Below are 288,358 nucleotides of genomic sequence, written 5' to 3'. Positions count from 1 at the left end.
AGGGTAAAAGTGATGGACTGGCCAAGCATGTCTCCAGACCTAAACCTTATTGAGCATCTGTGGGGCATCCTCAAATGGAAGGTGGAGGAGAGCAAGATCTCTAACATCCACCAGCTTTGTGATGTCATCATGGAGGAGTGGAAGAGGACTCCAATGACAACCTGTGAAGCTCTGGTGAACTCCATGCCCAAGAGGGTTAAGGCAGTGCTGGAAAATAATGGTGGCCACACAAAATATTGACACTTTCACTTATGGGTGTACTTACTTTTGTTACCAGCAGTTTAGACATTAATGGCTGTGACGTCAATTTTGTTTGGGAGCCACGTTGCACGACCGCGCAATTGTCAGTTAAATCGACGCAGTGCCGAATCGCAAAAAATGCTCTGGTCTTTGGCCAGCCAAATGTTCCGGGGTGTAAGCGGGTAAAAAAAAAATACCTTTTTATGTTTAACCCCTTCCCGCTGAGCGTACGCAGGTGTGCGTACTCGGCTTCCGGGGGGTATACCGGGATGATGCCCGCACCTGCAGGCATCATCCCGGTACCGTTTTCTTCAGCAGGCGATTGGCTATCCAGCCATAACAACCGATGCGGCTAAAAGCCGTTCGGCTGTTATGCCGGAGGAGCGGGAGGGGACCTCCCCCCCTCCCGCCGCCTCCTGCCACTGTTACCGGTGCTCCCGCTCGATCGGGAGCACCGATTCACTTTCCGCTGCCTCCGGCTGCTGGAGAAGAACTGGAACGAAGCCGTAAGCGGCTTCGTTCCAGTCTCCTCATAGTAAACACGGAAGCGACGTCATGACGTCACTTCCCGTTTACTCGGCTGCCAATGGCGCCGGTTTAAAAAAAATATCCGGTATTCAGAATCGTCGTTTTCGCCGATCTGAATACATTGAAGTGTAAAGGAGGGGTGGGGGGTCTTTTAGACCCCCAATCCCTCCATAAAGAGTACCTGTCACCGCCTATTACTGTCACAAGGGATGTTTACATTCCTTGTGACAGCAATAAAAGTGATCAAAATTTTTATTTTTTTTTAAAACAATTTAGTCATTTTAAAATAAATAAAATAAATAAAAAACATTTTTTATAAAGCGCCCGCCGTCCCCGCGCGCTCACGAAGCAAAGAAAACGCATACGGAAGTCGCGCCCGCGTATGTAAACGGTGTTCAAATCACACATGTGAGGTATCGCCGCAATCGTCAGAGCGAGAGCAATAATTCTAGCACTAGACCTCCTCTGTAACGCTAACCTGGTAACCGTACAAAATTTTTAAAGCGTCGCCTATTGAGATTTTTAGGTACCGTACTTTGTCGTCAATCCACAAGTGCGTGCAATTATAAAGTGTGACATGTTTGGTATCTATTTACTCGGCGTAACATTATCTTTCACATTATGCAAAAAAAATGGGATAATTTTATTGTTTTTTTTTTTAATTCATGAAAGTGTCCCTTTTCCCAAAAAGTTTTAAAACACCGCTGCGCAAATACCGTGTGACATAAAATATTGCAACAATCGCCGTTTTATTCTCTAGAGTCTCTGCTAAAAAAATATATATAATGTTTGGGGGTTTCAAGTAATTTTCTAGCAAAAAATATGGATTTTAACTTGTAAACACCAAATGCCAAAAATAGGCTTAGTCATGAAAGGGTTAAAAAGCCATTCTTGAGTTCCAGTGTTGCCTGGGCTAAGATGATGACATCAGGCTGCTGCAGGCAGAAAGAAGCATTTCCTCAGTCTCCTTTTTGTAGAAGTTCTGATCAGTGTCAGATATTTGTGAAGACAGCAAAGGGATTCTTCAATACCAGAATTTACATGGCTGGGTCACCTGAGCCCAAATCTCAGTCAAGAAAGTAAATGCTGACCATATCTGAAGAAAAATTATTTACACAATACTTTATTTATACTTTATAGAAAAAAAGTATTATTTTATCAAAAAATTAAGCGGAAAAAAAACAGTTGATGGTTGGATCAGACTCCCCGCATTGGCAGCGAGTCCGCAGTATGGATGCGGTTCTGTAGCCACTACCATGGATTTAAGGCAAATCTGGTGGGTTTGAGATTCGCTAACTCTTTAGGAAATCAACCCCTTTGCTATTTTTTTGTTATTATTAGAAGTGTTTTTTGTTTTTAACCACTTGTCTACATTGTAATATGGTGAAGTGGTGGCTGTTTATTTCTAATTTTCCGAAATATAGTAAAAAGATTTTTTTAAAAAGTGGTTATCAAATAGCACCAAAAAAAGTTCTATCTGTCTCAAAAACTTATATGAAATGTAGTTTGTTATTGTAATTGTCAGTCAAACTATCAAAGCACTGAGAACTGAAAAAATAGCCTGGTAATGAAGATATATGAAAGGTTAGTACTCAAGTGGTTACATTTATCTTCTATTAGGCTGCATTTACACTTCAACGTTTTGAATCACGGGCAGATTTGCTGCGATTCTGCCTGTGATTTGAAAGCACCGATGTGTGAATGACAAATCGCAGGACTCCCATTTGAGATGCCATTCATGTGAATGTCACCTAAAATCTTGGTGTGGGTCGCTCAAAAGTAGCTCCTGAACTTTTTTTGAGCGATATGCTTACCGTGATGCTGGTTGCCACGATTGCCATGCGATTTATCGCACGATAATCGTGGCCGACCCACACCATAATTTTAGCTGTCATTCAAATGAATGGCATCTCAATTGCGAGTCCTGCGATTTGTCATTCACACGTTGGCGCTGTCAAATCACGGGCAGAATCACAGCAAATCTACCCAGGATTCAAAACGCTGACGTGTGAATGCAGACTTAAGCCCCATACACACTATCAGATTATCTGCTGAGTTTTTCCTTCAGATTTACCAAAACCATATAATATGAGGACAAACCTTAGGAGTTTCAATGTGTATGCAATCAGGCAGGCCCTTCTACTACATGGTTTTGGTAAATCTGAAGGAAAAACTCAGCAGATAATCTGATAGTGTGTATGGGGCTTTAGGATGATTTAGGATTAGTGGTTACTTTTAACTGCTGTCCCTTCCATAGCAAACTGCAAGGCTTCCTTTAAAAAACAGGGTTTTTTTGTTTTTGTTTGGTGCAGGGCAGGGTATTTTCATTTCTTTTGGGGGTATATTGTTTATTATTTTATAGTGATATGGCTTTTATTTTATTTTTATCTAAACATTTTTACATGGGATATTGTTTTGAGGCTTTCATTTCTTTATTTATGTTTTTGTTTCGTGTTTTTTTAATATTTGGGATGCTTAAAGTTGAACATTCACTTGTTACTGACCCTCTGTTCTTTAAGCTACCTTTTGTCCACAACATGCCGCTGCAGCACTCGAAGGGCAAAAAAAAAAAAAATGCATGAACAGTAACAGTAAACAGTGCACTGCAGCTAAATCATCTCATATTATATCACTCACATTCAACACTCTCCCCTAGCCTCAAAAATAAGGGGTGTTCTGCAGACTGTGATTTAAGGAGGGCTCTTCGGACTGTGATGTAAGGGAGGCTCTGTGGACAGTGATGTAAGGAGGGCTCTGCGGACTCTGATCTAAGGGGGGGCTCTGCAGACTGTGATGTAAGGAGGGCTCTGTGGAATCTGATGTAAGGGGGATTGTGATGTAAAGTGGGGCTCTGCCAACATTGATGGAAGGGGGGTTCTGCCGACCCTGATGGAAGGGGGCGCTCTGCGGACCATGATGGGAGGGGGAGCTCTGTGGACTGTGATGTAAGGGGGGGCTCTGCAGATTTTGATGTAAGGAGTCCTCTGCAGACACTGATGTAAGGGGGGGGGGGCTCTGTGGACTCTGATGGAAGGGGGGCTCTGCAGACCCTGATGGAAGGGGGCCTCTGCAGACTGTAATGTAAGAAGGGCTCTTTGGACTCTGATGTAAGGGGGGCTCTGCAGACTGTGATGTAAGGAGGGCTCTGCAAACTCAGATGTAAGGGGGCTCTGCTGACTGTGATGTAAGGAGGACTATGTGGAATCTGATATAAGGGGGGCTTTGCGGATTCTGATGTAAGGCGGACTGTGATGTAAGGTGGGCTCTGCAGACTCTGATATAAGGGGGGCTGTGGTGTAAGGGGGGCTGTATGGACTCTGCTGTAAGGGGGACTCTACGGACTCTGATGTAAAAGGGGCTCTGCAGACTGTGATATAAGCAGGGCTCTGCAGACTTTGATATAAGGAGGGCTCTCTGGACTCTCATGTAGAGTGGACTCTTGGAACCCTGATTAAAAGAAAATGCTGGGAACTATGATGTACTGTATGTGGGGGTATGTGGGGGCTCTGGTTACCAAAGACCCCCTTATATCAGAGTTTCCCATTACAGCAGAGTCTGCAGAGTTGCCCCTTACATCAGAGTTCCTTCTTTACATCAGAGTTCTCAGTGTTCTTCCTTAAATCAGAGCCCCCAGAGTTCTTCCTTTCGGTAGAGTCTGCAGAGTCCACCCCCCCCCCCCCCCCTTACAGTGTGAGGTGTGAGTTCAGATGTAATGGGGAGCTCTGTAGATTCAGATGTAAAAAGGAACTCTGAAAGTTCAGATGTAAAGAGTTACTCAAAGTTTAGATTTAAAGGGGAACTCTGCAAGTTCAGATGTAAAGGAGAAATCTGCGGATTCAGAGGTAAAGGGGAACTCTGCAGATTCAGATGTAAAGGGGAATTCTGTGGATTCTAATGTAAGGAGGGAGGGGGGCACTTGTCATTAAAACCACATGATTAGAAATATTATTTAATGAGAAAATATTTGTATAGTGTATATTACAAAAAATGTGCTATGGTGCTGCTAAAGAAAAGGTGGCAACCCTACCCAAGACGGCAGGAAGGGGGCCTGCTGCATAACATGTGTAAGGGTCCCACTGCAGGACCATATTAAAGGGCCCGAGATGGAAGTATAGCTCCCCGGAATTAGTGGGAAGGGTCCTGGGCTCGAAGGAAAGGCCATGGGACTAGAGGTCAGGGGGACCCTTCATGGTTTCTTTCACCGGGGCCCTGAAGATTCTAGTTACACCTCTGTAAACCACTACTGACTAGCTAACAGATACTGATCAGGTCATCTCCTTCCTTTCTTTTTCTATCAGTGCATTTCTTGTTATTACATGGGCATGCAGCAGAGACTGTCCCTCCATCTCCCAGTCTGAGTGTTGCTGTGTTGAGATTATCTCAGGGTGATAAAGGGGCAGTGCCTCCTGTTCTGGTCAGTGACTGGGGATGATTCTGAACAAGTACTGACATCAAATGTTTAAAAGTCAGAAAAATACCATAATAATGGCGCATACCCTTGGTCAGAAATTCCAACGTAAAAAGTCAGATCGGATTATTTTGTCGGAAAATCCGATCGTGTGTGGGCTCTATTGGACTTTTTCTGTCAGAATCTCAGACGGAAAAAGTTTGAGAGCTGGATCTAAAATTTCCCAACAACAAAATCCGATCTGACTCTTTCCGATCGTGTGTAGAGAATTCCGACGCACAAAGTGTCACGCATGCTCAGAAAGAATTTGGAGAGGAAAGCTATTGGCTACTGGCCTCTACATAGTCCCGTCATACATTTTGTATGTCACCTTGTTCCGAACAATCGGATTTTCCGACAAGTTTGTGCGACCGTGTGTATGCAATACAAGTCTCAGCCAAAATCCATCGGAAAAAAACAGACGGATTTTGTGGTTGGAATGTCGGGCCATGTGTATGGGGCATTAGATCTTTTCCCATAAACACCTAATGGTTGCAAAAGATGTTCTGACTAACTAGAATTTTTTTTTCTTACATTTTCCATACTTCCAACTGAGGTATATTTATTCTCTTTGGGTATTACTGTGATTTGATTTACTTCATCTAAATTATATTTGTGAATGTATGTTTTCACTATAATATGATTACTGTGTATCTTGTTCCTTGATTTGATTCAATATATATACACACACTGGACATATACTGGATATGTATATATAAGTACACTGGACAGCAAAGAACAGAAGTTTATTAAATCAACAATAAGGAGATTTGGATAAGAAGACAAAGACATGGATCATTGAAAAATTAAAAATACTAATCGGAACAATAGCGTATGGGTCTACAAATAAATAAGTTCTTATCCAACAATAAAATACCATATAAAATGTTGCTTTTATGCACTCTACTTGTGACATAGGAGGCTCAGGGTTTCCAAGTCCCCATTTGCTTGAGTAAGAACTTTTATGTGCACTTTATACATATCGATAATATTTGATTCTACATACAAGTGATACAGTGTGGTTGTACAATCTCTTTTGGATTCATCAATACCTATGTAGTATGAGGGCCTTGCCTAACAACCCATACTATCTTTATCCAATCAAGTAAGCCCTTACATTAATACATACACCGTGCCAAGCTGGACCAATGTGATTGATACAGAGCATTCCTGGAGTGCAGCTTTAGATCAGCATAGAAATAACAAAAGAAAAGAAAATGATGAATTTTATATTGAATCAAATAAAGGAACAAGATACAAAGTAATCATATCATAGTGGATTCATACATTCACATTTATAATAATTGAGATAAAGTCAGTCAAATCGCAATTATATCCAAAGAGCATAAATATACATCAGTCAAAGTACGGGAAATGTTTCTTTTTTTTTTTCTAGTTACAGTAAAAAAATCTTTTGCAACCATATTTTAGATGTTAATGGGAAAAAAAGATCTCATTAAGGAAAAATTCTTCTGACTTTTAAACATTTGATGTCAGTACCTGTTGTATAGAGCCATCACCAGTCACTGACCAGAACAGGAGGCACTATCCCTTTATAACCACACACAGGGCTGGTGCAAGGATTTTTGACACCCTAGGCGAAACCTCATTTTGCTGCCCCCCCCCCCCCGGCTCCACCCCCTTTGTGATGCCCATGTATAGCCCACCATTTTAATGAAGCACCCATCAATGCAGCCTCACCAGCACTCATCAACGCAGCTTCACCAACGCCCATCAATGCAGCTTCACCAGCGCCGATCAATGCAGCTTCACCAGCGCCCATCAATGCAGCTTCACCAGCACCTATCAATGCAGCCTCGACAGCGCCCATCAATTCAGCCTCACCAGCGCCTATCAAATGCAGCATATCAGCGCCCATCAATGCAGCCTCACCAATGCCCATCAAATGCAGCCTCCCCAGTGCCCATCAAATGCTGCCTACCAGCGCCCATCAATGTAGCATACCAGCGCCCATCAATGTAGCCTACCAGCGCCCATCAATGCAGCCTACTAGCGCCCATCAATGAATGTTTGCTTGCTTCCATTCATTCAGGACACAGACACAGTCCTCCACCACCATTGCCCCTCTGACACTATGTGCAAACTGATCGGCGGCTACCAGCTGACGCTCAGACTAAGTTGCTTGCTGCAGAGAGAAAAGAGTAGGAACACCAATGGCTGGGCGCCCTAGTTTGCCTAGTGGTAGCAACGGCCCTGCCCACACAGCAACACTCAGACTGGGAGATGGAGAGGCAGTGCTCTGAGCCAATCAGCCTGTGCTGCATACCCAAGTAATAACAAGAATTGCACTGACAGAAAGAGAAAAGAAGGAGATGACCTGATCAGTATCCGCTTCTCTTTTACTGTCCAATCACAGGCTGTGGGTAGGGTGGTGACCTAGCTGTACTGTTAAACAGCAGCAGAGAAAAGGGAGGTCATTAAACTGCTGTGTGACAGGGCTGTGTTAATCTCATGACTGGCTGGAAAAGATGACATCTTTTGGCAAGTAAAGCAGTTCCCATAAGGGTATCTCAACTGTATATTCAGCGGTTTGCCTAGATTTAAGCTTTAAATAAAATATACAGTGTGACTGCGCAATGCAAAAAAAGTGAACGCAACACGGGCCGAATGGGCAGGATAACATTAATAGAAAACACAGAGGATACACAGGACGGAATGGAATAAAACCCATATACACATTATACAGAGATAGGAAAGAAAACAAAACTGACACCCCTGATGAGCCCACTCATATTCCTTTTTATTTTTAGAAGCGCGGGCACATTTTTTAGTTTGAGAAAATATTGCACTCAATGCCAACCTGGGTTAGACATTTGCTGATTTGTTGTTATTCTCAAATGATGCAACCAGACTGGGAAACACAGCTATGGGAACACTGGGAATTCTATTGACAACAGGTTGAATTCCTCCCTCCTCTCTAGGCATAAACATGCAAACTTGGTGACCCTGAGCAGACATGGCTTTGGATGATCATATTCTACCTGTACATGAAATCACCATCTGATGTCAAGGGTCGCCTTTAATCAGCCTGCAAAATAAGGATCTCAGCCTACCATAGACCTCTATGATCCTTTGATCATAATCTGCCTCTCTATATCCCTGTATGGTAGTAAGTGTCCCCATAGAAAATGTTTATTTGGCTGGCCTTGGTTCTGCAATGGAAAGACATACTGTTAAAAGCCCTGGAAATCATTTTCTGCAATCATCCTAAAAGGACCTCTGAGAATTAGATTACCACTAAAGCCTTGTATTCCATGTGCGACAGTGGTATAAATGATATACCTTCCTAGCATGGCGAGGTGTTGGGGGGGGGGGGGGGTCAGAGAAACAGGAAATAATTACCAGTGAAAGCCAAACAGTTATTTCTAACAGAGTGTAATTTGTTTTTACAGTTGTGTAAGATTGCTGTAAATGGCACCTCTGACCCTTGTTCTGTTTCTGAATCCTAACACATCCTAAACCTGGCCATTCACAGACTCCATGAATAGATCTATTCTATGCATCTGTCTCAGGAAGCAGTATGCTCCTGTTCATTTACTACGGCTCGCTAATGATCCTTACAAATTAGTCTTTGTGCATAACTTGATTATAAAGAAGAACTCCACCTTACATATAAAATGGTTTAATCGCCCCTGAGTCATTCTGAGAAAGCTAAAACCTCTTTTATATTATATTCCAATGTTTCTGACGTTCTAGAAGAGATTATACAAATGTCTAGCAATAACTCGCTCACTACTGACTGCAAGCCAACTAAAATTTTATTGCAAACTGTTAAAATAGAATCTGTGAAAATAATATATTTTGCCAATGCTAGAACTGTTAGTTGTCTGGTTGATAACTCTCGAAAGCCCTGTACACACGATCGGAAATTCCGCCAGCAAAAGTCCGATGAGAGCTTTTGGCCCGGAAATTCCGACCTTGTGTATGCTCCATCTGACTTTTTCTGGCGGAATTTCCGCCGGCAAAAGATTGAGAGCAGGGTGGTACAGTGGTGTAGTGGGTAGCACTCTCATGCCGCATATACACGATCAGACTACCCTGGCGGACTTGGTCTGGCGGACCAGAGTCCGCCGGACAATCCGCCCATGTGTGGGCTCCGGCTGACTTTTTTTCCCCAAAAGTCCGTCGGACTTAGAAACTAGTTTTGACTCAAAAATTGTCCGCCAGACTGCGAGTCTGGCGGACAATCCGGTCGTCTGTGCGCTAGTCCGCCGGACTTTTGAAATGAACGGACTTTCCCGCACATGGAGAAAAGTCCGTTCATTCTGAGCACGGCTCCAGTTAGACGGGACTAGCGAAGGAGGTCAATGTCGCCGCCTTCGGCGGCGAAATTTACACGTCTCTGGCCCGCCACCTGGTATGGACTTAAAGGCGAAGCCCTACGCCGAAAAAACAGCATGGGGGTCCCCCCAGGTCCATATAAGACCCTTATCCGAGCACGCAACCCGGCCGGTCAGGAAAGGGGGTGGAGATGAGCGTACGCCTCCCCCTCCTGAGCCATACCAGGCCACGTGCCCTCAACGTGGGAAGGTGCTTGTCCCCATGTTAATAAGGACAAGGGCCTCTTCCCAACAACCCTGGCTGTTGGTTGTCGGGATCTGCGGGGCGGGGCCCCCCCACCCTATGTGAATGAGTATGGGGTACAATGTACAATGTACCCCTACCCATTCATCTAAAAAAATTTAAATAAAACACAACATAAGGTTTTAAAATAATTTATTGCACAGCTTCTTCCGACTTCGGGGGTCTTGTCCCCCTCTTCGGGGGTCTTGTCCCCATCTTTGGTTCTTCTTGCCGGGCCTCCGCTTTCTTCCTATAGCTCTTTTACTAGTGGTGGCCCGGTCTTCTGACGCTGCCGCCTCTTCTTCTGACTTCGTGGGTCTTGTCCCCCTCTTCGGTTCTTCTTGCCAGGCCTCCGCTTTCTTCTTCCAGCTCTTTTACTAGCGGTGGCCCGGTCTTCTGTCACCGCTGTCGCCGCCTTCTCTTCTTCTTCCTTGAGATGTTGACTCGGCTCTGTCTCTGGCCGCAATGACAGGGACATATTGCGCGGCGACTTATGTAGGGACAATGAGCAGGGACATCACCCGGTGACCCAGCCCATTGTCCCTATATAAGTCGCCGCGCAACACAGGATATACAATGTAAAACTGACATAATCACACATAGGTTGGACTTAATGGACTTGTGTCTTTTTCCAACCTCACCTACTATGTAACTATGTAACTATGTATGCAAGCTTGAGCGGAATTCCATTGGGAAAACCATCCAAGAATTTTCAGGTGGAAATTCCGCATGGGGCATAACGGTGGCCTTTCATAATGATATTTACAGAATCGGACAATATGATTGCATCTACGAATTATCGAAAAGACACATACTGGATTATCAAACGATTCTAAAGAGTAACTTTACTTTTGTTGAGAAAAAAAACATTCACCTCTGAGTTATCTGCAGGGGTCAGCCAAAAATATGGAAACACCAGGTAAAAGAACAAAATCGTTACCTAATATGTAGTTGGACCACCTTTGGCATCCAAGATGGCCTGAATTATCCTGGGAATTGACAAATATACAGTAAGTATTGGATGGTGGATAATGGAATCCGATAGCACTCTTCATGCAAAAATTGTTCCAGTTCTTGCAGAGATGCCGGAGGCAGAAAACAAGCCTGAAACTTGTTCTATGTGATCAATGGAGGAGGGGGGTGTTTTTACACTATACAGTGGTGTGAAAAAGTGTTTGCCCCCTTCCTCATTTCCTGTTCCTTTGCATGTTTGTCACACTTAAGTGTTTCGGAACATCAAACCAATTTAAACAATAGTCAAGGACAACACAAGTAAACACAAAATGCAATTTGTAAATGAAGGTGTTTATTATTAAAGGTGAAAAAAAATCCAAACCATCATGGCCCTGTGTGAAAAAGTGATTGCCCCCCTTGTTAAAACATACTATAACTGTGGTTGTCCACACCTGAGTTCAATTTCTATAGCCACACCCAGGCCTGATTATTGCCACACCTGTTCACAATCAAGGCATCACTTAAATAGGAGCTGCTTGACACAGTAAGGTCCACCAGAAGATCCTTAAAAGCTACACATCATGCCGAGACCCAAAGAAATTCAGGAACAATTGAGAAAGAAAGTAATTGAGATCTATCAGTCTGGAAAGGGTTATAAAGCCATTTCCAAAGCTTTGGGAATCCAGCGAACCACAGTGAGAGCCATTATCCACAAATGGCGAAGACATGGAACAGTGGTGAACCTTCCCAGGAGTGGCCGGCCGCCCAAAATTACCCCAAGAGCGCAGCGACGACTCATCCAAGAGGTCACAAAAGACCCCACAACAACGTCCAAGGAACTGCAGGCCTCACTTGCCTCAGTTAAGGTCAGCGTTCATGCCTCCACCATCAGGAAAAGACTGGGCAAAAATGGCCTGCATGGCAGAGTTCCAAAGAGAAAACCACTGCTGAGCAAAAAGAACATCAAAGCTCGTCTCAATTTCTCCACAACACATCTTGATGATCCCCAAGACTTTTGGGACAACATTCTGTGGACCGATGAGACAAAAGTGGAACTCTTTGGAAGGTGTGTGTCCAAGTATATCTGGCGTAGAAGGAACACTGCATTTCAGAAAAAGAACATTATACCAACAGTAAAATATGGTGGTGGTAGTGTGATGGTCTGGGGCTGTTTTGCTGCTTCAGGACCTGGAAGACTTGCCGTGATAAAAGGAACTATGAATTCTGCTGTCTACCAAGAGATCCTGAAGGAGAATGTCCGACCATCTGTTCGTGTACTCAAGCTGAAACGAACTTGGGTTCTGCAGCAGGACAATGATCCTAAACACACCAGCAAGTCCACCACCGAATGGCTGAAGAAAAACAAAATGAAGACTTTGGAGTGGCCTAGCCAAAGTCCTGACCTGAATCCTATTGAGATGTTGTGGTATGACCTTAAAAAGGCCGTTCATGCTCGAAAACCCTCTAATGTAACTGAATTAGGACAATTCTGCAAAGATGAGTGGGCCAAAATTCCTCCAGGACGCTGTAAAAGCCTCATTGCACGTTATCGCAAACGCTTGGTTGCAGTTGTTGCTGCTAAGGGTGGCCCAACCAGTTATTAGGTTTAGGGGGCAATCACTTTTTCACACAGGGCCATGATGGTTTGGATTTTTTTTCACCTTTAATAATAAACACCTTCATTTACAAATTGCATTTTGTGTTTACTTGTGTTGTCCTTGACTATTGTTTAAATTGGTTTGATGTTCCGAAACACTTAAGTGTGACAAACATGCAAAGGAACAGGAAATGAGGAAGGGGGCAAACACTTTTTCACACCACTGTATATGTTGTACTGTTTTTGTACATAAATGTTGTAAACAAGGCCACTATGGCTGAAACGCATTAACCTGTGCTGTACATTTTCATCTTTTATGTAGTTACAATAAATTTGGGTTTTTTGAAGAGCTTGTATGGAGTTGCGGATTTTATTTTATTTATATATATATATATATATATATATATATATATATATATATATATATATATATATATATATATATATATATATATATGAGGGCCAGTATGGTGGCCTGTATTTATGGGAGAAGCCTGGAGGGTATTTAATCAGACCACCCACAACGGTCTGTGTCGGTTCCAGTGCAAGGTACTGCACATCAAGAGGCCGTCTCTTCTCAGCTCCCTCACGGTCGACTATCTGTGCATCCAATCGCAGGTACACTTTGGCTTCTTTATTTGTGGTCTTCGTCGGCGGTTCCCGCTCAGGGTCGCAGATAAGTAGTATCCGAATCTTTTCATATCATGTGCAAACTTGCAGCTTATTATGCTTACTATCCTGCACCCCTTTCGCAAAACCTACCTCTGAGTTGTTGACACTCATGTCCCGACATCTTTCGGCACAGGCATAGTACATTTATAAATTCCTTCTATCAAACATACGATTCATTCATAGATCCAAGCCTCCGAGTCACTGTCGGTCGTTCTCCAATATCACTCGCCATAGGCTTCACTGGTTATAAACTTCACTGTTCTCATCCTTTTTTGAGATAAACAGGTATTGTTTGTAGGTAGGACTTTGTTGTTACCGCTCCTCTAAACTCGAATAGTTACGTTATCATGTTCGTTTATCATGTTCGTTTTGCAAAAGTCGCACTTACGCCGCCGTAGGTCTTTCTATGTCATCTTTCATGTATTTCATGCTTTCTACCCAACACAGGTTTACTCGAGCCGTTCACTTCACGGTCAATGCGGTCAAATCCGACATTCAAGCCCCTTAGTCACCTCGCATCTACGGCCGATTCGAATCTAGTTGCAACTTCGCTTCTATGTTTCGGATCCTCAGCAATCACAAGCCCCTTCAACCGCCATCACCATTTAGTTGATTTGAACCCAGCCATATCATCGGCAATACGGTCAGATCTGTCATACGAGCCCTGTAGTCACCTCGCATCTACGGCCGATTCGAATCTAGTCGCAACTTCTCTTCTATGTTTTGGATCCTCTGCAATTACAAACCCCTTCAACCGCCATCACCATTTAGTCGATTCAAACCCAGCCATATCATCGGCAATACAGTCAGATCTGTCATACGAGCCCTGTAGTCACCTCGCATCTACGACCGATTCGAATCTAGTCGCAACTTCGCTTCTATGTTTCGGATCCTCTGCAATCACAAGCCCCTTCAACCACCATCACAATTCAATCAATCCGAACCCAGCCATATTATCAGCGATACGGTCGGATTCCATATACGAGCCTCTCAGTCGCATCTACGGAGGATTCGAGTCTAGTCGCAGCATCGGCGCAACGATTTGAGTCCTTGCCAAACGCAACTCTAACAACCGAGCCGAATCCTGTTGCATCACCGACTCAAATGAGTCAAATCTTTCACAGACTATTCCATAGCTATAGCCCGGTTCAAACTAGTCACATCGACAGTACGAATTCAGCAGTACTTACGTTTCACTTTCTCAGTCTATCCATGCATGATCATACACAATTCCCTCCACCAATTTGCTCAGTGTTGCACACGGTCATTCCTACATAATCACATTTCCTCTATAACCTTTTCTTTCGCCTTTCAACAAGGCTGCGTTCTTGCAATCGCTGCAAGTCTTTCTGCATTTGGCTTAAAAACGGCCAACGTCTCCAGTAGCAACATGGCTACTCATACGTTTTCTCTATCCCTTTTCCCCTTTCAGGTCAGTAAGGTTGCCAGTTGGTCCATCCTATGCCAGGCTTGGACTGTCTTTCACCCAAAAAAAAAAAAAAAAAAAAACCCCATTGTCGAGGGCTTGCATCTTCACCAGGGGGGCCAGATTTGCCCCAAACAGCTCTTTGCAATCCCCCTTGTCAAAACGAAATTTTCATGTCACCTTACTACAGGCTCCCGGTCAACTCAGTTCTCGACCCCAACCAGTCGACTTCACAACTAAGGCATAAAGTCAGGTGTGTAGTTCAATGGGATTCCCCCTTTCTCTTAAACACTCTTTCACTACATATTTTTACTTCACATACAGAATCTGACCTGCTCCTGAGGCGTTAGCAACTGTCACATACTTCTGTGCACTTCACTCTGTTTTCGAAGCACAAGCCTTCAATACGCAGACAAGGTCGCCTATCTCCATACTTGCTGGCAGTGCAAGCGTTAGTAGACCGAACCCACGTCAATTAACTACAGATCGCAACATTCCTACTTAGTATACCAGACTTCAGCTACCCACCCCAGTCCGCCCTGGGGCGCTCTGGTTTATTAGTCTGTACCGAGCATAGACGGACACCCGACCTATCGGTTACCTAGCCAGTCACCTCCTGGCTCACCTCGGTTGTCACGCATTCTTTTGAGTTTTCTAAAGTCACGCTCAACAGCACTCGAGCGCAAACCAACTGTCACTATGGCTGTTGTTCCTTGTCCTGTTCTTCTTGTTTTCCTTCCGCCTTTCATCTTATCTACCCAAACGCAACTATCCCCTCCTACCTTTGCAACCTGCCTCAAACATACGCACCCCCCCCCCTCCCGTTGCTTTTATCTGACGCCATGTCGCAGGCAGACAGTGAGGACTTTGCCTCAGCCCTGCCATCACCCTTTGCGGGCTCAGCAAGCGGCGGTTTACAGTTTCACAAGAGCTTTAAAAATAAATAAACAAATAAAAAAAAACATATAAAAAACAAAAAAACAAAAAACCAAACAAAAATAATAAAACAAAAAAAAACTCATAGCAGAACGGTGTCGCAGGAGTAAATCCTACCCTGCCACAGCCAGGAAACCAAGCTTTTAGGCTACTGTTTCCACCGCCAGTGGCAGCCCTTCCAGGCACCACTTCAGTCTATCTTCTTTGCGACTACTCAGCTGCACTCCTGGGTGACCACACTGTCAACAGCAGTTGCCGAAGTCCAAGCAGAGTGACAGCCCTGGAGGTACGCCCAGCCGTGCCCCTACCAGCTCCAGTCACCACCGTCATTCCCATACCTTCACTTACATGTACACCCAACATCTGCACCACTGTCTTCCCTGCACACCTTGTACTAGCAGGGCATCTAGGAGGACATCTTGGACGACAATGACGTTAACTTAGCATCCCTCCTCATAGCAGTACACAACTTGGCCTAGAACAAAGTCATATTCGTGGGGAGACGTCTCCGTCATCCTGAAGGCCTGAGACCCTTTACTTAATCGCAAGCTCACGGTCACAGAGTTTGTGCTGGCCATGGGGACAGTCAGATGTGCTATGCAGGGCAACCCCAACAGGAGGGTAGAATTGGATGCATGCAGCAGGTCACAAGTACGCAGGGTGCCCATCCTTTGACTATCACCACTCATTTTCAGCCAAGGCAGCAGCCAGACTCAAGGTGATCCTTTAACTCCCACCTTTTAGTGTTTCTCTCCCAGGTACAAGATCCTGACTAAATCCTTAAATTAAGATGTGCCAGCTATAACAGATCTGCCCATGGGAGTCGAATTTCTCACAAATTGGAATGGCATGCCAATGATCATTCCCTCAGCATCTCTCTCTTCATCTCAGGTAGTCATGGACACCATAGCCTCCACAGGTCCTCGCCTCAATTTTTGGCCAACTTGGGTTTATAGGGTCATGGCTGTCAGAAATCCTCTTGATTCCTGGGTTCAGTTAGTCCTCCTCTTTGTTCGACCTCTACCCCATTGTCGCAGCAGCTCAAGTCTGGTGCAACAACTGGGCAGGACAAACAGTGACGTTTGCCACAGACAACCAAGCCACAGCCAGTATTATAAATAAAGGAGGTCCTAGTCACTGGCCATCATGGCCTTCCTGCGCAGGCTGGTGCCACTATCCCCACAGCACCAATCTAACGTCCTATGCGTTCACATCCCAGACAAACGCAATAATCTGGCCGACGCACTACCCGTTAACTTTGCTTCATTATTTTTGCAGGAACCTGGAACCGACCCAACCATGTCTCTTATCCCACACTGGTCGTAGCTAACCTCGGATTCAAACAACACTTTCACAACGCTACCTGCCTTATTAATCTTTCATTATCTCACAACACCCTGAAGGCCTACCGTACAGCCTAGAGGTTCTATGTCAGGTTACTAGCCTCAAACCCCAGAGCAATACCAAGAGTTCTCCATCATATCCTGGCCTTCATATCATGCCGCCACACACAGTTGGCATTGTCACACAATACCTTAGACTCTACTCAGCTGACATCCAGTATTTCATTCCCTTATGAGATCCTAACAAACCGTCTTGTTTGCCGCCCATACGGTCAAGACCATGTTGTGTGGTATTCACAGGCAATGACCCCAAATCAGTATCAAATGGCTACCCATCACCAGCGCCATATTCCGAGACGTGTCTTTCATCCTGTCACATTCCGCTTTGGTTAAATTCAGCCTGGTCATTCAAGCATCCATATACCTGGCTTTCTACAGCTTCTTACGCCCCAGTGAATTCTGTCACCGTCCCAGTTGTAAAGTGTTACGTAGACGCCACCTCACACGCCATCAGACTTACTTCATCTTGCACCTCAGGGTGTCCAAAACACAATAGTCCGGTCCAGGGGTTGACATCAAACCTTTCCAAACTCTCAAAGCCTGGTGCCCCGTGTCCATTCTAGATCAATTTTTGGCTCACCTTTTTGATCCCTCGCAGGACAGCCCATTACTACCGTTCCCGATTAGTACCCCAAGCAGCAACCAGTTCATTAGTCACGTCAGGTTCCTTTTGAGCAAATTACGCCGGGACCCTGGCCATTTTCTTGGACATTCTTTCACATTGGAGCAGCATCAGCAGCCTCACGAAACGGGGTCCCAGACCACGCGATCAAAAGATGGGCAGGCGGGAATCCACCTGCTTTACTCGATACATCCCCAATCCACCAGTGGAAATGTCACGAGCCTTTAGCAACTTTGCCCTGTAGTGTCTTGTTGTACATAAATTAATAATTACCTCCCTAACCAAGTCTTTTGCGGCCTTCTCTTGGCATATCGCCCAGCAGACCAGGGCTCACCGCCCAGCTCACCAGGGCTTACCTTATAGCAGACCAAGGGTACACTTCAGGTCTGTTTTATGTTGTTAGTCTTGTGACGTGTTTATGTGTTCTTTCATATCTCTTAGAAAGGAGGGCTCCGACCATAAATAAGAGGGCCAGTATGGTGGCCTGTAATTATGGGAGGAGCCTGGAGGGTATTTAATCAGACCACCCACAACGGTCTGTGTCGGTTCCAGTGCAAGGTACCCACCCACCCATTTCCCTTCTCAGAGTACTTTTCTTAAAACACGTTTCTCTACAGAAACATCCATTTACTTTCTTAAGGTATGCGGCCTTCTCTTGGCATATCGCCCAGCAGACCAGAGCTCACTGCCCAGCTCATCAGGGCTTACCTTACAGCAGACCAAGGGCACACTTCAGGTCTATTTTATGTTGTTTGTCTTGTGACGTGTTTCTGTGTTCTTTCATATCTCTTAGAGAGGAGGGCTCCGACCATAAATATATATTTACTTTGTTAGCAGCTGAGCGATTGTACATCCTGCACCCAACAGCTCAGGAGGATCTCTACATAATCTGGGGAAGTAGCAACTTTTTCTTCAATTGTCTGAATCCCTTTAGACTTGATTTCCCTTTGGGAGTATCTCACCAAAAATGAATTTTTTGCTGCAGAAGTTGCCTAAAATCTGATTAAATAAGTTCTTATCCAACAATAAAATACCATCTAAAATGTTGCTTTTATGCACTCTACTTGTGACATAGGAGGCTTAGGCTTTCCAAGTCCCCGTTTGTTTGAGCAAGAACTTTTATGTGCACTGTATATATAGATCAATAATGTTTGATTCTACATGCAAGTGGTATCTGATGCTCAAACAGATTACAGTGTGGTTGTACAATCTCTTTTGGATTTATCAATACCTACCGTATGTAGTATGAGGGCCTTGCCTAACAACCCATACTATCTTTATCCAATCAAGTAAGCCCTTACATTAATACTTACAATGTGCCAAGCTGGACCAATGTGATTATGTTTGCCTTCCCCTAGTCAAATCACCTCCCACACAGTGAGTTAGCACCGACTAGGCCTACAGTTAACCTTTGATCGCCCCTGATGTTAACCCCTTCCCAGCCAGTGTCATTAGTAAAGGTCTAATGAGCAGCGCTCTCTAATTTCAATTGTATTGTAACTGTACTTTCTGCCCTCATGTTGTAAAGTGCTGTGCAAACTGTTGCCGCTATATAAATCCTGTATAATAATAATAATAAATTAATACAGTGACAGTGCATATTTTTTAGCACTGATCACTGTAGTAGAGACGCTGGTCACCAAAAGTGTCAGGTGTCCAAATTGTCCGCCGCAAAATCGCAGTCCCGCTATAAGTCACTGATCATCACCATTGCTAGTAAAAAAAAAAAATAAATACATAAAAATTTCCAATAGGTTGTAGAACATATAACTTTTGCACAAACCAATCAATATACGCTTATTGGGATTTTTTTTTTCCAAAAAAATGTAGCAGAATATATTTTGGCCTAAATCTATGAAGAAATATGATTTTTTATATTTTTTTTATTAGGTATGTTTTATAGCAGAAAGTAAAAAATATTGTTGTTCTTTTTTTAAAAATTGTCGGTCTTTTTTGGTTTATAGCGCAAAAAATAAAAAACGCAGATGTGATCAAATGCCACCAAAAGAAAGCTCTATTTGTGGGGAAAAATCTTATTTGTATCCAGTGTCACAACACCACGCAATTATCAGTTAAATTAATGCAGTGCCATATCGCAAAAAATGGCCTGGTCATGAAGGGGGGTAAAATCTTTCAGAGGTCAAGTGGTTAATAACAGGATAGCCAGGTTAAAATAATAGAAAACACAAGTTTGAAAAAAAAAAACAAATGCAGCCACCACATCTAAAGTAAGTTGCAATACTATCAATTTTTGTATTGGGGTTTAGTTAAATTTTAACCTTTACTTTGCTAGTAACTTTTTCATTAGCTGAGTACCATACTATGTTATCCATTAATGAAGGAGAAACTCAAGTCTTTCTGCTGGTCATATATATAAACAACTGCTTTTTCTGCTTTGATTTATCTTGAAGGTTATTATGATGAGCAATACGCACAGAATACTAAATGGTAGATTACTCTGGACGTTGTGTCTCTTGCATTTCTTTCTTTATAAAATTGCCTTTCCTTCCTTCATAGCAGTAAATAGGTTTTTGGAATGGACACCATATCCCCATGGCTTAGGGCTCTTTGTGTCAAGGTTATATGTTAAATGCCGAATTACCCTTCTGTTTAAATCAGCTAAATATTTTCCAGGTGCATTAAAACAAAAGGCGTGGAAGGTTTTAAATTTTTTGCATTAGAAATCAGCCACAGAAGTAGAGTAGAAAAGCCTGTCCCCTGGCAACATACTGTACCAAAGAACTCCTGCTCTCCGTGTGGGGGCAATGGATAGTTTGCAGAGGTCTAATACCCCACAGTCAACCCCACAGTCAAATGAAAACCAAAAGTTCAATTGGACTTTGAAGATGAAGTTTTGGTATGATTTTTCTTGCATAATTATATTGGTCCAGCCTTGACCAATGTAAGTATGTATATCTCCTACCTTACTGATCCTCTTGGAAGCTGGAGGTCCCTGCGGTAGTTAACGCTACTACAATGATAGCGGCAGTCTTCCAGGTCCAGTGCCAAGCAGCTGCCCTTCTGCATATTACCCACAGAGGGTCACTCACGTGACACTGCTGCCATTCAGAGAATGCCATGTATTTTTTTTCTAAATTCTCTGATTGGGCAAGGTGGCGATGTCATAGAAAAGATGAATTGTGTGCTATTCTGACAGATACAAATAAAGATAAGCACTTAAAATACACAAATATACTTGTACTATTCCATGTGCTCGGGGATACCTTATACAGTATAGTGAGATATTAGTGATAATGGATATCCAGAAAGGATTACATAGACAGCGGAAAATTGTATACTTACCTTTCCGTAATTTTCTTTTCCTGTCGCATCTTCATGGCAGCATACACTCTGGGTTGTGACTCCGCCCCCACAACCTGATAGGACCACATAGCTATAAGATGAAGATACGCCCCGCCCCAGTATTCTCTGTATATATGAATCACCTTTGTGGGTGGGATATTGTATGCTGCCATGAAGATGCGACAGGAAAGGAAAATTACAGAAAGGTAAGTATACAATTTTCCGGTTTCCTGACGCATCATGGCAGCATACACTCTGGGGATTAACTCGCAGACTGGGTGGGAGATGCAAAGGTAAACGTTTATTAGCAAGGAATAGAAGAGTTGGCTTGAATAATGGACTTTCCAAATTCTACTGTTGATAGCCGAGCTGAGTTCACCTTGTAATGAGAGATAAAGGTGTTCCTGGAGGACCAAGTGGCCGCTCTGCAGATGGTTTCCGCTAAGACCCTACAATACGCTGCCCAGGAGGTGGCCCCTGCTCTGGTGGAATGAGCCCTCAGGTCTTCAGGAATTTGCAGCTCACTCAGCAAGTAAGCCTTTTTAATGGTCTTCACCAACCAGGAGGCAATGGTTCGGGCCGATGCTGCTTGACCTCTCCTAAGGCCGTAGGGAATGATGAAGAGGTTCTCCGATCTTCTAAAGGATTCAGACACAGAAAGATATTTTATGATGTTGCCCCTTACATCCAGAGGATGAGGGTCGCCCTGGTCTGTGTTAAGAGCTGGCAAGTTGATTTCCTGGTTGAAGTGAAAAGAGGATGCCACCTTTTGGAAAAAGCGATCCGAGGGTCTTAGAACTACCCTGTATGGATGGATGATCAGATACGGCTCCTTAATCAGTAATGCTTGTATCTCTGAAACTCTCTTCGCTGATGTGATTGCAACCAGGAAGGCGACTTTTAGTGTCAGGTGCCAGAGGGAGATGTTTTCCAGCGGAAAAAGGGGTTCTTTGGATAGTACCTCTAAGACGACCCATAGGTCCCATGTTGGAAAGGAGGGCTTCCTAGGTGGTCTTAGTTTAAGACAGGCCTTCTGAAATTGCATAACAAGGGGATCGTGAGCCCATTTAACCCCTGTCAGGGCAGATAGAGCTGACACCTGAACTTTCAGAGTAGTAGAGCTAAGACCTTTGTCTAAGCCTGATTGCAGGAACTCTAGGATCAGAGGAGCCGAAAGGGAGGACAGATCCCGACCAAGGTCCTGAGAGAAGGTAACAAACTTCTCCCAGACCCTGCGGTAGGTGCAGTTGGTGGTAGGTTTTCTGGCCTGGAGCAGGGTATCAACTACCTTCTGGATACCTAGCCCTCTCAGCCTCCAAGCCATCAAGTGCAGCCTGCCCGAATCTGGATGTAGTAGCTGGCCCTGGGAGAGCAAGTCGGCTGACAGGGGAAGAGCAAGAGGGTCTGCCATGCTCAGTTGTAGGAGGGTGGTGAACCATGGCCTCCTGGGCCAAAAAGGAATCACTGCTATCACTAATGCTGTTGATTTCTTGAGCCTTAAGAGAAATCTCGCTATCATGGGAGTCGGAGGGAAGATATACCCGAGATGGAAATTCCAGGAATGCTGAAGGCAATCTGTCCCCTCCACTAAGTGAAAGGGAAACCTCGACAGGAACCTTCGGCACTTGGAGTTTGCCGGAGTCGCAGCAAGGTCTATGTCTGGTTGACCCCAGGTCTGGCAGATGAGGGAGAAGGCCTGAGGGCTCAGGGACCGCTCGTTGTTGGAGGCGAACTCCCTGCTGAGCGTGTCGGCTAAGATGTTCTCGACCCCCGGGATGTAAGTCACCCTCAGGTCTGACAGGTTCAACTGTGCCCATTCTATCACAGGGAGAACTTCCTGCATCATGGAGGGACTCCTGGTCCCCCCCTGTCTGTTTATGTAGGCAACAGCAACCTTGTTGTCCATCCTTAAGAGGACCTGCTTCCCCCTTAAAAGGGAGCTGAAGGCCATGAGAGCCTGGAGGGCAGCGCTCATCTCCAGCACATTCGATACCAATTCGATACCGAGTCCCGTACTTCGAAAGGCCAATGGCCCTGCGCTGCATGGGACTGGTAGTGGTCTCCCCAACCTTCTAGACTGGCATCTGTGGTCACTACCTCCTGAGGAGGGGTGACTATGTGTTTGCAATTGTTTAAGTTGTGGGGGCGAGTCCACCAACACAATGAGCGCCTGACTGTCTCCGAGTTCCGGATCGTCTGGGTCATGGATGAACCGTCCCACTGATGTAGGAAGGAGTTCTGCAGAGGTCTGGTTTGCCACTGAGCGAAACGGACCATAGGAATGGTCGCTGATAGGGAGCCTAGAAGGCTGAGGCATACTCTGGCCAACAGGGATCTTGCTAAAATGGCCTTCTTCACCTTCCGGACCAACAGGGAAGACTTCTCCGGAGGCAGCTACACTGTATTCAACTGGGTATCTAGTTGGGCTCCTAAGAAGATCATTCTCTGTGTGGGCGGAGGCTGGCTCTTCCCCCAGTTTATCAGTCATCCCAGATTCTGCAGAGTGGAGATGAGGATCTTCCGGTGTTTTAACAGCGACTCCCGTCTGTCTGCGAGGAGGAGAATATCGTCCAGATAATGGTGGACTCGCAGTCCCCTCTCCCTCAGATACGCAATAACGGGAAGAAGGACCTTTGTAAAGGTCCTGGGAGCCGTAGAAATTCCAAACGGAAGACTTCGGAACTGAAAGTGTCTGTGGTTTAGCGAAAAACTGAGGAACTTTTGGAGTTCTGAATGGATAGGGATATGGAGAGAGATGTCCTGTAGATCTTTGGAGAGCATCCAGTCCCCCAGATTTATGGCCTGGAGGATAGACTGGAGGCTCTCCATTTTGAATGCTTCTACACGGATAGAGCGGTTGAACTTTTTTTTTAGATCCAGGACCAAACGTAGGTCCCCTGATTTCTTTTTTACTAGAAATAGAGGGGAATAGAACCCCCGACCTCTTTGAGATAGGGGCACCTCCGTAATTGCTTCCTTTTGGAGCAGATCCTGAACGTATAGAGTCAAGGCTAACCTCTTTTGCCGGGATGACGGGAGATTTGTTGGGCAAAAAATGGTCCCCCGGGGGAAGTCCCCTGAATGACCATCTATGCCCGACGTGAATGGTGGTTAACGTCCAGGGGTCGCTTATCATTTCCGCCCAGACCAGCGTGAACTTTGAGAGTCTGGCCCCCACCACTGCTGGCTGGGCGGACGCACCTTCAAAAGGACTTCTGGTCAGTAGATGCTGGGGTCCTGGGCTTCTGGAACTTCATGAAGGACGTTTGAGGGGCCTTCCAGTTCCTTCTGTACTCCCTACCAGGCCTGTAGGACTTGGCATCCCTGTACCTGTCCGGGAGGCTACGCTTAAAGGGAGGAGGCCTCTGAAGCTTTGGCTTTCTATCCGAGGGGATAAGCCCTGATTTTCCGCAGGTGACCCTAGAAATAGCAGAGTCCAATTTGGCGCTGAAAAGGTTCTCGCCATCATACGGCATGCGGCACCAATTGGACTTGGAAGCAGGATCTGCCACCCAGGGTTTGAGCCAAAGAGCCCGTCTGGCCATTACCGAGAACAACATAGCCCTGGATGCAGACTTAATAGCATCCACAGATGCCTCTGCCACAAAATCCCCTGCAAGGCTTAGTTCTTGCAGGGCCCTAACTATCTGGTCCTGATCAGCGCCCTCGGATACAAGCTTTTCTGTGCTTGCTGACCAACTGGCAATAGCCTTACCCACAGCTGCAAGAACCACTGCTGGCCTGCATACGCCTCCTGCTGCTAGGTAAGCTCTTTTGAGATCAGTATCGATCTTCTTATCCAGGATGTCCTTGAATGACGCAGCGTCCTCGATAGGGAGCATAACGTGCCTGGCCAGGCGCATCAGGGATGCATCCACCACTGGCGGGGACACAGGAGATTTAATTTTAGCCTCCTTTAGAGGATATAGTTTGGCAAGCCGATTGTTGAGACTTGCTTTCTTCTCGGGTCGCTGCCACTCGTCTCTGATAAGTTCCTCCAACTCATCAATGAAGAGGAAGGCTTCAGGTTCTCTCTTCAGGTTCGTGAAATATTTTCTCCTTTTGGGTTGGGCCTCCTGGGGTTCCTCCCAGCTAATGGCCTCCTTCACTGACCTCACAAAAGGCTCTATTAGGGAGAAGTCAAAGCCCGCTGAAGCCTCTAGTTCTTCCTCATCTGAAGGAGAATGATGCTCTCTGGAAGTACTTGGGGGAGCCGGCGAAGCACCCCATGGAGATAACTCTGTGTCCGGAGCAACACATGGGGCAGAAGACTCCGCGAGCTCTCTGTGTTCTTGCCCTTTTTCTCTGGTGGCTTCTTCAAAGCACCTGCAGCATGCCATCCTGTCTGGAAGGGCTATGGCCCGCATACCCAGCAGGTATTTTCAGAAGGCTGGGAGTGGCGTGCTGGTGAATGGCGCCTCTGGTCAGGGGATCTTCTTCGGCAAGAATGGCTGCGCCTTGAACCAGACCTGGAGCAACTCCTCCTGCGACTCCCTTTCCCTGAGCGACTTCCTCCGCCTGAATGGCTCCGCCTATGGCCAGAGCGGCTTCTTCTATGCGAGGAATCGCTGCGAGATGATCTTGCGGACCTGATGGGGCTAACCATTTAGGTAGCGTTAGTGCGTCCTGCTCTCTTTTTCGATCTTCTCTACTTACCAAACTCCTCCCCTCTTACCTATTATGCTGGTGGTGATCTGCTGGAGCAGTGGTCTCCATGGATAGGGAACAGAGGAAGCCTGAATACACAGGTAACACAAAAAAGGGTAAGGAAGATAAAGCCACAACAGAAACAAGAGGGGAATAGAGAGTAGAAAAAATACAGGGGAGATACTTACCAAACAGAGAGGCAACACTGGGCAGAAAAACCAAAAATGCAGCAATCAGGAAATTCACCTGAGCAAAAAAACAGGCAAAAAAGCATCTGCATTAAAAAAAGGCATCTTCCCCTTTTAACATTGGAGCCGGGGTCACGTCCCGCCCGCACATGCTCAGTAGCGCCGTGCGGCCGCCGGCGCCATCTTGGAAAAGGGAAAAGACATAGATAGACATACACAGGCTGCCCAAAGTGCACAATGAGCATGTTCAAAGCGGCAGAGTGACCAGGAAAAGGAAGTAAAATATGGCAGAAAGGCAACACTGGGGTAAAGGCACCAGACAACCTAAGGTGACAAGAGATACTGAAGGCAGAGAGTATGCTGTCAAGTTGCAGACAGAGTGACACCAGGGAAGAAGAGGAAACCGAAGACAACCGCAAGTACTAAGCCTGTTTAAGGCTTAAAGACCAATCTTTTTGTTATATGCCTTCAGCCTGTTTAAGGCTTACTTCCAACGGCTATAGAGGCAATGCTCTGTTTGCAGATAAAAAGTATTCATACCCCTGAGATCACCAGAGTGGGCATCCTTCCATTTAGCTTCCTTTAGAGGATGTACCGGTAAGGACTTCCACCCAGGAGAGGCTAGAACCTGGCTGGGGCGAAGCGGTAAGAGGGTGATGATCCGTGCGGTCCCAACAGGTGAGGAAAAATAAGAGAATACCGGGGCGGGGGGGGGGGGGGGGGCGTATCTTCATCTTATAGCTATGTGGTCCTATCAGGTTGTGGGGAGTCACAACCCAGAGTGTATGCTACCATGATGCGACAGGAAATTATTTTATAGTCCACTATATGTAAAAACAATCCTTCGAAAGGTGGAAAAAAGAAAAACGTAAAAATGTGATGCCCATCCACGTAGCAATGACTGTGTGCTATGAAGCCATCACCCAACACCTCTGGGTGCAGTGCCTGCTCATCTCAAATTTTTACCCATTGCAGGTGTCGCTAAGCCTTTGAAACACTTATATTGTTTCCCTAGTATACCTCCAACTGGGTAGCCTCCTCTTGTGCTAATCTTTCAACCTTAGATCAGCTCCACTTAAAGACAAGTGCTAAGGATATGTCAAAAGAATACACATACTCATAGCGTATTTATAAGACCTCTTTTTAATGGATTGAAAATCATTTACAAGAAACCTTCTTGCTTGTAGCGCATTGATAATCTATACAATCCACAGTGGTAGATCATCTCCTCACCATTGCTTCCGGGTCCCGAAGACACTGAAAGTGACGTCACTTGCTCCGGCTGATGCGTTGGGTCGCTAGTCTTGTGTCTTCCTCCGTTTTTGTCTTTTTTTGCTTTTTCCGCCTTTTGTAGGATTGTTTTCACATATAGTGGACTATAAAATAATTGTTTATGTAATCCTTTATGGATGTCCATTATAACTAATCTTTCACTGTATTGTATATGGTATCACTGAGCACAGTGTCATATTGAATAGTATTGGTTTGTGTATTTTAAGTGTTTATCTTTATTTGTATAGGTCGGAATAGCGCACTATTAATCTTTTCTATATAATCACTTTGAGTGGTGAGTGTTTTACCATTGACAGTGGTGCAGCAGTTTCTGTCATTACACATATATAATTTACATAGCTGCGCATAAGCAATCATATAATAAGGTGGTCACCTACAGTATATCCTCCCTCCTGGTCCTGAGTACAGTTTTTTTCCAGCTTAATTTCATTTCTAAAATATCCACAGCTCTACATGTAGCTATTCTGTCTGTTCCCAGAGTTATTTCATAGCATCTTTTTTTATTCTGCCTTACATCACTGGTAACTGTGAGCTTGAGGAGCAAAGTCTGAGAATTTAAATCTATCCTCACCATCAGAGACAGATGTGAAGACCAGCAATCCTATGCCGCGTACACACGATCGAATTGTATGACGTACTTAGTCCGTCATACAATCCTACGGACAATCCGGCGTACTTTCTACTGAACGGACTTGACCACACACGGATACACAAACAGTCCGACGAAAGCTTGCGCGATGACGTACAGCACGTACGACGGGACTAGAAATAGGAAGTCCAAGACACAGCAAAGCACCCTTTGGGCTCCTTTTGCTGACTTTGCGTTAGTGGAAGTTTGGTTAGAGACGATTCGCGCTTTTCAGACTTCAGCTTAATTAGTCCGTTTTTGTTTTTTTAATTTATTCTCGAATTGGAATATTAATCATAGGATGAGGATGAATAAAGACATTTGTGATAACTCTGTGTGAATATAAGCAGCAAAGCAACTTCACTTTTCTTGCATTATGAAGAAGAAAAGAATGTGCTATATTAAAAAATCACAAAATTAGCAGCATGACGAATATGCTAGCTTCAATATGAACACTAGTTTTACAAGACAAAGCGCTTCCGCCCTGTAAATCCCTTCTGGGCATGCGCCATTCTTAGTCCGTCGGACTAGCATACTGACGACCGTATTGTCCGCTGAAACCAAAGTACGACGGAAAGATTGTTGTGCAAACCAAAATTCTTAGTACTCCGGACTGCACGCTGAAAAAGTCAGCTGAAGCCCACGCACGAGCGGATTGTCCGTTGAAATGTGTTTCAACGGACTAAGTACGTCATACAATTCGATCGTGTGTACGCGGCATTAGGTGTTATGCCTTAGGAGGAACTGCCTGACACCTACTGGTGATTTCTCTCCAGTCTTTCCATTTGATCTTCTCTCATTGATCTTTGTCTATGCTATCTCTTTCCCCAACACTGGACTTTCGACTATCTCCCTAGACATTGCTATAGACTACTGCCATGTCATTCATATTCCTAGCCCCAGCAGTAGGTATATCAATTCAGGTCAATATTACATGGACCTGATAGCTAAAGTTATAGTTGATACAGTTTATTTATTTTATTATTGGTACCTATATAGAGCGATCATTTTATGCTGCGCTTTACAATCAAAGGTCTTTAACTTACATTCATACATACTAGGGCCAGTTATAAACAGAAGCCAATTAACCTACCAGCATGTCTTTGGAGTGTGGGAGGAAACCCATGCAGGCAAAGGGAGAACATACAAACTACAGGCAGGTAATGCCATGGTTAGAATTCGAACTGGAAACTTTACTGTTGCTAGGCGGAAGTGCTAGCTACTTAGCCACTGTGATATATATGACCTTTTTTAGCTGAAATTGAAGATTATTTTTTTCTGTGTGCTGGTTCCAGCTTAGTCACCTCTTATTCTTTGTATGCTGCATCTGGTCTGGAGGGTTGCTGGGGATGCTAAAAGTCTGTATCGTATTATGCCGCTTACGACTGATGACTTTGATTTATCTACATCTATAGACATTGATATGCGCAGACAAAAAAAAAAAAAGACACAAATGAATGTAGCCCTGGATTTATTAACAAATTTTAAAGTATAATCAAATACAGTATAACAAGATACAGTTTAAAAGATAAAATAAAAAAGGCAGCTTTTTGGCTGCAGTACTTACCTTTAATCCAGTACAGTATCTTCTGCAGTACTTCTTGTGTTCTCAGTCTGATGGCCAGCATCATTTAACCACTTCAGCTCCGGACCAATAAACACCTTAAAGCGGAGGTCCACCCTAAAATGGACCTCCGCTCATCGGAATCCCCCCCCCCTCCGGCGCCACAATCGGCACCTTTCAGGGGGGAGGGGGGTGCAGTTACCTGGATAATCCAGGTAACTGCACCCACTTCCGGGCTAGCTCTCTGCGGAACGGGGCGTACGTTACGCCCCGTTCCGCAAGCGCCCGCCCCCTTCAGCAAGTGCCCCGCTGCCTGCTGGGAAACACACAGCTCCCAGAGGCAGCGGGGACCGTCCGGATTGCGCCGCGCGGCTCGCGCATGCGCAGTAGGGAACCGGGAAATGAAGCCGAAAGGCTCCATTTCCTGATTCCCATACCCAAGATGGCGGCGGGACCCGGCAGCCGAGCGAGCGATCGGCTTCGGGTGCCGACATCGCGGGCGCGCTGGACAGGTAAGTGTCACTATTTAAAAGTCAGCAGCTGCAGTATTTGTAGCTGCTGGCTTTTAAAAAAAAAAAAAAAAAACGCGGAGTCCCGGTGGACTCCCGCTTTAAGGACCAGAGGTCTTTTTGCAATTTCGCACTGCGCTGCTTTAACTGGTAATTGCGCGGTCATGCAATATTGCACCCAAACGAAATTTGCGTCCTTTTCTTCCCACAAATAGAGCTTTCTTTTGATGGTATTTGATTGCCTCTGCGATTTTTTTTTTTGCGATATAAATGGAAAAAGAGCGAAAATTTTGAAAAAAAAAGATATTTTCTTCTTTTTGTTATAAGAAAAATCGAATAAACTAAATTTTAGTCATACATTGAGGGCAAAATTTATTCAGCCACATGTCTTTAGTAAAAAAAATGTCAATAAGCGTATATTTTTTGGTTTGCGCAAAAGTTATAGCGTCTACAAACTAGAGTACATTTTCTGGAATTTACACAGCTTTTAATTTATGACTGCCTATCTCATTTCTTGAGGTGCTAAAATGGCAGGGCAGTACAAATCCCCCCCAAATGACCCCATTTTGGAAAGTAGACACCCCAAGGAAATTGCTGATGGGTATGTTGAGCCCATTGAATATTTATTTTTTTTGTCCTAAGGGATTGAATAATGACAAAAAAAAAAAAAAACATTTTTTACAAAAAGTTGTCACTAAATGATATATTGCTCACACATGCCATGGTTATATGTGGAATTGCATCCCAAAATATATTCCGCTACTTCTCCCGAGTATGGGGATACCACATGTGTGGGACTTTTTGGGAGTCTATTCGCGCACGGCACCCCGAAAACCAATCACCACCTTCAGGATTTCTAAGGGTGCACATTTTTGATTTAACTCCTCACTACCTATCACAGTTTCGAAGGCCATAAAATGCCAAAATAGCACAAAACCCCCCCAAATGACCCCATTTTGGAAAGTAGACACCCCAAGCTATTTACTGAGAGGCATGTTGAGTCCATGGAATATTTTATATTTTGCCAAAAGTTGCGGGAATATTTCAAAACTTTTTTTTTTTTTGCACAAAGTTGTCACTAAATGATATATTGCTCACACATGCTATGGGCAGAAGTCAAATTACACCCCAAAATAAATTCTGCTGCTTCTCCCGAGTACGGGGATACCACATGTGGGGGACTTTTTGGGAGCCTAGCCACGTACGGGACCCCGAAAACCAAGCACTGCCTTCCGGATTTAAATATAAAATGCTACCAAAAAACCTGTTAGCGATGGCAGGGATCAGGCCTGACTCTGCGATCGCTGCAGTTATGTGTTTAGTGTTTTGTAAGTGACAGTGATCGATCGATACTGCACTTGGGTGGGCTGGGCAGAGGGGCAAAACGCAGGTGCTAGCAGGTATCTGGGCTGATCCCGCTAACAATGCGTTTTTTTGGAACCCTAAACTGCTGGGGACGCTAGTATAGATCTGATCAGATCAGATATTGATCTGTTCAGATTCTATAGCACTACGGGAGGTGTATGCTTTGCGTGTGGGTGTTAGCGGTACTGGCACTAACCTAGCGCTGCCTGGGGCGACGCAGACCCTGACCCTAAAACCTAATTGATATCACCCGCCGGGTGATCAGGGGGTTAAACCTTTATTGGGTAATAAATGGTGGGTGCCCTGATGCTATAAAAAACAAACTAACCAGAGTCACCCGTAACACTTATATGGTGATCAGTGGTGAAAGGGTTAACTAGGGGCAATCAGGGGGTTCAAATTTTTATTAGGTAGTATATGGGGGTCCCTGGCGCTATATAAAAACCTGACGGGGAACCTAAATAACTAACTGGCTAACCAGCGTCACCAGTGACACTTATACTGTGATCGCTGGTGAAAGGGGGTGAAAGGGTTAACTAGCAGCAATCAGGGGGTTAAAACCATTATTGGGTAGTATATCGGGGTACCTAGCGCTATAAAAACCTGGCGGTGAACCTAAAAAAATAACTAGCTACCTAGCGACACTAGCGACACTGATGCAGCGATCAGAAAAATTATCGCTTAGAGACACTGGCAAAAGGGGGTGAAAGGGTTAACTAGCGGCAATCAGGGGGTTAAAACCATTATTGGGTAGTATATCGGGGTACCTAGCGCTATAAAAACCTGGCGGTGAACCTAAAAAAATAACTAGCTACCTAGCGACTGTAGCGACACTAATGCAGCGATCAGAAAAACGATCGCTTAGTGACACTGGCAAAAGGGGTGAAAGGGTTAACTAGCGGAAATCAGGGGGTTAAAACCATTATTGGGTAGTATATCGGGGTACCTAGCGCTATAAAAACCTGGCGGTGAACCTAAAAAAATAACTAGCTACCTAGCGACTGTAGCGACACTAATGCAGCGATCAGAAAAACGATCGCTTAGTGACACTGGCAAAAGGGGGTGAAAGGGTTAACTAGCGGCAATCAGGGGGTTAAAACCATTATTGGGTAGTATATCGGGGTACCTAGCGATATAAAAACCTGGCGGTGAACCTAAAAAAATAACTAGCTACCTAGCGACACATGCAGCGATCAGAAAATGATCGCTTAGTGACACTGGCAAAAGGGGGTGAAAGGGTTAACTCTAGGGGCAATCAGGGGGTTAAAACTTTATTGGGGGGTGATAGGGGGCTACCCTGGACCTAACACTAACTGTCCTGACAGTTTTTACTGTCACAACTGACACTGAATGCATTGATCAGTAAAGAAATGATCAATGCAATCAGTGACACTGTGACTGGGGGGGGAGGGGGGGATCGGGGGGCGATCGGGGGGGGGGATCGGGGGGGGGTTTGTGTGCCTGTGTGTACCTACATGTCAGTGTAGTGTTGGTGCACACTTACTATTAGTCTTCTCCTCGTAGTCCGGTCAAAAAGACCGCCCCGAGGAGAATGACATCACTTCCTCCTTCCTGTGTAAACAATACACAGTGGGAGGAAGCTTCTCATTGGCCAGGAGCGATCCAGAGGGGGTGGCCGAAAACCAACGGCCATCCCCTCATCACGGAGCGCTCCTGGAGCGAACCGGACCGTCGTATCCAACGGGAGGGGGTCCGATCGGACCCCCCACCCGCTGGAAGGCAGGCACGTACATTTACGTGATTGTGCCTGCCTGTGCCATTGTGTTGACGTACATTGGCAATACGGCGGTCCTTAAGTGGTTAACCCACTTCTTCTGAGCCCCTTGGACCACACATAGCTTCATAAAGAGTACCTTAAAAACTTCAAAAAGTACCTGTCACATGCCTATTGCTGTAACAAGGATGTTTACATTCCTAGTGATAGCAGTAAAAGTGATCTGATTTTTTTTTAAAAAACACGTTGCGCATAGCGCATGACATAAAAAGATTGCAAAACCCACCAATTTATTCTCTAGGGCCTCTGCTTTAAAAAAAATGTTTAATGTTAGGGGGCGTTCAGTAATTTTCTAGCAGAAAATACTGATTGTTACATGTAAACAAAAAGTACCAGAAAAGGCCTGATTTGGAAGTGGTATAAACTACTTAAAATTAATAAAATAAAGGTTGAGTAAAAAAGGAAAGACTACATATTCCCATTAAGATCATTGAGAATTAGTCTGCATCTGTGCCCAACCTTAGAACTGCATCACCATAACTGACTCATGAGACAGAAAGGAAATTCCATATATATCCAATATATTATATGATTTTATGTTGTATAAATTATGTGCCATGATGACAATCATTGTACGTTTTTTAAAGAGACTTTGTCATGTTCATAGATTCATTTCTTCCCACATTGTATCATTCAAAAATAACAATTTCACATTCGCAAAATACATCTTGTATTACTATAACTTTATTAAAGCAGACATTTTTCCAGTGTACATTATTTTTTTATTTTTTTTGCTTATAAATGGGCAGGCAGCACAAGATGAGTAGCATCTTTCATGCTTTCCTTTTTACATTCAAAGATTTTTATTTTCAGTATTAATAGTATCAACAGAATATCAACATAACAACATAACATAAGGTCAGCTATCTGAATAAAAGGTATATGGGTCTAAAACAGAATAGGCTGTGTAATAAATTATACAATGGCACAAGACTGACAATTCAAATAAATGTAAAAGTATAAAAAGTAAAAATTAAAAAAGGGACATATGAAAAACCAGAACCAAAAGAAAAGTGCCTGCTACTCTATAGATGCCTGAACTAGCAGTCTAGAGAGAGCAATCGTCCACAAACCATATCTCAACAGTAAATAGTATTAACCATTAGTTCAAGATCCAATACAGATACACAATAAAACAAAATGAAGAAATAAAAATTTAAAAAGGGGGAGGGGGAGAAAACTCGAGAGAAAAGAAAAGAAGGATAAAAATAAATTTTGTTTATAATTAATAATGTTGCCAACCTTTTCAAGGATCGCGATCCAAGAGATCTTGTGTTTCAATTGCCTGAAGGATACTGAAGGTGTCTTCAATGCACCTGCAATAGTTTTTTGGCTGCCAGTAGGAAGAAATACACCAAATATTTCTTTGGACGTGGTAACCCTGATGGCAGATCATTAAGCAATGCAAGATGTGGATGCTGTTCGATTGGAAATCGCGTTAATTTGCTGAGCATGGGAAACACCTTATTGCAGTAGTTCCTGATTTTGGGGCATTTCCATCAAATGTGAAACATGTTGCCATGCAACTTACAATCCCTAAAACACTCTGCAGAAGCTATTTGGTACATTCTGGCTAGATGAGTGGGGACCAGATACCTTCTTGTCATTACTCTAAGCCCTTGTACACACGGTCAGATATTCCAATGGAAAATGTCCGATCGGACCGCGTTGTCGGATAATCCGACAGTGTGTGAGCTCCATCCGATGGACCAAGTTTGAGAGCTTGGCTATAAAATTTTCCGACAACATGATCCGATCGCGTCAGTTCCGATCGTGTGTAGCCTAGTCTGACGGACAAGGTGCCACGCATGCTCACAATAAAATTCTGAGATGGAAGCACTCGGTCAAGTAAAACTACTACTCGTAATCGATATAGCACATTCGTCACGCTGCAGTGTTAAAAATTATTTAATGCAGCGCATTCTCTTTTTCTTTACAATGCTACGAGAATGAAGTTGTTTTGCTGCTCATAATCACACACACTTCTTCCAAACTTCTTTCTTTATTCTTTTTACTCATTTCATCAATACAATATTTAAATTCTTCACATCTCCCCAATCTTTTTTTTTTTTTCATAATTTTGTGGTTGGTTTTTTTAATCAACATCTCCTTTTTTGACAGTTTGCTCATCTTCGCAGTTTTTTTGTTGTGTTTTGTGTGTCAACTTACCACAACACCATTATTATCTTTTTATTTTATTGTTTTCTTTTTTAATCTAGAGGAGGTTGTTTGATGTTGGTGCCCCTTGTTATTCATTTGACTTTGTATTTTTGAAATGTAACTGCCTACTCACAAATAAACTGTGCTTTTTGAAGTAAAACACATAGGCAAGTATTTCTTCAACCAAAAAAAACCTTTTATTTAGGTGTCAGTAACAAATAAACAGGAAGGCAACGCTAGAGAAACTGGTCAGTTTGGAGAAGCCTTTGGCCCCCAGGGCAGACATGAACTAATTTGAAAATGCAAAATTGGTGGCCTGAGGAGTACATATCTCAGGGAGAGTAGTCTGGTCCAGAAGTGCAAGAGATCAAGAAGAGCAGATGCCATCTATGTCCCCAGGCTGTGGTCCTACAAGAGGCTGCATCTTCTGTCAGACCAGACTGAACCCAGGCCATCACTCTCTGGTCTTCCTTGGGCACTTCCCTCCAGGCTTCCTTCCAGGCTGTGGCTCCGCTCCTGTAGTTGTGGCAGGAGGAGGAGGGCGATGGTCGACCTCCCGGCTGCCACTTGCCACAGCCTCCTCCCGGCTGAGGTCTTCCTGTGTATGAAAATGGGACATAGTTTTAGTTTTTTGGTCATCAATCACACAATTTTGTGCTCATGACTGTTGCAAAATAGAACAGACTATCATTCTGAGCCCAGCATTTTTCATTCTTGTCCCAATCATTTTTGGTCACTACTGTCTATTGAGATGTAAACCACTTTGTTAAATCACAACTTACTGATCAATAATAACATCTAGTTAACATCATTAAATGTACGACAAGAAATATGTTCAACAATGCTATACCTGTCTCAAGCTGGGCCCCTCCACATGTTGCTGCCTGGAAGGCCCAGGTTGGACATCGGAAGCCTCAGCTGGGGCTGAAGGATGCCTTGAAGGAAGACTGTAGAGTGGTGGCCTGGGTTCCCCCTGGTCTGACAGAAAATGCAGCCTCACGTAGTACAACATCCTGGGGACATAAATGTCATCTGGATCTCCTGATCTCAGGGATTTCTGGTGCTTCATTCGCTCCTTGAGATATATACTCCTCAGGGCACCAATTTTGTCCTTCACATAGGTCATGTCTGCCGTGGGGACCATGATCTTCACCAAAGCAAGCAGTTTCTCCAGCGCTGCCTTCCTCTTTCTTAGGTCCTTATAAAAGGGGTTGTTCTTCTGCCACAAGCAGGGCACCTCCCTGAGCAGATCAATGAATAGCCCCATAAAATGTGATTCCTTCAAGGGATCCATCTTGTCTGCAAGACACAACACAAGACAAACCCTAATAATAATGCCATGTTAAACTCTCCTAATCTTGTCCCAACATAGGCCTATATAGAAGCAGTATAGGCTAGTGATGTACCAAGTTAAAAATTGTACCTTCGTTTGCACAATCGGCGCGTCAGCTCCACACTTTGCTCACAGATCGTACGTACGACACACGCGTGTTGCGTTTTATATACAGTGCACATGCGTGAAACCCCGCCCGCCCCTGACGTTCTTTCTAAACTATTCCCCACCCCTTCTCTTTTGGCGCAGTGGGGAGAGCACATGGCAGAGACACAGCAGGTGTGCACTAATATTTCCACTAACGAGGAGGAGGGCGAGGAAAGCCTGGAGCCTGAAATGTCCCGATCCTGGGGGAGAAGATTTAAGGCCTCAAATATGTCTTTTGGAGAGATGTTGGAGATGGTGGACATATTGAAGAGGAACGACTATGATGGGAAGTATGGACCTTACCCAAACCCAAATATCAGAAAGGCCAAGATCATGACTAAAGTTGTGAAGAGTCTTCAGAAGAATTTTGGGGTACGACAATCCAAGGATCAACTGAGAAAACGCTGGTCAGACCTGAAACTGAGGGAGCACGAGCAGTACAGAAGGATCAAGTGAGTTCTTCAAAAAAGTAAGTACTGTATTTATAGGTGTATAACACGTGCCGGCATATAACAGGCACCCCAAGTTTAGGAGGGAATTTTAAGGAAAAAAACTTTTAGGAGGGAAATTTAAGGAAAATAAACTTACATTTAAATGCCCATCAATGCAGCCTTATCAGTGTCCATCTGAAGCCTTGTCAGTGTCATTTGCAGCCTTGTCATGCAGCCTGTCCATCATTGTAGCCTTGTCATGCAGCCTGTCCATCATTGCAGCCTTGTCATGCAGCCTGTCCATCATTGCAGCCTGTATATCATAGCAGCCTTGTGCATCGTTGTCCCCTTGTCAGTGATAATGTCAGCTTTTATTTTTAAAAATGGCGCCGCCAAGATGCCCTGTGTATCTCAGCGGTGCCCGTTAGTTCTCGACGGCTTTCGGCCGTACTCGGTGGCTTTTGCCCGCCTTCGGCCGTACTCGGCGGCTTTCGGCCGCTCTTGGCCCTACTCGGTGGCTTTCGGCCGCTCTTGGCCCTTCTCGGCGGTTTTCGGCCGCCGAGAAGGGTGCCAAAGGCGGCCGAAAGCCGCAAGAAGGGCCGAAGGCGGCTGAAAGCCGCCCAGAGCTCAAAAATCACTCACAAATCACGGAGGATCGGCGTATAACATGCACCCGCGATTTTCTCCTGATTTTAAGGGGAAAAAAGTGCGTGTTATACGCCGATAAATACGGTAGTTGTTGTGTGTTCATATTATTATTATTGCTTGCATACTGCTCTATGTGCTTTGATTTAATGTTGTACAGTTTAAAATGGCCACTTTCATGTTCATGATTTCAATCGTTCATAATAAACATCGTTCGTTAGCCCACTCCAAAAACGATGTTTTGCCAAATTGCACTTGACTACATTTGTTCACACTACAGGTAAGTATTGCAGCTTTCGAAAGTGTCAAAAATAATGTTTTCACCTTTGAACTCAATAAAACACAATTGCACGACACTTCCAAGCAATGTTTCATATTCCTATTTCTGATCTCTGTATGCTAAGTATTTCTTTTTTACATTCTCATAGGGGAGAGAAGACTCAAGGCGTCTGAGGACACCAGGGATCCCACACCTCCCAAAGAAGGAGAAATACCAACACCAGAAGCAGAGGAGGAAGGAGAGATTGTAGAGATTGGCGAAATTGGCACCACAACAGGTGAGTGTCAGAGACCAGAGCTTCTGGTAAGCTAATCACTGTATGTCTGCATATTTATAATACATGGTGTTTTTTTTTTAGGTGATGTGGAAGAAGAATCGCATTTTACCAGTGAAAGTGCCCAGATCCTCATTGGGCAGATAATGGGGTGCAGAAAAACATCAATAATGTTCAACAAAAAATTAAGAACATCATTGATGTTTTGGGGAGAGTCTGAAACACCCCAAACTAGCTAGCATCGTTTTTCAAATTTCAAAAACACTTTAATATTTTTAGAAAAGCCAAATTTGGAAGATGCACACAGTGTGTCAACATGTACTATCTCCCATCATGGGGGATCAATGTATGCGTTTTGTGGGTGCAACCCCTTCCTTGCTACTGAAGTGGCTGAGATGAAGGGATTGCACCCCCAAAACACGTACATTGATACCCCATGATGGGAGATAGCACATGTTGACATTAGGCATGGGAACAGGAGGAAAATGGCCACTTTATGATCCTCAATTTGTGTGCATCTTCCAAATTTGGCTTTTCCAGGGGTGACATCCCATCCGATGAAGGCAATATCAGCACAGTTTGTACATACTCATGTCTTATATTGTCTTCACTTTTCAAAGTTGAACTTTGTAAGCTCCTGTGTTCTGTATGTTATGCTTTGATACATGCCTGTTTACACAAAAACAGCAAGTTAGAAAAATGTTACCCAAAATAATGTTTTCTATACACCAAATATGTTGGTTTGTTGTAAAACCCTTTTCTAAACGCACATGTGAATGTGCTTTGAGTAAAAAGTGAAATTATCAACAATGTGTGGCTTCCTTTTTCAATGCGCAAAAGCAGTATTTGGAGTAAAGTTGTTGTTTTCTGTGGCAATGGATATTATTTACTAAAGGCAAATCCACTTTGCACTCCAAGTGCAGTTTCAGGTGCACGTTTGCAGTGCACTTTTAGTGCATAGTGGATTTGCCTTTAGTAAATAACACCCACAGTGATGTTAACATTTCCCCAATCACGCCATTTTCATGACCCCACATATTTCTGCCATGGTGCTGAAAATTAGCAATATTTTTGTCAGTAATGCACTACATACATTATCAACAAAAACAAGGTGTGTGTGTAGCAGACCCACAACATAATAAGATTATCTGAAGAAGAGACGTCACCTCATCTTGCTCAGAACTTGGGTTTGCACTGTTGTTAAAAAAGGCCCAAAAAAAATAGCAAAAATACCTATGAGACACCTAAAACAAAGCCAAGCAGTAAATGAAAACAAAGATTATTGGAGTTTCAAAGAAAAATGTATTAAAATAATGCCTCTCAGACATTGTCTGGCATATCAATGGCCCCCCTACCCACAAAGTACTCCATGTATTGGTTTCTGACCTCGCGGGCGCTTGGGGGGGGGGGGGCAAGCCAGGACGAGCAGCTTCAAGAGCCGTGAGGTTGACATTTTCCGGCAAGTCTGCATCTGGGCCAACTGAGACCACATAGTTTGCTGAATGTTTTATCAAAAAATTGTGCAGAACACAGCAGGAAAGCACAATGTGATTTAGTTTTATATTCTGCCATGTGTATTGGCGTCAAAAATAGGCGGAACCGGCTGGCCATTATTCCGAAAGTGTTCTCCACCACTCTTCTGGCTCTGGCCAGCTGGAAATTAAAGATCCTCTGATCCGGGGTGAGGGTCCTCATCGGGAAAGGCCGCATCAGGTGGTTTGCCAGAGCAAACGCCTCATCCGCAACAAAAACTAACGGGAGTTCTTCTACATTCTCCTCTGGAGGTGGCAAGCCCAGACTGCCACTCTGGAGATGCCAGTAGAATTCCATCTGTGCGAACACTCCACCATCCGACATCCGGCCATTTTGCCCCACGTCCACATAAAGGAAGTCATAGGTCACTGACACCACCGCCAACATCACGATACTATTAAACCCCTTGTAATTATAATAGTACGACCCTGAGTTGGGGGGTGGGAAGATGCGGACATGTTTCCCATCAATTGCACCTCCACAATTGGGAAAGTCCCAATGGCTGGCAAAGTGGGAGGCAACAGTCTGCCATTCCTGTGGCGTTGAAGGAAACTGTGGAGTGAAACAAGAAAAAAAAATGACTAATTTTGCACATCAACATTGCAAGCAGATTAGTCAAACATTTTTGGACAATATCAGTATAACATTTTGGGAAATTAGTATTTAAAGCCTAAAGTATAAGGTCCCCTTATCAGATCCCCCCCCCATCTGATGGCCCATTGCAAAAAATGAGGGGGGATGTTTTGGACAGGTAACCCTCTCCACTTCATTGAGAGCTGAATGCATAAATAATGTGTGATACTTTGGCCAGCCCCTCCTTACTTACACTATTGGCAGCCCGCTGGACAGGTAACAAGTGTCATAATACAAAAAAAAGGAACAAATGGAAGCACATTTTGACATTCTGCTATTACCTATCAAGATAATAATAGGATAAAAAAAACTTGAAACTGTAGCATTTGAAAGTATTGAGGCAGGCCCTTGCACTACATGCTTTGGTGAATTCATCCATAAATCTGACCAGAAAAAAGGTAGGTATAGTGTGTATTGGGTATGGCAAAGTCAGCAGATAGAGGATTGCTATCAGCTGACCTAGCAGTTGGGGGGAGGGGGGTTCCTAATGAGTTTGGCCCAACCAAAAAAAATTCTGGCACTCTGCATGAATTTAAGCGCACACATAACATGTGTACACATTTTAGGGGGTGTTTAGGGGAAAGCAATACTATGGAGCTGACAAAATACATTGCTAAGTGACTAGACTATAGGTTTATGGCCCCAGAAGAGCATGCTGGGGAAGTTAGTGAAGGCAAATATGCATGAAGGACAAAAAAGGAACTTGAAAAGCTTCCAGCATGCATGAGGACAAATGGGCACAGCATATCAATTAGAGCATATTGCAATCATGGTAATTAGGGAATGAGGAAAGAAATCCAATACATTAGCAATCATTAAATACATAGAATGTGATGTTAAAGGAGAAAACTTACCTTCATATAGTCCTTCTGCAGGACCTGAATGATGGCAGAACAGGTCTCTGGAATAATGATTCCCAGATCCTGAGGGGAGATGCCTGTCAAGAACTTGAGGTCCTGAAGGCTTCTCCCTGTCGCCAAGTAGCGCAACGTGGCGATGAGCCTCTGCTCCGGAGTAATGGCTTGCCGCATGCAAGTATCCTGCCTGCTGATATAGGGGGACAGCAAAGCCAGCAGACGGTGAAAAACGGAGTCGGTCATCCGGAGAAACACCAAGCCCCTGCACAGCACGAACTCTACAACGAGTACCTACGCGAAACATGGCTTGAAAACGGTCGGCTGGTCAGAACAGACAACAGAAAGCACCGATAAACAGCAATGCCTGAAAGAACGACCTGAAAACCAGAAACGAGCAGACAATAAGCAATGAAAATCAAAGTGTACTATACCAAGATATAGTCCACAATGAGCAACAAATGCTAACTGACTACACGCTCTGATAAGCAGATACGCACCAACAAGCACAAACTGTAGAGCAGTAACGAACTGAATCACAAATCTGAAAAGCGCGAATTGTCTCTAACCAAACTTCTACTAACACTCGATAAACACGAGATCAGCAGAAGGAGCCCAAAGGGTGCCGGACGTGGTGCTGAACTTCCCTTTTCTAGTCCCGTCGTACGTGGCTTACGTCACCGCGTTCTTGGCAACCGGAAATTCCGACAACTTAGTCCGACCATGTGTATGCAACACCACTTCCGGACCATTTCCGGACTAAATCCGTCAGAATTTGGTTGTCGGAATGTCCGACCGTGTGTACGGGGGCTAAGACTAGTCTCTATTAAGGATACATTCAGACTGCCCTTATATGAAACCTGAAGTCTGTAAAACTCAGAGTCTTGCTCCACTTCACAATCAAGGTCTCTCTCCCAAGTCAACATGTATGGTTGTTTCTGAGTTGGAGTGAGCAGCAAGTCATACACCATTTAGAGACTACCCCTAAATCCCTGGTCTTTAGTGCATCTATGCTTGTTGTATGCTGTCATGGCGGGGGCAACCCCTGTAGGCACAATAGTCCTCAAAAAATTAACTATTTGATGGAAACAAAACCATTTAGATGGGGGCATCTCTAATTTAGCACCAGAAATCATCAGGTGGAGCTCTATGTTCTATGAAAGCTCTTCCTGCAGCTGTTGACCTGAACACCATTTGCACCTATTCCTTTTCTCCTAGCAGAGATGGCAATAGCCCAATGTAAACCTATACTAACACAAATGCTGGTATGCCAAGTACGCAGATCAGACGTTCTGACTCTATTTGCTATATACTAATTTGTGGGATGGTTACTGGGAAAGTTTTAAAGTCACCGATGGGTCAGGCGAATAGCATTTCCAGAAAAAGATCAGTCCCCTGTATTTCTCTGAGTACAAGTGTCCTTGAACATACTCCTTTAAATAGGAGGCCAAAAGACATGCAGTCAGTGCTGGTTTTTCTTTATGGCAAGGCTGGCAATCTTTGCAAAGTGAGTGTCATGACCACACACTGTAATCATTTTATTTAAATGAAATGTTAGATTTATAAACAATTTTAAAAGAATGTATAAAAGTATCAGTTCATAAATGTATTATAAATGTATAAACCTAAAATTAATGTTGCCCTTACTAGAGTATCCACAATTTGTGTCACTGTTTTTGTTTCTCTATTAAATTCAGATCCTAGGAGGGCTTACAGTATAGTAATTAAGCTATTTGCATCTACATCTCTGGTATCAGAATCTTTTTGAAGGATTATCACAGTCAGTTGTTAATAACTTGTTCTTCTTAAAAATAGAATGAGCGTCAACATTTATATAATAGCAGGAATTGGCAATTAGCAAAAAGTCCAGCAAACACAATAGGAGTACTGTTCTAGATGAACATATGATTGTAACCAGAGAAGAAACCTGTGTATTATGGGGAAAAACAGAATGCACTAGGTAATTTATGTTGCATTTAGGAACACACAAAAATTGAATAATGATGAATCAAGTATTTGTCAAACAAAGGGGCCTCTTTATGAATTTGGAAATTGCAAGGAATGAATGAATTTGCATTCAATGTGCATAGTCAAAAGGATATATATCAAGACTAACCAAACAGGAGAGGCAGACTCTGTGTTCCCTGCCAAAGGAAAGTCTGCTAAAGATTTTAAGAATGGGCAAAGGAAGGAATAAATATTAGTGGCATGTTTTATGTGATTAATGTCTCAGTGATTAGGGGTAACGTTAACTAGATTTACATCTTAGACCCATCAACCCATAGATTAGTAATGACTCCAATAGTGAAACATTTTCTCTATCCATTAAAGGGACAAGATCATCATGCATGCAATTATGGCAATTTAGATAATCCAGTCAATTTCCCCTGTGTCACTTTGCCATAACTAAAGAGAAATTGTTATTATAGCAGAATGCCTTTGTATTGGCCTTATATGCCCCTTTAGATAAGTTGGTCTGGTCAATGCCAATGAGGTGTGTGGGCTCTGGCTGGAACATGGCATACTGAGAAGAATGTAAACCATCAAGTAGTTTAGATTGTTTCTTTGCCACCATTGCACTAGCTTCTCCCTAACTAGGGAACTTGTTTATGGGGCAATTTGGCCAAAAATGGTTTGATGAACAGACAGCTTATCCACAAGGTAGGTAGACCTTCTAAATCAGGAAGGCAGTATGATCATCTCTGGCACTACCTGGTTCTGATCTTTCCCTTTAGCTACATCTACAGAGTCTCCACCCACTCTCCAGGATATCAGTCAATGAATGCACAGTGGTACTAGAGCACCACTGGAAATAAATAGGTTCTCTCACCTGTCCAGTGGCTACCTGCCTATAGGCAGGTGCAGTCTACTTTCTCTACTGCAGATATGGCTCTTCCGCGGTAGCACAGCAGTTGAAGAGGAAGTCAAAAGGAACATGGCTCTTCAATGGTTTCCTAGGTCCCTGAGGAAGCTGTCACATTGGATGCTGTCATCCCATGTTACTCTAGCAGCCATCTTGGGTCAGGCAGAGCCTTTTTAAGACACTGGCTCCCAGGTTTGGTGCCCATTTTGCAAGTTGGTAGAGTAGGGACATGTACCCTATCTGGTAGGGACAGAACTAGCTGCAGGAAAAGGTTCCTGATGAGTAGAGAAAGCATAAGGCTTGCAACTCCTCTGGACTTCCTGCTTGGACACAAGATGGCCAGGCCCCATTCTACCACTCTCTACAAATGCTGTCAGTTTGGCTGAATCCTGCTCTCTACATGCTGATGTAACTGTGAGTGTTCCCAGCTGGACTGCCTTCCCACCTGTTTAATTGTGATTTGTAAACTATCTTTGCTTTATTTCAACACATGTTCTTTCATTGGAGTAGGACTGTGTGTGTTATTGCTGCTGCACCACACTGCACCCCACCTACATGCCCTTTATCTGGCCTCCACAGCTCTCTGATAATAATCAGGCTCTACTCACTAGGGACTTTTTTACTATATATTGCAATGCTCAAGCTGGGGAGAGGGTTTGGGGTGCAGGATTCAAAAAAACAGAAATGGGAGGACAGCTATACTAAATCAACAGTAGATCCTATGAAAGCGGCCTCTAAATAGATGCTGATAGACAGGGGACATCCAGATAAATCGTTATACTCAATACCAGGGCACTAGAACCATCCTTAATGAAATGTGAATAAACCCAGCAGCTTGAAACAATCTGCCACCCTCATCAGAAAGAGATCAACTGTACATACAAAACCAATGCTTACAGGCATAGATTATCTTCAGAAAATTACTAAAACAACCCAATGTCCAATAATGTGCATATATGCAAGCTCAAAATATCTGTTGCTTTCTTCATCCAGATACATTGTTGACCCTTTGAGAGCAGTTACAGTGTTTCCATTGCTCCTGAATCTGACTTTGGTCCCTCTGTTAGCAGACAAAATATCTAAATCCATGGGTGAAGGTCCAGATAGCATCTTCTTACCAGATCCTTTGTGATCTTCAGCTACGTGTATTTCTGTTCAGACCAGCTCCTTTCAGGCATGAACTCCAGTAAGTGGTTTGGTATTCAGGGCCCTCTGAGCAAAGCTCATGTTAAAGACAGGCCCTGACAGCAGTTCTTTACACAAGTCTCCTTCTAGGAAGAACCCCCAAGGGAGAGAAAGCTCTGGAAAGGTGCTCAAAAACCTATATCATCTTCCCAGATAAATATTCATGATCTATTAGTTAATCCTTCCCATACCAATTATGGGAACCTCCTTCCAGCAACAGATTGAAGCAATCAATTTGCCAGGCTTAGGGAAAACCTACAGAACAAAGTATATATCAGCTCAGTCTGGTTACACCCTAGCAGCAATACATTCTCAATGTATTATAGACACAACTGTGCAGGGCAGGGTTGCTACAGTAATGTCATCCCAGCAGCTGCACATTCATCCTGTGTTCTGATCAGTTCTTCTCCATACACAGCTGTAACATGATTATTCTAAGTTTAGCCAGGAGCTAGGTATTATACCTGCAATTCAGGAACCGTGTGCAGCATTATTAATGAGGGTCTGTCTCCCTTTAGTGTACATGTATATTTTAGACAGAACTTAGAGTAGAGCAAAGCATCTTGGGATGTGTAGTTCAGAATGTTGATGTCAATTCCAGCAGGACTGATCTGAACTTCCACTACCAGAATGCTGAGAAGACAGAAAAGTCTGCTGGGAGAGGATATAAAAGGGTTAGCTTAGGCCTACATCACTCTTTTGGGATGCTGGCTTGGATTCTGCCAGCAGGAGCTCTGTGTCAGTGTGAGCTGCTGCTAATTTGTGGCCTGCACAGCGGGTAGTCATACACCTGCATCCAGAGGGATCTCTGCGGACAGCATCGCTTCTCAATTACAGTGAACCAGAGACTGTTCCAGACCTTCCAGCGATGCCTTCACTCCAGATCTGAGTAGGCCACGGTGTGTTGTGACGGGGTCAGATGCCATTCCCAAAGCCAGGAATCAAGGCAGGGGGGTGCCTGAAAGAGCCTTCATCACCATCATCTGCATTGCTGCAGGCAGCTTCTGTAACCAGTGTGGTGAGCGGGCATCTGCCCATATAGATTCATTAGAACACTGCATATAGACATCATCTACTTAATCTAGTTTTCTGGTACTTGCGGTGCCACTGAAATCAGGAATTATACTCTATGAACACTGTATGTAGACATCCATATTCTATACACATCTTTATTAACAGCAGTCCTATTGGATACAATACTATTAAACCATATGGGAAAAGTTTGAAGTGAAATAAAGAAACCTCACAGATCAGCCAACTATACCCTACCATCCAGGATTACTTTCATAAAACTGTAAGGCTAGCTGAAGACTACTGGATTCCAAGGAGTAACATTTCAACCTTTATATCATCTCTTTATTTACTCAAGGGACTAAAGTTATTTATCACAAAAAGGTCTGCTTTCATTCTCTGGAACGCTATTTAAAGGAGCCAGCCAATAAAATAAAGTGTCAGTTCCTTACACTTCTACTGACCTGTTCGTATAGGTCTCTGTGATTGTATAAGGGTTTGACTAAGTTTGGATCATAATAGGTGTTTTGTACTTTATTACTACAAGGTTTAAGCTACAAAATAGCCTTCTCCACAGTGATATATTGTTCAGATAAAAGTACCTTTATGATTTACAGTGTAATGTTTTGCATTTTCATGTGTCCCTTTTACTACAGTAAACAAACTTAAACTCATTTAAACTAATTTCACTGCCTCTTATTATTGGTAACAGTTGGTGAAAAATGACCAAACCCAGGGTGTCAGAGGTGATGGAGGATTTGCAGAGTCAGGGTAACCACTGGGGTACAGATTCTATCAGCCGTCCCTATGAGGGTAGCGCTACATATGTACAGAGAGAAAGCAGGTGGAACTAAGCTATTGTTCCAGCAGCAGATTGGAGAGGTTATCATGATAGCAATAAGAACCAGTAATTACTTTTTCCCTGAAAAAGCCATTATTCATGATTCTCTATGATTCTCATGATTCTCTATAAATGCACGTATCCCTGCATGGAACCCTGCACCAAAGAGTGCATTGGAACTATAAGTAGAACCACTAGCTAGGTCGATCTTTTCTATGGCCCATATCCCTACGAAATGTTTGATTAATGTTTGCACCCCTACAAAAGTAACTGCAGGTAAACAAATTGAACGTTGAAAAAAGAAACCCCCTGTCACCCCTCTCTTAAACACACCACACACACACTATAGTATATTGTATATACAGTATACAGTTAGGTCCATATATATTTGGGCACAGGCACAATTTTCATACCTGTGGCATATAGAGCCAACAGAATGAAATGAAAACAAAACAAGTGCAGACTTTCAGCTTTACTTCAAGGGGTTGAACATAAATATCAAGTACAAATTAGGAACTGCAGCCATTTTTATACACAGTGCCCCCATTTTCAGGGGCTCAAATGTAAATGGACAAATGAATATAAGCACACATAAAATGTTAATTTTTTATATTTTTGGAGAATCCTTTACTGGCAATGACTGCCTGAAGTCTGGAACCCATGGACATTACCAAAGATCATTCTTTCTGATGCTTTGCCTGGCTCTAACTGCAGCTGTCTTCAGTTGTTTTTTGTTTGTGGGTCTTTCTACCGCTAGTTTTGCCTTCAGCAAGTGAAATGCATGCGCAATTGGGTTGAGATCAGGTGATTGACTTGGCCATTGCAGAATATTCCACTTCTTTTTTGTCAAAAGCTCCTGGGTTGCTTTTGCAGTGTGTTTTGGATCATTGTTCATCTGTATTGTGAAGCGCCGTCCAATCAACTTTGCTGCATTTGGCTGAATCTGGGCTTACAGTATATCTCTAAACACTGCAGAATTCATCCGGTTGCTTCTGTCTTCTGTCACATCATCAATAACCCAGTGCCACTGGAAGTCATGCATGCCCATTCTCCACGCTTTTTTCTTCCCATCATTCTGGTACAGATTCATTTTAGTTTCATCCATCCAAAGAATGCTTTTCCAGAACTGGTCTGTCTTTTTTAGATGTTTTTTTGGCAAAGTCTAATCTGGCTTTTCTATTATTTATTAGTTTAATTTTTCCAAAGATGTGATTTTCATATGACTTTGCTTACGCTCCGAGTCTCAGTGATGTAAAAGATATATATGCCAAATTTCAAGAAGATTGGATAATATTTAGGGGTTACACACATTAATCAATTTTATCAAAGCAAAGTCTGTGGGCTTCACTTGATAAGAAGTCATATACAACAATGCTGGATGAAGACAGTCCCGTTCAAGGCTTTCTAGAGGAGCAACGAGTGAAAATGGTTAACTACATCCAAAATTTCCTAAAAGATGGAAGTCATCCAAGAGAAGACTACAAAGATTTATTACAACTCTCACTCCTGTACCTAAGAGGTTGGTCTAAAAACGACTTCAGTTTCAGGATCCATGGGGCACTGCATCAAGCAAGGTGGATGGCAAAGGCAATATATGCACTTAAAATTGTCCTCTTCACTAAACAGTTGAATATTCCTCAACGACAATTGTACATTTTGTCAGCCTCGTATATTTTCACTTTTGGCATGAGGCAATTGTAAGTCGATGGGCTCCAAAGAATGATTTGGATATGCTACAGCTTTTGAGCACTTACCCAGATGCAGACGTCAAAAAATGTGCTCTCACAGTTGCTAAGAGACACCTTTGGTATCTGTCAGAAACAAACGTAGGATTGGCTTTTTTGGATGAACATATTACTCAGGCTGTTAAGGAAAATATGACTAAAAATTTAGAAACCAAACCTGCAAAGAAAAAGGAAGTGAAACAATTATAGGGTAAAAACATGGTTTTTGAAGGAAAAGACCTGAGTCATTTTGTTACTAATAAAACAAAGACGTTGAATTGTTTGGGATCCATGACGTGACAGAATACAAGGGATTGCATCGTTCAAAGTTAATTAATATAACACGTTTTGACTATCATATTACCTATTAATCTGTATAGTTTTAATATTTAAAGTTTGTGATTTCTAGTTTTCCCAATAAAAGTAATTAACATTGAAAAATCTTATTTTTTGCCTACTTTTACAAAACAGATAAAAGTGTACAACCTCTAAATATTATCCAATCTTCTTGAAATTTAGCATACATATCTTTTACATCACTCAGACTCGGGGCGTAAGCAAAGTCTGCAAAAATGTTACAGTTTAACCATTAGAAAATGAAACACCCTAATGCCCATGCCATCACACTGCAAGCTCCACCATGATTTACCGATGACCTTGTGTGCTTTGGATCATGAGCTGTTCCAAGCCTTCTCCAGGCTCCTTTGAATGCATGATGTAGGTTCACAGCAATAGATTCCAAATGCAAATACCACACCTATAGTCAACTCCAGACCTTTTACCTGCTTAATTGATGAAGAAATAACAAAGGAGTAGCCCACACCTGGCCATAAAACAGCTTTTGATTCAATTGTCCAATTACTTTTGGCCCCTGAAAAGGGGGGGGGGGGGGGCTGGCTATTCTTAAGAGCTGTGATTCCTAAAACCTTCCTCCGATTTAAATGTTCATACCCTCAAATTAAACCTGAGAGTGTACACTTTCAACCCATATCCATTTTATATCTATAGCTTTATATAAATACCTAAACAAAAGCTACAATTTTGCCTGTGTCCAAATATATATGAACCTAACTGTATATACATTCATGGGACACTTTATTAGCCACACCTTGCTTGTACCTGGTTGGATCCCCTTTTGCCTTCAGAAGTGCCTTCATTTTTTGTGGCATACAGTGCCTTGAAAAAGTATTCATACCCCTTGAAATTTTCCACATTTTGTCATGTTACAACCAAAAACGTAAAAATTTATTTTATTGAGACTTTATGTGATAGACCAATACAAAGTGGCACATAGAAGTAGAAGGAAAATTATGAAATGGTTTTCAAATTTTTTTTCACAAATAAATATCTGAAAAGTGTGGCGTGCATTTGTATTCATCCTCCTTTACTCTGATACCCCTAACTAAAATCTAGTGGAATCAATTGCCTTCAGAAGTCACCTAATTAGTAAATAGAGTCAATTTTAGAGTAATTTAATCTCAGTATAAATGCAGCTGTTCTGTGAATCCCTCAGAATTTTTTTAGAGAACCTTAGTGAACAAACAGTATTCAAAAAAGGGGGAAATGGGACTTTAAATGAGGCATGTTGCTGAATAAAAAAATATTTATTTATTAAGTACAAACCATATCACAAAAAGTGTCAAACTAAGATATAGAACACAATTTACTTTGGTACATTTCTTTAACCACTTTCAGACCGGACCAATTTGCTGGTCAAAGACCAGACCACTTTTTGCGATTCGGCACTGCGTCGCTTTAACTGACAATTGCGCGGTCGTGCGACGTGGCTCCCAAACAAAATTGACGTCCTTTTTTTCCCACAAATAGAGCTTTCTTTTGGTGGTATTTGATCACCCCTGCGGTTTTTATTTTTTGCGCCATAAACAAAAATAGAGCGACAATTTTGAAAAAAACGCATTATTTTTTACTTTTTGTTATAATAAATATCCCCCAAAAATATATAAAAAAAATTTTTTTCCCTCAATTTAGGCCGATACGTATTCTTCTACATATTTTTGGTAAAAAAAATCGCAAAAAAAAAGCGATTATTAATTGGTTTGCGCAAAAGTTATAGCGTTTACAAAATAGGGATAGTTTTATAGCATTTTTATTAATAATTTTTTATTATTTTTTTTTTTACTAGTAATGGCGGCGATCTGCGATTTTTATTGTGACTGCGACATTGTCGGGGACCCATCGGACATTTTTGACACATTTTTGGGACCATTGTCATTTATACAGTAATCACTGCTATATAAATGCAGTGATTCCTGTGTAAATGACACTGGCAGTGAAAGGGTTAACCTGTGGGTGGCAGTGTAGGGGTTAAGTGTTCCTAGGGGTGTGTTACTAACTGTGGGGGGGTTGGGCTTTCATTTAGTGTACACTGATCTCTGCTCCAATCACATGGAGCAGAGATCAGCGTCACTAGTTGCTAGGCAGAATGAGAAAATGTTGTTTATACAGCATTTCCTCCATTCCGCCGCTCCGTGAGACGATCGCGGGGATGCCCGCGGCGATCGAGTCCGCGGGTCCCGCGACCGGACTCACGGAGGTCCCGACCAGCGCGATGGCACGGCGGCAACGAATATTGGACGTACATGTACGCCAATATGCCTGCCCGTGCCATGCTGTCGACGTACATCGTCGTGCGCTGGTCGGGAAGTGGTTAAATACAATAGTTTAGATATACAGTCATTTTGCAAAGTACAATACAACATCATTAACAATACAGATGTGTAGACATACTCATCCATTCATAAAACCAATAAACATTAGCAATTGCTCATAGTAAGTCGAAATGATCTGGGCATCAGTTGGATATATACTCGACGCACGTTTCATGGCTCTTGCCAATTATCAGGAGTACAAATGCTCTGAAATTAGATCAAGAGTATCTATAAATATGGGATAACCTTTAAACGGAGAACCATCTCTCAAGAAAAGGGGGGGGCTATAACTTACTGTCTGGCCCAAAGGTGATACCAAACATCTGTCCAGGAGATACAGAGGACAGGGATATCGATCTCCCCCGGGGCTGAGGTGAGGAATCGCACCCAAAATGAGGATAGCAGCTGTGTAAAGCCCAGGTGACCATGATAGTGTAGGATGTGTGCTTACCAGGCCGTATTATTCTGCAGAGATATAGAGATAAAACCTTTTGAAATTATTTGCTATTGATGGGACAAATCCATACTTGTAGGTAAATAAAATAAATGAATAATATGCAATTAATGCAATCATTTTAAATGTAATAATTAAACTGCAGTAAGAGAAAGTATGCAATATGTACCCACTATGGGTCACCATAAATCAGACCCCCCATATAAAGGTGATCTGGAGAATGTAAGTAAATCTCAGTTACCTTGTGTATGATTCTATGGCTGCAGATATGCATGGAATCCTGCTTGTGTGGATGGACAAGGTGAAATGGTCAGCTGGCTAACACAGACAGCCTAAATCCCCAGCAAAGGGCGGGTCCCCACCAGCGTCATGAAGCTCCAATTGGTGGAGAAAGAAGGAAAAGAGCTCCATGCTCAGGTGTATAATCTCACCGAGCAGAGCAAATAGTCATGACAAAGCAAATAGTCAAGACAATAGTCAAGCAAATAGTCAAGACAAACTTAGTGAACAAACAGCATCATGAAGGCCAAGGACCAGACAGGTCAGGGATAAAGTTGTGGAGAAATTTAGAGCAGGGTTAGGATAAAGAAAAAATCATCTCACAGAGCTCTGTTAAATCCATCATCCGAAAATGGGAAGAATATGGCACAACTGCAAACCTACCAAGAAATGGCCATCCACCTAAACTGACAGGACAGGCAAAGAGAACATTAGTTAGAGAAGCAGCCAAAAGGTCCATGGTAACCCTGGAGAAGCTGCAGAGATCCACAGCTCAGATGGGAGAATCTGTCCACAGGACAACTATTATTCGTATACTCCACAAATCTGGTCTTTATGGAAGAGTGGCAAGAAGAAATCCATTGTTGAAAGAAAGCCATAAAAAGACCCATTTGAAATTACCGAGAAGCCATGTGCGGGACACAGCAAAGGTGTGGAAGAAGGTGCTCTGGTCAGATGAGAGCAAAATTGAACTTTTTGGCCTAAAAGCAAAAGCTATGTGTGGCGGAAAACTCACGCTCCACATCACCCTGAACACGCCATCCCCACCATGAAACATGGTGGTGTCAGGTTCATGTTGTTGGGATACTTTTCTTCAGCAGGGACAGGGAAGCTAGTTAGAGTTGATGGGAAGATGGATGGAGCCAAATACAGGGCAATCTTAGAAGAAAAAAATGTTAGAGTCTGCAAAAGACTTGAGACTGGGAGTGAATTTCACCTTCCAGCAGGACAATGACCCTAAACATACAGCCAGAGCTACAATAGAATGTTTTAGATCAAAGCATATTCATGTGTTAGAATGGCCAGTCCAGACCTAAATCCAATTGAGAATCTGTGGCAAGACTTGAAAATTGTTGTTCACAGATGCATTTCATCCAATCTGACAGAGCTTTATGCTATTTTGCAAAGAAGAATGGGCAAATATGTCACTCCCAAGATGTGCAAAGCTGGTAGAGACATACCCAAAAAAGACTTGCAGCTTTAATTGCAGGGAAAGGTGGTTCTACAAAGTATTGACTTAGGGGGGCTGAGTACAAATGCATGCCACACTTTAAATTTAGTTGTAAAAAAATTGGAAAACCATTTATCATATTCCTTCCACTTGACACTTATGTGCCACTTTGTGTTGGTCTATCACATAAAATCCCAATAAAATACATTTACGTTCTTGGTTGTAACATGACAAAATGAGGAAAATGTCAAGCGATATAAATACTTTTTCAAGGCATTGTAGATTCAACAAGGTGTTGGAAACATTCCTTATACATTTTGGTACATATTGACATGATAACATCAAGCAGTTGCTGCAGATTTGTTGGCTGTACATCCGTGATGTGAATATCCTGTTCCATCACATCCCAAAGTTGCTCTATTGAATTGAGATCTGGTTACTTTGGAGGCCTTTGGAGTACAGTGACCTCATTGTCATGTTCAAGAAACCAGTGGTGAGATGATTTGAGCTTTGTGACATGGTGCATTATCCTTCTGGAAGGAGCCATCAGAAGATGGGTACACTGTAGTCATAAAGGGGTGGACATGGTCAGCAACAGAACTCAGGTAGGCTCAGTGGCGTTGCTAGGCGGGTGCGGGGGTTGCGGGCCGCACCCGGGTGACACCCGCCAGAGGGGTGACACCCATGGGTAGCAGCACTGTTAACACCGCCCGCTGCGGCTGTGTCCCTCAGCGGAGCGGAAAAAAGCCGCCTCCCCTCCTCTCTGTTTACATCCACAGAGGAGGAGGAGCTCGACCACCACACAACGCTGTGTGTATATCTTCTGTTCTGAGGTCTGTAAGGGGGGCATCTATACTGATGGGGGGTTCTGCACTGAGGGGGGTGTCTGTACTGGGGGGTGTCTGTACTGAGGGGGATCTGTACTGGGGGGTGTCTGTACTGAGGGGATCTCTACTGGGGGGTGTCTGTACTGGGGGGGTGTCTGTACTGGGGGGGTCTGTACTGAGGGGGGTCTGTACTGGGGGTGTCTGTAATGGGGAGTCTGTACTGGGGGGGTCTAAACTGGGGGTCTGCACTAGGAAGGGGGTGTCTGCACTGGGGGGGTCTGCACCAAGGGGAGTGTCTGTACTAAGGGGGGTCTGCACTGGGGGGTGTATGTACTGCTGGGGGGTGTCTGTACTGATGGGGGTCTGCACTGAGGGGAGGTGTCTGTACTGCTGGGGGTGCCTAGACTGGGGGGTTCTGCACTGGGGGGTGTCTGTACTTCTGGGGGTGTCTGCACTGGGGGGTCTGCATGGAGGGGGTGTTTGTATTGAGGGGGACTGCACTGAGGCGGGTGTCTGTACTGCTGGGGGTGTCTGTACTGGGGGTGTCTGTACTGGGGGGGTCTGCATGGAGGGGGGTGTCTGTACTAAGGGGGTCTGCGCTGCTGGGGGTGTCTGTACTGCTGGGGGTGTCTGTACTGGGGGTCTGCACGGAGTGGGGTGTCTGTACTGAGGGGGGTCTGCACTGAGGGGGGTGTCTGTATTGATGGAGTTGTCTGCACTGAGAGGGTGTCTGTACTGAGGGGGAGGTTTATACTGAGGGAGGGGGGTCTATATTGATGGAGGGTGGTCTGTACTTAGTGGGGGGGGGTCTGTATACTGTGGGAGGGGGGTCTTTACTGAGGGGGGACTATAGTTGGTGGGGGGTGACACCAATTTTTTTCGCATCGGGTGACACCAACCCTAGTGACGCCACTGGGTAGGTTGTGGCATTTAAACGATGCTTTATTGGTACTAAAGGGCCCAAAGTGTGCCAAGGAAATATCCCCCACACCATTACACTACCACCACCAGACTAAAAATACAAGACAGGATGGATCCATGCTTTTATGTTGGTTATGCCAAATATTAACTCATCAAACCAGGCAATGTTTTTCCAATCTTCTATGTCCAATTTTGGTGAGCTTGTGCGAACTGTAACCTCAGTTTCCTGTTCTTAGCTGACAGGAGTGGCACCCGGTGTGGTCTTCTGCTGCTTTAGCCCATCTGCTTTAAGGTTCAATGGGTTGTGCAATCAGAGATGGTATTCTGAATAACTTGTGTCATGGTTATGCAGTGATCTTCCTGTGTTTGCTTACCTTCCCTCATGTCTTCAGACTAAGAGGTCAGCCACTTCCACCTGGTGGTTTTTATAACCTCTCCTCTAAGCATGGCTCCACCCCAGGCCCTATCAGGGAGCCCTATATTAACCTGTGCACTGCAGGCCATCAGTGCTGATCAACCATTGTGTATTCCTTTGTGTGTTAGCTTCCTGTTTCCTGCCGTGTGCTCTGCTTCTGTTTTCCGTTACCGACTTTGGCGTGTCTTGACTATCCCTGTTTGCCTGTGATCCTGACCTTTTGGCGTGTACCCGACTATTCTTGTCTGCTTGTGGCCCCGACCTTGGCTTTGTCCCTCACCATCCCTATCCTTCTGTTGCCTACTGTGGGTGTGAGCTGGGGGACCCTGGGGGTCGCTACCTGGAGCCAGTTGCAGCCAAGTCCATCCTCACCACTAGAGGTGCTGGTGAACACCTGCTGGCTCTTAGACTCCGCGCCCCAGGGAATCTTACGCTCTAACCCCAGTGGGATCTGTCCCCCGTCTGCAGCAGTCAGCTGTAGGGTCCACAACCTTGCGGTGCACTCCTGATCCCTACGGTGTGCACCTGTCACCTCGCCTCAAGGTGACCTGACAGTTTGATCAGCCATGGACCCGGCTGACATGCCGCTTCCTGCAGATGATCCATTGCAGAGCTTAGTTTGGCGACTTGAGACCCAAGAATCGCATCAGACCCAGGTGATGTGATTCCTTCAGGATTTGGCATCCCGTGTTGAACAGGTTCAGGCCTCATTAGTATGAGAAAAACGGGGGGTAGGGTGCGCTATGGGGACAAGATGTTTTAGGAAAAAAATGTACTTAAGTCGCTAAAAGTCGCTTAGGATTAGTTGAGTCGCATGTAAGGGGCTGCCACTACCAAAAAACCAACCTAAAAGGTTGGAAAAACATATAAATACCAAGGTGATAGTTATGGCGCTCTCCTATGGCTATGCAAGAAATCGCATACTAAAATATTATCTTAAAGTGCTAGTGTTGCATGTTCTAATATATTAGATCACAATTCAAAATAATGAAAATATGTAAAGAAAACATTTGAAAAAACATTTGAAAACTAATAAAATTGATACAATTGATTACTGTGCAAAAAAGTGCAAAAAAGGTGCTTGCGTGCTATAGTGCAAGGTACGTGCATTTACAGCCTATACATTTCATAGTCAAAGAAAATATATACACATTAGGAAGATTTCTTTGAAAATCGCAAGTTGCAAAAAATTAAAAACACAAAGTAAACCAAAAATGTTCAAAAATGACTTCCGTGCAAAAAGAAGTTTGTTTAAAGGAGTTTGTTTAAAGGATTTCTTCAACAGAAGTGAATTGTGCCCAGTGCCTGGTGTGTTTTGAGTCTCAACCGGTGCGTTTTTCTGTGCCTAAAGCAAATTGCCGCACTCACCAGCTCCCCTGCCCCTGCAGGGGTTAACTTGCATTCACAGTGTGAGCCCCTGTGTCGCTGTGTGGAGCTGGTCCGGTTGGTATTCAATTCCTCGTTTTTATAAAAAATATAGAACATCCATAGTGCAATATTGTTTTTTAAAAATAGCGCCTTTATTATATGTAAACAGATGGCTACTCACATAAACACAGAATAAAACTCGTTCGTAAGCATCACAAACCACCGCCGCCGCCTTGTGAGAGAGAGTGTGTACGTTAGGCCACGCCCTACGCATTTCGTCATTGGACGTCATCTGGAGCGGCCATCTTGGTGCACCTCTCTCTTAATATAGGGTATAATGCCTGTACTGCGCGAGCGCAAATGCGCCATATTGGTGTCTGGAATCAAACTTCACCACTGAAGGTTTTGCATTACAGCATGCCAGTACTTAGAACATTACATCCGCCCTTGTTGTTTACTTTAAAACCTATTACACAGCGGCTCATTATCCAAGACCGGGCCACTGCCTGTAAAAGAGCTAGAAGAAGGCGCAGTGGCCTGGCAGAAGAACCAAAGAGGGGGACAAGACCCCCCGAAGTCGGAAGAAGAGGGCGGCGGCGAGGAAGAAAGCCAGGCTCCTCCGCTAGTAAAAGAGCTAGAAGAAGATAACGGAGGAGTCTGGCGAGAAGACCCCCGAAGACGGAAGACCCCCGGAGCTGTGCAATAAACTATTTTAACCCTTGTGTGTTGTGTTTTTTTGTACTTTATTTTACAGGTGAATGGGGAGGGGTACATTGTACCCCATACTCATTCACATAGGGTGGGGGGCCTGTATCCGGGGGCCCCCTTTTTAAAGGGGGCTCCCAGATTCCCATAAGCCCCTTGCCCGCAGACCCCGACAACCAACGGCCAGGGTTGTCGGGAAGAGGCCCTTGTCCTCATCAACATGGGGACAAGGCGCCCCCCCCCCCATGTTGAGGGCACGCGGCCTGGTACGGCTCAGGAGGGGGGGCGCTCGCTCGTCCCCCCCTTTCCTGGCCGGCCGGGTAGCGTGCTCGGACAAGAGTCTGATGTGGACCTGGGGGGACCCCTACGGCGATTTTTTCGGCGTTGGGGTTCCCCTTTAAGTCCATACCAGGTGGTGGGGCCAGCGACGCATCCTTTGCGGGCCCCGCCTACCTGGAGACGCGCTCAAAATGAGCGCACTTTCCTCCGCGTGTGTGGGCGAGTCCGTTCATTTCAAAAGTACGGCGGATAGTTCGGCGGACTTAGTACGCCATATTAGTCCGCTGAAAAAGTGCCGTGTGTGGGCAAGTAGCCCGTTCGGAAAGTCAGGCGGCGCCGGATAGTCCACTACGTGTGTACGCGGCATTAGAGATATACTCACTTTTGTTGCCAGTGATTTAGAAATAAATGGCTGTGTGTTGGGTTAGTTTGAGGGGACAGCAACAAAAGATATACTGAAAAGATATAATACAATATTTACAAAAATGTGAGAGGTGTACTCACCTTTGTGAGATACCAATATATATATATATATATATATATATATATATATATATATATATATATCTTTCTCTCTCTCTCTCTCTCTCTCTCTCTCTCTCTATATATATATATATATATATATATATATATATATATATATATATATATATACACACAAACACATTTTGCAGGGTCTGTTTTTCCTATAAATATATATATGTGTATGCATCATATGTATCAATGTGCAGGGAGCCTAGTCCCATGAATGCGAGTTTCATGTAAATAAACTGCGGCACAGGGGAGTGGCACTGAGCTATTCCTAGTCAGCATGAAAGCGCCAATTGTTGTTCACAGATGGTTATCTATAAATGACTGAGAATTTTCACACTACGTGCGGAAATGGAGCATCTGTCAGGAAGAGGCATTGGAAGAGTGGAGGGAGTAGTAGTATTGCAGTTACCAATGACTGTCCAGCACAAAATAAATGCACACAGTGTGACAAAGATGATATTTTGAGGGTGACATGAAAAATACCAACTTTACACACTTTTTAGAATTTTTGATTACGTGTATAAGTTTGACTTGAATATAGCATTGTTTCTAATCAATATTCTAAATAAGAATTCTAAAGCTAAGTAAAATCACTTAGTGACCCAAAGATGTCCATAAAACATTGGAGGTGTGCTAATGCCATTGCATTTTCTTTAGGGCTGCATGCACACAGATATAAAAAAAATACTTCAATCTATGCTGGATCTTCCAGGAGCTGGCAGAAAAATATTTGTTTTGCATCGTAATTACTCACGTATATGTGCATATGACATTGATAAGCTTATGTGTGAAATCATTCTATTGCCTTGAAGATGTGTGTGAATGCGTGTAAATGATACCAGTGAGCTCATCACTGAATGCAGGTTTAGGACTTTTTACTCCCCTGAATGTTGCACTAAAATACAAATCTAAATTCCAGAATGTGCACGGACACATTGGGAGAGATTTACCAAAACTGGTGCACACAGAATCCGGTGCAGCTGTGCATAGTAACCAGCTTTTTCTTTTTTTTATTCTTAATCTCTAAATCTCACAAGAGCATGTACATACAAGTAGAGAAGGTCACATCTAGAGGAATTTATGCTCCCAAATCATCTAATATTCAAACACCTAAAGCTTTGGCATGCAATAAGTACCAATTACCAAATCTTGAGATAGCGTTGGAACCCCCCCCCCCCCCCCCCCAGTACTGAATATAATCATGGATGAAGGCCCCTCCAAACTTATATCGAACCTGTAGTTTACACTCAGACATAGAGAACGATAGCAATTACTCAAATGGCTAAAACAGCATGGGAACAAGATATAGGCCCAATTAAAGACGCAGACTGGGATGAAATACTTGAAGGAACCAAGACAGTATCCCTTAAATTATCAGATAGACTGACATAATTATATATCATACATAAAGCTTATCTAAGCCCTTGTACACGCGGTCGGACATTCCGATGGACAATGTCCGATAGGACCGTGTTGTCGGATAATCCGACAGTGTGTGGGCTCCATCGGACTGTTTCCGTCGGAGTATCCGACGGACCAACTTTTCCACCTGGGCTATAAAATTTTCCGACCGGACTTTGTCCGATCATGTGTAGCGAATTCCGATCGGACAAAGTGCCAGGCATGCTCAGATCAAATTCCTAGACCAAAGCTATTGGCTGCTAGTCTGAACATAGTCCCGTCCTAAAGAAATAACGTCATCATGTTAAGTACGATCGGATTGTCTGACAACTTTGTCCGACTGTGTGTATGCAACAGTTTCGGACAAAATCCGTCGGACAAAATCAGACGGATTTGGTTGTCGGAATGTCCGACCATGTGTACAAGGGCTAACACTGTTGAATGAAAATGCCAACATTTCAACACACATACAACCCGATATGTCATATATATCAGGCTGCTCCTGGCACGTCCTATCATCTAATATGGAGCTGTCCAAATGTACAGACATATTGGACACAGGTTGTTTTCTTCCTACATGATAATATGGGATCCCATGGTTCTTGACCCTAAGTTATGTCTGTTGGGACTGTTGCCTGACCTAAAAGTCAAAAAATATCAATTTACATTTATATATAATACTATATTTTTAGCATGTAAAGTAGTAGCTAAGCTATGGATGCAGGCATTGCCCCCACAATACAGCTATGGAAGAAAGATTTCAATGATACACTGTCATTTAGAAAACTGATATACACTCACAGGGGATGCACACACAAGTATTCCAAAGTATGGGACAGATGGCTGGGGGACGGTGAAACATGTATTTAATAATGCCAAACTTTTCAGGTATCCAAAATTAAACTCTTTAAGGTACTACCATCATAACAAAAAATTATATGGAACCTTACATAATACTTTAATTGCACTAGGATCCAGAAAGCATTAATGTTAATAGCACCGGCACCTATATGAATCTGTAACGTATGATATATGTACAATGAAAAACACCGAAAACGCTATGTGAAAACGTACTTCTACTGACAAATGTAATTGTATGCAATGTATTCTGTGCTTTATTATTAATAAAGTTTTTTTTTTACCAAGTTAAAAAAAGAGACGGTCACATCTACAAAGATAAGGCACCGTATGGGATTTGAAAACCAATCAGCTTCTAACTTCAGCTTGTTCAATTATTCTTTGACAATAAAACCTAGAAGCTCACTGAGTTTTATACACAGCTGCACCAGATTCTGTGTGCACCACTTTTAGTAAATCTCCCCCACTGGTTAAATAAAGCTGCATTAAGAGGCATGAAAAATGCCTCTAAAAGTGCAATTTTTCTGCCTGTGTGCATGAGGTTTTAAACAGAGGTTTCCTATGCAGCAAGACTCCTCCAACTTTTCACCATGAATTCTGTGCTGTCTCGTCTCCAGATTTTGTTCTATGCAACCTCCCTCTCACGTTCCAGCATGCTGTGATGTCTTGGCAGGGGTCCCAAGTAAAATGTGGTGCTGTGATCAAACTTTTTTGGCAGATTTACAGCCATTCAGAAGTTGAGCATACAGGCAAAAACACATTTGGCATGCGCTGGCATGTTTTTTTTTTTTTTATGTAGCCAGTCGAATGGGATCTTTCATCCTGGTTCAATAACATGAAAATACACGTTTACACTGCACACATTTTCTTAGGCTGGCCAAAGATTGCTAGATCGATCTCATAAACAACAACAACTTCTGCAAGTTTTGAAAACCATTGCCTTGCAAGGAAGACTGTTGGAACTGTGTTTCCAACTCAACCAACCTTTCCATTGACACATGCTCAAAATTATCCAACAGAATGTTTGAATCAGCCATCAGCATGTGAAAAAAAATTAAGCCCAGATCAGCAGTTACAGAACATTTATTAGGTGCCAAACCTGCCATTATTCAATGGTAATTCAATGATGGAAGATACCACAGTGTACTACACTTTCCCTACAACTAAAGGACCATTAGAAGACCCCCTTCTTGTTGACTACATGGAAAAGGAACATCTAATTTAAAAGGACTCACATTCTGAAACCCCACAGTACACACATACTATTGCAATTTACAGAACATCTGTGTACAAGGAGCTCGGAAAGACATTGAAGGTTGTGTATAAATATGTAGGTTTCTGAACCATTCTCAGAAGTGCATAAAGAATGAAGCCTGATGTAAGTTATCCTGAAAGCTTTTTTCTTTAATGACTTAACGTGGTACTGAAGGCAAAATCAAAAATGACATACAGTATATGATGCAGTCTGTCACTAAAATGAACACAGCACTCTTTGTTCTTCTGAGTCCCCCTCTCATATAGTTTTTTTTTTTACTTATTGATCCTGCTGTTATGTTCTATATTACTTAAAGCAGCCTACAGAAATGTTCACCTCCTCATTACAGCAATCTGGCAGCTAATTCCTCGCCGGCCGCTGTCCTCTTTTCCCCAGCTACTTCCGGGTGCTGGGTTATTGGCCCCTTGATTGGCCAATCGGGCAATGATAGGAGCAGTGGCAGCTGGTGCCGTACATGACATCCCAGCTGGCGCCCTGCATGTAGATTATTGGCCCATGGATTAGAGGGAGGTGGCGCCCCTGCACCCATAATGGACGGGCCATCACTGGATGGGAGTGTGTCAGGAATGCAAGCTGAGCTGCATATGCACGGCTCAGTGTGCACTCAATAGAAGACTGCAGGCAGTTAGTCACTTACTGTATGTAAAGTCCATCTAAATCTACTAGTTCAGGTCTGGCATCAAGCTACCTCGAGGTATCATAATCCCAATACTCTTTCTCCAAATACCCCATTGTGGAGAAACCCTAACCTTCCTCAAAATCCACAGATCTGAGCAAACTATGGTATTAAAAAGCTGGGTCATATTATCTCTTGAGGCCAACTCCCAACCTTTGACCCATTGAAGGCTATTTTTCATCTTCCTAATGATATATTTTTCTGCTTCCTTCAACTTTGTCATACATTTCATACACAATACCTGAGATGTGTCTCACTATATTCTCATCACTTCTGGGGTGTACTCACTTTTGTTGCCAGCGGTTTAGACATTAATGGCTGTGTGTTGAGTTATTTTGAAGGGACAGCAAATTTACACCGTTATACAAGCTGTACACTCACTACTTTAGATTGTAACAAAATGTAATTTCTTCAGTTTTGTCACATGAAAAGATAAAATATTTACAAAGATATGAGGGGGTGTACTCAATTTTGTGAGATACTATATATATATATATATATATATATATATATATATATACTGTACATTTATATTATATATACATTATATACAAATATTATATATCGTATAGATGAAATATATACTATGATATTTCATGCTATGGTTATTTTAGTTTAGTTTATAACCTGTATGTTTGCAGTGATTGTTATTACCTGATTGCCAACATAATGAAAACAACTATCGAGGCATCACACAATGCTGGTGGTGATCCTCCTCATTACAACAGCCCTCTTGTGGCAAGATTAAAAACTACAGCTATACTGCTGATGATGAGTAACCAACATATAATTCGTTGAGTAAGATACATAGCTCCCAACTGTGCCTGATTTCGAGGGACTGTCCCTGATTTGGAGCAATGTCCCTCTGTCCCTCATTCCTCCTCATTTGTCCCTCATTTTGGTCTGATCTATATAGATGTATAAAAAAATGCACTTTTTATCTATGAGAAAGCGTTTCCCAGTGCTAAACCTTTCATCTGATTTCTAAATTTCTGTATTTGTAAATTCCAAAAGCTAATATAAAGGAAGAGTAGTGGTAAAAAAGCACTTTTGGGTTGAAGCAATCTTTTAGTTTTTTGTACAATTTTCCTTAAAGGGGGGCGTGGCAAGGGGTGTGTTCTATGCCTGCATACTTTTGCTGATAGGTGTCCCTCATTCCCATCTCTAAAAGTTGAATACCGTGGATAGAGGTACTGTGGTTAACCTTGTAAATCATTATTGTTTTTTTAACTTGTCATTTGACTGGAGACAGGAGTGTTTACTAGAATTTTAATGATCTTATTGGGAACATACCGTAATTCCATCAGCCGTGGCTCCCAGAAATAAAAAAAAAAAGGTTCCCGGGGCTCCATCAGTTCAGCAGCAGGGACTGGGGATAGAGAAGGGACTATTTTCTAATTTTTGGGATCAGGCAGAGTAATCATTCCAGCCTCCCCAGCAGATTGATATAGAAGAAGAGGCCAGACCTTTCATTACTTGTCAGGGCACAGGGGATTACTGCTGTTGAGAATGAGTATTTAGACCTATGCCCTCCTGGCCCTTTTACTGAACTGATGGGACACACAGAAGTTTTATTAAACTGCTGGAAGCCACAGCCTTTAAGACTATTGTGCATGCGGCAAAAGGCAGGCCCGCTGCTGAACTGATGGTGCCTGGGCCTGGAGAGCTGGTCCCCCCCCCCCTATTTGCGGCCCTATCTGTGACCACAGAAGAATGTACCTTTTTTTTTTAAACAACAAAAGGGTTTTTATTGATGGAAATTGAAGGCACCACGAGGTACGATTTCACAGGTATACAGTCAATGTACATTAATATTTGTTATAATTCAACAATCTATAGATATTTGAAAATGCTTATCCATTTTTGCCTACTACGTCTGGTAGAGATCAGTGTATGGTACCAGCTATCCTCACGGCTCCCCTAACTGATGGGAGTGCAACAGCGCAACAAAGAAATAATAAAAATGAAAAACAAGAAAAATAAATAAAAAAAGGAAAAACTCTCTCTAGTCCCACCGGCAATCCCGGTATTGATAATTTCATCCAGTCACCGAAGGTTTCTTCTAATAGATCCTTGAATGCATTTTTCCCTTTCCCTTCTCTTCTCTCCCCCTCCACTAGCAGTTCCTGTACAGAAGTTGCTATCCTAGTAGCAATCTATATAATGCCTGTTGTGGGGGTACTACATCAAGAATGTACCTTAACATGTAAGCCCTTGTAAACACGGTCGGACATTCTGACATCCAAATCCGTTGGATTTTGTCCGAAATGTTGCATACACACGGTCGGACAAAGTTGTCGGAAAATCCGACTGATGACGACGGGACTACGTTCAGTCTAGTAGCCAATAGCTTTGGTCTAGGAATTTGATCTGAGCATGCGTGGCACGTTGTCCGTTGGAGTAGGCTACACATGATCGGAGTATGTCCGATCGGAGCATTTTGTCGGAAAATTTTACGGACAAGTTGGAAAACTTGGCCCGTCGGATACTCCGATGGAAACAGTCCGATGGAGACCACACACAGTCGTAATATCAGACAAAACGGTCCGATAGGACACAATCTGTCGGAATCTCCGACCGTGTGTACAAGGGCTAACTCTTTGGGTACTGGGTGCATTTTATCCATTTTCATCTGGAGACACAGTGGGGGTTGCCTCCAGTTTCTTTCTTTTTTTTTTTTTTATGATTTTGTTTTCTAACATGCTGTGACCAGAGCAATACAGTGTTACCATTGTAACACTGTACTGTTCTTGGGAAGTGATCAGGATTTTTTTTTTTTTGCACATTACAATTGCTTATACCAATGAATTTCATTGGTATACGCAACCATTTTTACGGAATGAAACTAGTTAATTCAGTGTCTTTTGTTGTTATTAGCTAAGATTGATCAAAGCTAATCACATGGTACTGATGGGCTGTGATGTGACCAATCACAGCTAGCAACAAAATTGTATACAAAGGACGGCATGAAAAGAAAGCCATCCATTCTTTACAATTGTCGTATGATCTGCTGTGATTGGTCACATTGATCACATGGTACTGGCAGCGGGCCGGTACAGTGATCAGTCATCGGCTGTGTCACTTAGGGTCAGATTTGTCTGCCGCAAAAAGGCGGATCCCCGTTGTGACAGGGGAGGAGAGAGAGACCAGCTGTTCCTAGTGATCAAAAACAGCGATCTCTCTCTACTACCAGTCAGTCCATCCCCATACAGTTAGAAACACCTCCCTAGGGAACATTTAACCCCTTGATTGCCCCCTAGTGTTAACTCCTTTCCTGCCAGTGCCATTTATACAGTGATCAGTGCATTTTTATAGCACTGATCAATGTATTGGTGTCACTGGCCACCAAAAAGTGTCACCTAGGGTCAGATTTGTCCGCCGCAATGTTGCAGCTCCGCTAAAAATCGCAGATCGCCGCCATTACTAGTAAAAACAATAAAAAAAAATTAAAAGTCCCTAAATCTTTCCCCTATTTTGTAAACACTATAACTTTTGCGCAGTCCTATCAATATATGTCTATTGCAATTATTTTTTACCAAAAATACGTAGCAGAATATATATTGGCCTAAACTGATGAATACATTTGTTTTTGTATATTTCTTTTGTATATGTATTTATAAATAAATAAAATCAAAAAAGCTGCGCTATACAAAATAAAAATATAAAAATTTAATTAAATTACAAATTGTCTATATATTGTGTCAAACCAATTAAGGCCAGATAATGTGATCACAAATAAATAAAGAATCATAAAGTCTCTGAATTATGAACACCACAGTGCACATGCATGAACTCCAAAAGTGTGCCCGATCACCCAGAAGTAGATTGTGCTTACCAAATAGCAAGCATTAAAGGCTATCGGCTAAACCCAGCCTAGGGCCTCTAAGCTTGCAGATGTCCACACCTCAGATAGGGACCACATATAGTTAAAAGCTGCGTCCTTCAAACAAGGTCCGTACGCTGTCAAAAATGGCTCCGAAAAGAGAGAGGGACCACCATAGCGTAATACATTAAAACAATATACAAAATGTATTCTTAGGAATAACACTTACAAAAGTAGATCGATAAAATGCAGTAAAACGAAAAAATGCCGGCCGGCATATACACGAAGCCTGTCCTCCTATTCGGATGGCTTGGTGACATCACTACGTGCCTTCCTCCAGACGCGTTTCTTCATCAACTGGACGTTTTCAATAGGCAATGTATTATTTTAGAAAGTAAGAAATTGTTTTTTTTTTCAAAATTGTCGCTCTTTTTTTTGTTTATAGCGCAAAAAATAAAAACCGTAGAGGTGATCAAATACCACCAAAAGAAAGCTCTATTTGTGGGGAAAAATGACATAAATTTTGTTTGGGTATAGTGTCACATGACTGTGCAGTTAAAGCAACACAGTGCCGTATCGCAAAAACCTATCTTCCCGGCGGACTTTAGATGGAATTATGGCGGACTTCCGAACAAAAGGACTTGCCCACACATGAACGGACTAAAGTCCGTTCTCAAGTCCATTAGTTTTGAACGCGACGACGTACGACAGGACTAAAAAAGGAAGTTCAATAGCCAGTAGCCAATAACTGCCCTTGCGTCGTATTTGGTCCATTGGACCAGCATACAGACAAACGATTTACCCGATAGGAATTGAGTCCATCGGATAGATTGATTCCGTTGGACCTAGTCTGCCGGAAAGTCCGTTCGTGTGTACGTGGCATTAGCAGTAAGGCCGTAAGCGCAATGTAATATCGTAATAATAATCAAGACCCAAGAAAGAAAAAAGGGGGAGCGGGAGAGAAGGGAAAAAAATAAGGGGGAGTAAAAGGGGGGAAGGAAACAGTTAACGTAGCCCACCAATACCATATGACATTAGATTGTGAGATGCCTAGCTTCTACCAGATTTTGTAAAAAATTTTGGCGCAATTACAGCCCATATAAGTCAGCTTATATAAAAGTAGAGTGGTATTAACCATAGCTTTCCATGCAGAAACTGAGGGAGGATCTGGTGCCTTCCAGTTAGACAAAATGGTCTTCCTAGAGTCGAAATGCAGCATAAAAAACAAACAATTTGACATGAGTATTGGAAGTTAAGTTACCAGTAATCCCTAGCAAAAGGACTAAAGGATCAAGTCTAATGGGGACCCCATTTATACCGTAACAATATCACTGCTCTCCAAAAGTCTTGTAGGAATGGATTAAACCATATGGATTACATTTCCCACCTCCCTGAGGCATCTCGGGCATAAGTCGTCTGTCGTAGGATACATAACCGATAATCTATGCGGCGTATAATAAACTCTGTGGAGAAACTTTCCTTGAATAAAGTGGTCCCTGGCTGAGATCCAGTCCTCATCAGTCCTCAATATCACAGACTGTTACAGATTTGGTACATCTCTTGAGGTTAATCCACATAGTGTCCCATTCCTGCTCTTTAAATTGCTCCCCAAACTCTTCCTTCAATTTGATCATATATGGAAGTTTGTGGGAGATAGCATCTGAAGTCAAACATTGATACAATGAAGAGATCATTCCCTTATCTCTGGGGTGTGTATGACAAATTGCCACATACATAGTGTGGGAGTCAGAGATTGTTAGAGCATGGTGCGTAGTGTAAAAATGTCAGATTTGTAAATAACGATAGATTTCAGAGGGTGGAATGTCTTTCAATTGTTGGAGCCATGAGAAGGAAATAAGCAATGAGCCCTCTTGGAGACATGACAAATTGGTTATAGCATGAGATCTCCACCAGTAAAAGTCACCAGGTCTAGAGAATGCCCATACAAATCTTGGGTCACCCAGAAAGGAACATCATGGAGATGTTTTGGAGGATAAGGTATATTTGTCCTTATAAAGGCGCCAAAGGTTAAGGGATTGATTGACCACTAGATTACGCTTCACTAAATCATGCATTACAGTACCATTGGACCACAAAAGTCCAGGTAAAAAATATGGCAATAGAAAAGCTTTGAAATCTAAGCCATAATACCTTAGAGTCAAGGATATTCCACTCAGTTAGTTGCATTAGTTGAAAGGCCAGATTATAAAGCCAAATTTGTGGGACACCTAAGCTACCCTGCTTATGAGATCTTCCATCCTAGTATCCTGTAGCCATTAGAATTATTACTGACATAGAGCAGCACGGCATGACCACATTTTGTATCATCAGAACCTCAGGTCAGATTGAGGTGTAAAATTCCCAGTAATATATGAAGGGCTTTAGAGCCATTTGATAGAATCCAAACAATAATTAATATTTTTTATTATTTGACGATAATAATCTGAACTAAATTACTTATATCACAACAGGATGGAACTGTGGATACACAAAATTAGGGAAAGTGCCACGTTCTAACTAAAATTGGCGCTTGTGCTGCCTGTGGCTCACGATGTTCACTAGGGGTGAATGGCTGCGAATATGCGGCCGCTAAGCACCTCGGCACCAGCCACTACCATGGTTCTCCCATGGTTTGTGTCTGGGCTGCGGCACATGGAGTACCTCCCAGGGGGCGGTTCCCCTGGTTTGGTGTTTCCTATTGTGCATTGCGCCCTTTCTTCCCCCCTGATGTTGATGTTACATGCAACGTTTGCGCATTTATTGGTCGCTGGGCCAGGTGACATCATCGCCGACCTCCGTCAGCATTGGGCACCTGCTTTGGGACATATATATATATATATAATTAACAATTTATATAGCGTCAACAGTTTACATAGTGCTTTACAATGTAGAGGTGGGGCAGCACAATAGGAGCACAGGCCATACTGCAGACTCACTGCCACCATATCTGGTGGCATTAGTCCTGACAGGTTGACGGCGTGGAGGATCTTTTATGGTATGTGTCTGTACATCTTGCTCTGGGTTTACCCCCTTAAGGGATTGAACATCACACAGAATGTTCACCTCTAGATTGTTTAGTGCCAGAGGCATAGATCTATCCTATATATGGGAACATCTTTTGCTAATAAGCATCCCTCTGCCTCTGGGTGAGTCCATGTTAAGCCGCGTACACACGGGCGGACTGTCTGGCCAACTTAGTCCGTCGAAACACATTTCAGCGGACAGTCCGCTCGTGTGTGGGCTTCAGCGGACTTTTTCAGCGTGCAGTCTGGCGGACTAAGTATTTCGGAATTTCCGTAATATTGTCCGTCCAACTTTGGTTTCAGCGGACAGTCCGCTCGTGAGTAGGCTAGTTCAACGGACTAAGTATGGCGCATGCTCAGAAAGGATTTACACGGCGAAAGGTTGCATTGCTGTGTATTGGACGTCCTATTTCTAGTCCCGTTGTACGTGCTGTACACGTCATCGCGCAAGCTTTCGACGGACTCTTTGTTTATCGTGTGTGGTCAAGTCCGTTCATTCGAAAGTAGGACGGACTGTCCGTCGGATTGTCTGACGGACTAAGTTGGCCATACAGTCCGCCCGTGTGTACGCGGCTTTACACATATCTTAAATTACCATCCTCTTCCAGATATTGCATAATAAAGTCCATACTGCTGTATTAATTGCATTATATATTTTTTAGACATGTTGCTGGACTAATGATCTACTCTGCACATCCCGCCCAGCTTATTTTTCTTTGTACTTGGCCAGTGTATTCGTATACTGTGTGCGATTTTATACCGTAAGTCCGTACGTTACTTATGCTTGAGCCTTAGTTTGCCTTTATATCTTGCTACTTCATATCTATTTTGAAACTTAATAAGAACCTTCTATTAATAGTTATTAAGTTTCTGTCAGATTACTATGCACTAGGTTGGGTGGTGGTTGCCTGCTATATGTGCATCTCCACATTTGCGGTGTGCTCCATTGTCGTCGTGGTGTGGTGTCTGGGTGGCCTAGCGCCGGTCGGTGTGTTGACAACTAATGCCATGTTAGATAATATTATGACCATGTTCAGTATTGTTACTCCTTTTGAATTATTTGTTTTTGTTTGTTTAGAATATTTGCCTAAGTTCCTGAGGTAGTGCTCAAGTGCGCAACATGTAGAGCATTAAGTATACTACATCTACCCACACCGAGTCCGACTGGATACTGGTTATTGTTCCACTTGGATGCCATACTCTTAGTGGAAATGGGTTTTGGTGGTTAAGGTGGTGTTATTTGTATTTTCCAGGCAATATCTGCTTTGTTTAACTTTTTAACATGTCTATATTTTAGCTATTTTTTGTAATAAAATGTAAAAATTTTTTATTAAACCTTGTGTACTTGTGCCTATAAAGTCTATGGTATTGTCCATATATAATTTTCCAAAATAATCTGTATTCTAATAGTTTGTGGTGGTTAAGATATCTTTAGCTGTCTACACTGAGTTTGTGTGTCTTTTTTGTGTTTTATGAGTTTTGTAGGGTTGCTCTAGTATTCCCAAAATCCAGAAGTACCAGCTTAATTGACTTCCATACCCACACAAACCAGTTCTTGCGTGTCTGTGTGACTGTGGAAGTATCAACGTACGCTACATTGATGGCAGCGACTACTGGGAATGGTTTATATATTCTGCAGCAAATCTAATGTGCGCCATAATTCAGCACATCTGTGAACCAGATTTGTTATGTAAAAACTAAGTGAACACTACTGATTATGTGATCAGGTACGAGTGAAGACAGTGAATGGCACAGGACTTGTAGAGTAGTGTTCTTCATTAAACAAGTGACTTTTTTTTTAGAACATTTTGTGGATAGTGTTTCTATAGAGGCAGGAAAAATGAAGGTTTTTAACTTTGATTAATACATAATAATGGATGATTTATCAGAATTGTGCTTTTTTAACATTGTTGTGTATTTATTGATTTTGGTTAATCTTTCTTTTTGTTCCATAACATTTTTATTAAAGAATTCGCACAAGAATAAAAAATACACTTAAAATTATACTTAAGTCTATTTTTTTTTTTTTGCTGAAAAATAATAAACATATTATACTTACCTGCTTTGTGCAGTGGTTTTGCACAAAGCAGCCCCGATCCTCCTCCTCTTGGGTCCCTCATCGGCTGTCCTGGCCCCTCCCTCCCGCTGAGTGGCCCCACAGCAAGCAGCTTGCTATGGGGGCACCCAAGCCAAGCCGTTGCTGTCTCAGCAAATAAGGAGGGAGAGTCCCGGAAAGCCGAGCCTCTTGTGCAACATCATTGGGTGGAGATGGGCTCAGGTAAGTATTAAGGGGGCTGAAGGGGGCGGCTGGACACAGAAGGTGGGGTCTACATTTAGAACCCCTTTATCAAAGAAACAAAACAAAAACCCTTCCTAAATACCCTCATAGGTAGAAGAGTCCTCAAGATGGACCATCAAAGGCCAACCAAGTTCAGGCAATATAGAGGGGTCCATACCATTATATATACCTAGTAATACTGTACAGAACCAAAATTACCTAATTAAATACAAGGTAATAACAAAGACCACCTTGGAATCATGAAAAGAATAAACAAAAAAAAGATATGTTGAGTTTGGTAATTCTTCAATAAAGTGTTTGTAAACCCATTTAATACAGTCTATGCCAGGGGTGCCCAACCAGTGGCCCGGGGGCCACATGTGGCCCGCGGAGCCCTCTGATGTGGCCCGCGACCTCCTGCTCTGGGATGGCGGGTTGGCAAGCCCAGATTGCAGGTTGCCTACCCGCCATGCCAGAGCATCAGTTTTGTGAATGAAACCAGCGGTAGATAAAGCAAGCAGCTGCAGAACAGAGCTGCATAAGCCAATGCTTACTGTATAGCACCGGCTACTGTCATAGGCGGAGTGATACCAAATGCACTGTGCCCGCGACAGCAAGTTTATTACTAAAATCACAGTGTATATAGGGACATATCTGTTACTGGCCTGCTTTCAAACTGATCTGCGGGTGTAGTGCAGAGCACCTGTGGCTTGCCTGCACTGAGCCATAGACTTCTGGTTTTACCTGTGGGTTTGGTGCACTTTCAGAAAGTGCACCGCACCTGCAGGAAATAATATAGAATTCTATGGCAAAGTACAGCTAACCCACAGGAAAGCCACAGGTGCACTGCGTTGCACCCATGGTGGAGGTAGACCGCCGACCATCAGTGTCTGACCTAATCGAACCCTCCATTCACCTCTCTGGAGCGGCAGATATAAACAGACTTGTGTCCATTCATGCCCGCCTACCTCCAATCAGATCTGCTAAAAAAACAGAAGTGGATCCATCCCCTTCTATTTGATCAGATCATAGGGCCCATAGAGAAGAGTGGGCTGTGTCTGTGTCCACTTTGCATAGGCAGAGTGGACGCGGAGCTGTCATCTGCCCACTCTGCTCATTGCGGCCTGCAACTGGTTACAAAGTCGTTTAAGTGGCCCTTGCTCTTCAAAAGGCTGTCCTTGGGCAACCCTGGTCTATGCCATCCCCTCTATTAGAGCCTGGCATAGCACACTGTGTTAGTCTTTTATAAAAAAAATAAAGCTTCTAAATACCTGTTTAGAGCTGTCTTCCGGCTGGTCACATGACTCGCGGATGCTGTATACCTCCGATACATGGATACTGCAGGAGGATTTCCCTCTGATGTCAGCTGGGGAGATCACATGGCCGCTCAGCCCCTCCTGCAGTAGCCCTGGAAACCAGCCGAGAGTCATGTGACAGCCTGAAGATTGCTCTAAACAGGCATTTACAAGCCTTGTTTTTATAAAAGAACAACACAGTGTGGTATGCCAGGCCCTAATGAGGGGCTGGCAGTGACCATTGTAACTTTTTTATTTTACTAACAGTGCGGAGAAGGGGGGCGGGGACAGAGACACAGACAAAACAGACAGGCGGGGAGGAAGGGGTGAGGGGAAGAGATGAGAGCTGAGAGCAGGGCTGCGGATGATGCAGGGACATACTCTGATCACGGTGGTCTGGGCTCAGCAGCCCTGAATATGGTCAGACCAGAGAGGGGATACAGGAAGTTCCAGGTTCAAGCTGTTTTTTTTTTTACAGTTTAGAGAGGGGCAAATTACATAGCACAAGCATTGTGCTGTTTAATTTGCTTTAAGGGACAAGGATATATATATATATATATATTTTTTTTTTTTTGGGGGGGGGGGGGGTCAACAAACACTTTAATTCTGCATACCATCATATTAGAATTTAAAGATCAACTCTTTTGTTGAAAATGTAGTGCTACGCCCAGAGGATCCACTTGATAGTTTGAGTTCTTTGTTCTTTGCCTCGACTCTGTGGACAGCCTTGGCCCCTCTGACACACCAGGTTAAGCAAATAGAAATTGCAATTATTGTTGAGACCACAAAGGTAAATAATCTGCACACAACTAAAATTCAGTATCAGGATTTAGACACCAGGCTGATTAGTGGAACTTAGTATATTGCTATGAGCTAAAGTATATGGCAGTAAATTCATAAATTAGCAAATCAATGATTTATTCAACCACAATTCACTAGACTAGTATGATCACTAGCATGTAGCAGCTTTCTGTAGAGCCCTATATAGTTGAATTGATCTATACCTGATAACCTACAAATACGCATAAAGCAAAGGCATAGATAACATTAACTGCAGTGATGTACAGTATTGTAATAACTATACTGCTATATTGCTAGAGTGCACTCTAGGAATGACTATGCAAAGACCCAGGTCTACTGCAATGGAAAGCCTTACTATAGGCAGTAGATGAAGTCCTTATAGAGCAGCTTATCCAAAGATACAGTACTTTGCCCTAGTTCTTCAGCCAGCTAGCGTTGGGGCTCAGTCCTCACAGTGGTGCACATATATACAGTTGCAGTAAAGTCTGCATGCATTGGTAAAGGCTGCTAGTCAAATGTCAACTCCCTTTGTGCTCAGCCTCCACTAGCAGCAACAAGTCAATGGCAGCAATGCCCTATTACCAGTCCTAGGTATACAACCACAATGGTCCTGCTGTTCAAACATTCTCTGGCCTTGCCTGAAGTGGCTTTGATCCTCAGCCCACATATCTACAGTGCTCTAGTTTCTGTTATTCTGTCAAGAAGGTCAGCCCGATCGGTTCTATCCGCAAAGTCCTTGGTAAAAGTGGCAGTCGGCGCACGCGGGTGCGCACTAACGCGGGTGGGCGCACGCGGGTGCGCATTAACGCTGGTGGGTGCACGCGGGTGCGCGCTGTTGCTGCCGGGTGCAGGCGGGTGCGCGCTAGTGATGTTGGGCGCACGCCGGTTTACGCAGAGAGGTTGGTGTGAACGTGCACGCGGCATGACGTTATTTAAAGGGACCTGTTACCTTCACTCCTTGCTATCCGGTCTACAGCGTTCCTGAAGAGACCCCCCTGTACCTGTCTTATTCCTGCTTACTCTTGTGACTCGGCTTACCCCTGACGACTCCTTGCTTGCTGCCTGCCTACGACCCCGGCTTGTCTGAAGATTCTCCTGCCTGCTGATTCGGTGCCTTACCTGCCTGCCTGTTCCTGACCCGGCCTGTCCACGACTACATCTAGCCTGCTGTTCCACTACTGTTCCTGCCTTCCAGTATTCTACTCTACCTGCTTGAAGGTCTGCAGAGTGAACCGTACTACAAGACACCTTCCCCGCCTCTCCAGCATGTGTGTTCCTGCAGCTCCTGCTTCCTGCTGACCCCAGTTCCAGCCTGCATCTGGTCCTCCTCAGTTCCTGGAGCTGGACTAGCCCTTGCACCGGTGTCCTGCTAGGCGCTTGTGCCCCTTCCGCGCTCTCGAACCTCTGTCCTCTCTACCAGGAGTTCCTGAGCCGGAGGAATACGAGTTGCCGCTCCCAGCATCCGTGGGCTCAACCACCAGGTACGTGGCATTTTCACTCCCGGTTATCTCTAGCCTTGCCTATTGCAACTCCCTCCTTGTTGGTCTACCCTTACATTGGCTATTCCCCTTTAGTCCATCATGAATCTTGCTGCCAGACTCATCCATTTTACCAACCGTTCAGTGTCCCCTACTGCTCTCTGCCACCCAAAGAATAAAATTCAAAACACTAACAACCTACAAAGCCATCCACAACACTTCCCCCAGCTACAGTATTGTGCAGATGTTTAGACAGGTGCGAAAAATGCTGTAAATTAGGAATGCTTTCAGAAACAGAAGTGTTAATAGTTGATTTTTAATCAATTAACAAAACGGAAAGTAAATAAACAGATGGGAAATCCAAATCAAATTAATATTTGGTGTGACCACCCTTTGCCTTCAAAATAGAAGGTACACTTGCACATAGTTTTGAAAGGAATTTGGCGAGTAGGTTGTTCCAAACATGGAGAACTAACCACAGATTTTCTATGGATGTAGGCTGCCTCAAATCCTTCCGTCTCTTGTAATCACAGACAAAATGATGTTGAGCTCAGGACTCTGTGGGGGCCAAATCATCACACCCAAGACTCTTTGTTCTTCTTTATGCTGAAGATCGTTCTTAACGACATTGGCTGTATGTTTGGGATCGTTGTCCTGCTGTAGAATAAATTTGGGTCCCAATGGTATGACATGATGAATTAGTATCTGCTTGTATTGCTAAGCATTAAGAACACTATTGAAAATGCATGAGGTAAATAAGTACTGGTCCAGGCATGCGGTATTCAGGGATTGTAAAAGTATAAAAGTAAATTTTGAGTAGTTTCTACCTTTTTTTGGATCAGTTATCTCCACATTAATGCATAGAAACCTAAAAATGAAAATCATTTACTTGAAGTATAACTAAAGACAAAAGTTTTTTTTGTTTTGGACAGACTGGAGATGGATTACAACCCCTGTCAGATTTTTATTACTGTCTGAAAGTAAAAGAAAATCCCAAAGTTTGGGTTGTCCCCAGAAAAGAAATAGAGGGGAAATCTTCTATTGGGGACACTGGTTCTGGTGACCTGGGGGTCCTAAGATAATTCCTTTAACTTGTAGGGATTTCAACTCACTTCCTGCTTCCTGCTTTGGTTATGGGACAGGAATTGAAGGTCTCCAATGAGACACCAATGGCGAAAAAAACCCCCCATCAGGGAGCATAACCCTCTCTTACTCTTTCCAAAATGATAAAAAAGAAAATTGTGCCTATAATTCTACTTAAGAATTAAAGTCTTGTTTTTTTTTTGTGTTTGCCGTAGCAGTACAGCAGACGCTTTAAGGGGTATAAGGGACGTGCACACGCTGCCGCGGTACTGAGGAGACGATGCGCGTGCCCAGCGGCTGTGATGTTCAACAAGTACATGAGATCACTCCTGACAAAGCCAGAACGAGGATCTCTGTGTGTAAACACACAAATCCACGTTCTGACAGGGGAGAGGAGACAGATCATGTGTTCCTAGTATACAGGAACACTGATCAGTCTCCTCCTCAAGACAGTACCACCCCCCTAGTTAGAACACACTGAGGGAACACATTTAACCCCTCAATCACCCCCTAGTGCTAACCCCTTCCCTGCCAGTGACATTTATACAGTAATCAGTGGCTATTTTTTAGCTCTGATCGCTGTATAAATGTCAGCGGTCCCAAAAAAGTGTCAAAAGTGTCCGATTTGTCCGCCGCAATGTCGCAATCCCAAATAAAAGATTACTAGTAAATTTACTCTGCAGAAGAATAACAGCCCCAAACATACCGGCAATGTAATTAAGAACTATCTTCAGCGTAAAGAGGAGTCCTGAAAGTGATGATTTGGCCCCCACAGAGCCCTGATCTCAACATAGTCATGTATGTCTGGGATTACGTTTAGAGACAGATGGATTTCAGGCAGCCTACATCCACAGATCTATGGTTAATTTAATGTTTACAACTAATTACCTGCTGAGTTCCTTCAAAAACTGTGTGCAAGTGTACCTAGAAGAATTGATGTTGGTTTGAAGCTAAAGGGTAGTAACATCAAATATTGATTTGATTTAGATTTTTATTCTGTTCGTTCACTTCACTTCAATTAAAATATATATTTTTGAAAGCATTCTTACTTTACAGCAATTCTTCACACCTGCCTTCAAACTTTATGCACAGTACTGTACACCACAAACTTTGTCTCCAAATACCAATAAAACCGCTCTCTTATCTCCTCCCAGGACCTCCTTGCTCCCTCGTCACCTCCTCCCATGCTCATCTTCAGGACTTCTCCAGAGCCTCTGCCATCCTCTGAAACTCCTTAATTTAATCTGTCCTACTATCTCCTACTCTCTCCACATTACGGTGATCCATGAAAACTCATCTCTTCAGAGAGGCCTATCCTTCCTCTAAGTGATAAATAGTTATCTTTTGAATCACTTGACTCTTCCTTTTAGAATGCAAGCTCTGACAAACAGAGCCCTCCGAACCCTCTTGTATTGAATTGTATTGAAACTGTATTTTCCCCTATATTTGGTAAAGCACTGCACAAACTGTTGGCACTATATAGAATCTGTATATTAAAAATAATAATAACAATGATAATAATAATCGTCAAATTACTCTCAGTGCGGGCCCACAATATCCACCACTCTCTTTATCTCCCAACATCCCTCTACATACACTTGAGTGACTCCGAATTTGCTGCGACTAATTTAAGATGGTGGTACCCATCAGTAGTCTGTATTAGGGCTTTTGGATGTCTACACAAAGGAGATATTTACAGGTTTTCAAATGAATTGTATGGTGATCAATATATACAGAATAGCATGACAATAGTCTTAGAAAATGTATTTTCTGTTACAACTACAATATGCTAGATACAAATTAATGGTTCTATTTAAAGAAATAAAGCTGATTTTATATACTTATATAGTTATTTGGGTTGGGAAAAGACAAATGTCCATCAAGCTCATCCTCTCATCAATTCCAACAGTTTTAGCCCCAAGAAAGATGATGCAAACACCCCTGGCCAACTGTGACCAATTTTACTTCCCAGGGGTAAATAAATCCTTCTAGTTCTTACAACTCAGTAGGATTAGTTCCCTGTAAGAAAAAAGTAATTATAACTTTTGATACTGTTAATTTTGAGAAAATCTTTTCCTGAATGCTGTTCACAAAATATTTACAGCAGACAAAATGTGCCAATAAAAAAATACTCCATAATTGAGTGAGACCAATGTTAGCATATATTGATATATGATGTCTTATACCTACAAAACTCGGCCTTAAAAGTATGATAGGTTTCTTTTAAAGAGTATTAGATATATACAATTAGTTCATAACATGTTACCTTGTTTACCCAATAACCTATTAACACAAATAAAATACCCATTGGTAACAGCCAAGTGCCTCTATAAAACGTCGAATTATGGAATCTCTTGCATTATTACAATTTGTTCTGTAAATTCATTCTGTAACTTTATTTATTTGACACTTTTAAAGACTTGGATAAAGGGCTGGTTGCCATTTAGGAAAGCCAGCCTGCAGCTCAGATCGAGGCTTGATCACACATATTCCGCTTATATACAGCAATAGCGCAGCATGGCGACCAAGCCTGGATGGCATCACATGTGACGAAACGCGTAGGAAAGAGCAACATGCTGATGTCATCATGCAGATTTTCCTTATAGTGCATTTTATGATTTATGGATGTAAGTGCAATTTTCAATTTTAATAAATTAAGTCAAAAGCTTTTACACTATTTGGAGCATTTTCTTCCATGTTTTTGGGGAGTAACCTATTAGGATATTGCTGGCATAATCACTAGTTCGACTCGAACATCGGATGTTCGCCCGCTCACTGAACAGTGAATTTTATGGGGCGTTCGCAGCAAATTCAAAAGCCCCATAATGCACTGCAAGACCGCAGTGCATTGCTGTATGATGATTGGCCAAAGCATACACCTGACCTGCATGCTTTGGCCAATCACAGCGTGCTCCTTAGCGAGAGCCATAATTGGCCAAAGGCCAATTGGGGCTCAGGAGGTCTAAGCCCATGCCCCACACTATATAAGGCTGCTTACACAGCCCCATATAGTGTGTTATAGTGGACGCAGATAGAGGGATTGAGCTAGATTAGGCAGGCAGGTTAGTTAGCTAGTGGCAGTGTATTTGTATATGTATATATATGTAAGGGAATTACTGTATATATATACAGTAAGGGAAAAAAGTATTTGATCCCGTTGATTTTGTACATTTGCCCACTGACAAAGAAATGATCAGTCTATAATTTTAATTGTAGGTTTATTTTAACAGTGAGAGACAGAATAACAACAAAAATATCCCAAAAAAATGCATTTCAAAAAAGTTATAAATTGATTTGCATTTTAATGAGTATTTGATACTCTATCAATCAGTAAGATTTCTGGCTCCGAGGTGTCTTCTATACAGGTAACAAGTGAGATTAAGAGCACTCTCTTGAAGGGAGTGCTCACTATGTCAGCTTGTTACCTGTATAAAAGACACCTGTCCACAGAATCAATCAATCAGATTCCAATGTCTCCACCATGGCCAAGACCAAAGAGCTGTCCAAGGATGTCAGGGACAAGACTGTAGACCTAAACAAGGCTGGAATGGGCTAAAAGACCACCGCCAAGCAGCTTGGTGAGAGGGTGACAACAGTTAGTGCGTTTATATGCAAATGGAAGAAACAAAAAATAACTGTCAATGACCCTCAGTATGGGTGTCCATGTAAGATCTCATCTCATGGAGTTTCAGTGATCATGAGAATGGTGAGGAATCAGCCCAGAACTACACAGGATAATCTTGTCAATGATCTCAAGGCAGCTGGGACCATAGTCACCAAGAAAACAATTGGTACCACACTACGCTGTGAAGGACACGTAGGGCCCATCTGAAACTTGCTAACAAACATCTGAATGTTTCATAGGAAAACTGGGTGAAAGTGTTGTGGTAAGATGAGGCCAAAATCGAGTTCTTTGGCATCAACTCAACTCACCATGTTTGGAGGAGGAATGCTGCCTGTGATGCCACGTCAAACATGGAGGTGGAAACATTATGCTTTGGGGGAGTTTTTCTGCTAAGGGGACAGGACAACTTCACTGCAACTTCACTGCATCAAAGGGATGATAGACAGGGCCATGTACCATCAAATCTTCAGCATGGGCACTAGAAATGGTCGTAGATGGGTATTCCAGCATGACAATGACCCAAAACACATGGCCAAGGCAACAAAGGAGTAGCTCCAGAAGAAGCATATTAAGGTCCTAGAGTGGCCTAGTCAGTCTCCAGACCCTAATCTTATAGAAAATATTAGGGGGGAGCTGAAGGTTCGAGTTACCAAATGTCAGCCTTGAAAACCTTAATGACTTGGAGAGGATCTGCAAAGAGGAATGCAGGGTATATAGCGCAGTGTGCGATATATAATATAGTGTATTGAAGTGGTTAAGGGGGGTCCTTTGACAGAATTTTGAAAAAAATGCCATGGGTTCCCCCCGTCCATACCAGGCCCTTTGGGTCTGGTATGGATTTGGGGGGGGGGGGGGCCCACATTATTGTTTAAAAAAATGTTGGCGTGGAGTTCATATTAATATTTATACCAGATCCTAAGGGTCTGGTATGGACTTGGGGGGTGGAACCCATGCAGTTTTTTTTATTATTTTTTATGTATATTGCTGGAATCTGCCATTACATTACAGACATGAACAGTTTTAAGTTAAATTTTTTCCTTTAGAACTGTAATTTTGCTGTGGTCATTTTCTAAACATGGGGAAAATGCGCTACTTTACAGGCAGACTAAGTGGACCCCCCCATGCAAGATGTTTAAAGGAATATTTCATTTTTATTGTTTCACTTTAAGCATTATTAAAATCACTGCTCCTGAAAAAACTGCCATTTTAAAAACCTTTTTCTTGCATTGCTACATGTCCCCTGGGGCATTACCCGGTCCCCAACCACTTATAGTAATAACTTCCATATAAGCCTTTACAATTATCACTTTTGATTTTTCACGTTTTTGTCTGTTCTCAAGTTCTGGAACCGAACCGAGGGGGGGGGGGGGGGTGTTTGGCTCATCCCTAATCATCACTGTCTAAACATCTGCCTCTGAGGGGATCCTGTAGAAATGCTCCTGAAAGACCCTGGCCGGATTGTTTGGCTACATGCTCTGCTGACTTTTCTTTAATTAGAGGGTCTTATGAAGCTGGTAAGCTTGCATTTTTCCCATAATAAGGTGGTGATATCTCGGCTTGGATCTTTTTAAATGGTGATAGATGTCCACTGTACACACGGATCTTTTTCAGCATTTAAGAAGAGGACCCCTTTATCTATTTTCACAAACTTTTTACTGCACTTGGACTTTTCTTTGTTTAAATTTACCTTTCATTTGGTGCAAACTGCATGTGTTATATATTTATTGTTAGTGATTGTCATTTGTATCAGTATAAATTAGCGCAACTATGGTAAACATTATAAAGTATACATACGGTAAAAAGATCAGTCTGCAGAAATGATAACGTGTGTTATTTAACCACTTCAGCCCCAGACCATTTTGCTGGCCAAAGACCAGACCACTTTTTGCGATTCGGGGCTGCGTCGCTTTAACTGACAATTGCGCGGTCATGCGACGTGGCTCCCAAACAAAATTGACGTCCTTTTTTCCCCACAAATAGAGCTTTCTTTTGGTGGTATTTGATCACCCCTGCGGTATTTATTTTTTGCGCTATAAACAAAAATAGAGCGACAATTTTGAAAAAAACGCATTATTTTTTACTTTTTGTTATAAGAAATATCCCCCAAAAATATATATATTAAAAAAAAAAAATTCCCTCAGTTTGGGCCGATACGTATTCTTCTACATATTTTTGATTAAAAAAAATCGCAATAAGCGATTATTGATTGGTTTGCGCAAAACTTATAGCGTTTACAAAATAGGGGATAGTTTTATGGCATTTTTATTAATATATATTTTTTTTACTAGTAATGGCGGCAATCGGCGGCAATCAGCGATTTTTATTGTGACTGCAACATTATGGCAGACACATCAGACATTTTTGACACATTTTTGGGACCATTGTCATTTATACAGCAATCACTGCTATATAAATGCAGTAATTCTTGTGTAAATGACACTGGCAGTGAAGGGGTTAACCAGTGGGTGGCAGTGTAGTGTTCCTAGGGGTGTGTTACTAACTGTTGGGGGCTGATCTTTCATTTAGTGAACACTGATCTCTGCTCCAATCACATGGAGCAAAGATCAGCGTCACTATTTGCTAGGAAGAGCGGGAGATGCTGTTTACAGCGGCATCTCTCCATTCAGCTGCCCCGTGAGATGATCGCGGCGATCGAGTCCGCGGGACCCACGACAGGACTCACGGGAGTCCCGACCAGCGCGCGAGCACGCCGGCGGTGGCGCGCTTGCGATGGCAGGGCGGCATTAAAGATTGGACGTACCTGTACGCCAATATGCCTGCCCATGCCATTCTTCTGACATACATCGGTGTGCGCTGGTCGGGAACTGGTTAAAGTGACACTAAACTGATTTAAAAAAATCTATTCCAAGTATGTACTCTTAAAGGATAAGTTCATTAAAAAAGAATAATGATTATAATAAATGCACTTTTTTTTCAGGTAAAAAAATGTTAATTTACTTATTCTTATTTACTTACTTACTTACTTAAATCGTATTTGTAGGAGCCTGGAAAGAATTTCACCTGCATTGTACAGGCAGGAAGTTTCACACTGACAGAAAGACTCAATGTACTTTTTTAAATTTGAGCATAGCATCGGAAAGGATAAAGTATTGGTCAGATATTATGTATGTGCTGTTTGTCTTTATTGGAGAGATTTCCCCTCACTTCTGTCTTGGTAACCCCACAGGAAAAGAAGGAAAGTTTCCAAATGGGCACACAAATAGCAACGAAAAACTGGCAGAGCATCTAGCTTTGATCCATTCAATATAGCTAAAGTTTATTTTATTAAACTAATGAGACCCTTTATTTCATTATGAACTAAAAAAGATGGAACCATTTTTTTCCTTTGTCACATAAGCTATTGTCTACCATTTGTCAACATTACCATCATTTGCTCTGATGCCCTCTGCTATATTAACCTAAGACCAGAAAGCATCATTCCCTGGTTGTAGTAGATCTAAGACAATCTATTACTAGTGCATGGAATGACACATATATGGGAGTCTGATAGGGCTGCGCTCCCCAATACAAGTATTTGAAAAAAATTGAGAATTCCCCATGGGGTTTTTTAGCAGCGAGTATGTGTCAAAAAGGTTCATAAAAATCACTAATTGTATTTATCAAAAGACAATTGGACATCAATAGTACAGAAGTTAAAATATGAGCTCTGGTGTATATAATGCGAGACAATTTGGACTAGGAAGGAGAATCAAACAGTTGATAATACCATGAAGTATAATTTTGGAAAATATACATCAAACGATGCTACCCCACAGTGTTATTTAATTATGGTTATACTGTCCGATGGTAGGAAATTCCCCAATGTATTTCGACCTTAAAGATTATGGTCTTCTTCAGGGAGTTTTTATTTTTACTTAAAAATTTCAATATTATATAATAAGTATAAAGGAATGTGATTGTAGATCATATTCTATAATATTGAAATTTGTCTTTTTTGATGTAAGAAACCCCCTGAAGAAGATCATAATCTTTAAGGTCGAAATGCATTGGGGCATTTCCTAATATCGGGCAGTATAACCATCATTAAAAAACACTGTGGGGTAACATCCTTTGATGTATATTTTCCGAAATTATACACCATGGTATTATCAACTGTTTGATTCTCCTTCCTAGTCCAAATTGTCTTGCATTAAATAAAATTAGTGATTTTTATGAACCTTTTTGAATCATACTTGCTGCTAAAAAACCCCATGGGGAATTCTCCATTTCTTTCAAATAAATCTATTACTAGTTGGCAGAGTTAAATCAAACAATACTTTGTTTTCTTGATGCACTGGTGTCCACCCATATCTGGAAGCATGTTGTATGCCTTGGCCCCGCTTCAAAGATATTTTCAAACCGCTATGAAAACAGCAGAAGAGATGATAGAATCTAGCCTCTAGGCTGTAACTGAAGAGTCTGCTGTGGTCCAGTAGTGGTGAATAGGTGGAACCCTTTCCATTATTTACATATAACGCAGAGGTTGGTGAGTCAGAAAAGTTCCTATGGGCAATTCTTGGTGAGAAAAAGAACACATTCCTAAAAAGCTCCATTTAGCAAACCTGGTGTTAGAATAAATGTATTTTCTATTAATTGCAAAAGGTGGATTGAAGTAGAGGCTTAATAGGCTTAAGTAGAGATTCATAAAGGTTTTCTGTCCCAGACTCAAACCAGAAAAAAGTGGAGAATAATATTTACAAAAAACTCATGCATTATTTCATTTAATGTCCTGCGGACTTGTCAAGAATAACAGTTTTGCATTTTCAGGCCGGACATTTTCTCTTAACCTTGCTCACACTTTTCCCCTAAACTACATCAAAGGAAAAGTGAACCCTCTCACTGGTATTTTTAATAACAAAATGTTGAAGTAGTAAGAAGTGTAACTACAACTGTAATGGGACTGGCTTTAAAGGAAATCATTCGGCACACGGCTTATTAAAACATTTTTCCCATTTATAGAGTTATTTTGTCTTAAAGGTTTTTTTATCAGTGCCAGCAGCTGTATCTGTTAAGAAGGTTCTGAGGCATTAGTCATTAGCCAGGCCCCATTAGAGACTACAAAGGAATGGAGGGTCTTTCTAACAGAGTGTACAGTGAACACCTTCATTCTGTCTGTTCTTCACAGGACCCCCTACTTGTGCCATGACTCTCACCCCTGTACATTACATACTCCTAACCCCTACACCCTGTACATTACACACTGCTGACCCCTACACTCTGTACATTACACACTCCTGACCCCTACACTCTGTACATTACACACCCCTGACCCCTACACCCTGTACATTAGATACTCCTCACACCTGCACCCTTTACATTAGACACTCCTCACACCTGCACCCTGTACATTAGACACTCCTGACACCTGCACCCTGCACATTACACACTCCTGACACCTGCACCCTGTACATTACACACTCCTGACACCTGCACCCTGTAAATTACACACTCCTGACACTTGCACCCTGTAAATTACATACTCCTAACCCCTGCAAATTACCCACTCTTTGAGGAAATTTCAGAGGGGAGGGAGGCAGTAAAAATGATAATCTGAGCAGTCATTTCAACCCCCCCCCCCCCGATATTCAGCTGAAGTATTCCTGTACAGCTGGTGAGGGGGGCAGTATATGTAATAATTGGGGTCCCTGTGTATGATTGTGGGGTGCATTCTATCATTCTATGCATTGATAGTATGGGGGGGACATTTACTGACTGATACCTCCTGTGAAGAGCGATCAAGCACAGTCTGGTAAGAAGTTGGGCGATCTGAACATTATCCTATGATCCCCCCATCACTCACCGCTCACCTTATTCGCTCTCTCCCTCCCTCCACAGCAAACACTGGGCCTGCTGAGTCTGCACAGAGCCCCCCCCCCCCCCCCCGCATCAAACTCTGCACAGACTTCCCTTGCATCAGAGTCTGCACAGAGCCCCCCCCCTTGCATCAGAGTCTGCACAGAGCCCGCCCTTGCATCAGAGCCCGTACAGGGCCCCCAACTTGCATTGTAAGAGGGATGCTCTGTTGACTCTAATGTAAAGGGGAACTCTGCTCACCAAAGCCCCCCTTGCATCAAAGTATGCACAGAGTACCCCTTAAATTAGATTTATACAGTGGGAGGCAGGAGAGAGGGTGAGCTTACTCACCCCAGGATGGAGGCTCTGGCACAGGCTGTCTGCAGCTTTTCTCTTATGGGTTCAAACTTCCCACCCATGCATGCCCAGGGATTGTGGGCGGGGCAGACCCAGGATAGGGACAGGAGGAAGAGTTCTAATGTGTTCTAATCACTCTCCACTCTATCCAAATCTATGTATGTAAAATAATGTAAGTGGCCCTCTCAGTAACAAATTATTACAATGTAATATGAATCACATAGATGCCAACTGGTGAACCCCTGCTGAATCAGAACAGAACGTGATGGTGTCCATTCAGCGTTTAATTCCATTTAAAAATGTGAACTTTTGGGACCTATATTAGATCTGTAGCTGGCTAGACCTAAATGGACTTGCATCAACAGACTTTACATCAGACTGACTCCAATCCATCATTTTAGGTTAGAAAACATGGAAAAGAATGCAGACCTTTATCATTTTTTCTGGACTAAGACAGATAGTGACATTTGGCCACTTAGAATATAAGGCAGTGCCACAATCTAAACAATAGGAAGAAATAGGGGTGGGTAGCATCAGCCTTGAACCTGGAATTTTGAAAATTGGGTCAAACATAGATTCCAAAAATACTCTTTATTTTAATTTTAGGATCCATTTGAAATCGTGTGTGATCCTTTGTGGTGAGATTATGACTGCAGACAAATTGATTTTATTATTAATAACATGTTGTAATTGCTTGGCATATGTGTGTGCCTTGGGCACAGACTGGGATGGAATTCCTGCAGCAGCCGCTCCTTTTGTCCTTTTGGCATTGCCTCGCCAACTGCTTTGTTTAATTGATGCTCCCTGTATACACTTTTTTATCAGGCATGTTTTGCCATGGGATCAACAGTGGCTTGAAGCGTTACACTCCCCCTAGTGGCAGACATATGTTTCTCCATTAGGAGGCGGGCTCCCAATCCCTGGATTACCCTCCTCTTCTTCCCTTGTTGACAGCCTTGTGCTGTCCTCTGTGAGGGGCACGTGTGCAGTGGCCATCCTTTAACAAGTGTTATGCACGTGCGCATGCACTGTGGGTGAGACGGACCCGGTGACATCGGGTGTTGAATCCAGCCAGTGCAGTGACGTGGGCCGGGTTGGAGGCTCTTTAACCTCCCTAGCGGTAACCCCGAGTCTGGCTCGGGCTGCAATTTCAGTACCACAAGCGGTAACCCCGAGCCAGACTCAGGATCACATCACTGGATACAGGGAGAGGTTACTTACCTTGTCCCCTGGATCCAGCGATGTCCTCCACGCTGTGTGTGTGAGCCGTCCTCCGCTCTATTCACACAGTGCCCGAGTGCCACGAGCTCCGTTCCCTGCGACATTACGATGCACGGGAGCGGAGATCAGCACCAAATTCAAAAAAGTAAAAATATACAAAACACATACAGTACTGTAATCTTACAGATTACAGTACTGTATAAAAAAAATACACATACCCTTTGTCCCTAGTGGTCTGTCCAGTGCCCTGCATGCACTTTTATATTATAAATACTGTTTTTTTCTGCCTGGAATTTGGAGATTGCCCATAGCAACCAAAAAGTGTCCCTTTATGTCAAAAGTGATTTTAGACCAACTAGAAAACAGTGATAATAAATTAGAATCACTTGCAGAATTGAACGATAGTAATTTGTGGGGAAATTCGTCATCAAATACTAAATCTAATGACGACAATTCTGCAATTTGGCAAATTTCAGTGTTTTTGGATTTGAATACATTATTGAATAATTTTTATTATTATTTATTATCATTATTTATTATATTATAAACTTTATCATATCTGGGATGTCTACTAGACTCTGGTTTGAACAGATTTAAGAGAGTTATTCCTAAGAATTACAGGCCTAAAATATAAAACGCCAAATTTCCATGAAAAATAATTGTACCGCTTTCAGCACCTAAAACAGAAATAATCATACCGCCAGGGAGGTTAAAAGGATACTCATGGCAACCTTCATTCAGATGGCTTCCACCTGGGGGCAGGCTCCAATACAGACATTTAAAAGTAGGACTTGTTTGGCTGCTGCCAATGCAACCTACTTTTCCATGATGGGGAGGTGCTTGATACTTTTTGCTTCCCCTTATTATGCTTTGTTGCCGTTGTTGCTGGTATGGACTGGTGGTCCTTTTTTCTTCATATATTTATTGCATCTCCTTTTTCAGACCAACGTCTGCAGGGGACCTACCTATTGGCCTTGTCTGACCACTGGATAACATTCAGTATAAACAGCTTACCTGCCCTTCCTTGAGCCTTGTTCCTGATTCCCGTGTCTACATGCCATCTATCGGGTGGGTTAGTTCTTTAACTGGATCGATGTCCCTTTTCCTTTTCCTCCCTCCCCCCTTAATACTTTTATATTTACTCTGTCTAAATCCCTGGGTACTGAGATAGTCCACAATAATCTTTGTTTTCTTGGGGCATTTTTGGAGTAGCCCTTGACACACCCATTTTTTCAACATTTGGCCACCTATAGACTTATACAAAGTTTCTGATTCGCTCTGCCTGAAGTAGTAAACTAAATATTTGTTTTAGTTACATTTAGATTCAGAGATAAAAATTCATAAAATGATTTTCTCCAAGTTCATTGAAGGACACAGATTATGTAAACCAGTAGGTAGTAGTGCCACCTGTAGGATGAGGATCTTTGTCTTACTCCTTCACTAATTACTTTGTTCAGAATATCCAACTAAATTGCCGTCTTACAAACAATGGTAGTTTTGCAGGTTGTAGCTTAGGATTCTTTTACACCACAGCATGCATGATGGACTAGCCATATGCACAAAGGAATGATGATTTATTAAAGCATCTTAGAATGTTAACAACCTAAATCAAGTGAAGATTCACATTAATTAGCCAATCCAGTGAAAAGAAAATTCCTGTTTACTTATTATTATAATACAGGATTTACATGGCACCAACAGTTTGCGCAGCGCTTTACAATGTAGACACTACACCAACAGTACAATTCAAAACAAGAGGGTTAGAGGAGCCCTGCTCCTGCAAGCTTACAATATATTTCATCTGCACATGATTTAATAATTGAAGTGAACAGTCACACAATATGTCATGTGAACATCCGAAACCTTTAGTAAATCAGCATTAGTGCATCAATTGTGCAGAAAATTGGTAATTTTTTGGTTGCAAAATCTTTTTCACCAAAATCACCACACTTCTCCCTAGTGGTAAAGTAATGAGTTAAAATCCCATTTAAACCATGGTTACTGTTAAAAAAAAAAAAAAAAAGCAATAAATAGAATTTGGAGCTAAACCAAATATCATATACACATATTTATTAAATCAAATCAACAAAGATTTCAATATTTGTGTATAGACACAACAAATCTGTATAGCACTACAATAACAATAAAAAACACATGGGATTTATTATGACACAGCTCATCAATTATACATAGGCATTATTAAAAATGTTTGGGGATTATTAGATGTTATAATGAAGAAAAAAAATGTAGCAGTTCATCAAACATATTTACATATGTATGCCAGAAAGTATATTTCCTACAGTATAGCATGCATCCAAATTTAAGGACGGATGTCAGTAACTTCAAATATATTATTTTAAATACCTGTTATATATATATATATATATATATATATATATATATATATATATATATATATAAAATATAAAATTGATTACAGTAAAAATGTAAAAAGTAAAAATAAAAAAATTATTATCCCATTTTTTTCAATTCTCTTGAAAACACAAGGCAATGATGAGATCATATACTGCATGTTTCGTGTCCATCAAATTGCTTTCAACGTATTTTATAGATGTAATATAAAGAATGTTGTATTTTATGAGATTTGCATTTCTTGGGGATCTTGAGCCCTGTTTTCAAAAGGTTTAATTATGGGAAGGGATAAATAATAGAATCACTGCAGGTAGCATTCTTATTATTCCCCTTGTTAAAACAAATTAAGTTTATTGAACCAAGTACTGTTGGTGAGCTGAGGAATGCTTTCCAGTTGTTAGGAAAACAGGAGGTTGTTATATTTTGCATGCACACAGCAGCCACATTCGGTTCCATATTCCATATTAGTTGTTTATGCTCATCTTCAGTTTTTTATTTGTTTGCCTCTTCTCAACAGAAAGGTTGTTTTGCTCATGCTGGTATTTTATGATAATGACGAGGAATACACTGTACCCTTGCCAATTACATAATAATTCATTGTTGCATTGAAATGCTCCTGAATCCCTATCCATTCCAGAGTCCTGAGAGTCATTGGTAGTCACCATATGTAGACTAAAAATCTACAAAGTCCTGTTGACCTTCTCAACCAGCTATTTACTAAATGAAATGCCATTCAGCCAGGGTTTACATCCCCTTTGAAGTGCAGTTAAGGTAAAATATAAAAAATATGCAGTACATCTCTGCAATACCTATACATTTCACCATATTTTATTTCTTTGAAGCAGGGCTCAACAAATCCCAGCCACCAGGTCGCCATTGGTGACTAGAAATTGCGTACTGGCACCTGGGATTTTGTCAGCCCATTCACTGTTGAAGGGGTGCACAATTTGTATTACCTGACACTTGGGACATGCAGTTCCATGCGCCGGTAGCTTTTAGTTGGGCAGGTCGTTTTTTTCTACATTTAACCAACTCATTGCTTTCCCACACATTGGTGAAGTGCACCCCCCGCTATGTATGCCAGGCTCTGCTTGCCTATCTGCAGGCCCAGGTGGCACCAACTTGATAGCCACGATAGCCATCAGAGCAGCCAGGACAGCTCCTCCTCACGGACCAGTGCAATAGCTACACCACTGGATGAATAATCTTTAAAGATATGCCTGTTATTGTGAGTTTTACTGATTGTGATTTTACTATACATTTCCCAAAAGTCTGCACTTGGAGGCACCTGTATCTCTTCTCTTTGCATATCCTGGTGACTGCTTCCACTCCCCTGCACAAGGCTGGCCCTGATACAGTGGACCTTTCCCTTTTTTCTTTTGCTGTAGCCATTTAGCTGCATTCTGTAAAGACTTTATAGACTTATAAGTACAGCAGAAACGGTTTCAGATTTGCACCACATATGTATGTTTGTCACAGAGTAGAGGGAAGGGAGTAAAGTGGACACACATCTGCTCTCATTTCCATCTTGTTCCTGACATGGAAGTTATTTCTGGGTTCCTGTTTATTTTCCTGGCCAGCATGGCCGGGAAAGAATGTAATGCAGTGTGATCTGCACCGCATTACATTCAGTGGAGCACAGGGGAGACATGCAAGGTCTTTTATACAACCCTGCATTTCTCATTAAGGAGAACCTCTAACCAAAGAATCATCACATAGGGGACTTTTCTTTTCTCCCTCCCTAACCTGTCTTCCCACCGCAGTCTGTGTCATTCCTGTTGCTTCATTCCCCTTTCAGCAACAGTAAATCTTAAAGATGTCAGCTTATTGGCCTCTAGTGGCTCTGATTTTAGGCACAGTGCCAATAATAGAAAGCATCTGAGCATTTGCAGACCAGGGTGAGACACTGCATTACTGGATTTTAAACAGCACTTACTGTATTTTTAATGTTTTAGATAGCTATATAAAAAAAAGGGGCCAGGGGGGCGTGGTCTGGACATGGCTGAGGACGGTCATGCTTGAGTGGAGCTCCCGGCCGAACCCTACTCCTTCTAGCCATTCTAGCTCCTTAGACTGCAGCATGCTCTCAAAAAAGAAGCGCTCATCTAGGAGAAGCAGAGGAGCCTACTCAGGGAGCCCTAACACACCCTCGGTCAGCACTATCCAGAGGCTCTTTCAGCGGAGCCTCCCGGGCACCCCGGAGCCAAACATGGCGGAGCTACTGCACGTGACGGAGCGGGACAGTGCTTCTGGGTCGCCATCCCCTGCGGGATCGCAGGACTCTCAGCCATTCCCCAGCTTCCCGGCCGCTTTGGCATCAAGCACGGATGGGTCGGCACGAGCTCCGGTGCATTACCCAGCAGATGAAGAAGTAAAGAATATCCTTAAAGCTCTGCCGACGAAGACTGATATAGAGGCCCTGGTGGGGAGAGTGGAGGTGGCACACCGCAAGGAGCTGCAGATAGTTAAACAGGAGGTGCAGTCCGTTTCCACTAGGGTGGCGGCGGGGGAAACCTCCATGTCGGCCTTGGATGTCAGAGTGGCTGCACTGGAGGCACACCAGGACTCACAGACTGAGAGGGCAGTGGAGTTGCAGCTATGCATGGAAGAGATGGAAGACAGGAGCCGCAGGAACAACCTGCGACTCCGAGGCCTCCCAGAAGCCACGAGCCCGGCGGACTTGGCGGATACTGTGGCGGACGTCTTTCGCAGAGTGGCAGGGGATCAACTTCAAGGTCGCCTGGAGTTCGACCGTATTCATCGGGCCCTGGGCCCCAGATCAGAAGATCCGGCCCGCCCGCGGGATGTCATCTGCCGTCTCCACCACTACGCCCACAAGGAGCTCATTGCCCGTAGGGCCTGGGAGGTACGGGACTTGGAGCTGGATGGCGCCCCACTAACCATTCTGCCGGACATCTTGAGGGCCACGCTGCAGAGGAGAGCACTTCTGAGGCCTATTCTAGACTTGGCCAGGAGACGGAATATTACATACCAATGGGGGTTCCCCCTGTTGGTTACCTTCAAGAGAGACCAGCCCTCCTTCACGCTCCGCTCCCCGGACTCCCTGCCTGCTCTCTTTACCTTCCTGGGCACAGAGCCCATACAGGTGCCGAATTGGTTGGGGTATATACCGAGGCAACAGGGACGTAGGCCCGCTGCAGTATCGAGTGGGAATCTACCCCCCAGACCACCGCGGAATAGCAGACGTGCGAGAGAGGAATCGCCTGGAGAGAACCGTGAAGCCTAAGCACACGTTTAGATGGAGCATCCCCGCTTTCTGACCAACCCAACCTTCTCGTAACCAACCCAGCATATTTTGTCCCAGACGCAGAGTGATTCTACTATCAGTCATCCAGCGTTGAGGAGGGCGGTCTGCGGAGTTCTTTGGTGCCCACACCTGTCCACGGAAAGGCTCTGGCCATGGAAAGCTCCCCCCTACTGGGTAAGCAGTGTGACTGGCTGCTTACCTGAAGTGCTCCAATTAGTGGAAGCTGCCCCGGTTATGCTCTCTTATGCTGCAAGAGATGGAATCCGCTCGCATTCAACTCTGCTGCCGGCTGGTGGTGAGTTTGTGCTGGTTCTGGGGGGCTACTTCTGTGGATTAGCCCAAGGGAGGAGGGGGGCCCACTCCATACCGTGGCCATTTACCCTTACAGTGTCCCAGATACACAATGTTTTTAGGCACCTAGACTAACAGACTAGCAACCGTGGACAGGGACAGGTTCTATTTCCTAAGATGCTCATATTACCTTGGATAGGGCTGCAACTAGTGGAGCCTGGTTTGCCTTCCTCACTGGAGACTATTGATCTACGCCGAGCGCGACCTTCTGCTCTGAACTGGGAGACACCCTGCAACCTACAGGGAAGGTACTGTAATGGCAGCTGTACTCAAGTTAGGGGCCCCGACCCTGAGTGGGGTGAAGAGCGAGTGGGCAATGGGAGGGAAGATGTTTTGAAATGGGGGAGCACCCTTGCCCATGTTTTTGCAGTAGCCTCGAGAGCAGGGGGCCACCTGATGAGTACTGGAGATGAATATGGTGGAAGGTGTTAATGACATTCCCTGGACTTAACAGGGGGGACAGAAGCTACGGTAGACCACACATTCCCTCTCTCCTGATCTGTAACTCTGTATGGGTCTGCTGAAGAGCACATATGATATGCATCTGATGGGTTGGGGGGAGCGGGGAGTTTACTGAACTGTTTACTGTTATTTATGTCTATGTTACAGATGTTCTTCGTTCCCTTTTTATACACTCTTTGGTTATTCTCTGCGGCTATGGCCACAACCCGGGCTTCGTTGGGACAACGCTGTGGTCCTGTTTGGGACCGTGGAGTTGCCCCGCAAATATGGCTAAGATGACAATATCTGTAGTTGCCATTGTATGTAGGCAGGTTATGGCCGCTTTATAGCACTAGATAGCGCTTCTAGACACTAAGTAGGTGGCTGGGAGGGGGAGGGCCGGGACTCCCTTACTCAGTCAGATTGAACCCGGGCCACCCCCAAATAGGCCAACACACCCCCCGGGCATTGGGGGATTTGGTGTTCGAACAAGATTTTACTTGACCCTTTAGTTAGCGGTTCCAATTACAGGACTATCCACGTAACTGACCCTTTTATTATGGACCAGACCTCGTTAACCTACCCCTTTTTTCTGTCTTCTCCACACCCTCCTTACCTGTCCCCCCCCATCTTCTGTTTCCCTTACCCCCCCCCCCCCCACTCCTCATACCCACATTTATATCCCCTCTAAGACTCCGGCAGTCAGGGCGATGGACTCTTTAAAAATTCTGACACTAAACGCCAAGGGGTTGAATACGCCGGAAAAAAGACGCATGTTACTGAATGATCTTAGGAAAACACGTATCAATATTGCCTTTATTCAGGAAACACACTTTAAGCAAGACAAGTACCCTCTCCTTGAAAATAGATTCTATCCGATGGTCTATCACTCTACCAATCCAGTAGCCAAGACCAAAGGAGTCTCAATCCTGCTATCGAACAGAGTGCAGTGGCAATGTCAGGAAGTATTAGGGGACTCGGAGGGCCATTACCTATTTCTTAAAGGGACAGTGGGCGGGGCACCAGCGACTCTTGCATCAGTTTACGCACCTAACGAACGCCAATGCTTCTTTATCGAAAAAACGATAGAAAAACTAACCAAGTTTGCCACGGGCCAGCTGATACTAGGAGGTGATTTTAATGTACCTCTGATCCCCTCATCGGATACGTCCTCGGGGCACTCCTCACTTCCCCCGTCATATGGAAAACTCATATCAACTTCACTCCATAAAGCGCAACTTATAGATGTTTGGCGTCTATTACATTCAGGTGAACGGGACTATACTTTCTACTTGTACACACACAAACTTTACTCCAGGATAGACTATTTCCTGGTACCCCACACCCAACTCCGGTCTGTAGTGAATGTGACCATAGGGAACATCACGTGGTCGGACCACGCGCTGGTTACCTTAGAATACGCCTTCACTGACCGCTCGACACCAGGCTTGAGGTTCTGGCGCTTGAACGAGAATCTCCTCCAGAACCCGGAAATCCTGGCAGATGTGACAAGGGCTTTACCTCTCTATTTCCAAGAAAATGACACCCCAGACTGTGACCCTGGGACTTTATGGGAAGCCCATAAGGCAGTGATTAGAGGACTGCTTATCAGCCATGGAGCTCGGGTCAAGAGGGAGCGCTCGGAACAACTGCTCAAACTTCTGGCTACTCTTTCCTCCGTGGAAGCGTGGCATAAACATGCCCCCTCCCAAACACTTGAGAGTGAACTGGGGCTGATTCGCAGGCAAATAACTGACTTACTGCAATATAGGGCTAAGGCAGCGATACAGAAATGTCGGCAAACGATGTATGAATCAGGGGACAAGTGCGGGAAGGTCCTAGCCAACGCGGTAAAGGAACAGAAGCAGGCATCGTACATCCCTCATATTGTGGATGTAGGAGGTCACAGGGTTACTATGCCGGACCAGATATCTGATGTGTTTAGGGATTTCTACGCTAAATTATACAATTTACCCGCAATGGCGCCATCTCAGACACGCATGGAAGACTATGTAAAGTCCTCTCAGATGCCCTCGCTTCCCTCTGACCTGAGGGCGGATTTAGAATCGCCCATTACGGCTGAGGAACTGCTGCCCACTGTTAAGTCCATGAAACCAGGCAAAGCCCCTGGCCCGGATGGCGTTACCATGCATTATTACAAAACCTTTTATCAGAACTTAGGCCACCACATGTTGAATTTTTTCAATAACATAGGTAATGGCACCTCCATCCCCAGAGAGATGCTAAAAGCGCATGTCTCTCTGATCCCGAAAGACGGTAGAGACCCCACGATATGTGGGAAGTACAGGCCCATCTCGTTACTTAATGTTGACCTCAAATTGTTTTCTAAAATTCTGGCAACCTGGCTTGCCCAGCATCTTCCATCTTTGGTCCATCCAGATCAAGTGGGCTTTATCCCTGATAGGGAAGCCAGAGACAACTCAATTAAAGTCCTCAATTTACTGCACATTGTGACCGCCAGGAATACCCCCAGCGTGTTCCTGAGCACAGACGCGGAAAAAGCATTTGACAGAGTAAATTGGGACTTTTATGTTTGAGGTCCTTCACCACATTGGCTTAGGGGATAGGATGCTGGGCTGGATAGGCAAGCTATACTCCAACTCCATGGCACAGGTAAAGGCGAACGGACTGCTTTCGTCGCCTTTTCCTATTTTTAATGGCACAAGGCAGGGGTGCCCTTTATCACCCCTACTCTTTGCACTGTCTCTTGAACCCTTCCTGTGCAAAATATGACGAAATCCAGACATTCAGGGACTATTAGTTGGGGAAGTAGACTGTAAGATTGCAGCGTATGCAGACGATTTACTGTTCACCCTGTCAAACCCACGGATCTCCTTGCCGAACTTACTTAAAGAATTCAACGCATATGGGGCACTATCCAATTTGAAGATAAATCTAACTAAATCTACGGCCATGGGACTAGCTATGTCCGCTAGGGAGGTTGGGTCCCTGAAACCGAGTTTTCCCTTTAAGTGGACTAATGCGGTGCTATCATACCTCGGTACCCAGATCCCTGTAGATATTAAAAACACTTTTGCACTGAACTTTCCGCCTGCCCTGACAAGAGTCCGGACCCTTTTGGAAAAATGGGGTGCTGGTCTACACTCTTGGTTTGGCAGGTGCAATCTTCTCAAAATGTGTATATTGCCTAAATTCCTGTATCTGATTCAGGCCCTCCCCATTCATGTGCCACCTTCTTTTTTTAGGCAACTACATGCGCTGTTTACCCGATTTGTTTGGGCCAATAAAAAGCAACGTTTAAACAGGAACCTTATTACACTACCAAAACAGCATGGAGGTTTGGCGCTGCCAGACGTAAGGAAGTATTATTTAGCCGCACACTTAGGCCGCATCCTAGACTGGAGGCACAACGCAACTTCGAAACTCTGGGTAAAGGTGGAACAAGCTCAAACAGCAGTTGCACTGAAAGGTGCACTATGGTGCTATGACTCCCTCCCCAAGGACCTGAAAACACATCCCCTGATAGGGAATTCGCTGTTGCAGAGTAGAAAGGCGACGGTACAATTTGCCCTTACCTCAGATGATTCCCCACTTCTCCCGATCTTGGGACACCCAGATTTTCCACCCAGACTCCCCTCCACGAGCTATGCTTACCTGCGGAGCTCGAACTGCGACTATGCTGCCAAGTTTAGGCGTCACGGCCGCTGGCCCTCAATAACCGAGCTGGTAGATCCGACGGGAGAGTTCCGACTACCTTTTTGGAACACAGCACAGTTACATAATTTCTTACATTCCCTGCCAAACACTAGTAATTTTGATAGACATCTGCTGGCTTTTGAGGACCTTTGTTTGGATACTGATAGGACCACAAGGCTTCTCTCAAAGATGTATGCTCTTGTTAGCATACCTTCCACACCAATGAAATTGCCCTACCTAGAGAGATGGGAGAGAGAGCTTAACTGTAAATTCTCATCAGCCCAACAACAAAAAATTGTGGATTGCGTGGCCCACTCATCAATATGCAATAAAACAAGGGAAACGAATTACAAGATTATGACCCGTTGGTACCTCACTCCCTCCAGACTTCATAAGTGTTTCCCCAACACCTCAGACCACTGCTGGCACTGTACGGAGGGGGAGGGGTCGCTTCTACATATTTTCTGGACCTGTCCTAGACTGAGCGACTTCTGGAGGGAGGTTCGACGTATCATGCAATTATTCACAGACTACGAAATTCCCGACGAGGCAGCTTTCTTTCTCCTTCATCTATCAACAATGCCGATGAAGAGGTACAAAAAATCCCTGACCTGTCATCTATTGAATGCAGCTAAAGCATGCATCCCTTCTCGGTGGAAGCAGCAGTGCCCACCGACGGTGGCGGATTGGCTGCGTAGAGTGGAGGAAATCCGTAAACTGGAGTACTTAGTCCCCACAGCACAGCACAAACACGAAACATATTTACAGACATGGGCTGGCTGGAATGCCTTTATTTACTCAGCGGAGGGAAACTCCCTCTTACACTCCTGATCGAGGGGCTATAGGATTCAGATGAACTAGACCTTTGGCGGGCAGGGACGGACAGACCCTCGCCCTGGCTGCTGCTCCCCCCCACTCCAGGTCCTCCCCCCTCCGTTCCCAATCCCACCCTTCCTTTCACTTTTCCTTCTAACTTTAAGTCCACCCGCCCCACTGTCCTGATTTCAGTCCCCTTTCCCCACCCCCTTCTACACAGGATAATTTAACCTTCTTCTCCCCCGTATTTATAGTTAGTAAGAGGAAAATGGAAAATTGGGAAGAGAGACCGGTCACTAAGAACCAGGTGTGAACTGCCAGGACCCTCAAGGATACTAGTTACTGATTGCTGTGATTATTGATGTAAGACGATTGGTTTAAGTTCTTCTACTGTTATCCAACATCACAGTGCTAACAGAGATCAGTAAAATGCATGTTATCTTTGTAATTGCTATATGACTGGTATTTTCTTCCCTGTGTTGGAGATTAATAAAGATTTATATTTGGAAAAAAAAAAAGGGGGCCAGCCTGAAGTGATCTATCAGGACTTAATTTTCAGACCAAAGTTCCACTTTGAGGATTTCTACCTTGATGCATTCTTTGCATTAAGGTAAAAAAATATTATGAGGACCGCCCCCCCATTATACCTAAGCCTGATATTGATCCAATGTTGTGCACAGGAGCAGCGCCTCTCTCTTATCTCTCTCCTCACAGGGCAGATTGATATCCGCAGGAGCCATTGACTCCTGCTGCTGTCAATCAAATCCCATGTCAAGGGAGTGAGGGTAGGGGCGAGCCCACATGAGTGCCCCCTGCTGGGTGGGAGGTATTCCACAGCAGGGAGGAGCCAGAAGCACAGTACATGAGAAAAGGAGGATCAAGGCTGTGCTGTGTGAAACTATTACACAGAGCAGGTAAGCATAACATGTTTGTCATTTAATATAAATGCGAAGGTTTAATATCACTTTAGGTAAGTAAAAAAAAAAAAAGTAAAATGATAGCCAGAAAAAAAAGAAAACTTTGTGACTAGGTAGGAGTGTAACAAAAGTAAATTGTTTGGGGAGAAATTAAACATGGCTGGAGACCACTTAAACTATTCCTAGCTAACTAAAAAATTATGAAATAAAGTTTCAGGGGATAGTAAAGAATAAATCAAAGCAGAGAAAGAATAGGCTCTGTCTAAGTACAGTGATATTTGAAAGTCAATGTAGCATAGAACATAATACATGCAGATTTAAAAAAAATAAATAAAAAAAAATAAACTTTGTATACACATAAGCTCTAAACAGATAAAATGCAGATCACAAATACATAGGGCTGAAACAACTAATCGATTAATCGACAACTAATCGATTACTATTCATAATCGATTAACCGGCCAGTAACATAATGGGGTTAAAAAAACTAAAATGAGCCCTTTATAGTACAAAAAGAGCAAATAATCTAGCTACTGTAAATATTATTTTCACAGTTCTACAGTAAAAAAAATGAACCTCTTACAGTAGTGATTATCTGCTTATTTTTGTACTATAAAGGGCTCATTTTAGTTTTTTTAACCCCATTATGTTATTAAACATCTTAGACCTGGTTCACATCTATGTGTTTTTTGGTGCTTTTTGCAGAAACATACTACAGTTCATTTACATAGCTTCCTATGGGACATGTTCTCGCAAAACTGTGCTTTTTTGGCTCAATATACTTCAATGGAGAAGCTGCAGAAAAGCATGTAATGCGCTTTTGCAGCCATTTGGGTTTTTTAATCTGCCCAACAACAAATTGGCCAAAAATACAAATCACAGCTAAATCACATGCGCAAAAATCAAAATGCACTGCAAAAAGCACTGCAGAAACAGATCAAAAGCAAACTGCATAGGTGTGTGCTGAGCTTTATGCTGGCCACATGGATCAATTTTCAGACGAGAATATTCATACGAAAAATCTTTGTACATTCGCTGAATAAAAGAATGCTGTTTGAAATTTTCACTTGTTTTTAACATTCTGTTATTAAAATGAATGTAATTTCAGAATGAACACCACATAAACTGTCTGAAAATGTCTTTGACCAAGAAGTTTTCTATTATTTTCAAATTTTCCCATCACTGTGGTTGAAAATAAATGTTTATTTGACCCCACTAATGATTAGAAAATAGAACGAATGTTCTTAAAATTAAAATTTTTTGGAAGAAAGACTTTGTTTTTTCTGAAAAAAAAATTGATCTCTGAGTCTGATATTTACCAGATTTACCCTTTAATAGTATATACAGTACATTTCTCCTCTAATAGTATATACAGTACATCTCTCCTCTAATAGTATATACAGTATATATCTCCTCTAATAGTATATACAGTATATATCTCCTCTAATAGTATATACAGTATATCTCTTCTAATAGTATATACAGTATATCTCCTCTAATAGTATATACAGTATATATCTCCTCTAATAGTATATCTCCTCTAATAGTATATACAGTATATCTCTTCTGTCTGTTATTCTCAGAGTGGATTAGAGATTTAGCATTTTGCTCTCTAACCAAATAGTTGGTTATTTATATTTACCACTGCATATAGATATTTAAGAATAAATTGCCTTATTTTAAAACTTTACACATTAACTAAATTATACGCCATACTTTTTTTTAAGGTTATTAACCAATTAATCAAAACAATAATCGGCCAACTAATCGATTATGAAAATAATTGTTAGTTGCAGCCCTACAAATACACAAGAATCAGAGGAAAGGAGGGTTAATCTGCACAGCAGCGTGAAACATCAGAAAGCCTGGCCTTAGGTACTACAAAGCAGTTCATTTTCATAAGAGGTCATAAATTCCACCCCACGTTTAACCTTTGTAGAGTACTGAATATTTTTATAAGCTTGTATTTCCACATTTTGCTTTCTTGCTGTAACGACATTTCCTTTCACTATACGTACTTTTAAGTGTTCTTTGTTATGGTCTGGTTTCCAGGAGTGCTCCCCCACTGATGTGCTTGTGATTTTCATTTAGTTGAGTCCTATGTGCTGTTTTATTTTTATTTCCCCAATGTAGAACCTTTTGCAGGTGCATTTTGTGTACAATGTCATACAGTATATACAATATGAGACGCGCAGGAGAGTTCATCCAGGATGTGATATTGTTTCTGTAACTTTGTTCATTGAGTTTCCAGTAAATCTAGAAATATGTCCATTGATTGATTATATAAAGTATGGGTTTTCATAGAGTTATACAGTAGGTAACTATAATTGGAACTGTCTGCAGGCCTCTCTTTATTTCAACCATCAAACATTCTTCATTGAGAATAGAAAACTATTTCCAAGCTTTGTAATCCATTAAAAACAGTACAACACATGAGACTGATTATCGTCAGGGGGGGAAAGGAGTACAACAGCTAGGATACAGTAGGACACAATTACATAAAAGTAAGCCCGCTGTTTATTTTTAAGCATTTGTCCCTGTGGATTTGCATAGAACTATGGGTCTGATTGTCAGCCATTTGTGGATAATAATCCTGGTTTATAACGATATTTCCGAGTGAGTAGAAGTCTTTGTTTTTAATTTTTCCACCTCACATAGCTATTTACAATATCAAAAAATTCTATATATGGTTCACATTGTGTGGCCAAAATCCTACAGTCAATGTTTATTTTCAGTAATAGCGTCCATGTCTTCACCTCTACACATAGACTGTCTTTATGGAGTGTCCAGATGCTTGGAGGTTTCTCCCATAACAGCTGATGATCTTTGCAACTCTCAGTTTGGATGTGACATTGGTCTGCTTCTCAGACTAAATTCCTGTTGTTCACTCAGTTTGGAGGATGGCCTTCTGTGTACCTTTTGAGGGACCTTCAATATCACAGGATCGTACAACTGCACCTCCAGTAATGTTGTGTACCTCATCCAATGCAAAAGATGTAGCAAAGGATCTTATGTCGGCGAAACAGGACAGAAGTTGCAAGTGAGGATGAATTCACACAGACACACCATCAAAGAACATAAAGAAGATGAGTTCTGCCCACCTGTGGAACATAATTTCTCACAACCGGACCACACTATGGAAGACCTCAATGTCTTCATCCTTAACTGGTTGCCGACCAGCCGCCGCAGTTTTACTGCAGCAGAATGGCACGGCTGGGCGAAACGATGTTACCTTACGTCGCTTCACCTTCTGACCACTAGGGTCGCGTGGAGCCAATGAGAGTGCCCGGCAGGCACGATGGGCGCCGGGCACCCACGATTGCTCGTGAAAGAGCAAGAACCGTGATCTGTGTGTGTAAACACACAAATCCCGGTTCTTTCAGGGGAGAGGAGACAGATTTGTGTGTTCATACAAAGTATGTACTCCGATCTCTCTCTTCCCCTAGTCAGTCCCACCCCCCCCCCCCCCCGCCCCAGTTAGAACACACCTAGGGAACACAGTTAACTCCTTGATCGCCCCCTAGTGTTAGCCCCTTCCCTGCCAGTACAGTAATCAGTGCATTTTATAAACTGTATAATTGTCAATAGTCCCAAAAATTTATCAAAAATGTCCAATTTGTCTGCCGCAATATCGCAGTCCCGATAAGATCCAGATCGCCGCAATTACTAGTAAAAAAAAAGAATAATAATAAAAATGCCATAACTTTATCCCCTATTTTGTAGATGCTATAACTTTTGCGCAAACCAATCAATATACACTTATTGTGATTTTGAATAGTATATATTGGCCTAAACTGAGAAAAAAAAATCGTTTAAAAAAAAAAAAAAATGTGGGATATTTATTATAGCAAAAAGTAAAAGATATAGTGGGTTTTTTTTCCAATATTGTTGCTCTTCTTTTGTTTATAGCGCAAAAAAAAATAATAATAACAGAGGTGATCACATAGCACCAAAAGAAAGCTCTATTTGTGGAAAAAAAAAATTGTTTGGGTACAGCGTTGCACGACCGCGCAATTGTCAGTTAAAGCGATGCAGTGCTGTATGGCATGGTCATTGAGCAGCCAAATCCTCCAGGGGTAAAGTAGTTAAAGGGAATTTCAAAACTATTCAGCAAAGGAAAAAACTTTTGAACTAAGAATATTAGTCCTATTTATCACAAAAATGTATGGCCTAAATTTAGATATGGGTTTTCTCACTCATTATCCAACAGTTTTACAGCCCTCTTTGTGACGGTCATCCCTCCAGTCTATAGCGCTCCCTCTGTCTTATCTCACTTACTAGGCTAGCTTTTTTACCATTACTGTGTACATGTGTTTGTTTTTACCCCCTTTCCCTCAGAGATTGTCTTTTTTAACATTCTGATAAAACTTTTGTGAATTAGTACTGCTGGGACCTTGAAGAAGGGGACATACCCCGAAAGTTTGTCCTAAAAAATAGTACATTATGTTAGTGCAAATTAAAAGAAGTATCACAAACAGCACTCAGTTGTTTCTACCTTCAAGGAGAGATGGTCTATCTCCAAGGTAAGCCTGATCTTAGTTTAGTCTAGAGGAGCAATGAGGTAGCAGTGTGGCTTTTTAGGTATTTACAAATGTATGCAAAAAATTTAAACAGTTTATACTAGGTATGCTGACTAGTTGGATCTTGCTCTGAGGAATTTTCATATTGTTTAAGTGTACTGCCCTGCCCATTTGCCCCATTTGTGTCATCAGCTGATCTGGGCATCAATTAATCGAGGCAGTTAATTTTGCTTTTCCTCTCTTGGCGCAGTTGTGAGACATTCTTTCAAATTTCTAATGATGTTCTTAAACGGTTCCACTTCTAGACACTCATGTAGTACTTTTACTTTTACACTGACAGTATAATTGCAGTAACGTTATTCGCATAAGTCACAGTAACACTGGTAGTGCACTGTTATATCTTCAACATGAAAAGATATCACACTGCCACGGCCGAAATTAATGAAGCTGCAAGAGGGGTGGCTGACTGGCAGCAAAAGCTGCACTTGGAAGAACTATACGGGTAAGTAATTTCGGAGACCAATGAATAACAGAGCAGACAGCAGTGTCCCCAATGTCTCCCTTCTCGAAAAAGAACCTATTCTTAGGCTATCATTGTCCCTAGCAAGTGGTGATCCTATCCCTACTGTAGCCACTCGCAACTGTGCACCAAATGCAGCTAAAAACAGCAGTGCTATTTTTTTTAGCATGGTTCACATTAAATATGGTCGTCAAGATCACCTAGTATTGCAGTGTCCAATCAGACCACTGCTACCCTGGAGACACCTACGCAGGATGCAGAGGAACAATGTTCCTCCCATCCTGCACTCCATCTGTACAGTGGCACAGCAACAGAGCACCACCTACAGAATGGATGATAAATTATACCTGCCTAGATGTTGTTCAAAGACTAAGATTTATTTTTTATTTTTTTATCCATACATTGATTGGTGCTTCTCCAGAACTTTATGCTGGACTCCCTCAGTTAGCTCTTTGGGCTTCATGGTGCAATTTACATCAGTTCACTATCAAACGCTTGGTCCTCCAAAAACCGTTCTATGTTTGTAGTGCTACTCCTTTAGGAGCCGCTGAGTATTTTGGGTTCCCTGTTTACTACTGAGCCCCGAGCACTATCCCTGCAGACACCACCGAAATACCTTGGCAAGGCGAGAACCTGGATAAACACACACACTCTGGGGAGGTAAATGTTCAATTTGTAATGTCAGTAAAGTAGTAAGACATGTGAAGGAAAGAATTTGCTGAGTTTATCAAATGGCAAGACAGAACAGAGAAAAGGCAATAATACACAATACAGCACCCCTTTAAATATCACCCACCCATCCTGCAGGACTGAAGATTGAAATGCCAGCTCCCAAACTGGGAGAATTTCCCCCAAGTGAGCAAAATAAGAGAGGGGGGCTAAGTCACTTGTAGGAGCTGGAGTTCTGCTTAAAGTATTTGCAATTGAGAACTCTCCATTTTAGGGCTCAGATGCCCTCTAGAACATTGATAAGCACACCACAAAGCTCAAAAAGAACGTATTTAATTATCACTTGGAACAAAGCAATGTTTTGGAGCCTCAAACTTCTTTATGAGGCGATCTACTGTAATTGCGATTGATATGGTAGTGTCATGCTCTGCTTTTTACCTAGTAGCCTCTATTTATGGTCTGGAAGCTATTTGGGGTGTGCCTGGATATGCATTTTCTACCAATCCAGGTATAACACATTACATCAATCTTGAATACATTCAAAGGCAATTTTGTTGCAGAGAACAGAGCTTATAATGAATTAAGCTATCTGTCTTATGAATCACATCTGAGCCCAAATGAGGGCCTTGCTATGGCTCTTAATTTAAAGGGACCAGAACAAGAACTATGGCTCCCTCCCACAATCCTTCATGTAAAATTAGGCCTGGAGGTACAACTTGTGGACTGTTTTTTTGATGATATCCAACTGACACTAAGCCCTTGTACACACGGTCGGAGATTCCGACAACCAAATCCGTCAGATTTTGTTCAAAACTGTTGCATACACACGGTCGGACAAAGTTGTCGGAAAATCCGATCTTTCAGAACGTGATGATGTAATTTTGTTACGATGGGACTACGTTCAGGCTAGTAGCCAATAGCTTTGATGTAGGAATTTGATCTGAGCATGCGTGGCACTTTGTCCGATCGGAATTCTCTACACATGATCGGAGTATGTCCGATCGGAGCATTTTGTTGAAAAATATTTCCGGCAAGTTGGAAAAGTTGATCTGCCGGATATTCCGACGGAAACAGTCCGATGCAGACCACACACAGTTGGAATATCTGACAAAACGCTCCGATCGGACACATTCCGTCGGAATCTCTGATCGTGTGTACAAGGGCTTAAAGTGAACCTGTGTGGAATAAATTGGGGAACCTAAAGAATCCAGAGCAATCACTCCTGATCCTGGTTTCACTATGTTGCAATTCACTGGCCTGGTTTTATTCTGGATGGGTGGATGTGTGTGGGGGGGGGTTGTATTCTGTGGGAGGAGAGGGGTGAGGGCTGTATTGTGTGTAAGGGAAGGCAGGGATCTGCATTGTTTCCAAAGTGATACTAAACACACACTGTTTCATTTACATTGTCCCTTCTATTTCTGTATGTGGATGATGGCACTGTATTTTTTTTATTAAAAAAAGTAGACTTTTTCTAATTCGATATAGAGCTGTCAGACCCAGCTCTTTCCCAGCCTGTCTGCAGAGAAACATAAACAGATGGCGCTTCTAGTCCTTTGCTGCAGCCCACGTGTTCAAATAAACCTCCAAAAAGCAGTCTTTGGAATACAGCGTAAAAAAAAAAATTATTCATATCAATAAACTGTACAAAAATATATTTGAATTTAAATCTTTATTTTTTTGGCAATAACATGGTGTGGGTGGATTTTTGCCATTCACAGGCTGTGTCACGCCCTTCTAGCCTGTGTCTTAGAATAAGACCAAGGTGAAGCTTCCATCAATCTACATGTAATATCCCGCCCCCATGGTGTGTAGCTGGTTAGTGGGCATGGAGGAGGGAGGGAGTGGGCTGTCATTTACCACTGTGTATACGCCAACATGTGTGACTCTATAGTCACATGGGATGCTCAGATGTGATAGGGAGGAAATGCTCAACATAGAAACTTACTGAAAACTGAGCATGTGCAGAGTTGCCACCACAACTGCAAAATCTCTAGCTGCATTGGGGACATGAACAGAAGGTGGAGATAGAGAACAGCAGGATCAACCAGGTTTTTTTTGCAGAATACAGAAAATGAATCTCATAGTGACTGAGTATGAACAACATGTAATGCACCATTTATTGATAGTTTTTTATGATATGGGTTCAGTGACACTTTAATGTGTGAGGTTGAGATAGGAGCGGTGTGTGTGCATGTGTTAAGAGTGAGGAAGGGTCGGGGATCTGGATTGATTATAAGTGTTGGAGGTGCAGGGGTCTGCATGGTTTGTAAGTGGGTTGCGCAGTGGACGAGGGGGTGTAAAGGGGAAGGATGGATGAGTGGATGCAGAAAGGTGCAGTATATGAGGGAGTGCAGAGCTGAAGGGTGGATGAGTGGACACAGAGAGGTGCAGTATATGAGGGAGCGCAGAGATGAAGGGTGGATGAGTGGACACAGAGAGGTGCAGTATATGAGGGAGAGCAGAGGTGAAGGGTGGATGAGTGGACACAGAGGTGCGGTATATGAGAGAGAGCAAAGATGAAGGGTGGATGAGTGGACACAGAGAGGTGTGGTATATGAGGGAATACAGAGGTGAAGGGTAGATGAGTGGACACAGAGAGGTGCAGTATATGAGGGAGTACAGGAGTGAAGGGTGGATGAGTGGCCACAGAGAGGTGCGGTATATGAGGGAGTACAGAGGTGAAGGGTAGATGAGTGGACACAGAGAGGTGCAGTATATGAGGGAGTGCAGAGATGAAGGGTGGATGAGGTGGACACAGAGAGGTGCAGTATATGAGGGAGTACAGAGGTGAATGGGTAGATGAGTGGACACAGAGAGGTGCGGTATATGAGGGAGTACAGAGGTGAAGGGTAGATGATTGGACACAGAGAGGTGCAGTATATGAGGGAGAGCAGAGATGAAGGGTGGATGAGTTGACACAGAGAGGTGCAGTATATGAGGGAGTGCAGAGATGAAGGGTGGATGAGTGGACACAGAGAGGTGCAGTATATGATGGAGAGCAGAGATGAAGGGTGGATGAGTTGACACAGAGAGGTGCAGTATATGAGGGAGAGCAAAGATGAAGGGTGGATGAGGTGGACACAGAGAGGTGCAGAATATGAGGGAGTGCAGAGATGAAGGGTGGATGAGTGGACACAGAGAGGTGCAGTATATGAGGGAGAGCAGAGATGAAGGGTGGATGAGTGGACACAGAGAGGTGCAGTATATGAGGGAGAGCAAAGATGAAGGGTGGATGAGTGGACACAGAGAGGTGCAGTATATGAGGGAGAGCAAAGATGAAGGGTGGATGAGGTGGACACAGAGAGGTGCAGTATATGAGGGAGTGCAGAGATGAAGGGTGGATGAGTGGACACAGAGAGGTGCAGTATATGAGGGAGTGCAGAGGTGAAGGGTGGATGAGTGGACACAGAGAGGTGCAGTATATGAGGGAGAGCAGAGATGAAGGGTGGATGAGTGGACACAGAGAGGTGCGGTATATGAGGGAGTGCAGAGATGAAGGGTGGATGAGGTGGACACAGAGAGATGCAGTATATGAGAAAGTGCAGAGATGAAGGGTGGATGAGTGGACACAGAGAGGTGCAGCATATGAAGGAGTACAGAGGTGAAGAAGCAAATGGTGAATGAAGGGATGCAGAGGCGATTTTGTGGACGAGGCGGTGCAGAGCCAAGTACTGACGGGAGTGCAGAAGAGATGCAGTGGGCACAGAGGTGGGGAGTGGGGGGTTCCTTAATGTAGAGGGTTGTGTTTTATCTCTTTTTTTTTTAGGCAGAGATACTAGATTACCTTTTTTTTTTTTTTTTTTTTTAGCTGGAATGCCAGCACTCTCTGCTGTGTGTTAGGTACTCTTGATTGTTGCACTTTGCATGTTAGTCAGGAGTGTGCAACATAAGACAGAGCATACAAAGTGCAGCAGTCAGGATTGTGAAACTTTATGCGTACATTACAATATCCATACTCTGTACATGATGTAAGCTATGCACCCCTTACCGTTGCATACTTATGACTGCTGTACTCTGTACATGACATATTTTTGACCTTTTCACTCTATATGCCAATAGTAATTATATGTTCCTGATCGAAATATTAATTTACAGTTGCTTGTTTATAAGTAGTCCCTGACTTCTTTAATGAAGGTGGACTCGGAATCAGAAAATCGTTGGCAATCTGTATGTGTGTGCAGAAAAAACATTTGCAATGGAAAAGTTTGTTTTAAAAAATGGTTGTGCTGAGGTTTATATGTGTCTGTGTAGCAAAGTAATTAAGGAAACCATGTCACCAGATTAGGCTTATTTTATCTGGATGCTTTTATTAAATCAAGCACAATAGATGTATGACAGCTCTAGAGAGATTCTCTCCAGAGCTGCAGAATAAAAACATTTTTAATTCACTTATATTAGCAAGTGGCTCAAGCATCAGAGTCAGCATGTGCTGTGGCAGCTACAGGAGCAGCTTGAAGAATAGGATCTGAGATTGGAAGTGTTGAATTCCTATTTTTTATTTATCTTTGTGCATAACTTATACATTAAAACAAAAAAAACAACCAGTTTGAAAAATAGCACAACTGTATCTATAATGCATTATACTTAAAAAAAATTTAAACTTGACATTCTTAACAAATATGTAAACCCAACATTTCACATTCCTGGTATGTGCCTGCTGTACTATGTACATGTGTGAGAAAGCATACTGTTCTCTTTGTATTGCTTCCTTTGTGTGAAATACCTTGTATTCTTACAGCCCCTCTGCTTTCCTATTAATAACTGACCACAGTAGGCATAGGAGCACATCGTAGTCAGTTTTCTGGCTGTGCTGGGAGCTAATCCAATGATCAGACTTGTGCTGACATGCCCCCATTCATCAGGAAGTTCAGTGTGATGATGTTTCACCACCCCCACATCGGACTCTCGGCACACCCAGAAGCGACACAGACAGGGTGTTCTCTACTTTCCAGTTTCCAAGATGGCCCCGGGCATCACAGACTGCTACAGCGCATGCGCATCGGTGACGTAATCTCCACAACGACGGCGGTCTATTTACAATCTGCGTTTTCTATCTACAAGCCGGTTTGAGAGGAAAGCCCACTCTCCATCCTGGTTCCTCACATTGCCTGCTGCCTTCAGTCTGCCCTGCTTATTGGTAAGCCTTATGCCTCTCTTTTGCTCTCCCAGTACCTGCTGCCCATCCTCTGCACTTGCTTTTAATGGGACCTCTTCTCACAGTCCTTTGGAGGCCGCTGCTCCAGACCATCCACGAACTACAAGGTAAGGGGGCGTATGCGATTGGTAAGTAATGAAGAGGAGAAGAGAGTGCATTGCCACTAATACCGTCTCATCCTGGTAGTTCTGGCAGGTCATCGCATTTTAAAAGAAAAGAGCGTTCACCTTCAAGACACTCATTCCTGGAGAAGCTGGTCAAGAACCTCCCATTACCACAGAGATTCGCCTTCATCTCACCAGCATCGAGATGAACATCGCACCCGTCCTGCGGCTAATACCTGCTGGGTCAGCGGGGTACAAGCTCTACCAAGTAAAACTAGTGTGCCAAATCTGCTTGGACGAGGCAACCGGTGATAAAGAATCAGACGCAACGGAGGCGTCCAACATAATAAGAGAATTGGTAAAAGAATCGATCATGCAGGTGGCGGCATATGAACCAACTAGGCCATCTAATTCGGCTTCAACTTCTTATGCTCCTCAAGACCAAGAGGATTCCCCAGAAGAAGACGAAGTTTTGATGCCTACCTCATTTGATTTTGCACTGATAGATCCTTTTGCAAAGTCAGTAAAAGAAGCGATCGGTTGGGAAGAAGAGAAGGATTTCGAAACGTTTCCATTTACTGAAGAACTCAAACAGCTAATAAAAGATGAGTGGCAAAAACCGGATAAAAAAAAACTGGGGCTAAACAATAGGAGAACCAACGATGAACTCCATTATCTCGGGCCCCTGTGGTGGATTCCTCATTGATGCGCCTGGCGCGACATGTAACTCTGCCAATCGAGGATGCCGTGACCTTCAGGGACGTAATAGACTGCAAAATAGACCTCGATCTTAAAAAGGCCTACTCAGCGGCAGGTGGGGGCTGGCAGCAGTCCATAGAGCTATCACCAGCTGGACTTCCAACATTGAAAAGTTGCTGCTGGAAGCAGCGGATCAAGAAAAAAAATCATATCCGCTCTGCAGGAACTCAGCCTAGCGGGAGACTTCGTGGCAGAAGCTGCGGTAGATATAATAAGATCTTCAGCGAGAGCAATGTTGGCCTCTATAACATCCAGGAGAGCGCTGTGGCTAAAGCCCTGGGTCGCCGATACAACCTCTATACCCAGTTGGTGTAGAATCCCCTCCAACGGCACCAACCTGTTCGACCCCAATTTAGACTCTGCAATATAAAGGTCACAGAAGGTAAATCGGGTCTCATCCTGTCTGACAGAAGACCCAAACAACAAAGAAATCTACCCTTCAGACTTCATTTGCCTGAAAGGTATCGAGACGCAAGGTCTTATAGACCAGGGAAGGAGTTCAAACAGAATTGGCGAAACTCACAACTGTCCTTTGTGAGGGTACAGAAGTCCAAAGTGACCAACCCAGGGGATCAACAGAAGTCCTTTTGATGCTACGCACGCCCAGCCCGCAATAGTAGGAGCGAGGTTGAGGCTATTTTCTCATGTATGAATAAACCATATAAAAGGCCCCTGGACGATATCTACTATCCAAGAGGGTCACAGATGGACATTCAAATACAGGCCCCCCCAAGGATCACTACAGATTTACCAGACTACCGTCCTCTCTCCCGAAGTGAAAACTTCTAGTCAAATATATCCTGGAATTACTACAGAAGCAGGCAATTGTAGAGGTCCCATGGGAACAGAGAAGCGTAGGTTTTCACTCTCCTCTTTTCGTAGCTACAAAGAAGACAGGAGACTTGAGGCCTGTGCTAGACTTAAAAAAAAAAAACCTCAACGAAACGATTCTAGTCAAATCCATCAAGATGGAGAGCCTTCAACCCATATTAACAGTAGGGACGAAAGATTAGATGCTCTTGGTTGATTTGTCCGACGCTTATTTGCATATCCCCGTGCACCAGACCTTCCAGAAATACCTACGCTTCGCAATAGGTCACCAGCATTTTCAGTTTCAGAGCCTCCCGTTTGGGATTTCAATGGCCCCCAGGACCTTTACAAAAGTCTTACTTCCGGTAATAGCGCATCTGAGGGAGAAAGGACTAAGAGTCCTATACTATCGTGACGATATTCTCCTCCTCGCCGACAGCCAACAAACCCTGCTTCAACATCGAACAATACTAGTCTGTACACTCCAACAATTCGGGTGAATAATAAACTGGAAAAAGAGCAGCCTGAGAAAAGAAGATCCAACCGCTGGTTCACATTAATAAAGAAGCTCCTGATGACAGACCACCTGTCTGCCAGAGTGTCTCTAAGCATCCTGGGTTCAATGTCTTCCACCTTTCTGATGCTCCAGTGGTCCCAGTGGAATTCGAGAATCTTCCAAAAATTATTCTCAAGACAATGGAACCGGTCATCAATGAATCGGCAGATATTTATCACCCAGATGGTAAAAAAATCTGCACGGTGGTGGACTCGAATCAGCAACCTGACACGCTGCCGCCCCATTGTACCCCCTCTACTAGAAATAATCAGGGCGGACGCCAGCCTCCAGGGATGAGGAGAACATTATTAACAACAGGGGGCACAGGGCCACTGGTCCTTTCGCCCACAGGGTATAGTCTCAAACATTCTGGAGCTCAGGACTGCCTGGTAAGCCCTCCTAATCTTTGGTCCACTACTCACGGAGAAGAACGTCCTCCTGTGCATGGGTGGTAGCTGTAAACTACGTTCACAGACAAGAAGGTACCCAGAGCAACACGCTCACGGAAGAAGTTCGACCTATACTCAAATGGGCTCAGATTCACATGACGGATTTGAAGGCAATATACATCCCAGCAATATAAAACTCGCGGATGTCTTGAGCCGTGTATTTATATCAAATGAGTGGTCCCTCAGTCATCAAGCCTTTGCAGCAATGCCAGAGAACAAATGCCCCCGCTTCCTAGCGAGAGCTGCCTACCCAACAGCGTCAAGAATCGACTGTCTTTGCCACCCTTGGAAATTTCACCTAGGATATATATTTCCTCCGGTTCCCCTAATAGCCAGATTTCTGGCCAGGCTGAAGAGCTTGACATCCAGTCATAGCAGTGTTGCCCTTTCGGCCGAGGAGGCCATGGTTCGCGACCGTCTTACATCCAAAACACAGAGGAGCCGCTTCCGCTCTTCCCGAATTTTCTCTCACAAAGGTGGATTCCTACACCCATCACCGGAACAATTACATCTAACGGCTTGGAAGTTGAAAGGGAAAGGTTATTAGTAACTGCACTGCAGCAGGCCAGGAAAAAATCAAACAACACATATAACAGAATCTGGGAGAGATTCTCCGCTTTCGCACAACAGTCCTGGGATGCACTCTTCCAGTCAGTCTCTCAAGTTCTAGAGTTCCTACAACTAGGTCTGGAGAAAGGACTAGGTTCAAGCACCCTCAAAGTCCAAGTCTCTGCCCTGTCCGCAATGACAGGAGTCAAATAGGCCTCGAATCCTCTCATTCAATTCCAGAGAGCATGCCTGAAAATAAGGCCACCCAGGAAACCAATTTTCCTGACCAGTGACCTATCAATTGTTTTAGAAGATCTGTCAAAGGAACCCTTCTTTCCTGTTGAATCAGTATCCTTATGGGATTTAACAATCAAGTTATAATTTTTGGTCGCAATAACGTCTGCCAAAAGAGTTTCAGAACTACAAGCTCTGTTAATTAAAGAACGCCTTTTTTTTACCCGGATAGAGTCGTCCTCAGACCCTCGGATCAATTTATACCTAAGGTAACATCTACCTTCCACTTCAACTCGGAAATTAATCTTCCAGTTTTTCTTACTAATGAGGGGAACCCTCATCCTTTGGACATTAAATCTGACATCTCCACCTACTTGGAAGCTACCAGACCGTTCAGATGGACAGAAACCCTTCTAGTTATCCCACATGGCACAAAAAGAGGTCAGGCAGTCTCCTCAAGAACAATATCCTCTTAGCTAATTAAAATCATTAAAAGAGCATACCTAATTCAGCTTCTCCCAATACCAGAAGGATTGAAGGACCACTCGACTAGAGCAATGGCGACCTCCTGGGCAGCGTACTGTAGAGTGGCCCCAGAATCTATTTGCAAGGCAGAAACTTGGTCTCCAAGAACCACATTCATGTCACACTACAGAACAGATCCGGCTCCATTAACTACGGTTGAGTTTGGGAGATCAGTCATTCAAACAAATTCTTCCATACCCCGTACTTGAGTAAATAAAATCTTCTAAAAGCTCCCTCCCATGTAGCGAGTTATTTCCCAATGTGTGTGCTGCCATGATGCATCAGGAAAACTGAAAATTATATACTCACCTTTCCGGAATTTTCCTTTTCTGACACATCCCATGGCAGCACACAGGAACCCACCCTTCTAAGGCGATAATTACTGAGAATGCAACGGTAGACTCCTCTTCAAATCTCATAGCTAACCAGTAATATCAGGTTGTGGAGGCGGAGTCACAACCCAATGTGTGTGCTGCCATGGGATGCGTCAGGAAAGGAAAATTACGGAAAGGTGAGTATACAATTTTCCGTTTTCATGAGCTTTTCAGGCGTTTTTTGTAGCGTGAAAGGGGTCTAAGGGTTAAAGTTCTCAAAGTGTGGCTGGTGTACTGTATGTCAATATGCTTTCCTTTAGTTTAACCCTCTAATTGCACTTTGAAATTGTTCAGAATAGCTCGCAGTTCTGTGTATAATTGTGCTTCAAAACAATAACAATTATTTTTAGGTATGCTATGTGAATGGAAACACAGAATGAACATACAGGAGGGGTTTCTCAGATTTGACTGCAAAAGTGAAACTACATGAAAGAACAGTGCTCTAGGCAAAGTAGCAGCTTTGGCCGCTGATCACATTGAGGGGACATGGATAAAGGATTGCAATGGGCACAAAGAAGCCATCCAATTTGCATTGTCTGTACTGATAAGGCCATACCCATCAGACGCCAACATTGCTACAGGTTACCATTTTTGAGTTAGAGGAGGTCTAGTGCTAGAATCCTTGCTCTTGCTTAAAAGATCACGGAGATACCTCACGTGTGGTTTGAACACCGTTTTCATATGCAGGAGCAACTTACGTATGTGCTTTACAGGTTTTTTTTTTTTTTTCCTTATTTAACTTTATTTTACACTGACTTTAAAAAAATAAAAAAATAAATAAAATAAAATGTAAGTCACTTTTGTAAACATCCCTTGTAATAGGAAAAAAAAGCATCACAGGACCTCCTAAATGTGAGATCTGAGGTCAAAAAGACCTCAGATCTCATAATTACACAAAAAAAAAAGTATTTTTTTGCAATAAAAAAAAAAAAAATTCCCTTTAAGACTGGAGGGCGGAAATTACGTTTGATGTCGCTTCTGCCCTCCAATGTTACGGAGCCTAGTGGGGGCCATCTTCCCCATCTTCCCCCCCTCACTCAGCATTCAGCCTGAGAGGGGAGAGACCACCAAACGAAAAGAGGACCGCCCGCTCTTGAAGAGGATACTGGGGTTATGGTAGCTAGCTGCTGCCATAACTGTATTCCTCTTTAAACAGCCCATGTACAATGGCGGTGGGCGGTCCTTAAAGCGGAGTTCCGCCGAAAAAAATACAATTAAAAGTCAGCAGCTACAAATACTGTAGCGGCTGACTTTTACAATATGAACACTTACCTGTCCACGGCGCCTGCGATGTCCTTACCCGAAGCTGATCTGTCCGTCGGTTCCCTGATGGAGGCACTGCCATCTTCAGTAAGGGAATCAGGAAGTGAAGCTTCACAGCCTGGTTCCCTACTGCGCATTCGTGAGTCGCACAATCTCACTGGTCCCTGCTGTCTTCTGGGACATGTGTCTCTCCCAGAAGACAACAGGGGACAGAGGAATGGCTGGACATGGAGGATACTGCGGTGATCTATGCCCGAAAGTGGGAGCAAATACCTGGATTATGCAGGTATCTGCTCACCCCTCCCCCTGAAAGGTGGCAAATGCAACACCGGAGGGGGAAAGAAATCCAAAAAGCGGAAGTTCAATTTTTGGGTGGAACTCCGCTTTAAGTAACAGTAGAACTCCATATATATTTTTTTCCCCATGCAGGATTGTTCTTGCCACCCTCACGTCAGCAACAGTCCCCATCACAAGACCGCTAGCATGTGGGGGGGGGGGGGGGGCAGGAGCAACAAGGACCGGTCTTGCGCTCAGAGGATTGGTTGATTAGGCAAGTAGATCTCTGCTCTGAAATCCCCTAAACAAAAACGAGGAGTTAACATGCACTGAGGGCAAAACCCCACTGCATCGGAAAAGAAAAATTTTGCACAGAGTTGTTCTTTAATATAAGATAATGGACAATACACCTTTAGGACAGATCAACAGTACAGACACTTTGACATAAGCCCTCCAGAGTCAAGATGTACTTAGATTTCCTTGGATTAATGCATTTCAGATGTTAGAGATTTGGTGCCAGTGATAAAGGGGCCAGCTTGCACAAAGAACTCCAAGAATTTATATCAATATAATGAAGAAAATCATCAAGTGCATAAATAAAATAAATAGCTTTCACAGGGATTACCTATTTTTCTGGGCCCCAGATGCTTTGACTAATGAAATGCATTCAGATACCAGTCTTACCAAGATTGGAAGCTAGAAAGCAGCTGCAGGAGGGCTGTAGACTAGTTGCAGGACTCCATGGATAAAACCGAATACCGCTTCCTGTGCATACTGGGAGCAATGTGTAAGGGGACATACAGTATGTACAGAATGCCAGGTCTAGTAGGGAGATGTTTGCACAAGTATTTGAGGCGTTACAAAATGTTCGTTCTTCACTTTGTACACCTGTGTCTTGTAATGCTAAAAGGAAAGAAACTCGTTTAAAAAATTATTAGAACATATATAATGCTACAAAAGCTATTTGTATAATTACTGTATTTTTCACTACATAAGACGGTTTTAGAGGGGGAAAACAAGTAAAAAAATATTCTGAACCAAATGGTGTACTAAAATATTTACCAGTCCTGTGAAATGTAGCCTAACCAGTGCCCATGAAATTCAGCCTGACCTGTGCCCATCAAATGCAGCCTGACCTGTGCCCATCAAATGCAGCCTGACCTGTGCCCATCAAATGCAGCCTTACCACACAGAGCTCTGTCATGGATTTGAATATCCCAGCACCCTCTGTAAAAAAAGTCCCGCCTATGATACCAGTCACTGATTCAATGTATCATTGGATCAGTGTTCCATCTATCTAGGAGGTGGGACTTTGTTACAATCCTCCACTTTGCACAGACCGGCATTCCCTGGCGAGCTGTCATCACATTCGCCTGTCACTCAGACAGAAGACCGAGCAAACCCGAGCGGCCGCCTCGGCCATACTCCATTCGGCCGCTCGGGCTGCTCTGTCTTCTGTCTGTGGCTGAGTGACAGGCCCAGCCGGGAGATCGTCTGGCTCGCAAGAGACTTGGGATGTCTGTCCTCCTCTCTTCTGCCACAGGGGGGGGTTGAGTGCATCTTATGGAACGAAAAATACGGTATTCAAATGCAATTATTAATTTTCTAAAACCGCCCAAACACAAAATTAAAGATAGCTTCACTGCTTTTCTCAGTCTGCACTATGATACACATACATTTTAGGCATACCCTGCTATGGGGGTTTTAGTGTGAAACTTCTTAAAGGCCTGTCCTCTTCTAAAAGGATTCAGACACTGCAGCTTTCCCCATTAGAATGCTGAGATTTGTCCAAGTGGTGATAATAAAGAATGACCCTCCGATTCTAAAATCTGCCCCTTCTTTAGAACAGAGAAAGATACATCTGCAATGATGTTCACAAAGACATAGCAATCAATACAGATCACCTACAGAGGATGGTTTTTACTTTAACAAAACTGGAGTTACACATTTATTAAAAGGAATATAAACATATAGCCGAGACCAACAAATATATTGGGTGACTAGTGATGCCTTTTGCCTAGTGATGTCTGTGGGCTGAATGAAAAAAATCTGACAGATTCCTCCATTCACGCCTTCCATCCATTCCTTCATCCATAGATGAATCTCCCTCAGTACCTCTTGTATTCTGACAGCTGGTATCAGTGGCCATCAGAATATTGAAGAGTGGTTGGATCCGATATGATGCAGCTATTGCTCGACTGAAGCTTTTCCATCCAGCTACTTCGATTTTTCAGTCGAAGGATGCTGGTTAGGAGGTTGGTGACGATGCAATTAACTTAATCCTAGTAATAATTTAAAAAAAAAGCAAAGGCTAGCATGTATATTGAATAGTTTATTTTATCATAACAGATTTATGTCGTTACAGGCAGCTGTTGAATAAATTCAAAATTCCAGCATTCAGTACGCAATGGTCTAAACAGAAAACGTGACTACATCAGGCATACGTTTCATTTTTTCTTTCCAGTCACCCACCCCCATATTAAAAAACAATTAAATGTATTATTAAACTAGCAAACAAAATGTACTAAAATGTTTATTAAGATAAAGAACATGTGTATACAAATGTGTTTCTTAGGGTACTTGTACATTTCATGTTTGTTTGGGAGGCAATATAAACAATAATGTTCACATGGAGATCGCTGATTATTATGCTAGAAAGGACATTCCCCCTCCAGGGTCAAAAGCCACTGAGAAAAAATTGGAAGAAAGGGGAAATCAAAATAGCTCACATCCTACTTTCCTAATATTCCTATTTGAATAGAAGCCACTTTGATCTGATCATCACACTAGCTTCTGTTTATAAGGACAGATGGCTGGCATAATCAGCAGCAGAATACTGGGGTGCAAAGTAGGCCCACTCTGGTAGGTAGGTCACAAGTCTGTTTAAAAGTAGCATTGACTGGACTGGATTGTACCTATAAGCCAGGGATCTCCAAACTTTTAAAAAGGACCACTTTACTGTCCTTCAGACTTTAGGGGGGCTTGGATTGTGGCCAATGAGGGTAGAAAATGTGCCAGGCCCAGCACCAGTGAGAATGAACTTGGCCTCAGGGTTTGTGGTCAGGAGGAAAAGGAGTTGTGCCCTATAATTGGTATTAGTGGGTGTAATAGTACCCCATCATCGTTATTAGTGGAAGAAATAGTACCCCATTGTTGGTGTCAGTGGGGGGAATAGTGCTCCAAGGGCTGCATCTGGCCCCAGTTTGGAGACCTCTGATCTAAACCACTGCTGTGGCTGGATACAATACGTATCTGACTGCAGGACAGTGGGAGACAACTATGGATAACTAGTGTGACACAAGTAGAGGTCGACCGATATGGTTTTTTTCTCTGGCCGATGCCGATATTTAGAAATCATGGCGGCCGATAGCCGATATATGATGCGGATTTTTTTGGGCCGATATGTTAGGCCGATTTTATTTTATTTATTTATTTTTTTCCAATCCCCCTTGATCTAACACACCTTTCCCACTGGGGCGTTTTTCAGGCGCTTTTGGGCTAAAAATAGCGCCTGTAAAGTGCCTGCAAAATGGCTCCCCTGCAGTCTGTGTGAAAGACAGAGTGCTTTCACACTGAGGCGATGCGCTGGCAGGATCTTAAAAAAAAAGTCCTGCAAGCAGCACGTTTGGAGTGGTGTATACCGCTCCTCCACCACTCCTGCCCATTGATATGAATGGGCACCACTGCCGAAGCGCATGCAAAGCGATTTGGCAGCAGTGCTTCATGAGCGCATTTAACCTCTTCCTTGGCCGCTAGCTGGGTTATATGTGCCCCACTAGCAGCCAAATAGCACCGCTAAAATGATGGTAAAGAGCCGCTAAAACTTGCGTTTTACCATCAACGCCTGCCCGCTCCAGTGTGAAAGCGGCCTTCATAAGTGATACAGAAAATTTCTTACATTTAAACATTTATTAAACAAAACAAACCTCCAATTAGTTTACTTGTATGTATGATTTAGATTAAAAAAAAAAAAAAAAAAAAAAAAAAACTATATATTAAATAAAAACAGGTAGTCAAAACTTTTGGACGAAAAAAAATAAATGGGCTAACTTTACTGTTTTTATTTAATTTTTATTTTTTAAATGGTGTATTTTTTCCCCCAAAAAATGCATTTGAAAGACCTCTGTGCAAATGCCGTGTGACATAAAATATTGCAACAACCGCTATTTTATTCCCTAGGATCTCTGCTAAAAAAATATATATAATTTTTGGGGGGTCTAAGTGATTTTCTGGCAGAAAATACAGGATTTTTACTTGTAAGCAACAAGTGTCAGAAAAGATTTAGTCTTTAAATGGTTAAACTGAGAACTTCTAAATACTGAGATGACTTCTTTCATTCAAGTGTAAACATTGTATCTTTTTGTTCTTTTCTTGGCAGCCTGCCCAGAGAGGAGGAAAGACCTTTCTATGAGGACTCAGGCAACTTACACTGACTTCTATTACAGAAGTCATTTCAAAGTCCCGCTGTAGTTCTAAATCGGCTTTTTATCAGCACAATCGGCCGATGCCAATTAATTAAAAAACGGTAAATATCGGCCGATATATCGGTCGACCTCTAGACACAAGTATTAGTATTTTCCATTAACAAAATAAAGAAAGACCAAAGCTAGTCATTTTATAGGCAGCTACACAGACAACAATGATTTAACAGATAATCAGCACAATTATTACCACAAAAACTGATAGTAATGCCTCCCATTAGAATTATGGCTACAAACAACTATCTGACATAATACCAAAGGTCTATCACTATTTTTAAATGCCCCTAGTATAGAGTAAACAGCGACTTTATTGAATTAAGACATTCGTTGTACAGTAACCAATATACTGTACCAATAAACAGGGCAAACACTAAACAGTATGTTACCCCAACATTTCATATTCCTGATATGTATCCGTTATACCATGTTAAACATATTTTGTTCTCTTTATATTGCTTCCTTTGTGTGAAATACTTGGTTATCCTGCCAGTCCCACTGCTTTAATAGCAAATACTTTAAACTGACCCTGCTAGGCAGGGGAGCGCATCCATGCCAAAGTGTCAGTTTTCTGACTGTTTTGAGAAAACAGCCTACCTGTCCTCCAATGATCAGACTTGTGCGACACCCCCCCCCCCCCCCCCATTTACTGGGATGGTCAGTGTACTGCTGTTTCTCCATCCTCATCTCTCAAAGTCCCTTATGCAGCTGATAGAAGAAAGAAAGAAAAGAAAAGAAAAAAGTATATATTTTATACATATACAAACACGTATTTTACCCATTTTAAACTGAATGGGTTGTTTAAAAAGGTAGGGGTTTACATATGCTTTGACTAAACCCACATGTGATCGAAATGCCTAAAAAAAATTAACAAAACTGTTTTTGACACTTTAAAGAAATCTAAATCCAAAGACAAAAATGTATTCTATTGCAGCTCAGCAGTCCTGAGATAGGGAGCTTTGTTTCCTTTTTTTTTTCAATTTTTACCCTTTTGTTTTCAACTGGTGATACCACAAACTACACACTTCTTGTCCTTGGGTGATTACAGTCACTCCACCACTGTATCTATGATAGGACTTCAAATATGTATTTTTCAGGGCTGATAGGATTAGTAGTTACAGAACAAAAAAAGCTTGGTTAAGGTCACAAAGTACACTATTTCTGACAGAACCAACATGGATTTTATGTTCATGTTGAAAATGTCCTTAGAAAATGAATTTAGCCACTACATCTAGGGACTAGTAGGACACAATATATATTACATTTTTGTTTTGTGTTACGTTACCCTTTCAACAATGCCCATCGTGACAAATTATTTGACAAGAGCACCCAGAAAAGGTGTGCCTTCTTTACAAAAATTCTGGATTTTCAAAAGTCAACAATGAGGAACATCCCCACCACATCCTACATGTAATCCTATGTAATATGCAGCAGCCTACTGAGTGATGATCTTCTGTCCCTGTGGGATGTGCTAGAGATATGTTTAAATACAGGACATTGAATGTTGCATGTGCATGTGGTTATAGGGAAGCTCAGCAGCAGCGGATTTAGAAGTTGCATGATACAGATCAGGTCCAGAAGGCTTAGTCTTCATCTGAATGGCTTCTTTTCACCTTGCAGGGACAGGTTTGCTTTAAGCCAGGTATCTCTATAAGCATGGGGCTGCATATATGTGTCTATGCAGATATTTTTGCCACTAATGTGAGCTTTCTGGAGCTCAAGCAGGGTTTAAAATATATATATTTGTAATAGTATGCTTTTTAGCAACAAAACTAATGTGTTTTACTTATTTTCAAACTGAGGATGCTGAATATGAGGGTAGTGGGGGCTCAAATTCAATGATCTACATATACATCCCCTTATAGCCATTTTATCTCAGAACAATATATTCTTTTCTTCATTCAGATACAAATTATTTTTCTTCCATTGAACCATCTTCTTTAAACATGCAAAAGCTGTCCAATATACAATTCACATTTACGTTATGATTGGTCGGTGTCTGACAAAACATTAAGAACGGTGCAACATGGACACATGCACCTGTTTCAAGAAAGAACATTGCTTTTATGTATTATTTAGCCTTAAGCAAGGCACGTTTTCATCTGAGCCAAGAAGCCCATGAAACTCTTAAAGTAGTAAGAATATGTGTATATTATGACTCAATATTGAAATATGTAAAAAAGACAATATCTCAATGTATTTTTCATTTTGCACAATACTTGTTCAATACAGTATTCAATGTAGTGAGTAAAGAAATTGGAAGATGACATTCTCACTTTGTAGTAAATGTAAAATGTCATATATTAACTTGAGTCAGATACAGTGTAAATACAGCAAGAACAACGCCACAGACAGGCATTAAGATATAGTTCTTATATTTCTGCCAGTTGGATGGCTGCATCTCCATTTCATCCTTCTTCCTGTTCTTTTTCCGTTTTCCTTTCAAGCGGTTTTCAAATGCTTCTAATTCAGCCTATGAAAGGGAACATTCACAAAAGGTAAATTGCAATGCAAATTGTACAGTTAACATATTGTTTGGATTGAAGGGAGAAGGGTTAGAACCTCTTTTTTTTTTACTGCTGTGTACCTGCCTGGGGAGATTTCCTTTACATCTTTATGCCCCGTACACACGAGCGGAATTTCCGTCCGAAAAACCATCCAAGATTTTTCGCTCAAGCTTGGCTTGCATACACACGGTCACGCAAAAGTTCTCTGAACTTTCGACCATCAAGAACGCAGCGACATACAACACTACGACGAGCCGAGAGAATCAAGTTCAATTCTTTAGAACATGCGGTGAATTGTTTCCAAGCATGCGCAGGAATTTTGCGCATCAGAATTGGTACAGACGATCGGAAATTTCCGATCAGAACTTTTTCCGACTGAAAAATTGAGATCCTGCTCTCAATCTTTTGCTGGCAGGAATTCCGCCAGCAAAAGTCTGATGGAGCATACACAGGGTCGGAAATTTCGATCAAAAGCTCACATCGGACTTATGCTGGCGGAATTTCCGATCATGTGTACGGGGCATAAGAGAGCTCATAGAAGTGAAGGGAATCTCCTCAAAAGGACACATACAGAAATAAACTCCTCTGCCCTTCCTGTAACTGAAATATGAAAGGTTGCAGAATCACAGATGATGCTCTCACATGATCATAGCCACGGCAGTGTTACCCTAGAAATGGCAGTTTGGGAAACACTATGCTATTGGAAATGAGATTGTCAGATCACCTCTGTACTCAGTGGCCAAAGGCACAGTGTGTTACTATTCATGCACAAAATAGTTCTTAGGCAGATGCAAACCATAATACTCAATAACATGATTCAGACACATACAGATTAGATACCGCACTAACTATTCATCAGCATATATTTAGCGCTTGATGGCCATCATCATCCTGGGTGCATATCTTAAATAGAAAATAATCTCAGCCTCCATGTTCCAAACTGAGCTTTCCCTGGTCTGAACCTGGTCAAAGCACCGATGTGTACCACGCCGGTGATCCACACAATGTGCGTGCCGGCATCCAAGATGCTCATTCAAGAATCTTGACAGCATGAGTGATGTAAAGATGCCACACTTCCGACAGCCCAGTATGTGATCAAGGAGGAAAACTGCCTCAGCCTCTCTGTTCCTCCCAAGCCATGCTCCGGATGCGTTTTTTTTCCCCCCACCTTGGGGCATGATGAAATTTGTTAGGGCGTGGCATGGGATGGGTTGAGGCTGTTTTCCACCTTTATCACATACTGGGCTGTCATAATGGTGGTGTCTCTATACATCACACTTACTGTCAAGATTCTAGTCATTTCAGTTCTATTAAAATAAATATCACCTTTTGCTAAACAAATCCTGTTCGCCAACAAAAATAATGGGGGCCTCTCGGTCCCGAATATAAGAGACTACTACGTGGCTGCTACCATTGCTCCGCTCGCTCACCTCCACGAGACGTATCAACTCCCGCTATGGGCGACTATTGATCTGCTTGAGACTGACCCCGTCCCAATCTCTTCATTACCATGGCTCCCACCTATACATCGCCCTAAGATTACAGGGCCTTGTATGATTCATACGCTACGAGTTTGGGACTCGGTGAAGTACTCGGCGGGGCTGGCTTCTCCCCATCTCCCGCTGTTGTGACTTTTACGTTGCCCACTTTTCCCTCCAGGCCTTAATGACTCAGCGCAATTCAAGTGGTGGACCATGAATGGCTTCTGCGACATACACTCCTTGCTTACTCCCACTAAAATCTTAACATATGATGTTTTACGCTCGTCACATGATATACCTCTACGAGAATATTTCAGGTATCTACAGATCCGTCATTTCCTCCAGAGCCTCATTAAATCTCAGGACGCCCCATACAGGTTGACACCGTTTGAGAGCATCTGCAGATCCAGGCCCCACTCCCCTGGTCTGATATCTATGATATACTCAGCTTTGGTTTCTAAGAGGAGACCTCCAGTGCGGTCTTACCATTTGCAGTGGGAGAGAGAGTTAGGGAAGAAGCTGGACCCGGAGGATTGGCAGGCAATGACCCTAGACATATCCAACTGCTCGCGCAACGTAGTGATTCTGGAAAATGCATATAAGGTGTTATACCGGTGGTATTATACCCCGACGCGCCTGGCTCGCTTTGTCCCAACCTGTTCCCCTCTTTGGAATGTGCCCAAGAAGGCACTATGGCCCATATTTGGTGGACGTGCCCGCGGGTGTGCAGACTATGGGTCAGGGTATACGTTTTGCTCCGTAGCCTACTTCGCGTAAATCTTAAAAAGGATCCGTTTGAGGCACTCCTTGACAAACCAATCACTGCGCTGTTACGCCCAGAGCGCCAATTGGCGCAACATCTCTTTACTGCAACTAAGTTGACAATAGCCAGAGTATGGAGAACCCCAGCCCTGAGTTTCGAGGCAGTCAAGAACCGACTGAATGATGTTATGGTCAATGAAAAATTGTCTTCTGTTCTTTCTGACACTCATGCCAAGTTCCTACGTGTCTGGCAGCCCTGGATTGCATATCATTATTCTCCTAGATTCGATGTCGCTATATTATAAATGTAGGGACCGAAGGTGCACACCCTGTGACCCATTCTCTTCCCTCCCTCCCCTCTCTCTTCCTCGACCCCCCTTCCTTCTCTCAATTGACCCTCACTACTCCTCCCCTGCTTCTCATTCAACAACCTCTTTTAATCTTCTCTTGACTCATTATACATCTTCTTCTCTCCTTCTTTCTTTTGTCTTACCAATTAACAGTAGATGATTACTATGGGCTGTTACTGTATTGCACGACATGCTTCTGTTGCAGTCATGTGAAAGCCCGGGTTTACCCGGACACAGATAATGTTGGAATCGCCTGGCAACAGCCTGCTTTAATAACTACTATACTGTGAAACACCTGAACTGTTATTTGTATGAAAGCCTATTGTATTGGAATGTAAACTTGTTAATTAATACTAATAAAAACCTTTGTAAAAGAAATATCACCTTTTGCAAAAAATAAATAAAAAACTTACCAGCTGTACAATCAGAGGTAACATTTAAAGTCTGCAACCAAAATCATTTTTCACTGCTTAGAATTACTGTATATTTGATGGTAAAAGGTAGTTGCATATTATTGAGACAGGATAACTAGTCAAACTGAAATAAAGGGCACAAACGCCACCTAAATGTCCTCTACTAAATACTGTGAAATACAGCACTGTAATACTGTCCTGAGATAAACACAAGAACCATCACATTGATGGCCTCTCCGAGAATGCTTGCTGCCAAGCCATCATGGCGATCCATAGGATTAAATACTTAAAGGAAATAGGCAGAACACAAATCAGGAGTTCTAACTTCATATGTGGTCACTTGTTTCAGGTCAGTGAATGAGACACAATGTAACAAGAATGCAATGTGTGAATATGCAAGACTAAAAAGTAGGTAGCAATCACCAAAAAAAGGACATTGTATCAGCTCTAGCAACTTCCGTGGTGTTGGAGGGGCCTGTCCAGGGGGGTGGTAGAGGGGCCTGTCCAGGGGGGTGGTGGAGGGGCCTGCCCAGGGGGGCTTTTTACAGGATCACGAGGCAGCAGCATCAACACATTATGAGAGCGATGTAGCAAATAACCAACACCCCACTGAGGCTGAGCGGTTCAGTTCAATAAACATTAAAACAATTCAATACAAAACAGTTTTAAACGTGTTGACTTTATCACATTCCTTGTGAATTACTTATTGTGCTGTACTCCATGCTGGGAGATAATAGGCGTGTGACAGCACTTCCCCAGGCCACAAATGAAATCCAGCTATACCAGAAATCTTTCAAAACTCTTAGCAGGCTTGTGGAGAACAAAGTGTAGCCTAGGATGATGGGTATATTGTACACAGCGTGCTGGCTTGCTACCCCCAACGCTGACAACCTGAAAACAACAAAACCTCCATTCGCCTGAAATATGGTTTGTGTTACATTCATTTTACACTGTCTATGAAATATGTTGTCTTAAAGCAGAACTAAACTTGCCCTTTTTAAATGCAATCACTGCAACGTATTTGAGAAAAAACATGCATGCATGCAACCCTAAGCGATCTCTATTACAGCTGGTATGAGCTTTACTGGTCCACCCAGCCCAGTAGCAGTCAGTGGCCTGTTAAGAAGCAGGCCACACAGCAGGAGTTGAGCAGCTGGCGAGCAAGCAAAGTTTTACCTGAATTTACAGCCGCTCACCATTGCATGCATTACCACCTAAACTCCTCCTTTTGTCAGATCAGCAGTGCCATTAGATTCCCATAGGGGTAAAAACTACTGTAAACTGTGCATGTGAGGGATTTAGGTTACGGACCCCTTAAAAGAATCTAATGCTTGAGATGATCTGAGGCGGAGCTGCTGGCGGTGGAAAGCAGCTGCAAATATAGATTATTAATAGCAGAGAGGTTTGACTGCAAAGAGACTAAAGTATATTAAAATCAACGTATATCTGAAGCTCTGGCTGGATAGCTATCCACTGGTTTTAGATAAGTTTGCATAGAAAAGAGTAAAAGATGTGGTGGCTAAACCACCTTAATACACACCCAGTTGCAGTTGGTTTAGATTACTTTTTGTAAGGGAAAAATTATATCACTTCCCTTCATCAGCTCAGAGGAGAAATAAAATGTTTCTGCAAGATGGTGGTATTCATTTACTAAAACCAGAGAGTGCAAAATCTGGTGTGGCTCTGCATAGAAACCAATCTGCTTCCAGGTGATTTTGAAAAAAGCTTAACTGAAAAAGTTGAGGTTAGAAACCAATTGACTTCAACGCACAGCTGGCACAATACCTAAACATATGTAGACCGGGGAGAGACCCTGGCAGAACCACATATTTGCCAAGCTGAAGATTATAAGCGTATGGCCATTAGATCCATGTTTTGTTGGACTTGTAGAAATCTTCAATATACCATCACTGTTTTGCACTATGTGGCGATTTTCTCTTCTTTTAAATCACATCCATGGGGGGGGGGGGGGGGGGAGAAACCAGCAAGGTTGGCTTCAACACCATTCTCGTTTACGTCCAGTGGATAGATGCTCCATGATGTGTGAATCTATGTCTTACTAGGCTCCAATAACGGAGTCTACTTATCCGGTAAGGGCACATCTTTTATCATCACAGTGGAAGGTGCACTTTGGGTGTTTTGTTATCTATTATCCTCTGAGATACGACTTCAAGGATTTCTTCATTTGTTTTGGACACTTTATGGACCGATCACCATTATTTATTAATTTCATATTGATTTACATATTTCTCACAATTTAATAGCGTGGCAATTTTTAAATTTTTTCATGTTTTTACAAAGTGTTCTGTTGTATGATTGCCAGGTGCTTTTTTGATAATTTATCACTCTTCTTTATCGACACAATTACTAAATTTCTTTCTACTACCGTGCACAGCTGCACCATATTTTGCACTCTCCGGTTTTAGTAAATAAACCCCAATGTGTTTTAAAAAAAAAAAAAACACACACACACACACACACAGGGGAGAAAGTCTTTCAGGTATGTACGCACAATTGATCTGTAAGTATTGCCTGAAAAAAAAAACATGCAATATTTTTTTTTGGGGGATACATTTTGGAAGGGTTAGAATCCCCATAATTGTTTTTGCTTTCCATGTCTTTGTCTGTGCTGGACCCCTTCTATTTGCCCTAACAACCAATGTCACCAGTACTGAAAAGGAGGGGAAAAACCAAGCTTTTGCATGGTTACTGAAATAGGAGTAGAGGGGAAATCTTCCAACGACATCTAAGAGGTTTCCTCTTCTTTGGAGAGACCTCCTCATTTCCTGATCTGTCCTCAAGGCAGGAAGAACAGCAAAAGGTCTTTAGGTAGCTTGCAGGAGGATAGCCCAGGGAGAACCTCTGCACTATGCTGTTCTTTCATGGCCAGGCAAGTGACACAGGAAGCTGCAATTCTGCCATAGCACATAGAGGTCTATGTACAATATTTTGGCAGGCCAAAGGACACAAAGATATTTCAACTGTGTACCAAGTTGTTTGGCTGAGGTTTCACTTTACGTGGTTACCCATAACAACCAAATGTTTGCTTTTTTTGTGTGTTTTCTAGTACAGGTTTGAACACAAGCCTAGTTACTATAGGCAGTACCTATAGTTTTGTTTCTTCACACTTTTCCAAACTGTACGATACAGGTGTTGCTTCATTTTTTTTAAATTACATTTTGCCTGTAAATGGACCCCTATATGTACGTATAACAATGGCTGCTGGAATAACACTTAGCTGACTGCAATGAGCCAGTTATGTCAAATTGTTTGAGAACATCAAAGACAAGTCTATGTGAACTTTGGCACTGATACACCCATAGACATAAAATGATTACCACACCACCATAATTTTTTAAAGAAATGGCTGACAATCGGGATATCTATCGGCACCTGTGAAATCAGCAGGCAGTCCTATGTAAGTCGCCTTGCTGGGAACGTACCAGCTCATTGGGATACATCAGGTCTTACCTAATACCGTATATACTCGAGTATAGGCCGACCCGAATATAAGCCGAGGCCCCCAATTTACCCCCAAAAAAACTGGCAAACTTATTGACTCGTGTATAAGCCGAGGGTGAGACATGCCTGTCCATCCCTGTGTGTGTGTCCGTCCATCCCTGTGTGTCCGTCCATCCCTGTGTGTCCGTCCATCCCTGTGTGTCCGTCCATCCCTGTGTGTCCGTCCATCCATCCCTGTGTGTGTGTGTGTGTCCATCCATCCATCCATCCCTGTGTGTGTGTGTCTCCATCCATCCATCCATCCATCCCTGTGTGTGTGTGTCTCCATCCATCCATCCCTGTGTGTGTGTGTCTCCATCCATCCATCCATCCCTGTGTGTGTATCCATCCATCCCTGTGTGTGTGTGTGTCTCCATCCGTGTGTGTGTGTGTGTGTGTGTGTGTGTGTGTGTGTGTGTGTGTGTGTCCAGCCTACCTGTGTCCCGAGCCTTTGTCCCGAGCCTCCGTCCCGTGCCTTGCCTCCTTGCCTCCGTCCCGTGCCGTGCCTTGCCTTGCCTTGCCTCCGTCCCGTCCCGTGCCGTGCCTTGCCTCCGTCCCGTGCCCTCTTCGTCGGCGCCTCGGCGGCCATTGTAAAATTCAAAAGCCGCGCCTCCGCCTTCGCCTGTGATAGGCGGAACACTGAATTTCCCAGCAGCCTGTGTTCCGCCTATCACGGACATCGTATCATCCTCGTCCGTAGTACGAGGATGATACGATGTCCGTGATAGGCGGAACACAGGCTGCTGGGAAATTCAGTGTTCCGCCTATCACAGGCGAAGGCGGAGCCGGAGGCGCGGCTTTTGAATTATAGAATGGCCGCTGTCTGTCTGCTCGACACGCTGATCGAGCGGGCAGACAGCGATGACTCGAGTATAAGCCGAGGGGGGCACTTTCAGCCTCAAAAAAGAGGCTGAAAATCTCGGCTTATACTCGAGTATATACGGTAAGTGCATAATAAAAAGGAGATAGAAGCCTGGAAATGGCACCTGCAAATGTTCTTTTCGGTGTAGAACACAAATAATAATATAATGTCGTTAGTAGTAGTATTACCTGCTGCTTTCGTTTCTCTTCCTCATTTGCTGCTTTCTCTTCCTTTTCTTTCATCTGCAAAAAATATATAACTATTTAAAAAAGAAGAACATAACCAGCGGTGTACCAAGGTCGGTGCAGCTTGCTTTGGGTGTTGGCCTGTGAGTTGGTAACGGACTGCCAACCCCAGAATCAGACTGCTAATAAGAGCCAGGATTTTGCTTGTGTATATGAAGAGCCTGCTTAGCACAGCACATATGTACACTGCACACAGTAGTGGCCACAGGAGGAAGTGAGGGGACAGCCGGGAGAAACACTGAAACAAAGGACCTGTTGGGCTACGTTATAACTGTGTGCTTTACAATAATCAGCTGCAGCTGGTCATCCAGCGAGTTGGGAAAAGGGGGTGAAGGTGGGGAGTTAACCTGTACTACAGATTCTGCAGAGGGAGGGGGAATATAAGGTTCCTGTACTGAGAAGTTCTGTAATGCAGGGGCAGGGGGGTTGTCTGTAGTTTGTGCTAGGAAGGGGTGGGGGGTGGGGTTCTGCTATTCGGGGGTGGAGATGAGGTGTGTCTTTACTGAGAGATCTGTACTGTGGAAGGGAAGGCGTTGTCTGTATTGGGGAGAAGAGGTGGGGGGTCTCTACTACTGAGGGGAGGGAATGGAGCGTGTGTGTGTGCGCGTGGGGGTCTGTACAAGGGGGGCATTGTTAACTTCATGCTGGGGGAGGGTCAGTCTGTGCTGAGGTGCTTGTGCTGGGGGGTCCATTCTACTGAGGGGTCTATGTTGGGAAAATAAACCTCTGCTGGGAGGGAAGTCAGTACTTAGGGGTCTGTGTTTGGGGGAGGCATCTGTGCTCTTTTTTAAGGGCTTTGTATTGGAAGGGTCTGTCCTGAAAGAAGTAGGCTAGGAGGGGGATAAGGACATAAGGGAAGATCTGTACTTGGGGGGGGGGGGGTGATTTCTACTGGAAGAGGGGTAATTTTGATTGTACTCTGTAAAGTGGCCTGCATGTTACGTACTCCTGACCCCTGCATTATAGGCACTAAATCATAAAAACAGAAGACAGAATTTGGAGCAGCTGTGCATGGCAACCAATCGGCTTCTAGCTTTCATTTTTAAAACTTGATTGAATTGAAGACAGAAGCTGATAAATTCCACTCACTGTGTTCTGGAGAGACAGGAGGGAGACTGGACGAGTGCACGGAGGGGGTGCGGACCGCAGGAGAGCCCGGAGGGGGAGCAAAGGAGGACAGGGGAGAGGACCAGAGGAGCGCACGGAGGAACACAGAGGGAGAGACGGTGAAGGATACAGGGGACACTCAGGAACAATTGGTGTGGCATAGGGGAAGTTATAATCACCAATCTCCTGTTGTGCTTCTCCGCCTCTCCCCTACGTGGCTTTCAGCTGCTTTATTGAAAGTCACACAGGGAGATCAGCGATCATAACTTCACCCCCTCCCACCGCACCGATTATCCAGGTATCGGACTAGGAATCAGGACTATTTGCATGAGTACAAGCACTCCTGCAAATACTCGGTATCTGGACCAATATTAGTATCGGTACAACCCTACTTTTGTTAATATAGTGCATGTATGGAACAATTTTATTTTATTAAAATTAGTGTGCTGGGATTTATACTCCTCTGTTACATTCTTGCTTGTGACTCTGCCATTAAAGCATATTTTGTGAGTAAAGGGACTATGGAATATGTCTTGAGTATAATGGGATTTTATTTAGCTATGCTCTTTTAAGCCCCTCCCACTATTATCACACTTTGACAATACTCCCAATATGCCAATACCCCAATCTTCCAACATTAACCTTAGCACATTGCTTGCCTATCCCAGGAGGGTATTGGACGTTCTCTTTTTATTTCCACCAGTGAGAATACGCAGATCCAAGCTGTATGCATCCTCAGGTCCTCAAGTGAGAAAAACATGTCGATCTGCGTGATACTTTATCACATTTACTTAATGATTAATCTATCTTGATTATCACTCAGAAAAAAAGGAAAGCCTGTGTGGTGACCATTTTTTTCTGTTTTAATTTAATCTGTGACTAAGTCTAGCTGCTCTTTGTCGAGGAAAGAGGAATGGAAACCAATCTGCGTCAATATGTTTTGGTAATGATAATAAATCGCAGACACATTTAGCCATCCTTAAATGACTCTTAAGGGACCGGGATTAAACTCAAACTTCTTTGCAAGTCTGTCAATGAAAGAGTATTCAGTGTGCATGGTAATTTTCTCTTTTTCTTAGAGTATTACTAAACCCAGATAAGTCTGTATATGCAGTAAAGCATGCTTGTTATACGCACTGTGGAAACTAAGGTGTTAATCCCCCACTTTGTGTAAAAAGAATGTTTGATTCTGTCTTCGCTGATCCTCCCCTTCCTTTACTGTCCCCAATCCATCTCCTGATAGTACATAGCCTTGGAGGCACTCTGCACATGCTCAGTTTGGTGTGTATTGCTAGAGAGTTTTTTTGGGAGGTTGCATGTGATCGGTACAGGGCCAATCAACAACTATCCCTTTGAGCTACCACATACATTGATGGTATGCATTGGTGGTGTTTGACTGAAAGTGGCACAAAATGTACCAATGGTCTGGGAAGCATTGGCCCAAACATAATGAACCTAGCTGTAATATTATTTGGTAAGCAATATTATGTATGTGATTACTTTAACTTTTTTTTTTAACTTTCATAAAGTGCAAGAAATTATTTTCAACTGCAAAAATATAAACAGCAAATTTCAAAACCAAATATACAGCAAATATACAGGATATAAAAAGATTACATTATGTATGCCAAAAAAATAGTATTTAACTGGAATGTCCCATTGTGGCATCTTCCTGTGCCACGCGCATGGGACACAGCAGTTAATTATACAGAGACATAGTCAAAAGTATTTATGTATGGCATATGACAAACTAAGGAGGACAAGTCATCAGAGACTCATATGCTATGGATCTTTCTCTTTGAATGATGTAACAATGTTTGTATACATATTTGTAATAATTATACATTTTATTGAACAATTTGTGTGACTGATTTTGGATGACACCATTAAAGTCCCATATATCCTAAGGGATGAGGAGCAATTACCTACCCATCAATATACCCATGTGAGTACTTTCGTCATAAAGAGAATCTTTATGTTAGCTCCATTTAAAGTGGAAGTTTAATCAAAAAGCTAAACTTGCTCTCAGCCACAGTCTAAGCCTAATCCATCTAACCCTGTAAAGAAAAGATTGCTATTCTACCTAGTCTGAAGGTCAGGTCCTGTCTCCAGCAGCAGCATCTGTGTAGAGAGAGAAAGTCGACAATGGCCAGGAAACGCCTGAGAAACAATGTCACCCATAAACTTACTATAGGGCAGGGGTAGGCAACCTCGGCCTCCAGCTGTTTTGAAACTACAAGTACCATGAGACATTCCAAGAGCCGGACAATAACAGGTGTGACTCCTAAAATGCAGAGGCATGATGGGATTTGTGATTTCACCACAGCTGGAGGACCGAGGTTGCCTACCCCTGCTATAGGGCATCCGTTGTCCGCTGTCCCTACTCTACACAGCAGCCACCACTGACAGCTCAGCATAGGAAAGAATAGGAAAATATAGATATCTTTTCTTTACAGGGTTAGATAGATTAGGCTTGGACTTTGTCAGAGTATGTTTAGTGTTAGATTTTAACTAATCAGTTACTAAATTGGCTTTAGAGCACAAAGGAGAAAGGGGAGCACATGAGACCCAAATACAACGGTTTGATGTGCCTGGCCTAGAACAAGGATAACATGATCCAAGTTACAGCTGGCGGTGGGAGCAAAGATGTTCAATCCTATGGGGGCATATCTACAAGAGCTCCTCACACATGCTCCTGATCTAACTCAAACCACATAAAAGGTATCTTGTAAAATATGCAAGGATTTACCTCTACAGCTTTTTTCTTCAGTTCTAAACAATGCAAATCACACTCCAGTGAAACATGACCCTCACGTGCAGTGTTACACGGGAACTCCTACAAATGGAGAAAGGAGAACAAGGTTTTGATCAGCAGTTCAGGAAGGTCATTATATCAAGCAGCTATAAGGAAGCACGCAGATGAAATATCTAACATCCTTACATGTAAAATTCTGTTAATCATAATTGAAATATGAAAAATTGCTAAATATAAAAAGAAAGGATCAAATTAATGTATGCAAAGCGTAGACTACACTGGGCTCTTGTCAGCTCTATGGAGTTCTAAGTAATTTATGCCTTTAGCCTGGTGTCCTTAAAAAAGCCTTGAGACACATTAACATATTGCAGATCTTCCTTTATGTAGCTATTTGGGAGCGCTGACATCCAGTGCTATGGCCAAACAAATGAATGCCAGAATGAGGTGGGGAAATAAACTAAAATACCAAGTGTTCTTGGGAAAAGGATCGCTCTGTTGCAACAATAATCCTTAGATCTAATGCCACATGAAAGAGGTTGTACACAGCATAAGCACAGGCTGTGGACAGTTCATGATGAAAAACTAGGTAAATAAGACTGGGGTCACCAGGAGGCTAACAAGATCAGAGGAAAATGTGTCCTTGATTTGTGGGTCTACTACAGCCGCTAACGGTAATGGGAAAAAAAAGGTGCTACTTCCAGTACATTGAGTGAAATCTGCTACATGGAGATCTAGAGCTGCTGGAAAAAGACTACATTTTCTCCAAGCTTCATTAACCACTTGACCACTGGGCACTTAAACCCCTCATTTTGAATGACAATTAGTCATGCAAAACTGTACCTACATACATTTTTTGTCCTTTTTCCCCCACACAAATAGAGCTTTATTTTGGTGGTATTATTAATCACCTCTGGGTTATTTGTTGCGCTATAAACGGAAAAAATACTGAAAATTCAGTTAATTTCTGTTAAAACATTTGTGATTTTTCTTCATAAACTTGGGCCAAAAATTTATACTGCTACATATCTTTGGCAAAAATAACCCAAATCGGTGTATATTATTTGGGCTTTGTGAAAGTTATAGAGTCCGCAAGCTATGGTGCCAATCTCTGAAAATGTATCACACCTGAAGCACTGACAGCCTAGCTCATTTCTTGAGACCCTAACATGCCAGAAAAGTACAAATACCCCCCAAATTACCCCTTTTTGGAAAGTAGATATTCCAAGGTATTTAGTAAGAGGCATGGTGAGTTTTTTTGAAGTTGTAATTTTTTTCCCACAATTCTTTGCAAAATCAAGATTTTTTTTCTTTTTCACAAAATTGTTATATTAGCAGGTATTTTCTCACACACAGCATATGCATACCACAAATCCCACCCCAAAACACATTCTACTACTCTTTCTGAGTATGGCAATACCACATGTGTGAGACTTTTACACAGCCTAGCCACATAGAGGCCCAATATGCAGGGAGCGCCATCAGGCGTTCTTGGAGCATAAATTACACATCATTTCTTGATTACACCTGACACTTTTGAAAGCCCTGGAGCACCAGGACAATGGAAATGCCCCAAAAATGACCCCATTTTGGAAAGAAAACAATTCAATGTATAATCTATGAAACATGAGTCTTTTGAACATGTCATTTTTTTCTACAAGTTTTTGGAAAACGTGTAAAGAAAATGAAAACGCATTTTTTTCACAATATTTATACAATATTTCTAACAGATAGCATGTACATACCAAAAATTACACCCCAAAATAGATTCTCCTAGTCCGACATATATAGGCATAAGGGGCGGGATCACCGGGTGATGATGGGACTGTGACATCATAAGGGGTGGGGTCACCATGTGACATCACCCGATGACCCCGCCCCTTATGCCTATATAAGTCGCCTCGCAACGTGTCCCTGGCATTACGGCCAGAGAGACGTTGTGTCAACATCGGAAGAAGAGAATAAGAAGAAGGCAGTGGCGGTGGCAACAGCGACAAACGAGAAGACCGGGCCAACGCTAGTAAAAGAGCTGGAAGATAGCAGAGGCCCAGCAGAAGAACCGAAGAGTGGGACAAGACCCCCGAAGTCGGAAGAAGACCCCCGGTCTGCAACGACGACAAACGAGAAAGCCGGGCTCCTCCGCTAGAAAAGGATCGGTGAAAGAGCAGAAGTTAGCGGAGCAGCCCAGCGAGAAGACCCCCGAAGTCGGAAGAAGACTCCCGGAGCTGCTTTAAAAACCGGTGTTGTGTTTTTTTTATTAACACTTTTTCCCTCAGTTGAATGGGTAGGGGTATGATGTACCCCATACTCACATAGGGTGGGGGGCCATGTTGAGGGCACACGGCCTGGTACGGTTCTGGAGAGGGGGTGCTTGCTCGTCCCCGCCCCCTTTCCTGACCGGCCGGGCTGCGTGCTCGGATAAAGGGTCTGGTATGGACTTTGGGGGGACCCCCACACCATTTTATCGGCATAGGGGTTCCCCTTAAAATCCATACCAGGCGACGGGGCTCACGAGGTGTCAATCTCGCCGATGGAGGTGGCGACAATTACTTCCTTCGCTAGTCCCATCTACCTGGAGTCACGTTCAATATGAACGGACTTTACACCGTGTGTGGGCAAGTCCATTCATTTGAAAAGTCCGGTGGACTAGCACACAGACGGGCAGATTGCCCGCCGGACTGCTGAGTCCGGCGGACAATTTTGAGTCAAGACTTCTTTCTAAGTCCGCTGGACTTTTGGAAAGAAAAAGTCAGCCGGAGCCCGCACACAAAGTCCGCCGGATAGTCTGATCGTGTGTACGTGGCATTACACTTTTATGAGGCACTCTAGTGGCATGGATGAGAACTGATGTGGCATGGATGAGCATGAATGGGGATGTATGAGCCGTGGATGGGGATGGCTGAGTACTGATGGGATGACTGAGCATGAATGAGTATGGCTGAGTACGGCCGAGTACAGATGGGGGTGAAAGGGATGGCTGAGCATAGATGGATGAATATTGCTGAGAATAGATGGCTGAGCATGGATTAGTTTGCTGAGTATGGATAGATGGATGAGTATCGCTGAGGATGGATGGATGGATGGACGAGTATCGCTGAGCATGGGTTGATGGACGAATATCGCTGATTAGGGATGGATGAGCATGGATGAGTATTGCCGATTAGGGATGGATGGATGGGTGAGGCTGGAAATGTCACCTATCAGTGATGTGGGCACTACAGATCCAGGCCACAGCGCTGCTGCACCTAATCTCTCCTCTCTTTACTCACACTGTACCGATCAGTACAGAGAGGGAAGAGAGGAACCAGCTATGACGCTGGTTTGTTTACAAGTGGTCGCCCCAGAGCAACATTTCACTCAAGTACACAGGACATTAGTGTGCAGGTACGGCCAGCCCAGCACTAGATTTTTCCTGGCTCCACTGTAGACAGCACAGTGAGCTGCAGCCATCAAAAGAGGCGAGTATGGGTGGGGGCAAAGAGGCCCAGCTGTATGCATTGAGGGGATTAGGGAATGTGGCTGGTGGGTTTTGGCTTTTTTTTAAGAAACTGGGCTACTTAGAGCGGATCTTCACTGCATCTGAGCACCACAAACCAAAAACACAATTCAATAAATTTTTAACCACTTCAGCCCCAGAAGGATTTATCCCCTTCCTGACCAGAGCACTTTTTGTGATTCGACACTGTCGCTTTAACTGACAATTGTATGGTCGTGCGACCTGGCTCCCAAACAAAATTGGCGTCCTTTTTTTTCCCCACATATAGAACATTCTTTTGGTGGTATTTGATCACCCCTGTGTTTTTTATTTATTAAAAAAAAAAAAAAACACATTCTTTTTTACTTTTTTCTATAATAAATATCCTCCAAAAATATATATATATAAAAAAAAAATTTTCCTCAGGTTAGGCCGATATGTATTCTTTTAAATATTTTTGCTAAAAAAAAAAAAAAAATCACAAGAAGCGCTTTTTGATTGGTTTGTGCAAAATTTATAGCATCTACAAAATAGGGGATAGTTTTATGGCATTTTTATTAATTTTTTTGTTTACTAGTAATAGCGGCGATCAGCGATTTTTATCGTGACTGCGACATTATGGGGGACACATCAGACAATTTTGACACATTTTTGGGACCATTGGCATTAATACAGCGATCAATGCTTTAAAATTGCATGGATTACTGTAAAAATTTCACTGGTAGTGAAGGAGTTAACCACTAGGGGGCAGGGAGGGGTTAAGTGTGTCCTAGGGAGTGTTTCTAACGGACTGGGGGATGGGCTTGTGTGACCTGGACACTGATCGCTGCTTCCGATGACAGGGAGAAGACGATCAGTGTCCTGTCATTAGGCAGAACGGGGAAATGCTGTTTACATCAGCATCTCTCCTTTCTTGAGCTCTGTGACATGATCGCGAATATCCCTGCGGCGTTCGAGTCTCTGGGTACGGTCACGGAGCTTGCGGCGCGCACGGCGGGGATTTCAAAGTAACGTACGGGTACATTACTTTGCCCAGCTGTGCCTTTCTGCCGACGTACATATGCCGACAGTGGTTGATATTCAAAGCAAATTCCCCCAGTCATGTCTCTATGTTTTATTTTCCACTAGCATTTTACCTTCATGCATTCTATCCATTGAAGGTAAAAAAAAAAAAAAAAGAAAATGTGCAGCAGCCCCCCATCCCCCCAAATACTTATCTAAGCCCCATCTTGATCCAGAGATGTGCATGAGGGCAGCAGCTCTTCCAGTTCTCTTTCTCCCCATTGGCTGAGAAAGCAGCAGCAGGCATTGGTTCCTGCCACTGTCAATCACAGCCAGTGAGCAAATAAGGAGAGTGGGGTAGGGATGGGCCTCGCTCAATATGTGAATTGGCACGCAGAGCCGCAAGCCTGCTTGGACGCCCACTAGGAAGCTGCTTGCTATGGTGGCACTAGGAAAGGGGGTGGGGCCTGGAAAGCCAACAGGGGACCCAAGAAGAGGAGGATTGGGGCTTCTCTGTGCAAACCCTCTGCACAGAGCAGGGTAAGTAGAACATGTATGTTTAAAAACAAAACAAAAAAAACAACCTTTAATGTCACTATAACTAAATTATGTTAATTCTTATAGACTTTAGCAATTAAAAGCAGTGTATCTAGCTGCTGAATTCACTTTAACAAGTACCTTTGGGGGTAACACTAACTAGGAACTCCACCCCCCCTCCCCCTTTCAAATTATGGCAAATAAATCGGTAGCTGTACTACCTAATAAAAGACAGATGTAAATTAAGCTCCTGTATTTTTTGACATTACTGGAATACTATCAGACAAAAAAAAAAAAAAAATGTAAAAATTTGCTAACCCTGTCACATAACGGACCTGCACTTTCCTATAATGTCTAGTACACTTCCTCATCATTAGATTCTTTGTTTTGTATATTATGGCAAAGCACCAAACCACGGAGACACTAGAGAATACCAAAAACTACTTGCTCAGGACACAGCAGATCTGCTCTGGGAAACCGTTTAAACTTCATATTGTTCTACGTACTATAAAGCTGTTTTTTCTTTCCAAAGAAATGAAAATGAGCTATTAAAATAAACCTATGGAAGAATAACTGCAAAGTGCGAATCACAAAAAAAAGAGCCAAACAATGGCAAGCTATGAATACAGCCAGAAATGAAAAATGCTTAATTTCTATTAACCAAAAAATTATTGTGTGTACACCATGCTTCTTCAAAAAGGCAAAACACTTGAGGTGTACATCATAAACATACCACACATTGAGGTTGATTAACTAAAACTGGGGGTGCAGAATCTGGTGCAGCTTTGCATAGAAACCAATCAGCTTCAAGTTTTTTTTTTCCGTCAAAGCTTAATTGAACAAGCTGAAGTTAAAGGCCGATTGGCTACCATGCACAGCTGCACCAGATTTTGCATTCTCCATTTGTAGTAAATCAACCCCTTTGTCTTCATTTTCCGAAATTGCAAAAGATTGTAGACAACACAATTTAAAATAATATTGCCTCAATTTAAGGGGGGGGGGGGGGCACTCAACTAGAACTTAAAGTGGGAAACCATGCATGAGACAGGGAAAGCCAGAAACAGTCCGAAGACTCGCTGCTCCAGGTGAGATTTTAAAAGCCTGATGATCTGGACACATGCCCGCCTCGGCTCTCCTCTGCATATAGTCAAAAGAAGAAATGGCCGCACTCTGTCAATGACTAAGCACACTTGGAGTGTGTGAAATGCATCTACCAGCTGTCTACACTTTGGGATGTTCTTAATAAAATAATTTTGTTCGAGTAAAGAGTGCGGCCATTTCTTCTTTTGAACAGAAACAGTCCAGACAGATTCCTGTGCAAAAAGAAAATCTAAAGGTTGTGGTGTGAACAGGGAACATAGAGAACAATTGTTCTTTTTGAGCCCTTGCAAAACGTATGCAGAAAAACTGATGTCTCTACACCATGGTGTGAACAAGGCCTTCCCGTAACAAGTCCCAGTCTTTTACATGCTTATCAATAACTTTATTTAGCACAACTTCCAGGGTTCCATTCAACTGCTCTGCCAACCTATCAGCTTGGGGGTGGTACACTGAGGTGCACAGATGAGTAATCTCCAAAACAGTTTGACTGCCTTTGACATAAAAGGTGTCCCCTGGTGTGTCAACATTTCCATCACATTAAGGGAAAACATGAGCAAACCAGATTCATTGCTGCTGGATATCAAGTGGCATAGTTGAGGACTACCACTGTGTGCTGGTGACCCTTATGGGCAGTGGCCCAATCAGTACAATTAGGGTACTAGCCAACGTCAACATAGTGGTTGAGGTAAATTATGGTTACACTTAGCGCAAGATTTGCAACACTCCTGAACTGCCTCGTCAAGAAAAAACACAGCTCAATCCATTTGTCATTTTCTACACCTACATTTTTGCTCAAAATATGAGAATAGGTCAAATCCAACACCATCTTTGTGGGAGACTGGGGAACCACCAGCTGCTCCACAACTTGCACCCACTCCAGCTATATGCTAGAGAGTAAATTATGGCATTATGAAAAAAGAAGGCACCCCAGGCTAAGTTCTGGTTCCTGAGGTACCCTGCATCCCCTTGACATTTCATATTTCTGGTACTAGGGCAGTTTTAGCTGAATTCCCAACCTTGAGCGTGTGTCAACATTCCCCTATAATTCCAGCAAAACATTAACAGCATTTACTGCAGACACATTTTTTTACTCTATTTAATTGATAGGACTGTCGATTCTCACTATATAGGGAGTGCCGGATTACTCTTTTTTATATATTTTTTTCACTCTAGTCCTTTTGGGGGGACCTAGCAGGGTAGACTGCATACCTATTGCCCTTCTTTGCCTAAGCGTGGTTGTTTTTATACATTTTTGTGACTGGTTATGAGTTTTTCCCCTACAGTTGCCAAAACAGAGGAAAATCACAGCTCAGTATTATACTGTGTAGAAAGTTCTTAAGCACACCTTTGACATGCTTTACAGTTCCATTAGATGGACAATATAAGCCTTCTGGTCTCAATTCCTATGTGGGTTGCAAGAACAAGCTTGGAAAATGGTGACATATGATTCTCCAGGTCACATTTCATAAGCTCATACAATATGGGGCACTTGGCAGCCACGTTTCAGTCTTCGGCACGGCTAGCATCAAGTATGCCAAGTACATCTCAAAGAGACTCCTCTTTTAGGCTGTGTGTCGCTCCACTTTTCTTAAGTGCTGCTTTACCCCTTTGAATAAAAGGAACAGAGTCTAACCTGAGGGTGAGGTTTTCTTGTTACGAGTGGTTAATGTGTTGGAGCGCAGATCCCCGGAAAGTGCTCAGTAGCAGTATGTAGCACCAAAACGGACTGTAATGTTTAGGTCTGGGGAAGGGGATGCCAAATGATTTTTCTAAACAATTAATACTTTTAGCACTATCACAGCAGAACTTGAGTCTGGAGAGTCTCTTAGCGGACGTCTGGCATTGTAGACAGCATGTAGCCAGACTGGTACTTAAGCTATGTCATCTAGCAAGCTTGACAAGCCTTAATTCCGATAGTAACTGACCATTGTAAAGCATTTAGACCAATACACAGGTAAGTGTCTTTCTGTGACATTAAGCTGCCCTTTTAAAAACAGCCCAGTTTCAAAGGGCTTAATGCGGACCTCCAGGTGGACAATCCAGGACCTTTCTTGTTGAATCCCTCTTATTTACACCCTGCCCCCCCCCCCCCACCTAGGTGGACCAAGAGGTCACACGAGCAGCGAACCTGTCTCATGCAGCGTAGGCTACCATTTTAGGCTCACAGGCTCCCTGACTACATAGACCCCCCGACCAGGGTCCTTGTATGGATGTAACCGCAGAGGAGGGTTTATGACAATTTCCTTCTTGTGTGGGTTTTTCTGTATAACTTGATGAGCGAACTCTGCTGATGCATGTAAGTTGTTTTGTATGCAATGCACTCCCTACCCTTTCCCCCTTCCCCAACCTTCTTAATTCTGTACCCCCCTTCCCCCCTCAACTCTTATTGTATTAACCACTTCAGCTCCAGACCAATAAACACCTTAAGGACCAGAGGTCTTTTTGCAATTTCGCACTGCGCTGCTTTAACTGGTAATTGCGCAGTCATGCAATATTGCACCCAAACGAAATTTGCATCCTTTTCTTCCCACAAATGGAGCTTTCTTTTGATGGTATTTGATTGCCTCTGCGATTTTTTTTTTTTGCGATATAAATGGAAAAAGAGCGAAAATTTTGAAAAAAAAAGATATTTTCTTCTTTTTGTTATAAGAAAAATCGAATAAACTAAATTTTAGTCATACATTGAGGGCAAAATTTATTCAGCCACATGTCTTTAGTAAAAAAAATGTCAATAAGGGTATATTTTTTGGTTTGCGCAAAAGTTATAGCGTCTACAAACTAGAGTACATTTTCTGGAATTTACACAGCTTTTAATTTATGACTGCCTATCTCATTTCTTGAGGTGCTAAAATGGCAGGGCAGTACAAATCCCCCCCAAATGACCCCATTTTGGAAAGTAGACACCCCAAGGAAATTGCTGATGGGTATGTTGAGCCCATTGAATATTTTTTTTTTTTTTGTCCTAAGGGATTGAATAATGACAAAAAAAAAAAAAAAAAAAAATATATTCCGCTACTTCTCCCGAGTATGGGGATACCACATGTGTGGGACTTTTTGGGAGTCTAGTCGCGCACGGCACCCCGAAAACCAATCACCACCTTCAGGATTTCTAAGGGTGCAAATTTTTGATTTAACTCCTCACTACCCATCACAGTTTCGAAGGCCATAAAATGCCAAAATAGCACAAAACCCCCCAAAATGACCCCATTTGGAAAGAAGACACCCCAAGCTATTTACTGAGAGGCATGTTGAGTCCATGGAATATTTTATATTTTGCCACAAGTTGCGGGAATATTACAAACTTTTTTTTTTTGCACAAAGTTGTCACTAAATGATATATTGCTCACACATGCTATGGGCATATGTGAAATGACACCCCAAAATACATTCTGCTGCTTCTCCTGAGTACGGGGATACCACATGTGTGGGACTTTTTGGGAGTCTAGTCGCGCACGGCACCCCGAAAACCAACCACCACCTTCAGGATTTCTAAGGGTGCAAATTTTTGATTTAACTCCTCACTACCTATCACAGTTTCGAAGGCCATAAAATGCCAAAATAGCACAAAACCCCCCCAAATGACCCCATTTTGGAAAGTAGACACCCCAAGCTATTTACTCAGAGGCATGTTGAGTCCATGGAATATTTTATATTTTGCCAAAAGTTGCGGGAATATTACAAACTTTTTTTTTTTTTGCACAAAGTTGTCACTAAATGATATATTGCTCACACATGCTATGGGCAGAAGTCAAATTACACCCCAAAATAAATACTCCCGAGTACGGGGATACCACATGTGGGGGACTTTTTGGGAGCCTAGCCACGTACGGGACCCCGAAAACCAAGCACTGCCTTCCGGATTTAAATATAAAATGCTACCAAAAAACCTGTTAGCGATGGCAGGGATCAGGCCTGACTCTGCGATCGCTGCAGTTATGTGTTTAGTGTTTTGTAAGTGACAGTGATCGATCGATACTGCACTTGGGTGGGCTGGGCAGAGGGGCAAAACGCAGGTGCTAGCAGGTATCTGGGCTGATCCCGCTAACAATGCGTTTTTTTGAACCCTAAACTGCTGGGGACGCTAGTATAGATCTGATCAGATCAGATATTGATCTGTTCAGATTCTATAGCACTACGGGAGGTGTATGCTTTGCGTGTGGGTGTTAGCGGTACTGGCACTAACCTAGCGCTGCCTGGGGCGACGCAGACCCTGACCCTAAAACCTAATTGATATCACCCGCCGGGTGATCAGGGGGTTAAACCTTTATTGGGTAATAAATGGTGGGTGCCCTGATGCTATAAAAAACAAACTAACCAGAGTCACCCGTAACACTTATACGGTGATCAGTGGTGAAAGGGTTAACTAGGGGCAATCAGGGGGTTCAAATTTTTATTAGGTAGTATATGGGGGTCCCTGGCGCTATATAAAAACCTGACGGGGAACCTAAATAACTAACTGGCTAACCAGCGTCACCAGTGACACTTATACTGTGATCGCTGGTGAAAGGGGGTGAAAGGGTTAACTAGCAGCAATCAGTGGGTTAAAACCATTATTGGGTAGTATATCGGGGTACCTAGCGCTATAAAAACCTGGCGGTGAACCTAAAAAAATAACTAGCTACCTAGCGACACTAGCGACACTGATGCAGCGATCAGAAAAATTATCGCTTAGTGACACTGGCAAAAGGGGGTGAAAGGGTTAACTAGCGGCAATCAGGGGGTTAAAACCATTATTGGGTAGTATATCGGGGTACCTAGCGCTATAAAAACCTGGCGGTGAACCTAAAAAAATAACTAGCTACCTAGCGACTGTAGCGACACTAATGCAGCGATCAGAAAAACGATCGCTTAGTGACACTGGCAAAAGAGGTGAAAGGGTTAACTAGCGGAAATCAGGGGGTTAAAACCATTATTGGGTAGTATATCGGGGTACCTAGCGATATAAAAACCTGGCGGTGAACCTAAAAAAATAACTAGCTACCTAGCGACACATGCAGCGATCAGAAAAATGATCGCTTAGTGACACTGGCAAAAGGGGGTGAAAGGGTTAACTCTAGGGGCAATCAGGGGGTTAAATCTTTATTGGGGGGTGATAGGGGGCTACCCTGGACCTAACACTAACTGTCCTGACAGTTTTTACTGTCACAACTGACACTGAATGCATTGATCAGTAAAGAAATGATCAATGCAATCAGTGACACTGTGACTGGGGGGGGGAGGGGGGGCGGGGGGGATCGGGGGGCGATCGGGGGGGGGGGATCGGGGGGGGTTTGTACCGTGTGTACCTACATGTCAGTGTAGTGTTGGTGCACACTTACTATTAGTCTTCTCCTCGTAGTCCGGTCAAAAAGACCGCCCCAAGGAGAATGACATCACTTCCTCCTTCCTGTGTAAACAATACACAGTGGGAGGAAGCTTCTCATTGGCCAGGAGCGATCCAGAGGGGGTGGCCAAAAACCAACGGCCATCCCCTCATCACGGAGCGCTCCTGGAGCGAACCGGACCGTCGTATCCAACGGGAGGGGGTCCGATCGGACCCCCCACCCGCTGGAAGGCAGGCACGTACATTTACGTGATTGTGCCTGCCTGTGCCATTGTGTTGACGTACATTGGCAATACGGCGGTCCTTAAGTGGTTAAACTGTTACCTGATTTGTAACAAACAAATATTCAACCTTAAAAACAGCCCAGTTCTCAAAATAGACATTTTACATGTCCGGCTATAATTGAAATATAAAACATGTCTATACTACTGTATAATGAAGCCTCTTATGAGGTGCATCAAGCGAAGGGGGCACACTATCCTTTTTGCAAAATAAAAGCATAGCAGAGACCTCATGATTAGTCTCTAGCCAATTCTGCGTAATATTTTGGTTGCCCGATTGTAAAATATTGTCATCCAGAAATATAGATATATTTAGAAAACTGCTAGCGTGAGAGGGTCTGTATTATAAAACATTTCAGCACTCCTACGTCCCACCCCTTAACCATTGTGAGTGTATTGGGGAGGGGTTCAGCAATGCCCTATCCAAAAAGCTGTTGAAACTACAGATTGAGTGCATTCAACTCCCACTGCAGAGAGCACCAAGTATGTGTCAGCATGAAAAAATAAAGGACTGTGAAGAGTGAACACAAAAATTAGGATTGGTGCTACCAGGTGAGATGTGGACCTAGGAATGGAGGCTGTATTCCACTCAAAGCTCCACAAAGCCCCCAGCCTACAGGCCCCAGAACACAACTGATTAGGATTCTGAGAGAAAAAAAATATATAAGTTTGCTTTACACCTTAAACCCTGAAGCCCCACACCATACATATGTAGGAAGCCTAGGTGACAGATATATACCATCCACAATCCTTCCCACCAGTAACTCACATTGTGTACAGTTGATCCATGTATCTCTATTTTTTTTTTCTTGGGATTGCAATTTTTCTTTTACATAAGTAATTTAAAAAAAATGAGATGCAAAGCATAGTAACTCTTGGGAACTCAACATCCTTGATTTAAGGTGTGATTTACTGTACATTACTACTCTAACAGCCTTATTAAATTGGCTAAAGCAGGCAATTGAATATATGTTCTAAAAATGTCCAGAATTTGGTGTTTTGATTCTTATTTTTATATGAACAGAACAGCAGATATAACAGATATATAACCATGCAATGAGAAATTACCGGTACAGGCAGTTCCCAGGTTACAAACAAGATAGAGTCTGTAGGTTTGTTCTTAAGTTGAATTTTTAAGTCGGAACAGTTACATTTTGTAAGTTTTTTTGGATAACATAGGGAAAGGTTAACTCTGTTTTGCTGTATGTGCCTCTGTTCAGAAGATTTCACCTCACTTTCTGTCCCTATGACAGTTGTATTTGGAAAAATTTGGGTTGTTGTGAAAACAGGGATTGGTGGTAAAGCTTCAGTGGCGACACCTTTTTTCCAGGAGAACTCCATGAGTTCTCTTACAGATGTGAACTTCCCTTACTAGTAAGTTGGAGTCCTTTGTAAGTCAGATGTTTGTAACCCAAGGACCGCTGTATGTGCTAACAAAGCAGATGAAGTACCAGAGAGAGAAATGTTAGTTTTAAAAAAAACATTTGTTCGATCAGCCAGTTATACAGACCTTTTTAATTCTCCGACAAGGGCATCGAAGTTTAACTTTCTGAATACACAGCAGTGAACAACTTCCTTGGTGACAAATCTCTTTGCACCGATGTCCACAAGGCAGCTGGAAAAAAAAGAAAAAAGGTAAATAAAAGGTTAACAATGAAAAACGCATAGGCACTATGATTCAGTTCATCATAAAAATGAAAGGTTACCACGAGAAGCATATTCTTAAAGTTGTAGTAAACCCAAAATCAAAAATGTATTATATTGCAGCTTACCAATCAGATGTGAGGGCTGCATCGGTCTTCCTTTCTTTGGCTTTTTTCCCTGTTTTCACCTGGTGATCTTGCCAGTATCACCCCTAATGTATTAGCAAGACACAACTCTGGAGGAATGAGAACAGGAGGCACAGGAGACAGCAGCATTGTCAAGTCTCGGGAAGAGGGGAGCCAAATTCCAGCCCACATTTTAAAATCAGTTGCAGAGGGGGTGTTAAACTCAAGTTCATCATGGGCTGCATCAGCATTGGGATTACCCTCAAAAAGGGCCAGATGTATCTAAGAATAAATGCATCTACGCTTTGTCATATGAAATAATTGTCTCTGTATTAGATTAGTTATTACTAAAACCAGTAACAAATACCTTAGCTGTGAAAGACAGGTGCAGACTGGCACGGAGCCCATTCGGGGGGAAGAGACTAGCACCTCCATGGCTGCACAGAGAAATGCAGGATCTGTAGGAGGAGAACGGTCTTCTCTGCTGCGGACTGCTGAGACAAGGTGGGGATGGAGATGAGGGTGTGGTGCAGCTGCAGGAAAGGTGTGAGGGCCATACGATACTGCCTGGTGGGCTGCACAAGGCCTGTGGGCCTTGTGTTTGACATGTGAGTTACAGGAAATAGTTTTTTCCTTTTGGGATAAGGGGTGCATTAAAAAAAAAAAAAAGCTGATCATATTAACCACTTGCTTACTGGGCACTTAAACCCCCTCCCATCCAGACCAATTTTCAGCACTGATGTACTTTGAATGATGGTCATGCTACATTGTACCCAAATGAAATTTTTATCATTTTATTCCCACAAGCAGCGCTTTCTTTTGGTGGTATTTGATCACCTCTTCGGTTTTTATTTTTTTATATATATTTTGTTATAAAATTTTGCAAACAGGTAATTTTGCAAACAGGTAATTTTGCTCCTTCATTGATGTATGCTGATGAGGTGGCACTGATGGGCACCGATGGATGGCAGTGATGGCCACTGATAGGCAGCACTGATTGGCACCACTGGTGGGCATTGCTAGGTGGCACTTGTGGTCATTGATAGGTGGCACTGTGGGCACTGGCAGGTGGCACTGGCAGGCACAGATGAGGCATAATTGTCTCTTCCTCTTCGGGACCGATGTCCCCTGTAGATAAGCCATGATCGGCTTTTTTTCCCCTCACGCCGTAAAAACGATTACCGAGCTTTTGTTTACATCATGTAAGCCGGGACCTTACTCGAACATGCGATCACCCGAGTCTCAGTGCCTCGGTGATCACAGAAACCGTGCAAAGGGGAGGCTGTCATATGACGGCCTACTGGAAATTCAGGTCCGCGCTGTGGCCGTCATTCGGCTATAGCACAGACGGCAAGTGGTTAATCACCCCTGCTAGTGTTAAGTGTTTTGTCTTATCCATGTAAGCTGATGCATTCTGCTGGAAACCTTGAGCTCACGAAACACAACAGATTTGGGCATCACCAGATGAAAATATAAGAAAGAAAGCCTAAAAAAGGAAACAAATACAGAAATCACATCAAAGCATTGGTAAGCTGTAATATAATAAAGGTTTGCTTTTGAGTTTCATACTGCTTAAAGACCTAGGTTCAAAAGCATCACCGCACCCTACCTGCCCTAAAAGTAAAAGTGAGAACCTCCCAAATACTTAAAGTTGAGTCCCATCCTGAACAACTGAACTGATGTTTCTGGGATATAGCCTTGGAAAGTGAACTCTTCTGTGAGAAACAGAGGCACTAACTGAATGCCTCACCTGAGTACAAATTGCCCACCAACATTTTGCTTTTAGTACATCTGTGAGAGTAGAAAACTTTATCAATGACAGCGTGCCCCCTCTCTCCCAAGAGGGCAAAGAGGGCATGCAACAGAGCTCCATGTATCCATTCTGTCCATCTATTGGTGTGAATAGTCTTTTCTGAACTCAACTGTTGGATCTTGATCTTGATGAAAAAAAAAAAAAGAAGGAGAATGCAGTTGGCTAGCAAGATCACAATAATTCATCCAACTCAAAGCGGATGTTGAAAAACCACTATAAAAACCTTATTAACAGTTAAAAAAAAAAAAATTATAATATTTTTTACCACAGTTCTTTGGGCTAAAAATAAAACATTTAAATATGTAATTTGCTTTTGGGAAAAAAAGCCTCAGGAAAGAAGAAGTCTATTGGCCAGATGCCTGTCCAGCCATACTGCCAGTCTGGGCATGAGTTCACTGCTAAGGAAGCTGAATGAAACATGTCTCAACAATTAAACAATTATGGGGAAAAAAAATCTGTGTGAGTTAGCCCTCTAGCAATGTACAGTCGTGGCCAAAAGTATTGAGAATTACACAAATATACATTTTTACAAAGTTTGCTGTCTCAGTTTTTATGATGCCAATTTGCATATACGCCAGAAAGTTATGAAGAGTAATCAGACGAATTGCAATTAATTGCAAAGCCCTTTTTTGCAATGAAAATGAACTTAATCCCATAAAAAACACATTTCCACTGCATTTGTGAAGAAGGCTTCTGGGTGGCCATGAAAGTCCAGCAAGCGACAGGACTGTCTCCTACAGTTGATTTAGCTGTGGGGTCAGGGCAGAGCATGCTCAGGAATGGCAGCAGGCAGATGTGAAGTGAAGACTTTTGAAGGATGGCCTGGTGTAAAGAAGGGCAGCAAAGAAGCCACTGCTCTCCGAGGAAAACAGGGACAGACTGAAATTCTGCAAAAGGTACAGGGATTGGACTGCTGAGGACCGGTGTAAAGTCATTTTTATCTTATGAAAACCCTTTGCCATTGTTTGGGGCATGCAGAAAAAAAATCCAGAGAAGAAAAGGTGAGCACTGCCATCAGTCCTGTGTCATGCCAACAGTAAAGCATCCTGAGACCATTCATGTGTGGGGTTGCTTCTTAGCCAAGGGAGTGGGCTCACTCACAATTTTGCCTAAGAACGCAGCCATGAATAAAGTATGGTATAAAAACATCCTCCGAGAGCAACTTCTCCCAACTATCCAAGAACAGTTTGGTGATGAACAATGCCTTTTCCAGCATGATGGAGCACCTCGCTAGAAGGGAAAGTGACAACTAAGTGGCTTGGGGAATAAAACATCAACATTTTCAGTCTATGGCCAGGAAACTCCCCAGAACTAACTCCCATTGAGAACGTGTGGTCAATCTGTAGCCACATTGGCGGTATGATTATGTCAGAGTTTTGCGACTCAAAGTGGTACAATTGTTTTGCGTAGAAATTTAGCGTTTTATATTGTAGGTCTGTAATTCATATTAATAACACACTTAAATCTGTCCAAACAAGAGTCTAGTAGACATGCCGGGTATGATAAAGTTCGAAACACGAAATCATAAATTATAATACAATAAATAATAATTATAAAAAAAATAATATAATAATAAAAATGTATTTCCGCACGAATCACTATCGCTCAATTCTGCAAGTGTTCTAATTTACTATCACTGTTTTCAAGCTGGTCTAAAACCACTTTTGATGTAAAGGGACACTTTTTGGTTGCCATAGACAATCTCAAGTTTTCAGGAAGAAAGAACAGTATATACAATATAAAACTGCATGCAGGGCACTGGACAAAGCGCTAGGTACAAAATGGATGTGAAATGATTTCATACAGTAATGTAATCTGTAAGATTACAGTGTACTATACGTGTTATGAATTTTGTACTTTTTGAATTTGCTGCTGGGCTCGGCACACAGAGGCATCAGGTGACACAGCTCTGTGGCTCAGGTATCAAGTATTATATTATGCAATAACATAATATAATATTATAATAATATAAATTATTATTATATTATGTATTATGCAAGAATGGGCTGCCATCAGTCAGGATGTGGCCCAGAAGTTGATTGACAGCATGCCAGGACATATTTCAGGAGGTCTTGAAAAATGAAGGTCAACACTGCAAATATTGACACTCTGCATAAACTTAAAGTGGAGGTCCGCCCACCACTGAAAAAATTAAAAGTCAGCAACTGCACATGCTGACTTTTAATAATTGAACACTTATCTTTCCTGGAGTCCAGCGATGTCGGCACCACAGCTGATGTTTCCATTAGCTGTTGGGTGCATGCTGCCTCCATTGCGAGTAAGGGAACCCGGCAGTGTAGTCTTATGGCTTTATGCCAGGAACCCTAGTGCGGATGCGTGAGGCTCTGCTCCTCTCTCCTACTGGCCCGGAGGCTGGGGAAAGAGGAGGGAGCCCCAGCGATGCCGCAAATACCCGCTCCTGAAAGTAGGGACAGTGTACCTGTGAAAGATGGGTATTCTGCCCCCCCAAAGGTGCAAAATCTGGCATCGGAGGGAGGGGGGGGGGGAGTACAATGAGTGGAAGTTCCACTTTTGGGTTTCTGCTTTAATGTAATTATCAATAAAAGCCTTTGACACTTATAAAATGCTTGTAATTATACTTCAGTATACCATAGTAACATCTGACAAAAACATCTGAAAACACTGAAGCAGCAGACATTGTGAAAAATTATATTTGTGTAATTTTAAAAACTCTTGGCCACAGCTGTATTTGGTATTACCTCACTTGTGTAATTGTATGAAATCCAACAAACAGGCATATCTTTATCCACTTGCTGACCAGCCGCCGTCATTATACAGGTGCCGATGCTCGTGGCTGAAGGTCGTGATGACTGCCAACCACGAGCGATCGTGGGCACGGGAGGCAGAACAGGGACATGTGTGTATAAATCCTTGTTCTGTTCGGAGTGACAGATTGTGAGTTCCTAATAGCTAGGAACCACGATCTGTCATTTCCCTTAGGTCAGTCACCTGCCCCTACAGTTAGAAAACACACACAGGGTACACAGTTAACCCCTTGATCGTCCGCTAGTGTTAACCCCTTCACAAATATGTAGAAGAATATATATCGGCCTAAATGAGAAATAAAAGAGATTTATTATGAATTTTTTCTAAATTGTATCTTTTTTTGATAATAGCGCAAAAAATAAAAACTGCAGAGGCAATCAAATACCACCAAAAGAAAGCTCTATCTGTAGGGGAAAAAAAAGGACATAAATTTTGTTTGGGTGCAGCGTTGCACGACCGCGCAATTATCAGTTAAAACAACGCAGTATCGAATCGCAAAAAAATTCCAAGTCATTCAGCAGCCAAATCTTCTGGGGCCGAAGTGGTTATGGGGTAACTTCCAACAAATCAACAGGGTCTTGGCGCCTAGATAGCATACAGAACCATGTACTTATTGCATATATACAGCATGTTTTACTTCTCAGGCATCATAAGGCATATTTGATGGTTCTGTGTTGATTGTGTCAGACTGTAAACCACAGACGGCATCATAAATTAAATTGTCATCCGTATGAGACTGCAACATAAACATGTAATGGTTATTCTTCGTATGAGACTGCAACAAACATTTGAGAAAGCTACAGTAAGCCTTTCATATGGCAAAACTTCAGTGGAATTTAGATTTAAATTAATCATATGTTATATATTAGCAGCCTACTGTTAAATTGATAGAAAAACCATATTTTCATAAGGTGCCAAAACAGATGGAAATGTAGTCTACAAGCGATTACAATAATACAATCTCCTATCTACGGTTCAGTGAGCTTCCTTCCACAGGAAATGTGCCTGCTACCATCGAATTACACCATGTGAAAAGTCAAAGGAAAGATGCTGAGCTCTGTAAATGTTTGCAGACCTTCTAGTCAGCAGCTACAGCTAGAGACAGAGACTTACTAGGGAGCCATACAATATGAAACGTGGGTCAAGAAACACTTCCACAAAGCCCCAAAGGGCAGAAAAACACCTTCAGGCTGCCAAGAAAAACAGCTCATGTCTAGCTATCAGCAACATCGTCAATCCCACAGTTTTACTGCCGAAACCCACCAAATTACCAGCAATGTGCTATTTTATTCATGCCAGTGGAAGCAGACTAATTGCAAGTGACTGATCCGCCTTCAAATCCCACTTATTTCCTAATGACAATACATTTCCTTACAGGGGATTCCAGGCTGAACATTTTCTCAGGCTTCCACAGTCGGTTCCTAACTGAAGGTTTACTCAGAGGAACATACTCATGTTAACATTTATTCAAGCTGTCATTACCCTTCAGTAATGATCTTAGCAGAATCGGCTAGAAAGAAATTTTATATCTGCATAACAAATGTTTTCGAACCTAACAATTTATTTGTAAAATTCTGTATTTGCTTTAAGCTAAAGTAATAAACATTATTTGGTATATATTGTAGCTGAATAGATGTAACTCTTTAATAACCAAAAGGTCATTGAAGCATAGGTAACCATCCAAAGTAAATGGAGTCCGTACGTGTTAGTAACTTGAATATAACTTTATGACTAATTTGTCTACCTAAAGAGTAGTTCCGCCCCCCATTAAAAAAAAATAAAAAATACTGTAGCTGCTGACTTTTAATATTAGGACACTTACCTGTCCAGGGTTCTCGCAATGTCGGCACCCCAGCCGATTTTCCAATCGGCTCTCGGGTGCTGCCACCGCCATTCATGGTTAGGGAAGCCGGAAGTGAAGTCGTTCCCTACTATACTGCGCTTTCTAATTGGCCTGACAGTGTTGAAAGGAGGAGGGGGTGCTGAACTTCTGAGGGACAGTGCCGCGACACAGTCTCCTAGAAGTGAGGAAAGGTACCTGTCAAAAACAGGTACCCGTTACCCCCCTCCCCTCCTGAGAGGTGCCAAATGTTGCACCAGAGGGAGGGAGGAAGCAGGTAAGTGGAAGTTCCACTATTGGGTGGAACTCCACTTTAAAGTGAAATTCCAGTCAAAACTACTCCCACCTCTATTCCAAGACTATTCTATCTACCCTTTGAATGTACAGATGTCTATACTTATTCTGAAGTCGCTAAGGTCTGGGTCACATGATCAGGTTCATGCTCTGTAGCCATTGTCACTGCCTATACTGAAATTAGCATTGGGCCCAGATTGTGTGATTATGTTACCCATAGGCTTACTACAGGGCATCCATTGTTGACTGTCCCTCCTCTACACTGAAGCTGGCACTGGGACCCGATCATGTGTTCTGACTGATGTGGCTTCAGATTAGGTATATATAGGCATCTTTTTTATTTTTTACAAGTAGATTAAATAATCTTAGAATGGGGGTCGGAGTAGGTGTAGGCTTAGTTAGAATTTGAATGGAATTCCACTTTAATTTCACATTGTTTAATGCTCATATAAGGCTTTTACTTTATACATTGTTTTAAAAAATACTCCTACTTATGTTTTTTTTTTAAATTACATACTGACAAGCAGACAAAAAATTAAAAAAATATAATTTTTAAAAAATAATGAATTTTTAGTAAACTTTGGTAATAATTTAATTATATCTGGCAGTTATGGCATTAAACAGAAATATACTGTAATCCTCTGGCTGCCAAGGCATAGGCATGGTTTATTTTCTGAATGATCATACTGTATATCCTACATGTGATTACCACAAGATTGCCTGTCATGTTGATCATGTTGGAAATCCGGTGATCGTTTCCTAAATGCTAGGAGAGACCCAGAGCTGTCGTTTGTAAGTGGGATCTGTGATCACACATGGAATAGTAATTTGCTTCTTATTTCCTAGGGGGCACTCATTCCCCATATTGGCAACTTCCCATCCCTGTCTCACTAGGTTCTAAAACAAACCGTCATTTACAAGATGATTGGACACAAGAATCTTCTTGACGATAACCTTAAAGTGGAACAGTACACATAACTTAATACAAATAATGTTCTTTAGCAAGGAACATAAATTTCACATTATGCTACCAAAATTAGTGTGTGCTGTAAACTGCCTCCAGCATTATTCCCGTTTCTTCTTGCTGGAGGCTGCCATGTTGCTGAAGCTCAGAGCGCCCCTCCTGAACAGCAGTAAATCTTTAGGTCGTCAACAGATCAGCCGCTACAAATTTGGCACAGTGCCTAAAAATAGAGAGCAACGGAGCATGTGCAGACTTTAAACAGTATAGGCACTTATTTTTAAGGTTTTACATAGCTATACCCGCAAAAGGGACCAGCATGAAGTGATCTAGCAGGAATTTTCTGACTAATGTTCCACTTTAAGGGGTCTGGAAAACTTGTGCCAAAGACGCCACATTTTTAAATGCCATGGGTATTTTTTTTTCTTGTCATCTATATTTCAGCCCATTGTTTTTAGTGGACCTGTTCACATAAGTGCATAAAATATCAATAAACTAGTGTTTAGATCAGTAACAAAAATAAAAATCAACGTTCGATTATCTTATAGCTAGAATAATTTTTACATGAAAATGTGTGTAAACACATGCATTATATGGACCATACTCATGTTTTTTTGAGCAGAAACAATCTGCCAGGAAGATCTGGCATTCATACATCAGTAGCATGTGCAAGAATTCTAATTATTCACTTCTTTACTAAAACATACATCTCATAGGAGGGTGTGTGTGTGTGTGTGTAAAAAAATGATAAAAAGAGGGGAGAAACATCACTTAGAAATTTAAATAGTTTGATAAATAACTGACTGACTAACCCCTATTGAGGGGTGGGGTATCCCAGAGCCTGGAGAAAGTTACACTAAGGTATCAAGGTACCAAAGTAAAGGTAACTTCAAGGGGAAACACACAGTGGTATAAATTATCAAACATTATGTTGGATGCAAAGTGGAAAATTCACAAAAAAGCAACCATCACCACACCATCATAAAAACGTTCATGACAACGTTGTCGGGAACTCATAAACGGGGGACCAGGGCTCTCATTCATGACCCACGCTCACCAGACAGCTGACTGAATAAGGCGAAGTCTAAGGCAGCACTTAGTAGAGAACAGCAGTGGCCAATATGGGAGGCATATTTCACATGCCATCATGCGCTGGGGTGCCACATCAAGAATTAGTCCATGTACCAAAAACCAGAGCTGGCAATGTGATTCAGACTTAGGCTGTATTGCTAGGCACTGACATGCACAGCTGCAGAGTAAGAGGTATGTCCCAAGGCTATACGATGGAAACACACAGGAAGGTGGAGGGATGGTGAAATCACTCAGGTTGATAGTCGTTAGGGGTGCACCGAATGGGTTTTTTGGTGCCAAAAACCGATACCGAAAATGAAAAATACACTAGGCTGAAAACCGAAACCGAAACATATTTAAAAAAAAATATTTTTATACAGGAGATGATCAGCGACTGGGGACAAGGTACAGGAGATGGCCAGAGACTGGGGACATGGTACAGGAGATGGCCAGAGACTGGGGACATGGTACAGGAGATGGCCAGAGACTGGGGAAATGGAACAGGAGATGGCCAGAGACTGGGGAAATGGAACAGGAGATGGCCAGAGACTGGGGAAATGGAACAGGAGATGGCCAGAGACTGGGGAAATGGAACAGGAGATGGCCAGAGACTGGGGAAATGGAACAGGAGATGGCCAGAGACTGGGGAAATGGTACAGGAGATGGCCAGAGACTGGGGAAATGGTACAGGAGATGGTCAGAGACTGGGGAAATGGTACAGGAGATGGTCAGAGACTGGGGACATGGTACAGGAGATGGTCAGAGACTGGGGACATGGTACAGGAGATGGTCAGAGACTGGGGACATGGTACAGGAGATGGTCAGAGACTGCGGACATGGTACAGGAGATGGTCAGGAACTGGGAAAATGGTACAGGAGATGGTCAGAGACTGTAGACATGATACAATAAATCAATGCAGCCTCATCAGTGCCTGTCAGATGCAGCCAGCCCGTGTCCCCAGTAGTGCAGCCAGCCCGTGTCCCCAGTAGTGCAGCCAGCCCGTGTCCCCAGTAGTGCATTCCGTATCCCCATTGCAGCCTGTGAAGGGAGAGGAGAGCCACCGCCTGTTTGATTAGAGGGCTGGGAACATCACAGCTTTAATTTCAATAGCTATGTGTTTCCCGCTGCGCGACATCACATACAGTCCCCCCTCCTTGTCTAGGCACTTAAAGTTCCCCAGACAAGGGGGAGGGGCTGTATGCGACAGCACGCAGCGGGGAACACTCAGCTATTGAAATGAAAGCCGTGCTGTTCCCGGTGTTCTGAGGAGAACTGTCCCCCCCATTGGATAGTGTCCGCTCTATAGTGTGCAGGCGTAGCGCTTGCACAGTACGGAGGACAAAGGAGACACCAAAATGTTTCGGCGGTGGAAATTTCGGCACATCCCTATTGGTCATGGGTGAGGACACATCCACACAGCGGTAACAGCAATGAATTTAGCACAGGGAGTCGGAAGCAGCGTCTCAGGAGCAAACTCACCCGATTTCTCACTGATGCGCTGTCCTCCCAGATCTTCAGATACAATCTGTCTTGCCAACAGATAAAGAGGTTCTCGCAATGATTTTACAAGTTCCTATCTTCTTTTAATAAAAAATAAAATTTAGGACTGAAGCACACAACATATGTAGAGTTTAAAAGCTTTCTTTCCATGGCATGATGAATTCTCTCACAATTTATGTGGCAAACGTCCTTTACATTTTTTTACAGAGAAAAACATGAACATAAATAATGGTGTTAGTAGTTTCTGTGATTTTATTTCACATTTGGGGATTTAGAAGAAAATAAAATATCGTTCCAAGTAAGCTTTGTACGTGAAAATGTAACAATTGGATTCATATGAAAGATTTTACTGAACTGCTACTTGGAAAACGCATGACGAACATCCTCAATAGGGGAAAATTCTTTAGTTCTGGTCCTACTGGTCATCCTTGAAGAGTTACATTAAAAAGAAAACAAAAAACACACTATTGTAAAAAAAAAAAAAAATACTCAAAAAGATTTTTTTAACTCTTCCCTAGTCTTTCCAAAATAAGAAAAAAATGGCATCTAACCCCCACAAGTCAACAGTAATGCAAAAGTAGTTTGAGTGAGATGTAAAGCTGAGCTCCACCCTAAAGTGGAACTTCCACTCATCGGAACCCTCCCCCCCTCTGGTACCACAATTGGCACCTTTCAGCGGGGAGGGGGGCGCAGATACCTGTATAATACAGGTATTTGCACCCACTTCTGGGCATAGATAGCCGCAGAATCTGCGGGTATTCACGCCACTTCCTGTCCCTTCCCCCGTCTGCTGGGAAACACACGGGTCCCAGAGACAGCAGGGACCGTCCGTATTGTGCAGCTCGTGCATGCACAGTAGGGAACCGGGAAGTGAAGCCGCAAGCGAAGATGACGAGTGCCGAGCGACAGATCAGCTTCAGGTGCCGACATCGCGGGCGCGCTGGACAGATGATTGTCCATATTTTAAAAGTCAACAGCTGCAGTATTTGTAGCTGCTGACTTAAAAAAAAAAACACACGGCGGAACTCCCGCTTTAAAAAGGTCACAAGCAAGTCAAAACACACCTTTGAAAGAACTCAAACAGAAAGCATGTTGCATATGCTCATTTACAAAATATCTTATGCAGTAGGGTATTTCTGGTGAAGCTTAAATAAAAGGAATTTTTAGGAAAATCTGACCATGATCCAAGGTCATGGCACGTGGATCATCAGTGTTAGTGATTTCACATGAGTTGAAACAACCAGTAACAGTAAATTAGGTTGCCACACTGGAGCAGACAGCGGGTCACCAGGCAACACCAGGTAGATGTGGACAAGAACATTGCATAGTAGCATCTTGAAAATAACATGTACGCGACAAGTAGAGATGTGTATACAATATATCGAAGGATAATGCCACGTGTTATGAAAAAAGCAGTAAAGGGTTTGTAATCCTTAGCAATGAACTTATATTCTTTGCTTCCGTTTGACCTGTTAAATATACCATTTTGTTTATATGCTTGACAAGTGTTAAAAAACAAAACAAACAAAAAAACCACTTCAGATGTTCTCATCTTCAACTACATAATGATTAGCCTTTATGTGGTAGAGAGCTGACAGTGGATCCACATTACATTCCCTTTGCTGAGGGTTTGAACCAGTCACTATCATAAATAAGTCAACCTGGCCACCCAAAAGCAGCAAAAGTTAGTTACATACAGGCCTCCATGTATATGGAGTTGGGTAATGTGTGGCACTTATCCAATCCAGATAAAATCTGCGTATAGATAAAAAGTGTTCATTCACTGTACTGTGTACTTGTAGAATGTAGGATACACAAGAACTTTGGGAGGTAGATCATTTTGATTAGGTTAAAGTGGTTGTAAACCTTTAAAAAACAACAACATAAAAACAAAAACAAACCTGCAAGACAAAAACATAACGAGCTAGTATGCATAGCACACTAGCACATTATGAATTACTTACATGAGATCGAAGCCCCTGCAGCGGTCCTCATTCACTGCTCCAGTGGCCGGCATTTCTCTGGGGGGGGCGGTTACTCTTGGGTATCGTGGCTACGGCGCTGTGGCCGGAGCCGCGATGACATCACTCCGGTAACGGCACAGTACAACTGAAGCAACGGCATTTACGTCCCACTGCTTCAGTTTGCCTCAGTGCGTATGTGGTGATGACATCGGCACATGCAAATACAGGGATATCTCCTAAACTGTGCAGGTTTAGGAGATATCCAGTGTAGCTACAGGTAAGTTTGTCTGATATAGTTTTAAAGTGTAAATAAACCCAGGACCCAGTATTCACTATATATGGTCTCCACCTGGTGATAACAACCCATGCAATCCATACATACAAAGAAACCAAAACAAATAAGTTCATAAATTATGTGTAATAAAATGGAATGACACAGGGAAAAAGTATTGAACACATGAAGAGAGGGCGGTTCAATAAGGCATGGCAAGTCAAGAACCCAACTGAAATCCATCAGTAATTAGAAAGGAACCATGCCCCTTGTCAGTGTAAATTAGTATCAGCTGGTTCAGTCTCAACTGATGGCCTATAAAAAGGCATCTCATTACCAAGGTGCAACACAAGAAATATCTCATGATGGCTAAAAGCAAGAGCTCTCTCAAGACCTTATTGTTGCAAAACATATTGATGGCATTGTTTACAGAAGGATTTCTAAACTTCTGAATGTTCCAGCGAGCACTGTTGGTGCCATAATAGGGAAGTGAAAAGAACATCACTTCACCATAAACTGCCCACGAGCAGGAGCTCCTCACAAGATTTCTGACAGTGGTGTGAAAAGAATTATCAGAAGAGTTGTCCAAGAGCTAAAGACCACTTGTGGAGAGCTTCAGAAAGACCTGGAATTAGTAGGTACAATTGTTTCAAAGAAAACAATAAGTAATGCACTCAGACGCCATGGCCTGTTTGCACTCTCACCACGCAAGACTGCATTGCTGAAGAAAAAGCACTTTGAAGCTCCTTTAACCACTTCAGCCCCATAAGGATTTACCCCCTTCCTGACCAAAATGTTTTTTTTGCGATTTAGCACTGCGTCGCTTTAGCTGACAATTGTCGTGCGACGCTGTACCCAAACAAAATTGTGCTATAAACAAAAAAAACAGCATCAATTTTGAAACAAAAAAAAAAACAGTTTTTTTTTAACTTTGCTATAATAAATATCCCCCAAAAATATATATATAAAAAAAATCTTCCACAGTGTAGACTGATATTTTTTTTTTTACTAAAAATATGTAGAAGAATACATAAGTGAATAATAAGTGTATATTGCTTGGTTTAGCATCTACAAAATAGGGGACAGTTTTATGGCATTTTTATTATGAATTTTTTTTACTAGTAATGGCGGTGATCTGCGATTTTTATCATGACTAACACTGCGGCGGTGTAAACAGGCGTCCGGTGGTCGGCATGTGGTTAAAGTTTGCTGCACAACATTTAGACAAGCCTGTGAAATACTGGAAGAATATAGTCTGGTCAGATGAGACCAAAATTGAACTCTTTGGATGCCATAATACGCACCATGTTTGGAGGTCAAATGGCACTGCACATCACCACAAAAACACTGCCACATCAACAGTGAAGTTTGGAGGTCAGGATATCGTGGTGTGGGACTGCTTTTCAGCATACAGTACTGGAAAACGTCATATCATTGAAGGAACGACATGTCCCTCGGCTCTCGGGTCCCAGCGCCGCCATTTGTACTAAGGGAAACAGGCAGTGGAGCCTTGCGGGTTCACTGCCCATTTCCTACTGCGCATGCGCGAGTCGCACGGCGCTTTGTGAATGGGACGCGCTGTGTTAGGGAACACACAGTTCCCAGAACATAGCGTGCCACATTACCCAGAAGACCGAAGATCACCGAGGAGCAGGAAGAAGGCAGATTAGGAAGACTGCCTAGCAGCAGGCATTTCTGACCAGGTAAAAAAAAAAGAAAATCAGCCTGCGGTACCAGATGTTGTTTTTAAGATTAACGCCAGCATCAGACTCGTGGGGGTAAGTAATTGCTCCCCAGACATGAAAAAAATATGAATGAATGTGAATGCAGTGTTTCTTACTGAAGCTAACTTTGGGTAAGTTTATATTTTTCTTTATAGCGATATTCGTTTTTTCTGGGTTTTTAATGCTGTCTTTACTTTTTATTGAGGGCTTGCTAGTTCATTTATTTAAAAAAAAAAGGGGGCGCTGCACCTCGGTGATCTTTGATCTCTTTAATGTTGTCCAGGTAGATCTCCATCTCTCAAAGGTTGCCTGCTCCTGCCATAGATGGCAGCAAAGACACGCTGTGGCCAAACCACATACCCTTTGGAAATAGAGGCAGAAAGAACTACCTGAAAAGGAGGGAACAGAGTGTCTAAAGCACTTGTGTGACACTACTGCTAGTGATGCAGCACTAGTTTAACTGCAGAAACCAACCATTGATTTCTGTGGAAATGGTTTGTTAAACTTCTCCACAGAAATTGATGGAACAGGGAAAATAATGATAGCACCTACAATGTTAATGTATATAAGGCAAGAGTAAGTTACCATGGACTATGGGCCATGGGCCTGGAGAGCTCAGCATTTAACACACAGTACATAAGGGACTGGGAGAACCACATTCAGAGCCCAGTGGCTTAGGGTCTGTAAAGATCTCTGCAGCTAAACACGGTATATAAATACCTGGTAAGCACAAGAGTCACATTGTAGGTAGGCCCACATCTTCTGCTTAGCAGAGTCCGGGTATGGCCTTCCAAGGCAGCACCGAGAATTAGCCTAACTGGAAAGCTGCCAAAGAGCCAAGCTCAGCAGTGTAGCAATTGAATAACAGATAAAGGGAAAATGTCTAGTAAAGATTGTTAACTTTTATGAATAGAGAACAGATCTTCCTCCTCCAAGACACCAGCAAAAAAACTGAAGCATGATGGGAATTGGATAGTTATACTTCACTGGCTAAAGTTGGGGGGGGGGGGTTGCCAGTGTCCAGTTCCTTTTGTAGTTAATACAACCCAGTTTTCTTTGCATTACTTCTGATCCTGTGTCACTTAACAGACCATCAAGGAAAATGTTTTATCCGAAAATGATTAAATCAGGTGCTATTTAGAATCTGTGCCCTCACAGCTAAAAAGATTAAAATGATTTTCTGCAATTGTCTGAAAAACTGTCTGACAGCTTATATTGTCCTTCACCAAACTTTAAAATGTTATCTGAATATACAGATTCCAATATGTCAGCTCAAAAAGAAGCACAGACAATGGCTGTATAATTGGCTGACAGTGTTCTGAATGCTTTTCAATGCATTAGCGCGAGTTCTGCCGTATGCTTATGATGGCATATTTTTTATTTTTATTGATTCCTTGAAAACAGCTAAGGTTCCATGCACACCGAAGCTCATAAACGGCTGTTCTGAACGTCGGATTGCTGACAGGAAAATGCTGCTTTAAAAACGCTATTTTATCAGAGTTTTGCATTGCCATTAATGCATGTTTAGCGGTGCTAGCTTTTAGCCACATTTCTCTGCCTCTATTCAAAATCAATGGTTCCCTATGGGAGCACATTGATTTGAATAGAAGTTGCACCAGAAGTTGAATCATTATGATCTGATTTGCAGTGCGATTTGTGTGCTGAGGATGAAGGGGAACCCCCTCAGACAATACCAGGCCCTTTGGTCTGGTATGGATTGTAAGGGCTGTGTGCTCGGATAAGGGTTTGGTATGGATTTTGGGGGACCCCCACACTGTTTTTTCGGTGAACGGGTTTCCCCCAAAATCCATACCAAACCCTTATCCGAGCACACAGCCCGGCCGGTCAGGAAAGGGGGTGGGGACGAATGAGCGTGCACCCCCCCCCCCCCCCAACCATACCAGGATGCATGCCCTCAACATTGGGGTAGGTGCTTCGGGGCAGGGGAAGAGACCCCTGAAGTTCGAAGAGACCCCCAGAGCTGCCTAATAAATTACTTAAAAAACCTGTGTAGTGTGTTTTATTTTTGACACTTTTTTCCAGGTGAATGGGTAGGGGTACATAGGGTGGGGGGCTGGGATATGGGAGGCCCACTTATTAAAGGGGGCTCCCAGATTCCGATAAGCCCCCCGCCCGCAGACCCCAACAACCAAGGGCCAGGGTTGTCAAGAAGAGGCCCTTGTCTTCATCAACATGAGGACAAGGTGCTTTGGGGTGGGGGGCACTCGCTCGTCCCCACCCCCTTTCCTGACCAGATAAGGGTTTGGTATGGATTTTAGGGGATCCCATGCCATTTTTACAGCAAAGAGGGATCCCCTTAAAATCTATACCAGACCAAAGGGCCTGGTATTGGTATTGTCGTCTGAGGGGGGTGGGGGGATCCCGCGCCAATTTTTTTTCAGTTTGGCAGGGGTTCCCCTTCATCCTCAGCACACAAGTCGCACCACAAGTCAGATCATGATGATCCGACTTCTGGTGAGGCTTCTATTCAAATCGATGGGCTCCCATGAGGAACCATTGATTTTGAATAGAAGCAGAGTAACGCCGAACTAGGCTAAACTCTCTTTTTACAGCGTTTACCCCCGTTTAACACCTTTTCCGACATTTCCAGTACTGCTCTTGAAGGCGATTTTATGGCGTTCAGAAAACAGCCCATGAACTCCACTGCTGATAAACGTCCAAAAACGCCGATGTGTGCATAGACACATAGGATAACAGAGTGGAGTTTATGGGCTTTTTAAAAAAAACGCCCAAACTCCAAAAAACAGCAGTTTTTGAGCTGCAGTGTGCATGGAGCCTAAAGCAAAGTAGTAAGGCCAGACATCATAGTTTAAATAAACCAAACTACTGCATCAACATGAAAAAACAAAAAACATATACATAATATTTAATCATTTTAGGAATAACCACACAAACCTGCTATGGCTCTCTCAATATTCCAACAAGCCAGGGGTTGTAGTTACAAAATTAAAGTAGAACTTTAGGCAAAACTGTTTTCTTAGATTTAAAGTAAGGAATTGTTATAACCCCTGTAAGGTTTATTTTTGCCATCTTTGTCCCATAGGGGAGATTTACTTCCACTTCCTGTCCGACAGTTAAACAGGAAGTGAAAGGAAATCACTGCAAATAAAGGGAATTTCTTGGGGACCCCCTAGGTCACCAGAATTAGTGTACCCATTGAAAGATTTCCCCTCTATTACTTTACCCAAAATATGGAATTTTCCTTTATGTTCAATTATAATGGTAAACAAAACATATAGAGAGAATGAATCTCCTTAACAGGGACACAGACTGTAATAAAACCCAACAGATGTTCTAATTCTTCTCCCCTCTATACAAAACTTTAAAAAAAAAGTTTTGCCCTTAGTTATACTTTGAATGTATAGGACCCTGTATAAATACTACCCATATTTTCTATTGTGTCTACGGGCTTTTAGATTGCAGCAGAAGGAACATGCACACTCAATGTTCATGCTGCTGCTCCAGGTAAGGTTCACTGCACAGTTTTTCACCTCCAGTGTATTCAGGTGCAAGCACTGCTCATCCAGCCATGTGAAACAAATACAATAGGTTTCAAAGGACTGTACACTTGAAAATGACATCCACTTTACTGAGATTAACCACTTGCTTACTGGGCACTTAAACCCCCCTCCTGCCCAGACCAATTTTCAGCGCTGATGCACTTTGAATGACAATTGCACGGCCATACAACACTGTACTCAAATTAAATTTTTATCATTTTTTCCCACAAATAGAGCTTTCTTTTGGTGGTATTTAATTACAGCTGGGAGTTTTATTTTTTGCTAAACAAAAAAAGATGCAAAATAAAAAAATAAAACATTTCTTAGTTTGTTATAAAATTTTGCAAACAGTTTATTTTTCTCCTTCATTGAAATGCGCCGATGAGTCGGCACTGGTGGGCACTGATAGGCACAGTTAAGGCGGCACTAATAGGCACAGATAAGGCGGCACTGATGGGCACGGATGGGTGGCACTAAGGGGCACTGATAGGTACCACTGATAGATGGGACTGATGGGTAGCACTGCTGGGCACTGGTAGATGACACTGATGGTCACAGATATGTGGCACTGGGGTGCAGCACTGTTGTTGAGGCAGATTTTGGGCACTGATAGGTGGCACTGATGGGGGGCACATTTTATTAGTTAGCTGGCACTGGCAGGGGGCAGGTGGGCACTGATAAGCTGGCCGTGATCGGGGCCGTCAGCGCCAGGAGGAAAAATAGCCCATTACCGGCTCTGTTGTGTCACATGATCAGCTGTCATTGGCTGACAGCTGATCAAGTGGTAAGGGGTCGGGATCGACCCCTTGCTCCGATCCATGATCAGGCGAGTCTCATAGACTCGCTGATCACAGAGCACACTGCGCGAGCCCCTCAGGAGGCACGCAGGATGCTCGTGCATGGGATGACGTCAATAGACGTAGTCCCGGCAAAGCAGGTCCGCGCTGTAGCCGTCATTCGGCTATAGCGCGGATCTCTAGTGGTTAACAAAAACACCATATACAGCAACAGTAGACACAGTGGGATCAAGGAAAAACAATGCATTTGAGCTACTAGGGCTTATTCATGACTAATGATCAATAAAGTGCATGCAGTTTTCAAGTGTGCAGCCCTTTGGATCCTATTGCATTTGTTACAGAAGGAACACGCAGCTACTACTGACAGCTGCTCTGAGAGTAGCCTTGACTCATTGCACTAATGTAATGGGGTGCTAACAACATTCAGATCCTTGCAGACATTTTTTAGTATTTGGTATGTTAAAAAAAATTATATTTTTTCATCATATTTAGCTATAACATCCTGCACTCCTTATGACAACCAGTCTAATGTAATCTTTTTTTCATACATCATGGAACACAGAGTTAGGCTAATATTCATTACCTGCTGGGTTATACTTCATCTCCAGGTGAATGGACACTGGTATATCAAAGGTCTTTAGACAGGAAGCGATCCCCTATATAACCCCTCCCATACAGGAAGTACTTCAGTTTTTTAGCAAGCACTGAATCCTCAAAAAGAGGGGAGGGGCCTCTGTGTCTACAAGAAAAGGATTTTCTGTGTCTACAAGAAAAGGATTTTCTGTGTCTACCTACCTGAAATGGCCTCTGTGTCTACTCAAATAAAAGGATTTTATTTATTTTTTTACCTGTAAAGAGTCCGATCCTCGGATCTCCGCAGATTTAGACAAATAAACCTTGACTCCCTGGACAATGCCTAAAGAATGCAGTTGTCTCTCTTCCGCTAAACAAGGCTGAGAAAAAAAAAAAAAGACGACAAAATAATGTCCTGAATTAAATGAAAGGCCAACACCACTTTTGGCAAAAAGGAGGGAACAGGCCGTAACACGACTCTGTCGAGGTGAAGGATCAAGTATGGTTCCTTGCACGAAAGGGCAGCCAACTCCGAAACCCTTCTAGCCAAGATGATGCCCATCAGGAAGACTAGCTTGTGTGACAGCAAGCCTAATGGAATTTCCTTGATAGGCTCAAATGGTTGTTTCTGTAACACAGGCAGCACCAAGTTCAAGTCCCAAAGACACATAGGTGACCTATAGGGGGGAAGCAAGCAAGTTGCCTCCTGCATAAAGGTTCGGACCAGTGAATGGGAGGCTATAGGCCTTTGGAAGAATACTAATAGGGCCAAAACTTGACCTCTGATTGTACTCAAAGCCAAATTTGATTTCCACAGCCGACTGTAGAAAAGAGAGAACTCTCCCAATTGCGCATTTTCGATGATGCCAAGCCTTCCAGACCTTATGATAGATCTTCCTAGTGACAGCTTTTCTAGCATTCACTAGGATAGACACCACTGGTCCCGAGATGCCACGGTCCTTTAACACCCTGGCTTCAATAGCCATGCTGTCAAATTTAGAGACTGGAAATTGGAATGGAATATAGGATCTTGAGACAGTGGGTCAGGGCGACATGGAAGCATCCATGGGCCGTCTATTGTCATTTTCACAATCTCCGGGAACCAGGGCCTTCTGGGCCAGGCTGGTGCCACCAGAATGACTGGAACTCACTCTCTCCGAATCCTGCGCAACAAATGTGGAAGGAGAGGGATTGGAGGGAAAGCATAAACCGGGCAGTACTGGCTCCATGGAAATACCAGAGCATCTGCTCTGATTGCCAGAGGATCTCTTGTTCGGGACACAAACTGCTGTAGCTTGTTGTTGAACCTGGATGCCAGGTCATCCTCTGGCCATCCCCAACATTGGCAAATTTGTACCATTCCCCAAGGCAGATCTACTGGCGACCGAGATACTGGCGACTGAAGACCGAGTCTTCCAGTTCTCTACTTTCGGGATATGGACTGCCAATAGAATCAGCACATGTCCCTCTGCCCTGGCTAGTATGTGGTTCACCTCCTTCAGAGCTGAATGACTCCTGGCACCGCCTTGGTGGTTTATATAGGCCAATGCAGTGGCATTGTCAGTCTGAATCCTGATAGTGCAGTCCTGATCTGTACAGGAATGTAGGGCCAGTCGTACCGCCCATAATTCCAGGACAATGATGGGCAAGATCTGTTCTGTCCTTAACCATTTCTTCTGAGCTGTGAGCCCCTCTAGGGTCGCTCCTCAGCCTGAGAGACTGGCATTTGTAGTCAGTACTCACCAAGTTACCAGGCGGAAGGATTTTCCCTTTAGCAGATTCTGATCTCACAACCACCAGTTTAGGTTTAAGCGTGCCCAAGGAGATAAGAACATTGGATAATCCAGGGCTTGTCCTCTCCTGTTCCAAGCCAACAAGATGTCTTGTTGTAAAGGCCTGGAATGGAACTGGGCACAGGGCACTGCCTCGAAGGAGGATACCATCCTCCCTAGAAGACTCACAGAGCCGAATGGAGGGTTGTCTGGTGCCCCTCATCTGACGCACCCGATTCTTCAGGCCACAGATCCTTGTGGGTGGCAAGAATACTCTTGGTTGGAACGTATCTAGGATTAGACCTAAATACTTTATACTTTGAGCTGGTTTCAAGGCTGACTTTTCGGTATTTATGATTCAGCCTAAGCTTTTCAAATACTGCACTGTGCATGTTACGCTCTGCTCTAGAGCCTGTAATGAGTGATCTCTGAGCGGGAGGTCATCCAGATACCCTGAGCACCAGAATCCCTTGGGCCCTTAAAGTACCCAGTACTGGTGCTAGGACCTTTGTGAACACCTGGGGAGCTGTAGCAAGCCCAAAGGGTAGAGCCACAAACATAAAATTACATTCCTCTACTGCAAATCGCAGGAACCTCTGATGAGGCTGAAAGATAGGCATGCGTAAATATGCGTCTTTTATATCGATGGAGGGTAAAAAGTCTCCCATCTTGTGCAGGGCTACAATTGAGCAGACAGACACCATCCTAAAGGACTGGATTAGTAGGGATCTTGGGTCTAAAAATGGGCCATGTGTCCCTGTTTGGTTTTTGAACCGTAAACAGGTTCACTCTTTCGGATACAGGAACCTGTACAATCACTCGATGCATAAAATGATGTAGTGCTTGAAAAAAATAAGTCTCTCTTTGGAGGATCCGAGGTAATGCTGGATCTTAGAAACCTCTGAGGGGGAACCCCTCCCAACTCCAGCTTATAACTGCGGGATATAGTTGAGGTGATCGACATGTCTTGAACTATTGTTCTCCAAATGTTTGCAAAGTGCAGCAGCCTCCCCCACCCAATACAGTGGGGGCGTCACCTCAAAAGGAGGGCTTGGTGCTGGGTTTAGAAGAGTTTGGGACCCAGGGCTTTTTTTGGCCCTTGCCTTGCAACTTGCCCCTGGCCCTATCGCCCTGTTGGTGGTGGAATTGCCTTGCCGTTGAGACATTTGAGGAAGCAGTCCTTGAGGTTTTAAATGAGGGATGCTTGGTGCTTTTCTCCACAGGGAGTAGAGAACTCTTCCCTCTGGAAATTGTTTGGATATATTTGTCCAAATGATAACAAAATAAATGTCCCCCCCCCCCCCGAAAGGGGAAACTGCCAATACATTTTTTACAAGGAAGCTTGGCTGACCAGTTCTTAAGCCACAAAAGTCTGCGCATATGTACAGACAAAAGAGCCAAAAGAGAAACATGCTGTATTGAATCCTTTTAAGGCGTCAACAGCAAAAAAACAGCACTCAAGGAATATCTGTCTTATTTTCAGCCAGCTCATCCTCGGATCTGATCCTTTAGGGACTGGCAGATACCAACTGCTGCAACAGCTGGCTGAATAGCTGAACTGGCCAAAGAAAAGGAAGCCTTTAATAATGACTCCAATTTGTTGTCAACAGGGTCTTTCAAACCCTGTGAGTTATCTACCGGACAAGTTAAGTTCTTGTTTCAAGGAAGAGACTGCTTCATCTACGGCTGGCATGTTCCACTTCTTAAACTTTACCATGGGATATAAAAAAAAGGGAAAAGCTCTTAAAAAGGAACAAAAATCCTGTCAGGATGTTCCCAATCAGTATAAACCGCATATTCCAACAGAGGGTGTAAGGTGAAAGCTTGTGTGGCCTGAAAAGACTCCAGGGACCCCAAAGATGACCAGGGGGGCTCAGTAACCTCTGCAGGAGGCAACTTACCATTTTGGTAAGAGTCGGGATCAAAAGCCTCTGCAACTGAGGGGCAGACATCAACTGCATATCTTCTTGTCCAGTTTGCTTGGAAGCAGACTCATACACCAGGCTCTCCACAGAGTCCTGAGCTTTTAGCTCTTCCCCATCCTCAACCCATTCCTGCTCCAAACTAGGAGGCTCAGGGGAGGGGGATCTGTCATGCTTCTTGCCACCCTGCGGGATGGAGGCCATTATGTCAGCAATCCTGTGCTCTAACCCGGCTAGGGTCAAGGACAGTTCATCCTTGGTAATAAAGGGTGAAGCTGCAGCGTTTACTGTAGGCACAATACCAGATAGGCGCAGCGGCTCAGAATGCCCGGAGGCCTCTGGTCTTTCAGGGGATACAACACTAGGGATATGACTAGGTTCATCAAGAACTACTTATGACATAGGTGTGCCCTTCCCTGTAGTGTTAATCCCACTCTTTTTTGAAGACATTTACTAGCCACAAAGAGAGTACCTGGGTGTAGTAGTAACACACCTCAGAAGGGAGACCCTTTAATAGGGCTCACCAAGCCCCTATGCAACAATCCTGCTAAGCACCTTTAGCCTGCCAAGCAACACCTGGTGACTCATGTGACCCGGGTAAGGAGAAATGCACCGCTGCAAATGCTTGGTTCAGAGCCTGCTGTGTCTCACATCTGCCTTATGGAAGCACCGTGTGCATACACAGCTTGTCTAGGCTGGCTGTCCGCACGCACGTGCGCGGTCCCTACAAATGGGTGTGGCTGTATTCACATATGACGCAAATATTCGTACGCTCAGATAAAGGCTACAACGCATGTGCGGCAAAGCCACGTGCATCATGGACGCCAAACAAACCGCTAAGCCCAGTGGCGCTCTTGCGAATGCACGTGCGTCATGGTGAACAAAGGCGAAATGGCGCACAACGGTGCGCCATCATACAAGTAAAAAACAGCCAGATACAAGCAAAAAATGTACACTTTGCAAAAACCCAGAGCTAGCACAACCCCCCCCCCCCCCACCCTGCGTATGGTCACCGCAGACAGGTGTCCAGACTCTAGATAGCTTAACTGATTGTTACAATCACTGGGACACCCCACAATAAGTAAATAAAGGGGTTTCACTTAACCATCCATGTGCAGGGCAGCTTAGAAACTAAGAGCCCAATCTTCACCCTTCACCGACAGGTTCCTGTCACTTAAGAATCTTCGAGGTCTGGGTACATGTTTCTTCATGTTTAGGGTCCACTCCCTTGGACCTGTACAGCACCCTGCAGGAATGCCTTAGCGCTGTGGTGTCCAGGATTCCACTTCGCAGGGTGCAGTGCCTGAAGGTCGCATTAAAGGCAAAACCTTGCAGGATCTTGAGCCTTCTTTGCGAGGCTCGGGTACCATTTATCTCAGTCTATAAAGCCTGTGTCAAATGGATCCACTTGGTCAATCGCTTGATTCATTTAAGAACCCTTTGTGGGACTAGAAACCTGGAGCTCAGACAGCTGAAACAACTGTGCCATCCACCTTGCAGACACTGGTAAAAAACGGAAATACTTCCTGTATGGGAGCGGTTATATATGGGATCACTTCCTGTCTAAAGACCTTTGGTCTAGCAGTGTCCATTCACCTGGAGATGAAGTATAACACAGCAGGTAATGAATATTAGTGTAACTCTGTGCCCCATGATGTATGAAAAAAAGATTACATTAGACTGGTTGTCATAAGGAGTGCTGTCTTTTTGTCTCACTTTATAACCGACATTTAATAAAAACACGAGACAAACTGTGAAGAACCTAACCAAGTAACAAAAGAGTCTCAAACTGTAGGCTCCCTAAGTTATAGAGAAAGGTGGTTAAATAATTGGAAAGATATAGATTATAACAATAGAATTTTTAATGTACTGGACTGTTTGTACTCAATCACATCATAACCTAATAATTCATGGAAGAAGCAGCTACATTGTTCAGTTTATCTGGGTAAAAAGCTCTGGATGTGCAAGTGTCCCTGTTAAGTTTGAGCCATGCCCCTAGCTTAGGCTCAAAATGCTCTTGCAAGTTAATAAAGCTTTGGTAATCCTGTCTTAACGTTAGCCTTCATCTTCTATACATTTACCTAGGTAGCCCTCTTCAACAAGTCCTGCTTTTACAGGAAAAAATTATCACATTTCATCGTTTTACTTGTTTCTTTAAAAGAAAAATGGATCCCAAATAGATAAATTGCGAAATGTAATTATCCAGAGACCATGAACATTTATGATGAGAATTCCTGACCCACAAACTATTTTAGCCCACAATATGGCTGCTTCAATTGTAAGTAGCAGATGGGTACACTTTAAAAAAAGAAAAATGCAAAGTAACTAAGTAACAGACAAATGGAAAATGATCAGCAAGGATTGGATAACAAAAACTTCTTACTACTCAAAGGTTATACGATTTTGTTGCTTCTGGGATAAACGTGTCTAGGTTTACAGGCTCCTTCACAATTACTCGGAAAGTTAAACATGGCAAGTCTTCAAGACTCCATTCTTATTCTTACCTCTTTTGGACATTGATTTTTGCACGAAGTCAGGATATTCTTTTCCTTTTCATCAGCCAAAGTAAGTTTTCTAAAACAAAACAAATATCTTAAAATGATTATTTGAATGAGGACCTGCCAATCAAAATGATATTCAGCAGTTAAGGCAGCTCTGAAAATTCCCCTGAACAAATCACCCTCACATGAGTGATCTTTGCGCTGGTAGAATCTTCCTAACAGCTTCAGTTCCTGGGATCCAGCAAATGATTGGGTACCAAAGGATGAATCCATACTCCTAAATGCTTACAAATAATTAATGTTTATTGAGGGGAATAACTGGCGACAAGCCTAAACATTTTTTATCTTAAAGTGATTGTAAATGATCACCTTGTAAAACAACCCATTCAGTTTAAAATAAAAATGAAAGGCAAAACATTTTTTGTATAAATATAAAAAAAGCGGGGGCATGTCAGGTCAAGTCTGATCTTCAGAGGAAAGTACACTCAGTTCCCAGCACAGCTAGAGAACTAAACACGGTGTGCTCTCCTGCTTAGTGTGGTCATTTTAAAATAAGAAAGCAAGGGGACTAACGGGAACACCAGGGATTTCACATAAAAGAAGCAATACAAAAAGAGAACAGGGTACTTTGTACATGGTACAACAGGGACATATCAGGAATATGAAGTATGGGGTTGACATTTTAATGCATTCTCTGCAATAGGGTAAAAATGTTTAGTTAGTAGAATTGCTCCCTTCACCCCCCTTTACACTTTCCTTACGTGATCCAGTGCTGTGTTCGGCAGAAGTCTTCTCTCCTCTTTCCCTCTTCACGTAGGGACTGAGAGGCAGCAGCGGGAGCAATAGGCGGAGGTGGGGCTGAGCGACACAGTGTGTAACTGTGACGCATAAAGCGACGCATAAAGTGCAACTGGGGTGCCCCCTAGCAAGTGGCTTGCTATGGGTGAACTCGCAGAACTAGAGAAGACAGGAGTACCGGCAGGGGACCCACGAAGAAGCGGTTCAGGGCTGCTCTGAGCAAATCCATTGCACAGAGCAGGTAAAAACAAACAGTTTTTTAAATATCTTTACAATCACTTTAAAATGCATCTAAAGCCAAAACATTTTCTTTTTAGCTTTGGATAGAATGGCGTGGAGTTTAAACCCATGACAATTTTTTGCTAAAAACATTATCCAACACCTAGTGCTCAAAATGATAGTATGACCATCTCTATTATGAAAATAGATAAGTGCAATATTCTTATAGAACAATCTTGACCTAAACTAAAAAAAAAAAATCCAGAAATTACATAGAACATATATGTTCTTATAAAGTACTAACATCATATAATGAAACATCCCAAAAAAATGGCATAATGTGAACCGGAATCTATTCACAGCGCTTCACCTTTTCCACATTTTGTTATGTTACAGCCTTATTCCACAATGGATTAAATGCATTATTTTCCTAAAAATTCTACAAACAATAACCCATAATAACGTGAAAAAATATAAATAAAACACATGTACATAAGTACCGTATTTATCGGCAAAGAACACGCACAGGTGCATAACACGCACCTTAACTTTAAGAGGGAAGTTATAGGGGAAAAAAAAAAAAAAAAAAACTTTACACAGGCCCCTGCATAACACACAGCCCCCCGCATAGTACTCAGACCCCTTTCGGTATAAAGCCCCCCCCCCCCTCCTCTGCACTCCCAGGAGACCCCCAGTCTCCTGGGACAGCATTACCAGCATACTCTAAAGTATAGAAAACATCACTGCCAACCATTTCTCATTCACCACCCTTCCTGTGTCACTCATTGTAAATCAAAGCTTCTAAATACTTCCATTAATGCCATGGACCCGGTCATATAACTGCTCTCTTCTCTTTCATGACTCTCATCCTCCAATGAAAAGCTACAGTCGAGGAGGTCAGCCAGAACAAGCGGCATTAATAGAGGGATTTAGAGGCTTATATTTACACTGATAGTGACACAGGAGGAGCGGTATATGAGAAAGGGCTGGCAGTAATGCTTTCTGAAGTTTAAAACATGCTGGCAGCGCTGTGCTGTGGTCAGGAGATGCAGGGCGGCCGGCCTTACACCCTCCCAATGGGTGGCACAAAGGGCAGACCGCCCGATCCCGTTGGTAAAAAAAAACACCAGATATATCGGCATATAACACGTAGACGCGGTTTACCCTCTGTTTTCAGGGTAAAAAAGTGCGTGTTAAACGTCAATAAATACAGTATTCACAGCCTTTATTTAAACCCATGAAAGGGGAAAGGAGAAAGGGCACTTTGTGGTATCTTCAACATATATAAAATGCAACCAAAAAGTGAAAGATAGAATAACCTATTTATTGAAAAAAAACTTTAAAAGGTAACCCCATGTAGTTTGCTCAATACTTTGTTGATGCCCCTTTGGCACCAATTGCAGCCTCAAATCTGGGATCTGGCTGGGCCACTCAAGGACATTAACAGAGTTGTCTCGTAGCCACATTTTTGTTATCTTGGCTGTGTGCTTAGGGTCATTGTCCTGTTGGAAGATGAACCTTCGCCCCAGTCTGAGGTCCAGAGCGCTATGGGCCAGGTTTTCATCAAGGAGGTTTCTGTACATTGCTGCATTCATCTTTCCCTCGATCCCGACTAGTCTCCCAGTTCCTGCCGCTGAAATACATCCCTACAGCATGATGCTGCCACCACCATGCTTCACTGTGGGGATGGTATCGGCCAGGTGATGAGCGGTGCCTGGTTTCCTCAATACAAGAAGCTTGCTAGCCTTCTGGAAGGTTCTTGCTGGAGCTCTGTGACTACTGGGTTTCTTGATCTCATCCCTGACTAAGGCCCTTCTTCCCCCAATTGTTCAGTTTGGCTGGGCTGCCCGCTCTAGGAACAGTCCTGGTGGCTTCAAACGTCTTCCATTTACAGATGGAAGCCACTGTGCTCATTGGAACCTTCAATGCTGCAGACATTTTTCTGTACCCTTTCCCAGATCTATGATGATCAGTGGAAACAGGATGCACGTGAGCTCAATTTGGAGTGTCATGGCAAAGGCTGTGAATATTTATGTACATGTGATTGTTTTTTTAATAAATCTGCAAAAATTTCAAATAAACTTCTTTCATGTTGTCATTATGGCGTATTATTGGTAGAATTTTGAGGAAAACAATTAATTTAATCCATTTTGGAATCAGGCTGTAACATAACAAATTGTGGAAAAAGTGAAGTGCTGTGAATACTTTCCAGATGCACTGTATAGAGCTTATGTAGACATTAATGTCCAATTAAGTCTTATTCCAAAAGCAAACAGATTGTTGTGCTTCCAATTCACCCAACAATCCTTCTAACCCAGATTGGAATATCACTTTCCCTCAGCTTTACTTTTCTAACATGGAAAGGCAGCTATACTTTGTGTGTGAGTGTATACTCATAATAGATAAACCGCTAATAGCATAACATTGCTTATTAAATAAGATATAAAATCAGACAATCGCATGTAGAAATTGCCAGGCAGTGCTACCTTAACAAGAAAAAAAAGTGACATTTAGATATGAGGACACTTTGTCCTTCCAGCAGCCTCCTCACTCCTAAACAAGAAGGTCATGTAACTAAGCTCTGCATTTCATCAAAACAACTTTATCTTGAAGCTTTGTCACATCTTGGAGTTACTCAAATAATCCAAATAACCAACAGACTTCTTCCAATATTGCTGGCATTATACGTGGAAATCAGCTATGCCCAATAAATTTACAATTCGTATATAAGCAATGAATGAGAAAAAAAATACAATGACGTTGGCGGGTTTGGCTCCCCCCTCCCCCCCAAAAAATATACCACCAGCCGCAACTGATAAGCAATAAAAAACAAAAAACTAACATGTAATAAAAAAAAAACAAGTTAAACAAAAAAGTTGGAAAAATAAAATAGCTAGCACTATAAACAATCATACATAACTATGTTTTTAGGACTTTAAATTTGTGTGGTTACAGTCACTATTGTAGTTGCATATGTTCTAATTGTTTATATAGTACTATATGCTGATATTACTATAAAATACTATATACAGCATCTTAAAGTGGAGTTCCACCCACAAACAGAGCCTGCAAGAGCCCCGCATAGCACCAATAAATAAAATGGCTGTTCCATTTACCCTATCAAACATTTAGTAATGAGTATCAAAACATGTGTTTCTCATTAAGCAGATATACTTGGTGCAAATATGTTAGAAGTAATATGAAGTAACAGCTGCCATTTACACCTCCAGGTGTGAAGACGCCTATCTCTGGCTTTTCCCAGAGAACTCTGGAAGTGACGTGTATATGTGAAATTATTTCCCTTGAGTTCTGGGGTTTCCCTATCAGCACCCATGATCTGCCGATCGTGGGTGCAATGCTTTCCAGGCTCCCAATAAGAAAAATAATAACCCCTTGCCACCGAGCGTACGCAGATGTGCATACTCGGCTTCCGGGGGTTATACCGGGATGATGCCCGCACCTGCAGGCATGATCCCGGTACCGTTTTTCAGAGCGGCGATTGGCTTTCCAGCCATAACAACCGATGCGGCTAAAAGCCACTCGGCTGTTAAGCCGGAGGAGCGGGAGGGGACGTCCCCTCCTCCCGCCACCCTTACCGGGGCTCCCGTTCAATCGGGAGCACCGATGGCGAATCCGATGCCTCCGGTGGCTGGGGAGGGACTGGAATGTAGCCGTAAGCGGCTTCATTCCAGTCTCCTAATAGTAAACACGGAAGCGACGTCATAACGTCACTTCCCGTTTACTCGGCTGCCAATGACACCGGATTTAAAAATATAAGCAGTCTTTTAGACCCCCGATCCCTCCATAAAGAGTACCTGTCACCACCTATTACTGTCACAAGGGATGTTTACATTCCTTGTGACAGCAATAAAAGTGATCAAAAATTTTCTTTTTTAAAAAAACTATTTATACATTTTAAAATAAATATGAAAACAATTTTTTTTTCTAGAACACCCGCCGTCCCCGCGAGCTTGCAAAGCAAAGAAAACGCATACGGAAGTCGCGCCCGCATATGTAAACTGTGTTCAAATCACACATGTGAGGTATCGCCGCGATCGTCAGAGCGAGAGCAATAATTCTAGCACTAGACCTCCTCTGTAACTCTAACCTGGTAACCGGAAAAAAAAAAAAAAGCCGCCTATTGAGATTTTTAGGTACCGTAGTTTGTCGTCATTCCACGAGTGCATGCAATTATAAAGTGTGACATGTTTGGTATCTATTTACTCTGCGTAACATTATCTTTCACATTATGCAAAAAAATTGGGCTAATTTTACTGTTTCGTTTTTTTTTTAATTCATGAAAGTGTCCCTTTTCCCAAAAAGTTGCGTTTAAAACACTGCTGCGCAAATACCGTGTGACATAAAATATTGGAACAATCGCCGTTTTATTTTCTAGAGTCTCTGCTAAAAAAATATATATAATGTTTAGGGGTTCCAAGTAATTTTCTAGTAAAAAATATGGATTTTAACGTGTAAAAACCAAAATGTCAAAAATAGGCTTAGTCATGAAAGGGATAATAAATGCATCTTTTTTTTTTACCTGCAAAAAGATGTGCATTTATTTATTTTTAAAGTGAACTTAACCTTTAAAGTAGTTAGACAAGCATTAGGCATTGAAGGAAAGGGTATTAAAGCCAACATGAGCTTACCTTTCAGCTGTAATGAGAAATTCGTATTTCAGGTTGCGTGACCCAAGTATAACATGAGGAGAGGAGAATTTTTAACCTGCAACAGTTCTGGTCATATGACCTAATACAGAGTGCTACAGGATTATCTTATTACAGCCGATAAGTAAATTTATTCTACTAGCCACAGTGCCTCCCTAATGCTTAAACCGATATTAGATGACAGTGTAGAGTTGAATTCAAAGATACAATAAACTAGTTAAGTGAAGATTGATTTCTCCATGAGGGAGAGGAGGTCCATCACCTTAATGTTTAATGTACACATGCAAAATGTATTCAAAAAGCGCCATAATTTGACTGCGTATTCAAAGCGTTCCTATCCTAAATGCGATTCTTCTGCGTTCAGCAGAGGGGGGTTGAAGCTCCTCTAACTGCAGCAGCTCCTAAACTCTGCTAAATGCCTACGTGTACTTTGACACATAGGCTTTTAGGGAGTTGAGTTAAGGAGCTTTGGCAAAAAAAAAAAAAAAAACACCAAAAGCTTTTACACTTACAGTGCAACTTTTCAACCTTTTGCCACATTTCAGGCTTCAAACATAAAGATATAACATTTTTATTTTTTGTGAAGAATCACCAACAAGTGGGACACAATTGTGAAGTGGAACGAAATCTATTGGATTTTTGAAACTTTTTTTAATAAAAAAAATGAAAAGTGGAGCGTGCAAAATTGTTCGGCCCCCTTGCGTTAATACTTTGTAGAGCCACCTTTTGCTGCGATTACAGCTGCAAGTCGCTTGGGGTATGTCTCTATCAGTTTTGTACATCGAGAGACTGAAATTCTTCCCCATTCTTCCTTTCAAAACAGCTTGAGCTCAGTGAGGTTGGATGGAGAGCGTTTGTGAACAGCAGTTTTCAGCTCTTTCCACAGATTCTCGATTGGATTCAGGTCTGGACTTTGACTTGGCCATTCTAACACCTGGATACGTTTATTTGTGAACCATTCCTTTGTAGATTTTGCTGTACGTTTGGGATCATTGTCTTGTTGGAAGATAAATCTCCGTCCCAGTTTCAGGTCTCTTGCAGACTCCAACAGGTTTTCATCCAGAATGGTCCTGTATTTGGCTGCATCCATCTTCCCCTCAATTTTAACCATCTTCCCTGTCCCTGCTGAAGAAAAGCAGGCCCAAACCATGATGCTGCTACCACCATGTTTGACAGTGGGGATGGTGTGTTGAGGGTGATGAGCTGTGTTGCTTTTACGCCAAACATAACGTTTTGCATTGAGGGCAAAAAGTTTGATTTTGGTTTCATCTGACCAGAGCACCTTCTTCCACATGTTTGGTGTGTCTCCCAGGTGGCTTGTGGCAAACTTTAGAAAAGACTTTTTATGGATATCTTTGAGAAATGGCTTTCTTCTTGCCACTCTTCCATAAAGGCCAGATTTGTTCAGTGTACGACTGATTGTTGTCCTATGGACAGACTCTCCCACCTCAGCTGTAGTTCTCTGCAGTTCATCCAGAGTGATCATGGGCCTCTTGGCTGCATCTCTGATCAGTCTTCTTCTTGTCTGAGCTGAAAGTTTAGAGGGACGGCCAGGTCTTGGTAGATTTGCAGTGGTCTGATACTCCTTCCATTTCAAAATGATCGCTTGCACAGTGCTCCTTGGGATGTTTAAAGCTTGGGAAATCTTTTTGTATCCAAATCCGGCTTTAAACTTCTCCACAACAGTATTACGGACCTGCCTGGTGTGTTCCTTGGTCTTCATGATGCTCTCTGTGCTTTCAACAGAACCCTGAGACTATCACAGAGCAGGTGCATTTATACAGAGACTTGATTACACACAGGTGGATTCTATTTATCACCATCAGTCATTTAGGACAACATTGGATCATTCAGAGATCCTCGCTGAACTTCTGGAGTGAGTTTGCTGCACTGAAAGTAAAAGGGGCCGAATAATTTTGCACGCACCACTTTTCAGTTTTTTATTTGCTAAAAAAGTTTAAAATATCCAATAGATTTCGTTCCACTTCACAATTTTGTCCCACTTGTTGGTGATTCTTCACAAAAAATTAAAATTTTATATCTTTATGTTTGAAGCCTGAAATGTGGCAAAAAGTTGAAAAGTTCAAGGGGGCCGAATACTTTTGCAAGGCACTGTAAGTTTAGGAGCTGCTAGTGTGCATGCAGCCTAAGACACTAGCAAAAAAACTGAAGACTCTTGGCTATAAGGAGGTGCACAGGGAGCATGTCCTTAAACGCTTTGCCAGTGTCCAATCACCTGATGGTGCCAGCCTATAACCCAGGGTCTATGAATATTCCCCTGTGCACTGTACTGTACAGAGAAGATAATGGATTTTTTCAGTGCCTGGGCCAAATGACAGATTCCCATGCCTGATATCTCATAACCTGGAAAATGGGGTTCTTCTGATGGGTCCAAGTCATGGGTCTTCAAACTATGGCCCTTCAGTTGTTCAGGAACTACAATTCCCATCATGCCTAGTCACGTCTGTGAATGTCAGAGTTTTACAATGCCTCATGGGATGTGTAGTTTCGCAAAACAGCTGGAGGGTCGTAGTTTGAGGATTCCTGGTTTAAGTGCACTGTGCAGATGATACCAAAGGGTACCATCTAGTATTAAAGGGTAATAGTTATGCAGGAAGGAATTTAACCTGACAGGGTGTTAGGGTGGCAATTTCAGTTTCCTTTACAGAATAAGCAGACTTTCAGTTTCAAATTAGTGAAAGACAGTGTGGACGTGCTTTTTTTTTTTTTTTTTTTTTTTTTTTTTATAAAGCATATCACACTTTTAAATACAAAACAACTGAAATCACTACACGGTACTGCTCGGTACTGTAGCTGTATATTTAGCTTTGGTCCATGCAAGGTAAGGGAGAAAGTCTCATTACACAGTGACAGAAACACAGACTTAAAATGTCTCTTATCTAGATTTGAGGATTTTTTTTGTTTCGGAATAACCTAAAAATATGCAGGTGAATTTCTACATACAGTACATGCACCCAATGCAAAACTGTGAAAGAGGAGTTTTTACATACATGCACTCGATGAAAAGATTGCTAATCTTGCAGTGGCATTTGGTCCTGATCATCTGAACACACGGAGGGCAATCTTTGAGGTGACATCGGAGATTGCAACGATGAGGGCAGCCTGGAGGTCGAGGTTTTGAGCATTCCTCTTCACACACAAAACATTCTGGACCAGACTAGAAGGCAAATTTAAAGAGAAAGGGTTCTGACTGATCAAATGCAAGAATCTGAACATCCAGCTTTAATTCACTGAAAATGTGCAGGCTAACCTAAGAATTGTATTTGGCCTCTTATTTACCTTAAAGAGGAAGTAAACCCTGATGCGTTTACTTCCGCTTTCATTCCCTGCAAAGGCAAAGCATAATGGACTACTATGCATCGCATAGTAGCCCATTATGTGTCACTCACCTGACAAAGGAGCCAGCGAAGTCACCGCTGTCCCCTGTAGTCCGGTGCATCCATCTTCGCGGTGGGGTCTCGGAGCTCCGCCGCTGTCATTTGGTGAAGCCGCGCATGCGCACGGGAGCCGAGACGCGCGGCATCTTCGTCATCGACGATGCCACGCTCAGTGCGCCTGCGCGCCGCTGTCTACGGCGCATGTGCCGTAGACAGCGGTGCCCTTCTTTGGGCAAATATCTCCTAAACCGTATAGGTTCGGGAGATATTTCTTGGACCTACAGGTAAGCCTTAATCTAGGCTTACCTGTAGGTCAAAGTGGTTTGTAAGGGTTTACAACCACTTTAAGTAGTCTGAATGAGTACGCAGGGCACCCGATATCACCAAAGGACTGCATATAATATTTTGTGTTTGTTATGCTACAGAAAATTGCAGGCATGATATAAGGGATGGTCAGGGACTGACTACCTGTTGCATGGAACTGCTAGAGATCATTAACATTTCAGTCCCTTTACAAATTAATGCTCCAACATATAAGCCCCCCTTAATATGTCCAGAACAGAATTGATTAGGTACTTGCAATATATTTGCTAAAAAGGTAATAATAGCTCACTATGCAATTGGAAGCCCACAAAGCCCACACTGCATTTTAGCTGCCATGACTGGTCACAACTTTTTACCAACTATATACTGTAGCTAATAGGTCAAAAATGTCAGTTTCTAGTGGATCATAACTATGATGACAGGGTAGCTAACCAACAGGAATTAAAAAGGGCAAGCAAGCTTTAGTACTACAAGAAAATGGTGATGCTTTGCCTGTAAGCACAACATTTGACAGCGACAGGATGGTTTCTAAAGCTGCTACAATTATGTGTAGTCACCTTTAGGTGCCTGCACATTATGCCTGCAGCAGCTTTAGGTTTTGTCTTTGACAGTCTCTTTAAAATTAGTTTAAGTGAATGGGATGTAATTCCTATGAACCTCAAACAAAATCAGAAAATACAGAATAACTCCAATCATTACCTTCTCTTTGTTACCATTATCCTCAGTGACTTTATGACATTCTTTTAAGCAAGTGTGGTTGCCACAAGCAAGGAAACGCCCACAGGGCCTCTTACAAGAAAATGGGCCAGCAGAATTGCATGGCAATGGGCTTATCTAAAAAAAGAAAAAACAAAGTTAGATTGAAGAGATATGTCCAACACTAAATATTAATGCAGATTGTATCATGACCCTCTAACGCTTACCACACAATTTACAATCTGAATGAGTAATCTCTTTTATATCTACCAACATCCTATGTAGTGCAACGTCCTCCTTCACTGGATATACATTTAAAGGATATTACATAGCTTTGGTAAATTTTAAGGAGATTGCACAAAGACTGTACAGTCAGAATTGAAACACTTATGGTGAATATAGGATGATAATCCTATATGGGGCCAAGTTTTAGCATTGTAGCTTGGAGTCCTGGGTTTGAGTCCCAGCCCAGTGTAATTTATGTGTTCCCTCTTGGTTTGTGCAGTCCTGCACCAGGTGCTCCGGTCTCCTCTCACTATGTCACACATATCAGTACAAAATGTACAGATATATAGATGGGAATATTCCCAAACTGGCTTTAATGTGCATATGTATGGTACGCACAGGGAATTGTGATTGATGTAAATGGCTCTATTTACGCTATAACAGATGTAAAACGTCAGCACAATAATACAAATGACCATCAGATGCTCCTGAAAACTTGAAATAAACAGACTGGTGTCCATATAGTAACTAGCAATTCGGGTCTCAAGCATATATGCAGACACCAGAGTATTGTTTGTTTTCCAGCAGACACTGCATGGAAATCATTGGTTCTTCTCAGGTATAGAAAGCAAAACAAAGCCTTCTATAGGTTATCAAAAAGATGATTTTCTTAAAGGAGAAGTTCACCTGTTACAAATAAAAAAAAAAATTAAAGTACTGCATCCGGTTGAAACTCCCCAAGCTGTCGGTCCCATACCTTGTATGGGCAGGCCGTTAGAAAATGGCATGAAGAGTCGATTAACTATGAGAGCGCTAACTAGTGCCCTCACAGTTCCTTGAGAACTACAAGCCATCAGCCCCCGTAGATGATGGTACTTGTAGGCATTCATGCACAGGAAACAGAGAATGGATGCTGCAGCCATTGGGCAGAGCCCTGCATGGCCACGCTGTTTTTAAATCGTGACCGTGGGTGCTGGGAGAAGATCCCCCATCAGCTGTTGCAGGGAGAGGGGATGGGGGGGTGGGGTGGGGGGGATGCAACAGGTTCGAAAAGGTGAACTTCGCCTTCAACAGCTGATTGACATACTGCAGCTGTCTGGCCCAGGTAATATAGACATGCTCTCTTCCCAATAACAAACATGCAGCTTTATAACCTTACCTCATGTTTGCCGAGACATTCCCTGGGAGAGAAAAAGGGGAAAATAATTATGAAAGAAGGGGAAAAAAGTATGTAATAAGAGTATACGAAACTAAGTGAAACAAATAACCATTGTTATAAGCAATATAGTGAAAATGCTCAAGTCAGATTTGATTTCTCAGGAGAACCACCTATTTTCGAAGTTTAAAATATTTAGAGGAATTCATCAAAGTGAAGTGATTTTACAGCTAGAATGGATATTCCTGTGTTGCCCACAACAACCAGATTTTTCCTCTGAAATGCACAAAAAGCCAATTGCTATGAGTGACGCACAATATTGCTTCCCTATTTTTCTTGCCTATCTTATTTCCAAAACCCACTATAGTAGATTTGTACACTACTATATAAAAGGTCTCACTTACTGGTATAATGTGGCAAATTTAGCTACCAGGGGATCGAAGCACTGTAGAGCGAAAAGTAGCTTTGTATTTCACTACCTTCACAAGTCCCCCAAAAAATTTATTTTTGTAGTTTTTGTGCAGAATAATTCCTTTTAGATCCCATTCACATATGGGCAATTTAGAATTGTGGGCAGAATTGCTACAATTCTGCCCACAACTCCAAAATGCACCAAACTGCACAACACGCATTTGGTTTCCATTCATCCTGAATGACAATGCGATTTTGCCACAACTGTCTCAGAGCATCATGGCAAAAGCAAGTGCCAAATTGCTCCTGGTTGAGGGCAAAAAATGTGGTCCCTGAGCTTCTTTGAAGCGACAATTGCTCACAGGGTAGGCCCTTCAAGCGAGAGGATTGGAACACTTTTGCCCGACCAATGAGGCTGGCATCTGTTAACTTCCATGAGTGTGGGAGAAATTAATTTCCTAGACTTGAGTTGTAGTCCTTTACCTTATGATTACGATATCCTATTTATTGGGCAAGGGTCATAGACTTTCCAAACGGGTCCTATTTGCACATAAAAACAGAGGGCGGTCTTGGTCTCCCCCATCTCGTTGGGTACTATCAGGCTGCACAAGTAGCTCAGCTATCCGCAGTCTATGTGCGTACAGAAAAGCCAAATTGGATAGTAATTGAGCGGACGGTGGTGAGCGTGGCAGTTAGCAAAGTGTAGGGTGCCCACATTGAGTGCGAAACAATCACAAGCTGGTCTCCCCCTATCATCCTCTAAACCATCTATTTAATAATCCCACCTTTCCCCCTGGCCTAGAACCTGATGCTTTCCGTTGGTACCTTAATTAGGGTCTGTACAAAATTGGGCACTTTTTGACTCCCAAGGCTTTCATTATCTCCCATTTCTTGCATTCCTTGGGCCCATCGGTGTCGAAGGATATTACAGTCACTCACTATGAGACAAGGTGTACCCAGGAGGCAGGGAACAAGGGCGATTTATCTACCATTTATAGGCTGCTGCTTAACTCTGACAAATTTCCCTACATGCGGGCATGGTATTCGAATCTGGCCTCAGAAAGTGCTTTGGAACTTTTCCTTTCAGTTGGTCTATGAAGGCATTTTAAATATTTCCCTAGGGGAAGCCAAAGTCAAAGTATTGACTAGGTGGTACACGGTGTCCTTTCGCCTATCGAGGCTTTCTCAGTCTTCCTCACCTCTATGTTTCCGGGGTTGCCATTTGTTTGGCAGAAGGGGTTTTGAAACGAGGTTTCTGCTTTGATACGGAAGGTCTCAGGAAGCAAGAAGCACTCTCCCCTGTTTAAAGCCCCTAAGGCTGTAGTTGAAGCCAGCAGGATGAAATCCAGAGTTGTCAGTTTTTTTGTTTGTTTTTTTATCAGTCAATTTAGCTTGAATTTTCTCAAGTAGCATAACTGAATTGATCCTGTTTTGGGCTTCAGTTAGAGAGAAAATGGGCTATTGGCAGGACTTTGCAACTGTTTGCTTGGCAAATGGCTCCACTTTTGTTGAGACACACACACCCCAACAATGGCCTCTGGGTGATCAATGTATAGTACAAGGATTTTAACCTCTTCCCATCCACTGACAGGAGCGGTGTCATCCTTGGACAGGAACATGTATGATTCTGGTATCAAATTTGCTGCTGCCAATTTCCTTTCTAGTAGAAGTGATCAAGCGGTTCTACAGCCACCCAATCACTTTTACAGGTGGCAGCGAGAGGTCTCCCACCCCTCTTGCTGCCACCTTTCCAGGCTTTCCTATCCCACTAGGGTGCCCAGGTTCAATGCGCCGTGTTGGATGCACTGTGAGGAGTGCTCCCCTAACCGCAGCAGCTCCTAAACTCTCCTAAAAGTCTATGTGTACATTGACACATAGGTTTTTATGGAGTAGAGTTTAGGAGCTCCTAAAGGTTAGGCACTGTACTGTACACGACCCCTAAAGCAGAACTATACCCATAACAGCTTGATTAAAAATAATGTTCTTTAGCGAGGAAAATTACACATTAATAATTACCGTATATACTCGAGTATAAGCCGAGATTTTCAGCCTCTTTTTTGAGGCTGAAAGTGCCCCCCTCGGCTTATACTCGAGTCATCGCTGTCTGCCCGCTCGATCAGCGTGTCGAGCAGACAGACAGCGGCCATTCTATAGTTCAAAAGCCGCGCCTCCGGCTCCGCCTTCGCCTGTGATAGGCGGAACACTGAATTTCCCAGCAGCCTGTGTTCCGCCTATCACGGACATCGTATCATCCTCGTACTACGGACGAGGATGATACGATGTCCGTGATAGGCGGAACACAGGCTGCTGGGAAATTCAGTGTTCCGCCTATCACAGGCGAAGGCGGAGGCGCGGCTTTTGAATTTTACAATGGCCGCCGAGGCGCCGACGAAGAGGGCACGGGACGGAGGCAAGGCAAGGCACGGCACGGCACGGGACGGGACGGGACGGAGGCAAGGCACGACACGGGACGGAGGCAAGGCACGGCACGGGACGGAGGCAAGGAGGCAAGGCACGGGACGGAGGCTCGGGACAAAGGCTCGGGACACAGGTAGGCTGGACACACACACACACACACACACACACACACACACATGGATGGATACACACACACACAGGGATGGATGGATGGATGGAGACACACACACACACAGGGATGGATGGATGGAGACACACACACACAGGGATGGATGGATGGATGGACACACACACACACAGGGATGGATGGACGGACACACAGGGATGGACGGACACACAGGGATGGACGGACACACAGGGATGGACGGACACACAGGGATGGACGGACACACAGGGATGGACGGACACACACACACAGGGATGGACAGGCATGTCTCACCCTCGGCTTATACACGAGTCAATAAGTTTGCCAGTTTTTTTGGGGGTAAATTGGGGGCCTCGGCTTATATTCGGGTCGGCCTATACTCGAGTATATACGGTATGCTACCAAAATAATGTGTGCTGTAAATTGAATCCAGCATTGTTCTTGTTTGCTGAAGGCTGCCATTTTGCTGAAGCCCAGAGCCCCATGAGCAGCAGTACATTTTTAGGCTGTCAGTAGATCGGCCTTTACATTTTCGGCAGAATGCTGAAAAACAGTGAGCAGCTAAGCATGTGCATAGTAAGGTGAGTCAGTGTGCAACTGGATTTTAAACAGTATAGGCACTTATTTGTAATGTTTTACAAAGCTATACCTGGAAAGACGGCCAGCCTGAAGTGATCTGGCAGGACTTCATTTTCTGACCAATGTTCCACTAATATAAAAACAAATAGAACATGCCTTTTGTAACCGATTTTCTTCACCAGCCAGAAGAGTATCTTCCTTGCAACCCTCTGATCTGGAAGTTTTACCAAACACCATTCCCCTGTCCAATGAAAGCAACTTGGTGGCCCATAAATGCACTCTTTAGTGGAACTTTGCGATAAAACCAGGTGAAGTCAGGCCTCAGTATAAAAGTGAAGCTTAGGTCACAGGAGTGCAGAAGAGGGTTTCTGGCTAATAAAGGCAATATTTAAAAAAAGGTAACACTGGGTGGGTGCTCTAAAAGCAGGACTTTTAACAATATGAAAGTGAAACTGAAAATTTATCATGGTTTTTTAACCACTTCCCACCCGGCCAATGCATATATACGGCCGGGTGGGAGCCGTCTACTCCTGATAGGACGTTCAGGAACGTCATTCAGGAGTAGCGGGATCACGCGCGCGCCCGCGCAGCGGTGCGATCCCGATGTGCTCGTGTCACCCGGACACGGCACATCTCAGATCGGCAGGAGGGCTCTGTGATTGGCCCTCCTGATCACATGACGGCCGTGTCCAATCACGGCCGTCATGTGATGTAAACAAACAGCCGGTTGCTAGGCAATCGGCTCTCCTCTCCTCACACGGAAGTCACCGCTGAGGAGAGGAGAGCAGAACGCTGCAGCCGGCTGATGATCAGTGAGTATGGGCTGCTTTTTACAGCTTTTTACTCACTGATGATCAGTGTAAACACACAACACACCACACAGTACAAACACAGTCCCCACATATGTCCCCAAAACATACATGTCCCCAAATAATAAAAACACATGTCCCTAATAATAAAAACATGTCCCCCACATATGTCCCACTAAAATCACATGTCCCAATGATTATCTGCACACATATGTACGTGATCACCTGCACACATATGTACATGATCATTTGCGTACATATGTCCGTGATCACACAAACCAATTATTATACACTTAACGGAATTTTTTTTACCAAAAACATGTAGCAGAATACATTTTGGCTTAAATTTATGACAAAATTTGATTTTATTGGATTTCTTTTCAAATAGAAAAAAGAAAATATTGTTTTTTTTCCAAATTTCCGCTATTTTTGCGCTTATATCGCAAAAAAAAACAAAACGGAGTCGTGAATAAATAACACCAAAATAAAGCTCTATTTGTGCGAACAAAATGATAACAATTTCATTTGGGTACAGTGTAGCATGACCGCGCAATTGTCACTGAAAGCGCTAGAGCGCTGAAAGCTGAAAATTGGTCTGGGAAGGAAGGGGGTGAAAGTGCCCTGTATTGTAGTGGTTAAAATATATTTTTCAGCCCTGGCTGATAGTAATAAGCTACAAACCTAGAACTAAAAAATAAACTGCACGGCCAAAAGAAATTTTTCATTACTTTTGTCTAGACCTAAAATTGACTTACAGTGATAATACAGGGATATATATATATATAAAATGGCTTCTCCTGAAGCCAGTGATCAATGAAGCAAAAAAGGAGAACAGAGGCTACATCTGGAAGCATTAAAGCAGAGTCATGTTGCACTTGTCACAGAGCGAGGACCAGACATCTCATCATCATAAAACAACCTTCATAGAGGAAGTAATAAAAACCATGCAAAGGATATTAAGGTAACATGAACCTGTTTCTTCCAAAGATCAGTCCCAAATGTAAATGAATACATAAAGAGCATGTAGACAATAACACAATCTACAATGTATTATTAACTGTACATATGGCACACTTCAGAAAAATTGATGAGCGATTTACGTGCCTTGCAAAATGCTCTATAGTTAATATCACGGTCAAATCATACAGAAAGCTCATCATCACTAAAAATACTGTATTATTCCCATTTGTGTGCCCGTGGGGATACGTCCCTTGATTTCCTGCCACTGAAATGCAAATGGTAGTGAGAAAAGTTCTCTATGTAATGAGGGAGAGTACTCTATTAGACAGAACAAGTGTCCCCGTTGGAAAAATGTACCATCAGCTGATGTTCTAGTTTCTCCCCCAATGGTCACCATGACAAGCAGAGATGGGACAGCACTAAATACTTGACAGAGAACTTTAAAGGGGTTCTAAAGTCAGAAGGTTTTTTTTTCTTACTGCATATCTTACTGCATTCAGAGTGCAGCAGCCCCCTAATACTTACCTGAGCACCATCTCTGTCCAGTGATGACCACAAGCGTTTCCCTGTCTGTGACTCTCCCTCCTTATTGGCTGAGACGCCGTTGGCTCCCGCTGCTGTCAAAGTCAGTTAGCCAAACAGGAGAGAGAGAGAGGTGGTGGGGGCCAAACCACAGCTTGGTGTCTGAATGGACACATGGAGCTGCAGCTCGGCTCGGGTGCCCCCATAGCAAGCTGCTTGCTGTGGGTGCACTAAACAGGAGGGAGGGCCAAGAGCACAGAAGAGGCACCAGAAGAGGAGGATCAGGGCTGCTCTGTGCAAATCCACTGCATAGAGCAGGTAAGTATAACATGTTTGTTATTTTTATAGAAAACAATACGAGACTTTACATTTACTTTAAGGTTCTTATTAAAGCCACAAATAAAAGGTTTGGTTATACACACACTTTAAGGCCCCATGCACACTGGAAGTTATAAAAATGCCAGGAGTGTTGAATTTAGAATGCTGCGTTAAAAACATGAGTGTTGCAGCTTTGCGTTTTTTAAGGTTTTCTTTTTAGCAAAAACCATACGCCCACAGCTTGAGGTTCAAAAACGCTCTTAAATGCCAGATAGCGGCATAAGCACAGTTTTCACAACAAATACCCCTGCTAAGAAACGCTGATAACAGCCTGTGTGTGCATGGAAACATACGATAACATGCTGGAGAGTTTACTGGCTGTAGAAAAAATGTCAGAAGCCCAAAACAGCAGCTGTAAAAATGCCCACTGTGCAGGAGGCCCAATAGTCGTAGTTATGCAATTCAGTATATGACTTCCTTTTTTATTTTACATGCTTTTGGTTTTTCTTCATATTTACATGAAGACCGAACTGTCCAGCAAAGTTATATTTACCAGAATTAGTACCAACTAAAACACTTTCAGCAGGAATGCTTACAAAAACACTTTTGTAAATGCTTTGGGCATTAATCTCTGCCATTCACTTGAGGCCCATCTGCAGATCCGTGGCCACATCATGACAAAACTGCAGCTATTTTAATGCAGAACAGTGTTGTCATCCTGAAAAAGCTGAAAATCAACAGATCTACTGCATAAATAAACAGGGGAAACAGATGCTGCAGTTTGGGCTCAAGACAAAGGCTGTGTTTTTACGACTGACAAGCTGCATCATTTTACAAATAAAGGTGTGCTTTATACTCACATTGGTATAGGGACTTGACAAGGAGGACATGGTAAAGCCTTCTGGATAAAAGCTGGTTCAGAGGGCTGCTCCCAAGGACCGGCTGGCTGGGTCTGACCAGAAGGTGTAGAAAGAAATGTCATTTAAAAAGGGATTACAATGACAAAATTATCACTTTCTAAATGTACAATTTACGCTGTTACACAACTAAGTCTATAAAAGAGGTTAAAGTGATCGTCAACCTCAGACATGAAATCTGAATAAAGCATATCACTCTCTAGTGTGTACTTGTCTCCATTAAAAGCACAAAGTGTCATTTCTGTCTGCTTCTTCATTCCTCTGCTATCAGCATGAACCACTTCTGACAAGTTTTCCTGACACCAAGAGAAAAATGGTGACAGGGAGGGACCTCAAGCTGAACAACCTCAGTTCTGTTCCTGTGTGGAGGGGTGTGTGTCCCTTCTCTCCAATCAGCTCTCAGACCTCTCCTCATTGAGCTCTGCAGAGTGTAACTTCAGCTCTCAGCCCCCCTTTTTTCTGAACACTCAGACCACCTTATACATTTAGCACCTTGAATGGATGAAGACTGCAAACAGGTACAATTTATAAAGAGGAATTGGTTTCATCTTTGTATCACTTGCAGATAGTCCCTTCACTGGGTATATGTAAGGGTTTACAACCACTTTAGGAAACATTAGACACCAAAAAAACAACTTGTTTTGTACACAAGCTTGGATTCATCAGTCTATTTGTGTCCCTCAGCATGACCTGTTCTATGAAAGGCACATATGAGCAACCCCGTTACTGCTTTTGAATATCTACGGATACCCTACACCACAATACAGTCTGTACAGCTTTAATATTACACATTAAAATACTTTAAGAAAGCCCTGCAAGTTGGCATCCTACGAAAAACACAAAGCAGGACATTTGCTCTTTGGTTAAGAGTCTATGCATGTGTCAGATCAGTCCAGGATATCGTATGTTAACTTCACTGATTTGATGTAAATAAAAAAACTAACAGGAGGTTCTAACTTCTTTGGCATTCAAGAATCCCTCTTGACGCCACCTAGTATTGAGTTTGTATATTCTACTGTATACGAGGGAGAATTTTAACCTCGTGTTACCAAAGTTTTGCACTGGCAGTTTTAAATACGTTCATGCAGTGGAATTGTATTCCTTTAGTGATCTATGTTGCTAACATTTTCTTTACTGTGTAGTACCCGTTATTGAAGAGAATTAACCACTTCCCGACCGGCGCACGACTATGTACGTTGGCAGAATGGCACGGGCAGGCAAATTGGCATACAGGCAAGTCCATTTGTATTTGCCGCCCTGCCATCGCGTGCGTGCCCCGGTCACGGGTCCCGCAGACTCGATCGCCGCAGGGAATTCCCACGAACGTCTCACGTGGAGGCTGAACGGGGAGATGCCGATGTCCCTGTTCTGCCTAGCAACAAGTGACACTGATCTCTGCTCTATGTGATTGGAGCAGAGATCAGTGTTCACTAACACACAGCCCAGCCCCCCACAGTTAGTAGCACGACCCTAGGACACACTTAACCCCTACACTGCCACCCCCTGGTTAACCCCTTGACTGCCAGTGTTATTTACACAGTAATCAGTGCATTTGTATAGCAGTGATTGCTGTATAAATGACAATGGTCCCAAAAATGTGTCAAAAATGTCCAATGTGTCCGCCATAATGTCGCAGTCACAATAAAAATCACTGCTCGCCGCCATTACTAGTAAAAAACAATTATTAATAAAAATGGCATAAAACTATCCCCTATTTTGTAAACACTATAAATTTTGTGCAAACCAATCAATCGCTTATTAAGATTTTTTTTACCAAAAATATGTAGAAGAATACGTATCGGCCTAAACTGAGGAAAAAAATATTTTTTTTATATATTTTTAGGGGATATTATAGCAAAAAGTAAAAAATAATGAGTTTTTTATTCAAAATTGTCGCTTTATTTTTGTTTATAGCGCAAAAAATAAAAACCGCAGGAGTGATCAAATACCACCAAAAGAAAGCTCTATTTGTGGGAAAAAAAGGACGCCAATTTTGTTTGGGAGCCACGCCGCACGACCGCGCAATTGTCAGTTAAAGCGACGCAGTGCCGAATCGCAAAAAGTGGTCTGGTCTTAAGCCAGCAAAATGGTCCAGTCTGAAAGAGTTAACTACCAAATTAAAGAAATATGTCATATTACTATACAATGGAGGATATCTTCCCTGAGATATGCCATGCAGCCATTGATGGAGTGCATGCATGTAGACATGCAGTGACTGCAAGGAATACACAGGAAATCAACAAGCACTAAAATGCAACAAATGATAAAAAACAAACAGGAAAACAATTATTTAACCACTTGCCGACTGTATACTGTACATATATGGTGGCAAGGCTGCTCTCCCCTCTTTGCAGAATCACATACCTGTACGTGATCCTGCACTTCCGGGTTTGAGGCATGCACTCACGGTGCCGGCAACCCATTCCCACTGTGATTGGACGCAGCAGGAGCCAATCAGCAGGTCTGGTAGACTTGATGTCGGCCGGGACCTGACGATTGTTGCCAAGAGAGGCAGAACGATAGTCTGCCGATGTAAACAAGGCAGATTGCCATTCTGTTAGTAGGGAAGGTAGCGATCCTGTGTTTCTGCTAAGCAGGAACACAGATCTCTGCATTCCCACAGTAAAAAGCACCTTGAACACTGTTAGAAAGCACTCGCTAGAGACACATTTAACCCTTTAATCACCCCTAATGTTAACCCCTTCCCTGCCAGTGTCATTAGTACGGTGGCACTGTATTAGTGTCACTGGTCCCCAAAAAAGTGTCAAACGTGTCAGTGTCCGATTTGTCCACTGCAATGTCGCAGTCCCGTTACAAGTCATTAATCAGTGAAATTACTAGTAAAAAAATAAATATTCCATAAATATATCCCATAGTTTTTAGACGCTATAACTTTTGCGCAAACCAATCAATATACGCTTATTGGGATTTTTTTTTTACCAAAAATATGTAGCACAATACATATTGACCTAAATTTATGAAGAAATATTATTTTTTCCATTTTTTTTTTTTTAAAAACTGGATGTTTTTTTTTACCAGAAAGTAAAAAATATTTTTTCTTCAAAATTGTCTTTTTTTGGTTACAGAGGCGATCAAATACCACCAAAATAAAACTATTTGTGGGGGGGCATACATTTTAGTTGGGTGCAGTGCAGTGTTGCACAACCACCAATTATCTGTTAAAGTAATGCAGTGCCATATCACAAAAAAATGGCCTGGCCATGAGGGGGGTTAAACCTACCGGCGTTGAAGTAATTATAAAAGCCATGGCAGTTTGTTGCATCTTACTTAAGCAAACTAAGGAGTTAGGTTTTAGATGCAGTTTAAGGGTCTATGTACATGTAAATGACTTACCAGTCCTTTCTGTTTCACTAGAGCTTCATCATGGCAAGGGACAGGGCACAGGTGACCGCATTTTTGTAAGGTTTTCTGACAAACCTGTCGGCATGTCGGACATGGACCAAAATGGCACCTATGTTTTTCTCTAGTCTCATGATGGCAGGTAGAAGGGCGACTTCAAGAGGAAGACAATGCATGTTTATTACATTAGCAGCGATAATTTATTTACATACAAATGTATTATGGTGGTAGAAAGCTTTATATACCTGCACACAGCCTTGCAGCGTGGTGGTTTAGTACTGCGTTCTCTGCCACAAGGAACAGTCAGCATAGTTTTGCCACAGTTACATTTCACATCCACAGTCACTGGACAAGGGTAGCAGCTTCCTATAATTAAAAAGAAAAAATAGAATCCCCTTTCCACAATAATATCCGCATTAAAAAAGTGTGGTGCTAAAGAAGTAAACTTGAGAATAGCAAAATAAAGCACAAAGCTAAAGTCTGCACTGATGTCTATCAGTAAACACTGGTAAAGATGTAATGCAGCCATTTTTTACATAACATGGACCTCTCATTGAGGCTCGGTTCACACTTGGGCAGAGCGATTTTTTTTTAGGTGCTTTTACTAGAGAATTTTGCAAGCGTATTACAAGCATTTGACATGTTTATTCTAGCTTCAGGCGTTTTTATTTTAGCCAATAGAAAGCACTAGGGGTTGAGTTGCTTTTTTGCCAGAAAACATAACAAAAGCGCATATGTTGAGCAATTTTCAAGCATTCCTATTGAAGTCTAATGGGGCCAATTTGCCTCCAATCTGCCTAAAGAAGCTCATGTACTTTGAGTAACAAGCATTCCGCTACAAGCGAAAAAACGCCATTTGGTAAGAGAAGTAACCACTAAATGTAAGCAAGTCTGTAGCAGAGCAAGTTCATATTTTAGAAAATTTCTAGATTTTTTTATTTTTTTATTACAAACCTAAAAAAAAAGGAAGACGGATCCCCTGCAGATTTTGCAAGTTAGCCCACTTACGAAGAGATGAAGTTCTATAATTTTGATCATAGGTGTATTTTAAATGATAGACACAGATTATCAACCAAAAATCCAGAAAAAACACATGATACAAATGGCAACTAAGGAGTGGCTCAAGAAAAAGCACATTAAGGTCGTGGAGTGGCCTAGCCAGTCTCCAGACCTTAATCCTATAGAAAATGTATGGAGGGAGCTGAAACTTCAAGAGATGGCCAAGAAACCTTAAGGATTTAGAGAAGATCTGTAAAGAAGAGTGAACCAAAATCCCTCCTCAGATGTGTGCAAACCTGGTCATTAAAGTGGTGTGCCCATTAAATAATAATTTAAAAAAAATTAACAACTCAGCAGCTACAAATACTGCAGCTGCTGACTTATAATAATCGGACAGTTACCTGTCCCAGGGTCCAGCGATGTGGGGGATCGGATCCCCGCTCATCACCCCCTCCGTTCAGTGGCGCCGGCATTGTAACTGTGGGCGCTTGGCTGTGGCTGTCACGTTGTGAGTGGCCGCGCAATCATCTGGGATGATTGACAAGAGGGAGGGGGCAGAGCTGAGCCCTTCCTGCACCAAAGGGTAAGTGATATCACCAGCCCAAGCTCTAAAGGAGGCAGACTATGAGGGACCCCCTAGCAACAGCCATTTAGAGGCGAGTAAAAAAAAATATTAATTTTTTTTTTGTGTGTGAAACCCCACTTTAAACTACAAGAAACTTCTCATCTCTGTGCTTGCCAACAAGGTCCACCAAGTAAATAAGTCATGTTTTGCTTGGGGATTAAATACAATTTTTACTCACTGAACTGCAACTCAATTTATAACATTTGTATCATGTGTTTCTGGATTTTTGGTTTAGATTGTGTCTCCATCATTTAAAATACATCTATGAAAAAAAAAATATAGAACCTTAATTTTTTTGTAATCAGAGAAACTTGCAAAATATGCAGGGGATCAAATAATTATTTTCCCCACTGTGTATACAGTATCTCACAAAAGTGAGTACACCCCTCAAATTTTTGTAAATATTTTATTATATCTTTTCATGTGACCACACTGAAGAAACTACACTTTGCTACAACGTAAAGTAGTGAGTATACAGCAGTGTAAATTTGCTGTCCTCTCAAAATAACTCAACACACAGCCATTAGACCCCTTTCACATTGGGGTGCTTTGCAGGCACTACATCGCTAAAAATAGAGCCTGCAAAGCTCCCTGAAAGAGCCACTGCTGTCTCCCTAATGTGAAAGCCTGAGGGCTTTCACACTGGAGCGTTGCACTGGCAGGACTCAAAAAAAAAATAAAAGCACCCAGCTAGCTGCCAAAAGGCACTGCGAAATTGATGGTAAAGCGCCGCTTAAAAAAAGAAAAAAGAAAAAAAACCTCCGGATGCAGGGACCATTGCGGCTCAAAAAGTCCACCTGCCACTTCTCCACTCCACTGGAAAGAAGACTGCTGACAGAAAAGGCAAATGCTTCTCTGCCCATGTCAGAGTATGGTCCACCTCATTCTGGGTCGCCTGACTCCTGGTACCCCCTTGGTGGTTGATGTAAGCCACTGCTATGGCATTGTTGGATTGTATTCTGACAGAGGACAACCCTGCAACCTGAAAGTCCAGGATATTATAGCCAGACGTGCTGCCCGAATCTCTAGAATGTCGATGGGCAAGGCTTTTTCAGGCTCTGACCACTTCCCCTGGACAGTGGCCTTCTCCAGAACCACCCCCCTCCCCCCCCCCAACCCAATAGGCTGGCATCCATAGTAACTACCTTCCAGGCTACCGTCAAAGGATTTCCCCCTTTTGCAAATTTCTGGCTATCAACCACCAATTGAGATTCTGGAGCACCTTTGAGGACAGATACATTGTGTAGTCCAAGGCTTGGATCCTCTTGTTCCAAACAGACAGAATACTGTTTTGCAACAGTCTCCAATGAAATTGGGCATAGGGAATAACTTTGAACAAAGCCAAAATTTTCCCTAGCAACCTCAAGGCGAATGGAAGGATCCTTCTTTCCCTTGACCACACGGGCCAGATCTCTTATAGCCCTGACCTTCATTTTTAAAAAAAGTTTAAATGAAGGACGCCTACTCCTTCTTTTAACCAGTAAAAGGGCACTCTTACCACCTCAATTTCTTCGGATATACTTATCCAAATTGTCTCCGAACAACCATTCCCATTGAAAAGGAAAACTTGCCAATAGCTTTTTGCATGGCAATTCAGCTGACCAATGCTTCAACCAAAGAATTCTGTGCATATGCACAGATAAGAAGGCAAAGCATGACACCTGTTGAATAGAATCTTTAAAAACATCAAACACAAAACAAGGCCTTTGGCAGCTCTGCTAACTCGCAAGCAGCTTCCCCTTAAGGAGGGACACCTTTAATGACCTGTTTGATTGAGCTGGTCTTTTAAGGACTGACAAACCCCCATCGCTGCTACTGCAGGTTGCACTGCTGAACCAGCTATAGAAAAGGAGGCTTTAACCACTTGAGATCCGCGCTATAGTCAATTGACGGCTGCAGCGCGGATCTCCTTTTCCGGGACAACGTCTATTGACGTCGTCCCGTGTACGAGCAGCCTGCGTGCGCTCTGTGATCGGGGAGTCCACGAGGCTCGCCTGATCACCGATCCGTGCAAGGGGTCGATCCCGACCCCTTATCACGTGATCAGCTGTCAGCCAATGACAGCAGATCAGGTGACATAACGGAGCCGGTAATCGGCTAGTATTCCTCCTCGCGCTGACAGCGTGAGGAGAAAAAAAAAAAGCCGATCACCGGCGGCCGTGATCGGGACATCAGTCCCGATCATGGCCAGCAATGCAAGCGCCCACCTGCCCCCTGCCAGTGCCCACCTGCCCCCTGCCAGTGCCCACCTGCCCCCTGCAGTGCCACCCTAATAAAAAGTTAGTGCCCCCGTCAGTGCCACCCAGCAGTGCCCATAGTGCCACCCAGCAGTGCCCACAGTGCCACCCAGCAGTGCCCACAGTGCCACCCACAGTGCCCATAATCTGCCTCAAAGGTGCTGCACTCCAGTGCCGCCCATCAGTGCCCAGCAGTGCCGCCCATCAGTGCCCAGCAGTGCCGCCCATCAGTGCCCAGCAGTGCCATCTATCAGAGCCACCTATCAGTCCCATCTATCAGTGGTACCTATCAGTGCCCATCCGTGCCACCCATCCGTGCCACCCATCCGTGCCATCTTATCTGTGCCCATCTTTGCCCATCAGTGCCGCCTTATCTGTGCCCATCGGTGCCGCCTTATCTGTGCCTATTAGTGCCGCCTTGACTATGCCTATCAGTGCCCACCAGTGCAGCCTATCAGTGCCCACCAATGCAGCCTATCAGTGCCCACCAATGCAGCCTATCAGTGCCCACCAATGCAGCCCATCAGTGCCCACCAATGCAGCCCATCAGTGCCCACCAATGCAGCCCATCAGTGCCCACCAATGCAGCCCATCAGTGCCGCCTAATCAGCGCACTTCAATGAAGGAGAAAAATGACCCGTTTGCAAAATTTTATAACAAACTATTAAAACATGTTTGTTTTTGTTTTTTTGCATCTTTTTTTGTTTGTTTAGCAAAAAATAAAACTCCCAGCTGTAACTAAATACCACCAAAAGAAAGCTCTATTTGTGGGAAAAAGATGATAAAAATTTCATTTGGGTACAGTGTTGTATGCCCGCGCAATTGTCATTCAAAGTGCATCAGCGCTGAAAGCTGAAAATTGGTCTGGGACTGAGGGGGGTTTAAGTGCCCAGTAAGCAAGTGGTTAAGTAAAGATTCCAGCTTCTTGTCGGCTGGATCTTTGAAAACTTGGACATTGTCTACTGGACAAGATTCCTATTCACAGAAGAAATAGCAGCATCCACTGCTGGAAAACTCCATTGCTTAATGAACTTTTTCTCCATGGGATAAAGAAGAGAAAATCTTCCAGGAGGAACAAAATACCTATCTGGGTGATCCCAGTCTGCATATATTAGGTGCTCCAGTTAGTGGGTGTAAAGGGAAAGCATGTGGGCCCTGTGGAGGCCTCAAATAACCCAAAGAAGAAAAGGGGTCCTTAGCCACCTCCACTGGGGGCAACTTGAATGCAGAACGGACCAATTCCGTAAGGGATCCATAAGGGATTGGACTAGCAGTTTTTGGGATTGCGAGGCTGAGAAGGAGTCATCTGCCTGCTCTTCTTCCCCTCAATGTCATCTGCCCATTCCTTTTCCAATACTGGAAGGTCAGGAGGGGGAAAAGGGGACCTTCTGCATTTTTTTCCTGGACTGGGAGACAGACGCAATTATGTTGGCTAGTTTTCCTTCAAAACCAGCAAAGGCTGAAGCTAAATCGTCCTGGCCAAGACCATACAATGGTTTAACAAGACAGGTTCCACTCAGACCAGGCCTCGCCATGGTCGACCAAAGAAGTGCACGTGCTCAGCACCATATCCAGAGATTGTCTTTGGGAAATAGATGTATAAGTGCTGCCAGCATTGCTGCAGAGGCTGGAGGGGTCAGCCTGTCAGTGCTCAGACACACACTGCATCAAATTGGTCTGCATGGCCATCGTCCCAGAAGGAAGCCTCTTCTAAAGATGATACACAAGAAAGCCCGCAAACAGTTTGCTTAAGACAGGCAGACTAAGGACATGGAATACTGGAACTGTCCTGTGGTCTGATGAGACCAAGATTAACTTTTTTTGGTTCAGATGGTGTCAAGTGTGTGTGGCAGCAACCAGGTGAGGAGTACAAAGACAAGTGTGTCTTGCCTACAGTCAAGCATGGTGGTGGGAGTGTCATGGTCTGGGGCTGCATGAGTGCTGCCAGCACTGGGGAGCTACAGTTCATTGAGGGAACCATGAGTACCAAAATATGTGTAAGGAGCTGAAGGTTCCAGTTACCAAACATCAACCTCAAAACCTTAAGGAATTGGAGAGGATATGTAAAGAGGAGTGAGACAAAATCCCTCCTGAGATGCGTGCGAACCTGTTGGCCAATAAAAAGAAATGTCATGTCATGTCTTGCAAAGGGGTCAAATACTTATTTCACTCATTAAAACAGAAATCAATTTATAACTTTTTTTTAAATGTGTTTTTCTGGATATTTTGGATGTTATTCTGTTAAAATAAACCTATCATTGAAATTATAGACTGATCATTTCTTTGTCAGTGGGCAAACGTACAAAATCAGCAGGGGATCAAATACCCTTTTCCCCTCACTGTATCCATTCTGTGAATATGTGCTTTCTGAACTTCTATTGCTGCTTCTTAAATACCATCCCCTACTTTTTCTTATTAGGACACCAGTCATCAGGGAGGAAGCTCTTATATGTAAAAGAAAGCCCTGCTCCTCCAACAAGATGGATACCACTAGCAAAAAAACAGCTGCAGGGTGCCAACAGGCCAATGAGAAGTAATTTTCCTCTTTTTTTTCTGGGCACAGCTTGCAACGTTTGGCCCTTCTAAAGTTCACAGAAACTTACAGCTGTCAACATCAGCCCTGGAGGTACAAATAGCATTAATATTAACAGGAAATTTTAGGTGCTAAGCCTGGTACACACCGTGTACCAGCGGGTTAAATGAAAAAAAAAAAAAATGGTCAGCTCTGGTCGGAGCCGCTTTACCAACGATCCGATGTTAGTACATCAATCTCCCCTGCGGATCTATTGTGTTCTATTGTGCCACCGCCAGAACAGTCCAGTCAGTGCTCTTGCTCCATTGGGTAAGAGCGCTGATCGAGAGCCAGTTGGCTTCTGTCAGACCGGTTCCCATACACATGGCTGAATGTCGGAAACCGTCCTGTATTGGGCTTTAGTCCAATTTAAAATGTAACCATTAAAATGTATTGCTGTAGCACTATCTTTGCCTTCAATTTCCTTCAGTTATTTTCCATTTATTTCAAGCTTTTAACAGAGTACATTTCCCTTTCAACTGTTAGCCGAGATTCACATAACTATTCTTTTATATTATAATAAATCAGCAACTAAAATCTTATGGATGCTAAACATTAGCTGCTGTGTAGTAATATCTTATATATGAAGATGCAGGTCCCACTGATAACCTTGGACTGCAGAGCGGCTGTAAACTTATAAAGCAATCTGCCATTTTCTATCTGCAGGTTTTTAATCTGATCAGCGGAATGTCAGTAAGCGAGTGATCAGAAACTCATTCTAGGAAAAATACCACACAGACAGCAGGACTTTCATTTTGTGTTTTATCAGAGCGCTTATCCGAGTGACCTTTAGAATAGATCCTATTATTAGTTACATTATATTTGAAATGCAAATGAAAGAAAAAGGCACAGAAAAGCTCATAAAGAATCTTGGCGTTCATCATAACCTTTCAAATGATCGGGATATAAAGTGCTGGGCATTCCAATAGTGACAGTGCCATAAATAAGGTCATTATTTCTCTCTCAAGAATGATTTTCTCATTTCTTTGAAGCAATGTTTCTTTCAAGTTTAGCAGCGTAAATCATTAGCTGTTCTTTATACGCTCAATTTGTTTTCTTGTTTTGATTACTGCCACGCTGTGGTACTACCCTGTTTACCCAAAGAAAAGCCCTAACCTGAAAATAATCCCTACTGTGATTTTTGGGGAGGGCTGCAATATAAGCCCTATCTCAAAAATAAGCCCTAGTTTAAAGTGATTGTTAAATCCTAAAATGCACTACACTTAAAATATTATATAAATGTAAAAACTGTGTATGTTGCTGTAATATATGTGTGATAAATGCCTTCTGTATGGTGCTGCTCAGCTGATCCTCCCCCTGTACTCCTCTTTTCCCAGCTGGCAGCGGGGATGTCAGCACCCCCCCAGGCAGGCAAGGAGGGAGATGGGGAGAGAAGACAGCACATGTCAAGCCCTACCCTAAAAATAAGTCCTACTGGGTCTTTTGTTGCCAAAATTAACCTTGGCTTATTTTCAGGGAGACACGGTAGCACAATTAGCTATACAAATGTGTTAACAAGATGATAAATAAAATCGTAATACAGACTTTAAAAATGACCTAAAACTTGCAGGCTGTTCTTCATAAACACGGTTTTAAAAAAAGACATCAAAATAAATGCGTTGTTCCTCAAACCAATGCAAAAATTGGGTAAGAGTTGATAAATGTTTTTACTCCAGGCTGGAATTATGCTATTAGCCCATCACAGAGAGGCCAGATTGTGAGACTGAGCTCTAACCAAAAAAGGATCAGACCTCTCCACCTAAAATTGCAACGTCTCATGTAATCCTGTTTTAAATGATCCCCAAACAGCATATTTGGCTGACATGCACTCAATTGGTAGAAACAACCCTCAAGAACTCATGATCAGTGCGTAGGTTTAGGTTTAACCCAGGGCTTGACAAATTTGCTTTGAATCTAGGAGCCTCTATGCTACGTCCTAAAATTGCAGAACACATCAGGCAGGAAACACCTATTGCCCATCCTGTCACACAGTGCCCCCCCAATACATTCCTCTCACAGTGTCCCCCTTCCCCTCATATACTGCTCTCACACACAGTGCCCCCCCCCCCACCCCCATATACTCCTCTCGCACAGTGTACTCCTCTCCCCCATGCATTCATCTCATAAAGTCTCTCCCACCTCATACACAGTTCTTCCTCCTCTGTTTCTGTTGGTGGGGACCCTGGGGTGTGTCTCCTTTCACCTGAGGAATAGAGTTAAACTAGCCCCCATGCCCCACCTCAGACTACCCTCCCTGCAGGGCCCAGCCAGGTCACTCTTTGCCATAGACAGGGCTCACTGACAGTTCCTCCATGTGCCACTCTTGTTCATTTGCTGGCCAGCCAATCATGGAAACCGCCATCCCCAGCTCGCCTCCAAATTAGGGGAAGGGTCAAAAGGGGGCAGGAAGCTCCAGTCAATGGAGAGGGGAGAGGCTGACAGCCTGCCCAATCATCGTTCACCCCGCGCAAGGGAAGAAGAGAGTAGGTGAGGAGCTCAGTGGGCGGCTACCTGAGGTCATGTCTGGTGTCACTGGCAGCAGTGGATGGGCTGGCAGGAGCGCCAGGACTTGATTTCTGGTCACCGTGGTGACCTGGGCCTTGTCAAGCCTTGTTTGATCCATCTATGGCCGTTCCCACTATTGAGAAGCTGATCTCATGACCGACTTCTCTTGAACCAGCTTGTTGGAAAATGTTCCTTCGCTTAATGTATTATGAAAGGGGAGGTGTCCTTTGAGTCCTTAGTGATTGAAAAACTCCCTTCTAAACTGACAGGAGCAGGTGGAGGTCACCCCAGAAGGGATCAAGAAGGTCTCAGAAGGGGGTACTGGGAACAGCAGTCTGGGTTATCATAATCAGTTCTGTTAGGGGAAATGTCGCAGGACAGAAGCCTTCTGTGTCCAGTCACTGTAGACAGTGGACACCCAAGCAAATTCATAGGATCGCTGTGCTATATAGAGCTAGAGAGGCAGAACCATAAGACCCAGCCTGTGTGCCAGATACTGGCAAATTGTGCACACATGCACAGTATGCCCAATGGCACAGGCTTTAACTCCCCCGCCCAAGTCCCAGCGGTGTTAAAAAATAAATAAATATATATATATATAGCTTTCCTTTTTTTTTCTAACAGGAGCGACTGAGTAAAAAAAAAAAATTAAAACAGAACAGTTGGAGTGACCAAACTGTTCCTGACATTTTTTTTGCGACTGAATGAGTCTCAGCCAGCATTCTGCAAGTTTATATTTCAGGGACAGTAACAACAGCACACTGGGTTTCAAATAGGGTAAATCTGACTTCCTATCAAGGTCTGTGGCTTCTCCAGATCAAGGGTAATCAGCTTAAATTTAAATAGGAACATACTCTTATCCTTCAGTTTCCTCCCCCATGTCTGTGTGGGTTTCCTCAAAGAGCTCCAGTTCCCTCAAATCCCAAAACACGTTCTATTTGTTTTGCTGTCATCCACTCAAACTGGCTTTATTGTGTGGACTCATGGTTGTGGTAAGGACATTACAGAATATGCTCCTTTAGGGACTGATCTAAATGGTTCAAGGTTTTCTGTAATGTTCTCCAAAATGTGTTAGCTCTTAGAAAATAAGTAAAATTACCAAAAGAATAAAACATGTACGTTCTCTTTATATCTTTTCTTACCTCTATGGCACACCGAAGGACACTTATGATTTCTGCATCCCAGGGTACGTCCACATTGCTGGTCACAGGGCGGGCAGTTTCCGGTGCAACACTATGTACAAGGAACAAATATTTCGTTTTATCTAACGTATAACACATGAGCTTATAAAACAGTATCTGTGAAAGCATCAAAAGGCCACTGGATGGCCCATGAGCCCAAAATAGCTACAATAAGATCTTCTGATAACTAAAAATAATCATCAAGCATCATGTGTCCATATACATCCACTCTACCACATGATGGTAAATATACAGAATGTGGTCTACTAGCCAAAAAATAAAATGTTCTTCAGCAGATCATGCCGTTTTTCAACTACGTCATGGTAAGGAGCAGTGGCTATATACACCAGTGTGCATTCACAATCTAACTCATTTCATATACATGGGAGTTAAAGAAAAAAAAAAAAGTGCAACACCACTCACACTGACAAGTGTAACTATTAAAATTGACTGTCACCTTGCCCATGCAGAATGTTCCTCCCCCCGATCCCCCTATACTTACATTCAATGTGCTTATCCACATCTGTTTCTCCATCAGAGCTGGGAATCCAAACCCTAGTAATGCCTTTATCAGATCAGATGGTTTCAGAGTTCCAAGGGTTTGATGACAACCTCCCTCACCTCATGTGACCATGTACTGGTCTAGTGATTAGCGGCTGAGGCCCAAGCATTGCATTCTGGAGAAAGGTCATATGCCCCCCCATAACCAGAAGTACTAGTGATTTCCCCAAAAAATCCAAGGGAATAGCGGGGGAGAAGTGGGGGGGCACAGTGAAGGCAGATATACGTTTTAAAGAGACTTGGTCATAAATGGATAAAGTCTCTTTACACATACATATTATTCACACAATTACACTATACCACTTGTCTACTGGGCACTTTCACCCCCTTCATGCCCAGGCCAATTTGCAGCACGGTCACATTTTGAATGACAATTGTGACATTGTACCCCATTACATTTTCATAATTTTTTTTTGAGTTTTCTATTGGTAGTATATAATCACTGCTCAGTTTTTTTTTGTTTTGTTTTTTTTTAGCAAAGAAAAGGTTTTTCTTTGTTTCTGTCTGTACATTTTGTAAATAAGTAATTTCTCTCCTTCACTGGTTGAGGTGGCACTTTTGGGCATCATTAATGGCTACTGATTGGTGTTACTGATGGGGCTGATGATCAGTGCCCTGATTACCTGTACAGTCTCCCCTGCGAGGAGATGCTGTTGATCAGCTCTCCTGGCCACACAACTCTGTCAGTGTGAGCCAAGGAGAGCCGATGGCACTTCCGTGTTTACATGAGACCAGCTGTGATTGGACAAAGCCGATCACATGAGTAGAGTTGCATCATCCGCTCTTTACCGAGATCAGGGTTGCACCGTGTTCCTAGGACCGTGATTTCTGCGCGCCTCCGTGGGTGCTAGAGAGAGAGCGGTGGTTCTGGGACGCCATCATATGGTGGCATCCCAGAAAGAGTGCATCCCGCCCCCCATTATTTTACTATATGATGGGCGGGAAGTGGTTAAAAATGCAAAAGTAACATTATTAAATGTTATTCAGTTTATGTCACTTTCTTACCCTGATGTGTCTGAATATCATTTCATTGCATGAAAACTGGCATTCTTTTAGACTAGGCTTATAAATTATATAGATTTTGGAAACTTTAATAAAAGCTAGACGAGACAAAGCGGATTATCAGACCTGAGGAATGCCTCATCTCCTCCAGAAACGGAAAATGAAAAGCTATAATTTTTCTCATCTCTAAACAATTTACTTTGTTATCTATTCACAGTTTGGATACCACAACATTGTGTCATAATAAAACATTGATAGTACGTGTAATCTGCAACATTCAGCGCTTAATGCAACAGTCACTATAAATTGTTTACCTTCTTAAGAGCCTTCTAAACAGTTAAACACACCAATAAAATGCATTTACAGAAACCACTGTATCTCTCAAAATATCTGTAATTTTGTCAAGCCGATCAGGCAAATCACAAAATGTGTGGACCACCAAGACCCCTTTCACACTGGGGAGCTTTGCAGGCACTACAATGCTAAAAATAGCGCCTGAAAAGCACCCTGAAGGAGCCGCCGCTGTCTCTCCAGTGTGAAAGCCCCAAAGGCTTTCAGACTGGAGTGGTGTGCTAGTGGGACGGTAAAAAAAAAAAAAAAAAAAAAAAAAAAAGTCCTGCTAGCAGCATCTTTGGAGCAGTATATACACCCCTCCTGCCCATTGAAATCAATGGGGAAGTGCAGCTATACTGCCGGCATAGCGCTGCCGCAGCATCGCTTTGCGGTGGTTTTAACCCTTTCTTGGCCACTAGCGGGGGGTAAAATCCTCCGCTAGCTGCCGAACAGTGCAGCAAAATTGACGGCAAAGCACCGCTAAAAATAGCGCCGATTTACCGCCAGCGAACCCACCGCCCCAGTGTGAAAGGGGCCTAAATTTAGAGCCTGCAGTTTCCTGCCGACACCTGTTTTAGCATCCCTCCGATGAGGTCCTCCTACTCCTATGCCCTGTAAATTGCCTATACACCTCCCTCATCATTCCCAAATGCTTGAAACATAAACAAATGACAAAAAGCGAATCTAAAAAATATAAAAATTTGTGCAATGTTGGTAGCATCATATATAAATAGATGTATCTATTCACGTGTACTGCAGAAACATAAAATTGGCCTTTGAACACAAAAAAAAAAAAAACAAACACCTTTTACATTTTCACAGTTTCACAGTGTGAAAGAAACTTCCAGTAGTATATTGCATTCATCTGGTCTGACTTCTTTTGAAATCGAAAGCTTGTTTTTTTTTGTTTTTTTTTTAACAGCATTAACGAGGGTATACGTGTTAATCACCCCCCCCCCCCCCCTCCCAATTAACCAGTGGATTGAATGAAAAAATGCTCTCATATCCCCACATCCACACAAGTGATGTGGAAGCAGGGATCTCTTCCACTGCGCTAATGTATTCTGGCAGAATGGGCCATTGGCCGCAAGCACTGATCGAATTCGGTTTTTTCAGCAGGACCATTTGACAGAAACCAGTCTATAGACTGGCATCTGCTGAACAGACAGCGTGTATGCCCAGCTTTAGGGAAAACTGTGCACCAAGTGGTACATTCTTCTGCACTTTAAGGAAACATACTTCACCACAAAAGGCCTGTTTACTACAAGCAGCTTTTAAACAGACAACTGCCATTGATCTAAGCCCTTGTACACACGGTCGGAGATTCCGACAACCAAATCCGTCGGATTTTGTCCGACGGATTTTGTCCGAAACTGTTGCATACACACGGTCAGACAAAGTTGTCGGAAAATCCGACGGGATTACGTTATTTCATTACGACAGGACTACGTTCACGCTAGTAGCCAATAGCTTTGGTGTAGGAATTTGATCTGAGCATGCATGGCACTTTGTCCGATCGGAATTCTCTACACATGATCAGAGTATGCTTGATCGGAGCATTTTGTGGGAAAATTTTACCAACAAGTTGGAAAACTTGATCCGTCGGATACTCCGACGGAAACAGTCCGATGTAGACCACACACAGTCGGAATATCCGACAAAACAGTCCGATCGGACACATTCCGTCAGAATCACCGACAATGTGTACAAGGGCTTAGACATGGATGCTCAACCTGTGGCCCTCCAGCTGTAGCGGAACTACAACAAACCCCATGAGACATTGCAAGGCTGATAGTTACAAGCATGACTCTCAAAGGCAGAGGCATGATGGGAATTGTAGTTTGGCAACACCTGGAGGGCCACAGGTTGAGCACCCATGATCTAAGAGGAAATCAGTAGTGAGCTCATTATTTTAACTTAAAATTATGTGAACTTCCTATTTTCTATATTTAGCTATTGTGTTCAATATATAGATTTGTAGGCTAGCTAGTAAAAAAGAAGCAATGTTTTACAGTATAGTCACCTAGTCTCCTTGTTCAACCACTGTTTGAGCACTGCAAAACAGCAAGTAGAACCTGCAAACCGGTATGTAATGAGCATATAATGCTGCCCCTAGTTAAATATTTAGTACAAACTACACACAGAAAGCTGTAGAAACCTTTTCTTGGAGTATATCCCAGGACACAGAGGACTTTGTTATTGTTATTTGCTGCCACCTTAAAGTGTTACTAAACCCACAACAGTAAAATCAGTCTGTATATGCAGTAAAGCATTCTTGCTCTACTCACTGTGGAACCTAAGGGTTAATACTGCATATTGTGTAAAAAGGCTGTTTGATCCTGTCTTCTCTGACCCTCCCCTTCTTCCACTGCCCTAATCCATCACCTGATAAAACAGAGCCTTGGGGGAATTCTGTACAATACATGCTGAGTTTGATGCGTATTGCTCTGAATACGTGTTTGGTGCTGTAACGGCAGCCATCCTTTCTGATAAGTGTCCATTTCACAGGGGTTCAGTGGAAGGTTATGGAGCACTTCCTTGGACTGCCATTCTTCACCTTTATTGTGCAGTTGCACATTATCACACTGGACTGTTTACATTAAAGTTTTTTTTGTTTACTTTATTTTGCTATGGGACTTTCATCTATGAATATATCTCCCTCTTATCACTGAGTGGGATATATAAAATATATGCGATTGCGTTTCATATTCAATTTTTTTCATTTAGTGTGTGTGTGTGTGTGTGTGTGTGTGTGTGTGTGTGTGTGTGTGTGTGTGTGTGTGTGTGTGTGTGTGTGTGTGTGTGTATATATATATATATATATATATATATATATATATATATATATATATATATCTCTTTTCTGATGTACAGTTCTAAGTTCGGTATATTACTTATTTGTGCCAGCAGCCATTTCACCACAGTGCAGAGAGATAATTATGTTTTTTGGTTTAGGAGTTTATAATTACTAAAATTATTGCATTTCCATGTTATGTGTACTGTGGGAAAACAGATATAGTGAATGTAGGGGTCTTGGGTAACACTAAGGTAAATGGACACTGGGGAAATAAAAGATAGGAATTCCCACCCAGACATAACTCTCCTAGTTCAGCTAAGCTTCTGCCCAAAATGGATGACCACAGAGGCGTGAACATCTACCTTAGTAAAACGGGTGAAAAGAAGATGGAAGCCTAGAAAAAAAAAAATTAACAGGAGCTTGATGCCGAAAAAGCATTGACGTTCCTGGTGGAAAGGGGGGATCCTTGCCCTCTACAACAATAGGTCTGGCAATAAGCTGACAAATCCACCTATACATAATGGATTGGGAAGCAGCCTGACCCTTATGAGAACCCTTGTAGAACAAACAGGGAATCAGACTGTCAACGCAAAATGAAGCTGTAGACTTCAGATAAAACAGTTTGAACAATATCCCAAAAAATCAAGCACCATTTCCTTTAGGATATTTGGGATTAAGACAAAAGATTAAGTCAGACAAGACCAAGTTAAGACAAAGGGAAGAAATGTGTGCGACAACCTCATCAAATGCTTTAACCAAGGAATGAGACGCAATAGGCTCAATTCACTAAAAGTATATCGCTTGAAATATTTGGGTTACGTAAAACATTGTGTCCACTCCGCCTGGTGTCATGTGAGTGTCCGGTGCGGTGGTTTTAAGGTCACACGGTCACCTATATTACACTGCACCTCTACCAGTCACCTCAACTCACCCCTCACTCAATCACCGAACACTCTACTACCAGCTTATACTGCACCCCCCCCCCCCCCCCCCGCCCTCAAGTCACCACACACTGCCTGACAAACCACACCGGATTTGGACAGGAATTTCACTGCATTCCTGTTCAAATCACTTAGGTTTCTTTGCAATGCGATTTGAGCTTATTCATTTTGTAGAAGCTCAAATTGCACCGCATAGGTGTTCCGTAATAGGCAACGGCTGGTACTTGAGCAAAAGTATTGGTACTAGCTCTCAAAAAACAGGTATCGGTGCAACCCAAGTAATTTTTTTCTAAAGGTGTCACTGGTTCCTGGCCTGTCACCTTTAGCTGGGGTAAGACTAGGTTAAGGCTGGCAACAGCCCCTGCTGGCCCCCTGAAAAGCAATCCACAGGTTTTGTCAGGCAGTGAGGAGGGAATATGTTGGGGGTATTGACACAGTTCCTTATGGCCTGTTGACCATATTGACAGACCCAGGAAGAGCTCATCTTGGCCCCACTAGAGATGAAGGGTGCAGGTCAGGATTTATGGAACAATGCCCACGAGAGAGATATCTAGCAGAAAGGCACAGGGATGTATATCCAACCCCAAGTGCTATAGCTGAAAACTGAGGTTTAACTGAGAGTAGTTATCCCTGGGCAGGGATTCCTGGCTTTTTCAATGAAGGCAGCAGCATAATCCAACAATATGTATCAATATCAAAATTCCGTGTCCTGTGATGTTTTCTTAAGAAACATGGGTTTTGATGTACACATTGATAAAATTGGTCATATCAAATTTATGTATTAAAATACTCAAAAATGTATTCCTTTTTTCAAGATACATTATGTGTTTTTTTTATACTTCACTGATATTGTGTATATGCAATGACAAAAAGAAATTTAGAAGTATAAAATGCTTCAGCAGAAGGCATGCTGTCAATTTAAAAATAATTAGAAAAAAAACCCACCAGTGGCCAGATGTACATGAAAACATCTTGAAATTCACTAAAGCACTGCATTTGCCATAGATTTATTAGAAGAGATTTATTTGAAAATTATGTGCGACTTCTACAGGAAATGCTGTTCAAGGCTCTCAGTGAGAGGTAAATGGATACTGATGAATACTTTTCAATGTGTAACATTAGACGAGAAATAGAGAAACATGGGAAGCTAGGCACTGTTATTAGAGCCGTTGGCTTCCATTAGGCTTGTGTAATAAAAGTGTCTAGTTTCAAACTCATCAATCTCAGGCATCTGTGACCACATGATGATTATTGCAGTACAAAAGACTTCAGGTGTATGAAGTCTCCATTATGAAGTCACTATGTGGTCAAGGAAAACCCATAACACAGTTCTGCATCATCTTTGAGCATGAAATGAGAAGTAATAGTTACAAAGGTTTAGACCTCATTTTAGGTGGGTGGAGCCATGAAAATCATTCCTGCCCCAGTGGCTAACTACGCATCAAACTGATGGCTTCATTTTATAGCACATAACTTGTGCACATCTGGTTCAGCTTTATTAATATTGATGCAAGCAAGATATGAACAAAATCACTTTGTGGCGTATGGAGGGCAATGTGACAAGACAAACTGCCAGATTATGGATTCCATAAATACAACAGTAGATTCAATGTACCGTATTTTCCGGCGTATAAGGCGACCTTTTACATGTAAAAAAATTGGCCAAAAAGCAGGGGTCGTCTTATACGCCGGGTCAGCTCCTCGGATGCCGGCTGGGTGTTCGGTAATACTGTATGTAGCTTCGGCTACATACAGTATATACCGCTGAGCCAATCCTGGTGTGCGATGTATTCAAATGAATACAAAGCCTGCTCGGATTGGAGTAACGACCTCTGCCAATCCGAGCAGGCTACTCTGTAGCCTGCTCTGATTGGCTTGGAGAGTCAGAGCGGCGCGGGCTGATGATGTTACAGCCTCTGCCAATCCAAGCAGGCTTTGTATTCATTAAAAGAAAACATCACTCGCCGTGATTGGCTCCAGCAAATGCAGGAAGAAGGAAGAAATATGAAGCCTCGGAAGCCACGAAAGCCGGGTCGTCTTACACGGTAAGTACAGATTTAAAAGCATTTTTGTCCTGTAAGATTAGGGGGTCGTCTTATATGCCGGGTCGCCTTATACACCGGCAAATACGGTACATTTATAGAGTGCCGTTGTTTTTTTACATCAACTCTTTTCTAAACAGTGTGATAAAAACTAAGGCCTTATAACTTCCTGGAAACTCGTAAAAATTATATAAATGCAATTATTAATTGAAGTATGCAGATTTAAACAGGGATATTTAAAAAAAAAAAAAAAAAACAGTCATTTCAAATTACGGATGCTGCTGCTGTTGGAGTTTACTTTTGAGAATACTGATTGTCCTGCTGATCTTCAGCAGGTGTTCAGCATCTTTAGTGCCGGGGTCACACTAGCGCGATGCGAGAACCCTGCGAATCATGTGCGGGTTCCCGCATCGCTCCCGACACGCACGGCAGTTCACACTGCCATATGCGAACTGCTGGGGAGTGTCATATGTTAACGACACCCCCATTTCAGCTTGCGTATCGCACTGCGAACTGACAGATCGGACATGAATCGGATCGCATATGTGTGAACACACATGCGATCCGATTCTGGTCCGAACAGAAAAAAGGGTCCTGTGCGTGTTTGGACCGAATGCGGTTCAATATCAGCCATTCTATCTGTATGGCTGACATCGCACCTGCACAGACATCGCATGTAAAGTGAACAGCAGTGCGCTGCGAATTACATGCAATGTCTGGCATCGCACTAGTGTGAACCGGCACTTAGGCTGGGTTCACACTGCTGCGATGCGAGAACCCTGCGAATCAACTGCGGGTTCCCGCATCGCACTTGACACGCATGGCAGTTCACACTGCCATATGCGATCTGATGGGGAGTGTCATTATATGTTAACGACACCCCCATTTCAGCTCACATATCACACTGCGAACTGACAGTTCGGACATGAATCGGATCGCATATGTGTGAACACACATGCGATCTGATTCTGGTCCGAACAGAAAAAAGGGTCCTGTGCGTGTTTGGACCGAATGCGGTGCGATATCAGCCATACTATCTGTATGGCTGACATCGCACCTGCACAGACATCGCATGTAAAGTGAACAGCAGTGCGCTGCGAATTACATGAGATGTCTGGCATCACACAAGTGTGAACCCAGCAAGTAGTATACAAGTATGTACCCAAAAGGAGAAAGTCATATAGTGTGAAATCCAACTAAAATACTTTAACCACTTCCCGCCGGTACGGCGTAAATGGACGTCCTCCCGTTTCAGTGGTGCACCTACAGGCATCATCCCAGTATTGATCGTTTCAGCCGGCGAGTCTCTTCAAGGCAGAAGTGGTCTCGGTGGCTAATTAGCCACCCGACCACTTCTGCGGGTGGCAGAAGGGTGAGCGATGTGGCCAGCGGCAATGGCTGCCCTGTACAAAGAGAGAAACAGACGTTGTTTCCCTTGCTCTGTAACCCTGGAAACACGGGTGCGACAAGTAGTTTGTCCCTTTCGGTTCCGCCCCTTTGTTTAACTGGCCAGCTACATGGGAGGCCAGAGGAGAGATTTAAAGGCGAATAAACCTCAAATCTCTCCATAAAGAGGCCCGGTCACAGCCCATGCTATCTCAAGGGATGTTGTTCATCCCTTGTGATAGCAATAAAATTAGTACAAAAAAAAAGAAAAAGTGTAAAAAAAATTTTTGTAAAAAATAAATGAAAAACATTTTAAGACCCCTTTCACACCAGGGCGTTTTGCAGGCGCTATAGCGTTAGAAATAGCGCCTGCAATCTGCCCTAAAGAAGCTCCACCATTGTCTGTAGTGTGAAAGCCTGAGGGCTTTCACAATACAGCGGTGCGCTGGCAGGACGTCAGAAAAAAGTCCTGTCAGCAGCTTCTTTGGAGCGGTGAAGGAGCGTTGTGTTTACCGCTCCTCCACCGCTGCTCCCCATTGAAATCAATGGGGCAGTGCTGTAATACCGCTGGCAAAACGCCGCTATTGGGGCATATTGCCGGTGGTTTTAACCCTTTCTCGGCCGCTAGCGGGGGGTAAAAGTGCCCCGCTAGTGGCCAAAATGCGCCGCAAATTCGGCGGTAAAGCGCCGCTAAAAATAGCGGCGTTTTACCGCCGACGCAATGGGCGGTGTAGTGTGAAAGGGGTCTAAAGCTCCCCCGTCCCACCGTGCTTTCACACAAACAAGTTACTCCCACACGCATATGTAAACGGCGATCGAACCACACGTGAGGTATTGTCACAAACGTCAGAGCAAGAATAATTATTATAGCACCAGACCTCCTGTGCAACGCTAAACTGGTAACCTGTAAAGGTGTTTAAAGCTTCGCCTATGGGGAATTTTAACCACTTGCCGACCGCCGCACGACGATATACGTCGGCAGAATGGCACGGGCAGGCATATGGGCGTATATATAAGTCCCTGCCTGCCCGCGGGTGGGGGGCCCGATCGGGCCCCCCCCCCGGTGCCTGCGGCGGTCGGCATTCCTTCGAGAGCGATCCGGGATGAGGGGGCGGCCATTCATTCATGGCCACCCCCTCGCGATCGCTCCCGACGAATAGAAATCCCCCGTGACATCACTTCCTCTCCTGTAATGTAAACACAGGAGAGGAAGTGATGTATTCTCTCCTCCGTGTCGGTATTTTTCGTTCCGACACGGAGGAGAGCGGAGCGGTGAGTTGCACCAACACTCTACACACACAGTAGAACATGCCAGGCACACTCACACCCCCCCTTTACCCCCCGATCACCCCCCCAATTACCCCTGCCCCCCAGTCACAGTGACACCAATGTCATTTTTTTTTTTTTTTTTTGCATTGGTGTCATTTGTGACTGTAATAACTGTTAGGGCAGTTAGAGTTAGCCCCCTTTAGTTCTAATGTACCCCCCTAACCCCCCCAATAAAGGTTTAACCCCGTGATCACCCCCCGTCGCCAGTGTCACTAAGGCTGGGTTCACATTGCAGCGGTTTATGAGAACGAATGTGATTCGCACCGCACTGCAGTGCAAATCACATCCGATCTCTGTGCGATTCGAGTTCAGCCATTCGCCGCACCCGCCGCAAATTCGCACGGGACCCTTTTTTTGGCCCGCAGCAGAATCGGATCGCATGGGTGTTCACACCATGCGATCCGAGTTTGCAGATCGCACTGCGATATGCGAACTGATCTGGGGGTGTCAGTAACATTTCACTGACACTCCCAGCAGTTCGCATAGGGCAGTGTGAACTGCCGCCGGGAGGCATGCGATGCGGGAACCCGCCGCGCATTCGTGGCGTTCCCGCATCGCTCCAGTGTGAACCCAGCCTAATAAGCGATCGTTTTTCTGATCGCTGTATTAGTGTCACAGGTGACGCTAGTTAGGCAGGTAGGTATTTAGGTTCGCCGCAGCTTTTTATAGCGCCAGGGACCCCCATATACTACCGCATAAAGCCCCCTGATTGCCCCCTAGTTAACCCTTTCACCAGTGATCACCATATAACTGTTACAGGTGACGCTGGTTGGTTAGTTATTTTTTATAGTTTCAGGGCACCCGCCATTTATTACCTAGTCTCACTAGTGTACCCCTAAATTTAGGGGTGTCTACTTTCCAAAATGGGGTCATTTGGGGGGGGTTTGTGCCATCTTGGCATTTTATGGCCTTCAAAACTGTAACGCCCTTAGAAAGCCTGAAGGCGGTGCTTGGTTTTAGGGGCCCCGTACGCGGCTAGGCTCCCAAAAAGTCCCACATATGTGGTATCCCCGTACTCAGGAGAAGCAGCAGAATTTATTTTGGGGTGTCATTTCACATATGCCCATGGCATGCATGAGCAATATATCATTTAGTGACAACTTTGTGAAAAAAAAAAAAAAAAAAAAAAAAAGTTTGTAATTTTCCCGCAACTTGTGGCAAAATATAAAATATTCCATGAACTCAACATGCCTCTCAGCAAATAGCTTGGGGTGTCTACTTTCTAAAATGGGGTCATTTGTGGGGGTTTTGTGCCATCTTGGCATTTTATGGCCTTCAAAACTGTAATAGGTAGTGAGAAGTGAACTCAAATATTTACGCCCTTAGAAAGCCTGAAGGCGGTGCTTGGTTTTCGGGGCCCCGTACGCGGCTAGGCTCCCAAAAAGTCCCACATATGTGGTATCCCCGTACTCAGGAGAAGCAGCAGAATTTATTTTGGGGTGTCATTTCACATACGCCCATAGCATGTGTGAGCAATATATCATTTAGTGACAACTTTGTGTAAAAAAAAAAAAAAAATTTTTTTTTTTGTCATTATTCAATCGCTTGAGGCAAAAAAATAAAATATTCAATGGGCTCAACATGCCTCTTATCAATTTCCTTAGGGGGTCTACTTTCCAAAATGGGGTCATTTGGGGGGGTTTTGTACTGCCCTGCCATTTTAGCACCTCAAGTCGTAAACTAAAAGCTGCGTAAATTCCAGAAAACGTACCTTAGTTTGTAGATGTGACAACTTTTGCGCAAACCAATAAATATACAATTATTGACTTTTTTTTTACCAAAGACATGTGGCTGAATACATTTTGGCCTAAATGTATGACTAAAATTGAATTTATTGGATTTTTCTAATAACAAAAAGTAGAAAATATCATTTTTTTTCAAAATTTGCGGTCTTTTTACGTTTATATCGCAAAAAATAAAAAATCGCAGAGGCAATCAAATACCATCAAAAGAAAGCTCTATTTGTGGGAAGAAAAGGACGCAAATTTTGTTTGGGTACAACATTGCATGACCGCGCAATTACCAGTTAAAGCAGCGCAGTGCCAAAGTGTAAAAAGACCTCTGGTCATTTACCAGCAAAATGGTCCGGTCTGAAAGTGGTTAAGCACTGTAGTTTGCCGCCACTCCACGGGCAAACGCAATTTTAAAGCGTGACATGTTAGGCATCTTATTTACTCAGCATAACATCAAAAATTGGGCTAGCTTCAGTGTTATTTATTTTTATTCATGAAGGTGTTTTTTTCCCAAAAAATTGCATTCGAATAACCGGTGCACAAAAACCGTGTGACATAATAAAAAACGCAACACCTACCATTTTATTCTATAGAGTCTCTGCTGAAAAAAAAATATATAAAATGTTTGAGGGTTCTAAGTAATTTTCTAGGAAAAAAAAAAGTAGATTTTTACAAGTAGGAGCAAAGTGTCAGAAATGGCCCGGATGGCAGGTGGTTAATATAATCTAAAATACACTTGCCACAACTGTCAGTTATGACGAAACGCATACGGCGGAGACCGACATCATGATTTTCTGGAAATGAGGCGATATCACAATACTTATTACAATTTTAGATTTTTTTTTTTCACAGTGCCAATTTTTTTTCTTTCCTGTAAACGTATTTTAGCCTTTATTAAAGTATTTTAGTTAGATTTCAAACTATGTGGAGTTTGTCATTCTCCTTTTGGGTACAATACATGTTGATACTGGTTGGAGAGCTGATGGAGTTCTTGCTGGAGTAAATGGAAACAGCTTGTAAAGACCAGATTGCTTGATGGAAGGAGTAACCAAAACAAATGACATATTACTTTTTATAACAGAGTCATATCGTTTCGTTAAGCAGAACGGACTCTGTGTGGTGGTGGTGGTGAAGCACTTTGAGAGGTTTTAGGAGGAGGATTGTCATTTCTTCACAACATTTTTGGACTATTTGGGACATTTTATTTGAACTTTTCTGTTATATGTTTTTTGTCACATACTATATTGATTTAGCTGGATTGCAGTGCAGCACATTATTAATTTCTGTGAAAAATCTCATGGTGTGCCAGCAGCTCTTATAATGACGATTTATGAATTATTTTTTTTACCACTCTATGCGCTTGCTCCTATGTGCATGCTGGAAGCAACTTTTGCCACAGTTCTTGGTTAAAAAAAACAAAAAAACAAAAACAAAGAAGAGGCATATTACTGTATATGAAGCCTAACTGCATTACAACAACAAATCAAGAGGGTTCATTTGTGCATTAAAGAAATCACTGACGATCCAGAACACCCATAATAATAGTACCTTCCTCTTGCACTGATGTCTCTGGCAGTCCCGAGTTTTAGGGCATTTGGTCTCGCATAAATAAGGCTTATGACAGGGTATTTGCTTGGTGTGCTTTCCACAGCGACATTGCCTTTCAACCTCCTTTGGAAAAAATAAAATATAAAACAGATTTTTCAGCTTACACTCGGAGAGTATTATCCTTTATATGTAATTTTGTGCCTTGAACCACTAAAAGCATCTCCCCATCAATTAATAAATGTTCTGAAACAACTGTCAGACTCTGCAGACACACTGAATCGGTGTACTTCAAGAAGGTCAACTCAACATTGCTTTTTATTGGATAAAATTAGTAACGCTGATTACAGCCACGACCTTGAAACAAAACATTTAATATAAAACTGACTCTCCAAGATCTTGAACACTGGCCAGTAAACTTTGGCTCTATTATTTATATTACAGTTGCGTCTAACATTTCCATATGTGTACAGAACTTGATATACAAGACACGATGATTACAATAGTTAAAGTAGCTCAGTCACATCAGTCTGAAAGGATGTCACCTGAAGTAAAAGGATAATGTCTCCACAATATTCGAAAATTATTTTAGACATACTCATTTCTGAAACCATTCCATTATACTGTTTGCAGTATAATAGCAACACTATGTTGTATTCAATGTCCTATAAAGTTCAGCATGTTGGAAAGAATCCCAATGAGTGCAATAAATACTCAGGCAGCCAACTATACTCTGTTGGATGTATTAAATCTGAACGCCAGATAGATATAAAAACACACAACTAAATATTAAAAGGAGAAGTACAACCAAAGCTTGTCTGCCTGTACTTCTGTGGATCACAGGAGTGGAGTCTGTTCTGCACACCTGTGACCCATTTTCAGCTGACAGCAGGCTCAAGTCCGCTGTCGGCTGACATCACAAAGCCGGTCCAGGCTCAGGCAAGAGCAAGACAATGATGTCGGGATCTGCCCACATACCTGTATCGGCACAGTGGGCCGCTGAGAGCCTAGATGAGGGAGGGCAGAGCATAGAGTGGTGACCGGAAGTTACCAGTTCTCTGCTCATGGAGCTCAGAAAACCTAGCGATCAGCATTGTATGATCGCTCGGTTATCAGCGTTAGAGCCGGTGAGGAAAACCGTACCGATGCTGCATCAACCTGGGTAAGTATGATGGGGGGTTGTTAGGGAAGGTCCATACTTCACTTTTGAATACAAGCAATTTAACCCCTTGGCGCCAAAACTTCTGTGAGCCGCTGGTCACTGTGGCGGGAGAACGTGCTCTTGAGAGAGTACTTGTTTATACAAGGAGCTATGCTATGAAAGTAGATCACTAGGCTTGCAGAGAGTATTGTCTATATCAGTGATGGCGAACCTTGGCACTCCAGATGTTTTGGAACTACAATTCCCAGGATACTCATCTACACTGCAGAGTGCATGAGCATCATGGGAAATGTAGTTCCAAAACATCTGGGGTGCCAAGGTTTGCCATCACTGGTCTATATCAACGCAGAACTTTAGGTTACAAGTGGATGAGCTTCATGCTTGTCAGGGTATTTTGGGTTATTACACACGATAGTGGTTAAATGGCAGTACATAGCGAGGCAAGTTCTTTCCGAGGCCTGTGCATGCGATGAGATTTCAGTGTCTGTTCTTCCCTCCTATTAACAAGTGACACAAGTATTTGTGCCCCGAAAATAAGCTAGGTAAGTAGATGTGCCCATATCTGGTCAACTCCCACAGGTTCTCTCATAAAAAGGTGGCAATTTATTAGGCCACCATTAATAAATTTTGTGGCGCAATGGTGGTCATGCTTTGTGGTGGGCATGCTCCTGCGGCCAAAAGTATTTTGTGAACAAATTGGTTGATAGCGTTTAATTGTTGATCGTATAATACACACCTTTGTTACAAGAGAAAATGTGAGAATGATTTCAATATGGGCACTTCTGCTTACCTAGCTTCTTTCTGGGGCGCAAACACTTACCTTCACATAATAAGAAGAGAACAGAAAGCTCATCAGTTTGCTGCCAGTCACAAGTCAAGAGAGCGTTTTTGCTGCATTTCTGGAGTGTTTCGCATCTATGAAAAAATAGGATTTTTGTACTCACCGTAAAATCCATTTCTCTGAAGTTCATTGACGGACACAACATTTTCATCTTGACCTTAGGTTATATCGCCCTTTTAGGAGAGGACTAGGAAGAAAGTGTTAAAGACAGCAACACTTGCACAGTACCTCCCAGGGGGCGGTCCTACTGGCTATAACCCCTCACACTGCATTCAGCAGCTCAGTTCATCAAAAGCAGTACAAACAAATAGGAGGGGTGGGTGCTGTGTCTGTCAATGAACTTCAGAGAAAAGGATTTTACGATAAGTACAAAAAATTTGATTTTTTAAACTGCTTACTTGTAAAATTATTTTCTTGGAGTACATCATAGGACACAGAGCCTCAAGTATTTACTTAGTGGGTTATGGGCCTACCTTCAGGTGTTGACACTGGTATAACCAATACAGGAAGTTGACTCCCCTACATAACCCCCTCCTCCTTCCAGGAGCGCTCAGTTTTTGTAGCCACGCAATATAAGCAATATACTCTCTCACCCCATAAAACAGAGGGGCGGGAGCTCTGTGTCCTATGATGTACTCCAAGAAAAGGATTTAACAGGTAAGCCGTTTTAAAAATCCTATTTTTTTTATCGTACATCATCATAGGACACAGAGCCTCAAGTATTTACTTAGTAGGATGTCCCATAGCAATGCTACTTGAGGGGATGGAGACACAACCCGTAGGGTAACCCCCAGACCAGAGGACTTATACTGCTGCTTATACTGCTGCCTGCAGCACACTGTGCCCAAAGGCGATATCCTCATTCCCTCTTACATCCACTTGACAAAATTTTGCAAATGTATGTACCGAAGACCAAGTAGCAGTCTTGCAGATCTGAGACATGGAGGCCTGGCGACACACTGCCCAAGAAGCACTAACTGCTCTGGTAGAGCGCTCCTTAACTTAAAAAGGGGGAATCTTTCCCTTTAAATCATAAGTTTAAATTATAACTTGCCGAATCCACTTAGTGAGAGTGGATTTCGACACCGCCTGTCCTTTTTAGGACCCTCTGGCAGAATAAATAAGACGTCAGTCTTACGAATCTGAGCAGTTTTCTCTAAATAGATCTTCACTGCTCTCACTATATCAAGACAATGTAGTGACTTTTCTTCCCTGAAACATGGTCTTGGGGGAAACGATAGCAGGACAATATCTTTATTCAGATGAAAGCCTGAAACTACTTTTGGCAAAAAGCCTGGACGAGGGCGCAATACCACTCTGTCCTCATGAATAATCAAATATGGCTCTTTACAAGAAAGAGCAGCCAATTCTGAAACCCTCCTTGCTGAGGATATAGCAGCCAAAAATATCAGCTTCCTAGTCAGAAGGACTAAGGGAACATGCTGTAATGGTTCAAATGGTGGTTTTAGTAACACTGACAAAACTAAATTCAAGTCCCAAGGGGTTAAAGGTGATTTAACTGGCGGATTAATCCACATCACCCCCTGCATAAAACCCCAGACTAAAGAATGCGTAGAAAGCGGTCTTTGAAATAAAACCGATAAGGCTGAGACTTGGCCCTTAAAGTGGTTGTATAGTCCTTTTTGGGGCTTTTACCTACAGGAAAGCCTATAATAAGGCTTACCTGTAGGTAAAAAAAAAAAAATCTTCCCCTCGCAATGCGCCGCTGACAGCAGCGGCGCATGCGCACAGGGGTTTCTCGGCAGGAAGCCTGGCAGACGCCGGACCCTGCTGGGAAGAAATATCCTGCGTGCATGCGTGGGAGTGACGATATCACGGCTCCCGCCACTCACAGCGCCGGAGCCCGAATACCCGGAAGAAACACAGAGGGAACATGTCAGCTCCCTCGGTGTGGATCGGACCAGATGTCGGGGCCTCGTTCTAAGGTAAGTATTTCATAATGAGCTAGTATGCGGTGCATACTAGCTCATTATGCCTTTTCCTTTGCAGGTGGGAAAAAAAAACACATCAGCGGGTTCACAACCGCTTTAATAGTACTTAAGGCCAACTTCATCTCTACGCCCAATTGTAGAAAGGCAAGGATTCTGCCTATAATATATCTCCGAGGGTGCCAACCCTTGGATTCACACCAGCTTTCCAGACTCTATAATATATGGCTCTAGAAGCTGACTTCCTAGCATTACTCAAAGTAGAGATAACTGACCTGGAAAGCCCACGTTTCTTCAGAATGTGTTTCTCAATAGCCAAGCCGTTAAATTTAGCATTCGTAAAGTAGAATGGAATATCAGCCCCTGAGATAGCAGGTCTGGCCTAAGTTAGAATCTGGTTCACCTCTCTTTGAGCTGAGAGACCTTTGGCGCTCCCTTGGTGATTGATATATGCCACAGCCCTGGCATTGTCGGAATGGATCCTGACAGGACAATTCCTTAAACTAGAGGTCCAGGTTTTTTGTTTTTTTTGAGCCAGATACACTGCCCGAATCTCTAGGATGTTGATGGACAAGGCTTCTGCTTCCCAGCCTCAAAGGTTGGCATTTGTCATTACTACCTTCCAGATAATTGGTCTGAAGGACTTTCCCTTCAGCAGGTTCCAAGATAGTAACCAACTGAGGCTTTGGGACACTCATGGGGACAGCCACATTGGCAAGTCCAAAGCTTGAATCATTTTGTTCCAAGCAGACAGGATACTGTTTTGAAACAGTCTTGAATGGAATTGGGCATAGGGAACTGCTTCGACTGAAGCTACCATCTTCCCTAACAACCTCATGCAAAGGCGAATTGAAGGATTTCTCTTCGTCCTGATCATCCTCACCAGCTCTTGTATGGAGCTGATCCTTGCGGGAGGCAAGAACACCCTTTTCTGGGCTGTGTCTATGATCAGGCCCAGATACTCAAGTCCTTCTTAGTGGCTTTAAGGAGGATTTCTTTAGGTTAAGAATCCAAACCAAACCTTCCAGGTAACTGCTGGTCTATTAACAATAGATTGTCTAAGTAAGCCAAGACAGTTATGCCCTGTGCCCTTAACCTGGCTAGAGGTGGGGCTAGTACCTTTGTGAATACCCGAGGTGCTGTAGCAAGCCCGAAGGGCAAGGCTACAAACTGAAAATGCTTCTGTTCTACTTCGAACCGCAGAAACCTCTGGTGAGGAGAAAATATAGGGACATGCAGATATGCATCTCCGATGTCGATGGATGCCAGAAGTTCTCCTCCTTGCAGGATGGAAACAACTGACTTGATTGACTCCATGCAAAAGGAACAGATCTTCAGAAACGGAGTTGGATTCCGTAGATCTAGACTTGGTCTGATATCCCCATTTGGCTTTCGCACCGTAAATAGGTTTGAGTAAAACCCCAAACCTTGCTCTTGTTTGGGAATCTGTCTGATCACCCCTTCAGCCAATAAATCGGTCTAATGCTTGCAACAGGGATTGCCTTTTTCCCTGGATCCTTGGGAACGTTTGATCTCAGTAAACGAGATGGTGGAAACTCTTGAAACTCTAGCTCGTATCCTAGAGACACATTTGTCCTGAATCTCCCTTTGCCAGACTTCTGAGTACCTCAGAAATCTTCCCCCCACCTTGGTGAGGGGAGATGCCTCTTCATGACGTGGTCTTGGTATTGTGCTTTGCAGACTTGCGGCCCCAGGTCTTCCTTTGTGCCTGGGTTCGACCCTGGGCTCTTGTCGTAGAGTCTGATGGTGGAGGCCATCGCCCCTGCCTAGGGGTGGATGCCCCTGGCGCGGGGGAATAAAAGTCAGTTTAAACAAAGGGCGCTTATATTTTCTCTTGACTGGCAAAAGAGTACTCTTTACGCTGGAAATTGTTTGAATGTATTTATCCAAACTATCGCCAAATAATCGTTCTCCCATCAAGGGGAAACTAGTTAGAACAGGCATGTCCAAAGTCCGGCCCGCGGGCCAATCGCGGCCCGCAGTCCGGTTTTGAACGGCCCGCCTGGTGTGCTGCGGGATCAGGGCTGTCAAATGAGCCGATCCCCGGCACTGTGTGAAGCTCCGTCGGCTTCAAAAGTGAAAGTAAAGTGCAGAGGAGTGTGCTGTGCTCTCTGCTTCCCCCTACAGTGCAGTACCCGGCTGAATGAGGAAATGGAATGGAAAGGTACTGTACTACAAGCTAGATTCGTTTTAAAAAGGCTTCATTTATGTGTATGTGTGTGTGTGTGTGCATGTCTGTATGTATGTATGTGTGTGCATGTGTGTCTGTATGTGTGCATGTGTGTCTGTATGTATATGTGTGCATGTCTGTCTGTATGTATGTGCATGTGTGTCTGTATGTATGTGCATGTGTGTCTGTATGTGTGCATGTGTGTCTGTATGTGTGTGTGCATGTCTGTCTGTATGTGTGTGTGTGCATGTCTGTCTGTATGTGTGTGTGTGCATGTCTGTCTGTATGTGTGTGTGTGCATGTCTGTCTGTATGTGTGTGTGTGCATGTCTGTATGTATGTATGTGTGTGCATGTTTGTATGCATGTGTGTGCATGTGTGTCTGTATGTATGTATGTATGTGTGTGTGTGCATGTGTATCTGTATGTATGTGTGTCTGTATGTATGTGTGTCTGTGCATGTGTGTGCATGTCTGTATGTATGTGTGTGCATGTGTGTCTATATGTGTGTGTGTGTGCATGTCTGTCTGTATGTATGTGTGTGTGTGTATGTGTGTCTGTATGTGCATGTGTGTCTGTGTGTGTGTGTGTGTGTGTGTGTGTGCATGTGTGTGTGTGTCTGTGCATGTATGATTGCATGTGTGTGTGTGTCCATGTATGTCTGTATGTATGCGTATGTGCATGTGTGTCTGTATGTATGTGCGTGTATGTCTGTCTGTATGTGTGTGCATGTATGTGTGTCTGTGCATGTCTGTATGTATGTGTGTGCATGTGTGTCTATATGTGTGTGTGTGTGCATGTCTGTCTGTATGTATGTGTGTGTGTGTATGTGTGTCTGTATGTGCATGTGTGTCTGTGTGTGTGTGTGTGTGTGTGCATGTGTGTGTGTGTCTGTGCATGTATGATTGCATGTGTGTGTGTGTCCATGTATGTCTGTATGTATGCGTATGTGCATGTGTGTCTGTATGTATGTGCGTGTATGTCTGTCTGTATGTGTGTGCATGTATGTGTGTCTGTATGTGTGTCTGTATGTATCTGTGTGCATGTATGTGTGTGTGTGTGTGTGTGTGTGTGTGTGTGTGTGTGTGTGTGTGTGTGTGTGTGTGTGTGTGTGTGTATGTATGTCTGTATGTATGTCTGTATGTATGTATGTATGTGCCTGTATGTATGTATGTATGTATGTACGTGTGTGCATGTGTCTGTATGTGTGTGTGTGCATGTGTCTGTATGTATGTAAGTATATGCATGTGTCTGTATGTGTGTATGTCTGTGTGTATGTGTATGCATGTGTGTTACTTTTAATCCAGACCCCCCCCCCATTCTTGTACCATCAGAACTGCTTTTGTGGTGCTTGTGTGTGTGATAGCAGCCAGGATTGCTGCTCCTCTGAAAAGCAATCCATATACAGATCGCTTTTTAGAGGCATTTGAAAGGTGGTAAAGAGGCATTATGTTGCCTCCTCACCACCTGTTTTAAGCCTGTAAATGTAGCATCACTATACCGCAACTGTGCAGTCCACACATTTGCGGGGTAGTTGCAGTGCAGGCCCATTCACCCTGAGCATACCTCCAGCTGCAGCCACAGCGTGTGTACACCCCCAGCTGCTCCCTCTGCAGCTAAAGGGGGAGAAGTTGGGGGTGGTAAAAACAGCTCAACCATGTAGTTTTACTGCCCCTCCAATAAGCCCTTGGCTCACATCTGCATGGCTGCATGCTGTGTGTAGGGCAGCCCATGCATTTCAATGGGCTTCCATACCCACAAAAATGCAGGGAAAGAAGTCCCAGAGCTTTTTTTTTTTTTTAATTGCGCTGCACCAAAAGCACCCCATGTTTCCAATGTGTGGGGTACCATTAAGACTTAACGGTACCCCTAATGAACAGAGCATGCGTCTGTGTGTCGGGCAAACGAGCGCGACAAAGGCACAAGAATTTTTGTTGGGCCAGGTATGAGTGCTCGAATGACCGAATTTTAATGGTTCAAAGAATGTCAGGCAAAATGGTCGGCCCTCACACATGTTCACTTCATCGAATCTGGCCCTCTTTGAAAAAAGTTTGGACACCCCTGAGTTAGAAGGTTCTTACGAGGCGTTTCAGCTGACCAACCCTTTAACCAAAGGGTCCTTTGCATATGTACAAGTACAAGCGCAAGGCGTGATGCCTGGTGAATAGAATCCTTCATAGCATCTATAGCAAAGCATAATGCTTTAGGTAGCTTGGCCAATTCCTGTGCTCGTTGTGCAGGGAGCTCATTTGAGAGCATCTGTGAACTAGTCTTTTAAGGACTGACAGATGCCTATAGCTGCAATTGCAGGCTGAGCAACAGTACCTGCTAAGGAAAAGAGGATTTTAATAGACCTTCCAACTTCTTATCTGTTGGATCTATAAGCATAAGCGCATAAGGGCAAGTAAAACTTTTATTCATATTGGAAATCGCAGCGTCAACTGCTGGAACTTTCCATATTTTAGTGAATTTTTCTTCTATAGGATAAAGACTTGAGAATCTCTTTGGAGGGGAAAAATGCTTATCCAGATGATCCCATTCGGTATAAATAAGTATAAATGGCAGCGCATGCACCTGAGCCAATGGAGGAATCGGCTTCAGGGGGCCCTAGATTGCGGGATCCCTAAGAAGGTAAGTGTCCTTATTTTAAAAGTCAGCAGCTAAAGGTTTTGTTTAGTGGCTGAAACTCCACTTTAATTTGTGTACTTAGCCATGCCTGGTGTTCAGCTTTAACAGATTTGGATATACATGAACTTGGGGCAATCAGACAGTGCAAGGACAAATAGAAAAATGACATGAAAGATGCCTGGAGAAACTAGAAACAGTATCTGCAATCCATATGTAGTCTTGTCGTGACAGATAAGTTATTCAGTGGAATTCAATCTGTTATTTTACATTAGGGAATACATAAGAACAGGACACAGAATTAGGAGCCTGCTTGAATGTGTTTACAGCTTAGCACATTCTTATGATTAATGACCAATAACTGAACACTGACCTGTCTGCATGTTTCACATGGACCTCTGTGACAACGCTGGGAGCACTTATGTATTCCACACTCCAAAACCTTATCGCAGCTATCACCGCAAGTGGACACATCTTCTGTACAAGGCAAGGTGTACTCTGCGCAAACAAAACAAATGTGATTTATATGATCATGACCAGTGACATCTCTTATTTATTGGTTTTGTGAAAAAGCTGATATTACTGGCACTGTACTTCATGTCCACTCTCTATCTTGCTAATCATATACGGACTCATAAGAGCTTATTTAATAAGATCAACCAAAGAGCAATTACACCATGCAATACACAGTAGCAGTCAGGTTTCACCAGTTATCAGTTTCATTCAATTTCTTACATTAGCCTTACAGGTTTAACCACCTCAATAAATCGGACACTTCCACCCCCTTCCTGCCCAGGCCATTTTTCATTGCTGTCACACTTTGAATGACAAATTCTCAGGCTGCTACAAAAAAACAAAAAACAAAAACAAAATCAGTGTATATCATTTAGTCTGTGTAAATGTTATAGTCTACAAACTATGGCCATTTTTTCAGAGAATATGAAGTATAACACAAAAACCTTTCTTTCACTCATGGTTAGTGTTTGGCTGAAGCCATTTACACTCAATCAACTGTGTTTACTCTTTTTAACCACTTCTGCCCCAGACCATTTGCCTGCCCAAAGACCAGAGTGTTTTTTTTTTGCGATTCAGCACTGCATCGTAGTAACTGACAATTGCGTGGCCTTGCGACGTGGCTCTCAAACAAAATTGGCGTCCTTTTTTTCCCACAAATAGTTTTCTTTTGGTGGTATTTGATCACCTCTCTGGTTTTTATTTTTCACGCTAAACAAAAAAAATTTTTTTACTTTTTGCTATAATATCCATCTCCAAAAAAATATATATATAAAAAATATAATTTTTTCCTCAGTTTAGGCCGATACGTATTCTTCTACATATTTTTGGTAAAAAGAAATAAAAAAGAAAATCGCAATAAGCATTTGATTTGCGCAAAAGTTATAGAGTCTACAAAATAGGGGAGAGTTTTATGGCATTTTTATAAACAAATTTTTTTACTAGTAATGGCGGCGATCTAAGATTTGTATCGTGACTGCGACATTATGGCGACAGGTCGGACACTTTTGGGACCATTCACATTTATACAGTGATCAGCGAGATTAAAAATGCAGATTACTTTGTAAATGTGACTGTCAGTGAAGGGGTTAACCACATGGGGCGCTGTAGGGGTTGTGTCCTAGGGAGTTATTCTAACTGTGGGGTGGCTGGGTTACGTGTGGCATGACACTGATCACCACTGTCGATTAGGGACGAGGTCCGGCGTGTTCGCACACTCCACGTGTAGAGCCTGCCAGGAAGTCGGCGCAGCGCTGAGCTAATCACAGGCAGTAAGACATTGCCCTAATGCGTGGCTGCAGAGATCAGGCAACGTCTTACTGCCTGTGATTAGCGCAGTGCTGCGCCGACTTCCTGACGAGCTCTGCACGTAGAGTGTGCGAACATGCCGGAGCTAATCCCTACTCCCGATCTGTATCACTAGTGTCAGTGTCACTAGGCAGAACGGGGAAATGCTTGTTTACATCGGCATTTCCCCGTTCTTCCTCTCCGTGAGATGAACGCGGGTATCCAGCCCAGTCTGCAGGACCCACAATCACACTCACGGAGCTTGCCGCGGCGCGCGCCCACAATGCTGCGTCTTAAAGGGCAACCTACAGGTACGTTAATATGCCTCTACATGCCCCTTTGCCAACGTATATCGGTATGAGCCGGTTGGCAAGGGGTTAAATCATAACAGAAACTGCTCAAATGACCCTGATCAAAAGTTTACATACCCCAATTCTTAATACCGTGTATTACCCCTTTACCATCAATGACAGCTTGAAGTCTTTTGTGGTATTTGTGGGTGAGGCTCTTTATCTTCTCAGATGGTAAAGCTGCCCATTCCTCTTGGCAAAGAGCCTCAAGTTCCTGTAAATTCTTGGGCTGTCTTGCATGACCTGCAGGTTTGAGATCTCCCCAGAGGGGCTCAATGATATGGAGGTCAGGAGACTGAGAAGCCAACTCTAGAACCTTCACTTTATTCTGCTGTAGCCAATGACAGGTCGACTTGAACTTGTGTTTTGGATCATTGTCATGGAATGTCCAAGTACGTCCCATGCGCAGCTTCCTAGCTGATGAATACAAATGTTCCTACAGTATTGTCTGATAACATACTGCATTTATCTTGCCAACAATTTTGACCAAATTTCCTGTGCCTTTGTAGCACACACACTGCTGATTGGCATGTTCAATTCCTTGGATATCTTTTTATATACCTTTCCTGTTTCATACAGTTCAACTACCTTTTCCCGCAGATCCTTCGACAATTCTTTTGTTTTTCCCATGACTCAGAATCCAGAAACGTCAGTTGCAGTACTGGATGAAAGATGCAAGGGTCTGTCAGGAGTCCAGAAACTCACTGACCTTTTATACATACACACACACTAATTATAAGAAAACAGATCACAGGTGAGGATGGTTACCTTTAATAGCCATTCAAACCCCTTTGTGCCAACTTGTATGCATGTTATCAGGCCAAAATCACCAAGGTATGTAAACCTTTGATCAGGGTATTTTGGGTAGTTTCTGTTGTCATTATTATTATTATTATTTAAAAAGAGTAAACACAGTTGATTGATAATAAATGGCTTCAGCTAAACACTAACCACGAGTGAAAGAAATGTTTTTGTGTCATCATTCATATTCTCTGAAAAATGGCATAAACCATAAAATCTGCCAGGGTATGTAAACTTTTGAGTACAGCTGTATATATTTGATCAATCCCGATGTACTGACGAGCTATCTCATTTCTTGAGGCCCTAAAATACCAGTACAGTACAAATACCCCCACCTCCCAAATTACCTCTTTTTGGAAAGTAGACAGCCCAAGTATTTAGCAAGAGTCATGGCGAGAGTGTTTTGCAGTTGTAATTTTTTGTAATTTTTTTTTACAAAGTTGTCAATTTAACAAGTTATGTGTCCAACACAGCATAGGTGTACTTATATTTGCACATTACATTCTGCTATGCTGCCCGATTGCTATACCACATGTGAAACTTTTTCACAGCCTAGCTGCATAGAGGGGCCCGTAGGGGTTTTTGACACAAGGAGCACCTTTGGTCTTTCAAGCAGCATAAATTACGCATTCTTTTTCCTGACTACCCATCACATTTTTGGAGGCCCTGGAGCACCAGGACAGTGTAAAACACCCACAAAATAACTCCATTTTGGAAAGCAAAACACAACAAAACGTATTTTCTAAACAGCAGTGTCTTTTGAAAATGTATTTTTTTACACAAGTTTTTGAAAATGCAGGAAGGATTTTTTTTTTTTAAACAAAGTTGTCAGCACATCCTAGTCACACACACAGGGTCCCAAAATCCAAGGAGCACCTTCATACTTTCTAAGGGGCTTAAAGTGGTTGTAAACTCTTCCATATACTCAATGAAGTGACCGGCCTCAGGTGATACACCAAGATTAAACAAATCCTCCTACATAAAGTTGTACCTTTTTATCTACAGTCTTCTATACAGCTGTTTAAAGTCCAGAATATTAAAAACTTGTCTGAACTGGTGAGGAGCTGGAGTTACACTTTGCAGAGCTCAGTGAGAAAAAAAAAACTGAGAGCTGGATGAAACCACCCCCTCCACACAGCACACAGGAACAGAGCTGAGACTGTCAATCCCAGACTGTGTGCCGACAGTCACCCCCCATCCCCTTTTTTCTCTTGGTGTCAAGAAAACCTGTCAGAAGGGACTCATTCTGAAAGCAGATGAACAGAGCAGACAGACAGAAATGGCACTCCGTGCTCTTGAGACAAGTACACACTATAGGATGGAATGCTTTATTCTTATTTCACATCTGAGGTTTACAACCACTTCAATTTATGCATCTAACTTCCCGACTACCAGTGACCCATCATCCATGTGTGCAGGGAGTTCATTGCACACGGGCCCCCGGGGGAAGGGGGGGGTCTGAAGCTGCTGAGAAGGGGACTGGGGAATTCCTGTCCTCAGTCTCTTTCTCTGTCTCAATGGGGAGATGTCAGGGGACTGTTCAGACCCCTGATATCTCACCAAAGCCCACAAACAGGGCTGATAAAAAAAAAAAAAAAAAATTGCTACGAATATCACAAGATTAAACTGTAAAAAAAAAAAAAAATTGTAAAAAATAAAGTTGGGTAAAAAAAAAATATAAAACAAACCAAAAAAAAACTGACTGAATCCCCCCTCCCCCGACATAGTCTATGGCCCCAACCCCCTCCCCCCACCAACACTGTCCACAGCCCCAACCCCCCCCCCCCCAAAAAAGCATTGGGAAAACAAATTGTAAAAAAAAACCTATTGACACCATCCACTGCTCTACTGACACTACTGTGTTACGTTTGTTAAACAATAGGAATTTTTTTTATATTATTCAGACATAACATTACATGAGACAGTCTGTTTAGTAGTTGGTCATAAAAACAGAAATCAGATAACTGTCAGGTTTGGCTTGTGTGGATAATTCTCACACAAATGCTGTTGGATACAATGGGGTCATGGATACCATTGTTCTATTCAGCTGACATTTTGAGCCGTATATTGTCTCTATAGCTACAGGTCAAATATAACCTATGGCATGTATGATGGCAGAGTGCCATCTTGAGGAAGAATTTGAGAGTGCATCTCTAATTGACTGACAGACATGTTTTGTTATGGTAAACAACCTGAGCTATATAGAGCTGCAACTAACGATTAATTTGTCCGTCGACTAATCTATCGATTATTTTTTCGATTAGTCTACGACTATCCGATTATTTTTTTTATTTGTATTTTTTAATGAATCTAGTGTTTTTTTTTTTTTGATTAGCTAATTAATCCTTTGGATAACCTTGAGAGTATTGTATTGTAAAGTATTGTATTGTAGAGTATTGTATTGTATTGTATTATAGAGGCGGGCAGTGTATTGTAGCGCATTGGCGGGCAGTGTATTGTAGAGTATTGGCGGGCAGTGTATTGTACTGCATTGGCGGGCAGTGTATTGTACTGCATTGGCGGGCAGTGTATTGTATTGTATTGGCTGGCAGAGTATTGGCTGGCAGAGTATTGGCTGGCAGAGTATTGCATGGCAGAGTATTGCATTGGTGGGCAGAGTATTGGCGGGCAGAGTATTGGCGGGCAGAGTATTGGCGGGCAGAGTATTGGCGGGCAGAGTATTGGCGGGCAGAGTATTGCATTGGCTGGCAGAGTATTGCATTGGCTGGCAGAGTATTGCATTGGCTGGCAGAGTATTGCATTGGCTGGCAGAGTATTGCATTGGCTGGCAGAGTATTGCATTGGCTGGCAGAGTATTGCATTGGCAGGCAGAGTATTGCATTGGCAGGCAGAGTATTGCATTGGCAGGCAGAGTATTGCATTGGCAGGCAGAGTATTGGCAGGCAGAGTATTGGCAGGCAGAGTATTGCATTGGCTGGCAGAGTATTGGCGGGCAGAGTATTGCATTGGCTGGCAGAGTATCGGGCTGGGTATAGAGGGATGGCTGCTTCCATCCGACCTCTCCCCTCCACTGCACAGATCAGTACAGAGAGGGGAGAGAGAAACCGGAGTCATGTCATGACGCCAGTTTGTTTACAAGTGATCGCTCCATCTGAGCGATCACATTGTAAACGCCTGGGTGTAGAAAGATGGCCGCCGCTTCGGAGCTAGGCCGGAGCCGCGGCCTCTCCTAAGGCCAAGACCACGGAGCGCTCCGTGGATCGCATGTGCGCTCAGATCACGGATCGGTGACGATCCGTTGCACCCCTAGGGACGGCGAAACGGAGAGGGAGAAGAGAGGGGGGCGGCGCCACGGAGGGGGAGAAGAGGGGGACGGCGGCACGGAGGGCAGCGGTAAATACTAAGCACTGCCCCCACTGTGACGCATCAACGACCTGCACGCACGTCGACGTAGTCGATTACGTTGACGCGTCGTGGCAGCTCTAGAGCTATATAAAAGTTGCCAGGCATAAGCTGGACAGGACTTGATCATGCCTTAAGACCGAAGAGGAAAAGTTTGTAACCAGCCACTGAAAAAAGATACCCGATTTCCAAAGCAACTGCTAACTGAATCCTTGTTGTAAAGCGATATCATGAACACAAAGTAACTGGAGTGCAGAGTTCAGCCTAATTAATATTTTTTTTAAAGTCAGCAGCTACGAATACTGCAGCTGCTTACTTTTAAAATAAGGACACTTACCTGTCCAGGGCGCCCGCAATGTCGGCACCCAAAGCCGACCCGTCCCTCAGCTCATGGGTGGAGGCACTGCCATCTTCGGTAAGGGAGTCACTTCCTGGTTCCCTACTGCGCATGCACAGCTCGTGCTACGTGATCCCACTGGTCCCTGCTGTCTTCTGGGACCTGTGTGTCTCCCAGAAGACAGCGAGGGGGGCGGAGAAGGCGCTGGAAGTGGCGTAGATACCCGCAGGTGGCTCGGCTATCTATGCCCATAAGTGGGAGCAAAATACCTGTATTAGACAGGTATCTGCTCCTCCCAGAAACATGCCAAATGTGAAAATGGAGGGGGGGGGGGGGCGCGATTCTGAAAAGCGGAAGTTCCATTTTTGGGTCGAACTCTGCTTTAAGTAACTTTTAAGAGTATTTCTACTGTTCTAGACCCTAGGTCTGCTTATTTGCTAGGCATCTTGCTATAGATATCCGTCAGCCTTGTACTGTATTTCTAATATTGTAATAGTTTTGTATGAACGGCCAGAAATATAGCTTAGTGTAGCGTCGTCTATAGCAGTCCCGGTTCATAAAAAGTACGCGGCACCCCCCCTCCCCCAGGAATGCAGAAGTACAGGAGGCTAAAAAAGGAAGAGAGGGACGTAAAACCTTGCATTTGACTAGTGTGGTGGCGATTAGGGAAACTGACTGGTGACCATACATATTGGAAAAAATAAAAAATAAATAAAAAAACTTATGCTTATTACAGTGATGATCACTGTAAAAGAAAACATTTTAACTGTCATAAATTACTTTCATTCATGATTCCTGTTTACTATTGCGATTGTCGTGATGGGCTACAGCTATCACATGGTACAGGGCTGTGGTGATTGGTCACAGTAATCACATGGTACAGGGCCAAATCATAGAGATCTCAATAGTAAAACATTGCTATCCTGATGGCATTCATGACAGTTGATAGTAGTTAACCACTTCCCACCCGCCATACAGCAGAATGACGGCCGGAAAGTGGTTGTATTATCATGACTGGACGTCATACGAGGTCCAGCAGGATAAGCCACAGGGGCGCACAGCACGGCAATCGGTGATGTGGTGCATCAGTCTGACACACTACATCTCTGATCCTGGTAAAGAGCCTCTGACGTAGGCTCTTTACCATGTGATCAGCTGTGTCCAATAACAGCTGATCACAGTGTAAAAAACAGGAAGAGCCGTTTTTCCTCCACTCGCACTGACAGATGCGAGTAGAGGAGAGACGATCGGCTGCTCTCCTGATAGGGGGGTCTGCGCTAATAATCAGAGCATTGATTATCTGTGTAGACCCATCATAGATGCCAACTGGAGACCACCAGGGATGCCCACTGGAGACCACCAGGTGAGCCCACCAGGGATGCCAATCAGTGACTCCTGATCAGTGCTGCCCACCAGTGCCGCCTATGAGTGCCCACCAGTGCGCCCATCAGTGTCACCTCATCAGTGCCAATCAGTACTGCCTCATCAGTGCAGGACAAAACAAAACTTTGTAAATAAGTAAAGCATAAACCAAGAAAAAACGTTTTTTTCAAAATGTCTAATTTTTATTTGGAGCGCAAAAAATAAAAACCCCAGTGGTGATCAAATACCACAAAAAGAAAGCTCTATTTGTGGGGGGGAAAAAAATGATAAAAATATTGCTTGGGTACAGTGTTGCATGACCTCGCAATTGTCAATCAAAATGTGACAGCACTGAAAGCTGAAAATTGGACTTGGCAGGAAGGGGGTGAAAGTGCCCTGCATTGAAGTGGTTAAATAAAACCATAGCACAGCAAAGACATAAAACATAACAGAAAACAGACAATATTCTGAAAGAGCCATACTTGTTTTTCCACATGGGCACAAGCGATTTCCAGAACGAGGACACTGGCCACATAAACCACCATGGCAAACCAGCTCACAGGTGTGATTCCCACACGGTAACGTTTTTCCACAAACCTACAATTAAAAGGCAAAATATAAAAATAAAAAAATTAAAAATATTTAGTTTCCCAGCTGTTTTTCCTATATGCAAATTATATATTCTGAAGCACAACGCCAACTGAATAGCTAATCTTAAATATGTATATAAAACATTTTTTACCTGCCATAGTTGGCTGTTTTCTGTGACTTTAGTGATTCACACACGCATGTCACATGGCAAAGCCAGAACGGTGACTCTCCTATTTTTATTTATTACTGTCGTTTTGCAATTTTCTGTGCCACTTACCTGCTTACAGGACTAAAAGATGAACATCACACCACTTAGACTTTTCCTAATCTATCTTTCTGGATTAAGCTAGTTAAAGCTCTTCTTTAGCTCCCACTTCCTTAAAGCATGTTATACTGGCAAGATTTTATAATGCTATAGAGCTACATTGGCAAACAGTTCATAAGCTGCAGCTGATCTTTCCCCATTACTGTCTTAGCATGACAGGTTCTGTACTTTCCACACTGCAGATATAAAACTATGAGGCCATAGGCACACTCACAAACCAGGAAGGGCGCTGCTATTGTTCTGAAGGAACTTCAGACAAAAAGTTCATATTTCAAGGTACAGCCTAGGCACAATTAAAACTACCAAAACGTTCCTTATAATTAGAAGTCGACCGATATGGGTTTTTCTCTGGCCGACGCCAATATTTAGAAATAGCGACGGCAGATGGCCGATATATGATGCCGATTTTTTTGGGCCGATATGTTAGGCCAATCCTCCCCCCCCTTTTATCTCATAAAATTGAACAGTTAAGACCCCATTCACACTGGGGCGTTTTTCAGGCGCTTTTGGCCTAAAAAGAGCGCCTGTAAAGTGCCTGCAAAACGGCTCCCCTGCAGTCTCTGTGTGAAAGCCCGAGTGATTTCACACTGAGGCGATGCGCTGGCTGGATGTTAAAACAAAAGTCCTGAAAGCAGCATCTTTGGAGCGGTGTATACTGCTCCTCCACCACTCCTGTCCATTGACATGAATGGGCACCGCTGCCGAAGCACCTGCAAAGCGCTTTGGCAGCGGCCCTACACGGGTGCATTTAACCCCTTCAACGGCCGCTAGCTGGGTTATAAGCGCCCCACTAGCAGCCGAATAGCAACACTAAAATGACAGTAAAGCACCGCTAAAACTAGCAGCCTTTTACCGTCAACGCCTGCCCGCTCCATTGTGAAAGCAGCCTTAAGTGATACAAAAAATTTCTTACGTTTAAACATTAAACAAAACAAACTTCCAATCGGTTAACTTGTATGTATAATTTAGATAAAAAAAAAAAAAAAAAACTATATCTTTAAAAAAACAACAACAAAAAAAATGGGCTAACTTTACTGTAGTTTTTAATTCATTAGTTTGAAAGACCGCTGCGCAAATACCGTGCGTCATAAAATATTGCGCCAACCAACCGCCATTTTATTCCCTAGGGTCTCTTCTAAAAATGATATATGATAGATATAGATATAGATATAGATATATATACACACACACACACACACACACACACACACACACAGTGCCTTGCGAAAGTATTCGGCCCCCTTGAACTTTTCAACCTTTTGCCACATTTCAGGCTTCAAACATAAAGATATAAAATGTTTATTTTTTGTGGAGAATCACCAACAAGTGGGACACAATTGTGAAGTGGAACGAAATCTATTGAATATTTTAAACTTTTTTAGCAAATAAAAAACTGAAAAGTGGTGCGTGCAAAATTATTCGGTCCCTTTACTTTCAGTGCAGCAAACTCACTCCAGAAGCTCAGCGAGGATCTCTGAATGATCCAATGTTGTCCTAAATGACTGATGGTGATCAATAGAATCCACCTGTGTGTAATCAAGTCTCTGTATAAATGCACCTGCTCTGTGATAGTCTCAGGGTTCTGTTGAAAGCGCAGAGAGCATCATGAAGACCAAGGAACACACCAGGCAGGTCCGTAATACTGTTGTGGAGAAGTTTAAAGCCAGATTTGGATACAAAAAGATTTCCCAAGCTTTAAACATCCCAAGGAGTACTGTGCAAGCGATCATTTTGAAATGGAAGGAGTATCAGACCACTGCAAATCTACCAAGACCTGGCCGTCCCTCTAAACTTTCAGCTCAGACAAGGAGAAGACTGATCAGAGATGCAGCCAAGAGGCCCATGATCACTCTGGATGAACTGCAGAGAACTACAGCTGAGGTGGGAGAGTCTGTCCATAGGACAACAATCAGTCGTACACTGCACAAATCTGGCCTTTATGGAAGAGTGGCAAGAAGAAAGCCATTTCTCAAAGATATCTATAAAAAGTCTCGTCTAAAGTTTGCCACAAGCCACCTGGGAGACACACCAAACATGTGGAAGAAGGTGCTCTGGTCAGATGAAACCAAAATCGAACTTTTTGCCCACAATGCAAAACGATATGTTTGGCGTAAAAGCAACACAGCTCATCACCCTCAACACACCATCCCCACTGTCAAACATGGTGGTGGCAGCATCATGGTTTGGGCCTGCTTTTCTTCAACAGGGACAGGGAAGATGGTTAAAATTGAGGGGAAGATGGATGCAGCCAAATACAGGACCATTCTAGAATGAAAACCTGTTGGAGTCTGCAAAAGACCTGAAACTGGGACGGAGATTTATCTTCCAACAAGACAATGATCCCAAACATACAGCAAAATCTACAAAGGAATGGTTCACAAATAAACGTATCCAGGTGTTAGAATGGCCAAGTCAAAGTCCAGACCTGAATCCAATCGAGAATCTGTGGAAAGAGCTGAAAACTGCTATTCACAAACGCTCTCCATCCAACCTCACTGAGCTTGAGCTGTTTTGCAAGGAAGAATGGGCAAGAATTTCAGTCTCTCGATGTGCAAAACTGATAGAGACATACCCCAAGCGACTTGCAGCTGTAATCGCAGCAAAAGGTGGCTCTACAAAGTATTAACGCAAGGGGGCCGAATAATTTTGCACGCCCCACTTTTCATTTTTTTATTAGTTAAAAAAGTTTCAAAAATCCAATAGATGTCGTTACACTTTACAATTGTGTCCCACTTGTTGGTGATTCTTCACAAAAAATTAAAATTTTATATCTTTATGTTTGAAGCCTGAAATGTGGCAAAAGGTTGAAAAGTTCAAGGGGGCCGAATACATTCGCAAGGCACTGTATATCTATCTATATAAATATATATATTTGGAGGTTCTAAGTGATTTTCTAGCAGAAAATACAGGATTTTTACTTGTAAGCAATAAGTGTCAGAAAAGATTTAGTCTTTAAATGGTTAAACTGAAAACTCCTACACAGGACTTAAAGGGGTTGTAAAGGTAATTTTTTATTTTCTACATAGTTTCCTTTAAGCTAGTGCATTGTTGGTTCACTTACCTTTTCCTTTGATTTCCCTTCTAAATGTTTTTTTGCTTTGTCTGAATATCTCACTTCCTGTTTCTCCTCAGTAAACTTCTCACCATCATCCGAGCTGGTGGTTAGTCAGCCAGAACAGCTTACTGAACAGCTTACTGAGGAGGAACAGGAAGTGAGAAATTCAGACAAAGAAAACAAAGAAAAAAAAAACATTTAGAAGGGAAATCGAAGGAAAAGATAAGTGAACCAACAATGCACTAGCTTAAAGGAACCTATGTAGAAAATAAAAAATTTACCTTTACAACCCCTTTAAGTCCATTGATAAATAGAAACATTGTATCTCTTCAGCTTCTTTTCTCAGACTTGGCAGGCTGTCCAGATAGGAGTCGCTCCACAGGAAGACTTTAGGCAACTTGCATTGACTTCTATTACAGAAGTCATTTGCAAGGCGCGCTGAAGTTTTAAATCAGGCCGATGCTGATTAATTAAAAAATGACAAATATCGGCCGGCCGATGTATAGGTTGACCTCTACTTATTAGTGGGAATGCTTCAGCAGTCCCACTATTGTTATTCGTTTTTATGCATTAATTTTATTCCGTACGTTTTTTGGCTCTGCGTAACTTCTGCATACTTTCAACCACTTTAAAGCCATTCAACTTTTAAAATGTTCAACTCTTTCAGCTGATGATGGGACTTCAACTTTTTTTCTACTATTTATACTTTTTAAAATATTAAAGCTTTTTAACCATTTAACATTGAAGTGAATGAGAGCATGCTTCAAATCCTTAAGATCTTCTTACGCTCCCAAAAGTTTCAGCTCCTTCATACCTTCACCTACAGATGCCAAACTTTAAAAATGTTCACAAAATATTCAGCTATCTGGCTATATATTTTCAGTTTTGGTGAAAAAGCTGTTTAAGTTTAGTGATCATTTCAGGAAATTTCATTTTAAAAGGTGTTTGTTGCCATGGTTACCAAAGCTACTCATACACAGTGATGGGCGGTGGGGGAGAGCACAGACACTGATTTATAATAGAGGAATATGATGGGGCAGTTTTGATGGGGGCAATATGAAGGGGCAGTTTTGATGGGGCCATTCTGATGGGGCAGTTTTGATGGGGCAATTTCGATCAGTTTTGATGCTATTCAGCATTCCCATGCATGTTCTCTAGGAAATGCATTTTCTAGTAATATATCAAACCTTCACTTTTTGAGTTTAGTTCCATTTTAAGGTGGAATAAGAGGGCTATTATTACACAGGCTGTAAGAACTCTCTATACTGGTGAGTGCTCGATACAAACATTTAAAGTGTACCTATGGTAAAAATGTATGTATGCGATTATATATATATATATATATATATATATATATATATATATATATATATATATATATATATATATATATATATATATATATATATATAGACACACACACACACACACACACACACACACACACACTGTATTTTAAATATTTCTAGCCTCCTCCTAATATTCCGAATCTTGAAGTTTAAAAATGTATTCTGTGAAGATTCCCCAAACATTTACTTCCTTAAATTCTGTGGCCCATATTTACTTTGCCCTGCGAGTTGGCACTGCTGTGTCACACATTTCACAGAGCCTGCCTTCTGAACTACATGGGGGTATTGGAGTCAATACAGGAATACATGCTTGCAGCCATCAAGGTACCATGTAGCCCTTAGAAATTGAACAAACACAGCAGAGAAGCTGTAAAGCATGCAGGGCATCCAGGAAGTTGTGTGAAGTGATGGCCAACAGACAGGCAGCACTCAACATGAAAGAAGATTTTTTTTTTTTTATGTAAGCCTTTGACGGATTGTCAAAAATAGGATTTTTTCATCATACTTGCCTGTAAAATCCTTTTCAGATTTAGGTTAATACTGAGTTAGGCTAATAATCATTACCTACTGGATTATAAGCCATCTCCAGGTGAATGGACACTGGTAGACCAAAGGGTCTTTAGACAGGAAGTGATCCCCTATATAACCCCCCATATATACAGGAAGTACTTCAGTTTTGTAGCAAGCACTAAATCCTCAAAAAAGAGGGGAGGGATGTCTGTGTCCCATGATGTACTCAAAGAAAAGGATTTTACAGGTAAGTATGACAAAAAAATACTATTTTGTTTTTCATACATCATGAGACAGAGAGTTAGACCATTATTCATTACCTACTGAGACATCCCAGAGCAATAACCTTGAGGGGAGGGAGACAACTAGTAGAATGAGCCCTCACCCTATAACGGAAGAGCTTTACGTTTCAGACCATAGGCCCGAATGACCAATTGACGGACCCAATTGGCAATGGAAGCCTCGTAAGTGGCCTGCCCCATCTTGGGTCTTTTTGGTAAAACAAAAAAGAAAAAAGAAACCTTGACTGCCCCGACAAGGTCCAAACAATGCAGTCGTCTCTCTTCTGCCAAACGAGGCGGAGATTAAAAAAAAAAAAAGCAAAATAATGCCCCGATTTAAATGAAAGGCCGACACCACTTTTGTCAAAAAGGATGGAACAGGTCGTAACATGACCCTGTCGTGGTGAAGGATCAAGTATGGTTCGCTGCACGCAAAAGGGACGCCACTTCCGACACCCTTCTAGCTGAGGGGATGGCCATCAGGAAGGCTAGCTTGCATGACAGCAAGTCTTTGATAGGCTCAAATGGTTGTTTCTGTAACACAGCACCAAGTTCAAGTCCCAAGGAAACGTAGGTGACCTAATGGGGGGAAGCAAACGAGTTGCCCCCCTGCATAAAAGGTTAGGACCAGGTTAGGACCAGCGTATGGGAAGCTAAATGCCTTTGGAAGAATAATGACAGGGCTGAAATCTGACCTCTGATTGTACTCAAAGTCAATCTAATTTCCACAGCTGACTGTAGAAAAGAAAATTCTCTCAGTCACGCATTTCCAAGGATGCCATTTTCTGGCTTCACACCAAGCAATATATAAGTCTTCCAGACTTTATGATAGATCTTCCTAGTGACAGCCTTTCTAGCATTCACTAGGGTAGACACCACTGGTCCCGAGATGCCACGGTCCTTTAACACCCTGGCTTCAATAGCCATGCTGCTGTCAAATTTAGAGAATATAAATTGGGGTGGAATATAGGACCTTGAGACAGTAGATCGGGGCGACGTGGAAGCGTCAGTCTCCCAATCTCCTGAAACCAGGACCTTCTGGTGCCACCAGAATGCCCACCAGAACCACCTCTCGCCAAATCCTGCGCAACAAATGTGGAAGGAGAAGGACCAGGGGAAAGCATAAACCAGGGAGTACAGGCTCCATGGAACTACCAGAGCATCTACTCCAATTGCCAGAGGATCCCTTGTTTGGGACAGAAACTGCTGTAGCTTGTTGTTGAACCTGGATGCTAATAGGTCGACTTCTGGCCATCCCTAATGCTGGCAAATTTCCTGGAACACCCCTGGATGTAGGGACTATTCCCCCAGGCAGATATGCTGGTAGCTGAGATAATCTGCCTTCCAGTTCTCTACTTCCAGGATATGGACTGCCGATAGAAAATCGGCAGATGTCCCTCTGCCCAGGCTAGTATATGGTTCACCTCCTTCAGATCTGAACGACTCCTGGTACCGCCTTGGTGGTTTATATTGGCCACTGCAGTGACATTGTTGGGCCGAACCCCGATAGGACACAGTCCACCGTCCAGGACGTAGGGCCAGGCGTACTGCCCTTAACTCTAGGACATTGATGGGCAGGATTTGTTTTGTCCTTGACCATTTCCCCTGAGCTGTGTGCCCCTCTAGGGTCGCTCCCCAGCCTGAGAGACTGGCATCTGTATTCAGTACTCTCCAAGTAACCGGGAGAAAGGATTTTTCCCTTTTGCAGGTTCTGATCCTGCAATCACCAGTTTAGTCTTAAACGTGCCCGAGGAGATAAAAACATTGGATAATCCAGGGCTTGTCCTCTTCTGTTCCAAGCCAAAAATATGTCTTGTTGTATAGGCCTGGAATGGAACAGGGCATAGGGCGCTGCCTCAAAGGAGGACACTATCCTTCCTAGAAGACTCATACAGAGCCGAATGGAGGGTTGTCTGGCGCCCCTTATCTGACACACCTGATCCTTCAGGGCACAGATTCTTATGGGTGGCAAAAATACCCTTGCTTGGACTGTATCTAGGATCAGACCTAAATACTTCAGACTTTGAGTTGGTCTCAAGGCTGCCTTTTCGGTATTTATGATCCAGCCGAAGTTTTCAAAATACCACACTGTGCAGGTTATACTCTGTTCTAGAGCCTAGAGTGTAAGTGAGTGAGTCATCTCTGAGCAGGAGGTCATACAGATAGCCAAGCACCAAGATCCCTTGGGCCCTCAAAAGACCCAGTACTGGTGCTAGGACCTTTGTGAACACCCGGGGAGCTGTGGCAAGCACAAAGGGTAGAGCCACAAACTGAAAATTATGTTCCTCTACTGCAAATCGCAGGAAACTGATGAGGTTCAAAGATAGGAATGTGTAAATACACATCTTATATAATCAATGGAGGCTAGAAAGTCACCCATCTGGAGCGAGGCTACAACTGAGCGGACAGACTCCATCCAAGAGGACTGGATTAGTAGACACTGGTTCAGGGATCTTAGATCCAAAATGTGCCTTGTGCCCTGTTTGGTTTTTGAACCCTAAACTGGTTCGAATAAAGTCCTGCGCCCCTTTCGGATACCTGTACAATCACTCCTTGATACACTAAATGATATAGTGCCTGAAACAGTAAGTTTATTTTTGGAGGATCCGAGGGAATGCTGGATCTTAGAAGCCTCTGAGGGGGTGAGGGCATCCCCTCAAAAGGAGTGAGGGCATCCCCTCAAAAGGAGGGCTTGGTGCCGGCTTTAGAAGAGCTATGAACCCAGGGCTTTTTCTGGCCTGGCCTTGCGGTTTGCCCCTGGCACCCTGTTGGAGGCGGAACCGCCTTGGCGCTGACACATCTGAGGAAGCAGTCCCTGAGGTTTTAAGCGTGGGATGCCTAGTGCTTCTCTTTATAGGAAGTAGAGAGCTCTTCCCTCTGGAAATCTTTTGGATATATTTGTCCAAATCATCACCAAACGTTCCTCATGAAAGGGGAAACCTGCCAATAACTTCTTACAAGGAAGCTCAGCGGACCAGTTCTTAGCCACAAAAGTCTGCGAATATTTACAGACAAGAAAGACAAAACGAGAAATCTGCTGTATTGAATCCTTTAAGGCATCAACAGCAAATACACAGCGCTCGAGGAATATCGGTCTCATTTTCAGGAAAATCATCCTCCTGGTTAGGCCTGTCAGGCCGTCTGACCTGATCCTTTACGGACTGGCAGATACCAATTGCTGCAACAGCTGGCTGAATAGCTGAACTGGCCAAAGAAAAGGAAGCCTTTAATAATGACTCCAGTTTCTTGTCAACAGGGTCTTTCAAACCCTGTGCATTATCCATTGGACAAGTTAAAAAGATATAAAAAAAGGAAAACCTCTTAGGAGGAACAAAAATCCTGTCAGGATGTTCCCAATCAGAATACACCGCTTGTTCCAACAGTGGATGTAAGGGGAAAGCAATAATAAATGTCCCTTCGGGGTCGAGGCGTGCCCCTAGTTGCCAAAAGGCAAAGTGACGTAAGGTAATGTTTCGTCCAGCTGTGCCATTCTGCCACAGTGAAACTACGGCAAGCTGTTAAGGAAAAGATTTCTGAATCTACGGCTGGCATACTCCACTTCTTAAGAATTAATTCAATGGAAAACCTCTTAAAGAGGAACAAAAACCCTTTCAGGATGTTCCCAATCAGTATACACCGCCTGTTCCAACAAACGGTTTAAGGGGAAAGCCTGTGCGGCCTGAAGAGGACCCCAAAGAGGACCAGGGGGCTCAGTAACCTCTGCAAGAGGCAACTTAAAGGCAGAACGACCCATCTCGATAAGAGTCTGGATCAAAAGCCTCTGCGACTGAGAGGCAGACACCAAATGGATATCTTTTTGTCCAGATAGCTCAGAAGCAGACTCATCCACCAGGCCCTCCACAGAAGCCTGAGCTTTTACCTCTTCCCCATCCTCAACCCATTCCTGCGCCGAACTAGGAGGCTTAGGGGAGGGGGATCTGTCACGCTTCATGCCATCCTGTGGGATGGATGCCATCATGCCAGCAATCCTGTGCTCTAACCCGGCTAGGGCCAAGGACAGTTCATCCTTGGTGATAAAAGGTGAAGCAGCAGCGTTGACTGCAGGCATCATACCAGATAGGTGCAGCGGCTCAGATTGCCTGGAAGCCTCTGGTTCTTCAGGGGATACAACACTAGGGATATGTCTAGGTTCATCAGGAACTACTGACGACATAGGTGTGCCCTTCCCTGTATTGTTAGTCCCGCTCCTCTTTTTTGAAGACATTTACTAGCCACAAAAGGGGAGTACCTGGGTGTAGTATTAACACACCTCAGAAGGGAAACCCTTTAATAGGGCTCACCAAGCCCCTATGTAACAATCCTGCCAAGCAACACCTGGTGACTTACGCGACCTGGATAAGGAGAAATGAACCCGCTGCCAATGCCTGGTTCAGAGCCTGCTCTGTGTCCCACAGCTGCCTTCTGGAAGCATCGCATGCTTGGCATACACAGCTTAAAGCTGGCTGTGCGCTGGAACAATCTGTACATGCGTACGCAGGCACGTTCTTGGTCCCGGCATACGGGCGCGGCTGTATTCACATATGGTGCAAATTTTTGCGCGCCCAGATAAGGAAACGGCGCATGCGCAGCTTCGAGTGTGCATAACGCCTATAGCAAAGCCACATGCGCCATGGCCGCCAAACAAACTGCTGAGCACAACAGCTCTCTTAGGAATGTACGGACGCCATGGTGAACCAAGGCAAAATGGCGCCATCATACAGGTAAAAAACAGATAGACACAAGAAAAAAAAGGTACACTTTAAAAACACCGAAAGCTAGCCCAAAACTCCCACGTATGGTCACCGCGCACAGGTGTCCAGGCTTTAGCTAGCTCAACTGATTGTTAGAATCACTGGGACAACCTACAATAAGTAAATAAAAGGGGTTTCACTTACTCGTGCAGGCACAGGGCAGCTTAGAAACGAAGAGCCCGAGCTTAACCCATCACGACGGGTTCTTGCCACTTGAGGACCTTTAAGGACAGGGTACCCTTTTCATGTTTAGGGTCCACTCCATTGGACCTGTACAGCACCCTGCAGGAATGCCTTAGTGCTGCAGTGGCCAGGATTCCACTTCGCCCGTAGGTCGCATTACAGGCAGAAACTTGCAGGATCTTGAGTCTTCTTTGCAAGGCTTGGGTGCTGTTTATCTAAGCATATAGAGCCTGTGTCAAATGGATCAGACCGGTCAATCCCTTTATTCATTTAAGAACCGATTGTGGGACTAGAAGCCTGGAGCTCAGAGAGCTCAAACAAACGTGTCCATCCACCTTTCAGACACTGGTAAAAAAAAAAAAAAAAAAAAAAAACTGATGTACTTCCTGTATGGGAGGGGGGTTATATAGGGGATCACTTCCGGTCTAAAGACCTTTGGTCTACCAGTGTCGATTCACCTAAAGTTGGTGTATAACCCAGTAGGTAATGAATATTAGCCTAACTCTGTGTCCCATGATGTATGAAAAAGAAAATCACAATTGTTTGTATTGCTTTAACAATGTTGTGTTATAAAATGAAAAAGTGTATACCAGCGATTCTCAACCAGGGTTCCTCCAAAAGTCGTTTAGTAGATCTGAACATTGGCTCTAGTTGATGACGCATTCAAGGGAAGCACAGTACTTTCAATATTCACTAAAAACAGTGAGTGTGCCATGCATGCAGAGAGTGTCGTGCTGCAAACACTGAGTGTTCCATAAAATGTACCATTATGGCAACTCCCATCCGCATCAATGGGAGTGACATCATAGCAGCCCGGCCATTCAACTGGCCGGAGAGCAAGAAACTAGGAAGGAAGATCGGGTGAAGATGGAAGCCCAGGAAGCGATTACAGAGCACCACTGGAGGGCTCCATTTGAAAGGTATGTCTGTAATAATGTGCTAGTATGCAGTGCATACTAGCACTTTATGGCATTAACCTGCAGGGGACAATTGTTCTCCTGTAGGTCACAGGGGTGCACTTAGTTCTGCACTCCTATGACCCAGATTTAGCTGTCACAGATCCGGTCCAGGCTCTGAAGGGATCCTGATAATTTCAGGATCTGCCCAGATGCCTGACCAGCAGCTGGCTCAGCCTCCCAGCACTCCATAGCTCAGCACTACAGTAACTGGAGTTGGAGGGGCAGAGCAGAGAGCAGTGACAATGACAGTCACCGCTCTGTGCTAAGAGCAGACCTGAGAATTGAGCAATCAGTGGTCTTTAAATCACTCGGGGGACAGTTACAGCCATCTAGGGGAGAATGAATGTTTATTTTTATGTAATTCCTACACTTCTCTTTGAAAGGCAAAAGGTAACGCTAGACAAACAGTAGTACAAGATGACCTTTGGCACCTTCCTTATTTACCCACAAGATGCCCAAACAATATATAAAACATCTCCACATTCTTCTGTTACCCTTCAAAAGAACTTGTTTCATGACCACAGACATCATGACCAGTTAACATTAGCTATAAGGCTACAATGAAGCCCACAGTAAACACGTAACTTGATTTTAGTCAGGTTCACATCTTTGTCAGATTGTGGGAAGACCAAATTTCAGATAGTTATTTGCATTAGTGTTAGAGTGTATTTTTGTGTATTATTTTTAATTGAGGACTATCTATATGTCCTCTTGATATAACATTTCAGTTTAGGATTAACACTGGCAGTAAGAATTACCCACCAGCCTATTATATATATATGGTTTGCTCTCCTGGATTTTTCATTAAAAAATTAATTAAGGTGGGAGGCTCTGGAACTCAAGGAGGGAGATCTGGCTGCAGAGATTCCAAAATTATAGTTTAGTATATTGCATTCATATATGCTACAGGTAAATTACTCACCACATCACACTGCCAGGTTGGACTTGCACACAGTCGTTCAGCCACCTTTTTTCCACAAAGACATTTTTGCTTGCTGACTCTGGGGCATGGCAGGCAGTCTCCTTTAATAAGCAAGTTCATAGAAACAGTTCATAAACTTTATAGCTTAAGTTGATGTACCCTTTATTTCAAGAAAAAAATGCTAAATGATAGGGATTTCTTTTTAATAATACAAACACTCAGTGGTTGCTATTGGTTTACTACTGCTTTTTGACACAGAAATTATTAAAATATATGATGAACATGTGGTCAGAATATACCTTTATGGCAAGGATTCTCACACTTGTGTTGCCTGCACAACAGCATTCTCCCACACGACTGCTGACAGGACCAATCCTTGGCACTGCACCTGCGTGGAATAGGCTTCGCCTTCTTGCAGAAACAAGATGTGGTGACCATCTTTGGACAAGGTGGACAAGGTCCTGAATGCAGGTAGACAAGGTGATAGGTTACTGATGAAATAACTCCAGCTGCAAGAGGTAAATTATATTTAAAATACCATAGAACAATGCTTAACGTGCAAAGATGTGTTTTAGGTCCTGAATGTGGAACACAAGCTGTTAAATACAGTGTAATTGCATGCAAAAAACTTTTTTCCTCCCCCAGGTATTTAGTACTGTTCAGACATTCATGTTTCTCGCACACGCCTACCATACAACCACAATTTGCACCACATATCAAGCCATTAGGGTCTCGTGTCTTTCTAGCCTCCAGTCTCACTGGACCGTGAATGAACAACGCTCTGCTGCCAAGGTCTTTCCTGTGGTCTCTACTCCAGTAATCTCCCTGAACACCTCACCTTCCTGCTTCATAATACAGGCCAAAATGATAGCAACGGTGCTGGCACTGGAAGCCACTTTCTGCTGTGCAGGGATGGGAGGTTAAAAAATAAATTTGATGTACAGTGCCTTTACTAGAAGAAAAATGTAGGCTTAAAGTAGATGTGAACCCTCACCTAAAACAACCCATTCAGTTTAGAATGGAAAATTATATATATATATATATGTGTGTGTGTGTGTGTGTGTGTGTGTGTGTGTGTGGTGTAATATAATATATATATATATATATATATATATATATATATATATATATATATATATATATATATATATATATATATATATATATATATATATATATACACATACACACACACACACACAAACACGCACACACACACACGCTTGCTGTCCCCTCAAAATAATGCAACACACAACCATTAATGTCTAAACCGCTGGCAACAAAAGTGAGTACACCTCTAAGTAATAATACACACATATACATACATACACACACACACACACACACACACACACACACACATACAGTTGTGCTCATACGTTTACATTCCCTGGCAGAATTTATGATTTCTTGGCCATTTTTCAGAGACTATGAATAGCACAAAAACATTTTTCAATCATGGTTAGTGTTTGGCTGAAGCCGTTTATTATTATCAATCAACTGAACTTACTCTTTTTGAATCATAATGGCAACAGAAACTACCCAAATGACCCTGATCAAAAAAGTTTACATACCCTGGTGATTTGCCTGATAACATTCATTCAAGTTGACACAAAGGGGTTTGAATTGCTATTAAATGTAACTTTTAATTAAGTGTGTGTATAAAAGGCCAATGAGTTTCTGGACTCCTATCAGACCCTTGAATCTTTCATCCAGTGCTGCACTAACGTTTCTGGATTCGGAGTCATGGGGAAAGCAAAAGATTTGTCAAAGGATCTGTGGGAAAAGGTAGTGGAACTGTATAACACAGGAAAGGGATATAAAAAGATGTCCAATGAATTGAGAATGCCAATCAGTAGTGTTCAAACTGTAATCATGAAGTGGAAAATTAGGGGTTCTGTTGAAACCAAACCATGGTTGGTAGACCAACTAAAATTTGATTTCAGCCACAACTGGCAGGAAAATTGTTCGGGATGCAAAGAAAAACCCACAAATATCTTTAGGTGAAATACAGGACTCTCTGAAAACATGTGGTGTGGCCGTTTCAAGATGCACAAGAAGGAGATACTTGAAGAAAGATGAGCTGCACGGTCGAGTCACCAGAAGAAAGCCATTACTGCGCAAATGCCACAAAAAGTATCCCGCTTACAATATGCCAAACAGCACAGAGACAAGCCTCAAACTTTCTGGCACAAAGTCATTTGGAGTGATGAGGCCAAAAATGTAGCTTTTTGGCCACAACCATAAATGCTATATTTGGAGAGGAGTCAACAAGGCCTTTGGTGAAAGGTACGGAGGTGCATCGCTGATGTTTTGGGGATGTGTGAGCTAGGCACAGGAAATTTGGTCAAAATTGTTGGCAAGATGAATGCACTATGTTATCAAAAAATACTGGAGGAACATTTGCATTCAGTCAGGAAACTGCGCATGGGGCGTACATAGACAATCCAACATGACAATGATCCAAAACACAAGGCCAAGTCGACCTGTCATTGGCTACAGCAGAATAAAGTGAAGGTTCTGGAGTGGCCATCTCAGTCTCCTGAGCTCAATATCATTGAGCCAATCTGGAGAGATCGCAAAACATGCAGTTCATGCAAGACAGCCCAAGAATTTACAGGAACTAGAGGCTTTTTGTCAAGAGGAATGGGCAGCTTTACAATCTGAGAAGATAAAGAGCCTCATCCACAAATACCACAAAAGACTTCAAGCTGTAATTGATGTTAAAGGGGGCAATACACAGTATTAAGAACTGGGGTATGTAAACTTTTGATCAGAGTCATCTGGGTAGTTTCTGTTGCCATTATGATTTCAAAAGAGTAAAGAGTTGATTGATAATAAATGGCTTCAGCCAAACACTAACCATGAGTGAAAGAAAAGTTTTTGTGTTATTCATATTCTCTGAAAGATGCCCAAGAAACCATAAATTCTGCCAGGGTATGTACATTTATGAGCACAACTGTATATATACAAACACACTATGGTAAAAGTTATTGGACTAAACAACATCAGACAATTGCTTTGAATGGTATATTTTTGTCTAGAATCAAGAAAAAAAATAAAAAAAAATAAAAAAAGGTGTGCATGCCCAGTGCCAATAAATGGATTTGCTCTCTTTTATCACGCTTTCATTTTCTCTATAATTGGCTCCATCCTCCATCTTAGTTGAGTATTCTGACAAGATGGCCTATACGCTCACGATAAATATGAAAACCTGGTTCTCCCCTCAGCTAAGCCCTAAGAGGTCTGTATCAAGTGGTCAAATGTTGTCTAACATATGGTACGTTTGTCTATTATTCTATGTTAATTGTGTAAATTGACCAACACAGATATTGTGTTTCCATGTTGGCTACAGATTGTAAGGACATATCAGCCAACTGGCACTATGTATAATTTTCATTGTTCGTATAATAAGAGATGTAGAAATTTTTAATAAAAAAAGGGGGGCTGCCTGTGATATCTTTAATATTTATACCTACCCAGATTAAAACTGATACAAAAAAAATAAAAATAAAAACACGTGTGTTCATAAGGTAAATACATACATGTCAACCAGTGTAAAAAGTGCATGTAGCACTTGTTGTCTAGGGAGGCTAGATGCTGAGCTAGTGTGGTTGAGCATGCGCGCCTTTTCCCCTCATCACTGTTCGCCAACACTGCTTTCATGGAGACCATTATTTAATAAGCTTGGATTGACAGTGACTAGGCATGCAGGTCAAGGAGGCATGTCAGCCAGATTGCCAGGATATAGGAGCACTCTTAACAGAGGCATTGAAAAAATGTGGGGCTCCTGTGTACTGCAGGAAACTCATCTGTTTACTGTGTCAGTCACACATCAGAAGGCTCCATTACACCTAGTAATTCACACAAGGGAAACTATTCCAAACTCTCTAAAACTGGGATTATATGTAAATGTCAAATCACTCTCCACTTGTGCTGCATCTAAACTCATATATGCTAAAATCAAACACTTGCAGTTGCTGGAGCCTATTCCTAGCTGCAGAGGCATGGACAGGTTTAATGGCAATCTGAAATAACTCAATGACCTGAATCGCCAGCAGTATCCCAGTGCACAAGTGCAAGTGACTTCTTACATATGACAGCACTATATTCACATGAGCAGAGAATTTAAAATAGTATCCTTTGGATGTGTAACTTGGGGTAAAGGAGCGCCGACATGCTCATGTATGACTTTTAAATCATATGGTGGCTGCTCCTGACAAAAACTAGCATTGTGGATCTCTACTGGCTTGAGAATCAGTTAATTTCAGAATCAAAGATAAACACGTCCAAATCAAACAATATACCAGCAGTTAAGATGAAATTGCTCATGAGGATCTCTTATTTATTCTGCAACGTAGTAAGCTTTTATAGCCAGTCACATTGCTATATGGTTCATTTCTCGGTTTACCTGGATGGCACAAGAGCAAGCATTTGTGACCACAAGATGGCTTAAATTCTGTTTCACAAACTTGGCCACAAGAATGAGGTACAAGCCATGGGTCCAGTGGTGGGTCTTCTACTTTACCACAATAACAGTTATATCTGGCAGGTGTCTGGGATCGCTTGTATTCATATCGACACTTTGGGCTGAAAGACAAAAAAGAAAAAAGCAGTATTACAAAGACAGGACGTTAAGTTTCAACTAATGTGCATTAGATAATGTGTGCAGTTCTGATCTTAGTCTCAGGCACAGTGCCTGACTGCATCCACAATAGATTCAAATGTGTCAACAGTTATTTGCAGCATCCAAGATTCATTCAGCAAACAACATGTTTGCTGGGTTTACTAGTGAATGTTAATAATGTGCAAGCTTTTTCTTAAAGCAGAGCTCCACCCAACAGGTGAAGCTTAGCTTGTCTGGAAGGGGAGCAGGTACCTGGTTTTGACAGGTTTCCCTTAGCCGAGATGGCAGCAGCAGCACCTGAGACCTGATTCAAGAATCAGCTTGGGTGAGGACACCGCGGGATGCCTGGACAGGAAAGTGCACTAACAGTAAAAGTCAGCAGCTACATTTGTAGCTGCAGACTTATTTTTGGAAAAGGGGGAGCGGAACTCCGCTTAAGGTTAAAACTGGTAAATTGTTGCCCCTTTAGACTGAAACCAGATGCCCCAGAGGTTACTGCTCTGCAATTCTTATCTCCCAGTTAAGAAGTCACCGTGCCATCCAAATTTTGGTTATGTAACCAGATCCAGAAACACTGCTGTTATCCAAATATCTCTTTACTTGGGAACCCCTTACTGACCTTGTGGTGCAGCACAAAAGATGAAAAGGCAAAGCCTGAATATGCGCACCAGCTTCCAGCTCCCCACTGAATTTCGTCCAAACCCAGTATTTTGAGAGCCCCTGACTTGCAAATCTGGAGTTTTGATCTCACTTACTCAATGCTTGTTCCAGATCCAGTACTGGAGCCAGGAATAGCCGGGAATCTTGCATTTTCGGAAGGCGATTAGAAAAGACAGCCTGCAGTTTTTTTTACTCAATACAAATCTAACTTAATGTTGCAATTTATAAGAAAACTGTCAAAACAGTAGCCTATATTTATATCCATCCTGTTACTATATATACACAACTTATTAATTTCTCTTACTCCCTGTTCCAACAACTTACAAACAGAAAAGTGACGGCAGAAAAAGACTGAGTAGTCCATAGAGTCTGCCCATTTTTTGGTTTTGGTATTTTTTCTTATTGTAAGCTTACGTGGGCAAGGTGCCCTTTTCTATTATATCTAAGTATTCCAAAGCACCTTTACGTACTGTGGGGCTTTTACTAAAAAGCCCCACAGTACCGAGTACTGAGCTTACTAAAACTGAGTGCAATATCTGGTGCAGCGGTGCATGGTAGCCAATCAGCTCCCTCTGATTTTTTTTATGCACTAAATCACGGATATCTATTTTATAGGAAAAAAAAAGTCAATCCATAAATTTAACAAATGATCTGATTTGTGAAATTTTACATACCACGGCCAAGGGTAATCTTTCTTTTCAAAGTCATCATCTGTGAGTGAAGATACAAGGAATATGCTGTCCTTGGCCCACTTCTGGATGCAAGGCATGTGAAAAATGCAATAACAGGCACAGCAGCTCCAGACCTACAAGTGAGCCATTCATAATTAGAACTCCTGATCTTACATGGACACACTGTTCCAGTAAATACATGAGTACAGGATGACAAATCAATAGTAAACAAAAAACATACAAACAAAGCTGTCTGTGAGGTTCTGGATTATTTATAAAAAAGGTAGCACTAAATGATGTTCATTATTCAAACATTTCTACAGCAAAATTAAAGTTACAGACCAATGTTTTGTATGTAATACTTTTATTTGCTCCATTCACACTTGTACAACTTTGCATGGGTGACTTGTCCCTCTGCAAAGTCGGACCCACTGTTCCGTACAAAACATGCAGGTGCGACTTTCATGCAACTTTTGAGGGTTAACATTATAGTCTATGGCCCTTAAGTTGCATAAAAGTCGGACCAAGCTAGTGCATGAACTACTTTACAGTGGATATAAAAAGTCTACACACCCCTGTTAAAAGTTCAGGTTTCTGTGATGTAAAAAAAATGGAGCCAAAGATAAATCATTTCAGAACTTTTTCCACCATGTGTTGAAAACAACTGAAATCTTTTAAGTGGAGGGAAGTAAAAATATGGTTGCATAAGTGTGCACACCCTAAACTAATACTTTGTTGAAGCACCTTTTGATTTTATTACAGCACTCAGTCTGTTTGGGTATGAGTCTATCAGCATGGCACATCTTGACTTGGCAATATTTGCCCACTCTTCTTTGCAAAAACACTCCAAATCTGTCAGATTGTGAGGGCATCTTCTGTGCACAGCCCTGAGATCACTCCACAGTGGTCAATCAGATTCAGCTCTGGCTGGGCCATTCCAAAACTTTAATTTTCTTCTGGTGAAGACATTCTTTTGTTGATTTGGATGTATGCTTTGGGTCATTGTCCTGCTGAAAGATGAAGTTCCTCTTCATGTTCAGCTTTCTTGCAGAAGCCTGAAGGTTTTAGGCCAATATTGACTAGTATTTGGAATAATTAATAATTCCCTCTAACTTGATGAAGGCCTGTGTTCCAGCTGAAGAAACACAGTCCGAAAGCATGATGCTGCCACCACCATGCTTCACAGTTGGTATGGTATTATTTTGGTGATATGCAGTGTTTTTGCGCCAAACATATCTTTTGTAATTATGAACAAAAAGTTCAACCTTGGTTTTATCAGACCATAACACATTTTCTCACATGCTTTTGGGAGACTTCAGACGTGTTTTTGCAAAATTTAGCCAGGCTTGGCGTTTTTCTTCGTAAGAAAAAAGGCTTCCGTTTCTCCCCCCCCCCCCCCCCACAAAAAACGACTTGTTTGTTTTTCACTTGCGTTGTACAGTTTATAGGTCACATTAAAAAGGTGGAAAAAGTTATGAAATGATTTATCTTTGTCTCATTTTTTTTACATCACAAAAACCTGTGTAGACTTTTTATATCCACTGTATATGAATGGTTATCTTTGGAAAACAAGGGATGACACTGATGTCCAAAGTCGCATGACAAGTCGCACAAGTCCAACTTTGATACGATTGTGACTTGTTCTCTGAGCAATTAAAGCAATTCCTTTGCTTCTGGCATGGATGAAACCTCAAGAAAAATGTATAAAAAATAAATAAAAAAAACGCGTGGGGTCTACCCTCAAGATCCATACTAGACCCTTATCCAAGCATGCAGCCTGGAAGGTCAGGGAAGGACTGCAATATAAATCCTGTTTGCCCCCCCCCACACCCCAAAGCACCTTGTCCCCAGTAGTCGGACCGGTTAAGACGACTCTCATAGGGAACCATTCATTTTGACATGTTATGCGACTTATGGTCTCGTAGTCGGAGCGCATGTCGGACCAGTGTGAACCAGCCCTTAAAATGTGGTTTTCATGTCTGCTTTTTTTCTGGCTGCTGATGCGCTCATATACCTGGCAGATCATGCCTGTGCCGCTTCTTCTACAAGTAAACAGACCATGGTAGCATAGCAGCCGATCCAAGCTACCATGGTCGGTTTATATCTTGTGTCATGTGTGTAATGAATCTATATAATATATGAGTTACACTTTTGAATCGAATTACTGAAATAAATGTACTTTTTGATGATATTCTAATTTTTTGATCCCTGCTGATTTTGTACGTTTGCCTACTGACAAAGAAATGATCAGTTTATAATTTTAATGGTAGGTTAATTTTAACAGTGAGACAGAACAAAAATATCCAGAAAAACGCATTTCAAAAAAGTGATAAATTGATTTGCATTTCAGTAAGTGAAATAAGTATTTGATCCGCTATCCGCAAGATTTCTGGCTCCCAGGTGTCTTCTATACAGGTAACGAGCCAAGATTAGGATGTCGGGGACAAGATTGTGGACCTACCAAAGGCTGGAATGGGCTACAAGACCATCACCGAGCAGATTGGTGAGAGGGTGACGACAGTTGATGCGATTATCCGCAAATGATTGAAACACAGAATAACTGTCAATCTCCCTCAGTCTGGGGCTCCATGCAAGATCTTACCTCGTGGAGTTTCAATGATCATGAGAATGGTGAGGAATCAGCCCAGAACTACACAGGAGAATCTTGTCAATTATCTCAAGGCAGCCGAGACCATAGTCACCAAGAAAACAATTGGTAACACACTGAGCTGTGAAGGACTGAAATCCTGCAGCTCCTGCAAGGTCACCCTGCTCAAGAAAGCACATGTACAGCCCTGAAATTTGCTAGTGAATATCTGAATGATTCAGAAGAGAAATGGGTTAAAGTGTTGTGGTCAGATGAAACCAAAATCAAGCTCTTTGGCATCAACTCAACTTGCTGTGTTTGGAGGAGGAGGAATGCTACCTATGACCCCAAGAACACCATCCCCACCATCAAATATGGAGGCGGAAACATTATGCTATGGGGTGCGTTTCTGCTAAGGGGACAGGACAACTTCACCACATCAAAGGGATGATGGATGGGGCCATGTACCACCAAATCTTGGGTAAGAATCCCATTCCCTCAGCCAGGGAATTAAAAATGGGTCGTTAATGGGTCTTCCAGCATGACACTGACCCAAAACACACGGCCAAGGCAACAAAAGAGTGGCTCAAGAAGAAGCACATTACGGTCCTAGAGTGGCCTAGCCAGTTTCCAGACCTTAATCCCATATAAAATATGTGAAGGGAGCTATAGGTTCAAGTTACCAAACGTCATTCTGGAAACCTTAATGACTTGGACAGGATCTGCAAATAGGAGTGTGACAAAATCCCTCCCAAGATGTGCGCAAAACTGGTGGCCAAGTACAAAAAACGTCTGACCTCTGATTGCCAACAAGGGTTTTGCCACCAAGTACTAAGTCATATTTTGCAAATAGGTCAAATACTTATTTTACTCATTAAAATAAATGTATAACTTTTTGAAATATGTTTTTCTGGATATTTTTTGGTTATTCTGTCTCTCACTGTAAATATAAACCTACCATTAAAATTATAGACTGACCATTTCTTTGTCAGTGGGCAAAATTATAAAATCATCAGGGGATCAAAAACTTTTTCCCCTCACTGTGTGTTATATATATATATATATATATATATATATATATATATATATATATATATATCTCTATATATCTCTATATATCTCTATATATATATATATATATATTTTTTTTTTTTTTTTTAATAATAATAATAATAATAATAATAATAATAATATTTACAGACACATTTTTAAAAATCTAAATAAGGTGGAGTTATACTTCGGGAGAGCAAAATAACATTTTAAAGTTTAAAGGATAAAAGTTTTTTTAACCTTAATGCATGCTCTACATTAAAGTAAAAAAAAAAATAAAAAAAAAAACTTTCAATGGTCGTGCATCCCGTAGCCCCCACTAAATAGTCACCAGAACACAATCTAGATCCAGCGCTGTATATCTCTGCAGCAGCGCTTCTCCCCCTCCAGACTCTCACAGGCTTGGCTAAGAGCAGTGGTAACCAATGGCTTCTGTTGCTGTCAATCAAAACCTGTGCACAGAGGGCAGAATGGAGGGCCGAGCCTGCTGTGTGTCTCAATAAATGCAAACAGGCTGGCACCAGGAACCAATAACACTGGCGGGAGACTCTAAAAGAGGACAATCAGGGCTGCTCTGTGCAAAATAATTGTGCAGGGCAGCTAAGTATGACATGTTGGGGATTAAAAAAAAAAAAAAAAAAACACAAAAGCTTTACAATCAACTTTACAATACAGCTTTAAACTGAAAAAAAGAAAGCGTAACTTAAAATTCAAATAATTTAACATAACTGTTCAATATGTATAGGTACCTACAATAACACAGCACTTACAGCTTGGTTTCTCTTCACTGAAGCAATGCATATCAAGCAAGTCACAGCTCCAGACTGAAAAGCCTCGCTCAGGTATTGTTTGGTGCGCGCCAATTCACTGACATCACCATCTATGAAGGTAAAATAATCACGTGGAACAAAAAACATTTCAGTATGCCAGTACAAAACATGTCGTGTAGATATTTGCCTTTCACCTGACAACTAGCGTTCCAACTACCTTAAAAGGAGACCCGTGAGGACAGAAAAATGAGGGGTGCAATACAGGCTTCAGAGCAAGTGAGTTACACACCTGGCATTAGCGTGCAGGTCAGACTTTTCACACATCAATAACTACCTCCATTTTCCAGGTCAATAATTCAGGCAGCATCATTTATATAGCTTATGGGCACAAACCAGTTAAATAACTTTTCTAAACCCTATCTGCATTTAAAATTAACATTATTGCAATTGCAGAGACACAACAGACTAAAAATTATACTAAACACACACTGTTTAATACTTTGTCCCTTCTATTTCTGTATGTAGACGATAAAACTGTATTTTAATTAAAAAAATAAAACACATCTAAGTACCTTTTTCCTAATTGATATACAGCTGTCACATGGCCCAGCTCTTTCCCAGCCTGTCTGCAGAGAAACATAAGCAGGAGGAGCTTCTAGTCCTCTGCTGCTGGTTATATGTAAAATTTTGGAATACAGAGTAAAATTTGTTAATATCAATGTCTCAGAATAACAGGGAGGTGAAGCCTCCATCAATCTACATATAATATTCCTCCCCCATTGTTTAGCTGGTTAGTGAGGAGGAAGGGAGTGGGCTAGCATTTAACACTGTGCATACTGCCCACATGTGTGACTCTTTAGTCGCATGAGCCACTCGGATGTGATAGGGAGGAAATGCTCAGAATAGAAACTCACTGGAAACTGAGCATGTGCAGAGCTGCCAACACGGCTCTGCAAAATCCCCAACTGCAATGGAGAAATGGCCAGAAGGGGGAGATAGAGAGCAGCAGGATCAACCAGGTTTTTTGAAGAATACAGAAAACACATCTCATAGTGACTGAGTGAGCACAAACAGCATGTAATACACCATTTATTGATATTTTTTTTTTTTATGTGGGTTTAGTGACTTTAACCTCTTTATTCATAATGCATATGGAAGGGTTTGAAATACAATGTGATATACGATTCTTTTACATTGACGCTAATCTGGCTTAAAGCACATTACTTTTAGCAAATGTAGTACATTAATAAAAGGACATATTGTAAATGTAGAAGGATATGGGAGCTGACCACTGTAGTTCACAGCTATGAGGTTGGAGTAGCATTTTCAAAAGTGCAGCAATTCCTAAGAGCATTAAATCCCAACTCCAGGAATATGAAAGAAAAGAAAAAAAAAATCCACCCCTGCAGTGGGAGCCCCTACACTACAAAAGTTAAATGCCCGTTATGTCTAGGGATAGAGGAATAAGGAGAAATACTTACCTTAGTTCTTGCTCCAGCAAGATCCGTCCAGCAATGCGATGAGTCCCATGCAGCTGCCTGTCTGCAGGCAGGGCCTACACTCACGTAGAACATGCAGTATAGCATAGCAATAAGGATTCCAGTCATTTGTTAACAACAGTGGCACTTAGAAAATAGTAATCTGTTTATTTAGGAATTGTGAAAAACAGAATTATTTTGCTTCCTCAAATAGAAAAGGATCTAGGACAGATGTAAGGAATATATTGGCCATGAATCCAAAATAGATTATAGTTAAGTTGGCCACAAACTGGTAGAATTATGGTTGAAAATTTTCATTTTTGGAAAGTTCTGTAGATTTTGTAATCATTAAATGGGGTCAAATCACCACTTGTTTTTGACCGTAGCAACGAGAACAGTGCATGTGCTTTTCGTTCAGGAAATTCCAAAATCAAACATTAAGGCTGGGTTCACACTGCAGCATGCTCTGGCTCACAGCAGGGGTCCGGTGCATCAACATTCACTGTTTTAGGTCTAATTTCAGCACGAATTTTAGGCTGAATTGAGACCTGAAATGGACCAAAAAAAGACGCACAGGACTCCTGTGCAATTTGTACTATAGCCACTGCAGAGAGGTGTGAACCGGCTCCATAGAGAGCCGGTCACAATCTCCTGCAATGCGAATAGGATGCAGGGAAATCCAGCACCCAGCCTAAAAGCAAACATCATTTTAAACTACTGTTGAGCGATATTTGTCAAGTCTCTGTAGGCATCATTGAATGTACCTATGAAAATCTACCACTGTAAGGCCAGCTTTACAGTGTAAACTATTTGCTGTCTGGTTTCAGCAGCAATAGAAGTTATTTTATTCATACATTCAATTAAACATCTCTTTCACATACATAAATCTAAAAATTATTGTAGAAGACTTAAAAGCGGTTCTAAAGCATAAATATTTTTTTACCTTAATGCATTCCCAGCATTAAGACAAAATTGTTAATGTGTATTGACCCCTCACCCTCTTCTACTTACCTGAGCCCAATCTTGATCCAGAGCTGTGCCAATCTGCAGTGGCTCTCCCCTTCTCGCCACTCTCATGGGCTTTGAAGAGAGTAGTGGGAGCTATTGGCTCACACTGCTGTCAAAAGAATCTTGCGATGAGGGAGCAGGGGGATGAGGGCAAGCTTATAGACGCAGGCAGCACAGCTCTGGAATGAGCCCACAGGTGTGCTACTATACCTTAAAACCATGCATCATACATACTAGGGGAGAGTACAACTGGTGGAATCAATGGTGGAGAAGGATCGGGTGTTCTGGTAGATCATAGACTTAAAGCGGAGGTCCACCCTAAAATGGACCTTCCGCTCATCGGAATCCTCCCCCCCTCCGGCGCCACAATTGGCACCTTTCAGGAGGAGGGGGGTGCAGGTACCTGGATAATCCAGGTAACTGCACCCACTTCCAGGATAGCTCTCTGCGGAAAGGGGCGTAGATTACGCCCCTTTCCACAAGTGCCCGCCCCCTTCCGCAAGTGCCCCGCTGCCTGCTGGGAAACACACAGATCCCAGAGGCAGCGGGGAGCGTCCTTATTGCTCAGCGGAACTCGCGCATGCGCAGTAGGGAACCGGGAAATGAAGCCGAAAAGGCTCCATTTCCTGATTCCCATACCCAAGATGGCGGCGGCAGCACCCGACAAGACGATCTAGAGATCGGCTTCGGGTGCCGACTTCGCGGGCGCGCTGGACAGGTAAGTGTCACTATTTTAAAAGTCAGCAGCTGCAGTATTTGTAGCTGCTGGCTTTTAAAAAAAAAAAAAAAAAAAAAAAAAAAAAAAAACGCGGAGTCCCGGCGGACTCCCGCTTTAACAACAGCATGCAATTAGATTAGTGGAACTGAATTTATTCTCTCAAGAACAGAAGATTAAGGGGGGATATAATCAACATGTGTAAATACATAAGTGGTCCATATATGGAAACGTTTCTTCACAGTAAGAGCTGTGGAATAGACTCACTCAAGAGCTGGCTCTGTACAGTTCAGTATATCATTTAAAAAAAAAAAAAAAAAAAAAAGGCCTGGATTCTTTCCTAGATACACGCAATATAACTGAATACTATTATTTATAGGTAAAGTTAATCCAGGGATCATCTGATTGCCTCTGGGGAATGAGGGGAGGGGGAGTCGGAAAGGAATTTTTGCCCTGCTGGAGTAAATTGGATCATGCTTTATTGGGGTTGTCTTCCTCTGAATCAACTGTGGGTAGAGAGTTTTGTATACAGGCATGTATTAAAAACAAAACAAAACAAAAAAAACACACAGATGTAAAGGGGCCTTAAATGATTATCCGCTCTCCCTTATAACATACTCCTTTATAAAGGAGTTACAATTTGACTTACACTGCCACCTACTAATGTAAACTAGTAACATAGCTTATCAAGTCAGAAATTGTAACCAATTCTGTTGTGACACATCACACTGAGGCAAACAATATTTCACACTTATATAGTGTTACTGATTGATGATGTACAGCAATCACAGCTTTTGTTGCCCAAGTACCACTAGACTCATACCATTTACAAAGTGGAGTTACCACCTTACCACACTGTGACTAAGAAATGGAATTACCTGTTTGGTTTGTGTAGGTTGTAAAGGTTAAATCTAATATTTTGTTCCGTTTCCCTTCAGCATCTTCATCTCCATCATCATCTTCATCTGACGAGCTATAATTGTCTTCTACAATCTTTCTTACCATTGCCTGATTGGCTCTCTGGATCTCTTCAAACTTCTTCTTGGAGCTATCCACTTTAAAAGAAACACAAACATACCATGTCTATGACAAAAATCTTACAAAAGATACCCGGCAGATACAGGAACAAGATTATGAATCTACAGTATACTTCACTTTAGGTCTTTTACGTATGCATCAATGTAGAACTGGTGTTGAATCACACAATGCAACCTTTAAACATGTCCTAGAAAATGACTTAGAACCCAAGAATATAATTATATATTTTCTATATCTTTTTTTTTTTTTTTTAATCAGAGGCCCTATAAAATAAAATTATGGGTGACGGCATAATGTCATCTTTCACATTTTACCAGAAATGGGGGTAAATATTATGGGTTTTTTTTTTTTATTCATTAAAGCGTATGTTTTCCCAAAGAAATTGTGTTTGAAAAACGGCGGCGTAAATACCATGTATTTGCGCCGCCGTTTTTCGAACACAATTTCTTTGGGAAAACATACGCTTTAATAAAAATATTTACCCCCATTTCTGGTAAAATGTGAAAGATGACGTTATGCCGAGTAAATAGATACCAAACTTTAAAAATTGTGGCTGTCCGTAGAATGGTGGCAAACTACGGTGCTTAAAATTCTCCATAGGTGTTGCTTTAAACGCCTTTACAGGTTACCAGCTTATAGTTACACAGCAGGTCTGGTGCTAGAATTATTGCTCTGGGTCTGACATTTGCAACAATTCCTCACGGGTAGGGCAATCACCGTTTACATACGTGTGTGGGAGTAACGTATGCATTCAGATTTGTGCGTAAGCATAGGGGCGCTTTAAATTTTAAAATTATTTTATACAAAAACATTTTTTCTTTGCTTCTGCTACAAACGGAATTTCTGGCTGAAAAACATTATACCGGGATGATGCCAGTGCAGGCATCATCCCAGTATACCCGCTGCAAAACAAGGACGTCCTAAGGGCGGGAAGAAGTTAAAGTGATTGTAAAGACTAACATTTTCTTTATTTATTTTTTTATTTGATTTTTTTTAACATGTAATACTTTCCTGCTCTGTGCAATAGTTTTTCATACAACAGCCCAGAACCTCCTCTTCTGGGGTCCCACACAAGTCGCATGGGGGAACATATGCGGGTCTGCGCCCAATCCAGGCTGTGTGCATCCATAGACACAAAATGCGCTCGGCCCAGGCCCCGTTCCCACCTATATTTTTTTTAAATCTGATATTCTTTATTAAGATAATTTGTTTAAAAACAATTTTTAGACACTGGCCTCACAAATCTGGGCAGAAATACAAAAACCAAGAAAAAAAGTAAAGTACATATAGAACAAAAGAAATTAACAGCACCGTTTGCTTCTAGAGGATGAGATACAGTGCCTTGAACAAGTATCCATGCCCCTTGAAATTTTCCATATTTTGTCATGTTACACCCAAAAATGTAAAATGTATTTTATTGGAATTTTATGTGAGAGAGAGAGAGAGGTATAAAAAATATATAGAGAGCGAGGTATATAAAATATATAGAGAGCGAGAGCACTGTATATAATTCTGAAAAAAAAAAAAAAAAGTAAAGCTGCTCACGTTTCCTCAGTGCTGCAGCATGCAGCTGCAGTGAGGCTTGTCCGTGGTGTTCTGCCGAAAAACGTCCCCTCGGCGGATAATGCCCCCCCTTGTACTGCGCAGGCGCAGAGTTGAAGATAGCACCTGCACAATGAGCAGGACATTGTGGTCTATGCTGGCGCACGCTCCCGAGGCTTGTCCTACTCTTCAGCTTTGGCTATTTTCAGAGGCTCCCTTCTTCCTTGTACTGCGCAAGCGCTGAGCATGGGGAGGCGATTTTTGGCAGGACACCAGGACTTCTGTGAAGATTACTTACCAATCACATTCTTCTGCTGAGTGACATCAGCATGCTGGCTCAGCACGCATGGCTTCACCTCCGCCCTGAAACAGGGAAATATGCCAGATAGAACAACGATCGGCGGCACGGCATGCACTTTTCAGTTCACAACAGCTTGATGGTCTGAATGGTACGAAACGCACAAATCCCGAGTTGCGATCACGGCGGGCGGAGAATCACGATAACGATTCTCTGCAATTAATCGTGCAGCACTACTGCATGGCATAGAGAAGCACAGACCTAGAAACGACATACCCAAATACCTAAAAGGAGGTACTGTTGATAAGGGAGAAGTGGCCCATTTACATTAAACGGACAGCTGCTGTGCAGTAAAACGGCTGCAATTTACTATGTGACAGCTGTCCATTTAAGCTGCAGTAAGTCAGCAGTAAGGTGGCGTGGAGCACGATTCAGCGCATTAAACAGCTTCCCTTTTTTTCCCCCCAAAATTACATGAGACCTACAAGCATCTGAGTCAAGAACGGTCTGTTTTGTCACATGCTATGGGGTACCACAAGCCATTACATACTGGCCTCTTGGCAAGCAACCAATACATAACATCTAGGGTGATTTACACAATCAACTAATATATGCAGATGACTGTAAGTTTATTACATATGCAGTACTACTTACCATTACCTTCACTTGCATGCAGAGCATTCGGGGCCTTGCTTACAGAAGCATATGAAACATTCCCTCTTCCAGGACCAGGTCTGGAAACACTATTTAAATCTTCTCTCGAGTAGGCAGCATTTCTTGCAGCTGCTGGGCCTGGAGCCGGAGCTGGTCCTCCATTGATAGTATTACCTCGACCTCTTGCTCGACCTCTGCCACCCTGACGCCATGGAGCATCCATCGCTGCACAAGTATAAAGGTGCAATTCTAAAAAAAATAAACACACTCTTTAGACTCTGACAAAATCAATATTAATATTAATATTAAATCAACAGTGCTGTCACCGATTTAGGCTTTTGATTGCTTCAGAAGTGCTTTTATCCCTGCAAACATAGCTTGAAACAGCTCAAGAGGTCAAATACAGGTCAGAAGGAGGTCAGCTGCAGATCAAATGCACCTGGAAAGGATGCATCTCCAACAGATCTCAAATTCAAGCAAAATGCTCTAGAACGTGTTATTCACAAGCCCTTTGCTAGGTAACAGACAGAAAAGACATGGCTTGTAATCATTCACAGCTTCTAGGCAAATCCCAAGATCAACTACAAAATCCAGAGCTGGAAAAGGGAATTAAAATCTAACTCCACATTTAATGTCCCTTTAATTTGTTTGGTTTTGGCCAAGTTAGGCCAAACAAACGACTTCCCTAAAAGGTGCACTTGATAGGTGCACTGTATTAAAGTGGTGTTGCCACCAAAAAAAAAAAAAAAATGCTTAAAATTCATAAGAAAAAATTGTAAAAAAAGTTATTGAAAAAAAAAAAAACATTTTTACTCACCTCTAAATACCTGTTGCTAGGGGGTCCCTCGTGACGGGGGCGCTATTCCTCCCGCTGACACCAGTGACGGGGGAGATACTCCTCCTGCTGACACCAGTGACGGGGGCGCTACTCCTCCCGCTGACACCAGTGACGGGGCGCTATTAGTCGAGCTGACACCAGTGACGGGGCGCTATTCCTGCCGCTGACACCAGTGACGGGGACACTATTCCTCCCGCTGACACCAGTGACGGGGACGCTATTCCTCCCGCTGACACCAGTGACGAGGACGCTATTCCTCCCGCTGACACCAGTGACGGGGACGCTATTCCTCCCGCTGACACCAGTGACGGGGGCGCTACTCCTCCCGCTGACACCAGTGACGGGGCGCTATTAGTCGAGCTGACACCAGTGACGGGGCGCTATTCCTCCCGCTGACACCAGTGACGGGGACGCTATTCCTCCCGCTGACACCAGTGACGGGGGGCGCTATTCCTCCCGCTGACACCAGTGACGGGGGGCGCTATTCCTCCCGCCGGCACCAGTGACGGGGGCGCTATTCCTCCCGCTGACACCAGTGACGGGGGCGCTATTCCTCCCGCTGACACCAGTGACGGGGGAGATACTCCTCCCGCTGACACCAGTGACGGGGGCGATACTCCTCCCGCTGACACCAGTGACGGGGCGCTATTAGTCGAGCTGACACCAGTGACGGGGCGCTATTCCTCCCGCTGACACCAGTGACGGGGCGCTATTCCTCCCGCTGACACCAGTGACGGGGACGCTATTCCTCCCGCTGACACCAGTGACGGGGGCGCTATTCCTCCCGCTGACACCAGTGACGGGGGCGCTATTCCTCCCGCTGACACCAGTGACGGGGGCGCTATTCCTCCTGCCGGCACCAGTGACGGGGGCGCTATTCCTCCTGCCGGCACCAGTGACGGGGGCGCTATTCCTCCTGCCGGCACCAGTGACGGGGCACGTTTACTTCTCCCACTAGCCACAGCTTGGCCCCCTAAAGTTGGAAGGGGACTTTTTGTTTACAAAGTTTGAAGAAAACTCTTAACGCATTTTTAATTCAGCGACTTTTTTTTTATTTAGTTCCAGCAGATCGCTTTTCAGAGCCGCAGCAGTTTAGGTGCAAATCATAAGACTCAGCCTTTCTTCTACTTGAAGGTGTATGGGGTTTAGGCGCCATCATAAATAGCGCCATACAGAAGGTCATTTTTACAGAATAGCAATTAAAATGATGAGAGGGAGGAAATCTGACTTTACATCCCATAGGGAAGGCAGAGAGAACGTGTTTATATCTCACTGACAGGAGTAGTGAATGAGGAAGCCATGCAATGTGTCCCCACACTACCACCTATGTATGTATATATACTGTATACAGGTATATGACACGCACACAGGCTCCTATGAGCAGCTGTCAGGCCCCCCAGGATTCACACACAATCATGTGACCCGTATGCCGCATATTACGGCTCGGCTCTGCACCCGGCACACACTAGTATTACCTGTGGGTCACCGGCGGTCAGTACATGTCTCGGACACCCCGGGGAGAGGAGAGCACAGAAGCCATGAGATCATACTCCCAGCACCGGGCCTCACAGCACTCTGCACAATCAGCCCTACAAGACTACATCTCCCAGCATCCACCGGTCTAAGCGCCACGCATATCCTCACGCACAGCGTGCCGGTGTTCTGTCATAATCTCCAACCTAGCAAAAACTCCAACCGCTTGTACGGCGCATGCGCGGGCACGAGCAAGACTTTCTTCTGCACGTCGGATTGCGAAGTAAAAGCCATCAACTACACCAACCCCTCTTGCCGTCTCACGGCGCCTGCGCGGTCTTCGTGTGATTCACGAAAATGATTCCATCAAATTCTCCGACTGTTATGGCAGCAGTGCGCATGCGCGGGAACACTGTGCAATCCCCTGTCACATCTTCCTACCTTCTCACACACATAAACCAAAGGCGATCCATGGACAAATACAGAGTTTTATCACACGAGATTCAAAGCAATGAACATTGACTGGGAAGATAACGTACGGAACAAAGTATTTGCATTATGTACATTATGTGGCGAGTTCAGGGGATGTAAGTCTTCCTGCAATCTGAATGTATGTAAAATAGACCAACTGCTCTCACACACCTCCCAACATTTAGAGATGGGAATGAGGGACACCTATCAGCAAAAGTATGCAGGCATAGGACACACCCCTTGCCACGCCCCCTTAAAGGAGAGTTGTACAAAAAACAAGATTGGTTAAACCCACAAGGGCTTTTTTTTACCACTACTATTCCTTTATATTGGCTTTTGGAATTTACAAATGCAGCAATTTAGAAATCATGAAAGGTTTAGCACTGGGAAATACTTTTTGATAGATAAAAATTGCATTTTATATACAACTATGGATCAGACCAAAATGATGGACAAATGAGGAGGAAAGAGGGACAGAGGGACATTGCTCCGTGTAGCGGCCATAACCCTTGCAGGGCGGCCTTGACTTAATGGACTTACCGGTTACCTCCGCTTGGCTTGTTCTTCCACTTCTAGGGGTTCCCAGGGTTGATACCCAACAACTTGAACGCTGACACAAATAAAGTGCTTTTGAAGGGTTTTATTTTGCAGTGATAACTTCCAATAACACAGTCTCTTATAGGAACAGAGGGCACGGGTGAAGAACTCGGGTACCTTGAACTGCAGATATTACAAAGTCTCTAATTCCACCCAGAGAGTAGCCACTCACAGCTGGGCACTTCAAGGCTGAACAGATATCTTGCCAGAGATCATGACAGTCAGCACATTGACTCAAAACTTGAAACAATCCTATGAACGTACAGTTGTAACTGAAAGTGAACAGGAACCCTTTTCCTCAGTACCTGGAACGTTCTCTTTCTCCTTAATAGTACTGGAAAAAGTGTGGATTCATCAATGTCCTTTCCAACTCAGTAACCAGGCACTTCTCAGGATGCCAGCTTGTTGGCCCTCCTCCGAAGAGTCCTCCCCCGGTCACTTCCACGAGCTGTGGTGCCTCTCCAAGCCGAGAGCACAGCCGGGCACCTTGAATCCTCCCTTAGTTACTGCTCCTCGGACCAGCCGGTTCCGAGACTCAGGAACAGACGGATCCCTACCCCAGACCAGGCGGGTCTATTTGGGGTAACTAACAGAAACATGTTGCAGGATGTCGAACACCCCGTGACCGGGACCCCTCGCGGGGCTACCCCAGTCCTGGAACCAGAACAGACCACACCGGCCTCACAAACTCCTCTCCCTCAACACGTGACCCCCAACATCTTAAGTACCTCTTCACAGACTCCTCAGCGAGGCCCGGCACACCCACTGATTGGTTCCGAGGAAGCTGATACCCAAAACGTCCAACCAGGCCTGGTTCTGGCTTGTCATGTGCACCTCACCACACACATGACTAAGCAGAACTTCTAACACAGCCCAGCCAAACTGATGTCAAGGTCAACCTATATAATTAACCCTCAGAACCCCTACTGTTCTGAGGCAAAAAATAAATTTACACCTGCATGACACTTTGTCCAAAATGTCATCCGCTACACTCCAAATCAGGGACCGTCCCTTGAAATCAGGAACAATTATGAGCTATACCTTTACAGCCGCAGCGCACCTGAGGCATCAAACAGACCAACTGCTCTCACCACCGCAGCGCGCCTGCACATCCTGCATATCACACAATAAAAGAATGCCATCAAATACTCCAAATGCTGTGTTTTTTCTTCACTCTACAGCTATTTCTTTACTTTATGCATAAGAGAGACGATCAGAAAATCAAACATGGGATGTCAGTCTTCCCGTGCAGGTGCACTACTGCGATTTCAGTTGGAGTACTTCATAGGATTCTTTTAGCCCGTAATACGAAGGCCGTGCAGGTGTGCTGCAGCACCGCGAGCAGTTGGGGTATTTGACAGCTTTTACGTGACAATCTCCTTCTTGTGCACACGCTCGTGCATGGCCAATACACCCACCTATGTCGCGGGTTGGAGTCTTTGACAGGTTGCAGATTTTGGCAGAACACCAGTGTTCTAGAAAAAACCTTGACTTATGCGAAGCCTTGACCGTGTCTCTTACATTGAGGCTACATCAGAAACAGTTGTTAAATCACCTTGTTCAGAAGCAGCACAGTGCACCACAATAGTGTGGATGACCCTTAAAGAGGAAGTAAAGTCAAATAAACAAAATGTAAAATATACCCTGCAAGGCAAAGGCATAATGAGCTAGTATGCATAGCATACTAGCTCATTATGAATAACTTACCTGAGATGGAAGCCCCTGAAGCGACCCTCGTTGTCCTCCTCCGACGACGCCATCTATCCTGGAGTGACTTCCAGGTATCGTGGCTCCGGCACTATGACTGGCCGGAGCCGCCATGACGTCACTCCCACGCGTGCGTGCGGGAGCCGCCACTAACGGCATGATTGCTGTTAGCAGAGGCATGCTCAGTGCGCGTGAACGCTGCTGTCTATGGCGCAAGCACCGTAAAGACTGGTGCCTGTCTTTTACAAACCTACACGGTTTAGGAGATATTTCCTGCACCTACAGGTAAGTCTTAATCTAGGCTTACTTACCTGTAGTTAGAAGTGATCTCTAAGGGTTTACAACCACTTTACGGCTGAGAACATCCTATGAGTGTAGACCTCATGGCCTCGACCCCTAGAGGGAGTATTGCCACAGTGTACCACACTCACATACAATGATGCAGAGAGCAGCACTGACCTCATCATGACTACACTGCTCACTTCATCATTGCAACTGATAGCTTTTTCCCAACGTTGAATAGAGTAAACCTTTTAAGAAAATCATGCATACAGATAATTTAACTAGCTTAGCGACAGTGGAAATGAGACTGAAGCACAAAATGCTGGAGACAGGGTCTCTTTAACTAAGTGTGTGTTTTACCCTTTAAAATGTTTCCATGGTTTGAGACTTTACTTTGATCTCGATGATTACAGCAAAGTAGCATCAACTTTAACATTCTAAACATTATAGCTAGGAGAATCCCATAATTTTTTTAACCAAGAGCCTGGAAAAGTCTCTTTGAACTGTTTGTGGAGACCACATGATCCACATCAAAGCTTGATGTATGGAAATATTTATAATGTTGATTAACTAAAGGAGTATATTTTTTTACTTAGCTCAGTGATGCTATAGTGTCTTCATTCAATGACATGCAAAGTTCACCCAAGTTCACTCAGCTCTTTTAGAAATCTCCTTCAATAAACAAAATCATAGAGTCGAAAGGGGAATGTATAAAGGTCAAGCCATTGAAAAAATCTACAGTACATAGTAAAAATGAGAATGCTTAACAAATTTATTTAAAAAAATTAGGCTTAAAGTAGAACTAAAGACATTTTTGTTTTGGCTAGAGTAAGGGAGTGTTACAACCCCTGTCAGTTTTTCTTTCCTGTCCCATAGAAAACACAGGAAGTGTGAGAAAAGATCTCCAGGACTTGCCACCAGAACTAGTGTCCCCAATGGAAAATTTCCCCTTTACTACTTTTCTAGGGTCCTCCTGAAATTTGGGATTTTCTTTTACTTTTACCCACAGTGATAATGGTAAACAGGAAAATAGAGAGGCTGAATTTCTTTAATGGGAGCCAACAGCAATAAAAACCTGACATGTGTTCAAATCCACCTCCACTCTATCTAGTTATGCTTTCTTATAGCCCATCCACCCATATTATAATGGAGGGGAAAATGTCTGCCTACCTACTGTCAACGGTCCTAGGCGTTTAGTCAACTACAACTCTGTACTTTCTAACAAGTGACCTACCATGCGACTTAATTATAAACCCCTCCTAGGTAATAACAAATGAAAAAATATTATTATATGCCTTTTGCGGCACAGACTAAATTTGTCCTACTTTATATTCCTAATTATTGTTAAAACAGCCCAAAAGAAAGTCTGGTGCTGGATGGTCATTTTAGGGGTTACATTTGGAATTGTTCAGGAGTTCAGGTGTTGAGCTTCCTCTTATTTAGCAGAGTTTATGGGCGTCAATTGTTTTTTAAATTGCTTTGCGAATGTCTCAGAATGTGTATTTGCTACAATAAGTGTAAACACATTTTTTCAAAAAATTCAATAATTTAATGTAGACAAAATAATGGACGGCCTCCAATTATGAAATACATCACATATTGAAAGTAATCATATGTACCATCATCCCAATTGAATAGAATAAATGTTTGAGAGTCTGGACCCCAACCCAGACCCATCAAGAGAGAGCAAGCGGACTATCACTATCAGGCACTGACGCATCATTCCATTTTCATTCTTTTGCATTGAATGTGTTTCATTATTTTGCTCAGACACTGGCCTCTGGTATTCTATATACGCTCTCCCCCAGTCACCGCGGGATACTCATACCGGGTACTCATTTGGCCGTTTTTTGCTGGAGTGTGGGTAAGCAGCCTTGATGTGTTATGCTACAATTTTTGCTTTTCTCCATCATATGGTTTTTACTGTTCAATTTAGGTCTGTTTTCATTGGTGCTTATTTACATATATACATATATTTTCAGATGTATTTCCTGATGAAGCGGTTAAACCACGAAACTAGTAGAAATACCACACCATCTGTGAATTTTTTGTAATCAACTTTTTGTTTTTGTATTAATAAATTATTGTCACATTTTAACTTGTTTATGGAAATTTTTCTGTAACTGTTTAAGCTGTACCGTGATAGTCCACTTGCTCTCTCTTGATGGGTCTGGGTTGGGGTCCAGACTCTCAAATCCTTATTCTAATAATTTAAAGTAAGTTTACAATTTTGTGTTGGGACACATTCATAGTGGTCTTGGGCCGCATGTGGTCCGTGGGCCACAGGTTGGACACCCCTGACCAACAGTATAATGAATATAATGAATCAGCTACTGCAGAGCTTTAACAGCTATACAAAATTGATGAAATGTTGTAGAGGTGTAACTTTGACAAGTTTACAGAATGAAACCCATCACAAATGAGCAACAGATCATTTAAAGTGATACTAAACAGAGAAGTGTTAATTGTCATAATTTATTCACATAAATCAGTATCTTATTCCTGCAGCGCTGTTCTGTGGGAAAGGGGGAGTCACATGATTTTTCACTGTTTGGCATCTGCAGGTAAAGACCTTTGGGAGAGGGGGCTTCTTTTACTCTGCTGATGTATGACTGGGAATAGTGAAAAATATAGGTGTTCCCTCAGTGGGAATAGTGAACAATAAACAGTAAAGATAGTACACAGACTCAAAAAATAAATAGAATAAGAATCTCTGGGATACAAATGGATCAGCTGGTCATGAAACTCCTATTCCTTCCATGCTGCCTCCGGCTGATTGGATGGATACCAGCCAGTACAATTTCCTTTAATGGGGTTCGGTGCACATGGGAATAGAAAAGGCAAAATCGAGTGCTCTCTATATATCAAAATGGTTTATTTATCATTAAAACATTAAAACGTTACTCACAAACGCAGCACTTAAGCAGTGCGAGGTCAGGATGCATAGAAACAACAAGATGCTAGCGGGAGGACGTTGCCACTGTGACTCCTTACCCCCTTACCCCCTAAAACGTTCTTCAAATCTTGATTAGAGCATTCAGAGATTCAGCTTAATGGTTTTTAAATATTGTTTTAATGGAAGTAAATAAAAACAGTACAAATAAACAGACAATGATCAATAGTAAAGTGATCAGGATTAAAAGTGAAAAGCTTGCCTTGTCTTTGGTTCCAAACAGAGTCCAATTTACTTGCTGAGTAAAGCCCCGTACACACGAGCAGACTTTTCAACATCCAAAGTCTGACGGAATGATTCCGGCAGACTATTCGATCATGTGTGGGCTGCAACGGACTTTTGATTCGCAAAAGTCTGACAGACTTTAGAAATGGAACATGCTTCAAATTTTTCCGCCAGAACTCTGCCGGACCCAGTTCCTACCGAAAAATTCGCTCGTGTGTATGCTATTCCGATGGACTAAAACCGACGCTAGGGCAGCTATTGGCTACTGGCTATGAACTTCCTTATTCGAGTCCAGTCGTACGTCATCACGTTCGAATCCATCGGAATTTGGTGTGATTGTGTGTGGCCAAGTCCGCTCATTCGGAAAGTCCGTCAGAACTCTGTCAGAACTCCGGCAGAACTCCTTCGAAAGTCTGTCGGACATAAGTCTGGTCGTGTGTACGCGGCATAAGCCCAATCTGATGATCAGAGCCACTCTCTAGGCTTTGGCAATAGATTTTGTGTCACTGATGGTCCAGAGCTGTAAATTCAGATATATTTTCTGGTCCTCAGGGATTTTTTTTAATATAATTAGAACAACCTATCAAAGGGTCTTAGGGGTGTGCTAAAGGGGCTGACATGTATTTTATTTTGATTTAGTGGACACCCTCTTACTATCAACCATTCAAAATGCATTGATATTTCCATCTGACAAGGTTTCACAATCTGACAAACATATCATTTAACAGAAGGAAATTTTTGAGTCCAAATATAATATAAATCTTATGCACGTCTCTTCTAGGAGGTCCCACATGTTTCCATTAGCTGTCTGGACCTTATAGTAAAGGAGTGTTTGTTGTCTGAGAGGCATCTTTTTATAAATCCCTGTAACCACTTGTATGTATATAACTCCATTAATGCTAAGACAATCCAAGACTGATATGCACACTTTACAAAGTTAGGACACCATAACTACTGGGTGTCCAGGCTGGACCACTGGCTGGAGCCTGCTTCTGGTGGCTTGCCCTTCAGACAATGAGCTGCCTGAGAGGCCCTTCAGCATAGCATGTGGTCTTGTGATAACAAGAAACATTCACCTGTTCCCTGACACCGTGGACCACTTCACTTTCATAAAAACGAATTAGTCCTGGATCAGCAATATTTACAAAGTCTTTCTTGCTGATGCTATTGACTACATTTCACTTGTTATTCAGCCCCTTCAGAAAAGGTACCTTACACCATTACCAGCTCCTGACACCACTTTACCCATGCCACTGTTAGGGATGAGCCGAACACCCCCCGGTTCGGTTCGCACCAGAACTTGCGAACGACCCCCGTGTTCGGTACGAACGTTAGAACCCCATTAAAGTCTATGGGACTCGAACGTTCGAATTGGAAAGTGCTAATTTTAACGGCTAATATGCAAGATAGTGTCCTAAAAAGGGTTTGGCGACCTGCCTCCTGCCTCAGGGGACATGGGTCACTGCAAAAAAAAGTTTTAAAAACTACCGTTTTGGCGGGAGCACTGATTTTAATGACGATTAAAGTGAAAAAAAAAAGTGAAATATTCCTTTAAATATGGTGCCTGGGGGGTGTCTGTAGTATGCCTGTGAAGTGCCACGTGTTTCCCATGTTTAGAACAGTCCCTGCACAAAATGACATTAAACGGAAATAACACCATTTAAAACTGCTTGCGGTTTTAATGTTATATCTGGTTCCTGCAATATGGTTGAAAATCATTGAGAAACATGGCATGGGTAGCCCTCCCTGCCCATTACCAGCCTATTTGGGTCTTGTACGCATATTAAGGGGAACCCCGTACCCATATTAAAAAAAGGAAATGCGTGTGGCCCCCAGGCCCTATATACTCAGAACAGCAGTATACAGGCGGTGCAAACAAGACAGGGACTGTGTAGGTTTGTTGTGTTAAGTTGAATCTGTTTGTCATTTTCAACCGGTACATTTTTAAAGTGTAGCTCCAGTCAAAAAAAATATCTTTAAGCTTTTTGGAAAACATAGGGAAGGGTTATCACCCCTGTATAATTTGTTTTGTCGTCCATCTTTTTTCATCTCACTTGCTGCTGTCTCCTTGTGTTTGCAAGTAGGAGATGTTTGTAAGTTGGATGTTTGAAAATAGGGGCCTGCCCTATATTATAGCGGTGTGTACTGGGTACAGAACACGCAGACAGCATCTCCTAACACTATTGACTGCAAGCTCTATTATTAACCACTTGTTAGCCCAATGTTTGCATAAAGTGAAAGATGAAGTTATGCTGAGTAAATAGATATCAAACATGTCACTCTTCAAAACTGCACATGCCCGTGGAATGGCGCCAAACGTCGCTACTTAAAAAATCCCCATAGGCGACGCTTTAAATTTTTTTTTACTGGTTACATGTTTTGAGTTGCAGAGGAGGTCTAGGACTAGAATTATTGCTCTCGCTCTAACATTCTCGGTGATACCTCACATGTGTGGCACATGCGAGCACATGGGGACATGGGCGCTTTAATTTTTATTTTATTTTTTTATTGTTCATTTTACTTTATTTTAGTTTGACATTTTTTTCCCCAAAAATATATTTTTGATCACTTTTATTCCTATTACAAGAAATGTAAACATCCCTTGTAATAGGAATATGGGGTGACAGGTCCTCTTTACAGTGAAATCTGGGGGGTCAATATGACCCCACATCTCACCTCTAGGCTGGGAAGCCTGAAATAAAAAATAAAAAAAAGATTCTGGCTTTGATCGTACTGGCGAGTTGGTAGAAGCACCGGAGGGCGGTGAGGGGTGGGGGGCGTCTATGGCTGGGTATTTCAGGGTATCACCGAGTATGGCTGGGTATCTCTGAGTATGGCTGGGTATGGCAATTTATGGCAGGGTATTACAGAGTATTGGCGGGGTATTGGCGGGGTACTACAGAGTAATAGCAGGGTACTGCAGAGTATTGGGGGGTACTACAGAGTAATGGCAGGGTACTGCAGAGTATTGGGGGTACTGCAGAGTAATGGCGGGTACTGCAGAGTAATGGCGGGTACTGCAGAGTATTGGGGGGTACTGCAGAGTAATGGGGGTTACTGCAGAGTAATGGGGGGTACTGCAGAGTAATGGCAGGGTACTGCAGAGTAATGGCAGGGTACTGCACTGCAGAGTAATGGCAGGGTACTGCAGAGTAATGGCAGGGTACTGCACTGCAGAGTAATGGCGGGGTACTGCACTGCAGAGTAATGGCGGGGTACTGCAGAGTAATGGCGGGGTACTGCAGAGTAATGGCAGGGTACTGCAGAGTATGCACTGGTATTGCAGAGTATTGGCAGGGAATTGAGGGGTTAAATTCGGTGAGCAGCGATGTGGGCACTGCAGATGCAGCCCACATCGCTGCTGACACCGATCTCTTTCCCCTCCGCTGTACCGATTGGTACAAAAAGGGGAGGGAGGAACAGGCGTCATAACATGACGCCGGTTTGTTTCCAAGTGATCACTCCGTCATTTGACGGAGCAATCACGTGGTAAACGGCCGCTATGAGCGGCCGTTTACCGTGATCCGTGATGCGCCGGGTCCTGTGGACCCGGCGGTCACGGATGCTCTCGAGTGCGCACACCTCGGGGGACACGCGAGAGCAGAATTCTGGGAGGCCGTTAATTAACGGCCTCTCTGAGTTAAACAACCGCCCTGAAGCCGTTAATCGGCAATGAGCAGTTGTTAAGTGGTTAAAGCTAGATCACTAGCTATATAGGTGAGGTGAATATAGTGGTGTATACTGCAGTCAGGGCACAGACAACAACCACTACACAGCAGCAAGATAGGAAATCGATTGGTGTGTACTGTGTTGAAGGTACACAGAACACCCACTGCTTCAGATGCTAAGTAACACACTACAGGAGGCCGCCTCAAAGGCGGCCTTATATAGTGTGGGGCGTGCACTACACAGCCTGAGCTATGATTGGCCACAGGCAGGATGCCTGTGGCCAATCATGGCTCTCCTCGCTGCCGGCGCTGCGATTGGCCAAGCATGCGGGGTTACAGTGCATGCTTGGCCAATTATCGGGCAGCAATGCACTGCGCCAACGCAGTGCATTGTGGTCCGCACGCGCGTCACTCGAATTTTGACACGAACGGCCAAATCGTTCGGAATTCGCCGAACGCACGAACAGCCAACGTACGTTCGACTCGAACACGAAGCTCATCCCTAGCCACTGTTACAAGCTTCTGCTATCTATTCTTGACTTTGGCTGTCTTAAATATCAGTTCTGGTCACCTCTGCTGGTCTGCCACTATAACCAGTTCCTGTTATCACTGTTGGCCTGTCACAATGAACAGTTCCTGCCACCTCTGGTGGTGTTTCACCATTACCTGCACCTGCCACATCTGTTGAACTGCCACCTCTTGCAATCTCTCATGGCCTGCCACCATATACTTTAATTCTTTATTCACTATAAAAAAAACTACCCGATAAATCCCTCATAAATTGCAGCCAAATCAAGTTGCTTACTGTGTAGTGACTGTAAAATTATTTCTGACTTCTATCTCTCTGAAAAAATACACTTGAAATAATTCTTATTTCAAGATAAAATCTGTCTTATCTCTTTGTCTTACATTACAACCAAATCAAACAGTTTACATACTATCCAGTGAATGTGCAATGTACAACATTTGTGGCTGTAGTCTCTAAAATAGTACATCCTATTTTTTATTTCATGAGAAAATCTGCCTCATTTCTTCCTGTTACATTGTAGCCTAATCAGGATTCTTACATATTGTACAGCAACTGTACATTGTTTGTGGTTATTGTCTCTGAAATAATATACTCTACTTCATGATAAAAACTGTATTTTTTTTCTCCCTCTTAGGCCCCCTTTGACACGATCGACCCACTCAGATCCACCTGTCCATTTTTCAGGGGGATCCAAGCAGGCCACTTATTGACTTCTATGGGCAGGCGGATGTCAGCGTAGATGTGTCCATCCTGCAGGCCTGTACTGGCCATCGGGACTACCGGGAGTTTCCCGGTGGGCCGATTGGCTCAGTGGGCCGGTTGTCAGTGTGTCACTGACTCACTAAACTTCTCTCTCCGTGTCTGCATTGTGTTATAATAACTCTGGCTGGCTCCGCTCCTGCACCCGGCGGCGGCGGCGGCACACAGACACCATCATCATGATGCTGCCACTCAATTGTAACTCCCCCTAACATTACGGCCTCCTTGTCCTGGCGCCGTGACGTCACTCACGGCCGGGGAGGGGGAGGCTGGCCGGAGATACAGGAGGAGCGTAGCGAGCGGCTGCCCAAGCTCAGCTGCCTGCAAGACTGCAACCAAGGAGCCAGCGCCGCTGAGGAGGAGGAACCTGATAATTCCTTGCAGTGCAGCAAGTCCAGACAGCATCAGATGCTATACGGGATGCAGGCTGCATGATAAGCTGAGTCTATTACTGTCATTATCTGATTTCTGTAATATGCAGCATGGGGGGGGGGTTGTAGGGGTAAATGTACTGCCACTGGTCATGGTAACTGATAAATAATTTAATGCCACTGGTCATGGTAACTGATTATTAAGCAGTTACTGTGACCAGTGGTATTAAATTATTCATCAGTTACCATGACCAGTGGCATTAAATTAATAATTGACCAGCGGCATTCAATTATTAATCAGTTAGCGTAACCAGTGGCATTAATATAAATTTAATGCCACTGGTCACGGTAACTGATGAATGATTTAATGCCACTGGCCACGGTAACTAGTGAATGATTGAATGCCACTGGCCATGGTAACTGATGAATAATTGAATGCCACTGGCCACGGTAACTGGTGAATAATTGAATGCCACTGGTCACGGTAACTGATGAATGATTTAATGCCACTGGCCACGGTAACTGATGAATAATTTAATGCCACTGGCCACGGTAACTGGTGAATAATTGAATGCCACTGGTAATGGTAACTGATGAATAATTGAATGCCACTGGTCACGGTAACTGATGAATAATTAAATGCCTCTGGCCACGGTAACTGATGAATGATTTAATGCCACTGGCTACAGTAACTGATGAATAATTGAATGCCACTGGTCACGGTAACTGATGAATAATTGAATGCCACTGGCCACGGTAACTGATGAATGATTTAATGCCACTGGCCATGGTAACTGGTGAATAATTGAATGCCACTGGTCACGGTAACTGATGAATGATTTAATGCCACTGGCCACGGTAACTTATGAATGATTTAATGCCACTGGCCACGGTAACTTATGAATGATTTAATGCCACTGGTCACGGTAATTGATGAATAATTTAATGCCACTGGCCACGGTAACTGATTAATAATTTAATGCCACTGGCCACCATAACTGATTAATAATTTAATGCCACTGGTCACGGTAACTGATCAATAATTTAATGCCACTGGTCACAGTCACTGATATATGAATTTGCTAGTGCCACTGTTGGTCATGGTCACTGATGAATGAATTTATGGCCACTGGTCATGGTCACTGATGAATGAATGTACTGCCACTGGTAGCCATGGTCACTGATGAATTAATGTACTGTCTCTGCTGGTCATGATCACTGATGATGAATGAATGTACTGCCACTGGTCACTGATGCATTAATGACCACTGGTATAACTGTTTTCCTTATTTATGACACCTGCCATTGAACGGAGTGTAACTTACACATTTAATGCTAAAGGCGTCTGTTATGTTGGAATGCATATTTTTCTCTAAATAATAAAAAAAAAAGCTGTTTATACTTACAGTGAAATAATTTAACTTTTTTTTTTTTTTTTCCACCATTGCGTATAGTTTATATACTGTTTTTGCGTGTGTTTGCAAAATGTGGGCCGGTCTGGATGAAGTCCAGGGCCAAATTTTTGTCCCAGTCCAGCCCTGCCATCCTGCCATCCGATCCGACAAGATCCGCTCAAAACAGACTGATGGTGATAAGTTCGCCATCCGTCCAGCGGATAGGATCGGATGAAAACGGACAGGCTGTCCGTTTTCAGCCGATCTCCCCATAGAGAACAGTGGGGCTCTGACAGGTCCATCCCTCCACAGTGATCAGAGATGGACCAGTCATCCACACGCTCAGTGGGGTTCAACAGAGTGATTCCTCGATGAGCTAGCGAAGTTCATCCAGCGAATATGCCCCGTGTGAAAGGGGCCTTACACTGCAGCCAGGGCCGGTGCTACCACTAGGCAAACTAGGCGGCCGCCTAGGGTGCCCTGCTGCCTAGGGCACCTGGTCACTGGTTTTCCTACTCTCTTCTCTCTGTAGCAAGCAACTAAGTCTCAGCATCAGCAGGCAGCAGCCACTCCGTTCACACATAGTGTCACACACAGAGGCGCAGCAGTGGTGGAGGACTGTGTCTGTGTCCCAACTCCTGCAGCAAGCAAACATTCATTGAATGGCACTGGTAGGCTGCATTGAAGGGCGCTGGTAGGCTGCATTTGATGGGTGCTGGTGAGGCTACATTTGATTGGCGCTAGTGTGGCTACATTTGATGGGCGCTGGTGAGGCTACATTTGATGGGCGCTGGTGAGGCTGCATTTGATGGGCGCTGGTGAGGCTGCATTTGATGGGCACTGGTGAAACTGCATTTGATGGGTGCTGGTGAGGCTGCATTTGATGGGTGCTTTAGTAAAAAGGTGGGATTTACATGGGCAGGGAAAAGGGGTTGGAGTCAGCCAAGGGGGGGGCAGCAAAATGAGGTTTCGCCTAGGGTGTCAAAAATTCTTGCACCAGCACTGACTGCAGCCTAACCAAACTGTTTACATACTGTCAGGGCTGGGCTCAGCCCTTCCTTCTCTGAGCTGGCCGCTCAGCTGTTGGTTAATTGCCAGCTCCCATCTCTCTCCACAGTTACTCAGCTGTTGTTGATATCCTGCTCGTCAGTCCTGTCTACTTAAGCCATCCAGTCCAGAGGAGCTCTGCCTTTCGCCTTGGTCAACATCACAAGAAACATCTCCTGCGTTCCTGTTTGCTGACATCCCTTTTGGCTCAGGATCCTGCTTGCTGTTCCACTATTTTGGTCACTGACTTCTGGCTTGGCTGACTATCTGTTCCGGTTACTGAACTTTGGCTATGTTTTGACTAAGTTTGTTCTTTTTACATTTATTATTAAACAAGTGTGATTTAACTGTACTTCTGTCTCGGTCTGATTTCATGGTTTCTGACACATACTCTCCACATACTCTCCACATACTCTCCAGCAAATGTGCAATATATGTGGCTGATGTCTCAAAGATAAAACAAACACATTTTTTATACATTATAAAAACAATGCCTCCCTACATTATAAAAAAAAGTCTCCCTTTTACATTGCTGTCTTATTAAGCTGCTTACAATGATTATTTAATGATAAAATCTGCTTTGTCTCTCTCTCTCTCTTACATTGCTTCCTAATCAAGATGGTTTAAGTATATTTGAACCCTTACCTAGTAAAACAACCCATTCAATTTAAAATGGAAATGAAAGGCAAAATGTTTTTTTAATAGATATAAAAAAACATTATGCATACTTGTTTTTTGTTTTTTTAAGTGATAGGGGTGTAGAAACAGCAGAAATTATTGCTCTCGCTCTACCGATCACTGAGATACCTCACATGTGTGGTTTGACCACCGTTTTCATATGCGGGCACTACTCAGGTATGCGTTCACTTCTGCACGTGAGCTTGGCGGGACGGGGCGCGTTTAAAAAATTATTTATTTTACCTTTTATTTTTAATTTTTACACTTTAAAAAAAAAATGGTGTCACTTTTAGGGCCGGTGTCAGGTCACCTAGAGCCCAGGTGACAGGTGCACACCGTAGGGTTGGGGGTGCACCGCAAGGCTGTGGACCCTACGGCTGACGGCTGCAGACGGGGGACAGGTCCCACTGGGGTAAGAGCGTAAGATTCCCCGGGGCGCGGAGTCTAAGAGCCAGCTGGTGTTCACCAGAGCTTCGAGTGGTGAAGATGGTCTTGGCTGCAACTGGCTCCAGGTCGCGACCCCCAGGGTCCCCCAGCTCACACCCACAGTAGGTAACAGGAGGATAGGGATGGTGAGGGACAAAGCCAAGGTCGGGGCCACAAGCAGAACAGAATAGTCGGGTACACGCCAATAGGTCAGGGTCACAGGCAAGCAGGGATGGTCAGAACACGCCAAGGTCGGTAACGGAAATCAGTAGCAGAGCAGACGACAGGAAACAGGAAGCTAATACACAAAGGTTGATCAGCAGGATAGGCTAGCAGTGCAAAGGTTAATATAGTGTAGTCTGATAGGGGCTAGGGTGGAGCCATTCCAGAGGAAGGAAATAAAAGCAGTCAGGTGAAGCTCGGCTGGTCTCTAGAAATGAACACATGCAGACAGGTAAGGAGAACAACTCTAATGCATAACCATGGCAGTACCCCCCCTCTTACGAGGCCTCCCCCTCCCCCGCCTGGGACCAGCTTTAGAGGGGAACTTCAAATGAAACTTCCTCAACAGACGAGGTGCAAAGACCTCGGAAGCCGAAATCCACGACCTCTCCTCAGGACCAAAAACTTTCCAGTGCACGAGGTACTGGAGAATGCCTCTACAGAGTCGGGAATCCAAAATTTGGCTAACCTCGTACTCCTGATCATCCTCAGAGACCGGTGCTATGGTAGGGGAAGGACGAGAGAACTTATTGAGGACTAACGGCTTTAGAAGGGCAACATGGAAGGAGTTAGAGATTTTGAGGCTTTTGGGAATCTGGAGCTTGAAACAAACCGGATTCAGTTTAGAAATTATGGTGTATGGACCAATGAATCTTGGGGCAAATTTGAGGGAAGGAACCCGGAGTTTGATGTTCCTGGTGGAGAGCCAGACTTTGTCCCCTGGCTGAAAAGAGGGTGGCTTACGCCTGCGACGGTCAGCAAAACTCTTGAATTTGTTGGCAGCTTTCTGGAGGGAATCATGAACGTCAGCCCACATGGAATTGAATGATTCCTGAACAGTAGCCAAAGCTGGAATGTCAGAAGAACAAATCATAGGAAGGGGAAGCTGAGGATGTCTTCCATAAACAGTGAGAAAGGGTGTTTTCTGAGAACTGACGTTAACATGATTATTGTGGGAGAACTCAGCCCACGGTAATAGTGATGCCCAATCATCATGATGGGCAGAGACCAAGGTACGGAGAAAGACCTCTAACTCCTGATTAACTCTCTCAGTCTGGCCATTGGATTGGGGATGATAAGAAGAGGTAAAATCCAAGGTAATGTCGAGGGATTTGCAAAAGGCTCCCCAAAAACGAGAAGTAAATTGCACACCCCTGTCCGAGACAACATGCGAAGGAACACCATGAAGGCGGAAAATCTCTCGTACAAAAATGGGAACCAAGGCAGGGGCAGAAGGGAGACCAGGAAGAGGAACAAAATGAGCCATCTTGGAGAACCGATCGATTACTACCCAAATGGCCGTATTATTCTCCGATAGTGGAAGATCAGTGATAAAATCCATGGCGATATGAGACCAGGGCTCCTTAGGAATGGGCAAGGGCATGAGAAGACCAGCAGGGGCTTGAGTGGAAGATTTAGACTGAGCACAGACGTGACAAGCCTTAACATAGTCTTTAACATCCGAGCGGAGATTAGGCCACCAGTAGTGACGACTGATAAGCAGGAAAGATCGGAGGAACCCAGCATGACCTGCCATCTTGGAATCATGTCCCCAACGAAGGATCTTGGTTCTTAGCTCCGTGGGAACAAAGGTCTTACCAGGAGGAATCTTTGATTCCAGGGTGGTAGAATGGGCAACAATGCAAGAGGTAGGAATGATCGGCTCAGGATCGGGGTTGGACTCCTCGTCCAAGGTGTCAAATGACCTAGAGAGCGCATCAGCTCGACCGTTGCAGGAACCAGGTTTGTACGTAATCGTGAATTTAAAACGAGAAAAGAAGAGACTCCACCTGGCCTGTCTGGGGTTCAGACGTTTAGCATTCTGTAGGTACTGTAGATTCTTATGATCAGTAAAGATCGTTATGGAGTGAGGGGAACCTTCCAAGAGATGACGCCACTCCTCCAACGCCAATTTAATTGCGAGAAGTTCCCGATCACCAATGGCATAATTTCTCTCTGCCTGAGAATTTTTTTTGGAGAAGAACGCACATGGTTGACGTTTCTTCTCAAAGTCCTGAAGAAGCACAGCTCCCACCCCCATCGAAGAAGCGTCTACTTCAATAAAAAATGGGTCTTCAGGATTTGGTCTCCTCAAGAGGGGTCCAGAGACAAAGGCCTGTTTCAGATCGTGAAATGCAGAGACAGCCTCGGAAGACCAGTCTTTGGCATTAGCACCCTTCTTGGTCAAAGCGATAATAGGCGCAGCAATGGAAGAGTAATTCCTTATGAACTGCCTATAATAATTTGTGAAGCCAAGGAAGCGCTGTGTGGCCTTGAGGCTAGCAGGAAGGGGCCAGTTGGTAATGGCAGAGACCTTTCCGGGATCCATGCGAAGACCCTCACTAGAAACAAAACATCCCAGAAACAGGACCTCGGAACATTCAAAGGAACATTTCTCCATCTTGGCATAGAGATTGTTCTCTCTAAGGCGCTGAAGTACGGTGCGTACATGGTTTCTGTGAGCAGGCAGATTTTGGGAAAAGATGAGAATGTCATCCAGATAGATGACAACAAACTGGTACAGTAGATCCCTGAATATTTCGTTGACAAAGTTCTGGAACACAGCTGGAGCATTACACAAACCAAAAGGCATAACCAAGTACTCGTAATGCCCGTCCCTAGTGTTAAATGCGGTCTTCCATTCGTCACCTTCTCGTATTCGAATGAGGTTGTATGCACCTCTGAGATCCAATTTAGTGAAAAATGGAAGCCCCCTTCAACCTGTCAAATAGCTCAGATATTAGAGGTAAGGGGTAACGGTTTTTAATAGTCACAGCGTTTAAACCTCTATAGTCAATGCAGGGCCTGAGGGTGCCATCCTTTTTGGCAACGAAAAAGAACCCTGCTCCTGCAGGCGATGAGGATTTCCGGATGAAACCTCTCTCCAAATTCTCAGCGACATACTCAGACATGGCTTGGGTCTCTGGAATGGATAAAGGGTAGGTACGACCCCTGGGCAGGGTTGCTCCAGGGACAAGGTCAATAGCACAGTCAAAAGATCTGTGAGGAGGAAGTACCTCAGCAGACTTCTTACAGAACACATCCCGGAAATCGCTATAAGCCGCAGGAAGATCGGACGAGACAGATGTGGTAGCAATGGGAAGTTTCCTCTTGGGGGTCACCTTGGAAAGACAAGACGAGAAACACGAAGGACCCCAGGCCAGGATCTGCCCAGATACCCAGTCCACATGTGGCGAGTGGAGCTGCAGCCAGGGAAGACCCAATACAATGGGGGTAGAGGCCTTGGGTAGGATGAGGAAGGAGATCCACTCCTGGTGGAGTATCCCTACCGACATCCTAATAGGTAGCGTCTGGAAACGGATAGGACCCCCTGGGAGCACAGTGCCATCAATTGCCGAGACTACTAGTGGAGTAGCGAGGGGAGAAAGGGTAAGCTTCATAGAAGAGGCAGTTCTCCAGTCCATAAAATTGCCGGCAGCCCCGGAGTCCAGATATGCTAGGACTGATTGGGGAGAAGTGCCTACATGGAGGAACACCGGAAGAAGGAGACGAGAAGGTGATGTTTCTGGGTCCAATACTCCACCTTCCAAATGTATTAGACCCGAGCGTTTCCCGGACGGAGCGAGCAGGAGTCACGAAAATGACCCTTTCCCCCACAATAAAGACACAAGCCCAGAGTTCTGCGTCTAGCACGTTCTTCGGGGGTTAGTCTGGTCCGGCCCAGCTGCATGGGCTCCTCACCAGACGGAGGATGCTCCACAGGGCGACGGGGAAAAAGCTCAGGCTGACTAGAACCTGGGGGGTGCTGGCGTCTTTTTTCTAAGGACCTCTCCTGGAAGCGAATGTCAATTTGATTACATAAGGAAATGACTTCGTCTAGACCGGCGGGGATAGCTCTTCCTGCTAATTTGTCCTTCACTCGGTCTGAGAGGCCATGTAAAAAGGTTGCGACCAGGGCCTCATTGTTCCAGCTCAATTCCGCTGTAAGGATACGGAACTGAAGTGCATATTGGCCCACTGAACCAGATTCTTGGCGAAGGCGTAAAAGGGCACTAGCCACAGAAGAAACCCGAGCTGGCTCCTCAAAGATGTTACGAAAGAGCTTCAAGAAGTCGGACAGGCTGGAAACCACTGGATCATTTTTCTCCCACAGGGGGGCAGCCCAGGCTAAAGCTTCACCGGAGAGGAGGGAAATGATATAGGCTACCTTTGCCCGATCAGATAGAAAGTTTTGAGGCTGGAGCTCAAAATGAATGGTGCATTGGCTGAGGAAGCCCCTGCAGGCCTTGGAGTCCCCAGAGAAACGGGACGGAGCAGGCAGTACTAATGAATGCGTGGATGCGACTGGTGCGATAGGTGCAGTCGCAGACTGTACTTGAGGCTGCGGGTTCGGGGTTCCCAAGGAAGCCTGTAGCTGCTCGAAGCGAGAAGCCAGATCCTGGAGGAATCGCATCACCTGAGTCTGATTAGATTCCTGGGTCTCGAGTCTCCGCACTATGCCCTGCAATGGATCGACTGCAGGGAGCGGCACGTCAGCCGGGTCCATGGCTGATCAAACTGTCAGGTCACCTAGAGCCCAGGTGACAGGTGCACACCGTAGGGTTGGGGGTGCACCGCAAGGCTGTGGACCCTACGGCTGATGGCTGCAGACGGGGGACAGGTCCCACTGGGGTAAGAGCGTAAGATTCCCCGGGGCGCGGAGTCTAAGAGCCAGCTGGTGTTCACCAGAGCTTCGAGTGGTGAAGATGGTCTTGGCTGCAACTGGCTCCAGGTCGCGACCCCCAGGGTCCCCCAGCTCACACCCACAGTAGGTAACAGGAGGATAGGGATGGTGAGGGACAAAGCCAAGGTCGGGGCCACAAGCAGAACAGAATAGTCGGGTACACGCCAATAGGTCAGGGTCACAGGCAAGCAGGGATGGTCAGCACACGCCAAGGTCGGTAACGGAAATCAGTAGCAGAGCAGACGACAGGAAACAGGAAGCTAATACACAAAGGTTGATCAGCAGGATAGGCTAGCAGTGCAAAGGTTAATATAGTGTAGTCTGATAGGGGCTAGGGTGGAGCCATTCCAGAGGAAGGAAATAAAAGCAGTCAGGTGAAGCTCGGCTGGTCTCTAGAAATGAACACATGCAGACAGGTAAGGAGAACAACT

General features: G+C 43.2%; 1 protein-coding gene across 2 annotated transcripts; it reads right to left on the bottom strand.

The window, feature by feature from the left end:
* Positions 1–118,151: 118,151 nt before the first annotated feature.
* Positions 118,152–268,077, bottom strand: NFXL1 (nuclear transcription factor, X-box binding like 1). Of its 2 annotated transcripts, none has more exons than XM_077477531.1 (23): positions 267,917–268,077; positions 265,604–265,852; positions 262,950–263,126; positions 258,871–258,980; positions 254,467–254,597; positions 252,917–253,095; positions 248,805–248,966; positions 248,506–248,606; positions 236,062–236,176; positions 227,940–228,064; positions 218,804–218,926; positions 205,093–205,183; positions 195,258–195,378; positions 195,007–195,166; positions 191,596–191,687; positions 184,577–184,598; positions 183,196–183,330; positions 181,786–181,952; positions 173,094–173,163; positions 147,520–147,624; positions 134,288–134,374; positions 130,375–130,428; positions 118,152–122,783 (listed from the first exon to the last, which is right to left on the bottom strand). In XM_077477531.1, exons 2-23 carry the CDS (start codon positions 265,824–265,826, stop codon positions 122,607–122,609), a joined length of 2,727 nt encoding a protein of 908 aa, XP_077333657.1. In that variant the 5' UTR covers positions 265,827–265,852; positions 267,917–268,077; the 3' UTR covers positions 118,152–122,606. The 2 variants fall into 2 exon arrangements, with proteins under 2 accessions (XP_077333657.1, XP_077333658.1); XM_077477532.1 differs by having other exon boundaries at positions 265,610–265,852.
* Between the last annotated feature and the right edge of the window lie 20,281 nt (positions 268,078–288,358).

This window comes from Lithobates pipiens, unplaced genomic scaffold, assembly GCF_037356315.1.
Source record: "Lithobates pipiens isolate NorthernLeopardFrog02 unplaced genomic scaffold, aLitPip1_a1.2 Scaffold_13, whole genome shotgun sequence".
NCBI classification, from domain to species: Eukaryota; Metazoa; Chordata; class Amphibia; order Anura; family Ranidae; genus Lithobates; species Lithobates pipiens.
The sequence above is the reverse complement of the archived record's forward strand: the minus strand, read 5'-3'. Positions and strand labels throughout refer to the sequence as shown.

Bases quoted from the DNA above. Each gene is read 5' to 3' on its own strand.
- NFXL1 (XM_077477531.1), bottom strand. From the start codon at position 265,826: ATGGATGCTCCATGGCGTCAGGGTGGCAGAGGTCGAGCAAGAGGTCGA. The intron at 236,177-248,505 runs GTGAGTAATTTA...TTTTAATTGTAG, and splicing joins CAACCTGGCAGTGTGATGTG to GTTTGTGGAAAAACGTTACC. The intron at 181,953-183,195 runs GTAATGATTGGA...TTTGCCTTCTAG, and splicing joins ATAATGGTAACAAAGAGAAG to TCTGGTCCAGAATGTTTTGT.